The following is a 285738-nucleotide window of genomic DNA, read 5'->3' as shown; positions in this document are numbered from 1 at the left end:
GTAGCCCAGGTGTTGGAATTACTAGGCTAGATATAGATATAGATGTAGATTCTTTATATATACAATTTTTATATATAATGTTTATATAAAAAGAATGTTTATATAAATATGTTCAAAGTACTCAAGGAAACCATGTCTAAAGTACTAAAGAAATATGTGAGAATGACGTCTCACCAAATAGAGAATGTCAATATAGAAATATAACTTATTATTTAAAAGAAGCAAATATAAATTCTAGATTTGGAAAGAAGAATAAATGAAATGAAAAACTTGCTAGACAGGCTCAACAGCACATTAGCACTGGCAGAAGAAAGAGTCAGCAAGGGGCCAGCATGGTGGTGTAGTGGTTAAGTTTGAGCACTCTGCTTTGGCGGCCCAAGGTTCACAGGTTCAAATCCCAGGCACAGAACATTGTACCACTCATCAAGCCATGCTGTGGTGGCATCTCACATACAAAAAATAGAGGAAGATGGGCATGGATGTTAGCTCAGAGCCAGTCTTCCTCAGCAAAAATAGGAAGATTGGCAACAGATGTTAGCTCAGGGCCAATCTTCCTCACCAAAAAAAAAAGAAAGAAAGAAAGAAAGAATCAGAAAAGTTGAAGATAGGCCAATTTAGATAATCCATTCTGAGGAACACAGAGAAAAAAAGAATGAACAAAAATGAACAGAGACTCCCAGACCTGTAGGACATAACCAAGCATACCAACATTTAAATCATGTGAGTCCCAAGGGAGAAAAGGAGGAGAAAGGATCAGAAAGAATATTGGAAGAAATAATGGCTAGAAATTTCCCAAATTTGATGTGAGAAATATTAATCTATATATCCAAAAAGCTGAACAAACTCCAAGTAGGATAAACTCAAAGAGAGCATCTGGTAAGCAGCATGAGAGAAGTAATTTCTCATGTCCAAGGAATTTTCAATAAGATTAATAGCTGATTTCTCATCAGCTGGAGACCAGAAGGCAGTGGGATGACATATTTAAGGTGCTGAAAGTAAAAGATTGTCAACCAAGAAGTCTATATCCAGCAAAACTATCCTTTAGAAATGAAGGAGAAATTAAGACATACCCCCAAAGACACAAAAACTGAGAGAATTTGTCACTAGCAGACTTTCCCTAAAAGAAATAGTAAAGGCAGTACTTCAGGTTGAAAGGAAAGGACATGATACAGTAACTCAAATTCACGTGAAGAAATAAAGAGTACCATTAAAGGTAACCACCTAGGTAAGCGTAAGAGACAGTATTTTTTCTTCTCCTATCTGATTTGAAAGACAGTTGCATAAAACAAGAATTTAAAACTAGGTCGATGATCTTATAATGAATAAAAATGTAATTTGTATGACAGTAAAGGAGAGGGAAGGGAACAGAGCTATGTAGAAGCAAAGCTTTTGTATACTATTGAAATTAAGTTTGAATTAATATGAACTAGGTTGTTATAAGTTAAGATGTTAATTGTAATCCCTAGCGCAACCACTAAGAAAATAACTCAAAAAATAAAAAAAGAGAAGAAAGAAACATTGTAAAAGAAATGATAAGGGAATTTAAATGATACACTAGAAAATATCTATTTAACACAAAATAAGACAGTAACAGAGGAACAGAGGAATAAAAAGATGGAACACATATAAAAAACAAATAGCAAAATGACAGACATAAATGCTACCTTATCAGTAAGCACATTATATGTGAATGGATTAAACACACTGATCAAAAGGCAGAGATTGACAGACTAGGTTGGAAAAACATGATCCAACTATATGCTATTTACAATAGACAAACTGTAGATTCAAAGACATAAATACGTTGAAAGTAAATGTATGGGAGAAGATATACAATACAAGCAGTAGCTATAGAGCTAGAATGGCTCTACTAGTAATATCAGGCAAAATAAACTTTAAGACAAAAATTGTTATAGAGATAAAGAACATTTTATAATAATAAAAACGTTAATCCATCAAAAAGACATAACAATTCCTAAATTCAAGAATGAAATAGGGAATAGTACTATTGACTTTACAGAAATAAAAAGGATTATAAGGGATTACTATGAACAATTGTATGCTAATAAACTAAATAGCCTCGATGAAATGGACAAAATACAAAACTACCAAATCTGAATAAAAAATAAATTTAGAAATCTGAATAGACCCATAACAGATTGAATTATTAAATTTATTTTATTAAAAAACATCCCTTCCCAAAAAGAAAAGCCCAGGCCACATAACTTCACTGGTGAATTCTTCCAAACATTTAAAAAATTAATACCAATTCTTCACAAACTCTTTCAAGAAATAGAAGAGGAGGGAACACTTCTCATTTCACTCCATGAGGCCAGTATTACTAGGATAACAAAAACAGACAAAGACACAACAAGAAAAGAAAAATATATACCAATATCCATTATGAATATAGATGCAAAAATCCTCAGCAAAATACTAAATGAATCTAGCAATACATAAAATGGCTAATACACCATGACCAGGTAGGTTTTAGCCCAGGAATGCATGATTGGTTCGACATACAAAAATCAATCAATATAATACATCATATTAGCAGAACAAAGAATAAAAAAACACATGATCATCTCAATAGTTACAGAAAAAGCACTTGATGAAATCTAACACTCTTCCATGGGAAAAACACTCAACAAACTAGTAATATAAGAAAACTCCCTCAACCTGATAAAGGACATTTACCAAAAAACCCACATATAAATCATAATTGGTGATGAAACACTAAAAGTTTTCCCCCTAAGATCAGGCACAAGATAAGGATGTCTCTCACTATTTCTATTCAACATTGTACTCGAGGGTCTACCCAGGGCAATTAAGCAAGAAAAAGAAATAAAAGGCATCCACACTGGGAAGGAAGAAGCAAAACTATTTCTTTTTTGCAGGTGACATGATCTTGTATATAGAAAATCCTAAGAAATTCACAAAATAACAATTAGAACTAATTGATGAGTTCAGCAAGGTTTCAGAATATAAGCTCAATATAAAAACTCAATGTATTTCTATACACTAAAAAATAAACAATCTAAAAATGAAATTAAGAAAACAATTCCACTTACAATGGCATCAGAGAGAATAAAACACTTAGGAATAAATTTAATAAAAGAAGTACAAAACTTATACACTGCAAACTTTAAAATATCATTGAGAGAATGAAAGAAGACCTAAATAAATGAAAGATATCCCAGGACTTGATATCGTTAAGATGGCAATACTCCCTAAACTAACCTACAAATTTAACACAATCTATAACCAAATCTCAGCTGCCTTTTTCTCAGAAAATGACAAACTTATCTTAAAATTCATATGGAGACTCAAGGGACTCAGAGTATCCAAAACAATCTTAAAAAATAAGAACAAAGTTGGAGGACTCACACTTGCTGATTTCAAAATTTACAAAGCTATGGTCACAAAGACAGTGTAGTATTGACATAAAGGTAGACACAGAGATCAATGGAATAGAATTGAGAGCCTAGAAATAAACCCTTAGCTTTATGGTCAATTGATTTTTGACAAGTATGCTGAGACAATTCAATGGGCAAAAAATAGTCTTTTCAACAAATGGTGCTGGGACAAGTGGATATCCACATGCAAAAGAATGAAGTTATATCCCTACCTCACACCACGTACAAAAAATTCAAAATGTATCAAATACATAAATGTAAGAGTTAAAACTATAATACTCTTAGAAGAAAACAGGCATAAATCTTCATGACTGCATTAGGCAAATCCTTCTTAGATATGACACCAAAAATACAAGCGACTAAAGAAAAAATAGATAAATTGGATGTCACCAAAATCCAAAATTTCTGTACTTCAAAGGATGCTATCAAGAAAATGAAAATATAACTCACAAAATGAGAGAAAATATTTTCAAGTCGTGTATCTCATAAGGGACCTATATCTGGTATATACAAAGAACTCCTTCAAATCAATAATAAAAAGATACATAACTAAATTAAAGAAATGGGCAAAGGATCTGAACATGAATTTCTCCAAAGAAGATATACAATGGCCAACAAGCACATGAAAAGATGTTCAACATCATTGATCATTAAGGAAATGCAAATCAAAACCACAATGATATACCACTTCATTCCCACCAGGATGGTTATAATAAAAAGGCAGATAATAAGAAGTGTTGCCAATGATGTGGAGAAATTGGAACCCTCATACACTGCTGGTAGGAATATAAAATGGTGCAGCTGCTTTGGAAAACAGTCTGGCATTTTCTCGAAAGGTTACACATAAAGTTACCCTATGATCCAGCAATTCCACTCGTAGGTATTTACCTTGGAGAATTGAAAACGTGTCTACAAAAAAACAGCTAGCATCATACTTAGTGGTGAACTATTGACCATGTTCCTTAAGATTGGAAACCAAGAAGAATATTTATTATCACCACTTCTATTTAATATTATGTTACAAATTTTGGCCAGTGAAATCAGGCAAAAAAAAAATGAAAAGCACAATTTAAAAGGAAGAAGCAATACTATCCTTATCTATATACAACATGATCATATTTGTAAACAATCCTAAAGAATCTACAAAAATGCCAGTAGAACTAATAAGTTTAACAAAGTCACAAAATATAAGGTTGATATACAAAAATCAATTGTGTTTTATATACTAGGAACAAGCAATTTGAAATTGAATTTTAAATATCACAACCATCTACAATTCCATAAAAACACATGAAACAGAAAAATTAATGAAACATATGCAAGGCTTATAAAACTTCAAAACATTGGTAAGATAAAATAAAGACCTAGATAAATGGAATGATGTAACATGTTCACGGATTGGAAGAATCAATATTAAGATATTATCCCTCAAAATGATCTAAATTCCAATAAAAATCCTACCAGGATTTTTGTAGAATTGACAAGCTGATTCTTTTTTTTCCCCCCAAAGCCCCAGTAGATAGTTGTACGTCATAGTTGCACATCCTTCTAGTTGCTCTATGTGGGACACGGCCTCAGCATGGCTGGAGAAGCGGTGCGTCGGTGGGCGCCCGGGATCCGAACCTGGGCTGCCAGTAGCGGAGTGCGTGCACTTAACCGCTAAGCCATGGGGCCGGCCCTGACAAGCTGATTCTAAAATTTACATGGAAATGCAAAAGACTTAGATAGCCAACAAATATTTGACAAAGAATGATAAAGTTGAGGACTTACAATATTTGATTTCTAGACAATAAGAAAATACAGTAATCACCACAGTGTCATATTGGCATAAAGATAGACACATAGATCAATGGGACAGAATAGACAGTCCAAAATAGATCCATATATATATATACACTCAATCTATTTTTGACAAAGGTCCCAAAGTAATTCAATGGAGAAAGGAAAATATTTTCAACAAATAATGCAGAACAACTGGATATCCATATACAAAAAATAAAAAAAGCAATTTTTTTTTTTTTGGTAAGGAAAATCAGCCCTGAGCTAACATCTATGCCAATCCTCTTTTTGCTGAGGAAGACTGGCTCTGAGCTAACGCCTATTGCCAATCCTCCTCCTTTTTTTCCCTTTTTCTCCCCAAAGCCCCAGTAGATACTTGTATGTCATAGTTGCACATCCTTCTAGTTGCTGTATGTGGGACACGGCCTCAGCATGGCCGGAGAAGCAGTGCTTCAGGTGCGCGCCCAGGATCCGAACCTGGGCCGCCAGTAGCAGAGCGCACACACTTAACTGCTAAGCCATGGGGCCGACCCCAAAAAAGTAATTCTTTATCTCACATGATTTAATAAGTTAAAGCAAAATGTAACATAGACCTAAAAGTAAGAGATACAACTACAAAACTTCTAGACAAAAACACAAAAGAAAATCTTTGAGACCCTGAGTTGGGCAAATATTTTTTTAGATGGGACTCAAAATGTACAAACTATAAAAGAAAAAAATTAATAAATTAGTATTCACCAAAATGAAAAACTTCTGTTCTTATAAAACACTTGTTAAGAAAGTGAAAAGGCAAGAAACGGAATGAAAAAAATATTTGCAAAACATATATCTGTTAAAGGACTTATATCCAGAAAAATAAAGTACTTTTACAACTCAGTAATCATAAGACAAACAATCTTATTTTTCAAATGGTCAAAGGATTTGAACATACGCTTCATCAAAGAAGATATATGATTGGCAATAAGTCCATAAAGATTTTCAATATCATTGGTTATCAAGGAAATGCATATTAAAACCACAATAAGATACCACTACACACCTATTCTACCTATTAGAATGATAAAATTTAATAGGTAGCCAATACGAAATGCTGATGAGAATGCAGAGCAATTGGAACTCATGAAATTGCTGGTCAGAATGCAAAATAGTACAGCCACTTTGGAAAATGGGACATTTCATAAAATGAAACATTTACCTACCATATGATCGAGCCATTCCACTCCTAATTATTACACCAGCACAATGACAACGTATGTCCACACAAAGACTGGCATGTGAATGTGCATAGCAACTTTATTCATAATAGTAAAAACAGGAAACAGCCCAAATGTCCACCAACATGTAAATGTTTAAACAAATTGTATAATATCTAAACAATGGAATACCACTCCACAATAAAAACAAAGTAACTACTTATACATAAAACCACATGAACGAACCTCAGAAATCATTATGCTATGTGAAAGAAGCTAGACACAAAAGGCTATATCCTGTGTGGTTTCTTTTATATGAAATTCTAGAAAAAAAGAAAAACTATAAAAATGGAACACAGATCAGTGGTTGCCTGGAGTTGGGTTTAGGAAGAGGGGTTGACTATACAGGGGCAGTGTCAGGGAATTTGGGGGGTAATGGAACTATTCTACATGGAACTGTGATGGTGGTACACAACCCAAACATGCATTTATTAAAACCTATAGGATTGCAAGTCACAATGAGTGAATTTTACTATGTGTAAGTTGTAAACTATTTACCAGGTTGTGAGACGTACCTAAAATGGAATGCAGACTATGACAGAGGAATCTGTGTCACAAATGACACATGTAACCACACTGAAGAGAGTGAGAAAGAAAGGAGCCAACCTAAATAACTTTGGAAAGTGGTGTTTTGACTAGAAACTGAAGGCTAAAGATAAAAGAACTGTCCACAAATGCTGTACTCTAGTTGGTAAATTTATTTCTCAGAGGGGTATGGGTTAGCAATTCTGAAACTACTTTGTATGTATACTAAGGTTGAACAAATAAGTAAATATATTGTAGATAACAAGAGCCGTATTTCTCACTGTCTAAGAAAGAAATTACAAATAAAGAAAGGGGTGAAGGCGAGAGTGAACCCTGTGGTGCTGGATCAGTGTTGGAGTTAGCAGTAAAAACTCATGGGTATTTTAACATATGTATATACAGACAGGGTCGGAAATGAATATAGATATGTATGCACAGGTTGGTATCCATACATGTAGTTCCCAGCTCTGTCTACCGAGAGAGTCTAGAAGCAGTCACTCCCCGGTAGAAATGAGCACTCCCAGTACCAGGACCTTGGTTTCTAAATACCATTCTCCATTACAAAACAATCAGGGCTCATTGGAGAATTGACTGATTCCCTGAAAGAGGCAGAATGGAACCTCTTAGGCACCTCTGGGTAGGGAGCTCCCATCAGCCAAGGGCAGTCCTGAGATGGGTGTAGGTATGAGCTGTTAGCAGTCAACCTGCTCAGCAGCTTCTTAAGGGGACCTGGGCAGGGCACCAACAGCATCTGCTTCAAGTAAGTTTTGGGGAGGTGATCCCAGGAAACACTGGTATGGGAGTGTGGCTAAACCCTGACCAACTTACTCAGGGCACCAAGAGAGTGAGCATCCCCACCTTTTCCCAGCCCCTTCCAGGCAGTGTGCCAACAGGTAGAACAGGTGGGACCACATGGGTATTATTATCACACAATGCTACCAGAGTCAGTTGGAGAATAAAATAGGTCAGCAGTACCCAGAAGCTCAGCCTCTGAAGCAGTTTGTTTGTATGTCCCAGCCAGATTTCAAATGCCTTTTCCCAAGATACATACTCAGCTTCTGATAATTCATTGCTTCTATCTTGGGCAGCCCCTATTTTCCCTACAGTGTGTCCCAACAGGTTAGCCTAGGTCTTCAGTGTTAAGACTTGGAGCAATAGGAATGTTCTAAATTGTAGGACTCTGACGACATTGGCTTCTATGGCCTCTCCCCCTCGAAGAAGGTTCAAGTTTTAGAAATACTACAGGGACTTTAAAATTCACCTTCCATGCTCCTCTCTTGCTTGGTATTCTCCTGGAAATACAAAGAAATTAATCTCTTCAATAAATTCTAATAAGTGGCAGAACTTTCTGCCAGTTGTAGGATTCTTTCCAGTTTAATCAGCCATGACCTTTTAAAAGTCTATATTCAATCTACACAATAATTTTGAGTCAAGTTTTCGGCTATTGTCTCAAAAGAATCATTTGACTACAGCTCTTAGGGTTGAAATTAGGTGGTGATGCAAACTACTTTGAGTAAGGATTCTCAACAATCCTGTCTGAGCCCCTAAAACGTGGTAGTTATGAGTTTGCTCCACAACTCATTAATTAATTCACTTTATCCATTCATTCAACAAATATTTATTGCTGGTCTTCTGTATGCGGAACTCTATGTTAAGCCCTGGGGATATACAGTCTCTGACCTCATGGAATTTACATTATGGTCGGGATATATATAGATAAACAGTAAACAAATAAAAAAGTAAAACATGGTACAATATATGGTGGCTAGTTCTATGAAAAAAAGATGAAGAAAGTAAGGATGATAAGAATTGTGAGAGGAGAAGAGTTTGAAATTTTTTTAAAGGGAAATCAGGAAAACATCTTGTGATATTTAAGCAAATACCTGAAGATAGTGAGGGAGCAAGCCATGTGGATATCTGGAGAAAGAGCATTCTGGCAGAAGAAACAGCCAATGCAAAGCAGGATGGCGGGGCGTGAGTGTACATTATATTTATTCTCAACTATTACAATTATATATGAACAATTATAATAATATATACTGTTAAATTAAATATGGCTCCAGGCCCCTACTCAGCAAAGCTAAGGAGATGTCCAGTGTCAGACGTTATTGGCAGCCCTTCCCACTCCCTGGACTCAGAGTAGAGTCTCTATGCACTGGAAAGGGGCCTCCAATCCATCACAGTCATTGCTGGGATGGTCGTGACCCAAGCTTGCAGTGGAGCAAGATACCCTCTGCTCATCACGTCCATCTTCCTCATTACTAGCTTGGCCCCTAAGACCACAGCCTTAGGGATCCATCCCAGATATCCATGTGCCACCATATCAGAGGTCCTATCCCATCTAGGAATGCTACATGGGAGCTGAAGGTCCCTGCTTCTTCTTGGCCTTGCATCTCCAAGGTAACTAGCAATCCCTCCATCCCCTCAGGCTTCAGGAATCCAACCAGTCTCGTCTACTTTCCCTCCTTCCCCCAGTACCTCAATGAAGCTCCCTAACCTTTGTGAGGTGGGTTTGTTTGTCAGTTATGTTGCTATTGCTGTCGGTGATGGTGGGTGGTTGGTTGGTTCGTTGCTTGCTTGGTTTATTGTTCATTTGCTTGCTTGTTTAAAACAAGGGTTTATGAATTTCCCAGGAGGCAAGGAAAATTCAGCCCTCCGAGACACGAAACTTTAATTGCTCTCTTGAGGTAGGGTGGAGGGAAAAGTATTTTTATTCTTTCAACAGAAGAAAATAGAGTTAAGATCTCAATCAGATTAATCTATCACATAAACATCTCTGGAATCTTCTCTCAGCTCTCCATCTCCAGGACCACCAGTCACTACCTTGTTCCATGTTACCATTAGCTCTTGCCTAGATGCCTGATCTCTCTGTGTCTAGTCTTGTCCGCTTCAACTCTTCTCCATACTGAAACCAAAGTGACCTTTCTAAGGCAATAATCTGATGAGGCGTAAAATCTCTTTGCCAATTAAGGAACAGGCATGTGATTCAATTCAATTCAGGCTGGTGAAATGTAAGAAAAGGCTTGCCAAATTTCTGGCAAGAAAGTGACATGCTTATCCTCGGGTAACCCAAACAATTGCTCAATGCATAATTATTTGAATTGTACTGAACTGAATTCAATTAAGTTATCAGGAGTAGCACTGGGCTGGGATTCAGGGGAAAATTCCAGGGTTTGGATAGGGGAAGCTAACAGTGAGGCCATTGACTCAGGGGCCCCCGGTACTTGGATTAAGGTGGGCCTCCTAAAGACTGCAGCCAGAAGGGAAAAGAGAAAACATGGGTTACTAGCAGCACTGCAGGCTGGTTTTAAAATATGAGGCTAGGATATTCCGGGAGACAGGCATCCCATCTATGCAGTGGCCAGGCCCACCGAGATTTGGAGAGGTGGCAGCAGCTAGCTTGGGTTGCCGAGTTCAAGAGCAGAAATCCTGCCTGGGCCAGCTGCTGTCCTCAGGCTGGAGATGGTGTTTTTTCACATCCACATCCCTCCTAAATGGGAAAACTAGAGCTGCCTCCTTGTGGGGGTAGGGTGGTCCTCATGGTCCCCATCACCTCTCTCTTTCTCCTCATCAGACAGCAAGCAGCCCTTAGGAGGGGGTCCAACAGTCACCAGGATAGACAAGAAGTCCAGCAGTAGAAGCAAAAAACGAGAAATTTTCCACTACTCCACCCACGCACCCCTGTCTGTGAAACACAACCTGACAATGAGGACATGGGACTTAAGCCGTTTTCTTTCTTGGTTTCAGCTTCTGACCCTCCTCAGGATTGTAACTGGAGATTCAGATGAGGCTGAGAGAGCACAAAATCTCAAGAACAAGCTCATGCTGAAGTAGCTGCTTACCTCCCATCACTAAGAACTCGTCTCGATAACCATCTCTTACATGTGAACCACGCTTCCCATGTCTGCAAACGTGATCTCAGGTGGCCCTGTGATACAGGCGGGTGCTATTGTTCCCATTTGCCAGAGGAGGAAGCCAAGGCTCAGAGACCGAGTCACTGTCCTGGGGTCACACAGCTACTGAGCAGGGTTGTCAAAACCCACTGAGATCTTCTGACCCTGCTCCAAGCTCACTCTCTGAAACTCATGCTCTCCAAGCTGGCTGGACACCTCCCCAGGGAGCAGGAGAAGCCCAGGGAACGTGGAGCACAAAGCTAAACATTCCAAGGGGTTCACATTCCTTGGGGGTCCATTTGTTAAGTTAATTTAAAATTTTTATATAAAAACAAACACAGATAAGTTCTGGAGTAGGACACAAAAGCGTGACTTATTTTAATTAAAATGTAAGATAGCGAACTTTTAGTTGATAATAATGTAAAAACACTAGTTCATTAATTATGATAATTGTACCATAGTGATGTAAGATGTTAATAATAGTGGAAACTGGGTGTGAGTATATGGAAACTCTGTACTATTTTGCAATAATACTGTAAATCTAAAACTGTTCTGAAATAAAAATTTTATTTACAAAAATGTGAGATATCAAAGAAATGGTAGAATCTCAGTTTCCTCCAAGGGTACCTGGTCACACTTCTCTTTTGTTAGAGGTACATCAGAGATGATGTTTAAAAAACATTGCCCATGCCCTGTTGTTTGCAGAGTAGAAGGACATTCTACAGCATCTTGCAAAGCCTGTATTTCTTAAGAGAAGAACAAGAAAGCAGGACAGTAAAGGTTCTTTCACTCCCCTTCCCTGGCCTCCGTCCCCTTCTTAGCACTGTGAGAAAGTGAGAGATAAATAAGCATTCAGCCCTCCCCAGGCTCCCACCAGAGAGGAAGGAATTCTATTACAGAGGGTTGGCTTGAGCACCTCACCTCGTTCCAGCCTCCACAACAATCTCCCAGAGGATGTTATCCTCGCACACTCCAAATCATCTGGGTGGAGCCCCAGGAAGAAGTGGTGAGAACTCAGCCACTGACGGTAGATCCTGGAGAGCACACACCCTAGCACCCAGAGGGCACCGCGCACCAGTGGTGGGCTAGTCAGCAGGGGAGCAGGGTGCCTTCTCGGGGACGTCCATTCAGGACTCCAGCTTCCATCTGGCACAGAGACCTAAGGATACATCTTCACAAGACTAGGGACACGTGGGTTCTGTTGCCTCTGACAGATCCTCCAGACATCTGGGAAGTAGGCATTGAAGTTCCACTTCAAGGTTGGAAAAGAGGCTCAAGCAGTTATTTTCTCCCAACTGTAAACGGACCAAGAGTCAGACCCTCCTCGTGATCTCTTGGCTCTCTCTGATTCTGTGCAGCTTGGGATGGGCAGTGGGGCTCTAAGTAAGGGAAAATAGAAGAGAGAAGAGAATAATCCAGAAATTATATCTTCTAGCTATACTTTAAATAGTCTAGTATTTTAATCAGGCTAGAAAATGGTTTCCAGAAACAGCTTTAGAACTGACAGTCAAGAACTTGGACTTGAATGACTAAGTTAAGCCAAGGTAATTTTTATACCAGTGTCATCGTCTTTATCGTGAAAATAAATATTATTGACTGCCCAATATAACTTAGAGCTCTTGAGGACTTTATGATGTAATTTGGGCAACAGGAAAGATGCGTAAAGAGATAATAAATAGGAAAAGCAAAAGGGAGACAAAGAGAACCAATGTACAATGCTCTCTGGGGCTTGGCAGATAGGGAAGGCTTCATGGAGAAGATAGGGCTTGAGCTAGATATTGGATTTGGACAAGAAGGGAGAGAGCAAGCCATGCATGGGGATGGCTGAGGGAAAGGCACAGAAGCAGGAATGTGCACGGCATTTTGGGGCAAAAAGGTAGGTTAAGTTTGACTGGGATGAAGAGCTTGGATGGAGAAGCGATGTGTGATGGGGTGGGAGCAATAGGAAGGTAGGCAGAAAAGAACCTTGGCTAAAACTGGAGACTGTCCTGTGGGTAGTAGAGAGCTAGCTCTGTGGTGAAAACTCCAGTGTAGAAGAACGATGGGTGGAGAGAGGTGGTGGCAGGGAGACCAGTGAAAAGGGTGTGACATTGGAGGAAAACTGAGGTGATTCAGGGAAGAACCAGAATGTGAGGAAGGCAAGGAAGTGCTAGATGCAAGAGATTAACGAGGACAAATGGATAAGAGTTGGTAACTGAGACGTGGGGTGCGAGGAAGCAAGAGGAAGAGAAAAGAAGAGAAAAAGTACCCAGGATGACTATCTGGTTTCCAACTTGAGTGAACTCAGAGAATGATCACATTTCTAGCAGAATTTTTCTTCCCCTTTCTCAACAAGACTCCTCTCATTCTTTTATTTCAGTTGTCCCTCAGAACTAAAGAAAACCCCATCCCAGGTCCTAAAAGTGAGTAACATAGGATTCTGATCCGCTTTTTGTGTAAAGAGAACCTGGGGATATGTGACTTATACAAAATTGTACAATGGGGCAGAAGCAGACTGGTACCTGGACCTACCAGAGCTGATGATTCACAACAGAATCCTAAACATCGGAGCTAAGGCAACCACCACAAATATTTAGCGGACGCACTTCTCTTTACAGATAAGGAAACTGAGGCCTGCAAAAGAGGAGTGACTTCTCCAAGATCACATGGCCAGTGAGTGGCAAGTTAAGACTAGAACCTGGCTTGCTGAGTCTTAATCCAGCGCTCCTTGCATTTCTACTTGTTTATTCATGATTTATCTGTGTGTGTGCATGTCCACACACATGCTTGCTTGAGCAACAGGGAGTATTTTATTGGAATGATATTTTCTCTGCAGATTTGCCACAAAGCATACCTCATCTGACTCCCAACAAAATAACAATAACAAGATTTTAACAAAATAACAAAAAAGTCAAGATTGGCTTTTGTTTAAAATCCTGAGTTTATTCATGACTTATATGATAGTTGGCTTATCTCTCCATCTCTACCCTGACCATGTCTGGATTTATTTTGGGTCAAATTATCTTGGCTAAGCTCTCAGATCTGTCACCTCTCCAAGCCCTATCCCTACATTACCCTGCCAAGGCAGGAAACGGATCTGATGCCTATTTCATTTGAAGCAAATTTATCAAAATTTATAATTTGTAAGTTAATTGGGAAAACAGAGATTTGGGAGTAAGAAAAGGAAAAAATAAGAAGCACATACTACTTGGTGCTCGCTGAATATCTAAGAGGGAGATAGAGAAAGGAAGGAGAGATGGATCACTGATGGGAGATGGGAGCATGGCCTTGACAGAAAAAAGGATTTTTTTTCTTACCAGATGAAACAATATTTTATTTTATTTTTTCCTGAGCGGTTTTGATGGTTTGCTTTCCAAATGTGAGTAAACAAATCAGAAACTAGAAGAAATTATTGTGTGAATGGAATTTTCATCATTTACATTTTCATAAAAGATTTTTATTTCAGAAAAGTTTTCTGAACCACTCTAGTAGCTGGAAACATGAAAGTACCTTTAACAATACATCCTTGCACATACACAATAAACAACTCATATCTCCGAGCCCTTACTACCTACCAGGCACCTTCTGGTCACTGAGCATGAACTTGCTTTAAATTAGCAGGTGTGGTGCCCATCAGGAACCTCAGGAAGCCAGACATAGCACAGAGGTCAGAGCAGCATCAGGTGACACGCAGGTGCAGAGAGTGATCACGTGATGGTGATCACGTGATGACAACCACGTTAGAAGGGGAAGCTTGTCAATGCACCACCTTTGGGTGAGGATCTAGAACCCAAGTTGTTCAACTGAAGGATACCAAGCAGCAGATGGCTGCGTATTTCTGGAAGTCGCTTTCCCGCCTTTCCATCAGAATCTGCGTGGCGCCGCCTCCCATCAGGGGAGAGGAAAGGGGGCTGCACCCGGGCTTCCCGGGCTCCCTCCTCCCTCCCCAGTCCCCCCAGCCCCGTCCGTCTCCAGTCCCTTCCGTCCCTCCAGCCCTGTCCGGCTGTCAGCCCCTAGCCCTATCTGTCAGTTCCTATAGCTCCCGTCTGTCCCCCCAGTCCCATCCATCTGCCATCAAAGGATTTATTTTCCCCTGCAAAGCCCCAGTAGATAGTTGTATGTCATAGTTGCACAGTCTTCTAGTTGCTGTATGTGGGACGCGGCCTCAGCATGGCCGGAGAAGCGGTGTGTCGGTGCGCGCCAGGGATCCGAACCGGGCCGCCAGCAGCGGAGCGCGCGCACTTAACCGCTAAGCCACGGGGCCGGCCCTATCAAAGGATTTTTGATTACAGTTGCATCGCTTAACGATGGGATATGTTTGAAGAAATGTGCCGTTAGGCGATTTCGTTGTTGTGCGAACATCATAGAGTGTACTTACACAAACATATGTTTTTGCCAACTACACACCTAAGCTATATGGTACTAATCTTATGGGACCACCATCGTATATGCGGCCTGTTGTTGACCGAAACGTCACTACACGGTGCATGACTGTAATGAAGAGAAGGAAGGGACAACATTCTGCCCACTCCACCAGGGTAGTTCTTGGAAATTTCCTCTGCTTGCCCCACCAGGGTGGTTTCTAGAGAGGCCCTGAACAAGTCCCAGCCCTTCAGTACCCAACATTCCGTGGCTAATTGGAAAAACTCATTGATATTAGGTTTGCCACTCAGAACCCTGATGTTATGCCAATCTGAGAAGCCACCAAACATCTGATGAATCCTCCCACTGAAAAATACTTAGAGAAGACCACGGAGCCTCCTCCTGTCTGCTGAGGGAGACACACAAACCATCCCAGACATTTTTCTCTTTCACAAATTTCTCCTCATTCTGACGGGGCTTAGCTGGCAACGTTCCCATCCCTCCCAAGGGCCTGTGCTGCCCAGGGACACCATTCAGAGAAACGTTGTCGTCTCCACACCTCTCCAGAGACCAGGATGGCATATGTCAGAGCACCTTGGTTCCTCCCTTCTCTGGGGTAGAACAAGTGGACAAGTTTCAGAGAGGGTAAACATTGGCATGTGGAACCATTCCGGGGACAAGAAGTCTATTTGTTTGGTGTTCTGGGAAACCAACAAGAGGAAACGCATTTTAGCCAGGAAAGAAAAAAAAAGTTACCTGTCTAGCTGTGAATGACAGCCAAGCCAGTGGGAGATAGATGCAAACAGATAGCTGAGAAAAGGACTGGCTAAGCTTCCAAGGAAGATGGCCTCTGAAGTGGTGAGGATGGCTGGGACGCCATGGCCCAGTGTGAGAGCTATAATCACCTCATACAAACAGAGTGGTCACTTTGCCACTGACCGTGAATGTCCCTTTGATCAGCCAAAGGTTTTGTATGCAGCATTCAGAATTCTACTTCTGGAAGGGGATAGAGGAGAGCCAACCATGGTCAGCCTCATATATAGACCGTGAATTCCTGGAACATATGTCAGTGTGTGTGTGTGTTTGCACGTGTACTGCCATGTGCCAGTGATGGACTTTATCTTCGTTGGATACTCTCTGCTGCTGCTGTTACTAAAATAGCTTGGAATCTCTGGACTGATATATGAGAAGCTGTTGGCCTTTTTAGCCTTCTACTGGACTTTCTGTCTTCCAGTCTCCATACAGGCCAATTTGCCATTCCCTAATGGGGAGATATCTAACTACTAAACAGATTTAACTAGACAGAGATAAGTCCATGAAAACACGTCATCAGGTGTCAGCATAGCTCTAAAAATACAAATTAGCCATAGGACAGTTTCATGTCCACCATGACTGCCTCCAGGTATGCTTCATGCCAGGAATAAAGAAGGACCATAGCGTCTGGATCCGACACTGCCCCATCTCTGCCCATTACAAAAAGGTCAAACCTAGGACGTATCACATCTTGTCATGATGTGATCAAGACCCAGGGACAGTCAGACCTGCATTTTGCTGTTACCCTGACTCCAGTAGCTCATTGTATATTGCACATAGGAAGGCAGTGTTCTCTTGTAGGGTCTTCCATAAGAAAGTTCCATTTTGAAATCATTCAGAATCAACTATGTCAAGACCCATCTAGGGCCGGCCCGGTGGCTTAGCGGTTAAGTGCGTGCGCTCCGCTGTTGGCGGCCCGGGGTTCGGATCCCAAGCGCACCAACGCACTGCCTCATGCTGAGGCCGCGTCCCACATACAGCAACTAGAAGGATGTGCAACTATGACATACAACTATCTATTGGGGCTTTGGGGAAGAAAAAAAGGAGGAGAATTGGCAATAGATGTTAGCTCAGAGCCGGTCTTCCTCAGCAAAAAGAGGAGGATTAGCACGGATGTTAGCTCAGGGCTGATCTCCCTCACAAAAAAAAAAAAAAAAAGCTGTCCATCTAAAGACGCAGCTTTGGGGCCCGCCCGGTGGTGCAAACAGTTAAGTGTGTGCGCTCCACTGCGGCGGCCTGGGGTTCGCCAGTTCGGATCCTGGGCGTGCACTGATGCACTGCTTGACAAGCCATGCTGTGGCAGCATCCCATATAAAGCGGAGGAAGATGGGCACGGATGTTAGCCCAGGGCCAGTCTTCCTCAGGAACAAAAAAAAAAAAGAGGAAGATTGGCAGATGTTAGCACAGGGCTGATCTCTTCACAAAAAAAAAAAAAAAAAAAAAGATGCAGTTTCATTAACCCATAAAGCATGAAACCTGGAGGCAAGAGCCTTGAGAGCAGGCTTCAAAGTTCAGGGAATGGTCAGATAAAGAAAAACAACACTTGGCTGAGATGCAGAAATGTCTTTCAAAGAAAACAAGAAGAGCTTGAAGTCCCTCACTCACCTTTCCCGGACAGCTGCCTTCTGAGAAGTCCAGCTCATTTGCCTGGACTCATCATAAAAGAAGCAGGTTTTAACAACATTCCACCAGCTGGAGAAAAGGGATATCACTTTTTGGAAGGTAAACCCAGGGGTTTGGCTTTTGGTTGATGAATTTCTGACAGTCCCCAGACTATTTTCAACCCAAAGTATAATTTCATAAAGAGGCTTACGTTTTAATTGTCTGTCTGTAAAATACACTTTCATGAAATTTTGTTTTCTCTATACCTTCCTGTTTCCTTTCTGTATGGATTTAATGACCTTGGAATTTCAAAGTCACTGAGGTAGGGATGGTATATAACATTATACTTGGGCTTTTTTTGTGTGTCTGTGTGAGGAAGATCAGCCCTGAGCTAACATCCATGCTAATCCTCCTCTTTTTGCTGAGGAAGACCGGTTCTGAGCTAACATCTATTGCCAATCCTCCTCCTTTTTATTTTCCCCCAAAAGCCCCAGTAGATAGTTGTACATCATAGTTGCACGTCCTTCTAGTTGCTGTATGTGGGACGCAGCCTCAGCATGGCCGGAGAAGCGGTGCCTCGGTGCGTGCCCGGGATCCGAACCCGGGCCACCAGCAGCAGAGTGCACGCACGTAACCGCTAAGCCACAGGGCCGGCCCTATACTTGGGCTTTAAATCAATAAGTTCCCAGATATTGGTGTTTTTTAATGGGCCGCCCTATAGAAGGCATGAAGTCATAGAATTCTAATAATCATCTAAACCAACAATCCATTTTGCAACTAGAGAATATGAGGCACCAGAAGTGAAGTGGCTCGCTCAGAGCCGTACAGTGACAGAGGCGAGGACTTAACCTACCACCTTGACGACAAGTCCAGGGCTCTTCTCACCTCTCCGGTGGCCAAAAAAGGGGAAGTATTTTGAAATTTTGACTAAAAAAAAACTCAACGTTTTTAACCACTTTAAACCCAAAAGAAGAATTTATTGGCTTCCACAATGGATTGGGTGGAAGGTAAGGGAGGGATGGGAGGACAGTGAATAAATGAATGAAGAAGAAAGCCACCTAATTGTTCCTAATTTTAAGAGCTATTCAGATCCCATTACGGGCTTAAAAGGGACAAGCCTGCTCAGAGATTGGAGTTTTGCCTTCCATGACTGCAACAGGACCATGTATTTAACCTGGAAAATGGGAAGATGAGCATCTGCTTCAACCAGAGCCAGTGATATTGCATCAACCAATCCCTGCCATTCTGTAGTTTCCTCGTGCATCTGCCTGGAGTCACAGGGTGTTTCCTGCTGAACCTGAGCGTCTCCTCCAAGCCACATCAGCTTTAAAATCCTTCCTCTGGGCCTTTCCCAGAAATAAATTCTTGGTAAACGGTATAAAAGACAGCCAACCCCTCTCATTCTGCAGTTTCCTCGTTCATCTGCCTGGAGTCACAGGGTGTTTCCTGCTGAACCTGAGTGTCTCCTTCAAGCCACATCAGCCCCTCAAAATCTTTCCTCCGGGACTTTCCCAGAAATAAGTTCTCGGTAGAAGGTATAAAGGCTCCTCCAAGCAGAGCAACTCCCCTGGCTGCCACAGGAGGCAAGGCACTTGGCAGGTAAGACTCTAACGCTAGTCTTACTGGTTTCTGCAAAAAAATTTCCTTAAGGCTTCTCAGAAAACTCGGTGCTAGATTTAGACTTGTTTTCATGGGGCATTTTCTGGTGCCAGATTTAGGGAGAATGATTAAATCCATTGTGGGGCAAGGAGGATTTTCTGAGTCTGAAAACTGATTCACAGACTCATAAACTCTTAAGGCCATAAGGTACCATAGACCTCTCATCCATCCTGTTTAAGAACTGAGACCTGGGCCGGCCCCGTGGCTTAGCGGTTGAGTGCACGCGCTCCGCTACTGGCGGCCCTGGTTCGGATCCGGGGCGCGCACTGACGCACCGCTTCTCCAGCCATGCTGAGGCCGAGTCCCACATGCAGCAACTAGAAGGATGTGCATCTATGACATACAACTATCTACTGGGGCTTTGGGGGAAAAAATAAATTTAAAAAAACAAAAACAAAAACTGAGACCTAACAGATATCACGTATCCAGGTCACACAGAAAGTTAGGGGAAATTAGTAATAGAATGATGCTCTGCATGGTGCTCTTGAGACTGGTGTGATATTATATGACCAAATTTCAATATAATGTAATTGAAGTTTTTGCAGTGTTTTAAAGGGTTCCCTAAGCCAAGGCTCTCAGATCTTCATCTCGCTTCCAGCATCTCATGCCTGTTATCTACAGTGGATCTGAATGTCCAATTAGCCCTGAATGTCTAGTCCCAGGTGTCTTCAATACCCTGTGGACACCTGGCTCTCAATCAGGTGTATGAATTGCAGCAATATTAGATGGGCTTCATTTTGGGAGGATGGAGTAGTTGAATCATAATTTTTTTAATGTGATTGGGTGTCCCGAACCCTGTGGCTGACTGAGGTGGAGGATTGTTTCTGCTCTAGAGAGCTGGAGAAGAGCTATCTCCTCTCCATTCTCCTCTTGATCCTGGAGCTGCTCAAAAGATCAGACAGAGCCTTCTTGGGGGTGATGGAGTGTTTGGTGGTTTTCCTACTGGCTCATCCCATCACCCTCAACAGAGCTCTCATCATTCATGGAAAAGAATCCCACTGATTCTTTCCTTTCTCAGGCCTTCCTGTAGCCCCCTTGGTGACTTCTCAGCACGTCTGAGAGCCAGACTGAAAGGCCTTGGGACTCAGAGTGTGGTCTGCAGATCAGCACCATCAGCATCAGCTGGGAGCTTGTTGGAAGTGCAGACTCTTGGGCTCCTTCTATACCTTCTGAGTTAGAATCTGTATTTAAAAAGGTCCCCAGGTGATTAGTAGGCACATTAAGGTGTGAGAAGCCTGCTAAGGGACCATCACCAGTCTCTACATCTGCACCCTCCAGCTGAACTTCTCTGCCCAGGAGTTTCATTCATTCAATATATACCCAACACCTATTATGTACCAACACTAGGCTTGGGTCCTGGAAAAACAAAAATAAATAAGACATAGCCCTTGAGGAGCTCATGGTCTGATAGGGAAAACAGACACGAAAACAGTGATATGAGATATGAGTAAAGTATTGTGGGAAGACAGAAAAAGGAAAGATCTAATTTTGCCTAAAGAAATCTGGTATACTTCACAGAGAAGGTGGCATTTGGCATGGGTTTTGAAGAATGAATAGGAGTTTATCAGGCAGAGAGGGCATTGCATAAGAAAGAGTGTGAGTAGAGGCAGGGGACTGTGGACCAGCCTGGCATTTGAGGGGTAAAGGCTGTGCCTCTGTCTCCAGATAGTGCTTCATGTCCCAGAGAAAGCTCTAGGCTTTGCTATAAGCCGAAGGGCTTGGGAAATAGTTTCTGCACTGAGCACGATGATAAGAATGTGGGTAAATATCCAAACATCACAGAAAGCTCCTGTTGGCCTCTTATACTCTGAAGCCCCATGTCCTCTGCCCTCTACCCTGCTTGGCTCTGGCTATAGACAGTGTCTCTCCAGGATCTTTTTGCGTGTCTCTTTTCCAGTGGCATGACCTCATATTTGCCTGGCTCTTCTTTCTGTCCCACATCCTTCCTTCACACCCACCAAGAGAGTTGGCCAAGACATGGAAAACCATTTAGCTTTGGCCTTGAGGTTCCCCACCACCACCACCACTTCCCAGTGAGGGGAGTATAAAGGGGGCTCCAAGGAAAAAAAAAAGGAGAAATGAGTAGCCAAGGTTTTTTTCCTGTTCAGATTTCTCGTTTCATGTCTTCAGCTACAATATTTTTCTTCTTCAGTCTATTTTAGATGATGCCCTTTTTTTATAGACCAACCTTTTACTTTTTGTTGTTATTTTATTATGAAATACATTAGTCATTGAAAGAATCATATAGTGAGTACTTGTGTGCCCACCAGCCCTCTTAAAAAATCAGTGATATGGTGGTTGCCAGGGGCTGGGGGTAGGGGGAAATGAGGAGTTGGTGTTTAGTTGGTATAGAGTTTCAGTTTTGCAAGATGAAATAGTTCTAGAGAGCTACTGTACAACAATGTGAATATACTTGTCACTACTGCGCTGTATGGCTAAGAGTAAATTTTATGCTGTGTTTTTACCACGATTAAAAAATATATACCAACGATACCTTTTACTCAAAACCATCATCTTTATTTGCCTGAAAGGGCAGATTTCTACTGGCTCAATGGTCTCCTCGAGTCACAAAGAGGAGGACCATGGTTCTACTCGGGCTGTAGAGGTATACGGACAGGAGCCCACTGAGGGGTCGAGCCACTTGAGAACTCCTCTTGGAAAAAAAAAAAAAGGTGCCAGGGAGAATCTTGGCCAGAGAGGTAATTATTTGTACCTTGCCTTTTTTTCTAGAGTTAGCTTACAAAAAGTACAGTCAACAAGATAAACATTATTAGGAGGATCATAAAAGGGCAGAGGGAAAGATTGGAGGAGTGTGAAGGAGGCTGAAATTACCGAGTCCAGACACCCAGCTCTCCTGTTCTGGCCTGGCCTAACCCAAGGGGAGACTGTCTGCAGAGTGTCTGGAAGACCACCTGGGTGGTCTCTCAGGCAAAGCTCCAGAAGCACAACTTCTCTTAGGGAGCTTCGAGTAGATATGGAGGGGCAGCCAATCTGAGGATGTTCTCCCTGGTGTATTTCCAGAGTCCAACCAGCGAATGTACACTGAGGGGACAACTTGTGCCCTCTGTTCAAGCTGAAGGGCCTGTCACGAGCGTAGCGGAAATACACAATCATTCCATCTGTACGCCAGGCGCCTCCCTGTGCTGGAGCTAGAATCTTCTCAAAAGATATTTTGGGTCCATTCCACCAAACCTAATGACCACTCTAAGCCCCCAAACCCCTCATCAGCAAACAAGGCTGCATGAATTTTAGTCTGATGATTTAGGTTCAGAGTTAAAGCTCACCTTGAAGGGCTTAATCTAAGAGCTGGAATCTCTCCAGGCAGCTTGGCACACAGCTGTGGGCTCAAGGGAGCTCTGAGCTTTGTCACAACTTTCATTCCTGTGTTCCGTCAAATCGGCTCTTAGAGGGAGGGTGAAGCCCCTGCCAGTTTCTGAAGGGAGGAGCTGAGTGTCTCTTTCTCAAGCACACTCCCCTGGGGCTGGACCAGAGGACGACGGCTTGCAAGGAGCAATACATCCCAAGGGAAAAGAGGGAGGGGAACTCCAAAGACGTGTTCCAGGTTTGGTAACAGCATTTCTTGAACCTGTGATAAGATTTCTCAGGTACAGGACCTCCAGTCACGGGCTGTCAGGGTAGAATTGGACATCCTGGATAACTTGGTCTGACCCCCTCACTCCGCCGGCCAGGGGCCCAGAGATGTTAAGTAACCTGCCCAATGTCACAGAGCTAGTTAGAAAAAATGCAGAACCACAAGTCAGGACCTCTTCACCCCAAAGCCTGAGTTCCTTCCCTTCCACCACTGCTTCTTTCCATGTCTCCCAGTACCCAGCACAGGCGTGCACAGATGGCAGATGCTTAGTTAGTTATCATGGTTTCCCCTTTTCTGTCCCAACATTAGCGTGTCTGGTGTTCCCCGGGCTTTCTCTGACTTACCTTCCCCTTTCTGTGATTCATCTCCTCGCATGGGAGCTCTATACGGCTCACCCCGTGACCCTGGGTCTCATTTCAGCAATGCGGGTCCTTGTCCATCTCCCAGCCCTTGTAGCTTCGCTGACCTTGCTCCAGGTTGCAGCGTCCGCCTCAAGAGGTGAGTGTCTCCCTGTATTGGTTTCCTTGGGGCTGCTGTAACAAAGGACCACAAACTGGGTGGCTTAAGACAACAGAAATTTATTCTCCCACCGTTCAGGAGGCTAGAAGTCCAAACTCAAGGTGTCAGCAGGGTCATGCTCCTCTGAAGGGTCTAGAGGAGAATCCCTCCTGTGTTTTCCCAGCTTCCAGTGGCCCCCGGCAATCCTTCGTACTCCTTGGCTTATAGCTGCATTCCTCCAATCTCTGCCTCCATCTTCACATGGAGGCATGACACACACTTCTTCTCTGTGTGTGTCATCTCCTCTTGTTGAAAGACCACCAGTCATTGGATTTAGAGCCCACCCTAACCCTGTACCTGTATGACCTCATCTTAATTAATTATATCTGCAAAGACCCTATTTCCAAATAAGATCACATTCTGAGGTTCTGGTTGGACATGTATTTTGGGGGATACTATTTAACACTACACTCCACTTGTTCACAGAATGCATCCTGCCCCCTGTGCTCCAGACCCTAATATGAATGAATACAAGGAATCCCACCTCTACCCTACACCACCCCCTTCTCTACTTCAGGGTCCTGGTGATCAGCTAAGCCCTTTGATCTTACTTAAGGGTCCACCTCACCAAGAACCAGAAAAATTCCTTTAGCCCAGTAGCCTGAGCCAACCTGAGCGGTTGCATACCTTCTTAATCCCATCGCTGGGTATTCTAGTGGACTCCTGAAGAGCAATTTTGACATCTTACTGAGGATCGGAGAGAATTCTTCCCATTCTGTGGTTTTTCTCCTTGAAGATTCTTGTGAATGTTTGCTAATATTGACCTTCTACCTGCTCAGATTTGAGAGATGGGGGTAATGGCTAAGAAAAAGGGAGACAGAAGCAAAGGGCATCTTGAAAGAGTGACGTCTGATATCCTGCTCCTTGCTTCTTCCCCTCCAAGAGCAATCTCCCAGGACTACTGCCATCTCTGATGCTGTGAATCAGGTCAAGGTCCAAGTCAACAAGGCCTTCCTGGAATCCCGGACCAGGTAGGTGAGATGCATACACACAACATACTTCCCTTCCGAGGCTTCCTGTTAACAACAAGCACATCTAGGCCAGACCTGACAAACCAACGAGCCAAAGCAATTATATAACCTGCCCTTCCACCTCCGCATATGTGGCAAGTAGGAGTACCAGCCCACAACTCCTAAAACCCTCAGCCTATAAATTACCTTGAAGAAGATGTCTAATCTAATCCAATAAACACTTTCTTCCACGTGGCTGAGTGTTTCCTTGGGTCATGCTTTCCAGAGTTTCAGAAAGGCTGTAGGTAGAAGCTGTCCATTCATTCAACTAATACTAACTGACTTAGGTCAGGTTCCCTGGAAGCAGAACCTGAGACCTGGTTCCAGGTCTTATTAGGGGCAGCTGACTTATTAGGGAGCACTCTCAGGAGAGCTGTCGTTGAGTGAGGGAGTGAAGCTGGAGGGGTGAAAGGAGGAAGTTAAGCAAGGATGTGGTTTAGGTCTAGCCTCAGCTGACTCCACAGGGAGATCTGGAGCATAGGTTGCACCTCAGAGCCTGTCCCACCTTGGAGCAAGGAAGTGGAGGTTTCATCTGCCCAATGCTTCCTTGACATCAGTCAGATGTGCAGCAGGCTCAGGGTTGGGGGTGGGGGGAATGACACACCGTGTAACTGCCAGGCACCTCCAGCCATGCAGCCCCATTGGCTCAGAAGTAATCGCCCAAGAAGGTTACGGGTGTGAGCATTCAGCAGCTGCTCCCTCAGCAGCTAGGGGAGCACACCAGCCCTATAAAAGGACCTAGGGAACTTGAGGATAGCGATCCCGCAGGGCACCAGCAGAGTCAGCCACACTCCAACCACGTGCAGGAGCTGGGATTCCTGAAATAAGCCATGCAGACTGGGTCCTTGCCCTTAGAAAGCCCATACATGAGCTAGAGAGGCAGACAACCAAGAGCAACCATTGTATTGAGCAGAAGACAACCTTATTATTTCCTTTCACTGTCCCTTTCCACCAGACTAGGGGCTTCATTCCTCCTTGGCCCTTGAACGACCTCTCAAGCAGACCCATCACTTTTTTGCTGACTTTAGATGACAAGATGTACTCTGGTCACTCCTAGTCCCAACAGCAGTGTCCTTTCAGGAATTTAAATGTCAGCATGAGAAGACAAAGACCAGAGCTGCTCACTTCCCTCAGCTAAGAGCTGCTTTAGGCTTATAGTGAGAGAGGGGAGCACAGTCTGCTTGTCCCTCTCTCCTGGGCTCCTCCTTCTCCCCCAGCCCAAGTTTCTGACTCCTTAGGGGTTCAGCTGGGGAGGGAGGAGAGATACAGGATGGCAAGTCACCTGGACAACTTAGTACCTCATGGGGGGTCAGAAGCTCCCTCCTTGGGCACCTTCCAGCTCTCTGAGAGATTCTGTTGCCAACTCCCTGACCCAGGGAAGTTTCTGGCCTGTAGCTTATATGGCTCCAGCCCTCAGCCCGGAAGGAAGCATCCGGCTCACTCCCTCTCCCTCCACACCCTCTTGAGCCAGGTTCCTTTTAGGCAGTCTCCGGAGACTGAAAGCTTTGCCCTGCTGCTGGAGAATGTGCGTATTCAGGGCCCAGTGCTGCCCTGTCTGGCTTACGCTGGTGTCAGGTGCACAGCGCCAGCCACCACTTCCTTTCTTTGGCTCTGGGCAGATGTCAACCACGGGCCACGACTCCAGGACACACAGTCGAGCCCTCCTCTTAAGGCCGTTGTCACTAGAGTTAAAGCTAACAGGAAGCCCCATGGTGGTGGGAGGGAAATGCCTGGTATTTCAGCAACTATTTCCAAATGAAAATTCTTTCTCTCTCCTTAACTTTAATCCTTTTATAGCCCCAAGGTGGGGATAGAACAAAAGCCACAAAATCGGTGTTCATCACCTCCTTTGCAAGTTGTACACAGGACGACTAGCCCTGCTTTGGAACTCATCCCCACTAGGTCGTTCTTGGACTTAAGGGGCTCGTGGAGATGTAAAGAATCACATTTAAACATCTTGCTACACAAGGGCAGAAACGGACAATCCAGCGACTTGTGATTTGTGATAAGGACAATGAAGGGAATAAACAGAGCAATGGTTGCTACTTTAGGTACAGGGATCAGGGAAGCCTCATGGAGGATGAGAAGGAGCCAGCCATGCAGAGAGCCAGGGGGATGGCATTCCAGGGACTGGGAACAGTACAGGCAAAAGTCCTGGGGCAGGAAAGAGCTTAGGGTGCTTAGGAGACAGGAAGAAGGCCAGTGCTGGTGGAGGTGGTAGGCAAGCAAGAGAGCACAGGTGAGGACAGAAAGGTGGACCCCAAGGGCCATAGAGTCAGAAAGCAGATTAGTGGGTGCCAGGGGCTGAGGGGTGGGGTGGGAGGGAGGAATGGGGAATGACTGCTTAATGAGCATGGGGTCTCCTTTGGGGGTGATGAAAATGTTTTGGAACTAGGTAGAGGTGAGGATTGCACAACATTAGGAGCATGTATGCAGGAAGCAGATGGATTCATCCATGTCCCAGGGTAAGCCAACAAAGTGATTTAATCAGAGAGTGACATGGTCTGCTTTTCATTCTAACAAGCTCCCTCCAGCAGCCCTGTAGAAAATGGATGGGAGAGGGACAGGAGTGGAGGCAGGAGCCCAGATAGGAGGCTGCTGCGGCCGTCCAGACGGGAGAGGACGAGGGTGGAGGCCTGGAGATGGAAAAAGAGTCCCTCCAAAGCCCTGCCTGCTCCCCTGGAGCCCAGCCCCGAGGCAAAGCAGGAGGCGAGTGCCTGGTGAGTCAGCGTTCAGGCAGGAGAGCCGTGCAGAGGAGGGCAGGGGAGGAAGGGAGGAGCACCCGGACCCTGGCAGGGGGCCTTTCAGGTGGAGCCCTGGGAGGCCCAGCATCCCACCTTCTTTGTTCATGTGGTAGGGGCCCCTTTGGGACCCGGCTGATGATGACGATGGCGCTGATGCTAACACGTGTTTATTCTGTGCTTCACACAGCTCTAGGTACTTTATATTCCTTCCTTCCCCAAATCCTATGAAGTGCTTGAGTGAACTATATGAAATAGCTGTTTTCAAGGTCAAAATGATCAAATAGCATGGTTCAACCTAAGGTTACTATCATGCTCCTCATTTTATGGATAAGGAAACTGGGTACAGAGAGGTTGAGTAACTTGTCCAAAGGCACACAACTAGTAAGTGATGGTCAAGAGTCAGACCCAGCCAGTGTGTTCAGAGGTCACACACAAGGCCCCGATGTAAGGAATACTATGATTCCCATTCGCAGAGGAGGGGCAGGTCACTCAGAGATCATATCAGTAAACCAATCCTGGTGGAACCAGGATTCAAACCTTGCCTCTAGGCCCAAACCCTAGGTCAGTGCTGTCCAATAGAACTGTCTTCAAGGTGACATGTTCTATGTCTGTGCTGTCCAATACAGGAGCCACTAACTACACTTGAAATGTGGCTAGTGCCACTGAGGAACTGAATTTTTAATTTTATTTAATTTTAATGAATTTCCATTTAAATAGCTACATGTGGCTAGTGGTTACCATAGTGGACAGTGCCGCAGTCTGGGCCACTGGGCCAAATGTCTCTTGCAACAGCAGCAAAAAGACAATCTGGCTTATTTTCTGGGGTGCATTTTATCGAGTTGGGGAGAGGGTGGAAGGGCTAGGCCTGATGATTGGAGTGCAATCATTACAATCGTATGCCTGCCCCACTCGCTCATGGACCCCCCCCCAGGTTGAGACACGTGCCCCTCACACTTGAAATAGACTTAATACCCTGATCTATAGTGACAGGCCATGTGTTACAGCCAGTGAATTGTACCCCAAAAGCAGCATTGTCTTTCGTGCGAATTTGAGCCACTTCCAATATTTCAGAAGCTTAAAGCCATAGAGATCATCTCATAGAACCCCTCATCTCCCACATGGGGAAACTGAGGCACGGGGAGGGGTAGACAGTTCTCATGGAGGGACTTTTCTGACACCACCTTGCCCTCAGTCATCTCTGTGTTGTCACCAAATTCTTAGTAAAAGGGTTTTTGGCTTCTCATTTTGTACATGGGAATTAAGAATAAAAAGGCTGAACATCTGACCCAAGAAATGGTCAGCAAGAGGCTGGAAGCCACAGCCCACATCTCAACAACCTCCACACTAACTCTAGAGCCAGGTGCCATTAAGGACGTTTTCATGGGCAGAACTGAAAGCCCATCAGCATGTTATTTCTAGAATTCTCAGTCCACCAGGCTCAGTGAGAGGCCGGCTACATGTCAGGGGTTCCTCAGTCTGAATTAGTACGTCCTGGATTTTGAGTATTTTTGAGGTTCCCCAGTTGATGCTGACGTAGCCAGCACAGCAACCCTCTGATTCTAATTCAGGAAGCGCTCATGTCCATCTGCCTGCTTTCCCTCAGACCCGGACCCAACAAAGCTTGATGACACGCTGTAGCTTCCTCCTCCCAGAAGAGATTTTCAGAGGCATCAGAAGAGAAACGGGGAAAGCTCCTGAGAACACAGGAAGTGCTCGTCTCCTGCGTGCCACCCACCCCCCTTGGCTCTCCCTATACACACACCTCTCCACATCCCTTCTACAGGGCTGGAGCTGAGAGGCCCGGTCATGACTTCCCCATTGCTCTCCATTGTAGGCTGAAGACGGCCATGACCTCTGAGGCACCCACCACTCGACAACTCTCCGAGTACCTCAAGCATGCCAAAGGCCGGACGCGCACGGCCATCCGCAACGGGCAGGTGTGGGAGGAGTCCTTAAAGAGACTGAGGCGGGAAGTGGCCTTGACGAACACCACAGGTACAGAAAACCCACTGGCCCTCTGATGGCAGGAAGGGGTCATCTCTCTGCAGGAGAGAGCAGAAGACACCAAAAGCTTTATTCCCCGTTAGGAGCCATCTCCTCAGAGAGGCACTCCTGTCTCCCCCTTCTAGAATAGTAGACCTGCAGAGCAAGGAGGGGCTGAGAGGACAGCTAGGCTTTCTTTTGCAGAGAAAGGAACTTAGGCCCAGCAAGGTCACATTGCCAACTCCAAATGAGGGGACATTCATGCTCTTTGTATAATACCATCTGTAAGGCCTCTGTCCAGAGGAAGTACTAACGTCAGTAAACTTGGGCTCCCTGTCCAAACCACAGTGTCACCACTTCTGCCTGTGAATGGGACATTTAAGCCACCTGTATCAAGGGGATTTACTGGGATTATGTCACAGGAGATAAGATTTGCATCTTGTTCTGGGTAACACGGTGCTGAAACAATGAGCTGATGGATCGATCGTGCCCTCCTCCAACCTCTCCACCCCCAACCCTACCAAATGTCACAGTTCACGGAGGGTCATGGAGGAAAGGGTTTGGTCCTGACCAGAGGAAGAGGCTGCAGGTTCTCCCTGGGAAAACATCACGTGGGGGAAGATACTTGGCCTAGGACTTGGGCACATCCCAAAGATCCAAAAGAAGGAAACTGGAACAAGGTAGGGAGAAGTAGGGAGCACTTTGGATTCTGAGACCCAAAAGGTGCTGTGGTTTGAACCCTGGCCCCTGCCAGCTTTCACAGATGATCCCCTTGGAGAGGCCCCCATAGAGCCAGATTCCCTCACCTCTCTTTCATTGCAGGCACCAGGATGGATCAGAGGCTGCATTAGGAGGTGGGCAGCTCTCTCCACTCTGTGCCCACATGGAAGCCTCTGATGCCTCAAGCCCCCACGATGTTACTCCTCCCAAGACCACAGTGCCCCTCACTTAAAAATGACCTGTCCCTTCTCCACGACTTTCCTATCTAGATTTCTGCTTCTTGGTACTTTAGATGTCAGAGAAATTTTAGAAGAAAAGCAATCTTACTAAACCAACTCATACTAATGTGTACTTAACCTCTTGGGGGTATTTTCATTCTAAGAGATCTGTTGATTCAAATGATAAATAAAGAATTACTAACAATTCTGGGGGCTTTCGCAGTTACTATCTGTGTGGACTTGGGCGAGTCTCTTGAGCACTATGGTCTCAGTTTCTACTCTGTAAAACAGGAATTAAAATTCTTACTTGAATGGGTTGCCAGGATTAAATGAGAAACTGCCTGAGAAATGCTTACTTAGAACATAGAATGTATTCCAGAAAATGTAAGTTCGCCCTGGTTTCCGTTTCCTGCCTCCCCCCAGTGCCTCAGAATGGAGAAAGAACTCAGCCCCTGTGGCCTGCCTTCTGTTTCAGACCCCGGCCTGGACTTGACTGCACTCTCTTCGGAGGTGGGCTGTGGGGCCTCTGTTCCTGTGGTGGAATGCGACGAGAACAGCCCTTACCGCACCATTACGGGAGACTGTAATAACAGGTGAGGCGGTACGCCCAACCCACCTGCCCAGCCCACCTGCCCAGCCAGGGGCTTTCCAGCTTGGGCATTCCAGGCAGAACTCCCACTGCCTTACCCTCCTGGACTTGCGTCTCACCGGAATCTGTTCTGTTGGAACCCTCCCCTAACTTCCTCACCTTCTAAAAAGACCACTGTAACCCGCTGGAAGTAGCACCTTTCCCCAGGGCAGAGGAGCCCCGCGCCTTCGGGTGGTGAGAGTAGTTCAGAAATCCCACGTATGAGAGGCACCTCCTCCGCGCTCTCTTTCCCTCGAACAGAGGCTCCCAGTCCTTCCCCATGGGATCCCGTGGGGTTTGCGGAGAAGCAAACCTCGGAGCTGACCGGCGGAGGCTGAGGGCGGGTCTTGCTCGGTTTCAGGAGGAATCCCGCGCTGGGCGCCGCCAACAGGGAGCTGGCGCGCTGGCTGCCGGCTGAGTACGAGGACGGGCTCTCCCTGCCCTTCGGGTGGACGCCGGCGAAGACGCGGAACGGCTTCCCTCTCCCGCTGGTGAGGGCGGGCCTGGGTGGGGGCGAGCCCCGAGCAGCAGAGTGAAGGATGGAAGAGGAAGGGGAGAGGATGCACTCCCCAAACACACATGGAAAGGAAGAAGAAGAAATAGGTGGGAGGACAGAGGGACGCGCAACGGAGTCGCAGGAGAGAGATGGAGATTTGGACTTGCTCCCTGGTGATGTTCCCCCAAAATGCCACTAGAGGGCAGCAGATCTCGGAGCCCAGAGCCCAGCCCCACGGTGGTCACGTCCCAGCCCACAGGCCAGATACCCTGGGGTCTCCCAGGCAGATGGCCTCCCCGCCCCATCCTGCTAGAGCTTACCCTGCTCCAGCCCCTGGAGTGCATCAGCTGGTGTTTGCCTGGAGGTCCTATCTGCTGGTGTCATCTGAGTTGGCAACCCCTCCCCAGAGCCCCTCTCCCATTCCCAGAAAACCTGGCACCTCCCTGTAGTACTTACTTCAGGGGCAGCCTGTCTTTGTTTTCCCTCTCCTTGGTGGAAAGGGCACTGGCCTTGCAAGTCATCAAGTCATACAGACCCGCATTCAGTCCCATCCCTGCCCCTTTGTAGCTGCAGGACCTTGGAGAATTGACCTTACCTCTCTAGGACTCGGTCTCCTTGTCTACAAAATGGGGGTGATGCCACCCACCTCACAAGCTTGTCGTGGGGATTAAATGTACCTGTTACATTGTAGGTACTCCATAAACTGTAGTTGAATCTGAATCCTCAAAGCACTTTTTCCTCTAAACCTCCCTCCCCCTCTGTTTCCATCTGTAGGCCCGTGAGGTATCCAACCAGGTTATAGGATACCTGACTGAGGATGTGCTGGACTGCGACAGATCCCTGCTTTTCATGCAGTGGGGTCAAATTGTGGACCACGATCTGGACTTTGCTCCCGAAACCGAGCTGGGGAGCAGTGAGTACTCCAAGACGCAGTGTGACGAGTACTGTATCCAGGGAGACAACTGTTTCCCCATCATGGTAGGCCGCTCAGCTGCCTGTCCCTGGCAAGCCCCTTGCCTCCCTCATGTAGCAGATGTTCCCAGCCCGTCAGCTAGGGTCTCTTGGTAGACCTTGAATGCTGACTTGACAGCTTCCCAAGCCTCACACATGCATTCATTCACTCATCCATTTATTCAGTAAATAGACATTAATCTTCTACTCCATGCCAGGATCCACAGGTGAGTAAGACATTGTTCCTTCCCTCAAGGACAAGGGGCCTGTGTGGGAAGTAACCAGTAATGGCAAAATTGGGAAGTTTGGGGAGGGTTGTCTGCATCCCTTGCCCAGCAGCATTGGCCTCACCTGGGGACTTATTAGAAATGTAAAACCTCAAGCTTCATCCAAGACATTGGGAAACAGAATCTACATTTTCCCGGGATCCCCAGGAGATTAATTTCATACACAGTAAAGTTTGTGGAACGCTGCTGTAAGTCATCCTGCGGTCTGAGAAGGCTACTCTCAGAAAGAGCTGAAACTTGATAGATGAATCAGAGTGAGCAGCAAGGATTTGTGGGAGTTTCCAGAAGGAAGGGAGAGGAACTTGCAATGGTGCACCTTCTCTTCTTATTTATGAATTTTACAGTTAGAGAGTGATTTATTTACTCAAACAACAAATCAAGGCTATGTGCTGTGGTATAAAGAACAGGAGCTGTGGGGCCAGCCCGGTGGCGTAGCAGTTAAGCGCGTGCACTCTGCTTCAGCAGCCCAAGGGTTCGCAGGCCTGGATCCCGGGTGCGCACCAACACACCGCTTGTCAAGCCATGCTGTGGCGGTGTCCCATATAAAGCAGAGGAAGATGGGCATGGTTCTTAGCCCAGGGCCAATCTTCCTCGGCAAAAAAGAGGAGGATTGGCATCAGATGTTAGCTCAGGGCTGATCTTCCTCACAAAAAAAGAAAAAAAAAAAGGAACAGGAGCTGTGGAGTGAGGTCAATCTGGATGTGAGTCTCACATCTTTCTTTTCTGGTTTGTAAGTTCTTGGGAAAATTACATAACCTTTCTGAGCCTCAGTTTTCTCCCCTGTAAAATGGGACTGAATTATCTACCTTACAGGGTTTCACGAGGACCAAAGTGAGAAAAAGTATGCATAATGCCTAGCACATGGTAGGTCCAAAATACATCAGTGGTAGTTGTTGTTAGTAGTAATTATTAACAAACCCTTCCAGCTCATGTCCTGCTTCCCTATCCAGGGATCTCAGGACTCCCTCCCCACCAAAAATTTGGAGCCTTTGCTATGAAAGATTGAATGATTCCCCTCAGCCCTTTTATATAGCGGGATATAATGAACTTCAGGGTATTGCAGGTCCAGGATGTGTAGTGTCAGCAGGAGGCATCTGAAGCCTGTTTGGTACCAGGGTCCCAGGAAGGCGCCATCAGCATCTTTTCCAGCTGCATCCAGCTGTATCTTCCGCCCTGGGGAGAGGTTGCCAGGGCCCAGCTGTGCCACCTCTGCCCCGTCACCCACCCCCAATCTCTCTGCAGTTCCCGCCCAATGACCCCAAGCTGAAGACTCAAGGGAAGTGCATGCCTTTCTTCCGAGCCGGGTTTGTCTGCCCCACTCCACCTTACCAGTCCCTGGTCCGAGAGCAGATCAATGCTCTGACCTCCTTCATGGACGCCAGCTTCGTGTACGGCCCTGAGCCCAGCCTGGCCAGCCGCCTCCGCAACCTCAGCAGCCCCCTGGGCCTCATGGCCGTCAACCAGGAGGTCTGGGACCACGATCTGGCCTACCTGCCCTTTGTCAGCAAGAAGCCGAGCCCCTGCGAGTTCATCAACACCACTGCCCGCGTGCCCTGCTTCCTGGCAGGTGAGTCGAGGCTGGCAACAGAGGGGCCCAAGGACAAGGGGATTATCCTGAGGACTGAGAGCAGAAGGAGGCCAGAAAAACCTCACAAGACCACTAGGCAGCTTCCAGAGAAGCTTTACCGTTGCTTTTTCTCATCATCTTCTTAAAAAATGCACACCAAGCCACCACTGCCTCTGGCACTGGTCCAGGACTGGCAGAAGGGCCCAGATGAATATAGAGTCTAAGAACACGTGTTCACTGTAAAAAAAATAAAATAAAATAAATATATATATATATGTATATCAAGGAAGTCCAGAAAAGCACTAAGAAAATCCACAAAATCCACCCACAGATAATCATTGTTAACATTTAATGTGTATCTTTCCAGTATTTCTTCTATCATATAGTTCTACATTGTTTTACAAGATTGAGGTCCCACTCTAAATGATGCTTTATAACCTGATGTCTTCATTTAACAGGTCACATCATTAAATATTCTTCTATAACACAATTTTTAATGGCTGCCTCGTATTCCATGACATAAATTACCGTAATTTATTTTATCAACCCTGTCTGGAGACATTTAAGCTCTATCTAGTTTTTCTGTGATTTTTTCTTGTTGTTTTTTAGGTTATGAACATCCTTGTTGATGAATCTTTGTGCTTATTTTTAATAATTTTATTAAGATAACTTCCTAGAGGAGGAAGTTCTAGATTAAGAGGAATGTATATTTTTAAGGCTTTTTATAAATTTGGCACAAAGCCCTCACTTCACACAGCCGGTGCACAACCAAAGCCCCCAATTCTGTTCATTCCAGAAGTTCGGGCTGTCCTGGTCCTCTCTGCCTTTGGCTTGTGGAGGCCTTCCCACTTGCAAAAATCCACTCTCTCGTGACAAACCCCCTGCCCACCCAGATGTGGCAGAAGGCTGGTCCGTGGGCTCAGATCGCTTGGATTCTGTGTCCACACATGTCTCACACCAATCTAGACACAAAACTGAGCCCTTTCCTGTTTTCCACAAAAGTATCCAGTAAGACCAAGCATTTGTAAATGTAATAGACTTTCTTGAAGATTAGAGGACACAAGAGGAAGTCTCTTGTGAAACACCTGGTCTTTTATCATTTCACTGACCCCCCCCCAAGCCCGTTCCTCCCTCACTCCCCATAGCCCCATCTCTAGATTCTTCTCCTTTATTACATAGAGGAATTCAACCCTACCCAGGCTCCTAGCCTCGACTGCATTCCTAAAACCTTCAAGGTTGCTCCACACAACAAAAAGCCCCTCGTTTATTTGTACGGCCAAGCCGGAGAGGGCAGTTGGGATTGTAATTAGCAAAATTTTACTTTTCAATGTCATCTGTAGTCTTTATCACAATCTTGTGAGGTCGGCCTTATTATCCCCATTTTCACAGATATGGAGACTGAGGCTTAGAAACGTTAGGTAATTTGTCCCAAGTCACACAGCTAAAAAGTGTGTGTGTAGAGCTGAGAGTCAAACCTATGAATCCCGACCCCGACCCCTTTCCACCCGACTTCCCTTAAGTTGACTGGAAGGAGGGGCTTAGGAGAGGGTGTCTTTGGGGCACCCTCATTTATTTCTTTGTGCAGGTAACTGGGTTTGGGGGCTGCTCAGGGGGATCCCACCTTCCTGCCTTCTGGGCTTTCAGGGGATTCCCGAGCCTCGGAGCAGATCCTGCTGGCTACTTCCCACACCCTCTTTATCCGAGAGCACAACCGGCTGGCCGGAGAACTAAAGAAACTCAATCCTCAGTGGGATGCAGAGAAGCTTTACCAGGAAGCCCGGAAAATCCTGGGAGCCTTCGTGCAGGTACAGAGGCCCGGGAGCACTGCCACACACGCTTGCCCGGCTTCCCCTGCTGGCTCTGCCCTCTGCTCGCTGCCGCATCTCCAGCTACCTCCTCCGCTCTCCACACCTCCACTTCCCCCTTCCTCTCCTCTGCTCCCACTTTCCCAGTGTCTCATTCTCTTAAGCTCTCCCTTTTGTTTCTTCAGCTTCTCTGCCCCAAAATGAATCCCTGCATGCAGAGTGTTGGAGAGTCATTCATCTGTCCATCACTTGGTGTGCCTGCCCCGCTGGCATCACTGAGATCACTCTTGGGACTGTTACATATTGGTTATTTTGGTTATTTTGATTCGATTATCTGTTTTTCGTTTTTTGTTTTTTTTGAGGAAGATCAGCCCTGAGCTAACATCCACGCCAATCCTCCTCTTTTAGATGAGGAAGATTGGCCCTGGGCTAACATCTGTGCCCATCTTCCTCCACTTTATATGGGACGCCGCCACAACATGGCCTGACAAGCAGTGCGTCGGTGCGCGCCCGGGATCCAAACCCAGGCCTCCAGCAGCGGAGCGCGCGCACTTAACCGCTACGCCACGGGGCCGGCCTGGATTATCTTCTTTTAAAATTCTCTACACCTAAGCCACATGTCTCAGACATAGTCAATTGCTATTGTTAGTTGGCTGATTGACTAACTAGAAGAGACTTAGCAAGGTTGATATATTGATATTAACCGTGCACATGTTTTTTAAACACTTGATTCTGAAATAATTGTAGAGTCTCGAGAAGTTGTAAAAAAATATATATACATGCACCTAGCCTCCCTCCGTGCTAACATTTTGCATAACTATGATACAATATCAAAAGCAGGAAGATAAGATTGATACAAACCATAGAGCTTATCCAGATTTCACCAGTTAAAAATGCAATCCTCTTTGTGTGTGTGTGTGTGTGTGTGTGTGTGTGTGTATCCATGCAATTTTATCACGTGTAGCTTCATGTAACCACGACAACAATAAAGATACTTAATTCTACCATCACCACAAGACTCCCTCATGCTACCCTTTTATAGCCACATCCACCCTCCCCTTTCCATATCCCTAACCCCTGGCAACCACTGGTCTGTTCTCTATCTGTGTAGTTATGTTATTTCACGAATGTTACATAAACGAAATCATGCAGTATATATATATCCTTTTGACATTGGCTTTTTACATTCAGCATAATTTCTTTGAGGTTCATCCGAGATGTTGCATTTATCAATAGTTCATTCCTTTTTGTTTCTAAGTGGTATTCCATGGTTTGTTTAACTATTCACCTATTGAAGGACATCTGGATAGTTTCCAGTTTGGGGCTCTTATGAGTAAAGCTGCTATGAACATTCGTGCATAAATTTCTGCGTGAAAATGAGTTTTTATTTCTCTGGGATATATGCCCAAGAGTGCAATAGCTGGATCGTATGGTAAGTCCGTTTTTAGTTTTAAAAGGAACTGCCACACTATTTTCCAGGGTAGCTGGACCATTTTTGCATTCCTGCCAGCAATGAATGGATAATCCAGTTTCTCTGCATCCCAGTCATTATTTGGTGGCATCGCTATTTTTTTTTTACCCTTTCTTATAGGTATGTGGTAACATCTGATTGTGGTTTTCATTTCCATTTCTTTAATAGCTAATCATATTGAACATCTTTTCATGTGCTTATTTGCCATCTGTATATCCTCTTCAATAAAATACCTGTTCATATATCTTGCCCATGTTCAAACTGGATACTTTGTCTTTTAATGTTGAGTTTTGAGAGTTCTTTATATTCCAGATACAAGTCCTTTATCAGATATGTGACTTTAAATATTTTCTCCTATGGGGGCCGGCCCTGTGGCGTAGTGGTTAAGTGCGCACACTCCGCTGCTGGTGGCCCGGGTTCGGATCCCAGGCATGCACTGATGCACCACTTGTCAGGCCATGCTGTGGCAGCGTCCCATATAAAATGGAGGAAGATGGGCACGGATGTTAGCCCAGGGCCAGTCTTCCTCAGCAAAATGAGGAGGATTGGCATGGATGTTAGCTCATGGATGTTAACTCAGGGCTGATCTTCCTCACAAAAAAAAAAATATTTTCTCCTAGTCTGTACTTTGTCTTTTCATTCTCTTAATAGGGTCTTTTTTTTTTTTTTTTAAAGATTTTATTTATTTTATTTTTCCCCCCAAAGCCCCAGTGGATAGTTGTATGTCGTAGCTGCACATCCTTCTAGTTGCTGTATGCGGGACTCGGCCTCAGGATGAACGGAGAAGTGGTGCCTCGATGCGCACCCGGGATCCGAACCCGGGCCACCAGCATCGCAGCGCGCGCACTTAACCACCAAGCCACAGGGCCGGCCCTTAATAGGGTCTTTTGCAGAGCAAGAGTTTTTAATTTTGATGAGATCAAATTTATCAATTTTTTCCTTTCATGGATTGTGCTTTTGGTGTTAAGTGTCAAGAATTCTTTCCCTAATCCTAGGTCCCAAAGGTTTTTCTCCTTTTTTTTTCTAGAAGTATATGTTTTACATTTAAGTCTATGATCTGTTTGGGGTTAATTTTTGTATCAAGTGTGAGGTGTAGGTCAAGGTTCACTTTTTTCACCTATGGATATCTAATTGCTCCAGCACCACTTATTGAAAAGGCTATTTTTTTCTCTATTGAATTGCTTTTGCTCTTTTGTCAAAAATTATTTGGGCATATTTATGTGAATCTATTTCTGCATTGTATTCTACTCCATTAATCTATGTGTCTATTCCTACACCAGTGTCTATTTAATTACTGTAGCTATATAGTAAGTCTTAACATCAGGAAGAATGACTCTCTCCACTTTATTCTTCTTTTTCAAAATTGTTTTGGCTATTGTATGGTATTTCCCTTTCCATATATATTTTAAAATCAGCTTATCTGTGTCTACAAAGAAAACTTGCTGAGATTGTGATAGGAATTGTATTAAAACTATGGATCAATTTAGAAGAATTGACATCTTTACATTGTTGAGTTTTCCAGTATATAAATACAATATGTCCCTCCAAATATTTAGGTTTTCTTTGGATCTTTCATCAGCACTTAGTAATTTTTATTATACAGATCCTGTACATGTTTGTTACATTTGTACCTGAGTATTTCATTTTCTTTGGAGGAATTGTAAATGGTATTACATCTCTTATTTCAGTTTCCACTTGTTTGTTATTAGTATATAAAAATGTAATTGGTTTTTGTATGTTGATGCTGTATCCTATGACCTTGCTGAACTCAATGAGTTCTAGGAGTTCTGTAGATTCCTTGGGATTTTCTACATACACAATCATGTCTTCTACAAATAAAGACAGTTGTAGTTCTTCTTTTCTAATTTCCATGTTTTTTATTTCTTTTTCTTGCCTTATTATAGTGGCTATAACTTCCAGTACTATGTTGAATAAGAGTGGTGAGAGCAGACATCCTTGTCTTCCCAATATTAGAGGAAAAGCATTCAATGTTTCACCATTAAGTATAATATTAGTTGTAAATTTTTTGTAGATGCTCTTTAGGAGGTTGAGGAAGTTCTGCTCTATTCCTAGTAGAATCCTGAGAAAAACACTCTTAGAAAACTGAGAGTTTTTATCATGAATAGATGTTGAATTTTGTCAAATGGTTTGTCTGCATCAATTTATATGATCATATGACTTTTTCTTTTTTAGCCTATTCTGCTTGCTTTGGGTTTATTTTGCTTTTCCTTCTAGTTTGTTGAGGTGGGAATTAGATTATTGATTTGAGAGCTTTCCTCTTTTCTAACAAAAGTATTTAGTGATATAAATTTCCCTCTTAGCTCTGAGTTAGTTGCATCCCACAAATTTTGATATGTTGTATCTTCATTTTCATTCAGTATGTATTTTTTGTTTGTTTGTTTGTTTTCTTTCAGACTTCCTCTTTGGCCTATGGGTTATTTAGAAGTATATTATTTAATTTCTAAGTATTTGGAGATTTTCCTGTTGCCTTTCTGTTATTGATTTTTAGTTAGATTCCATCATGGGCAGAGAATATATTTTGTATGATTTCAGTTCTTTTAAATTTGTTAAGGTTTGTTTTATAACCCTGGTATGGTTATCTTGTTGAATTTTTCATAGGTCCTTAAAAAGAATGTGTATTCTGCTCCATTGGGTGGAGTGTTCTGTAAATGTCATTTAGATCCTGTTGGTTGGTGGTGCTATTCAGTTCTTCTGTATCCTTGCTGATTTTCTGTCTAGTAGTTCTATCAATTGCTGAGAGTAGGGTGTTGAAGTCCCCAACTATAATTAAGAAATTGTCTTTTTTTTCTTTCAGCTCTATCAGTTTTTGCTTCATGTATTTTAAAGCTCTGTTGTTTGGTGCATAAACATTTAGGATTGCTTTACCTTCTTGATGAATAAATCCTTTTTTATTATGTCCTTTTTTGTTCCTAGTAATTTTCTTTGCTCTGAAGCTAATTTTATCTAATATTAATATAGCCACTCTTGCATTTTAAAATTAATGTCTCCATGATATATCTTATTCCATCTATTTCAACTTACCTGTGTCATTATGTTTGAAGTGAGTTTCTTGTAAACAGCATATTGTTGGGTTACTTTTTTTTTAAGTCTACTCTGCCAATCTCTGTCTTTAAATTGGTGTATTTAGATCATTTACATTTAAAGTAATTATTGATGTGTAGGGTTTAAATGTGCCATTTTATTATTTGTTTTCTGTTTGTTCCCTGTTTCTCTTCCCTCTATTGTTATTGTTTTCTTGCCCTTATGAAGGTTATTTGAACACTTTTTTTTTTTTTTTTGGTGAGGAAGATCAGCCCTGAGCTAACATCTGCCAATCCTCCTCTTTTTGCTGAGGAAGACTGGCCCTGGGCTAACATCCGTGCCCATCTTCCTCCACTTTTTATGGGACACCACCACCACATGGCTTGACAAGCAGTGCCTCAGTGCGCGCTCAGGATCCGAACCGGCGATCCCCGGGCCACCGTAGCAGAGCGCATGCACTTAACCGCTTGTGCCACCAGGCCGGCCCCTATTTGAACACTTTTTGCAGGTCCATTTTGATTTTCATGTATTGCTTTGTATATTTTTCTTAAGAGTTGTTCTCAGTGGGCCAGCCTGGTGGCGCAAGCGGTTAGGTGTGTGCGTTCTGCTGCTGGCGGCCCGGGTTCTGATTTATTCATTACATTGTTCTTCTCTCCTTTCTGAAAGTCCTAGCCTTCTTCTTTTATCATTTTCTTTATGTTTAAAGAGTTTCCTTTAGTCATTCTTTGAGGATAGGTCTGTTAGCAATAAATTCTCTTAGTTTTCCTTCATCTAAAAATGTCTTTATTTCCCCTTTATTCTTGAAGAATAGTTTTACCAGATACTAGATTCAGGGTTGACAGTTCTTTTCCTTCGGCACTTGAAAAATGTGGTGACACTTCCCTCTGTCCTCCATGATTTCAGATGACAAATTCTCTGTTATTCAATTTGGTGTTCCTTTATAGGTATGTGTCATTTTTCTTTGGCTTTTTTTAAGACTTTTTGCTTGTGTTAAGTTTTCAGAAATTTAATTATGATGTGTCTTGGAGTAGATTTCTTTGGATTTATTCGGTTTGAAATTCATTCAGCTTCTTGAATCTGTAAATGTATGTCTTTCACCAATTTGGGGAAGTTTTCAGGCATTATTTCTTCAAATACTTTTTCAGTCCCACCCCCTTTCTCCTCTACTTCTAGGATTACATTAATATGAATGTTAGATCTTTTGTTATTGTCCCACAAAACCCTGAGGCTGTGTTTGAGGGGTTTTTTGTTGTTGTTTTTTTCTTTTTTTGTGAGGGAGATCAGCCCTGAGCTAACATCCATGCCAATCCTCCTCTTTTTGCTGAGGAAGACTGGCTCTGGGCTAACATCCATGCCGATCTTCCTCCACTTTATGTGGGACACCGCCACAGCATGGCCCGACAAGCAGTGTGTAGGTGCGCACCCGGGATCCGAACCTAGGCCACCAGCAGCAGAACGTGCGCACTTAACCACTACGCCACGGGGCCGGCCCCTGAGGGGGGTTTTTTAAGTCTAGTGTTTATTTAGTGTATTTTCTCTCTGTTGTTCAGATTAATTAAATTCTAATGATCTGTCTTCAATTCTATCCTGTCATCTTCACCCTACTACTGAGTCTATCCAACAAGTTTTTTGTTTCCTTTAGTCAGTGTATTTTCAGTTATATAATTTCAATTCATTTCTTTTTTTAATAAATTCTACTTCTTTGCTGAGATGTTCTGTTTTTTCATTTGATTCAAAATAACTTATAATTGATTATTGAAACATATCTATTACAAGTACTTTAAAATCTTTATCAGATAATTCCAACATCTAATTCGTGTCGGTATTGGCATCAGTTGATTGTCTTTTCTCCTTCAAATTGTGACTATCCTGGTTCTTGGTATTATGAGTGATTTTCAATTGTATCCTATACATTTTAGTTATTATTTTAGGAGACTCTTGATTCTATTTAAACCTACTTAAGCAGGTAGTTACCCTGTTTAGGTTTGGCATGTAGGTTCTGGCATATTTTTGTGGGCTTTAGTTCCAATTACAGTTTAGTTTCCTGAGCCTTTGCAAAGCTATTCTGGTCTACTTCATTCTTCTGGTGCTTCTGGGGTTCCCACTCAATCCCTGCTGACGCTGTCTGAAGAGCGGGAAGGTACTTTCCTGGCTGCCTCCTATTGCTGAACAACCTTCCAGTGGAGCAGAAGCTACTGCACCTGGGTCTCTTTATGCCATTGGGTGAAGAACAGAGAGACACAGGGCTTCACGGCTGACATTGCTGCAGGCAGATCAAACCATCTACCAGCCTGGGTTGTGGATTAAAGGCTGGGATGGCCAAGAGCTTGGGTTGTGAAGTGAGTTTGGTGTCTCTTTACTAGGTCTCTGCTGGACTTCCCCTGTCCCAGTCCTTTGGAGAAATAGAGAGAAGGCTTTTGTTGGCTTCTTTTGTCTCTTCCAGTTAGAGGGTCCAGGTTGCCAGCCTCTCATGTACCCAGTCTGGAACTCACTATGTTGTCATTCCTCAAGTCTTAAGGTCCTCAGCCAGTCCACCTTCTTTCCAGCTTTCAGAGTCTATTTATTGTTGTCTGTTGAATAATTTCCAGGGTGTTTAGTTATATTTAGTGGGGAAGACTAAGGAAAACTGAGTCTGCTCTATCTTGTTCTGGAAGCAGAAGCCCGATGCACATATTTTTAACAATCAAAGAGATCTATTTCCATTTATTTCTTCTCAAAATCTCCAGAAGTCAATATTTATAAAAAATCTTTGGGGCCCGGCCCGGTGGCGCAAGCGGTTAAGTGCGCGCGCTCCGCTGCGGTGGCCTGGGGTTCGCTGGTTCAGATCCCGGGCATGCACCGACGCACTGCTTGGCAAGCCATGCTGTGGCGGCGTCCCATATAAAGTGGAGGAAGATGGGCACAGATGTTAGCCCAGGGCCGTCTTCCTCAGCAAAAAAAAAAAAAAAAAAGAGGAGGATTGGCGGATGTTAGCACAGGGCTGATCTCCTCACAGGAAAAAAAAAAAAAAAATTTTTTGGACCCAGAAGTCTTGCTGCTGGAGATGTTTGTAGGAAATCATCCAAAGAATAAAAAATATCAACCTAAACATTATCCGAGTTAAGGCTTATATTCGTTTGCTCAGGCCACCATAACAAAATATCACAGATTGGGTAGCTTACACAATAGGAATTCATTTTCTCATAGTTCTCTGGAGGCTGGAAGTCCAAGATCAAGGTGTTAGCAGATTTGGTTTCTCTTGAGGCCTCTTTCCTTGGCTTGCAGATGGCCACGTTTTTACCATGTTCTCACGTGGTCTTTCCTCTGTGTGTGCATCATCCTGATGTCTCTTCCTCTTCTTATAAGAACACTAGTCCTATTGGATTAGGGCCCCATCTTTATGACCTCATTTAACCCTTTGCAGGCCCTGTCTCCAAATACAGTCACATTGCGGGTTAGAGCTTCAACATATGAATTTGAGGGGGACACGGTTCTATCTATAACAAGGCTTTTTGGACTACAAGAAAAGAAACCCACTCAGGCTAGTTCAGATATTCAGTATTGGTTCAACCCTACGCATGTGTCAAATGGAAGCTAATAAGAGTTTCTCCTGGAACCCCAGAGCAGGGAGTATAGTTGGGCCTCAGCAAGGGTTAGAGCCAGAGACTGGAAACTATCTGGAATTAGAGCAGCTATTCTCCTTCTGTCTCTCCCTCCTCTCTGGTCCTCCCTTCACTTCTCCATTGTTCTCCACTTTCTCTCCGCAAACGGATTTTCTCTGCTTTTCTACACGTGGTAGAAAATGACAAACCATATGACCCCACCTGTCCCCTCAGATCAAGCGCCATCAGAAGCAGTCTAGAATAGCTGTGTCCAAAATCTACGATCCTGAGAGAGAGAATCTGACCAACTTGGTCTGGTGCCACAGCTGGACCAGTCCACTGTGGCCAGAGGCAGGTTCTCTCTCCTGCTCCCTCCCACAGCCTGAGGAGCAGACTGCCTCTCCAAGGATGACTTCCCCAGAGTCTATGCTGCTGAGCAAATTGGAAACAATCTAAGAGTAAAGCAATAAGAGAAGGACTTATGAGTGCAGCAGAATATTATACACATTTAATTACATAATAATTGTGAACTAGGTAGAAATGTGAGAAATGTTAAGTGAAAAAGCAGAATGCAGAGGTGTGCGTTCTCTAGGATTACAACTATGTAAAAATGTGTATCATCTAGACAAAGATTAGAAAGAATAAAAAATTAATATAATTATTTGCTACATGATGGCATGATTTTTTATTTTTTCAAAAATTTATCAATTTATGTTAGTTCACTGTTTTGAGTAAAACAAAACCAGAAACTGATCTCTCCATGGTGCAGCATTTCTTTCAGAACTGGAGATTGTGGGCCGGCCCGGTGGCTTAGTGGTTAAGTGCGCGCGCTCCACTACTGGCGGCCCAGGTTCGGATCCCGGGCGTGCACCGACGCACCGCTTCTCCGGCCGTGCTGAGGCCGCGTCCCACATACAGCAACTAGAAGGATGTGCAACTATGACACACAACTATCTACTGGGGCTTTGGGGAAGAAAAAAAGGAGGAGGATTGGCAATAGATGTTAGCTCAGAGCCGATCTTCCTCAGCAAAAAGAGGAGAATTAGCACGGATGTTAGCTCAGGGCTGATCTCCCTCACAAAAAAGAAAAAAAAAAAAGAACTGGAGATTGAACAAACTTCCCTTGGTTACCATGTGAATCATTCCTGTGGTTATTCATTCCTTTCGCCCTGGCCTATGGGGAGAAGTTTATTAATATGACATTGTTATGTTAAGGTGACACACAAGGACTGTCACTTAAGCTTCAAAGTCAGAAATTTAGACCAAAGATGACAAAGAGAGTACATATCTAGTGCCAATCCAATGACTGATCAGTAGAGCCCGTGTTGAAACAAATCATGAGAGATTAGCAGAAAGAATGCCATGATCAATTAGCAATGTCTGCGTGGTCATAGGAAGAGAAATTGGGCACATATGCTATCCATTTGCCATCCTTGATTTTTGACCATTCATCCTTCTTGACTGCAGCTCCTCTCCAACCTTACTCTGCGGAGGTTTAAGGCTTTTCACGCTTCTCACTTTCCTCATGACTTGTTTCTCCTTCCAGATTATCACCTTTAGGGACTACCTGCCCATTGTGCTAGGTGATGAGATGCAGAAGTGGATCCCTCCATACCAAGGCTACAACAATAATGTGGATCCCCGAATTTCCAATGTCTTCACCTTCGCCTTCCGCTTTGGCCACTTGGAGGTCCCCTCTACTGTGTTCCGCCTGGATGAGAATTATCAGCCATGGGGGCCAGAACCAGAGCTCCCCCTGCACACCCTCTTCTTCAACACCTGGAGGATGGTCAAAGACGGTATGTCCTTTCAGGGAAGCGCTGGCACCTGGCTGTCTCACTCTGCAGCCTGCCTCTGGGGAAACCTGGCTTGGAAGTCACACTCCAGGCACTTCCTGTGTGACCTTGGACAAGTGAATTCACCTCATTGAGCCTCGGTTTCCTCGTTTGTAAAATGGGGACAATAATAGTACCTATCTCACTAGGATATACAAAAAATTAAGTGAGATATATGATTATATAATTATATAATTCATTGTTATTTTTATTATTATTAAGCCTCCTCTGGCCCCTAAGGTGCCTGGATTTTCCCTACCTCTTTCCCTGCCTCAGGCTTCTCTGACCCCTGTAGAAGGAACTCATGGGTTTGGTGAATAAATTGCTCTTTTCTGCTCCCCTCTAGGGCCTTCCACCTCCATCAAGTGCCAAAAGTTAGACCCCGCTCTCCTTTATCCTAGGCTGGGCTGTGTTGAAACTGGCTTTCCTGAAGGCCTGACAAGTCACGGCAGTGTTCTAGAGACTTCTGCCACCTCTTCCCCTGCTGCAAAGTTCCTCAGGGGAACAGATGGAAGGAGAAGGAGCCAACTGTCTGAATTAGAGCTTGGAAAAAATCCTGAAGCTTATATTCATGCATCATCCCAGGAATGCCCCTTTCTTCCACCCCCTAGGTAGGCAGTCTGGACTGCCCCCAATGCCCCAGCACAGCCTGCAGGCTGCAGTGTGCTCTTCTCTCCCCGCTTCCAGCCTGAGACATGCAGTTGGCCCTACTTTCCCCTGAGAGAAAAATGTCTGGAGGGGCTAGCAGTGCAAGATGTCCCCACCCTACCCCCATCCCCAGGATGGCCTCTGGGTCTCCCTTGCAGGTGGAATTGACCCTCTGGTGCGGGGCCTGCTGGCCAAGAAGTCCAAGTTGATGAATCAGAATAAAATGATGACAGGAGAGCTGCGCAACAAGCTTTTCCAGCCCACTCACAAGATCCACGGCTTTGACCTGGCTGCCATCAACATACAGCGTTGCCGGGACCACGGGATGCCTGGTGGGTGGGCCTGGGGTCTGGCCTGGCCTAGGGACTGGGGTTCCAGGGGACTCTCTTCTATAACCCTGAGGATGTGATCAATTCTAAAACAGAAAGCAGAGATGCCAGTTTTTAAAACTCACTGTGCTCATCTGTGAAATAGAATCTTCCATTCTCCCTAATGCAGAGACAAGAGAACATATCTGGTGCTATCTTGGAGCTCCTCAAATGAAAAAGAAATCAACAACTGACTTGTAAAACCAGTTTAGAAGCCCAGAAAAGATTAAGAGAAGGAGAAGAGAGAGAAACCAATGACTATTGGACCTTTCTTTTGTACCCATGAAAGGCAATTTAATGTTGTAATTAAGAGCCAGACTGCTCGGGTTCAAATCCCAGCTGCACCATTTCTGGTTATGTGACCTTAGGCAAGTTACTTATATCTCTGTTCTTCAGTTCACATATTTGTACAATGCTTAGAATAGTGCCTGGACCCACAGTAAGCACCATATAACCTACTAGCCCTCTCGAGACTGAAATGCCACAGATATAAAACAATGGATCGTCACCTCCCCCATCCCAAAGGCCATGAGTCCAGACTTTCTGGGGCTGATGGAGCTGGAGTGGGTATGTCCCCAAGGGGGGCTGTGGACAAGAAGTTCCTGGGATGAGACAGCTTCAGCCTCTCTGCCCTAGGGTACAACTCCTGGAGAGGCTTCTGTAACCTCTCACAACCCCAGACGTTGGAGGAGCTGGACGATGTGCTGAAGAACAAGGGGCTGGCTAAGAAGTTACTGGATCTCTACGGGACCCCTGACAACATTGACATCTGGGTGGGGGGCATTGCTGAGCCCCTGGTAAAAAGGGGCCGGGTGGGGTCTCTCCTGGCCTGCCTCCTGGGGAAGCAGTTCCAGCAGATCCGCGATGGAGACAGGCAAGTGAGACATCAGTGGGGAGGGTGGGGGAGGGCAGACCCTTCTCTGAGGTGGGTGTCCCAGTGTCCTTCGTGAGGACTACCTCAGACCTCAGCATGTTCCCAATGACGTCCTTCCCCTTTGGCTCAGTGGGGAGGGGCCAACAGCCAGGCTGTATAGAGAGACTCTGCCTCTGTCTCTGCAGGTTCTGGTGGGAGAACCCTGGCGTCTTCACTGAGAAGCAGCGGGACTCTCTACAGAAAGTGTCCTTCTCACGCCTTGTCTGTGACAACACCCACATCACCAAGGTCCCACTGGACCCATTCCGGGCCAACAGCTACCCCCACGGCTTTGTGGACTGCTCAGCCATTGAGAAGCTGGATCTCTCACCCTGGGCCTCAGTGGAGAATTAGGGGCCTGGACTCCACGGCCTCTCAGACTGTGCAGTAAAGCTCCCTTTTGTCCACGATGCCATTTCAAGCAAGTTCAGTGAGCTCTCCCTGAGACTGCCACACCCCAGCCCCAGCACTTCTTTTCCTCTGGGTCTCTCTACACTCGCCAGATGCAGACCTCGCTCAAGCCCAAGGCCAGCCGCCTCAGCCTTTCCAGCTCTGCCACTGAATCCCACTGCTCCCACCCCATCCTCTCTGCCTGGGGAAATTCTCCTTTCTGCCATGCATAGACCCTCTGAGATGCCCTTCCAGTCTAGCTTGCCAGATGTCACCGATCTTCTCCCTGGAACAAGTCTTGGCTGAAGCCTTTGCACCCCTATCCTTCCTCCTGCCCTCTCAAACTAGATTGTAAGCTCCTGAGCCAGGACTTCAGCCTGCTTCTGAGTGTCTCCCAGTGTCAGCGTGGTGCTCGGCACACAGTAAGCGCTCAATAAACATCTGATGATTGACAAAAGATGCTGCCAGTGACACTGTTCCCTTCTGGAAGGCAGGCCTTGGAATCACTGCCAAATAAGTAACAATGTGCTTACAGTCCAGATGTGTCTAACCACTAAGATGTCATGTGCATGAGTCTGTGGGGTGAGAAGGCATGGTTCGGTGGGATTTCAAAGAGCTCTCAAAGAAAAGGAGGAGGCAAGGGGCTCCTGGGGAAACAAGCAGTGGCTGTGGAGTGGCAGGAGAGAGGGCTTGGGGTGGTGCCAAGGGATCAAACAGGGAGCAAGTCCAAGCCTGGATTCCCCTACAGCTCAAGTTCATGTCCCTTCCAGAAACCACTCTGGGAAACACCCTCTTCTTCTAGGGTAATCCTTGAAGCCTGTGAGGCCTCTGAAGGGGCAGCTCCAGAATATTCCTTGTGTGGCTGCCCAATACATATTCATGTGTTCTTCTTTTAAAACAACCCTCTGGGTAAGGTCAGCGCAGCCGGGGCCTCCAGGTCCCCTGACTGGTGGGGTGAGAGTGGGAGGCACTTAGCCTTCCTGTGGGAAGAGCCCAGGAGTCAGACCTGGGCTGCAGCCCTGGCTCTGGCACCCACTTATTCAAAGCCTGGATGAGTCCCTTCACTTCTCTGGCACGCCTCTCATCATCAATGAAATAGAGGTGAGTAGTATTTACCCTGCTATGGTGAGGTCCTACTGTTGCCTGGGGCTCCTATGGTACATTAGCCCCAGCATCCTGCACACCTTCAAGCTCCCAGCTGTGGGTGCCCCTCCCCACATATGGGAAGAAGGGAGGAAGGGGGAGGGAACCCACCAGTCAAATATCGGGATCAAGCTCCAGCCAAAATTAGGGAAATACCCTCCCTCCCTCCCTCAGCCCAGCCATCTGCTGTCCCTGCTCTGGGGACCTGGCCACATGAAGCCAGGAGTGAGAAGGAGTCTACTGCCTCAAAGGCCTCTGAACCACGGTGCCAGGCTGCAGGGATGCAGGATCCAGAGGACCTGTCAATCGGTGAGGGCCTACCTTCCCATCACACCTCTGCTCTTTCTCTCCTGCAGAACAGCGTTCTGACCCTGTTTTCCAGCACCTGGCACAGGCCTGACACAGAGTGAGCATGTAGCAAATACTTGCCAGAGCAAGGAATAAGCATAAGGGCTTGGTGCCCACAGCTCCTGTTCTCCGGGGTGGTGTGTGTGGAAGGTGAGGGAGGAGAGTCTGCTTGGTTTGGCCTGGTCCCTAGGTTTCTAAGAACTGACTGCCTTCCATGTATCGATCAGCCAAAGGAAGACTCCCCGCTGCCTTCACCCCCAGTTCAGAAAACACAGGACCCTGAGGCACAGACCACACTGGTTCAAGTTCAGAGCCCAGAGCAAGCCTCACGCCGAGGCTCCAGCCCCACTGCAGACACAGACAGAGTAAAGATCCCCAGCAGTGGTGCTTTATTATCGTGAATATCTGGTACAAACAAATAGTACAAAACGGCCCACGGTCCCAGTTCCTCTCCAGTCAGGCTCCTGTGAACAAGCAAGAGAACAAAGTAAGAAAGAGAAAGGGGAGCCACAGACTGAGCCTGGCTCCGCTGGGCCCATAAGTCAACCACCACGCACAGCCCAATTGCTAATGGCTGGTCGTCCAGGGGTCGCTGGTTCACCTCTGCTAACCAGGACACTGTCAAGGTACAAGCTCCACGTGGCAGAAACGGTGCCTGACATTCTCTGTATGTTTCCCATGCCTAGCACTGTGCCTGGCAGAGAGTAAGTGCTCAATAAACAAAGAACTAGAGTATGCAAAAGGGCCTTCTAAGGAGCCAAGACAGATGTTATTTACAAAGAAGAAACGCAGGCTCAGCGAGGTTGAGTAGTTTGTTCAAGGTCACCCAGCTGGGAAGCTGCAGAGCCAGGATTTGAACCCTCCTGAGCTTGTGTTCCTCAGCAATCCGCTTTGCTGCCTTCCATGTACTTAATACTCACATAAACAGCCACACACCGTCACATAAATGACACACATACACAGCACACAAAACACTACCCCTGTGCACAGACAACATACACATACGAAATGCAATTTATAAACATTGCACCCACACACGAATGAATGTCTAGTCATTCATTTTCTCAGCCGGCACCAGAACGGGGATGGGCTCACCTAGGGAAGGGAGATCTCTGTGGTTCCAAGTGGCCAGCCCCGGGGTGCCCAGCCTTCACCTCACCACTGCACCCCCTTACCCAGCCTCTAGTCCTTTTCCCTCCAGGAAGCCAGGTCCAACATGGGGAGTGTACTGCAGCTGACAAAGTCCCGAGGGAATGTGTTGGACATGAAGATATTGTTCTTGGACACGGTGGTGATGCCCGTGTTGTCGCAGATGATGCGGGGCAAGGAGATCTTGGCCAAGGCCTGCTTCTGCCGCGTGCTGAACACACCCTTGTTCTCCCACCAAAACCTGCATGGGAACACCCACGACATTGTCCTTGAGGCTGTTCTGGGCTGGGACGGCATCAACTGGCTTGAGCTGCTCCCTAGATGCAAGGGGACCACAGCAGACGCCCACTCTACAGCACAGGAGAACTCCAGGCCTCGGGCAGCCCAGGGGTTTTCAAACATCTGGACCCCCACTCACAGTGCAGAGTAAAGCATGGCTGCCCAGTTGCCCCCACCCCAGTGGCCTCTGGGACACCATTAATGCCGGACAGGAAGCTGGGCCCACACTCGCTCACAAAGTCCTGTGCCCTGGCCTGGGGCTGCATCCATAGGGGTGGAGAGAATCTTGGGGATGGTTTATAATTCGTCTACCCAGAGAGGGACACCTTCTTTTTCTGATTTTCCCAAAGGCACAATATAAGCTAGGTGAGAACGGGGTATGATAGATGTCAAGACCATGATGAAATGACACTAGGAGAAGCCGTGGGAAAGCAAGGATGGAACTGTTCAACAGTGAATGACAGCACCATTTTCTCTGTCTTCCTGCTTCACAACCAGGGGTCCCCAACAGGTTCAGAAGCCATTAAGGATGACCTTAAGGCTCCCTGGAACACACTGGAAAGTCACGGAACCCGAGGTTCCACAGCCACACAGCAGGCCTGGGCCACTCCGCCTGCCTCCTCACCGATCGCCATCACGGAGCTTCCTGAACTGGGTCCCGATGAGGCAGGCGAGGAGCTGGCCCACGCGGCCATTGCGCTCCAGGGGCTCGGCCACGCCGCCCATCCAGATGTCGATGTTGTCGGGCGTGCCGTACTGCTCCATCAGCTTCCTCGCCAGGTCCAGGTTTCTCAGCACTGTGCCCAGCTCGCCCACCGTGCGGGGCTGCGGGAGCCCACAGAAGCCCCTCCAGGCATTGTACCCTGCGTGGAGGGAGGGGAGGAATGGCTGTGTGTGGTCCCAGAAAACCCACTTTCCCAACACACCACGGCCATATACAGAGGTACAGAAGGGAGGGGAGGACACAGGACCCTTGGCTCAGGCCAAAGGGATAGTTGGGCCTCTCCAGGACCCTCTCTCTCTCCCTTGCCCTCCTACCCTAAGGCAAATCCCAAATTGCCATAAACTCCTGCCAGGTCCAAGAATAGGGACATCTCATTGTCCCTCTCTGAAGATATCAGATCTGTGAGGGGTGAAGTGTGTCTAGAAGGCTCAGCCACACCAGCTGTCCCATAATGCAGGCACAAGTTTGGGGGTTAGGCTGATCTGGGTTCAAATTCTAGCTCTGTCACTGACTCGGCTGGAGAACCTGGGCAGGTTCTGAGTCTCTCCAAGCCTCAGTTTCCTCATCAGTAAAATGGAAGTGATAATACTCTCTTCCCTTCAGAGTTCATGTAAAATGAAGCAAAATGAAATGATGAGGGAGACAGATTCTCAGACTGTGGGGGGTAGGGGGCTTGTTGTTATTATGATGATGCTCCAAGTCTGAGGGTTACAGCAATGCAAAGGAGGTCAGGAGGAGCTGGAAATAGACCAGGCGGGCCCAGGGAGAGGTAGGGGCCTGACCTCAGACCACTTCCCAAGAGCAAGGTGCTGGGGTAGGGGGAAGCCTTGGCAGCAGGGGGCACTGGAGAGGGCAGGGCCCTAGAGTGGGAGGTGGGGGTGGGGGCGGGGCACTCCTACAGGCCCTCACCTGGGAGGCCGTGGTCCCGGCTGCGCTGCATGTTCAGTGCAGGCAGGTCCAGCCCGATCCTCATGACCTGCTCAAACAACCGATCCCGGATCTCGTCCACCGCGATTTGGTTCTGGCGATTTAGCTTGGCAGGGGTGGCCATGAGGCCTCGGAGGAGGGGATCAATGCCACCTGGGGGCAAGAGGAGCAAGACTGAGGGAAGTATCTGGCTCAGTATCAGAGCTCAGATTGGAGTCAGGGACAAGTCCAAGGTGGAGTTGGGGGGATTGCAGAAGAAGGCTGGGCACATGCAGCTCCTGGTACCAAGGTGGCCCTATGAGCAGGTCCTCACCAGCACATCGAGGTCTCAGGGGATCATGCCATTCATACATGCAAGGTTGGGGTGCACCCAGACCCTGGCCTCCTGGGTCACTGAGAGTCACAACACACGGGAAAGAGCCAGTTTCCTACGAGCCATCTCCACCCCATCTTTTATTATTAGACGTGGAAGAAGAGTCAGGTGAACTGAGGCTGGAAAGCCAGATCAGATCCCCAAGGATGAAAGGAAAGAGGATTTCTCCCACTCTAGCTCCCTGCGGCCAAGCCCATCCCACCCCACCCTCAGCTGCCAGCCCACTCTCTCCCGGCCTAGGTCCTGCTCACCTTCCAGCACCACCCGCCAGGTGGCAAAAAAGGCCCTGCTGAGCGGAACCCGGGGGTTGGGCTGCATGGGCTGGTACCGATTGTCCAGGCGGAACGTGAAGGGTTGGATGAGTGTGTGGCCATAGCGGAAGGCATTGGTGAAGACATTGGCGATACGAGGGTCCACCGAGTCATTGTAGGATTTGTACTTGGGCAGGTACTTCCTCGTGGCCTCTGGCCCCAGCACCAGGGGCAGGTAGTCCCGGTAAGTGATGATCTAAGGAAAAGTCACTCAGAGTGGTGTCTCCACTCACCCCTCCCTGCAGATTCTCCACCTGCTCCTGGCTTGGGGGATTCCTCCCTCGTCTATGGCCAGGGGTTTGCCTTCCACAGAACTGGATCTGGGTCTAATAGCGTGGCATCAAGTGGCATAAACAGGGCTCTACTGCTTGCTGACTGTTTGACCTTGGGCCAGTCATTAACTTCTCTGAGCCCCAGTTCCTCAAATGTAAATTAAAGGTAATTATTCTGCCCTCTGCCTTAGAGGATTAAATAACAAAGGGCTTTGTTAGTCATTGCAATAGCTGCCTTGCCCTTGAGTTATTAACATGTCATTTCTCCTACTAACTTAAAGCTCCTTGAGGGCAAGGGTTGTATCTCATTTCTCTTGAAATTACTCAGTTCCCAACAAGTGCCTGGCTCACAATAGGGTTCAATATATGTTTGTGAAAGGAGGGGAGGCAAGAACGAAAAGAGCCACCCTACATGATTTCCCGCAGTGTAAAGAGAAGCTATGGAACAGTCTCACTCTAGATTCTAGACTTTGGAATTTCCTCTGAGGCTTAAATGAATCTCACTTAAATTCTTAGTGCAAATCCAAAACTCACCCTCAGCAACTGCAACTCTCTCCCCGTCCAGAGTCTAGGAGTATTAAAAAGGGGTACATGAGGGCCGGCCCCGTGGCTTAGTGGTTAAGTGCACAGGCTCCACTGCTGGCGGCCCGGGTTCAGATCCCGGGCGCACACCGACGCACCGCTTCTCCGGCCATGCTGAGGCCGCATCCCACATACAGCAACTAGAAGGATGTGCAACTATGACATACAACTATCTACTGGGGCTTTGGGGGAAAAAAATAAATAAATAAAATCTTTAAAAAAAGATAAAAAATAAATTTTAAAAAAAAGTGTACATGGGGCCAGCCCGGTGGCGCAAGCAGTTAAGTACGTGCGCTCCGCTGCAGCTGCCCGGGGTTCGCCGGTTTGGATCCTGGGCACACACCAACGCACCGCTTGTCAAGCCATGCTGTGGCGGCGACCCATATAAAGTAGAGGAAGGTGGGCACGGATGTTAGCTCAGGGCCAGTCTTCCTCAGCAAAAAAAAAGAAGAGGAGGATTGGCAGATGTTGGCTCAAGGCCGATCTCCCTCACAAAAAAAAAAAAAAAAGTGTACGTGTATTTGCGTGTGTGTGTTTGTGTTTATATCTTGGGGAGAGGATGGGGGTGCTGGAGCATCAAAAGCTGGGAGAGAAAACCAGGAACATTGCCCAGGGATAAATAGGGATAAGGAGATCGAGTGAGCTATGATGGAGCCAAAAAGAGGTGAGTGGGTAAAAGAGCCAAGAGTGATGATGAGATGAAGGAAAGGAGAGGCAGTTACTGAACAGCTGCTATGCACCAGGCACTTTAGACCCACCCGTTTAACCCTCCCAATACCAGTCCTGATGGACACGACAGAAGAAGGGAGCAAGCCTGAGAAGGAGGGGATAGAGGCAAGTAACCCTTGTCAGGCACTTAGTATCTGCCAGGTGTTTTCATCTACGTCCTTTAATCCTTACAGCATTGTGGATGAAGAAACTGAGGCTCGTGAGGGTTAATTTGCCCAAGCTCACACAGCTAGGATGTGGCAAATGCACATTTGGATCCCAAGTCTGCCTGACCCCCAGCGTCACTGACGCTCAGGACTGCCTACCTGAACCATGGCTCCCACAATCTTTCGGGCTTCCTGGTAGAGCCTGTCTCCATTCCAACAGGGGTTCAGGCGCTTTAGCTGTGTGGCTAGCCGGTTGTGCTCCCGCACAAGGAGTGTGTGCAGGGAGGTGAGCCCGGGCATCTCACTCGCGCGGGTGTCCCCTTGGGGAAGCATAAGCTACTGTCATTCCTAAGACCTTCATCCCAGAAGGGACTTGCTCTATTGAAACTCCTTCCCCAGCCAAGGCCTGAAATGCCTCCTACCCGTAACTCCTCTCTACCCATCTTTCCATGCCACGCTCAGTTTACACTTCCTCTAGGAGGCCTGCCTTGATGCCCTAGTCCACCATAATAGCTTCTTCCTCTGTTTAGGGGCACTGCTGGTTGGAGATGCTCATTTGATAGGCATCAGCTCTGACACATGACTTGCTACCTTCCCATACCTGAGACTGGGACTCCTTGAGGACAAGGACCATGGCTTGTGCCTTGTTGTATCTGACCCTCCCACCCAACACACACATAGACATATGGGGTTAATTAACTTGAATTTAAATGAAAATAGCCACACGTGGCTAGTGGCTACTGTATTGGATAATGCATTTCTAGAGGGTGGGGCTGCCACGCTGCTCTCTGTCCCTTTAGTTCCCCGGCCCTGAGGAACTCAACTCTCCTCTCTGCCAGAGTCCAGAGGGAAAGAGAAAGACAGAGTAAGGGATGGACAGATGGACAGAGGCTCCTTGGCCATCCCTGAGTCTGCTTCTTAGGTTGGGGTTTTTGTTTTTTGTTGGTTTTGGTTTTTTTGCCTTTCTGGCTCCATCCAACTCGTCACCAAGGCAACTGGATTAACATCACGAAGTTGGCGAGGACAGAGTCTCTCTAAATGCAAACCCACAAGCTGCTCACAAACAGGCCCACTGTGGCTCCCGCAGGGAGCACCCCTGCACCATCCCGGGTCCCCCGGCAGGGCTGACCTGCCAGGAAGCAGGGGATGCGCGCGGAGAGGTTGGTGAGGAGACAGGGATCGGGATCGTCGTGCAGGGTGTCGAAGGGCAGCAGGGCCCGGCCATTGTCACGGAATTGGGTGTTGACGGCCAGCAGCCCCAGCTGGTTGGTCAGGTTGCGCAGCTTCGTGGCCACGGCGTCCTCGCTGCCATACACCATGCTGGCGTCCACGAAGGAGGTGAGCACGTTGATCTGGTTGCGGATGGTGATGTTGCTCTCCGTGCAGGCAGGGCTTGAGCGGAAGAAGGGGATGCAGTCCTGTTGGTTCCTGATGCGGGGGTCATTGGGCGGGATCTGCGGCACAGAGAGAGACCGGGCCGGCTCACCGAGGGTGGCGACAGCGGGCAGGAGTGGCTCTCCCCCTGTCCACCCTCCTGAAGACCTTGATCGCCCCTCAGAAGAAGCCTGGAGTCCAGGACCGGAGAGGGAGACCCAGACACCAAAATAGGGGTTCCTCAGGACTTCTGGCCCCCTCAGCCTGCAGAGATGCCTCTCAAGGCCCACAAGGGATCACTGCCTGAGTTTGCACCAGCAGAGCGCCTCTGAGCTTCAGGGGTGACGACTAGAATGCTAGACTGGGGAATATGGGGCCCCCTGGAGGTGACCTGCCAGTCTGCTGACCCCTCCCCCAGAACTCTTTTCTCTCTTTCTGGCTCTCCATTGTGTCTGCTCCTCCCCCCTGTTCTCCGGATGTGGTCTCCGCACTCTGAGTCCGCCTCCTCTTCCCTGTCCCTTTCCTGCCCCCTGTCTTTCTCTGTCTCTTTCTCTCCCTCTCTCCCGGATTCTCCTTCTTTTCCCTCCTCCTCTCCCTACTTAGCATATGCCTCAACCAACTAGCCCACTCTCAGCCCTGCTCCTACCCCGCACCCCAGGCTCTGTGAAATGTGGGCTGGGGGAGGCGCTCCCTTGTGGGGAGGAAGGAGGACTGAGCACCGTGCACCTACACACACAGGTCTGAGGGACAGTGAGAAGGTCCTCAGCCCAGAGGAGGGTGGATGGGCCGGCAAGGCCAGCCTTACTCAGGAGCTGGGGAAGGAAACCTGGGCGCAGAGGGAGGTGGCCACTTCCAAGAACGATGTCCCCTCTCCCCACCCGGCAGGCAGCGAGGAAAGAAGGGAGCACCTTAAGCGGGAAGCAAGGCGGCTGCCGCAGGCAGCTGGTCTCGCAGTTGATGCCCGTGATGAAGGAGACCCGGGCAGCTGGCTCAGGGGTGAGTGTGAGGTCGTGGTCCAGCAGCTGGCCCCACTGCATGAACAGGAGCGAGCGCTCCTGGTCCGGGGTCAGCTGCTCCGTGGGGAAGCGCACGATGGCGTTGGAGACGGCGCGAGCCTGCGAGACACTCAGTGTCAGGGGCCGCCGCGGGCCCCGCGCGGCATCGGGCCGGGCCTTGTCCCCGCTGTCGGCCAGTGCTCACCAGGGGCACCGGGAAGCCGCCGCGCTTGACCCCGGGCGTCCAGCCGAAGGGCAGCGAGAAGCCGTCCTCGTACTCTGCCGGCAGCCAGCGCACAAAGGCGCGGTTGGAGGCCCCCAGCGTGGGGCTGCGTCTGCAGGGGGAGGACAGGGAGCTGACGCCAGGCGGCGCCGCGGGCGGACCCGGGACGCTGCCCTCAGCCGCCCGCCGAGGGGCCGCCCCCAACAGGCCGCACCTGTTGTTGCACTGCCCGGTGATGGTGCGGTACTTGTCGTTCCTCGGGCACCTCACCCCCACATCCCGGTAGGCGCACCCGCTCGATTTGGACAGCAGATTCAGCTGGGCCGGCGTCAGCACGTCTGCAGGGGCGGGGAAAGAGGGGCGTGAGAGCTGAGACCCCATTTCCCATCCTAGGCTGGGGAGCCTTGGTTGGGGGAGCAGTCTGAGGATGTAGAGGGGAGGCTCTGATGCCCTTAAGACTCCCCCCGAGGAGGAGTTGGGGCGATCGTTGGGAGGGTCACTAGTGGAGCCGGGGGCTGGGGTTTTGGGGGCCAAAGTACCAGTGACATTGAAGGGCCCTGACCACAAGGACCGCAGCTTCCTCTCCAGCAGGCCTAGGGCCACGTGCAGATAGTCAGCAGCCCTCACAGCTGTCCTGGTGCCTGCCACGGGCTGCTTGAAGTAGGACAGGAGTTCCATGGGGCTGGCGGAGCCACTGCGAAGCTGCTGCTTGATGCTGTTTGGAGAAGAGTGAGGGCCAGGGAAGACAGGCAGAGACACTCAGCAGAGCCCCAGCCCAGGAGATGAACATGCAGGACAGTGTAGACAGACCCACAGACAGGAAGGTTTCTCTTTATAAACGGGGTATGGACCTGGGTGTCCAGACAGATGCAAAGCCATGAGAGGGATGGTTTCGAAGATATTCTCACACCCAAAGACACAAAGACCACAGACAGACAGAGCACCCCACCCCCACCCGCAAACTCCCCACGCCTGTTCCTTTTCTGAAAGGCCTGGGGCAGCCTTGCCCAGAGCGAGGCCGTGCCCAGCGCCTCACCTTTCCCGCCGCTCCTTGTAGGCCTTGTCCACTAGCCGCTTGGCCTCCTCCATGCAAGTCAGCACTAGGGAGGTGTCCACCTCCCCCAGGACAGCTGCCCACAACAGGGGTCACAAGGTGAGGGATGAGCCCAAAGCCCCCGATCAGGCCCCAGAGCAAGAGTGGCTTGCACAGAGGAAATGAATCCCTGGGACTCAGAACCACCCCCAGCCCACCACCTTTTCCCTTCTTTCTGAACTGTTACCTGGAGTGGCACCCTCAGAGGGCTGGGGCGTGGCCAGAATGGCCAGGAGCCCTGCTAGGGCCAGGACCAGCTTCATCTCTGCAACAAGACCCCAAGTCCAGTAAATGCCCAAAGCTCACACGGCATTTGGGAGAAGAAAGCTCCACCATCCCTCTCCTCCCAGGCCCCTCACTCCCATCTTCATACCCCAGTCCCACCTCAATGGGCCCTGCCTACAGATGGAATCCAGGCCTCCTTGAGGCAGGGGTCCACAACGCCCCTTCTTTGCTAGCTTCAGTCACTCAGCCCCCCACGACACCACCTCTGAAGTTCACCTAGCATTGGCAGCACCTCCTGGCTGGATCTAGGCTTTTATGTCCTCCAAGCTGGGGGAGGCGTGGGGCAGATGAGGCCCGCCCCTGGAGACTGAACTCTCTCTCCTCCCCCACTGGGGTTGGGGTGCACAGAGAGAGGTCCTTAATATGGGAGAGAGGGGCAGAAAAGGAGGGACCAGAACTGTCCCCAACCTTTGAACTTAGCACCCCCACCCCAGAGTTTCTCAGCTCTCATTGTGTGCCTAGATCAGTGCTGTCTCCAGGGGGTACAGGCAACTAACCCCCCTCCACGATTCTGGTTAAACTGAGTATCCAGGGCTCCTTTGAAAAGGACAAAAGTCAGAAACCAACACCCTAAGGAATTATGGAAAATGGAGTGACCCCAGACGAGGAGGGAGGGTAAAGGGGACACTTGGACTGATGATGATCCAATCAGCCTCAGGGGTCTATTCCCCACCCCCAACAGTAACCTAGCCCCTGCAACCAACCCTAGTGGGCAGCCCCCCATTCTTGGTGAGGGTTAAAGGGACAGGAAATCTGGCTGGAGACCGTTGGCTTCACAGGAAAGAAGACCCTGGGGGCTATGGGCTTAGGACCAAGATAACTTCCTCTATCCCTCTCCTCCTCCCCTTTCTTCTTGGCTTTTGGTAGGGGGCTGTCTCCAACACCCCCACCATCTGCTCCTGGATTTCAGGAACAAGGAGAAAGCAGAACTTGTTGTGGTTAGTGGTCAGTTGGCTGATGCAGCCCAGGGCCTCTCTGGGACAAGGTCAGTGCAGTTAGGAGGACTGGGGTTAAACTTTAGGATCGTTCTGAAATAGAAGAGGGGGAAGTTTCTCCCCTGAAGAAGGCTGGCAAAGAGGCTGCCATTCTCAGGCAGGAAAAGTTCTCTATGACTAATAACTGTGTTCGTCCACCTCCCTGGGCCCTTGTTAGGCTGGGCACATGCCAACCATGGCTCCCAGGGCTTGTTTGGTCTAGCTGCACCTCCTACTCTAGCCACCTGCCTGCCCTCACTCTTGTCTTCTATGCCCAAACCATCTTGGCCAAGGAACAAGGGACAGAACACACCCAGAACACCTTCCCAGTATGCCCAGAGATCCTGTCACCCGCTGGGAAGCAGAGCCCAGGGGCCCACGAGAGGAGGCCATTCTTCCAAACTTGCTCTGCCAATTACTTGCTATGTGTGAACTTGGACAAGTGGCTCTTTGTGAATCAGTTTCTAGAATTTTATAGACTTTTGAAAATACATTTTTAATCCTATAAGTAGAATATTTCCATTCATGAAAAGTTAGAGAACACAAGCAAAAATAAAAATACATCAAAATTACTTACAATCAAGTGAGATTATGGGTAATTTTTTTTCTTTCCAGTTTTGTCATTGTTTTTCACATAAATAAGAAGCAGGAAGGAAAATAATTTCCCGTAATCCCACCACTCACCAAAAACACCACTCAATAATTTGATATCCTGTGTGTAGATATAAGATGTATTTTAAACAGTGATAAGAACATACTTTAAATATTGTTTTACAACCTATTGTTAGTACTTAACAATTTAGCCTGGACATCTTTCTATATCAATAAGTATAGATTTACTTCATTGTTATGTCTGTTTAATATTTTGTATGAAGTACTGTGATTTATTCACTAATCCTCTCTTGTTAGATACTTGGGTTGTTTCCAGTTTTCACTATTAGAGGCAGTACTAGGATCAACATCTATGGAGTTAAATCTCTAGTCACATCTTCAATTATTTCCTTAGGCAAGAAGTTCTAGAAGTAAAATTTGCTACATATTTGGTTATCCACATTTTTAAGGCTTTTTAAAAAAATTGTCAAGGCACCTCGTGAAGATTGCACCTCACCCTCCCATTAGCCGTGCAAAGGAGCGCCTGTTCCCCATTGCTCTCATCAACTCTGACAATTAGTGTCCTTTTACTCTTCTGGGGGAATCGTCAAGGCTCAAGAGGGAAGAGACATTTAATATAAGCCCCTCATAGCACGGATGAGAATGACAGAGCCCAGGGAAGGAAATTACTTTGCCAAGGGCAACAGTGTGGCACAGTTCAGAATAATCTAGCTGTCAGGTGCCAGGTGCTGTGCTGGCCACTGGGCATCCTCCACTGAGCAAAGTGCAGGCCTTGTCCTCAAGGAGCACACAGGAGGATGCAGAAAGGAAAACCAATGGTACCCCAAGAGCCCGGTGCAGGATTCTTTGGGAGCATCAAAGAGCAGCATTTGGACCAACTGGGGGGACCTAGGAAGGCTTTCTTGAGGAGCTGGTGCTTGAGACTATCTTGAAGAATGTTTAGGAGTTGACCAAGTGGACAAGGGAGGAAGAACATTGTGGGCCCAGAGAATGACATAGCAAAGACCTCGACACAAGAGGGCTTCCTTCAGACAGTTCCAACATGGGGCAATGGTGGGGCAGGATGAGGCTAGTAAGGCAGGCAGAGGCCCAGGACCAACACTCTTGCTGACCTACTAAGACGTCCTTATCCTGACGGCTCCAGGGAGCCATGAAGGCTGTGATGTGCACAATCAGAGTTACATTTTAGAAAGCTCACTCTGGCAGCAGTGGAGTGAAGGGTGCACTGTGGGGGCAGGCCCAGAGGCCGAGAGCCAGGCAGGTGGCATCGCAGTGATTCACAGATGTCGAAATGCCTACCCCGATTGCTCACGGGCAGCAGTGAGGCAATGAATGTTTGTAAAACGAAAGCCTTCTCAAAGAATGACGGTAAAATGCCCTTCCTTCTCTACCCACGTGGAGGTGGGAGAATTCTCAAGATGATGTGAAATCCCTAAACCACCTGCCTTTGGCTCAGGGCTGGGGCTCTGGGCCTGCATTTGTATATAGAAGCTTGAGATGCTCTGTGACTTTATCATGTTTCTAACCAATTAATAAAGACCCAACGAGGATCACTGCAAGGCCGCCTGGTCTGTACCTCTGTTGATCCTTCATCTAGGCCCTATTAGTCTAGCCCACGGGTATTTGAGGCTCAAAGGGATGCTCAGCAGGCAGAGTAACCAGAAGGAGAATATGTCTGCCTGAGGAGATATTCCGAACAAGCCTTGTCCCATAAATTACCCACTAGGTCCCCATCGTGAGGGTGGCCTCTGGAGGGCAGCGCTGGAACTGCCACATCTCCAGACTAGAGTCTTTTGAGGGAAGCCCACCCCCCTCCCCCACATACCCTGCCCTCCCTTCTCACCTGCCTCTCCCAAACATCCCTACCAGCAGGGCGAAGTCCAACTGCCTGTGGGATAACGGGCCCTCTCTGCTTCTGCTTGCAAAACAGCTTGTTCTTTCTTAACGCTGTTTAGGAAACAATTCAGTTGGGATTACAGCCAGATTTCCTGTGTGTGTGGGGTCGGAGAGCAGGAGGCCTTGGAAGCTGGGGAGGGGGCTGGGGGCGGGGGGGCCATGACTCCTCACACATATTAATTGCACCCAGCCCAAAGACTTGTCTCTTTAAAATTTTAAAAATTAATTTTGATTTATACAGGTAATAACTGGATCTATTTTGAATAAAATTAAAGTACCACAGATCAGGTTACAGCTCCCCTTTGATTAGGTTATTACACCACCCCCAACTCCACTCCCTAGATATAAACACTCTCGTCATTTTTGTTTGTCCTTCCAAACCTTTTACTTCACATTCATACATATATATGGATCTGTGGGAAATCTTCTTCTTCCTTTATTTTTCCATAAATGATGTCACCTTATACATATTGCTCGGCAACATGTTTCTCTCACTCAACAATACATCTTGCAGATCTGTCATGTGCCACTGAGAGAACAATCTCATTTTTTGAACTGTTACATAGTATTATCTCTCTGGGCTATACCTCCATTATATGACCATTGCTCTATTGATGGAAGTTGACGTTTTTCCATTTTTTCACTGTTAAAAACAATGCAGCAAGAGGCCTCTTTGTACACACACAGACGTGTTGTCCAGGGTAAAGACTGAGAAGTGGGCCACAGGTTTTGTGCATTTAAAATTTTTAATAGATATTGCCAAACTGTCCTTCAAACTTTGTAAAATTCTCACGGGCAAAGATTGGAAACATAATATCGGGTCAATTTTTATTTCTTTGATTAATAGTGAGACTGAGCATCTTTTTATTTGTATTACCTCTTCTGTAAATTTCCTGCTTTTGGTTTTGTCCATTTTTCTCTTGGATTGTCACACTTTTATTGATTTGTAAAAGTCATTATATATTCTGGATAAACAATAATCCTTCAGCTGTTATGTATGTTGCTAATATTTTTTTCCACTCTGTCACTTTTCATTATGTTTTTTATAGTGTTTCAATTTTAGAAGTGCTCAAATTTACCAATATTTTCCTTTAAGAATTTTCTTTTCAGACTTAAGAGGATCTTCCCTTCCTCAAGATCATAAACATATTCTCCTATACATTCTTTTAATACCTTAAATACCTTGATTTTTCACATTTAGGTCACTAAACCATCTGGAATTTTTGTGTGTGAATAGCGTAAGGTAGGGAACTACCTTTATTTTTTTCCCAAATGGATAACCAGCTGTCCTAACACCTATAATTGAATAATCTGTCATTTCTCTACTGAATTGAGATACTACTTTTATCATTTACCATAAATAAGTGTGTATTTCTAAATTATTCTATTCTACTGATCTACTAATCTGTTTACGGATTCCTATGTCAATACCTCATCATTGCAATTACCATAACTTTCTAATATGTTTTGATTTCTGGTAAGATAAATTCTTCCTCATTCTTCTTTTTCAAAAGAATCTTCAACATTCTAATATAGCTACGCTTTCTTGTGCATTTTTTAGTGTCTAATTCCATAAGAAATCCTATTGAGATTTTTATTGATATTGTATTTAATTCAATTTATAAATTTGGACATTTTTAACCCACCATTCTAGAAAGGTTGCACTCTCTATTTAATGAAGAAGATAAAATTTTTAAAAAGAGTAAATATTTAAGCTTTTGTTAGTTCCAAATAATGGTTTCCAGATTCGTTTAGGGTAGTATTATAAAGGTAAAGACAAGTTAAATGACATGACTATACAAATGTTTAATGGTTATTCAGATAGTTCTCTTTATACTTGTGGTTAGTGGTGGGGGTGGGGAGGGTAGCAAGCTTTCAGGAGACAAAGTTCTACAAAAAAACACTAAAAATAAGAAGTAAAATAAAAGAAGTACTAAACTCAAAGTAAAATAATTCAATAGCATCTTTACCAATCAGATTAGTTAAAATTTAAAAAGATTGATAAAGCAGTGCCAGTCTGCATGTGAAAAAACAAATGTAGATTGGCCCCATGCCATGGGATGGCAATTTGGCAATGTCAGTCAAAATCCAAAATGTACATCTGCTCTAACTCAACAATTCTCCTTCCAGGAGGGAATTTTTCCTTCAGATGCATTCTTAGGAAAGCATAAAGATATCTGCACAAGGGTGCATTTCAGCCTCATTTGCAACAACCAAAAGACTAGAAACAAGCCAAATGTCGATTAAAAAAGTTTTGCCACTGTAGTACATCCACATAGTGGTGTTTTATGAAGACTTTAATACTAATGAGGGAGATCTATATGTAGCAATATATAAAAATAGATTGTTAAAAGAAGAACTAGTTAGAAAACATTGTATACAGCATGATGCACTTTATGCAAAACACACAGACACACACATGCACACGCACATGCATGCGTGCATGCCACATGCATATTTAGATAGTATGCATAGAAAATTCTTGGAGCGGGCACAGAAGTCTATTAACAGTGGCTACCTTTGGATAATGGAAATGAAAGGGCTGAGGGGGCTTTTACTTTATAACCAATGCTCCTCTGTTTGAAAGTTTTGCAAGGAAAATATAATAATTTTAGCACGAAAGAATAATCTCTCCCTCCACTGCAACCCTCCAAAGTAGCAAACTTTGATTTGTTTCACATAATCAGTGGTTTGGGATTACTTTTACCTTGGTTTCTTAATATGAAGGCAAACACTATCAAAGATTGAGATGATAGCACTGCCGTACGTACATTCGAGAGTGAGCATTTCCCCTGTGGGAGGCTTTGGTCGTGTGACTGATAAGTACAGAATTCAAGTTCAAACTTCTTTCTCTTCAGCACTTGGAAGATATTGCTCCATTATCTTTACGTGTCTAGTATTTCTGTTAAGTTCTCTGTTATAAGTACACTTCCAGTTCCTGAAATACAGGTGTTAACCCCTATTTCAGGCAAAGCAGAATTAACATGGGCTGCAGGATCCATCAGCCAAACCTGAGCCTGGACATGTCACGGAAGTGAAACACAGAAGTGAAATTGTTGGAGAGCAGAAAATAACAAGAGCTGTGGGAAACCCCCGTGGAGTCAGAAGGAGACTGGGACCTGGTGAGGGGAATACAGACTCAGAGGGGACGAGGGCAGGGCCAGGTGTCTCCAGCAGAGGATGGGCTGGGGAGAGCTTGCTAGTCGTGCCCTCCTCTCTGCACCGTGTTGCCCTCATCAGATCAGTGCCTCCACTGCAGCAGCTGCAAGGCAGGAAAACGGCCCCTCAAGGCCAGCAGAAGTTTGGAGGAGGGGATGTTACACAGTAGTGCTGGATCCTGACCAGGTTAGGGAGTGGAAAGAGCAGGTCCTTTCCTCTGCCCCGAGGACGGGAGTATTATGACCTAAGGGGAAGTTGTTGCCTTGACAGAGGTGCATGAAGATTCTCTAATGGGTAAGGTCCCCCTGCTGAGGGTAGGGAGGAAATAGAGAATGAATACACCCAGATTGTAACCCCGGAGACTCTCCACTCTAGGGTCTGAGTCTCCCACCACCGCCACCACCCCCTTATCTCTGCCCTGTACACACTACTCAAACCCAACAAGAGGAGCACATGCTAGGGAATACACTTTCATCCTCCTCCAGGGTCATGACCAAGTGGAATTTATCCCAGGAAAGTAAGGTTGGTTTAACACTCAAAAATCAACGAACAAAATTTGCCATAACTAAGAAAGAAAAACCATATGATCTCTCATTAGATGCAGAAAGATCATTTGACAAAATCCGACATCCATTACTGATTACAAAAGTAAAAAAATAAACCTCTCTGCAAACTAGGAATAGAAGAGAACTTCCTCAAACCTGATAAAGGGTATCTATGAAAAAACACATCACTAACACCATCCTTAATGGTAAAAGACTGAAGGCTTTCTCCCTAAGATCAGGAACCAAGCAAGTGTGTCTGCTCTGGTTATTTCTCTTTACCATTGTCCTGGAGGTTCTTTCCAGTGCAGTGAGGCAAGAAAAAGAAATTAAAGGCATCAAAATTTGAAAGGAACAGGTAAAACTGTCTTTGTTTACATACAATATGATCACATATATAGAAAATTCTAAGGACTCTACAAAAAAGCTACCAGAGCTAGTGAGTTTGGTAAGGTTGCAGAATACAAGGTCAAAATACAAAGATCAGTTGTGTTTCTATATACTAACAACAAAGAATCAGAAATTGAAGTGTAAAACAATAGCACTTATAATGGCATCAAAAATATGAAATAGGGATAAATCTGATAAGATTGGAAGATCTGTACTGAAAACTACAAAACCTTGCTAAGAGAAATGAAAGACGGAAATAAATGGAGAGAGATATTTTGTTCAGAGGTCAGAAGACTCAACGTTGTTCAAATGTCCATTCTTCCCAAATTGATCTGTTTGTTGAGTCTTAATTGTGTCCTTGCCTTAGTCCTTGAGAGTCCCTGCGAGACAGCTGGGTGGGGGCTGCTGCTGACTCGGAGCGTTTCAGGGAGAGGGAAGGGGCACTTATGCTGCTCTTTACTGGCTCCTCCCCTGCGCAGTGATGTTCCTTGTTTCTGCAAGGTGTTGCCAGTCACCTAAAGTACCACCTGGTCTCTGATCCAAGCTGTCACTCCCACCGTTCTCCCCTAAAGGCAGATATCCTCACCTTTGCCCCTTGGCCCGCAGGGAGAAGGAGAATATGCAACAGTCAATTGACCCCGTTGCTCCCTACATGGAACCTCAACTTACCACGCTGCCAGTAACCCCTGTGGTCTCTTTTGCTTTGTTCGTGCCACCTCTAGGCATGGAGCAATGTGCAGAACTCTCCCACATGTACCCTGCTTTGAGGTTTCTGAGTATGATCTCTCATCTGTTTTCTGTCTTTTCTGGAATCTGTCGTTTCTAGTCTACCGAGAGTCCCCCTTCTTGCTTTCCAGTGGAACTACGGATGGTGTTTGTTTGCTTGGTTGGTTGGTTTTTCTTACATCCATTACTTCTATGAATTTGGTGCAGGGGAATCAAGATTGCAGGATGCATTCAGTCCACTGCCTTGAACTGGTGCCTTCTCTCTTCATGTCCCCCCATCCCCTTGCCCAGGTCTCTTTCTCCCTCTAGGACCCTGCCCCAACTCCAAGCACCTGGCCTTGCAACCTCAGACTCAAGAAGCTGCCAAACCTCCTTCTTAGGAAAAGAATTCAAGAGCCGCTTGGTCTTCTTGGTGTCATTAGTTTTGCCCCAGTCGCCCTTGGATGTAACTTCTGGGTTCTAAAGTCCAGTCCAAAGCCCAGCATGACCTACCCCTTGAGGAGTCTTTTGCCCCAGGTAGAGCCCAGCATGGGTTTTGTGAAAATAGACTTTATTATAATAAAATGTCTTTTTAAACAAATGCCCCCACCATTCCACACCCCTTGAGACCAAGGTGGGGGTGGGGCTTCATTCAAACAATCTCCTGCCACAGCGAAGGGAACATGCAGACACTCACCCAGCCGAGGGCAGGGGATAGTGGGTAGGGTAGAGTGGTGAGCCCTCCCCTCTACTCTGAACAAGGAAGGTATGACAATAGCTGCATAAATCTGTCCTTTTCTCCAGCCCCGGACTCGGACAGGCGCCAGAGGAAAACGATGCAAAGGAGAAATTGAATCCAATGAGCAAAATAAGGCAAACCCCACTCCTGCTTTCTGCCCACTGGCCCCCTGGGCCTTTGGGGTGGGGACACACAGGGGCCAGGAGGCCGGGCTGGCAGGGAGGGGTGGAGCACTATGGGGCGGGGTGAGGCCCGCTTTGGCATGGCCTTTCTCCTTCCCGGGCCTGTGCAGTGGAAGCGAGATGGAGGAAGCTGGACGGAGGCACTGAGTATGTACATATATACACGGCTCCACCCTGCCTGCCCCGTGGGAGGCGGAGCTCGAGAGAATCCAGTGCAAACTTTTCTTCAGGGGAGGGAAGACGTGATCAGGATAGTCAGTGCCATCAGAGGGGACAGGCCCCTTTCTCCCCCCAGGCCCCCCATCCTGGGAGAGGGCCACAGAAGGGACTAGCATAGCATGGTGGGAACCCAGGCCTACATGGGTGGACTAGAAGTCAAGAGTCCCGGGTCCAGGCCTGGCTCTGTGACGAGGTGCTCAGCGACTTTGGCTGCGTTACTTCCTCCCTCTGGGGCTCAGTTTCCCCTCCTGCAAGAGGAAGGTGCCCTTCCAGAGGACTCATCCTTAAGGACTCATCTAGCTCTGACCTTCACCAAGTTTCTGATTCGCATCCAAGTGCCACAGTGTTAAGTTGGAAGAATGGGAGTCCAGGGCCTTCCCTGCCCAGCCGGGACAGTGATCCGGGGGCCTCAGGGGGCCACGTCTGCCTGCAGGATGGGCCACAGCGTCACTCCTTCTTCCCAGAGCCCAGTTTCCTGAGGAGCTGCTTCCCCTTGGAGAGGAGACTCCGCACCTTCTCTCTTGTGCCCTGTGGCCCCCCCAGTTCAATCCTGGGCAAGCTGCCAGGGGCACAGGGCCAGCCTGGGGGAACCGGGGGTCCTTGTGTTGAGCTGGCCCAGTCCTGGAATGTGAGAGAAAAGGGCAAGGTCAGGGCCCAACTGCCTGCCCCATCCTGACTCCTGTACCCTACAACCTCAGGTGCCTGCAGCCCCCTTGTCACAGAACCACAGTCGAGAACCAGAGCGCCACCCCCTGCCACTGCCCCGCACATCTGGAGCAGAGAGGAGAGTGGGTGTACTGATGCTGAGGGTGCACTGAGCTGGGAGAACAAAGGGACAGACCCAGAGTCTCAGTTCTGCTTCTGTTCACTTGGGACCTGGGCAAGCCCCTCCTCTTCTCTGAGTCTCTCTACAGGGTGCTGGGCTGAGAGCTCAAGAGTCCTTGGATCTGACCCTTGGGATGGGTGCCCCAACTGCCCCCGTGAGATCTCCTCCCAACAAAGGCAGAGCAAGGACAGGATCGCTTAGAGGCAGCTGTCCCCTCCAGGGAGGGCAGTTCCTGTGCCATCTCACAGAAGGAAGGAGCATGCCCATCCAGCCCAGCAGATGTGGTGCCCTAGGGATCTCAGAGTGGAGCCAGGGCCCACCCCATGGGGAGGAGATCAGGACTCTAGCTGGAATGGCCCCTGAGAGGGGATTTACAGTTGGGTATCACTCAGCCCCCATCACAAACTCTGGAGGCTGCCCTGTCCGCTCCTTTAGCATTTCTCCTTTGCTGAATCTCCTCCTAGCTCCATTTGCAACAGTGAGTGGCTCCCTCTGCCACAGGCCACTCAGACAGTGCTGTCAGTGGCCCAAGGACAGGAGTTGGGCGAACAAGAGAGCCACCAGGAAGCCTCCCCCACCATATTCCCACACCCCCACCACATTCCCACACCCCCATTGTATTCCCACACCCCCACATCCCCACCATGACCTCCTGCACCTGGCACAGCCCAGTCAGGTCTTGCCAGCCGGCATGTTCCCCACACCCTGCCCCTGACTCCCTTTCTCAAACCCCCACATGCCACCAGAGCCTGGCAGTCTCCTGGCCAGAGCCAGCCATGGAGCCCAGACCAGAAGCAGGAGAGCTGGGTACCCAGTCTGGGGCCCACCTTCACCCAAGGCCCTGATGACGTGGCAGGGCCTGCCCACAAACAGGTCTGGCAAGCACCTAGAGGTCAAAGCACCTACTGCCAACCAGCCAGGGCTGACGGCAGCCCGGGAGCCCCAGGCTCTACCCACTCCCTCCCAGGGCTCCTTCCACTGCATCCCAGGAGACAGGGGTTGCTGGGGAAATGAATGGAGCCCTGGAGGCAAATGGTTTGGGGTTATCTACAGACTCCAACCGTTTAAGTTCCCCTTTTCTTCCCCCCAGGAGGGAAAACTGAAAGTTGGAAGTAAAATCATGCATCTGATCCCCTAACAGGTCATGATGCAGAGGACAAGGGCAGGAAGACCATTATTACTGGTGGCATTACAGTGTCATCCTTCTGTCACCAATAATAATCACAATATTACAATACCATAGTCACATAGTATCATAATACACTGATGAGTCATAATATGGATGTCATGTAACATTCTATAAGCCGCATGCGCTATAGAATATGAGGAGTCAGCTAATGTGGGACATTATATACTAAGATGACATGTATTCCTATGACAGCTGGCACTGCCCAGGGTAAAGGCAAGGGGAAGGGATCATCCTATATCCAAACCTGGCTCATGGCAAGATCCCCCTCCCTTATTCCCTGGAAGAAAGTGGAAAAGCCAGGTCAGCTCCAGTATTCAAGACAAAGGAACACCATCTGATTATGGTGATGTGGGAAGTGACATGGACACATGGACACAGGGGGCCGGCGCCCCACTTACATGTTGCTCTCTCTACATATATCTATCTCCATCTAGCACTGGACTCTTCTCCTCCTCATTCTCTGAAGAACAGGGAACAAAGAGAGGAGATGGGTTATGGACAGACCCACATGCTCTCCGCCCAGTCACCAGGTTGCCCGAGTCACAGGGGTTGGTCCTGCTTTGCATAGCCTTTGCCCTTGGAACTACTGCAGATGGAAAGCCAGGGTTTTCTGGTTGGGGCCTGGCCTCCTCACCCTCTCCCTGTCCTGTGAGGCTGGAGCTTAACTGTACTCCACCCGCCCCAAGGAGAGGCAAGCTCTAAGAATGAGAACCCAGGAAGCTGGGCGTTGCTGGGCAACTGGCTTTAAAAGGCACCTGGGAGACAGGGAGATCCAGCAGGGTGGGAGGGTCCCTGAAACCAGGACTATGACTGGCTAGAGGTGTGGGGGTCATGGGGTCCTTTTCCACAAGGCCCCCTCACCTGCACTGGCCCCGGGGTATGGGCAGCTGGATCAGATGGGCCGGGGATCAGGTCGCAGCCACCACCCCTCCGCAGAGAGGGGCACATACTAGGAGGGAGCTGGCCCTGGCTGGGCTCCCTCTGGGGGTAACTCAGTAGCTCCACCCTGGGCACAGAGCTCACCTGGATCATTGCCCAGCTGCGCCAGGACACTGTCCTGGCCCCACCACCACACCAGCACGGTAGAAACCTAACTGCTGAGCTGGGAGCCCAGCTCCTCACTGACCTGACTCTCGGTCTGGGGTGTCCCGGGATCCCTGTCTGAGCTGCCCGCCTCAGGCCCAGGGCCCTCCAGGAAGTTGGATGGAACCAGTCCCCTCTGTCCATTCAGTTCCCCCTGGGGAAGAGATGCTGGTGAGACTGAGACCAGGAAAAGAGGCCTCAGCCCCACCTCCTTGATCCTGAAGCCTCTGGGGAAACAGCCTGGGGTGAATATCACTGTCATGGAAGGTGACGTGGTCCATTCCTCCAAGCTTCCATCAGGAACCCTTGCTCATCCCCTTCCCTGGTTCTGGGAAAGCCCTCTCTGAAAGGGCTGATGAGGTGGGTATGGCACACCCCCACCCCAATGTTCTCACGTAGTAGAAACCATCATCGTCCATGCCCCCAAACACAGTAATGACATCTCCTGCCCGGAAGGGCAGCTCTGCCTGTGGAGAGACCAAGAGGCAGATAGATGTCAGGCCCGGGGAGGCCCTGCCATCACCCCCCTTGGCTGGGCTCTCTCTGAGGGTCCTCACCTCCACGTCCATGTTCGGGGAGCTCTCCTGGGGATTGTAGTCAAATGCAGCCACCATGGAATGGGGAGCTTTCAGGCTGGCAGAGGAGACCGGCTGGGGGAGGCCTGCAGGGGATGGGGAGAAGACTCAGGACCCTCTCTAGACCCCCCACCCCATACTTTCCTCCACATTGGAGGCCTCCTGACCCCCTATTCACCACCACCACTAGTTGTGGCCCCTGGAGAGAGGCCAGAGGGGCCGTCCCTCCCCACATCTTTCCCCAGTCTCCCCTGCACAGGGCTGGCCCCTCACCTGCAGCGGGCTGACCAGGGCCTTCCGACTCAGCTGCGGAGAGAACGGGCGTGTAAGCCCTGCCCCTCACTCCCCTCCCCATCCCAGGCTGGGGCTGGTGCAGGGCAGGCAGGATGTGCAGCCTCACACAATGGAGAAAGATACTCAGAGAGCACACTAGCCTAGCCCTTTGATTTTGATAGTGAATTGAGGCCCAGAAAGGGTAAGTGACTTGCTCCAGGTTGCACAGAATTTATAGTCAGATGCTTTTGGGAACAGAGGTCCCGCAAACCACCCCCCATCCCCATTAGAATAAAGCCCCCCACTGCAGTGGATGGACGTGGGTGAAGGTCTGCCCTGATTCTCTTCACCTGCTCAAAACCCCAGAGCTGTCTCCCCAGAGAGCCAAGCAGTGCCCCACCCTCCTCACACACTCATCCTCACAGGCCCCTGAGGGAGAAGGGAGTCTCACCCACCTTTCTTGGAGCGGCGGGGCTTGGGGGGAGGCCCAGCTGTGCGGGCTGTGGAGTACACAAAGGGACCATTCCCTGATACAGGAAGGCAAGTAGATGTGAGAGAGAAACTGAGGCAGGGGAGAGGGGCAGGACAGTGACTCTGCAGTCTCCTCTCGGGGCTGTGCCAGGGTTCCTGCGCTCGTTTCTAAAGGGCATTCCTCTCCCAACCCAGACCTCCAGGATCCAAAACACATGACCCATTCCCCTGCAGCAGACCCCACTCCCTGTGGTGAGCCCATTGCTCTGGCCACATTGGCCTCAGTTTCTGCAAGGCCCCAGCACCTCTGCTAGACTCTGGATAAACGAGGCGCCCCAGCCACTCCAGACACACAAATTGCTCAGGACGGGGTTGTGAGTTGGAACTGGGGTGCCGGGAGGTGGGTGAGGGACAGCAGCAGGTCATACCTGAGCCCTCAATGAGAACATCTGGGGACAAATAACCCCGCTGGAACAGCTGCTGTCTCCCCACGGGACTGTCCACAGCTACCTCAGCCACCATGTTGCAAGGGATGTAGCCCGTCCGGCCCCCAGCTTCACCCCGGTAGAAGCCATCAGCATCCTTGTCCCCAAACACCTGGAGGCAAAGACCAGTTGTCTCAGGAGGCCAGTTCAGCTTGCCCGCTGTGGCCCAGGCCCTCAGCCCCGCACACCACACTTGGAACTGCAGAGTACTCTCTCTTTCGCAGGCCGTGGAGCAGGAAACGGAGAAACAGCAAAGAATAAGGATCAGAGGATGAGAGAAAATAGCCCTTTCCATATTATCGTCACTCACTGTGTGCACGTCCATCGACCCAGCCCACCCCAGACTGGATCTCCCAAACCTCACAGCAATGGCAAAAAGCCTGTGAGGTAGACACTAACACTATCCCCATTTTACCAATGAGGAAACTGAACCCAGAGGGATTAGTTAACCTACTCAAGGTTACACAGCTAGAAGTGGCAGAGTCAGGATCCAACCCCACCTCAACCGGCTCTAGAAGCGTTGTTCTCACCCATGCATGGCTATACTTACTCATGTGCAGGAAAAGGAGGGAGGAGGGAGGAGCGAATGATCAGTCAGTCACCTTCAGGATCTGGCCCTCCCGGAATGGGAGCTCCTCTTCCCCAGCATCAGGGTTGGGTGACATTGACACAGGATCATAGTCAAACAGAGCCACAAAGACCCTGACAGGTAGATCCTGGTAAGCCAGCACTTCTAGGGGGCTCCTCGGAGGGGCTGTGGAGAGGAGTGGGAAGAGAGCAATGACAATAAGCTCGATAAGCCCAATAATGACAATAAGGGGTTAGGAAAGGCCCCCTCGGCCTAGCCCGGCCCCCATCAGGTGCTCACCCAGCTCAGTGGAGCCTGGCCTATGGGCCCGGTCCCCTTTCTGTTGGGGGCCCCTCCGCCCAGAGCTGTCCTGTCCCCTGGGCTCCCCAGTCTCTGCTGCCTGCAAAGAGAAGGGAACAGACGGCAGACGTGACACATCACTCCTCCAGCGGGCACCTCAGCAAGGACAGGACCCCGTGTGCACTCCCCCAGCTGTGCCCCATCAGCATAAGCAGCGCAGCAGAGCAGGGACACGTTCTTCTCCTGGAGCCTTGGCCCAACCTCACTGGAGACATCAGACACCCCCATGGGGGGAAGCAGGACAGGAGGGGAGGCCCCAGCTCCAGCCACCCCAGAAGACGAATGTAGTAGAGGGCACTGAGGTTAGATCTCAGAGCTGGCTGAGGAGCAACGAGTGTGTGAGAGGAGGGCCTTTCTCAGCGTCAGGGTTGGGGGACGCTGGACATCACAGTCAGTGTCTTGAAGATGTAACTAACTCAGCAGAGGAAAGGGCCACCCCGCCTGAAGACAGGCGGCTGGCTGGCAGCAATAGGCAACTAATAATAACAGAATACTGTGCGTCCCGGCTCCGATCAGCAGAAGCAGCAAAGCAGTGGAATGTGGGTGGGAGGAGGCAGGTGAGGGAGCCTGGAGGCCCAGCTCCACCTCTGCTGATGGAGGCGGCAGCATGGAATGGGAGTGGCTGGTGGGCAGAAAGCAGGGCCACCAGGTGGCAGCAGGCGGGTGGCTGCCCAGGGTGGGAAGTGGGCACGGACCCAGGAGGGTGGCTCCTTGGCTCTGCCAGTCGCACTGCGGCCTCTCCGCTCTGGCTCCCCTTTCTCCCAGGCCGGGAGGCGTGGGGAGGGGTTGGGGCCTGAATTGGCCTTCGGAGGGCCCCTGGGCCTTCCTATGGGTGCTGTGCCCCAGGCCTCCCCATCTCCAAGGTGGCAAGAGCTGGTGATGCTGATGCCCCCGCCGCCTGCCTCCTGTTCATCCTCAGAATCATATTCGATGCTGATTTCCAAGCATCTGGGAGAAAGGCAGCTGGCCAGGCCAGATTCTGGAACCCGGCCCCGGGGGCATCTCCGGGAAGGGGCCGGCCGCCCTCTCCCACCAGCCTCTGGTCCACCCCTGGTACCCTCGCCCACAGGGGGGCCGCCCCTCTCCCGTGTGGGGCCTGGTCGTCCTGAGGCCTGGGGCCCACAGTTGCTGAGAAGTCGGCTGCAGTGTTCACGGGGATCTGGGGACCGCTTGCGGTTTGGGGGCTTCTCGGGGAAGCCACTTCCTCTCCTCCAGCTGCTTCCACCAACTAGTCCGGGCATGTCCTCCAGGCAGTCCCCAGCCCTGGAGGGCTCAGGAGACAAGGGACATGGGCCAGGTCCTCGGGGCAGACCGCTGTCACAGCCCAGCCCCAGCACTGCAGGCTCAGGTGGGCCAGAGTCTCCGGAAGAACAGCCAGCCCCTGGCCTCTCCTCGGCCTCTGCCACCGCCGCCGCCGCCTCGTCCTCCTCCTCCTCCTCCTCCTGCTCCTCCTCCTCCTCCTCCTCAGGGATGCTAAAGAGCTTCTTGCTGCAGAACTGCTGGAGAGGCAGCTCCAGGATCCGCTCCAAGACCTCTTCATCGCTGTCAGTCTCCCAGAAGGGGCCGGGCTGGGGCTGGGGGGGCGGAGGGAGGAGGGCAGCGAGAAAGAGAGGTCCATGGAGAGAGAAGAGAGCTGTGACCTTTGCCCTCAGATGAGGGCAGAGGTTGCGGGCAACCCATAGTCCTCCCTCAGTTTCCTCCAAGAGGAAAGACCAGAGAGGTGGGCTGGCCCAAAGGCACACAGCATGTCCAGGGCAGAGCCAGAGGAAGAATTAGGGACACACCCAAGGAACAGCACCTGAGGGACAGGAGCGTCAGGGAGCAGGCTGTGCCTGTAATAGTAGAGAGGCCTCCGCACCCCATCCCCAGAAGCTCCCAACACAAAGATCTCAGATGGCCAGATCTCTGCGTCTGGTGGGCTGGGGCGGGAAAAGGTGCAAAAAAGAGCTCCTCGTTCTCCCCTCTCTTCCCAGGAACGCAGAGACCAATCCTGAGCCACTTCCTATCTGCTGCTTAGGACAGGGCCCAGGCCACACACCTAGAACGTTGCTGGCACTCAGTGGCGGCTGAAGCAGCTGCTGACACAGGGGGTGGAGGCCCCTGGAACCCGAGGTCTAGGGCCCACCAGCCCCTCCTTACCCCATTACCTTGGCCCCATTCTCCCTAATGCTGCTGCCAGCAACCTGCTTCTGGAAAGAGCAAGTCCTGGAACCCAGCTCCTCTTCCTCCTCCTCTTCTTCCTCCTCCTCTTGGATATCTGACAGATCTGAGTTGCGGCCATGGTCCACAAGGGAGTTCACCAGACGGACCCCGAGCTCCGCCGTGTCCTCCCTCTGCAAGAGGCAGTGAGGGGGATGGGAGGCTCTGGCAGGGTCAGCCCCAGCCAGAACGAAAGGGGTCCCTTGGCAGAGGGTCATGCCCCAAATAGGCACACACAGGGAGGGTGGGGGAGAAGAAAGATGGTAGTCAAAAGGGAAAAAGAAATCTGGGAAGATAAAGTGACAAAGAAACAGAGAGACACACAGCACAGACAGGAGCCAGACTAGAGCAGAGAACAAGCGGAGAAGGCAACCAGATTTTGGCTGGCAGAGGGCAGGGAGGCAGGCCCCGATTCTTTGAGGTGGTACAGTGTTTCCTCAACCCCATACCTCAGCCCTGGGCCTCAGCTCAGACCCTGTGTCTCCTCCGCAGCAGGCCTCAGCACAGGGCACCCTCTGGGCCAGTGCTTCCTGAGTGGAGCAGGGTGCCGGGCAGGCCTCTCCCGCGGTCCACTCAGCCTCCTCCTTAGGCAGTGAGGAAGCTGCAGGGCTAGGAACTGTCTCCCCCACGGTTGGCTCGCTGGTCCTCCTGTCCTCTGAGGCACCCAGCACAGCTGTCCCAGCTTCCTCCTGGAATGGAGGGCACTGAGGAAGGGCCCAAGCCCCAGGCCCTTCTCCCAGCCTCCACCTGCTTCCCCTCTCCCCAGCCAGGTACCTGAGAGCAAGGTGCTGGGGGCTCCTCTTGGGATCCTTTTGGTGTCTCTCTGGGAGGGCTTGCTGGGGGGCCCCCAGGGGGCTCTCGAGTTCCATGGGGGTCTGGGTGCCAGAGGGGAGAGCTGGGGTCTCCCGGCCCTGGAGAGGCTGGAGCAACAGGTGGTCTGGCCTCCGAGCCTGGTCGTGGTGAGGGGCAGGAGACCCTAGCTGGCAGGCAGGCTGCAGCCAGGGCTGGGGTGACAGGAGCTGGAATGGAGTCGGCCGACTCGCCATGGGGTGACATGGTACGTACGGCCACCTCACTGCACACCTGCAGCAGCTGCAGCTGGGACAACTCCACCAGCACACTGCCTGCTGTGGGCGAGGCCACCTCCATGATCTGCAGGGCAGAGGGAGCACAGGAAAGGGAGGCTGAGGTGGCCAAGCGTGAGAACACAATGACAACAATGGTGGCCAGGCCCTGTGCTAAGCCCCCGGCATGCCTTATCTCATTTACTCGTCCTGGCCACACGCGGTTTTTGAATCCCAGTCATCTGCTTCCAAACTCCATGCTCTTAACTAATCTGCTACATAGTGCCCAAATGCCAAGGGCCAGGCATCTGTGTGTCAAGCTGGGGAGAATAGGCCTCTGAGAACGGCAAGGAGAGACCCACATCCTATTTCCAGCATACAGGGAGAATGCCCAGGCCATACCTTCTGCCCATCGGCATAAATGGCATAGCCTGTGACCCGGACACCGTTGGAGGTGCCGGCAGCATCAATTGTTACTGGGAGCCAGCTGATGATCAAGATTCCAGGGGAGGGCCCCGGCTCAATCTGCACATCGAGGGGGGCATCAGGTGGGCCTGGGGGAAGGGAGGCACAAGACCCCATAATGTAGGACACTCGGCACCAGAGACACCAGCCCACTTCGCCATTTCCCTGAAAACGCAAATAGCTACAGCCTCCCCTTCCCCCATCACAAATGGTCTGGCCTGCTGGGTGTTACAGTCAATGCCCAAGCCGGCATACCTGCGGGGAGTGTGGTGAACTGCAGCGTGGCAGCCCGCTGCTCTGGCCTCTCCCAGCCTGGTTCCCAGGACCCTCGAGGTGGGAGCTGAGCCTCCACTCGGGCCTGATAGAGTGTACCAGGCCGCAGGTGGCAGAAGGTGGCCCAGTAGGTGCTGGGGCAGGCAGGAGAACACTCTTCCCCATTGAGGTAGATGGCATGGGCCAAGTTGCTATTGCCGGGCACCCAGGTAATCTCAGCAGACGTGGCTGTCAGTCGATGGACCCGCAGCTGGCTAGGTACCACCCCAGCCCGGGCACCCACCGCCAAGCAACAGCGCAGAGGGTCGGAGCTGCCCCGGCTGGTCAGGGCCTGCACAGAAACATGGAGGGGCCCTGCCCGCAGGTCCAGGTTCTCAAGCACAGCCTTGGGGGGCGTTCCCAGCCCCAGGGCCTGACGCAGCTCCCCATTCACGCGGATATGGTAGCCGTGTAGCTCCACTTGCTCAGGAGGCGGCTCCCAGGCCAGCACCACGCTGTGGGCCAGCTGCTTGAGGACTGCCAGACGGCGGGGGTAAGGCACAGCAGAAGGCTCACCCAAGCCCTCGGGCAGGGGGCTCAGACTCAGCTCGTCCCCTGCAGCCTCCTCCTCCGGTCTGGGCTGGCTGCGTCCCCCGCTGCTCTGGCCCCCGCTACTGCTGCCACCCCCACCTCCGCTCAGGAAACTGAGTTCAGGGCCTGAGCTGTGGGATAAATCGGCCAGCTCCGGAGGGAGGGAGGTCAGGAGGTCGTCGTCAGACACACGCTCTACAAAATTGGAAGGGACCAGGCCCCTTCGGCCATCCATAAGCTCCCCTGGCAGAGGGAGGGCAGGGAAGGGCAAGACAGAGAGGAGGTAGAGAAAAACCAGTCCAAGAAATGCATTTTAGCAATGGTTAGTGAGTGATCTTAAGCATATGATTCAAATCAACATTTACCCGTCAGCACTTTTAAAACACAAGAGCAGTCAAGATCTGGATTGCAGAGTTATTGTTAATTTTCGTAGGTGTGATAACAGTATTGTGGTTACACAGGACAGTGCTTCTTAAATTTTAATGTGCATATGAATCATCTGGAGATTCTTTAGAATGCAAATCCTAATTCAGCTGGGTGGGGCTGAGATTCTGCATTTCTAACAAGCTCCCAGGTGATGCAGATACTGCAAGGATGTAGGAGAACGCCCATGTTCCAAGGAGATGCATGTTGACTTATGTCTAAGCAAAATCTCATGATGTCTACAACTTGCTTTTATTTATTTATTTATTTAATTATTTTGTGTGTGTGCGAGGACGATCAGCCCTGAGCTAACATCCGATGCCAATCCTCCTCTTTTTTGCTGAGGGAGACTGGCCCTGGGCTAACATCCGTGCCCATCTTCCTCTACTTTATATGGGACGCCACCACAGCATGGCTTGACAAGCAGTGCATCCGTGCACGCCCGGGATCCAAACCTGCGAACCCTGGGCCGCCGCAGCGGCGGAGCGCGCACGCACTTAACCGCTTGTGCCACCGGGCCGGCCCTACAACTTGCTTTTAAATCGTTTTTCTTTTTTAACCTACATAGGGAAAAGCAAATAAGGCAAAACGAGACAACGGTCGAATCTAGGTGGTAAGTATATAGGTGTTCGTTGGATTATTCTTTTTCTGTACATGTGAAAACTTTCATATTATGCAACCCTGAGAGCGGGGGCAAGGCACCCCTCACCTTCCAGTTCTGGAAAACAGACATCCTCGAAGGGAGAGGAAAGCAACACCTGGTCAGGGGAAGGGAAGGAATCTTTAGATACAAAAGACTTAAGTGCAAACGAAAAGAGTCCCCTGTGGGTTCTAGAAGGGATTAGGACCCACAGCAGACCTGGGTCTAGAAGCCTGACTGGCGGTCAGTCCAGGCAATGACCAAAAGTAAGCTCTGTTACCATGTGCCAGTTCCCCTGAACACTTGTCAATAGAGTACCATCAAACATTTGTTGTTTGTTTGAGGGATGTCAAGGAAGGAAGAAACTGGGCACACGGCCTGTCATGTCACAGCTAATTTGGGAGAAGGAAAAAGATTCCCAGGAACAGATGAGCTGGTGGCTGCTGAGCCTTCTTAAAAGGAAGGGAAAGCATGGGCCAGGGCAGAGGGCAGAGGGTGTGTGGAGGCAGGTCTGAGCTGCAGGAGGGCCTGTGAGTTTCCCCCACACCCTCTCTCTCTCTCTCTCTGCTTATGCTAGGAGGGAAAAAAAGCATGAAAACTTGAAGAAGACACATAGGGACTGTCACTAAATTGAATAATATAAGCACTGTGATGGGCTGAATGGTGGCCTCCCAAAAATATGTCCACGTCCTAATCCCTGGATCCTGTGAATGTGACCTTATTTGGAAAAAGGGTCTTTGCAGATGTAATTAAGTTAAGGAGCTTTAGATCCTCCTAGATTATCCGGGTGGGTCCCAAATCCAATGACAAGTGTCCTTATAAGAGACACACAGGGAGGGACACTGAGAGAAAAGAAGGAGGCAACGTGACTGCAGAAACTGGAGTGATGTGGCCACAAACCAAGGAACACCTGGAACCACCAGAAGCTTGAAGGGACAAGGAGTGGAATCTCCCCTAGAGCCTCCAGAGAGCGTGGCCCGGCCGACACCTTGATTCTAGACTTCTGGCCTCCAGAACTGTGAGAGAATACAGTTCTGTTGTTTTAAGCCACCCAGTTGGCGGTAATTTGTTACGGCAGCCCTAGGAGATGCATATAAGCACCAGCGCTAAGGAGTGTGACATTAAAGCAAGAGCCTTCACACTGAACAGATCCACAGCCCTGAAAGGCTGGCGCCGGAGCCTGGGCCCGAGTCAGGCACATACTCCCGAAGCGCGTGCCACCGAGAGTGGTCCAGGTGGGACCAGATGTAGACGAAGGAATCATTCAGCTCATTTGACAAGGAATACAACATCCTACACCCAGGTGCCTACATGCCTTTAAATCTATCCCAGATTGTACAGTTCAAATCCAGTAATTTGTGGTTAGTTAATATTTATGTTTTTGCTGCCCCCTTCCAAAAAAAGGTATTGGTTTTTGTTTTGTTTCGTTTTCTCCATAAAAAAAAGCTGTGTTTCTGAAAGCTATTTAATCCTGCTCTCTGTTATCCACCCCTATGGGGAATTGAGCTGTTGATCATCATTCCCAGCAGCTGCTCGAATAATAGGCATAGGGCCTGGGGAAGAGACACGGAGCAGGCTCTGAAGGCCTGGCCTTACAGACCCAAAGCTTTGGGTGTTACAGGCCCAGAGCTAACCTCTTTCCTACATCCCCACACATGGTTACGGCCCTCCCCCTGCCCTGTCCACACCTCATCTCAGTCCCTACCTAGTGTCATCCTCCCTGCTACTGAAGGATGCAGCCTGGTGCCCAGCCAGGGCCACCCGGGGAAGCCCCCCAAGGCCATTTCTTCTGTAGGCCTGCCCTGTTGCCCAGTCTCTGTAATGGGGCATCTGCCTCAGTTGCCTGATCTCCCCACAGGCACTGGAGAACTGCCCTGAAGCCCACGCCTGGGCCCTGACAATTGCTACCCACTTGCTAACACCCTTTCCTGCGCTCTGGACCCTGGTTCCTCCTCCCCACACCCGACTGGAGTCCAGCATCAGAACTATGCTACATGCCTGACCTCGAGTGTCACTGGTGTTAAACACTGCCCATGGCCTGTCTGCCAGCACAAAAGCAAATTTAGCCGAAACTCCCTACAACACTGCGCATCATTGTGGTAGGCCCTGTCCTGCCCTGCTTGGGGCAGACCTGCAGTCAGATCAGCTGCCCCCTTGTCCCAGATCCCTTCCTTTCCCTTTCCCCACAGGCTCCAGGTCTCTGTATGCCTTTTAGCTGAGTCTGAAAAGTTATGGTGGGCTGAGAGGATATGGATGGTGGAAGTCTTTGGGAAGAGGAGCTTAAAAGCAGGCGAATGGACAGAATGATCCCTTCTACCTCCCTACCTTCAAAAAAGCCATCCTCGTCCATGTTGCCATAGATGTAGATGTACTCGCCAGCAGTAAGCGGAAGCTCTGCCTCCGGATTCTCATTGGGGCCCTCGAAGGGGTTATAGCTGTTGGGGGAGGCAGGGAGGAGGAGGAGGATAGCGACCAACAGCCTTACCGCCATGCCCTAGCTCCTCCCCTCCACACGCTCGGCCTTTATGGAGACTTGGCTGTCCACCTTCAGCCAAATGGAGTGCTCACTGCGCCCACCTCAGCCCAACTAGGCTAAGAGGACATGTCCACTGGGATCCCTGCACCCCCCACCACCTCCAGAGGCTGCTATCTTCACTCTGCCCCTTCCTCCCATATATCCCAAATGCTGGGCAGATGGGGAACAGGGGTGAGGGGCCCACCTATAGCGTGCTAGGAAGACCTGGATCCTGGCTCCCCCCCAGCTGCCCTCCGGTGCTGCAGGGAGCAGGGACACACTGTCCGCCTCCAGCTCCTCCACCTCACTGGCTGTGTCCACCTGGGGGCAAACAGAAAGGGCCAGTCCTCTCCAGGACCCAGGGCCAATGGCAAAGCTGGCAGAGGAGGACCTGTTGCTTTGAGAAGGGAAAGTGAGCATGTGCTGGACAAGGCAAGCAGCAGTGAGCCCTGATGTTTTCTAAATCAGCACCTGAGCCAGCAGGTCCTGGCAGAGCCCAGCTGCCCTGGGGAGGGGAGTGGGGATAACCTGGATTCCTCCCTGAGCCCTGGCCTCTACTGCACCAGCCCAGTAAACAAGACCACTTTCTCCATCGGAGAGGGAGCCAGCCACACTGGTGTTGGGTGGCTGTCCATGGCGGTTTGTCTCCTTAAGGCAAAACACAGCTAAGTACTCTGACTGTAAAGAGCTGGAAGCAACGAGGCAGAAGGGGCTGAGAAGTCCCTGTGAGGCGGTCACTGAGAGGGAAAAAGGGCAGCCAAAGCCAGCACCACCACGTTGCTCCACAAGGGGGCAGTAGAGGCCTGGGGCTGGGTTCTACCACTTTCCACAACCTTGGACAGCAGGGCTGCTCCTGACCTTCCCCTCTCCACTTTCTGGGGTCTGGGAGGTAGAGACAGGGACGAGGCGCTCAGGAGAGTTGTGAGTAATGCCCAAGAACTTGGTAATAATAACAGCTGCCATACGTTAAGCATCTGCTGTGTCCTCCACACTGAGTAAGGCACTTTCCTTATATTTTTTCAAGTAACCCTCACAACAACCTAACAAGGCAGGTTTTATTTGCTCCAAAACTCAGACAGGGAAACCGAAGCCCAGAAAGGGTCTGTGACTTGCCTAAGACAAAGCTGGGACTTGAATCCCGGAACCTGGGCTCTTTCTCGCACAACCTTCTGCCTCTGCGACAGAGGCTCTCATGAACAGTCTCATTACGTGGATCCTGGCGCCAAAGTGTCTCCCTCCATCCAGCCCAGAACTGTAGGGCTTCTCTGGGCCCAGAGGGGTGGGGCCGGGCAGCCCCAAGAAAGGGCCTGCAGGAGGCCCTGGAGAGCAGGACGGGCTCCACCCAAGCTCCCTGCCCACAAGGAGGAATCCATAGGCCCTTCTCTCCCAGGGCCTGGCTCCGCCTCCCCACAGGGGCCAGCGGCCCCCCAACCCCTGGGAACCCCAGAAGAGGTCAGGGCCCCCTCCCCTCTCCCGTTACCCAAGGCCGAGAGAGACCCAGCCCCTCCCCCACACTGACCTCGGGAGTAGGGCATGACTTGGGGCTGTTGTGGATGGACTCGGAGCGAGAGGAGTTGGAGAGAGACTCTGCTTTCTTGGCCGTCCTTCGTGGGGCCCCAGCAGGGGTGGCAGGGGCAGGCTCGGAAGACTTTTGGCTGCAGTGCCCTGGAGAGCCCGGTGGGAGGTCAAGGTCTAAAGAGAAGACGGCACGGGGGCTTGGAGTCTATAGCCTTAGGAAGGACCAGGGACCAAGGGTGGAGTCTCTTGGATATGGGAGTCAGGCCCTCCACAAGAAGGAAAATACTTGGGGGAAACTTACTAAGTGGAGGTAGAGGTGATTTACATATACTATTTCACAGGACCCTCTGTGAAGCACAGCAGCTTGATGAGGTGCACTGAATTATCCCTGTCTTACAGATTAGGAGATCACGGCCCACAGAGGTGAGGCAGCATGCTCAAAATCACAGGCACTGTTCAGTGAGTAGAGCTGGGACCACCAGATCTGACTGACCCCCGGCCCTGACTCTTCACCAGCCCATAATGCATGCTACTGACTCCTAGGGCCCAATTCCCAACCATGACCACAGAGTTGGAGCAGGAGGAGCAGTGGCCTGAGATGCCCGGGCCAGACTCTGGGACAGACACTCCTGTCGGCTCATGTTTTCCCCATCAGAGCCTAGCTCTAGCCAGGCCTGGCTCTAATTTGCTGTGTAGCTTTGGGTGAGTTGCTAGCTTCCTCTGACCCTAACCTCTCTGTCCTATACAAAAGGCCCAGGTCTGAGGATTCCAGGCTAATGTCAGTGGGGTCCACCTCACCTTTGGGGCCGGACCCCCTCCAGGGCTGGGGGGTAGAGCAGCAACAGGGGGGTGGCGGGCGGTCCCCAAGGGAACTGTAGCCCAGGGCAGAGGTGAGCAGATCCAAGGGGCCAGGGTGCAAGCAGAAGGCCTGGAGCTCATGCGCCAGGAGGCTGAAGCGCTCGGTTTGGCTGCGGCATTGCTCCTCGAGCTCTCGAACCCGGACCTGAGCCAAGACCCACCATGAGCCACCAGGCCAGCACAGCTGCCCAGTTCAGCCTGTGCCATCTCCACACAGCCCCACACCGACTTCAGATCACATCCGCCCAGCCCCTGGGCCTGGGCACCAACCCTCAGCCTGGCTGCCCCATTGCCCCTAATAGGGTCTGAGCTGAGGGTGGTGTCCGGGGACGGCGGGACACCATCACTCCCTACCCACCTCCAGACAAGGGCCGACTGGCCACACACCCAGCACACCCTCATGCCCCAGGCAGTGGCACTTCTGCTTCTGGCCGCTTTCTAGGCCAAAACAGATCACTCCCACCCCCATCACCACCACCAGTATCACCTCAGGAGTTTTCTCAGCTCCACTGCTTGTCACCCCCCTACAGTCAGTGACCCAAATCTCTGCCCTCAGAGAGGTCCCCAGAGGGATCTCACACAGGAGCTAGGGACATCATTGTGACAGGAACAGGTCAATTCCCAAGAATTTTCCTCAGGTATCAGGAGAGTCCCAATATTAGGGACTCTCCCCGGCCAACAGATCATGGGTTAGACTGGCGACCAACTTCCTCATGGTCTGAATGGCAAGGTTTTAGAGGAGGGAAGCCCCCATGTCTGCCAGGCACAGTGGCAGGTCTGAGATGAGGGGATGCCCACACGTACTGTGGGAATCCCAGCCCATCTACAGATTCTTGGGGCTGCTACCAGTCACACCCTCCTCTGGTGGACACGAGGGTTGGGACCACTTGGACCCAAGGGAAGAGATATAGCTCGGCCAGCCTGGAGAGGTGTAGGGGAGACGACACCCCAGGAGATGGGGGATCGGGAGGCCATACCTGCATGGAATCCAGGGTGGACTGTGGCGGGAAAGGAAAGCACAGAAGAGAGGTTAGAACCCTTACCCTGTGGGTCACTAGCCAGAGAGGGAGGGAAAGAGAGAGGGGCCCACCTGGTCAGCTCACTGGACTGACTGAGCAGTTCCTAAATGAAGGATATTTCAGGGTGAAGGCAGCCTCGGGGGGGTGGCAACAGGACACTGCTGCTGCCAGACTCAGGAGCCCCTGCCCGGCTGTGCCCTAGCCTGAGAAATAGGCCAATGGTGGAGGGGATTCCCCCAGGCCCTGGAGCATTTAAGGGCCCTTCGTGCAACCCCACACCGCTGACACCCACACCGACACAGTCCATTCCAGCTCCCTCTGAACTTCCCCTGCCTGCCCCCATGAGCTGGTGGAGCTGGTGGCCACCCCCGGGGACCCTACCTCCAGCAGCTGCACAGCTCCTTCATGTTCCCTCTTAGCTGCTGCCTGGGCCTACAGGTGAGAGGAGGCAAAATGCTGGAGGAGAAGGATGAGGACTGGGCGTGGGCTAGGAGATGAAAGGGAGGGAGGGTAGGAAGGGCGAAGGGAGAGAAGAAAGAGGGGGAAGGGAGAGGAGAGGAGAAGAGGAGGGCAGGGGTGCTGGGAAGGGGGAAGCTGAGGGTTCCTCCCTCCGGAACTCCCATACTGAACCACACCTCAGGCTAGAAGGCAATGGGGTCAAGGAGAGGTGAGCCTGGTACTGCTTCTCCCTCTGTGGGACACTCACCCTCAGGTTTCCCTCCTACCTCTCCAGATGCTCCTTCTCAGCCTCTTCTGCCTGCTCCGTCTTCTACCCCTTTAGAATGTTAGGGTGCTAGAGGGCACAGTGCTGGGCCCACTTTATACCCTACACTCTCTCCCAAGGGTCCCACCTAGTCACATGACTAGACACATTGATGACTCCAGAATACACCTCCAAGACCTACTTCCCCAAGACTGCAGACTCATACATCCAACAGTCTATGCACATCTCCACCTGCACGTTTCACACACAACCCAAATGTGGCCAAAACAGAACTCAGAACTCAGGATTCCTTACCTCTCAAATCAGCTGCCCCTTCATCCCTTACCTCCTGGGGAGTGAAAAGCCCCACCCTCCATCAGGGTGTCACAGCAAATGGGTGACAGAGCTGGGCCTCAACTGGAATCCCATAGTGAGTCTTGTTGATTCTATCTCCAAAATATATTTCAAATACATCCACCTGTTTCCCCCTGCATTGCCTGCTCCCTGGTCCAGATGGCCATCATCTCCCACCTGGAGCCCTGCCACAGCTCCAACACCTGATCGCCCTGCTTCCATGCCCACTCCCCCAACCCATCCCCCACGGCGCTGCCAATGTGATCTGCTAAAATGACCCCTCAGATCATGCTACTCCTCTGCTTGGGACCTTGCAGCAGCTTCTATCTGCTCAGAGAGCAAAATATCCAAACTCTTTCCACAGCCTTTAGGGCCTGGAGCCATCTGGCTCTCACCTACTCCTGTTGTTCTGTCCATCCCCACATTGCTCTTTCCTGCCACAGGGCATTTGCACTTCTATCCCTCTACCTGGAGTGCTCTTTAGCTGGCTCCTTCTCGCCCCTGAGGGATTAGAGGCCTTCCCTGCCCTCTCTAAAGTGGCACCTCACCCCATGCCAGTCACTCTGTGTCACATCACCCGGTTCACTTCCCCCCTTGCGCTTATCAGTGACTGGGATCACCTCACTCATGGATCTCTTTGCCCACCACTATCCCCTGGTGCCTGGCACAGTGGCTGGCATGCAGTGGGTGCTCAGTAAATGCTCGTTGGATGAGCGGATGACTAGGCCGGGGTCCAGCAGCCTACCCCCCTTCCCTCACTGCTGCCCCCTGGAGACCCTGCCCTCACCTGCTGCAGCCTCCGGACCTCCTCCTGCTTCTCCTGCAGGCTGAGCCGAGCCTGCTCATGCTCCACCTCCAGCTGCTGCCGCCGCTGGGCCACCTCGCGCATGTGCTGAAACACAAGACCCAGGGTCAAGGCCAGAGCCCACTCCACTGCTTCTCTAGAAGCTCCAAGACATCGGGGCCGCAGACACTATACGTTCCAGATGCCCTCTATCAAAAGGGAAACCGTGGCCAGAGAAGGCAAGGGGCCACCGGCACCAGGACTGTGCCTTAGACCCCGGTGCCCCACAAAGGCCATGTTCCACTGTCCCACTCTCTCCCTGAGCCAGGGACCAACACCTCCCCACACAGTCCCTTACCTTCAGCACCTGCTCCAGGCTCTCCAGCTTGCTCTGCAGGCCCTGGCTCTTGCGAAGGGCCGAGTCCCTCTCCTGTGTCACCCCCAGGAGCTGGCCCCTCAGCTCCGCATTCTCCCACTCCACCTGGAGACGGAGAGTGACAGGGAGCTGGGCAAGCTGGCTGTGTGAGCCTTGTGCCACCAGCTCCCTCCCCAGGGAGAACAGTACCCTTCATACCCTAGCCCAGTGAGGGGTGGAGGAGACAGCCCCTTGCCCGGGGACCAGGGCCCTCGCAGGAGCCCAGGCCCCACAGCACCTGTGCAGAGGTGCTACCTGCTCCTTCTCCGTGGCTCTCCCACTGAGCCGAGAGTTCTCCTCCACGAGGCGGGCATTCTCACTCTGGGCTTCTCTCAGCTGCAGTTCCTGAGAGACCAGAGGAGCTCTGGGGAGGGGGCCCAGCACCCACATTCTGCCCCTCCCCACACAGAGGATCCTGTCCTCCCAGATAAGGCCTTCCTCCCCCACTTGGAAGCTGCATCAGCCAGGAAAGGAGAGCCCTACAGAACAGGAGGGAATGTGTGTTCTCAAGGGCAGGAGGGATGAAAGCAGAGCTGAGAGGGAGCCCACCACCTGGCTGGCCTGCGGAAAGCAGGAGCTGGCCTCCGGGAGGCCCCGGGGAGGCCCTCTAGAGCTCACCAGCTCCTCACATCGCCTCTGCTTTTTCCGGGCTTCCTGCTCCAGGCTCTCGCATTTCTTCCGCTTCTTGCTGAGCTCTGACTCCTGTGGGGTCAGAATCGAGGGCCCCTCATGTGGAAAGACAGATCTGTCCACAACAGGTCTCCTCCAGCCCTTGACCTGAGACTTACCAGCTGCTGCACCCTCTGCTGTTTCTCTGGCTCCCCTAGGACCACGGGTGGGTTTTCCACATCCTCCTGGAGCGTGGCCTGGAAATGCCCAGGGACAGGGGGCTGGCACCTGAGAACAGGGCCCCAGGACAGCCTGCCCCCAGCCCAGCCAGTCGGTGGGAGGTTCCCACTCCATCTCACAGTCAGCAAAGAGATCCCTGCCCAGGAAGGGGGGTGCTGTCTGCCCACCCCCTCCCATCATCTCCAGCTGATGTAGAAGTGCAGCGGCTGTACCCGTGTCCTCCAGACATCGTGCTTTCAGATCCTGAGACCCACGTGTGCCCTGGGAGATGGGTCCCTTATCCAGGCCAAAGCTTTCCCTTTTTAGCTTCCAGCAGCAGCCCTGCTCTGCACTCAATAATTGTCCTGGGTCTCCTTCAGTGACTGGCAGAGAACTAGGAGGCTGCCTGGGCCCCCAGGGAGGTAGTGTTCCCAGAGCCAGGCGTTACCAATCAACCAAATCTGGGCTTGGCCTAGAGCAGTACAGACTTGGCCAGACCCTCCTCCCGGCTTCCCCTCAAGCCCATCCTGTTGCACTGCCCATTTATCTGTGCGAACTCTGGGGGAGGACAGGTCTTGATGGGCGGTGCATCTCCCTCCCTGGGCCAGGCAGAGGCGCAAAATCTGAGCAAGAAGCACCCCACACCCTGAGGCCTTGGTCGCTACGCAGTCCTTTCACCCACCCCTCTGCCCAGAAAGAGGTGGACCTAGCTGCTGCCCAAGTAGAGAGGACGGAAATGAGCCAGACCCCTAAGTTCGGGGGTTCCGGGGCGGGGTCTCTAACCCTCACGACAGCGGCTGCCTAAGCCCGGCGCCCAGTGAGGGTCGCCCATACCTGGAGCCGGCGCAGACGCACCGCCTCCCCCCGGGAGCCAGGGCCGGGCCTGGCCCACCAGGCGGGCGCCGAAGAGGGCGTCCCCGTGCTACGGCGGCAGCGGGAGGCGGCGGTGCGAGCTGGGCCCCAGGCGGCTGCCAGGGCAACCAGGGATTTGCGGCCGGGCCGTACCACTGGCGGCGCGGCAGGGGCGGCGGGGCGGACCCCGCGGGGCGCAGGCCTGCAGAGGGCGGACCTCGAAGCCCTGGGGGCGGGCGCGGCGCAGGTACCACCGCGGGGAGGCTGGGCGGGGGACCTTGCCCCCGGGGTCTGGAAAACTCCCCAGCCCTTGGAGCGCACACCACCACCGGGTCGTCGGGGCTCTGAGTGCGTCGAAAGGAGAGATCCCGGAGCCGCCCCCATCCCCCATCTACACACACCCACACACCTGCCCTTGCGCCGGCGCTCACCTCTCCCGGGGCCCCGGGGGCGGGCGCCCCTGCTCTGGGCCGGACAGCGGGGCCCGGGGGCCGGGGTGGCGGGGGCGGCTCCTGCTGGTTGCGCAGAGCGATCTGCCTCTGGAGCCGCAGCACCTCCCGCTGGGACTCGCGCAGCAGCCGGTCGAAGTCCCGCACGTGGAGCCACTGGGGGCCCTCCTGGGGTGGGGGGACGGGGAGAGGAGTCAGGCCTAACCCCTGCCCGCCCCACGCCATCCCCAGCAGAGCCCGCCCTCCGCCTTGCTGGAGGGACTCCGATGCGCGGGAACGTGCACATTCTCCCATGCATACATGCCTGGTCATAGGTGCGTGCGTATACAGCCGCATGCTTCCGCTAGCCCGTGTGCATACATTCACAGAAACTCATTTACTGGGCACTTGTGGTGTGCCCACCACTGTGCTAAATGCCTGGAGAACATCTCTTCACACGAGTGTGAGGTATTTGTGGATTCCTACAGCCAGACTCACTGGTATACAGCCTGAAGCTTGGAGCACAGAAATTCCCAGGCCTGGGACTCATGGCTCCACCCTCTTCAGTTCAGGCTCCTTCTCCCTGCTTCCACCTGGGCCGTTGCCAGGGGAACCTACTCCCCAGCAGCTTCCACCTTCCCGCTTCATTTGCATCTCATTAACATCTCGTCCACATCCCACAAGCCAGGTGCTCGGCCCTGTGTAGGGCTGAGCTGGAAAGGGTGACCAGGGCCTCCTCGCACCTTGCCGACCAGGGTGAGCCTGGCCTGCAGCTCCCTGCACTCCCGCTGCAAAGCAGCGATCTGCTTGTCCTTGGCCAGCAGGACGCGGGCTGTCTCACTGAGGTCCTGGGCTCGCTGGCGGGCCAGTGCCTTCCGGCACAACTCCAAGCTGGCCCCGGGACGGGGCATGGGGGCACTCACCTGGCCAGAGGAGTAAGGCCAACCATCATCTGAGGGCTGGGGCACTTCTCCCACTCCTCAGCTCTTCCCAAAAGGAAGGGTTAGGATGAAAACCTAGAAGTGTGGCCTCCTGCTTCTACCCTGTGTCTGGGGCCTCAGGGTACCAACAGCCTCACTTGACCCCATCCCAGCAATCCTCAAGCAGGACTGAAAGAGTTAACTCCACATCCTAGTTTAGGCCCAAAGGATGCCGCTAATTCAGGGCTGCCAGTGTGATGGGTCTTCATCCCTGACCCCACCAGCTCTGCACCCAGAGATGAGCTCAGCAGGCGGCTGCAGCCAGCACCAGCACATGGCAATCCAGAATCCTGCTCCCTGCCTGCTCAGGAACTCCCTGCCCAGCCATTCCCTCCCTCCTGTAGTTCCAGAAACCCTCAGCCTCCTGGCCTGGCCAGCGTTTGCCCTTCCTACACCTCGGCCCCTGGGTTCCTGCTTTTCTGGGTGCTAACAGGCTGTGACTCCCAAGCCCCACTCCCTTAGGCCCAGCCCCAGCTCCCCACTTCTCTGGGCCCCCAGCCTCCGTCCTGCAGCCTCCCATCCTCACCACCCTCAGGTTAGTCTCCTGCAGCTTTCGGGCCCTCTCCTCCAGGCGCTTGGCAATGACCGCCAGCTCGGCGTTCTTCCGCTTCAGCCTCCGCACCTTCTCCTCCGTCTCAGGGAAGCTGCTCTTCCTCTGACAAGGGGTCAGTCAGAATTGGGGTATGTGGGGAGCACCCCACAGACCCAATTCTAACTGCCCAGGCCTTGGGCCCCCCCTCACAATGGGGTCCTCACAACTCTAGGTAGGGGTTCATCCTCTCTGGGTCTTGGGATCATGTCACTTCCATGCAATCCCCACTTGGAGGGATATTCATGGGATGAGGAGGATGCTGAGGCAGAGGGCCAGGGTGTCTGAGTCTGCCTTCCCCCAGTCCAACCAGGACCCAGGACTCGTTTTCCAAGCCTCACCAGCATCTGGTTTTCCTCCTTAAGGATGGCACAGCGCTGCTGCAGCTCCCCCAGGGCCCTCAGCAGCTCCAGATTGGGCCTGTCCCCAAAGCCCATGTTCAGCTTGCCCTGGCATGGGAAAGGACAGGGCACAGCACTCAAGAACCCACCCTACCTAGTCAGAGCCCTCCATATGGAAGCATTCCCCCCTCCACGGTCCAAGGAGACATGGAGATGAGAAGGTTCTCCTCCACATCCCAGGCCTTCAGAGGGGAGCACAGGAGGCCTGGAGAAGGGACTGTTTAGTCCTCCCTGCCCGCACTGGCATCCCCCAACCTTGGACTCCTCTCTGCTGGCTCCTGATTCTTCCCATCCCTGCCCATCTTCTCCTCCGGGGAAATGCCAGCTCAAGCTCCCATCCTCACCCCTCCTCATGGCCCCTGAGTCCCCTTCCCTCCCCCAAAGTCATGGTCCCTCCATCTTCTGCAGGAGACTGCTCACACCCACCCCAAACCTTGTCCTCCCTAGGCTCAGCCCAGCACTGAGCCCCCTCCCCTGAATCTGCTTCCTCTGGACTCTGATTCCACCATACACCTCCACACACACCTGGTATCCTCCAGCCCCCAAGGACAGAGACTTACGGAGGAGGAGACACAGACAGACAGACTGTCAGAGAGAGACTCACAGAGGGAGGGGGTAGGGGCAGGGCCAGATGTAGACAGACAGGCAGAGAGTCAGAAGGACAGACAGACGGCAAAAAATGGAGCCACTGAGATTCCTGCCCAAGGAAGGGAGGACGGACAGTCACAGAGACAGACCACAGACAGAGACAGGCCAGGAGAGGAGAGTTGGGCAGTACGGTTGCATGTCATGCCCACTGGAGGGCATGATGAGAGGCCCCCCACCTTGCAGACCCCAGCCCTCCACAGCTCCCTTACCTCAGGGAAAGCCTCCACCTCCTCATCCTCCACCCTCGGGCAGCGAGGTCCAGAGCTTGCTACTTGCTGCCCTAGGCTGGGCAGCTCAGTTTCTGTTCCTTCGGGGTCAATGCCCCCCGCAGGTGGGGGGGTCCGGGCTCCCTCGGGCTCAGAGCTCTCCTCAGGCCCCAGTTCTCCAAGCTGCAGAGCTGCCGGAGTATCGGCAATGCTTGGGGCTGCGCCTCCAGGTTCGCCCCCCTGGCCTGGAGTCCAGGTCTGCCAGGCGGGCAGTGCCCATGGCTCCATGGCTGCAGGGTCCCTTGGCCGTGCGAGGGGTGTCAGTTGCTCCATGGTACTGCCGAGCGGCCCCAGGACCCCGGCCCGGGGACATCACCCAACCAAGCGGAGGGACTGATGAGGGTCATGCCAGGCCAGACCCTTTCCTCTCTGAGCTCTTGGCTTCACCGAGTCTCCATCCAAGGTTGACCGAGTTCTTTCTCACCCACAAAGGAAGCTGCAGGAGTCGGGGCTGCCAGAGCTGGAGCTGGGGGTATGCGAGCTATGTTTGCTCGTGGCTGTGTGTGTGTGTGAGTGTGTGGAGGAGCGAGGGTGTCCCCGTGGGGGCAGGGAGGATGTGCAGAGGCCACCCACAGCAGTGCCTGGGTGAGGGTCTGCGCGTCTCCGGGTCGGTCTGTGCAGGTCAGCGCTGTCTCGTGTGTGTTTGGAGGATGGGTGCCCCCTCTCATGTGTGTTGGTGGGTAGTGGTTCTGTGTGTCACTGTCTGTGCCTGTTTCGGAGTTACCAGTTGTTTCTGTGTGTGTGTGGGTGTCTGTATTGCAGGGCTGTGGCAGTGTGTGATGCTGTCACTGGTTGTATCTGAGCGTCTCACTGTTGTGCAGCTGCGAGCATTGGTGTCATTGTTTGTCCGTCAGCGTCTGTGAGTCTGGCCATCCATCACAACCCCTCAGCCTGGCTAGGGTCCGCAGGAGCTGCTGGGGGTGATCCCCAATGGTCCGCTGTGGTCCTTTATCTCCTGTTCTTTCTGCTGCTGCTCACTAGCTTGCTGGGCGGCCGGGCTGGTCCTAAGGAGGCCTGGGTCGGTGGGCTGCTTGCCTCATAGTCTCTGTCCCTGCTGGCTTCAGCTCTGGGGAGCGCAGGGGTCCCCTACAGTCCCGGAGTCCGAGATGGTGGGTGCGGGGGAGGGCTGAGCCTCAGAAGAGGGGGGGCGAGCAGGGGAGAGCTAACCCTCCCCTGCTCTTCCCCCTCCCCTCCCGCCCACCAATAGGAAGTCAGCTGCTGGTTTCCATGGTGACGGCGCTGGACTGGTGGGCTGGACCAGCAGGCAGGGTTGGGACAGAGAGAAGAGCAGGTTCCTCACGGGATGCTGGCCCGGTGCCCCCAACATGTAGCCTCCCACCCCTTGTCCCCAAACACCCCCACACTTTCCAGGGTACAGAGGCAAGGGGGCTGCAGACAGTCCTCCCCACATCGGCCCCAACCCAAGTCTGGTAGAGACAGAGATGGGGTAGTATGACAGATAGACAGAGATCCAGCCATGGAGCAGAGCAGGAACAGACAAGATGGGATTAGAGGTGAAACAAAGACAGAAATCAAGAAAATGAAAACAGGAAGGCAGAAGCAAAAAGACAGGTGGAAACAGGCTGAGAGAATTGTTTCAGCTTCCTCCTGGTAGACTGCATTCTGGGGGCAACCGGGCCATCTAGGGCCAGCAGGGGAGACCACATGGCCTGTTGGGCAGGCTTATGCCCCAAGCTCGCAGGAAGTTCATCTTCTCTCTAGCCTTAGGCATTTTTGCTATGAGGAAATGGCTTTTTGGGACAAGGACGTGGAAACTCCCCCACCCACAAGTCAGCCTCTTTGTGGGGGCAGGGGCTTAGATAGAGTCCTCAAAGACAGGGGTATTGGGAGATGCCTCAGGGAGGCGGCCCCTGTCCCCTCTGAACCCGGGACTCAGTCCATCTGCACAGAAGCCAGTCTCGGCCGAGGTCAGGGGCCCTCGTGTGGCACCCCTGAGGAATAGCAGCAGCAGCACTAAACCACAGAGCCCTTGACCATGGGCTCCACCCAGGCCAGAGTTGATGCACGGGGTGGAGGTGACATCTTCACTTCCCTAAAGCAGTATGTGGATTAATATAGGCACCACTACATGATGTGTGTCACTGATATTTATGTCAGGGTATACAGGCATGCCATTATGTGCATGCATATGTGTAGTATGCACATAGAGTCACGTGCCGCGTAAGGACCTTTCAGTCAACGATGGACCGCATATACAACGGTGGTCCCATAAGATTGTAATGGAGCTGAAAAATTCCTATCGCCTAGTGACATCATAGCCATTGTAACGTCATAGGTTGTCATTAGTAGAGAGGAATGTTCATGATGCATTATCTGCTTACAAGCAAATCTATGATGGAAAAAAGAAGCAAACCACCATGGACATATTTCTGAAAAGAGTAACACCTCCTTAAGAAAAGCCTCAGGCAAGTCCTTCATGGAGTATTCCAGAAGAAGGCGTTGTTATCATAGGAGATGACAACTCCAAGTGTGTTATTGCCTCTGAAGACCTTCCAGTGGGACAAGACTCGGAGGTGGAAGACAGTGATGTCGATGATCCTGACCCTGTGTGGCGTAGGCTGATGTGTGTGTTTGTCTCTTAGTTTTTAACAAAAAAGTTTAAAAAGAAAAAATAAATGAAAATCTTTTTAAATAGAAAAAAGCTTATAGAATGATATAAAGAAAGAAAATATTTTTGTACAGCTGTACAATATGTTTGTGTTTTAAGCTCAGTATTATTAAAAGTCAAAAAGTTAAAAAAAATTAAAAAGTTTATAAAATAAAAAAGTTACAGTAAGCTAAGTTTAATTTATTGAAGAAAGAAAAATATTTTTTATAAATTTAGTGTAGCCTAAGTGTACAATGTTTGTATAGTGTACGGTAGTGTCCAGGGCCTTCACATTCACTCACCACTCACTCTCTGACTTACCCAGAGCAACTTCCAGTCATGCAAGCTCTACTCAGGGTAAGTGCCCTATACAGGTGTATCATTTTGATCTTTTATACCATATTTTTACTATATCTTTTCTATGTTTAGATACACAAATATTTACCATTGTGTTACAGTTGCCTGCAGTATTCAGTACAGTAACATGCTGTACAAGTTTGTCGCTTAGGAGCAATAGGCTATGCCATATAGCCTAGGTGTGTAGGGTCATTTAACGATGAGGACATGTTCTGAGAAATGCATTGTTAGGCGATTTTGTCATTGTGCAAACATCACAGAGTGTACTTACACAAACCTGGATGGTATAGCCTACTACACATCTAAGCTATATGGTAATAATCTTATGGGGCCACTGTCATATATGTGGTCTGTCGTTGACTGAAACATCATTGTGCGGTGCATGACTGCATAGTTATCTCTGTATATGTGTGTGGGGCAGTTATATTATTTTACATACGTACACACATACATATCTATATATGTATGTATGTGTGTGTGCTATTATGAGTCTATAAGTCTCGCTGGTATATACGTATGCACGTTTCTATGTGTGTGCCATTGCATAGATGCCTACTTGCCATAGTGTCTGTGTGCTGTTATGTATGTGTGAGCTACGATTGTGTGTGTATAAATTACAAAATGTATGACACAATATGTATATGGATGCCATTATATGGCATTACGCAATATGTAATGATGCACTATCATACAGTCATGTAAATATGTGTAATGCCGTACAATGACATGGTTTTATTTATATCTATGTATCTAGATATATAGATATCACTATATACCTATTGTATATTTATCATCAGGTATGAATGTGTCACTGTATTTGTATGTGTATGGAACCAATGTGTTTATTGTGAATGTCACTATGTGTGTATTTGTATTCTTCTACATGTGACACACATCATATGTGTTTATATCATTGTATGTGTGTGTACTATTGAATATGTATGTGTCCTGAGTGTGTGTATATCCCTGTGTGTCATTGTGTGACATGCCAGCCATGTCACATGTGTATGTCACCATACACGTGTGTTGATAGCATACATGTACAGGGCCCCTGGATGTAAATGCACACGCATGCTGGTGTGTGTGCTTTGTATAGCAGCATCTGTGCCCTTGTCTATGTAAAAGATGCTTTGTGTTGGGGCCACAGTGTGTGTGTGTGTCCAATTCTTATATTACCAACAACCCTCTAGACTTTCTTAGATTAGAACTGGAGGTAGGGGCCGGCCCGGTGGCATAGCGGTTGGGTTCACACCCTCCACTTCAGTGGCCTGGGGTTCACGAGTTCAGATCCTGGGCGCAGACCTACACACCACTCATCAAGCCATGCTGTGGTGGCATACCACATACAAAATGGAGGAAGATTGACATTGGTATTAGCGCAAGGACAATCTTGCTCAAGAAAAAAGAGGAGGATAGGCAACAGATGTTAGCCCAGGGCCAGTCTTCCTCACCAAAAAAAAAAAAAAAAAAAGAACTGGAGGTAGGCAGCCTTCAGTTTAGGGGTGTGGAAAGCAAGTAGAGGGCAGAGCCAGAGCTAGGTTAAAGGTGGAAGGGCCCCTCACAACCCTGCCCCTCCATCTCCTGCCCCCTTTCCTCGGTTTGCAGGGAGGTCCTCACCCCCAGGCATTGTTCCTTGGCAGCTGCGGCCCGGCCAGGCCCAGAGCCCTCTTCTGGTCTCACAGGCAGGGTCAAACCCATATATCTCAAGAGAGTGAGAGTGATTCTCCCTCCCGGCCCCTCTGTGCACCCATCCCATCCATGTGCCTGCTAAGCCCATTCAGCCCCCCAATCCCAGCAACAGAGTCTCAGACAAAAGAGAAGCAGAGTCCATTCTTTATTAGTGTTGGAGTCCCTGGCACCCCATTCCCTTCCATCTACCCTCCTTTCCCTCCTCTTCTTTGTCCTGGCATCTGTCCACTGGCGTCTGGGCCCCCATGCCGGGGCCTCTCCGCAGCTGCATCAGGTCCAGATGTCCAGCCCTCCCAGACCTCGAGGCAGCAGAGGAGCTGATGTGGCATTTCCCCGGTTGGCCGGAACCAGGAGGGACAGCACCGTGGTGGGCAGTGAGGGCCTTTCAGGGGTCTGAGCAGGGTGGGGAGGATGCCTGAGGGGCTCACCTGTCACGCACGGTCCTGAGCGTGGAGGAAGACGGTGGCGGGCGGCAGCGGCGTGGTCTCCGAAGCCCACAGTACACTCATCCATAAAGTAGGAAACACTACACCCTCCAGTGCTGTTAGTAGTGCTTTCTACTTTATGGGTGACTGCACTGTCTGTCTGTCCGTCTGCAGGTACTCTTCAGGCCGCCCGCTCCTCCTCCTGACTCCTGTTTCAAGAGCCCCCCAGCCCTCCTCATGGCTTCCCAAGACCCCAACACCCTGCCCCGTGGCCCCCAGAGGGCCCGCCCTGGGCCTTGTGGGCGGTGACTCAGCATGGCGCCAGACTTGCCTCCTCTACCTCCCTCCCCCCACTTCCTCTTTGGTTCCCTCTTCCCTTCCCCCTAGGGCTCCACCCCATCCCCCCAACTTTCAGGGGTACTCAGGTAGAGACCATGGCCATTCTGGAGGCCTCACCACAGTCCCCATTTCTGACCCCTCGAGTGACCCCCCCCAGCCACAATACTTGCCCTCTAGAGTCCAAATGAGGCAGCCACAGCCTCCTTCCCCACAAGGCCTCCATCCCCAGCCTCCTCACCAGCCCAAAGCCTTGACTCCCTCACTGCCCAGAGCTCCTCAGGCAGGAGCCCAAGGCTATTGCAACGCAGAGGGTAGCCATGTTGGGTGGAGGGAGACGCTTAGCGCCTCTCGCTCACACCGAGTCTCACTTTTCAGCCTGTGCCCACCCTCTGCCGTTCCCCAGCCCAGCGATGACACCTTGTCTCTTGAAGCCTTGGACCCCTCTTTCTTCATCTGGGGCCCAGGAGCCATTTTACCTTCCTTGTCTAGAGGGAAGTCAAGGCCCAGGATTTTGAGGAGCTGTCCCACCATGAAGGCCGGTAGATCTGAGGGTTATTGCACCTCTTTGCCTAGAGCTTTGCTTGTAAGCCTTGGCACCCAAGCCCCTGAAGCCCCTCCCCAAAGCCTCTCCACCCAGGGCCTGCAGCCGGAGCCCCTCACTGCCCCTTGAGGCCCAGAGTCAAGGAGCCCGGTGGGGAGTGAAGTGAAAGTCGAACACTTACCTGATGCTGCAGGGCTGAAGGGAGCAAGTCCTGTGCTCCAGTCTCCCAAGTGGGGTTCCCTTCAGGGCGGGCAGGGCTTATAACCCCGAGGCCACGTGGGCCAGATCTCAGGGCGCCCAACGGTCTTGGAGCCCGCCCCCACACCACAGCGATTAGCGCGCCCCTCCCCTCCCTAGGGAGGACAGACTGACAGGAAACCAGAGACAAGGCTGGGTATTGGCGGGAGGGGGGCTGAAGAGACCATCTCACACGCCCTGGGCAGGTGGCTTCCGGGACCCCAGGCTTGCTCCTCCCCCACGGCACCAGCTCCAGGGAATGGTTCAAGAGTCTGGGATTGACTCAAGGCACTGAGTGACCCCAGGAGACAAGGGCTCCCTGTCGGGGCCTTCAGTGAGTGAATTCCAGTACAAGAAAAGGACTTTTTCTCTGAGCCCCACCTCCAGCGACCCCAGCCTAGAAAACTCCTTTCCCTTCGGGACAGCAGTGGCATTCAGACCAAGCCGTGGCTCCTCAATATGTGCTGCCCAGAGAGGCCACAGAGATAGAGATGAATAAGGGGGGTCTGGGCCAGCACATCACAGTACCCTCCATGTAGTCAGTTGCCCTCAGCACCCTACAAAGTCACCCCTCCCCCAGCCCCAGCTGGCAGGAGACCAGGCCTGTGCCCTCAGCACAGTATGGGGGTGGGTCACACTTGGGCCAGGTGGGCCTGTTGACACTAGACTGGGTGTTCATGCTTCCCTCAGGGCCTGTAGGGATAGGAAGGCAGGGCAGAACCGTGGTAAGGACCAGGGTCTAAGGCAGGGCATGGGTGCCACTGGGCTTGGAGGAGTGGAGGGAAAGAGGCTCCAGGAGAGTTTCTGGCAGCCACCGGATGTGGGCACGGGGCCCGCCCACCTGCATGCCACCCCCGCTTTCCCCATGGGGAAGGCAGGAAGCTGCCCATCCCAGGGCCCCTGCCTGGGGGAGGGGAACAGGGTGTGGGTCTGGGCCAGGGGCTGAGGTGAGCTGGGTCTGGGCTACACGTTTTCCCCAAGGTACTCCAAGCCTCTCAGTGGGCTTGGCTCTGGAGTCAAAAGGAATAGATTGGAGAGGGAGGAGTAGGAGTGGATGAGACTCACCCAGTGGCTCCTTCCCAGAAAGCCATAGGCCTCTTCTCTGGGTCCTCCATTCAGGGTTAGGTCCACACAGATTTCAGGGAACTCTCTGATTCAAGGCCCAGAAAAGGATAGGCACAGAAGGGTGCAGGAGGGAGGGAGATTGCCTCACATCCTTTCCTTCAGGAAGGGCAACTCTCAATCTGGAAAATTGTTATCCATCCCCAGGCTCCTAAATGGGACAAAGAAAGGGGAACAGGGCCCTTCACCCGCCAGTGTCTGAAGAGACAGTGGCGAGGAGGGCGAGCTGGCCAGAAATGGGACAGTACTCCTTTAACGGACCACCGCTGCCTCAGACCCTGGGTGGAGGGGAAGTGGCTGCCCCAGGCGATAAGAGGATAAGAATATCAAAGTTGTGCAGTAACCTGGGTTCCTGGACCCCCACCCTTCAGGGCCCCTCCTCCTAGAGCATCTTGCCTCCCCACCCTCTGCTTAGAGTACTCCCATAGCCATCACCACAGAGATGCTTTGTCCCAGCAAAGGAGAGTCACAGACTGGGAGCCAGGAGGCCTGGCTTCGGGGCCCAGCTCTGCCACAGACTCCCTCAGCATGTGACCTGCGGCAAGTCAGACCTGAAGTTCCTTCTGAGGGACACGCTCATCCCTCAACAGTCTCCAACGCAGCCCCTCTCTTGTCCTGAGCAGGGTGGGGGTGACAACAGAGGCTGCTTTTCCTTTGTATGCCCTCAATGCCCAAGGCCAAAGACCACCACTGATTTTTTTTTTCTTGAGGAGAGAGACTGAGGCCCAGCCTCTACATCCACAGAGCTTCTAGGGTCAGGATGTTTCTGGAGGGGCTAAGCCTTTTGCTGGTTCCCACCCTGAGGCTGGAGTTGAAGAGGGATGGAACTGAGGTGGGGCTCAGGGTCCCTGTACCCTGGATTTCTCCCCCAGCCCTGCGATGACTCCCAGCTCTGCTGGGCCTCAAACCAGGAGAAACAGAACAAGGCCAGAGACAGAGTCAGGAATGAGAAAGGGGCCAGGTCTGAGATGAGGACGCAGAGACAATGAGAACCACCCAGGTGAGTAGAACAGAAGCACTGGACTGGAAGCCCTGCTCCAGGCTGGCACAGCCCACACGTGTGGCCTACATGACTGACCGGCAGGTGCCTGAGGGAAGAGCAGTGGGTGCCTGAGCACGCGCAAACACACACACACACACACACACACACACACACACACACACACACAGGGCCCAAAAAGCCCAAAAGATTCAGTCTCCTTTCTAGAGAAGTACAGCAGGCCTAGAGCCACAGAGACACACTGGGTGACACCGCAGCTCAGGCCTACATATACGCCTTGAGGAAGGCCTGCTGCACACTCCTGGACACACCTGCATTCTCCCCGGAAACACTCAGCAAGGCTCACTCGGGAATCTGAGGCCAGCGCTTGGGAGGGTGGGTGACTGGAAGGAACTGGGGATGGCTTGAGAACACAGGCACCTCTGTGAGAGAGGTGTGACTCCTACTCCTGCTCCCAAAGCTGCCTGTTGCCTGAGTGCCCCAGGATGAGAGAAATTAAACCCTTGGTGATGGCCAGTGGCTGAAAGAGGAGGCCTCTCTTTGTAGGGGAGAGAGGAGTTCCAGTTGATTCTTCAAACTCTGCCCCTTGGCGGTAAGTCCAGGCTCGGCCAGGCACCTCCTGGGCAGCCTCAGCTCACTTGGACTCTGCTATAAAATGTCCCCCATGGTCCCTTCCAGTTCTGACACTCTCAGTCCAGGGATCAGATTCCTGCTCAGAGGAGTAAAAGGGGAGGAGGAGTAGGGACCAAGATCAGAAGCAGTTGGGATGGGGCAGCTGCATCAGAGACAAAGTAGTGAGAGGGCTGAGGCCACCAGGGTCTGGGCTTGGGATCCTGGAGGACTCTAGGCTCACAATCCCTCACTCCCACCCCAACCTCACTGACCTTGGGGACAGCCATCTTTGTGTGCCAAGCTGAGGCTGTGGGCAGGTAAAGGTGAGCCTGAGGAGAAAAGGACAGAGGACCTGTCTTCGGGGACTCTCAGTCTGATGGGCGAGACACATATGCAGGGTTTGAGAGTTTTGCGTGTCGGTGTGAGTGAGCAGTTGTACCTAAAGCAGGTGCGGAGCTTCAGGGCTGACGGGGCCACTGGCTCCTGCTTGAGTGAGCACTGAACCTACGGAGTGAAGAAGAACTCACATATACACCTCCACACATACCTACATCTTACAAAATCATAGCAACAAGGGCAAATTAGTCCTAGGTGGGGGTGAGGAGCCCAACGGGCTGGACTGACGGATGGTGCAGTGGCAACCTCAGAGTCCCAGGGCACCCATCAGAGAAGGCTTCCTGGAGGAAGTGAGTACAGATGGAAGAGAGTTTGGAAGGACAGGAGATAGAGAGGGCAGAAGCTGACCAGACAAGGAGGACAAACAGGGAGAAAATGGTCTTTTGAAGGCCTAACACCTGCAAGGGAGAGCAAGCCCAGAGGGTGGGAGAAATGACAGGGGCGGCACATGAAGGCTGAGAAGAACACCAAGACTTGCCCTCCAGCTGCAGGGGCCTGGGGCCCTTACTCGGCAGGCAGGCGGAGATGGCAGCCCAGATAACCTGCCTTGTGAAGAGACAACAAGAGAGAAGCCACAGGACCTAACCACTCACAAACAGGAAGTCAGAAGGCAGAGCAGGCCCGCCCTCAAGGGAGCCAGGGTTGGGAGCAAGCCTGGCCACAAAGGAGGGAAACTGAGCCCCCAGCGTTGCAAAATGGGGCTAAAGACAATTGGAGTCAATAGTCCCAAATGTTGGAACCTTTCACCACCCTCCTGGGAGGGGCTGCCAAGGGAAGCAGTGCTGAGAGAGGGAAGAGCCTCAAGAACATAAGAGAGCCATGTGCCCTGCAGAGGTCATCTCAGCACCTAGGAAGGTCCCCTGACTCATCTCAGAGCCTTGGAGAGCACCAGGAGTGCTGAGAGGCTCTCCCTCAGCCCTACCTGCACTGCCCAGACGTCCTCCAGGTTTTACTTCATGCTCTCCTGCTCTACTCTGGCCAGAGGCAGCTGCAGTGCCCCCTGTGAGGCCAGCTCTGCTCTGGGATGGGCTTCTGGCTCAGCTCTCTAGATCATAGTATCCAAGGCCTTTTAAGCAGCAAGGTCAGGCAGCAAACTGGCCTGAGTCAGGAAACTGAGCTGCAAATCCAGAGGGAGGCAGACGGCAGCCTGAGGTCACAAAGCAAGTCAGGGCCAAGTTCAGGGTTTGGTCCACAGCATCTGGGAAGAGGCAGGGTGGGCTGGGTAGGAGAGGGGGCATGGGTGTGAGGAAGGCCCCCCTGACCACTGCTGTGGGAGTGGCTCTGAAACCAGAAGTGTCCTCCACTGGGATCTCCTAGGGACACAAGCAGGGAAATGAGAGAAAGCTCCTCTTGTCTCCCTCCACACACAGGCTCCTGGTTTCACTTGCAGAGCTGCACCTGCTCCAGTTTAACCTGCTACAAATAAACTGTGTGTGTGTGTTTGTGTGTCTGTGTATGGGTCCTGAGAGTTGGTGATCTCTCATCCCTACCCCCAACAGCAGGCCCACCAAGCAGAGGGCAAAACTAGGAGGCAGGAGACTAGGGTTCCAGTCCCCACCCTGTGGCTATTTATTTGGACCAGTCACTGAATCTGCCCCTCAACGTCCAGCCTTTGTTTCTTCATCTACAAAATTGAGGAGGAGGCTGACCAAAGGACCAGTTTATACTCTAGGAAGTCCCCAAGAGCAAGGGGCCCCAGGGACCTTGGAGGAGGAAGTAGCAAGGCCTGTGTTCCAAGACCTGCCTAGCCACTAGGCAGCCCATGGATTTCCCCAGCTGGCTCAAGGGCAGAACTCCCATAGCTCAGAGAAGGCAGGTGGCTGGGAAAGAATCCTGAGCAGAATCCTCCCCTTATCTTAGCTAGGAACAAGGGGCAAGGGGCTGGGGGGAACTCTTCTGTCTGTTTCCTCCTGTAAGCATCCTGCCCCCCACAGGATTCCTCCCATCCCAGCGACAGCTGGAGAAGCAGAAGGTGAGGGGTGGAAAGATTGGAGAGCTCTGTGAGGAGTGCCCCGTGGACTCCTCTGGGCTGTTTCTTCATTCACCTCCACTGAGCTGGGCGGAAGGGCAGCCGCTGAGACATCTGGAGAACTTTATATAACACATTCAATCTGAGTCTCATTTGATCATCATGCTGAGCCAGTGATGTAAACGATGGTGTCCCCATCTCAGAGATGAGGAACCGGAAACTCGGCGAGGTTAAGTTTCACCTTCCTGAAAATCGGCCAACAGTCTGTATCTTGTTTCTGTCCCCCTAAGGGACTCTATTCAAAGTACTCCCAAAAGGGCCAGGCCTGGCAGACCTCAGAGGGGATACTCAACAGACAGCGGAGATGCAGCCTCACAAACCCCGAGAAGGGAGTTGGAAAAAGCCATGGGAGGGACTCAGGCCTAACGCCCTGCCCCCAGGCTTGTGGGTGAGCCGAGCAGAGGGGTCTAACGGGTAACCAAGTGGTCTGCAGAATCTCTCTCACAGCGAATGGCCACCCAGCCCCTTCTCTCAGAGCCTATTAGGCAGTCAGGTGGGGGAGGGTTGGCCACACAGACTGGGTCCCCCAGCAGCAGCAGCAGCAGCAGCAGCAGCAGCAGCTCACAGCACTGGAGCCGTTAAAAAGTGACTCAACCAGAAAGTGCGTTTGAAGCGACGCCCGCCAGGGCCCCAGAGCCAAACCTCAAAAAGACGAAGTGAGAGAGACAAGCCTGCGGGGGCTGGGCTGGGGGTGGAGGCCCGCCCTGGAGCCGGCCTGGCCAAATAAGGGCAAATGCTCCCAGGCCGGCCAATGGGGTGCGGGCAGCCACGTCATGGGGCTGTGGCTGGGGGCGGGGGGGGGGGGGTCAGGGAGGAGGTGAGAGGCCTGGAGCAAAATGGGGGTGGGGGACGAGCAGGAGGTGCAGGCCCTCCGGGAAGGGTCAAGGGTGAGTGAGCCTGGGGAGGTGCTGCGGCCCTCATCCCCAAAGACCACGGTGCTGAGGTCAGTAGACCACACCCCAAGAGCCCCGCCGTCAGGCTTGGGCTCAAGGGGGCAAAAAGAACACAAGGAGAACCCCCACCCTCCTGCCCAGGTTATGGGCCCTAGATCCCCATAGGCCATGGCAAAACTAAAGGGAGGCCATAAGGACGACTGGACTGAAACAACAGCGCAGCCTTGCCTGGCCACTGACCGTGGGCAAGTGACATAACTGAAACTCAGTTTTCTCATCTGTGAAAGGGGAATAATGTCTCACAGGAGGGTACTGAGGATCAAATGCAATAATGGAGGCAGCCGGTTTTGAACCTGGCAATTGCCATACTGATATAATAGATTATTATTGTAGAAGCACTGGCCCAGGGCTGCTTCTCACTCATATTCTTGCCTCCCAGTTGCTGTAAAGATCCCTTTGCAAGGACACCATGTAGTTCTCAATTCTGGCCTCTGGTGCCTACAAGGAGGGAGGGGAGGGACGGAGGCCAGAGGAGTCCTTCCAATCTAAGCTTAGTCCCTCCTGCTGCAGAAGCAGAATAGACATGCTCTCCTCAGGCTCATTCACCAGGGATGTGAAGTGCCCACCTCGACCTCCTCCATCTCCTTATCTTGTGCCTGGCTCCACTGGGCTCCAGACCCCGCCCCCATCTCCCTGCTCCCCTGGGGTGCAGGGCTGAGGAAGTGAGTCTACTCAGCTGCCCAGAGAAAGTGCCAGTGCGGAGCTGCCTACACAGGGTAGGGGCAGCTACTGGCTTCTCCCAGGGCCTGTGATCACTCTCTTGCCTCAGGCCTCCCCAGCCCCTGCTGGGACCACGAACCAGGAGGAAGGCTGGGTGCTGGCTGCCATCCTCTTCCTCTCCGTGGAGTTCTTCTCTCTCCCAAGCATGGATTTGCATTTACCCCTCTGCCCTCTGCTACTCAAGCCCCCAGGGACGAGGTGACAGTTAAACCCCTCTTCCGGCTAGTGGCCCCAGAGCACTCACTTCCTTCCAGGTATTTTCCGGGATGGGGGGAGGGGTTGAAAGGGTGGCAGTTGCTGGGTTTGGGGAAGGAGTGAGGAATCCATTTTGAAGAGGGGCTGGGGTCCTGCCACTGGTATCTGAAGCTGTTCCTTACCTTCCCTCAAGTTTTCTCTTCCCTCAAGTTTGGAGGAAGGAGAGAGCACAGACAGGAAGCAGCACACAGGAGATCTTGAAGTGGGCCTGCCAGCTCCCTGACTTCTTACATGCCCAGGCCTCCCTCTGCTGTGGGGTGGACCCCCCACAGCAAGTCCTCTGTCCATGACCACATAATACCTGCTCTCCACTCTGGGGGGTGTATTGAGAATAGAAGGGTGGAGATCTAGAGGGGAGATGTTTTCTATCATATTTCTCAAAGGACCTGGCATCTTGGTGCCAGCAGCATGGAGCAGAGTTTTCTCTGCACCCAGTTCCTGCTTCCTGGGATCTTAAAGCAAAGAGAAACACAAGAATCTGTAGGTGAAAGGCGCTGAGCCAAGCATGCAGGACATACGAAGTAGCAGTGACCCCTCTGGACTTCTGACCACTGTCTCTGGGGCTCAGTCTTCTCACCCATAAAGTGAGGGGCTGGCCTAAGTCCTGACTCTCCCAGCCCTCACGTTCTCTGTATGATCTGCCTTCACTCGTTCAACAGCCCCAACACTCAGGACCTCACCCTCCCACTGGCAAAGGTCTCTGAGCCCCAAGGCCCAGGCAGGCAGACATGTGCTTTCTCCCTCAGTCTAAGCCTTACTGGCTCACCCTACAGCAATTTTTACCAAGCGTGGCTATCTGTTCTCCTAGCTCAAAAAAGACTGGAAGGGAGACAGCCACACGTGAGCAGCCCAAGTGACAGCTGACAGGCTGACATGAATCCAAGAGGTAGAAAAATAATCAGTCTCAGAACCATTTCACCAGATGATACAAAAATGGAAGTTTATAACAATGACTTTGAGCCAAGTAGAGGTTAAATCACATCCAGAATCTCATATCCAAATAGAAGGGAAATAGGTATTTAAAAAAACAAAACTTATGTCATAAAAAATGAGAACAGAAAGAGAGATTAAAATAAAAAGCCATAATGCTTGAAAGAAACTGTTTTGATATTTTACGTATGATAGATGTATTGGAACATCTATTGCCCAACCATGCCATAGGGATGACATTCTCTCCACACTTACCTAGAACTTATCTAGAGGTGGACAACTTTGGATAATGACAATCTCTTAGATACACTTAGTAGTTTACAGCTCTCAAATTGCTTTTACCTAAGTTAATGTATTTGATTCTCACCATTATCCTAAGACAGGGACGCACAACTGCATCTTTGAGTGAGCTTTTTAAATTTAAAGTATCACATACAAACAGAAAAGTGAACAAATCATGCGTGTATAACTCAATAAAGTTTCAGAAAGTGAACCGAGCAGCTGAGTAGACTCACTTCCTCAGTGAACCGACCTATGTAACTAGCATTCAGATCAAGAAATCAGCTATAAGCAGCACCTTAGGAGCCCCTCATGCCCTCTTCCGCCCCCGCCTTTCACGGGTAACCACTATCCTGCCGCCTAACACACGAGTTTTGTCAACTGCATTTATAGGAAGGAAACTTCATTTTAGAGAAGTAAAGAGACTTGGAAAAGTCACAGCTAGTGGGTGGTAGAGGCAGCGAGGCTGGGGGGCAGAGACAACGCCCCTAGTTGGATGTGTGCATTTTCATCACATGAGTCTGTGTTCCAGTGGAGTGTGAAGATGCCATAATTGGGCTGCAGATGGAGGGAGGTAGCGAGCAGAAAAATCCAGGAGAGGTTGGGGAGCATGGGGCACAGGCCGGCAGATGTCTAAGAGCTGCTGGAGTGGAACAGATGCAGCCAGGTGGGAACTGGAGAAGGACTGGACCAGTTTCCCAGTGCTCCACACAGGGGTCCTTGAGTAAACCCCAAGGATCTCCTCCCTGGGCCATTTCCCCACACTGCCTCCCTCTCTTTGGCTAATATTAGACTTGGAAACCAGAGATGTAGGTGGTGGGAGTAGTGTGGTCAGGGTGAGAGGGGGCTCAATGTGTAGGGACCTGTAATTTAGTAAGCTAATGCCTCCCGCTGGTTCTGTGGAATACTCACGAAGGGAGCCAACCTGCCGCCTTTGGTGGGGATAACTATGTCAGAAACAGTAAGCAGCCCTAAATCGAGTGTGGGCAATGCATTTCTTGAGCTAAGGCTCCACCACTTGATCATGCAGATCATCTAGAGGCTGCATTCAGCAATGCCAAGTCACTTTAACTCTTTGAGCCTCAGTCTCTTCATCACTACATAAGGATGTTAACTATGACACAGGGGTTTTGTGAGGATCAAATAAGATAATGGACATGAAAGCCCTTTTGTCAACTGTAATATGCTATTTAAATGAAAGGCTTTACTGACACTAAACATGAACTAGACTTCCAGACAAAGATGTTGTTAGTCTCTTCTAAACATTACCTACCTGTTTCTTTTATATACACACACAGAGATCAGGTGTCAGGGAGGGGGCTTGAGGATGGAATAACAGGTTATAGACAGGTTGGGAGTAAGCAGGTAGTGGCCATGCCCAGAGGAGAGGCCTCAGTCCCCAAACCCAAAGAGCCCATCGCCATTACTCTTGGGGAAACTGCTCCCCTCCAAGACCAGAATGTTCTGACCCTTGTTCTATCAGCTACCAATCTCTGCCTTGGGCTGGAGGCTGCATTCAGCAATGCACTGCCACTTAGCCTGTTTAGGGGAGAGACTCTAACCCCACAGCCTGTGGTGGGTAGGGAATGGAGAATGAGCAATAAGCGGGCAAGGGGAAGGCAGCCTGGTTTCTAACCTGTCTGACTTGAGTCTGTCCTTGCTGAACTAGGGAGGAGCCTTGCCTTTCTGAAGGAAAGAAGCCAAACTACTGAGCAAGAGAACAAGCAAGACTCTGGGCAGATACGGGACCTCAGCAGTCAGAATGGGGCTGAACCTCTGACAGGCATGATGGGCAGGGCATAGGCCTCATGCACGTGGAATGCAGGGCAGCAGTACCAGCACCTGAAACCTTTTCTTCCACACAGCACTGCTCACTCCCAGGGAGCCTTGAAGAACCAATAGTCTCTGTTTCAGCTTCTTTGGGCTCCCAGCCGGGGATGGGACTCCAGCACCTTATCGCCTGTCTGGGCTGCTGAGTGGCACCACAAGCAGGTTCAAGGACCAAACAAAGCAAGAGAGCAAATTCAGAAGCAGCTTCCAGGCAGAGTCCACTTGGCACACTGAGTGCAAAATCCAGTCACGGCAACTGGCCCCCCCTCCCCCACAACCACCAGCGCCTGTGTCTTTCGCTTCCTGCGAGGCTGACAGTTAGGGCCCCAGCTCAGTGTGGGGCTGAGGCAGCCTGAGTGTGGTTATTTGTGCACAGCTCCTCTTGCCTCCCCCACCCCCCAACTGTTTCCATTCTCACCAAGCAGCCACGTCCGGGTCAGACACGCAGGACAGCAGCCGGGGATTTCCAAGGGACTTTTTGAGAAAGCCAGTGAAAGTTGGGTAGTGGCTGCACAGCCTAGGCACTCTTGCTGACACCCACTTCTTCCCTCCAGGATGTAAGCCCTAGCCTGGTGGGGCTGCTTCCCAAGACTCCTTTCAGATTGAAATTGAACAGAAACCACGACCCCTGGGGGTCTTCCAGTTTGCTGGGCAGGGGAAATCCTTGAAAAACTCAGTTGGAAATTGGGGTTAACAGACCATTCCCTCAGGGCTTGAAGGCATCAGAGAAAATGGTTCTGGCTTGAGGAGGACCTGTGAGTGGCGCCATGAGGTCTGGGCCAGTCCCAGCTTCCTTCCCATGGGCTTACGAGAGGACACAGAAAGGGGTCAGTGCAGTTAGCATCTCTCCCTCCTTGCCCCACACTCCAGGCCACAGGTAGGGAGAGACTGACTCACTAGCAACACCAGGTGGCTAAGAGACACAAAGCCCAATGAGTCAGAGCTTACCCTGCTGTGGTGGTTCCAGGCATCTCCCCCAACTATTTTGGTTAATTGTGCACATACTGTATATTTTGAAGAATGGCTAATAAAAGGAGAGCAAACAAAGTTTACCATAGAGTTTTCCCATTGCTTCATTTTTATAATCGCAACATTCCTAGGGTAAATAGGCAGAGTGTGATCATTCTCGTTTTACATATGGAGAACAAGAAACTTAGGGAAATCATGGGGATACTAACAAGATTTTTGTGGAAATTTAAGTAAATGAGAATTTATGGTAAATTTTTAATTCTAAAACAAATCACTCACGTTGGCCAATAATGTGACATCACTCAAGGCCCCCTACTAGGCCAGAGGAGAAAGGGAGGGGCCCACCTCCTGTGGAGGCACAAACTAGCCAGATGGAGACTCAGCAGCCACCTGAGGGTCTGTTAGGGGAATAGGGAGGAATGTAAGTGGGGGAGGGGCAGGTCGTGAGTGCCACTGTCTGGCCTAAGGTATAGAAAGAGCAGTAAAAAGAAGAAAACAGACAAGGAAAAAAAAGCATTAAATATGGTCAAGGGGCAAAGAATACCAAGAAGACTCAGGATTTCTTTAAGGGACACCTGCTGTGCCAGGTCTAGAGGACAGAAGGCTGCAACCGCCAGACACCAGGACTACCAGGCTGATGGGGTTGCCTAGACTTAGGACAGCAGACCTTCCAACGAGATGCAAGGAAGCACACTAGACAGGCGGCAACCCTGGAGGCTCAAGGATGGGTAACAGGGAGCACAAGAGCCTCTGCTGCTCTGAGAAGGTGCTTACGAAGCAAGTGAGTTCTTACTGTGTGCCTCCCCTCCCCAGCTCAGAAAAAAGAAAGAGACAAGGCATCTGTCATGGGCTTAAGAACCTTCCCAGGGGTTCATGTTTATTGGCATTTGACCCAGAGTCCTGCCCACGGGCAACGGCACAGCCCAGGGCTGTGTGTAGGAAAACCAGCATCCTACTCCCCAACCAATTCAGTCTCTGTTAATGCACCAATTCAAACCCCTCCCACCCCGACCAGTAGTCCAAAGAAGGTAAAATGGCCCAGGGACACGCTGTGCCGCTCCCTCAACACAGTCTGCTGAGTCTCAGAACTGGAAGGTGGGAAGTAGCTGAAGCTCTGCCCATTTAGTTCCACAACAAAAAACAAGCAGAGGCAGGAGATGGGGAGCAAAGACGCTGGCGGCCATGCATCTTGCTACGTCTTTATAGCTGTGTCTCTGGATTTGTAGGCCACTCCTCGACTTTTCAGCTCCCGCACGATTCCTATGGCAGGGAAAAAAAAAACAGCTCTGTGAGGGAAGAGGATTCCAAGATTCTGAAGGCTAAGAAAGCTCCCACAGCTACTACTTGGGAGTGGGGGGTGTTCTGAGCAGACTGGAGTTCCTAGACTGCTTATCAACAGGCCTGCTTGGTTGGCTTGTTACCAACGAAGACCCAGGCTAGTGCTTGGTAATGGCTTGGTAAGAATGAGAAGAAAAAGAGATACATTGTAGTCATCAAAAGCAAGGGTTCTGGAGCTAGAATGCCTGGGTTGAAATTCTGGCTCCTCACTTACAAGCTGGGTGACCCTGGGCTACTTATTTAACCTCTTTGTGTCTAGGTTACCTCACAGAGTTGTGAGGACTGGCATGAATTCACATAAATGACTTCCACAGAGCCTGGCAGAATAAATGAACATTGGCTCTTATTATGACTATTATTACCTTGGGGCAGGCGACCAGTGACCGACACCGCATATACACCTGGCTTAAAGTTACCTGAAAGAGAAGAAAAGAGATTGCAGTGAGAATGAGTTAAGACTGAAGACCAGGGCTAAGACTGAAGACCAGGGCCGGCCCCGTGGCTTAGTGGTTAAGTGCGCGCGCTCCGCTGCTGGCGGCCCGGGTTCGGATCCCGGGTGCGCAGGAGACACGCTTCTCCGGCCATGCTGAGGCCGCGTCCCACATACAGCAACTAGAAGGATGTGCAGCTATGACATACAACTATCTACTGGGGCTTTGGGGGAAAAAATAAAATAAAATTATTAAAAAAAAAAAAAAAAAAAGACTGAAGACCAAATGGAAGCTTAAGCTAAAAATGAAAGAAAGGCTGCAACTCCAAGAGAAGAGCAATCATTTCTTTTGGCTACAAGTGTTACACGACAGAGCACAGGGTGCTTTGCTTTTCTCTCCTACAACCCCATCTTTCTCACTCTGAACCCACTTACCCTCTGATATAAGACTCCCCCACTGGACCCAAGGGACAGCAACACCACCATGAGGATAGGAAGAAAGGGAGAAACTTACTGACTCGCTGCCACTTGGAGACCCAGCTGTCCTCTGGACTCATCATCGCAATGATTCTAGGAAGGGAAAAGAAAACAGAATCAGCCTGAGCCTCCCTACTACAGAATAGAAAGACCAAGGGAGCTGCCCTCTTTACTCTGCTCCCAGCCAGCACAAGAGTGCTGAGAGGAAACCCATGAAAAAGCCAAGATTTGAGTCTCTATTAGAAAGCAGGGGAAACTGAGCTCTAACGCTGGGCAGGGGCTGACTCAAAGCTAGTACTGACAAAGGTCCTCTGCACTTATGTCCCTGTCACGTCAGTCACCATCCCCCAAAGACTATCTCACTAGGCTCAAAAACATCCTTAGCCCACAGATTCCCTGGGAAACAGGACACCTTTAGAGGTAGATGGCCAGTGTTACTGTTTACAACCAACACAACCACTAGGGGGCTGGGGCCTAGTGCGAAGGGGAGGATGAGTCAAAACAATGGGTCCTTCTACCAGAAGTAAGTTAGACTTGGCCAAGCTCTGCCTCTAATGAGCTGTACTGCCTGACACACTTATGGAGACCTCTCTCAGAATTTCACTGGGATAAGACTCAAAGGTTGATCTAATACATGAAAAACACCCAGCACAGAGCAGGTGCTAAATAAGCATTAGCTCTCCTTATTATCCTAATAGTCCTTCCCAGGGTAGCTCTGATCCCAGAGCACAGGCAACAGAAAGGCTACTCAAGGGCTAGAAGCCTGCTGCTACTCGAGCAGAACAGCTGAGCATCAGGTGCTTTCAGAAGCTACAGAGGTCATCTTTGTCACTCACTCAATCAAATGCTTACTGACTGCCTACTGTGACAGGACTGTTCTAGGCACTGATATTTGCTGACTGCCTCCTCAAAACCCATTCCCTCTTCTCTTGCAACAATCTTCGCTCCTTATTTGGGGAGCCTCTCTTCCCATCCAAATCCTACATTCTCAGCCATATGCTTTGAGTGGCTGATCCCACCTCCAGGGCTGGTGAGTAGGGTAACACTTGCCCTGGCCCGGCAGACTGATCTGGGGTATGCAGGCCATTCTCCTCTGTCCTTCACTATCTTCCTAGCCTTACAGCGCCTATTATCCGACCTTATGACTTAACCTAAACAGAATTCCCACCATTCTCCAAACATACCCTGGTTTTCCCACCCCATGTCCTTGCTAGAGTCATTTCTCTTTGTTTAGAATGCTTTTTCTACCTCTCTCTCACCCCAACCTCCTCAAAAATCCTGTATTTCTCTCCTTAGGAGTCTTGTTCATTTGCTATCTCCTCCACTTCTGGCTGAGTTCATCTAACCCTCCTCTGATCTCCTTTGGCCTTTGATATACTCACTCTTCAAAACCTAATATGCACCAGAATATATAAATAACTCCTACAACTCTACAACAAAAAAACAAACAACCTGATTCAAAAATGGACAAAGGACTTGCACACACATTTCTCCAAAGATATACAAGTAGCCAATAAGCAAATGAAAAGATGCTCAACATCACTAATCATTAGGGAAACGCAAATCAAAACCACTATGAGATATCACTTCAGATCCAATAGGGTGGCTGTTACCAAAAACAAAACAAAAACCAGAAAATAAGTGTTGGCAAGGATGTGGAAAAATTGGAACCTTTGTGTACTGCTGGTAGGAATGTAAAATAGTGCTGCTATTATAGAAAACAGTATGGTGATTCCTCAAAATATTAAACAGATTGATCCAGCAATTCCACTTCCGGATATATACCCCAAAGTGAAAGGAGGGAGTTGAACAGATATTTGTAAACCCATGTTCACAGCAGCATTATTCATAACAGCCAAAAAGGTGGCTGATATGCAACCTAAGTGTCCATCAATAGATGAATGGATAAACAAAATGTGGTGTATACATACAATGCATTATTCAGCTTAAAAAGGAAATTCTGACGCATGCTACAACATGGATAAACCTTGAAGATATTATGCTAAATGAAAGAAACCAGTCACAAAAGGACAAATATCGTATGATTCCATTTATATGAAGTAGCTAGACTAGTCAAATCCATAGAAAAGTAGAATAGTGGCTGCCAGGGGTTGAGGGGAGGAGGGAATGAGATGAAAAAAGTTCTAGAGATGGATGGTGGTGATGGCTGCCCACAACAATGTGAATATACTCAATACCATTGAATTCTACACCTAAAAATAGTAAATTTTTTGTTATGTATATTTTACCACAATTTTTAAAAAAAACTAACATGCAAAACTTTACACTGTGTCTCTTACTAGTAAGTATCTCATTGTGTAACTCTTGACATCTCTCACAGCAGCCAACATAGTACTTTACCGACAGATGGGAGTCCCTTCATTCATTTGCTAGCACTGTACCATTCAGTGCTAACAAATGAATGGAGGGACTGGAGTATCCATCTGAGTATGCACATGCATGAGTAAGAAGTAAAGGTCCCATGACAACAACTTTTTTGCCCAATCCCTTATTCTTCCTTAAAGGAAATTAAAACATGTATGGAATTGGCCCACCTTGAAGGAACCTTGGCAAGTACTGGGTTTGGATCCAGTTTGTGTATAAACTCTTAATTGGCCTAACAGTCAAAAGAAACTTAATACCTCAACTCCCAAAGAATATTGCCTTCTGGCTCCTACCTTGGGGAAGGAAAATTGAGACCTGGCCACTTATGTTTTCCTCATTTCCCCTTCTCCCACTGGGCAATCTCATCAAGGGAAAATTTTTCTTATAGGGCCTCTTAGAGTCATCTAAAAGCATCAGCTTTAGGGCAATAATTTACCATTACTGTACCTTCCTTTTTCTTCATTTTCAAAAAGCATCTTCATGCATTCAACAAACATTTATTAAGCATCCACCACCTTCCAGGCCCTGTGCCAGGCGTGGTGTACAAGATAAACACAGTCCCTACCATTAAGGAGCTAACAGTCTAGTGAAAAACTGTCCAGTGGAAATATAATGAAAGCCACACAAATTATCTGAAATTTTCTAGCAGCCATGTTTAAAAGAGTAAAGACAAAAAAGGTGAAATTAATTTCAATAATATATTTCATTTAACCCAATATATCCAAAGAACTATCATTTTGGCATTAATACAACGAATATTAATATATTTTACACTCTTTTTTGCGCTAAGTCTTTGCAATCCAGTGTCGTATATTTTACACTTAAAGCAAATCTCAATTTGGACTAGCCACATGATTAGGTCTCAAAAGCCTGACCCGTGTTTACTTGGTGGGGTGGGTTAGGGTGGGGCGGTGAAGGGATTAGGGTGGGGTGGTGAAGGGATTAGGATGCGGCCGTTAGTGACGTAAACGTGAAGGAAAGAATCTAAAGGGGCTTACCCATCAAAGGAAGAGCTGGTGCAGTCGTATACCATTTCTCGGTTACCCTTCATCTGAAGGTATGCATCACAGTTGTCACAACCGTCATATTCAAACTGGTCTATAGTCTGGGAGGGGAAAAAAAAGGAGAGAAGTGAGCACGAACAAGGCCAAAAAAATGCAGCTTTCTCAACACTTCTACCTGGTCAAGTAGAAGGCTCCCTACGTTGGCTCGTCTCATCAGGTCCCCCACCCACCACTCCCAGAGCCCCATTCCTAAATTCCACCCTCACACTCCTTCCCTTCTTGTTCCCAACTGCGTCTTACCTACTCCCTTCCCTAGTCTCCCCAGGGTCAGGCACCCTCCGACTACTCCCTCAGCTGCAGATTCCCACCCTCCTCTGATTCCCAGTGTACTTCAGCTCCAAAAGAAGTTCACCGAACATCTGTTAAGGGTCAGGCCTGTGCGAAGAGCTGAGAATGCAAAGGCATGTAAGACTGCCCGTTTCTACGGCTGCAAAACCTGCCCGCGTTCCTACCGACATAAAACAACGATCTCCTGCAGCTCCCTACCGACATAAAACAACGATCTCCTGCAGCTCCCCACATCGCCTGCCACCCCCGGGGTCCTGGACCTCACCTTTCTCTTCACTATCCCCTAGCCCCGTTCCACACTCTTTCCCCCAGGTGGGTCCCCCATCGCCCCTACAACCAAGTCCCCGATGGGTACCTTGACCAGCGAACAGAGCAAACAAGCCCGCAGATGCCGCAGGTCTTTCGGCACCGTCTCCAGAGCCATCCTCTCCGATGGAAGAACACCGAGCGATTGAGCCACAAACCCCTCGCTCTCGGGAAGTAAACAGCGAATTACCCAGAATGCCTGCTACCTCCGGTGCCTCAGACTTCCTCTTCCGGTGTGGGAGGCCGCGAGCCCCGCTCCTCCCCCCGCCTTAGGAGATGGTTTCTCCCGCCTGGAGGCGGGGCCAGCCGGGAGTCACCTGGGCCGGCGCGCGCCCCCGCCACCTGGGCTGGCGCGAGGGCCAGGCGGGCGCGGCCGTTGGGCCTGTGGGCGGGGCCCCTGGGGGAGGGGCGGCGCAGCTGGCGCCTGCGCAGGAACTCGTCGCGGCCCGGGCAGGCATCCGGGCGCCGCGGGCCATTTGATCTAGGCCGCTGGCACCCGGCCGCCGATCCCCTTGGAAGTCTCCCAGATGACAGCCGAGATTGTCTTTTGTCTTCCCGTTTTAAAAGCGCAAGGCCAGAGAGTCCACTGTCTCCCTCTGGATTATCTCTGCGGAGACGAAAGAAATCCAGGAAAGCCCCCCTCCTTCCTAACGGCGGGAGCATGATAGGGTTTCCATTCGCTGTCCACAGGAATGCTGGCCTGTGAGCGCATGGCGGAAAAAATGCCTATTTAATTATTTTTAAAAATTTTTTATGTACGTTTCCTCGTTCCAGCTGATAGTTTATGCTTTGTGCAGCTTTTAGCATTTAGACACAGTTCCTTTACTTCAGAACATCTGTAGGGGATTAAGTGTCCTTTAATTTTTTTTTTTTTTTTTTTTAATTTCACCCTATAGAAAGCTATATGTCTTGCTCTCTGGTTCAGAATTGGGCACCGGACAACCATTACCCCTACCAAACCTCTCCCGGAGAGGCAGAGGGGAAAATGTGCTTTGTGAGGACGAGAGCAAGGCCTCCCCAGGCCCTGTGGAATTCTTCAGACCGGCACAGCACCGGCTCCCTTGAGCCTCACAATAACCCATGTGTAGGCAGAGCACAGTCGTTTGTGTTTATCTGAATTGGAGCTTTGAGATATAAATAGTTTCAGGCCCTATCCTCCCAACCAGGCCTCCTAATTGAAACCGAGCTTCAAGGCAGGCCTGTCTTGTGCTGGTCTCATGCTTTGTTCAGATGGGCTCTGGGACTGGGGTTAGGATATTCTCTATCACTGAGTACTTTCCTCTTTGTTATCTCAGGGGAGCTCTGCAACAACTGTGAAGTAGGCCCATTTTATGGGTGGAAAAAATGAGGCACAGAGTATTTGCCCAGGGTCACAAAGAAAGTCACCGAAGCATCATAAATTAGAGTGGGAAGTAAACAGTGCAGTAATAATGCACAAAACGACTGAACCACAGCGGGAAACCAGCCATGCTTTCTCCTCACCTGATCTCACTACACCATGCTTTTAGGGGCTTACTAACCCTTTCTTGTGCCAAGCCCACTACTCTACCCTATCTTTTCATAAATCAGAGCCTAGCCTCTGATATCAGAGATAATTTATTTCTGTCAATGTCGAAGATGAAGTTGTTACCCTGAGTGACAGTCGTGACATAACAAAACCATGAGACCAGACCGCATTTGTGGATAAATATATTAGCAAATAAATACATTTCTCGACATAGTGCCTGATTCAAGCGTCTTTCTGTCTGGTTCAGATATAAATACCAATGTGGGTGCCTAGGTGCTAGTTCCCCACTTACTTTGAGGGAAGAAGATTCCCAGGCAGGGTCCTGTGCCCACTTTGCTCCCACATTCACATTCCAAATGGGATAATCCTAGAGGGGCCAGCAATGGTCCAGCTGCCCTGGGGTGAATGTCACCCTAAGGAAACCCCTCAGCCCTTGCCTACTCAGTACCAGCTGCCCAGGCCAGACCTCCTGCTCCATCTCCACTCTCGCATGCACACCTTCCTGTGTGTCCCTGGCCTGTATGGCTTATATTAGGAAGCTAGACCTCCGGGCCATCTCAACCCAAGGGCCCCACTTTGCTTTTCCTTTGTTCTCCCCTGTTTCCCATCTCTGCTTTGAGAGAAAACTCTCAGAGACGAATTCCCTGTTGTCCTTGTTCAGCTCTAATTCTGCCTTTTCCACTTTCATTCCATCCTCCCTCATCCTAGATGAAGTCCAGCAGAAATCTTCTTCTTCCCACCTACTTTGAGACTTTGAGATAGGAGATCTCCAAGGAAGAGTTATTCCCTCCCCATACCCCCACTCCTAGCTCCCTGAGGAACTAGGGCTCCTGGAGTGACAAGGGAGTTTGAAAATCAGAGGCTTCGTCTCAGGTTCCTCAAGGTACTGTACCACCTCGGGGACAGAACTCCACCCCCTGGCTTCCCAAAGCTTCCCCTCTGACCTAATATAGTGATTCTGACAATTAAGGACGAGAAGGGGAAAACATCCTCCCTTATGCACCAGGGCAGTTATTGCCTAGAGAAGCTGCAGAGCCCTGCTTTTTAGGGCTCAGGGCTCACCTATGTTCCTGATCCTTTTGCAAAGAAGGAAAATGGTAAGAGCCAGGATTGCTGCTGATGCAGCAGCCTTACCCGGAAGGAGCCAAAGCTGGTGTGCGGGACTCACCCAAAGAAGGAGGTGAGAAGGGGTCATGCATTCATCTAGACCCACTGGCTGGTATGAACATGAGGCTTGGGATGAGGGCAACCTGCAGGGGCTGAGGGAAGGAGCAGCACCTTTATTAACACCTATCTACCCATACCTAGCTTTCTGCTCTCAAAAAACAGCCTTCAAGGGAGCCAGTCCACACAGGCAGCAGCTGGTTGCCTGGCTGGACAGACTTGCTGCCCTGCAAATGTTTTCTGCCGACAAGAACGGGAGCTGGGAGCAGGAAACAATACCTCCTGCCACCCACCATCACCGCTCCTCTTCCAGTGGTTCCAGGAAGTACAGCAAAGAGAGGGGTGCTTTCTGAGGTCCTTTCTTCTCTCAGGAGCAGGACTCTGTGCCAGGTAGGGCTGAGTCATCCGGAGCACACTCTTGGTTGGAGCCAGGCCTGAACATCTCACACGGCCTGTTCACACAGCTCCTCAAGCTCCTCCTCTGAGCCTGCATTTAGAGAAAAGGGAGGAAAGAGGTCACTGAGAGTCAGGCCAGCCTCTTGCTTTTTCCACCTGCAGGAGAGTACAGCTGGGAGGGAACCAAAGAGAGGGAAGAACAGGGAATGTGTCCAGAGGGTGACTAGATTGAAAGCTGAGAGGGGCCCCAGTTGGGACATGGGGGGAGAGAAAACAAATCTACAGAAAGAGAAATATATATAGCAACCAATATGTTACCAATACTTACTATTCATTCATTCACCCAATAAATATTTATGAAGTACTCTTGGATCTGGCTTGCTACCATGTGCCAAATAGAAGACCAAAAATAAATAAATAAGCAGGGACCTTGGGGCCAGCCTGTGGCACAGTGGTTACGTTCGCGTGCTCAGCTTTGGTGGCCTGGGGTTTGTGGGTTTAGATCCCGGGCACGGACCTATGCACCGCTTATCAAACCATGCTGTGGTGGCATCCCACATATAAAGTAGAGGAAGATGGGCATGGATGTTAGCCCAGGGCCAATCTCCCTCAGCAAAAAGAGGAAGATTGGCAACAGATGTTAGCCCAGGGCTAATCTTCCCCGCCAGAAAAAAAAAAAAGAAGCAGGGACCTGACAACCTTGTAGGAGAGAAGGTGTGCATGCAAATAGCAATTATGTCAGTGGGACAGGACTGGGGTCATAAGAGATGAATTGAGGAAGGGGTGAGATCATGTCCAAGTGAAGCAATCAGGAAGGGCTTCCTGAAGGTGGAGATAAATGAGCTGGTCCTGCAAGAACTGGATTTATGGGAACAGGAAGGCAGCAGAATGTTCTGGGCCGCAGGAACTGCAAGAAGTGTTTACCCAGTTTGGCTAAAGCATGGGGCAGAGAAGGGAAGGGAAAGAATGGAAAATAAGGTTGAGAAGGAAGCTGGGAGCTAGCTGGTGCTAAAGCCTGGAAGGCCAAACCAGGCTGGATTTTTCTTTGCTGTGAGTGAAACAACATTTGAAGATTCTGGACAGTTCATTTGAGGCAGATGACCCTGGCAGCTATATGAGGGGTAGGTGAGCAGGGTAACTGTGCTGTATGATCCTACAGGACATAACACTGGATGCGCAGTGCCCTGCCATCATGGCCCTGTAAGAGGGAAAGGAAGAGCTAGGAGGCTCCTGCCTCCATCTTTAGGCTGCACCTAAGACAGGGACAGGGCCCATCAGTCCTGGAGGAGAATAGGATCAAGCCAGCAGAGATACAATTAACAGAACCTGGCACTGATGGGATGTGAGGAGCAGGGAAAAGGGAGGCATTGAAACTAGTTCTGAGTTTGGGAGAGAGGGGAAGTGGTGGTCTGGCACCGGCAGCACTGTACACTGGAAGTATACACATGAAGGGTTCAAATGGAATCATCAAAACATGGCCAAAGCTTGCCTTACATGGCTCTATGGAAACAATTATTTCCTGTACTATAACTGTTTGCATGCCTGTCTCCCCACAAACCTGGATCTCCTGGTTGACAAGTTCCACGTCCTCAGAGCCTAGCCTGGAACCTAGCACATAGCAAGCATACAATGCAGAAAGGAAAAAGGAGGGAAGAAATGAATGATAGCAGCTCTCAGGTCCCGCCTATAAGATTCTAGACTCTGAGGTCTTATATTTCAGGACCTTTAGGTCAGTGCCCTTTTGCGGTGGAGTGGTCCTCCGAGCAAGGGTGGTAGGCAAAGAGCTGTGTCATCTACACAATGGGAGAAGATGAGGAAGAGTAGGAGGTAGAGGGCTCCAGAGGAGGAGGAAAGGGATTTGAGCAAATAAATACCAATTTAAAGTTGATTTATGTTATCACCATTGGTTGTAATACAGTAACAGGGATGCATTGAGCCCCCAAGAAAATGAGGTTGGTCTTATTAACAAGGAAGCTTAGAAGGGAAGCAGAGTTGCTCTCTTACCCCAGGGGACAGGAGAAAACCTATGGACTCACAAGACTGCTGGGAACCACCCATGATCTCTATTTTTTTTGCCTCATTCACCTAGCTCTTCTCATATGGCCTAGTATTATGGTTATCAGTAATTATTTCTCCTCTATACTCTCTTCAAGGGCAAGGAACACTTCTTGGCCTTCTTTGTATTTAAAGCTAATATTGAGCTATATACATTGGTACAGCTGTACCAATTATTAAAATATTGAAACAATTCCATGTGAGCTGCTGCCCCAAACCACGCCAAGTGCTTTCTGACATCTCAGCCACACTGGTACCTCCCCTGAGATCTCCCTATCATCTGGCAACTAAAGGAGTAAGACCTGGCAGAACCAGAATGCTCCTGCCAGCACCCTATGCTATGGCAGTTGTTCACTATTTTGAATGTCACCCCTGTTGTACCCTTCTCAGTGTCCATCAACCCCTTGTTGGCTGACTTCAACCATTCTGTAATATCCAGCTCTCATTTCCTCTTCCCACCACACCTACTTCCCCTGAAAACTCACCAGGCTGGGCTGGCAGCACCTGGCAGTGTGGGTAAGGGCATGGTCTGCCCTCTGGGGTGCCAGAACTCCATTCAGAAGGCCCCTCCCCAGGTGGGTGTGGTCCCAGGGGCCGGCGTGGAGTCAGACACAACCACACTGACTGTGAACTTGGGTAACAGGGGCCTGGGGGTTCTGGTAGCAGCCTCCTGTCCAGGCCTGGAGGTCCGAAGATCAATGGGTGGGCCTCTGGGGACCAAGGGCATGCCAGATCGGGGCCATAATGGGGAAGAATCTGGCAAGCTGGGTGTGCAGTCAAATCCTGGGGCCGAGAGGCTTGGGTGGGCTCTGAGGGACCCCCTCGTCGTCTCCTCTGTGGGTGTCGGACAGGGAGGCTGGATTTCTGCAAGTGCAAGAGGCTGCTGGGACTGGAGACGTCAGCTGGGCCCGGGGGTGACTCTGTGACAGCTCTGGGCCATTGTGAGTTGGGGAGCTGCCCTGAAGGTGCTGCTGGGTTGGATCTGGCAGCTTGCTGAGCAGAAGAAGGCGGCTCTGGCTGGGGCTGTGTCCGAGGAACGGCAGACCTAGACTGGGGTACCCCGGTTTCTGGGCCAGGCTTCCTGCCACGCCAGTGGAAGCGCTTTTTGTAGTGATGGTGTCGGTGGCGGTGGTAGTGAATGTGGCTGGAAACCTGGGTTTCCCCTGTGGGCACCACCGAGTCCAAAGAACGAGGCCTAGAGGTCACACTAGGCTGAGTCTCCTCCACCCGGGACTCTCCTTCAGGGCTGCAGTATACCAAGGGGTCAAAGTCACTGCTCAGGGAGCTGCGGAAGGTAGAACTGCTGCCGTGGATGCCCTGCAGGCTGATGTCCGTGCAGTTGACCACTGAGTCACTTGAAGAGCCATGACAGGGCCCTGAACTGGAGTCACTGGCTGGCCCATCTGCCAGGTAGCCGCTGCGTTCTGTGCAGTAGCTCTCTCCAGACCCGCTGCTGTCGTGAGGCCTGGCCCGGCGCGGGGGTGCTGGGCAAGCGGTGGGGTGCTGTGAGGTGCATCGCAGGCGGCTCAGCCCCCAGCCCTGCGCATACGGGTGCTGGGCCACTGCCAGGCGCTGCTGCTCACCTGGAGCCCGGGCATGTGCAGCTCTCGGGAGGCCATGGTGCCGCAGGCCCATGCCTGGCTCCTGGGATGGTAGGAAGGGACCGGGTCGTGGGGGCCGAGCCGCTGCACTCCGGGAAGGGCCCAACAGGTAGGCAGCAGGGGGGTGGTAGTGGGCATGGCCAGGATGCTGGCGAATAAGGTGGAGTCTCCGGCCTGGTTCCTGGTAAGATCGAGAGGGTCCCAGGGACTGGGAAAACGACTCTCCCTCTGGAAGAGAGAACCAAGAGCATGGGTGTTTGACTCCACAAACCAATGGAGGGTGCATTCAGAATGGAAGGGCTGTAGTGTACCTATTTGAGCCTGCATAGCCTGCGAGCTCACTCAGAGTTTAGGGGGCCAAGGATATTCCTAACCTGCCTGTGCCCTGGGACACCTTCGCTCCTTCCAGTCAGATCGTCTGCCTGGGAGTTCCACTATGCATGTCCACCCCTGCTCCTCCCATCAGCCCGTTTGGGGCTTTTTCACCCAGGGCCATGGTCTAGCCCATATTGCACCTTTGGGTGAAGCCTCTCTTTCCTCAAGATTCTTCACGTTCACCTTTTATAAAATTGTCCTAATATCCTGGTTTTGTTAGAATAGGATACTGTATTGCCAGAAAATTAGAATAATAAGTATACAAATCACTCCAATTTAAAATCGACAAAGTTGTCGTTAAAATACAAATAATTTTTTAAATAATAAAGATGTCTACAATGAAATGGCCCTTCCCCTCAAATGAGGCACTCTCGGTGTGGGCACAGCTTAAAAAACTATTGAGGCAGGGGGCCGGCCCAGTGGCACAAGAGGTTAAGTGTGCGCGCTCTGCTTCGGCGGCCCGGGGTTCACAGGTTCAGAACCCCGGGCGCGCACCGACGCACCGCGTGTTAAGCCATGCTGTGGTGGCGTCCCATATAAGGTAGAGGAAGATGGCCACGGATGTTAGCTCAGGGCCAATCTTCCTCAAGAAAAAAGGGGAGGATTGGCATCAGATGTTAGCTCAGGGCTAGTCCTCCTCACAAAAAAAAAAAAACAAAAGCTATAGAGGCAGTTCTGCTTTCTCCTCAGCTTCAAGGCAAACTGTTTCCTAAAGGGAAGCCACGTTCTAGACCCATCTGCCTGCACACAGGGGAGTCCCTGGCCCACCTCCTACCTACGATGTTGAACATGCAGAGGGGGCAAGTCCGATGCTGATAGAGCCAGGGGTCCACACAGGCTTGATGGAACTCATGGAGGCAGGAAATGACTCGGAGCTCCTGGAGAAAACAAGGGGGGCCAAACCAAAGTTATCTGTAGTTACAGGAGTGGCCAGGAGCCAGGACATCCCCCTGACTCCCTCTGGCCTCTCCTTCTTGCTATCACCCACTTGCAAAAGACCTCATAGTAGAATAGAAAAAGGATGGACTTGGGTATCGGGTAGACTTGGATTTTGCCACTTAGCTGTATGACCTTGGGCAATTTTCTTTTTTTGTTGTTTTTTAGATTTTTTTTTTTTGAGGAAGATCAGCCCTGAGCTAACATCCATGCCAATCCTCCTCTTTTTGCTGAGGAAGACTGGCCCTGAGCTAACATCCGTGCTGATCTTCCTCCACTTTATGTGGGACGCCGCCACAGCATGGCCTGACAAGCGATGCATCAGTGCGCGCCTGGGGTCCGAACCCTGGCCGCCAGCAGCCGAGTGCACTTAAACGCTAAGCCACAGGGCTGGCCCAGGGCAATTTTCTTAACAGACAGTTTTCTGATGTAAAATGAGGATAAAAAACTAATCTATCCCCACCCCTTACTGTCATGAGGCTAAAATGAGATGATGCATCTAAAGCACCCATTGCAGAGCCTGGCACATGGTACACGCTCAATAGTTCTCTTTCCCTAGAAGACCAGGAAAACAACCAAACCTCAGGGCTATCCCCTACCTCTGCCCCATGCAGGATACACAGAACACAGATGCAGCCAGAGCACCCACACCAGCCTTAAGTGCCTCCTCCCCCCAGCTCCAGCCTCCCTCCCCAGCCTGGTCATGGAGGTGCACCACAAGTCCTGCCTTACCTGGCCCTCAGAGAACTCCTCCAGGCAGATGGCACACACAGGGGCTGAGCTGCAGCTGCTACCTGAGTCTGGCCACTCAGCCCGGACCCTCCTGCAGCTGGCTCGGTACCTCCTGGTGGCCAGCTGGCTGATGGCCCAGGCTGTTCGCTGCTGAAGGGGATCCTAGGAAGAGCGGTGGGGCTCAGAATGGGGCAAGGGCTCCTTTCCCCTCACCCCTGGCCCCAGCTTGTACTCAGTTCCCAGTCACCCAGTTAGATCACATGGCCAATTGACTTCCCCTGGCAGTTTGTCTCCTTCGAGCTCATACGTGGCTCTGCCAAGCAGGCCAAGCCCTCCCACCCTACTTCCCTACTCATACTATTAAGCTTTCCTTCCTTTGATGACTCATGAGAGAAACTTTTTTTGTCAAGCAACTGCCTGCTTGACATCTCACCTTGGATATCTAATGGACATGTCAAACTTAACATGCCCCAAACTGAACTCCTAATCCCATTAACCACCCCTAGACTCACACCTATCCTCCCCCAGGTCTTCCCCATCTAAGTAAATGGCAATTCCATTCTTTTAATTGCTCAGGCCAAAAATCTTAGTGCCATTCTTGACTCCTCTCTCTCATACTCCATGATCAATCCTTTAGTAAACCTGTTGGCTTTGCTTTCAAACTACACCCAGAATCTAACTAATTCTCACCACTTTCACTGCTACTCCCTAATCCAAGTTACCATTACTGTCACCTGGATTCCTATAGCAGCCTCTGAGCTGGTTTCTCTGTTTCCAGCCTTGCCTCCCTGTAATCTAATCTCATCACAGCGGCAGAACAATCACGTTAAAACTTAGATCATGGCACTCCTTCTGCTCAAAACCCTCCAGTGGCTCCCATTTCACCCAGAGTAAAAAACCCAGTCCTGACAATGGCCTAAACAGTCCGGTACAACTGGGCCCCGGTGAGCTGTCTGTCCTCACCTCCCGCTCTGCCCTCTCACTCGCTCTATTACAGCCACATGGCCTACTTGCTGTTCCTCAGACACAATGGGCACACTTCTGCCTCAAGGCCTTTACCCTTACTGTTTTCTCCACCTTGATCACTTTCTCCCCAGATATGTGCAGAGGTCACCCTGTCACCCATTTAGGGACTTTCCTGTAATGTCATCCTCTCAATGAGGCCTTCCCTGGCCTTGCTTTTAAAAATTAACCCTGTCCCCTTGGCATTTCCTCTCCCCTTTTCTATTTTATTTTTCTCCCTAGCATATACCACCATCTAAAACACTATATATCTTACTTATTTATTTTGTTCATTGTCTCGTCCCACTAAAAGGAAAGCTCCCTGAGGGAAGGGGTCTTTTGTCTTTTTTGTTCCCTGTGCTATCCCTGATGCCTAGAACAGTGCCCAGCACATGATAGGAGCTCACTGTATTTGTTGAAAGAATGAACGAACGAGCAATCCTATGGAGAGAGGCTGCTGGAAATCAACAATCAGATGCGAGGGTATTTAGATGTAAACTGTTTAGTGGGCATAAAGGCACCTTCTTTCCTCAGTTTTCCCTTCCTGATCCCCACCCTCCCACACACATGCACACGCCCACCTCCACCAGGGAGCCCACTCTGCTCACCGGCCTGCTATGGCGGGGGCGGCACCGGATGCGGAGCACTGAAGCCAGGATGACCACAAAGATGGTGCCCACCACTGTCAGGAGGATCCATACATCATAATCTGGCTGGGGAGCGAGCAGAGAGGGAAAAGATCATACTTCTGGAAGGAGCAGGGCCAATTTGGGAGGAACACAGGAGCCCAGGAGACACACAGAGAGCTGGAGGTCCCCTTGAGTCTTCCAGCAGAGGGGATGAGGTGGGGAGGGACCTGCAGGTGGGGCCAGGTGGTCCCTCTCTGCCCATGGACACTCATAGGAGAGGGTCCACCAGATGTCAGCCGTGACAGGTACCATCTGAAGACCTGTGTGCTTAGGGAAAAGGGGAAAGGGACCCCTCTGCAAGGTGGGAGCTGCCCAGTGAACAGCTGGGTGAGTTTCCTAGCCAGTGGAGAAACACCAGCCAGGGGTCAGAGGGCTAGGGGGCCAGGGTTTCATTCTGGGTCTGCTCCTCTGTGCCATGAAACCACAGAGCTGAAAAAAACTTTACAACTCAGCTGGCCCAATCTGTTCATTCTGCAGATGAGGCCCAGAGAGGGGAAGAAACCTACCCAGAGGCACACAGCTGGTGGATGAAGTTGGATTAGAGGGTCTCTAAGGTTTCTTTAGGTCCAGGAGTCTAAGGGCTTTGGTGGGAGTTGGCACAGGACAAAGGGAGGGTGAGAGCAGGTGCTAGGTCAGGGTCTGGAGATCTGGCGTGCTTACCCAGGTTGGGGGCTCCTTCAGCTCAATCCTCACATGGGCCTTTCGGTTCTTGTACACAAACTCCATCAGCTTCTCAGCATCGTTGCCCCAGATCAACACCACTGGCCAAGTCAGCCCCAGGGGCTGCTGCAGCTGCAGGAGGAAAAGTGCCCACAAGGGCTGCTGTGTCCTCACTCCTCCCTCCCCTGGTAACTTCATCCTCCTCTGTCCAGCCCCCTCCTCAAACACCCTAGTGTCTCTGGGTACCTGCTCAGCAGCCGCTCGATCCTCAGTGATGTCAAAGAGGACAGCGCTGGCTCCTCGTTCACCTGCCATCCGGGCCTGCAGAGACACACAGCAGAGATCCGGCTGGGGTCAGAGAAGAATACAGCCCATCTATGCCCCGGCCTCACCCTCTCACACATCCATCCCTCCCTAGGATTTTGCACACACCACATCTGTGCACACTCACACATATGACACATGCAAGGGGTCAGTGGGACTAGGATCCCCTGCTCTGCCCTGAGCTCACCCAGGTTCCACTGCCTTCAAGGATAACATTGAGTCCTCCCTTTTGTAACGGAGCAAACCCTTAACAAGGGTTTAGTAGGTGTCAGGTGGTGGACTAGGCTCTAGGGCTAAGGACAAATAAGACACAGTCTCTGCCCTCAGGGTTCCACCAGTCTGCCTTCACTAAGAAGTGTGAGAACAGAGAGTAGGGAGTGACCAGCACCCCAAAGGGAGTAGGTGGTGACCAGTCCCCAGTCCAGAGAGGGAGAGAGGGAGAACAGAGAGGTGGAGAGCTCCTTCAGAATAGAGCTGGGCTTTCCAGGGTCCAGCCCTGCCTGACTAGAGGAGCTGCCAGGCTTCCCCCCAGCTCAGGCAAAGTTCCAAGAGCCTGAGACACTGCTCCCACCCAAGGTCCCCAGGGCAGAGCCCCAGGCTCAGCCCATCTTGTGGGCTCTCTCTCCCTGCCACATTCTAGTTTGCCAACTCTTTCTCTGGCTCCAATTAAAAAGCTTAATGGAGTCCCTCCGGAGCTGTCTCCCTTCATCCCGTCCCTGAGGGTGGCACTAGAGACTCAGGTGGGGAGGGACCCCAGGGGCTGTTCTCAAGAGGACACAACTATGCATGTGTGCACATGCGTGCTGACCAAGGCTCCAAGAGCAGGCTCGGGGAAGCAGAATCTAGCCAACCAGGCAGAGCAGACAGCAGAGCCAGAAAGAGAACAAAAAGCAGGAATCTAGGGGCTCTGGGTGTGGGGTAAGAGAAGGGAGATAAGAGCCGAGGGTGGGGTGGAGGCACACGGGCAAAGCACCAACAGACAGACACTGTTCCCCGCCTGGTGTCAGGTCTCCCTTTCCAGCACAGCTACTCCCCAGCCTTCCTCCCTAGAGCAGAGGCTCATCTTGCAATGGCATCAGGCTGGGACCTCGGCCCAGGGGGCCTGCCGAGTCTTCAGGCCTTTCTGCAGGCACTGAAAGAGTTAATCCTTCTGCAAGTGGTGGTGGCAGGAAGAGGAGCCAGTGCAGGGGCTTACTCACACTCTCAGTGCTTTGATCTCCGCTTCCCTTCCCGGGGAGAGCCTGTTGGGGCAGGTCTCCTGCCAGGCAAGCCAGGGGAGCGGCTCCTTGCTCCCCGCTCCCTGCTCCCCACTCCCCAGGCCGCAGAGGGGGCCAGGGGGCCCCTCAGAAGCGGCAGCCTGCAGGCAGGGGAGCCCGGGAGGGTGGTGGAGACACTCAAGTTGGGCCCTGTTTTGGTCAGGAGGGTAAATTCCCACTTCCCTCCCTCCCTCCCCAACAGAAGCTGGGCTGGGCCCTCTACCAGCACCCAGGCCCAGCCCAGGCCCAGGCTCGCCAGGCTAATTGACTGGAAATTCACAGGACTCCAGAATAAAATTGCTGGAGAAATTGAAAGGTCACGGCCTTCATCCTCCTCTCACCCACTTACTCCCAGGAAGTCCACCCCACCTAGGCGACCCCAGGCAAAAAGAAGCTCTCCAATCTTCAGAGCCCTCCAACCCAGGCTATGGGAGCAGCCCCAGGGGAAAGGGAGGGGACTTCTACTGCTAATCTCATAGTCCAGGACTTGGTCAAGGGGTGGGGAAGTCACCCAGTGGTCCCAGAATTGAGATTCCTGGGTCCTCTATGCTGCCAGGACCTCATGTTTGTCATCCCCAGAATGAGACCCTGGACCCAGCTCGGCCTGGAAGAGCGTGAGGAAAGGGTACAGACTTCTTTCTCTAGAGATTTTCTTACTTCCCCACCCTGCTCCCTTTGAAGGATTGGAGTAGGAACAGTGGAAAGTAATTACCCTGACGTTCAAACACCCCAGCCCATTACAGCCCATAATTACAAAGTTGTAAAAGTGATCAAAGTGAGCGAGTTGGCCAAGAGGGGAAACAAACAGGACTTTCAGGCAGTGGGTGCCTGTGTCCAGAGTTCTAGGAATCAAGAAGCAAGATTTGGGACCAGATGGCAGCCCACTCTGGGGCTATCCATGCTTCCCTCCAGTCCACCTGCACCCAAGAAAGTAGGAGGGAGGGAGAAAAAGAAGCACTTCTTCGGAGACTGGAATCTGGAAGGCAGAGAGGTGGGCAGGTCTTCCCTAGAAAGACAATGCAGAGACCTCTTTGAGAGCTGCAGAGTCAGCCAGCCCCCTAGGGGCAGAAAGCAAGGCTGCCCACAGCCTCTAGCAATGGGAGCCCACACACTCAGGACTTCCACACTACACTATGCACTTCTCTGGGCCTCAGATTTTCCTCTCCAGACACAGTGACAGTCTCTGTATATCTCCTGCTCATCGAAAATTGAGCACCTACTGTACCCAGGGCACCAAGCCAGGGAAGGCCAGGCCCTCCAGAACAACTCCTAATCTAGCTGTGGAGGCAAGGCATATACATAAAATTATAATGCTGATAACAACATTCTAGAGTACAAATGAATGAAACAGACCAGAGTTTCCAAACCTTTTTTCACTGCAAAAAGCTATTCCCTCCACTCCCTCTACCACCATACACACACACACAACCTGACACAAATCTTCAATATACAAAACAGATAAAAGTCAGCTGAGCTTGGGGGTGGGGGTGGGGGTAAGATGTACCCTTGGCTTCCCCCTCCCACCAAGGCAACTCCATGAAACCAGGTGCGGAAAGCATGGACAGCAACCCTGGCAGTGTGCCAGAAGGAAGGGATTTCTGCTCCTAGTGGGCTAGCGGGGCTGAGCCAGTCAGGAAAGATTCAATAGAAGAGGAGGGGTTCATCTGGGTTTGAAAGCAAGGGTAGGAGGATATAGAAAGGATATAACCTTTATTGAGACCCACTCTGCCCAGACTGCTTAGGTTTGAGTCCTGAATCTGCTACCAACTACTAGCTGTGAAACTTTGGGCAAGTTACTTAACTGGCCTCAGTTTTCCTTTCTGTAAGCTGGGGATAACAATAGGACCTACTTCATAGGGTTGTTTTGAGGACTTTAAGTTAATCCATGTGAAGCCTCATAATAGTGCCTGGCACATGGCAAGTGTTCCTTAACTATTAGTTACTATTATGTCAGCTATTACTATGTGCTTTGCATATATGATTTCATTTACTTCTCACAACAACTCTACAAGACAGTCATCAGCCTCACTTTTGAGTTGAGGAAACCAAGGCTCAGAGAGACTGAATAACTTGCCCAGGGTCACACAGCTGATAAGCATTGGAGGCAGGATTCCTACCCAGGACTTTGGCCTTCCAAGTGCCTAGTTACCAAGTTGTGGTCTTTACGGTAAGAGAGGCAGGGCTTGCACCCATCTGCTTGCCTCCAGCGCCAGGTGCTGCCACCAGGCAAAAAGCCACTGCACTACTCCAAGCATGAGGTGATAAGGGCCTGGCTTATCACAAGGATGGCTGTGGAGTTGCTAATAAAGAAACAGAAAGCAATTTGGGTCACTGGATAGAGAGGGGGTGGTGGTGATGGTGAAAGAATGGAAGAGTCCAGAAGAGTTATGGTGAGGGTTTCAGAGATCAAGAGAGATAAGAATGAGAGAAAAAAACCAACCTTGTTAACTATAAAAATATGGGATGATGATGCCAATGATGACAATAGTGATAACTGCAATCATTTATTGAGTGACTGCTATGTGCTTGGCATAGGGTTAAGAGCGTCTATCTGTACTGTTTCATTAAATCCTCATAACTACCTTATGATGTAAGTCCCATTATTATTCCCCTTTTACAGATGAGGAAACAGAGGCTCAGAGAGGTGAGCTAAAATGTCCAGATCAAACTGAGGAGCAGTCAATGAGCCAGGCTTCAGACCCAGGGTTGTCTGGCTCCAGAGCCCCGGCTCTGTCAATGGTGATGGCATCACCGACACTAATCAATATGCCAGAGCAGAGCTGATCGGGGTCAGCTATTTTCAAACTTTCCTCATCAAGGACCCACCTTTCCATATTGAAAAAAAAAGTTTTACCAAACAAACTGCATTTATTACATACAATTCCTTTTCCTATGAGATAACTTGTGTTAACACACTGAACTGACAGAATTCCAACCAAAGGCAGACATGAGTATTTTAGTCAAGCCTGTGGGACTTCTGAAATATTGGAAGTAGCTCAAAGACCCACATTACTACCTTCACAGACCTCCTTTGGGCCAGGGGATCCCAGGTTGGAGCCACTTGGCACAGGTCAAAGGATGAGACCTGAGGGAAGCTCTGGACCAGACCAGTTGGAGAGCCCGGGGCTAGAGCAGTTCCCACTAGAGAATGGGGTACTCGAGTGATGGGGGCCAGGTGAGGAGAAGCCGAGGAGTGAGCGTGAGAGGAGGCTGTGACTGCAGAGGCCTCAAAAGAAAAGAGGTCACAGGGCAGTAGCCAAGGTGTTTCTTCTAAACCCCATGGTTTTTTGGTTTTGTGCTTGTTTTAGCTCAGGCACTATTTGGCACTTGGCGTACATTATTTCATCCTCACAGTGATCACTGGGGTAGGAAATAAAAGTCCCAGTTGATGGTGGTGGAAACGAAGGCCCAACAAGGTTAAGTAGGGGTGGGTGCTCAAAGCACTGACCACATTTTCCTTGCTTCCCAGAGTCTGTGCGCATGTCTCATTTCTCCTACAGGAGTGTGGTCCTCCACGAGATGAGAGGAAAACCTCCTTTGTGGATGCATCCTTAAGGCTGACAAGTGTTCACGTGTATGTGAAATCGCACACTGCTGTAGAACAGCAGAGTTTCTCTGAACCCTTCTTCCCCCGTCTCTCTCTCTCTTTCTCTCTCTCACACACACATACACACACTCCACTCACACTCACACTCACACACTACCTAACTCTGAGCACTCATTTGCTAAATGAATAAATGAATGACATTTTCCCACATTTTGTAAAACAACAGAAATGAAATATCCAGAAGTAGGGCAGCTTCAGCCTAACAAAATTCTGCTGCCATAAAGGACCCTCACAGCCTTGTAGCAATACCACACTTTCCAGCGCCTCCAGGGATGTCCTGGCCCCTGCTTCCCACCTCCCCTGGAGCCCCCTTTGGCATCAGCATGGCCAGGCTGGGAGAATATCTTCACCTACCTGTGGGCACCACATTCAGAATCCTGCCATATCCCCACCCCCATGGGATCAGGTAAGAACCCAGGCTGTTTCCTTGAGACTCAAGGCTCGATTTCCCCAGCTCTCAGGAGGATCAGGAAATTCCCAGGGGATCTGGGCCTGAGTGCAATGAGCAGGCACACAGGTTGGGCTGTCACGCTCCTCTTTCACCACCCCTGGGAAGAGGACCCCTCCCCCAAGTCCACCTGACTGTGTCACGCACAATCTAACTACACTCTGGCTTATGTCACCATGAGAATCTTTTCACATATGTTCAGTTTTTCCAGCCATAATGGGAGGCAACAGAGCAGAGAGATTAAGTTTGAGAAGTGAACAAGGCTCAGTTCAAATCTCAACTCCACCCCTTCCTAGCTGTGTCACCCTGGCAAGTTACTTATGTTTTCTGATCCTCACTTGCCTCATACATCAAATAGAGAATAATAATGTCTAGTTTTCCTGATTGTTGTGAAAAGCAAGTGAGGTAATATGTATAAAGAATCTGTCCCATGTCCCACCTTCCACATGGTAAGCACACAGAAAACAGTAACTAAGTTAAAGTAGGGGTCATGGATGCAAACGTTTACAGGGCCCTGGAGGTAGCAGGCCAGTGGGGAACATGGTGAACCAGAGAGCCACAGCTACAGAAAGGCAGCAGCCGCCAGCTCCAGCCAATGGTGCCCTGTGGAAATGTGGGGCCACCACTTTGCAATCTCAGAGGAAGAGTGTGAACTTTTAAAGGTAGGAGCAATGGCTTCTGTTTCTGCTCTTCTTGCACAGTGCTCAGTAAATATTTACGAAAGATGGAATAACCCTCCAACAGACCCCCTCTTTACTCTGATGCTGGGCAGGGGAAGGGGTTTAGGAACTCCCAGGTGATGGGGGAGGAGATGGGGTGCAGCACATGTCCTGGATGACAGTCAAAGTGTTCTGCTGGTAGATGGTTGCTGGGGAAAGGATGGAGGCCTGGATTTCCACCTCTCAGACCAGTCATGGGTTAGGAAAACCTGAGTGAATTGGACATATCACTCCAAGGAGACAAGGGGACAGGCAGCACAAAGGCCTCTCACAGCCTGAAGCTCAGCGAAGTTCAGAGCATGTGTGGGGTCAAGTGTGAATCTACCTTGCTGGCCAGTGACAGGCACGGGCGGGGGGCCCGCTGGGGACTCTCCAGCTTGACAATGCTGATGAATCCAGGCTCCAGATTGTCGTCATCACTGGCGTTACACAGGTACAGGGGGTGGGACTGTAGAGAAAGAGAGAGAAAGACTTGGGTTAGGGAGGCTCTAGGGAACAGAAGGAGTGAGCTGTGAGAGCCAAGCACCTCTCCGCTGTTCTAGGCAGCTACCAGGCAGGTCTCTTGGTGCTATGAAAGAGAGGGCCTTCTTTTTTTTTGTTTTTTTGTGAGGAAGATCGGCCCTGAGCTAACATCTGCCAATCCTCCTCTTTTTTTGCTGAGGAAGACTGGCCCTGGGCTAACATCCATGCCCATCTTCCTCTACTTTATATGGGACACCGCCACTGCATAGCCCAACAAGTGGTGCGTCGCTGCGCGCCTGGGATCCGAACCGGTGAACCCTGGGCCACCGCAGGCGTGCACCTAACCGCTTGCACCACTGGGCCGGAAGAGAGGTCTTTCTTATTAGATGGCCTCATAGTAAGCTAGTAACTATCGGTTGTCATTTCAGGGGTGCCAGGGCCAAGGATAAATGGAGTGGGGCAGACAGGAGGGAGGGGCATCCAAAAGGGGGATCTAAATGAAGAGCCTACTGCAGAGCTGCTCAACAACGCTCAAGCCCTGGTTTTCCAAACTGGCCAGACGCAGAAGGCTCCTCTGCCCCAGCCTCTCTCACCGCCTAATTCTTCTACCTGCTACCCAAACCCCAGGCTAAGAGAAAACCCAGTTGTTCCTATATCAGTATCTTCAGAATCTTGCCTTCCCTCCTTGCTCCTCAAAGGCAGTGCTCCTGCCTCCCCAGAATGCCCCCAGGCAGCTGTCGCCCTGTAGATTCCCATCCCTCATGTGGCTTGGATTAAGCAGGGTGCTGACAGGGAGACAAGACTATTTTGGGATGAGGCTTGGCTAAGAGTTAAGCCTTGAACAGCACAATTCCTAGGAGTTCATCCTGTCCCCAGGAATGATGCAGTGTAGATGAAGCCAACACAGCCCATCTGCTCTGAGGGTATGGCAGGTCCAGTCCAAGACCCTGTGCCTCTAGCTGGGCTGGTGCTGAGCAACAACTAAAAGGGAAGTACCCAACCTGTGCTACCAGAGACCAGAGGATGCCCCCATCAAAAGGATGAAACTCTCTTCTCATTCAAGGTGATTCCAACGCCCATTTGAATCTAATTTTCCCAGAGTGCTGTAAGAACAAAGTATGGTTTATTTGGCCCTGGATAATCCTATGAGCCAGGAACTCCCACACTGTGGACATGCAATGTATCCTGGAAAGAAAGAGGATTTCCTACTAGGGAGCTGCCCACACTTTCCTCTCCATTGCTGTTGAAGTCTAAAGGACTTCCAGAAAGAACCATCAGAGGAACCAGAGAGAATGTTGAATTTGCAGAGATGATTATGTTGATGATGGATTTAGAAGCAGTCACTCTGTGAAAGCACTTTCAGGCTATTTCCTCTCACTGTATCCCTGCAGGCCCTTGAACACAGTAGGTTCTCAATGCATATGCACTACCTGGCTTTGAATTGTAGCCTTGCTCCCAAAATTTAAGGATTATTAGTCTGTGATCAAGATTTAGTGTGGGAGAAAGGTTATGCATCACCCCCACCCCAAGAAAAAGGCTGGGGCATAAGGTTGGGGGCTGTTCTCACTTCAATGAAGCTGTAGCCCCTGTCTCAACAAGCTCCATTAGTCTGTCTGTCTGCCCATCTGTCCAACAACACATCCATTCATTTCTTCATTCTACCAACACTGAAGGCCCCCTTGGTGCCAGGTACTGTACAATGCACTGAGGAGTTGACAATGAATAAGATAGGCTCTGTGCCTTAAAGAAGCTCGGAAGGCAAGTGTGCAAACACATTGTACTGCGATGTTATGATGCAAGTTTATTCAAGGGCCTGTGGGAGGGCACAAGGAGGGGGGACTAACAATCCCATGCAGGAGGGCAGAGATGTTTTCACAAGAGGTGACTTGAGTGCTTCCTTGGAAGGTGAATAGGTATGTGTTCACCCAGTGGACCAACAAAAAGGGGGAGGAATCATTCCCGACAGAAGAAGCGGCCTGTGCTGAGGCATGGAGGCAAGGGGTTGGGAGGGACTGAGGGCTGTTAGGTCTGGCATGACAGGCAAGGCAAGAGATGAGGCTGGAAAGGTCCCATGGAGCAGGGACCACAGATCTGCACTTGAGAAGGATCTCCTTGGTGACTACAGAGGACAGTCAGTGTGGTGAGGAGTCAGACGTCAGCTGCTCCAACAGAATAAGAGATGCGAGAGCTCCCTCCAGGAATAACAAATTGCAGCCACAGAAGTCTACTGCTTTGCTTGCTCCCCGACTCCTACCCGGGGTCCAGCTTTCTCATGACTCCAAGATGCCTCTCACTGACCGGAAGGTCAATTGGGAGAGGGGAAAGTCACTTTGGAGAATAGTCTTTACAGAAGGATTTGCAAACATTTAGCCAGCACTCTGCCCCCAGGCCTTCACAGGGGGAACCAGCATGTACAGAGCAAGGCTATATTGTAGGATACATATCCCTTGACAGGTGGAGGGGGAAAAACTTGGTGTCACCGGACTTCCATGGTCCTGAATTAACAATTACAGAAGAGAGAAGGGGAGGAAATTAACCATTAGTAAATGCCTCTGGCATGCCAGGGCCTTTAGATGTTATCTCACTATGAGGTAAGTGTGATCATCCCCATTTAAAGAAGAGAAAGAAGCTTGAGGCTCAGAGAAGTTAAGGTCACACAAGATTAGAACCCAGCTCTGTCTGACTCCATCCTCGGGAGTCTAACTCCAAATGAACACAGAGTCAATCCTTCCATTGTCCATGCTAAGAATGATGACGACGACGATAGTTTACATTTATTGAGTAAATACTGTGGGCCAGTGATTTTTCTAAGCACTTTTGTGTATTAACTCTTTTCATCCTCATAACAACCTGATGAAGTAGAAACTATTATTGTCTCCATTTTAAAGATGAGAAAACTGAGGCACTAAGAAGTTAAGTAATATACCCAGGATTACACAGTTGAGAGCAGAAGAAATGGAAAGAAGTAGGATAAAGAAAAAAAATTAAAAACAATTTCCATCTGATTTTGAAAACATGATACTTTCCCCCAACTCACTACCAAGAAAATTTGCCTTCCTAATGATGTGTTCCCTAAGCCCAAACACGAGTCCCTGAAATACTGATGGTGACCTCCAGGATTCTGCCCTAGGCCCTCTTCTCTTTTCACTCTCCATGCTGGCCCTGGGTGACCCCAGCCAATCCCCTGGCTTCAGGTTCCACATAGAGGTCGTTGATTACATATGTGCAGCCTAGACCTCTCTTGAGCTCCAGGTATTTTTGTCCAACAGGTCCAACAGGTAGGGCCTGGGCGTTTCTACCTGAAGAAACTTAAATGAGACACCTCAAACTCAGCATTTCAAAATTGAACTAATTGTTTTATCTCTCAAAACCGCTCCTCCAGTGTTCCCTATTTTAGGGATTGGAGCCACTATCTACCTGCTACCCAAGTCAGATGTTGTCCCCCTAGTCTCCTCTGTCTGCTTTCCCCTACCGCCACCAATACCAGCCAACCACCAGATCCTAATACCTCTACCTCCTGAACATTTCTCTCATTTGTCCTCTTTCCTCCATTCCCACCATGGCTACTCTAATACAGGCCACCATCACTGCTATTCCAATTGACTGAAGTCTAACTGGGGTCACCTCACCCCACTCAGTTCTCTACGCTGAAGCCAAACTGATCTAAAATGCTAACTTGAATGTGTCACTCTTCCACTTTAAGCTCTTAAAAGGCTCCTCATAGCTCTTGGAATAAAGTCTGAGCCTTTAAACATAGCTTAAAAGGCTCTGCCTGCTCTGAGGCTCATGCCTTCATGCCTTGCTCACGGCTTACATTCCCTTCCCACACACCTTCCCCCCTGGCAACCCGTGCTCCAGAAATAACAACTTGTTTCACGTCCCCAAACACTTTCGGCACTTGCTGCTCTGTCTGGATAGGTTGGAGGCCTCTCCTCTGGGCCCCCTTAGCACCTGGTATTTCCCCATAGACTTATTCCCCGGTATTTTAGTTGCCTGCTTCTGTCCCTCTCTCCAGGCTATGGCTGACCTCTGCTGCCCCTTCAGTGCCTGCTACGTATTTTTTTAAATTAAATATTGAAGGTCTAAAACCAGACAACTGACAGTTAACATTATAATTTTTTTTTCCCCCCAAAGCCCCAGTAGATAGTTGTATGTCATAGCTGCACATCCTTCTAGTTGCTGTATGTGGGACGCGGCCTCAGCATGGCCGGAGAAGCGGTGCATCGGTGCGCGCCCGGAATCCGAACCCGGGCCGCCAGTAGCAGAGCGCACGCATTTAACCGCTAAGCCACAGGGGCGGCCCGACAGTTAACTTTAAAGATAACACAATACACAGCAAAATCCTAATAATGGTGGCTTTCAGAGAGCAATTATAGAGGAGATGGTGAAGAGAAACTTTGGTGTTTTGCTTTGAATATTTCAATCATAGGATAATATATTGAAATATTAATGTGAGTTTTATTTTTTGCTGTTGTGGAAGAATAAAAAAGAATGAGAGCTATTTATATTTTGTTCTGTGTCTTTTCCCTCTTCCCATTCCAAGAAGATAGTCTGGCCTTCTATTTCTTTGCCTCAGGAGCATTTGCCAAAAGCAAATGTTGCTCAAGACCTATCTTCCTGGCTTTTGTGAAAGACTGAACTCATTGAGGAAATGTGAGTGTCCTGAAGGCAGAAAGGAGTGTGTATGGGGGACGGTGTGTGTAGGGGGGTAGTGTCCCTGGAATCCTGAGGGATGTGGGGAGGGGCCTGGGGATGTGCCAAGTTGTGGGAATCTGCAGCCTGTGCCCCAGATGGGGTAGACACCAGGAAGATGGACCCTGGCAAAGAAGATGTGCCTACATGGATTTCAAGGCAACAGCTGTGCTTGGGCAATGGGCATATTTGTGGTGACCAGCAGGGACAAATATCAGATGGGTCTCTTAGATATTTCAGTTTTGGCTGCTCCGTGGGGGGAAGCTCCCACGAAAATAAATTTCCACCCACTTAGTGGGATAGCACCTTAAAGTCAGATTTAATTTGATAAAAAGAAAATAAAGTACCATGATATTTCTTGTATAGTCATATTTGTGGCATGAAAACCACACTCAACACAGTTTTGTATGGTTTGACTCTTTTACAATGAGAATTTTTCGAGTACTCTTAGATTAAAAATAAAAACAAAGGCCATTCAACCAGGATGCTGTTCATTACCTAGCAAGGCAGAGTTAGTCTTCCTTGGGTGCAACACAGAGGCTGTCTTTTCCCCCTCCTCTAGGGAATTTTCAGCTGGGAACAGGGCCCCTGAGAAGAAAACAGATCCAAATGCATCTGCCTCCTTGGGGTGCAAGGTTTCCTAATAATGAAGATGCAAACATGATTTCTACATCGGGCCACCTGTCCTCTCAGTGACACCTGGAGAGGGCCAAAAGAAGTGGGCTTGCAGGATTCAGGGAGGGTGTGGCTAGGAAGGGCTCCTGGAAACTTGGTAGGCTTAAGGATTGGTATCTGCGTCTTCCTGGAAGGCCAGGAGTTGGGACACCCCTCTCCCAGTTATTGCCTTGCAGAGCAAATTAAGAGGACTTGCTCTCAGGGTCCAGGACACTCTGGCTGAGAATTCAGCTTTTCACATACATTTTATACACCTACATAAAGATGTGTGTACTGTCCTTTAGTGGTATGTGTTACATTTAATATCTTGAATCTGTTCTCTATGTCTCTGTCCTCCTGCTTAAACTTATTGGTTCTGATTTTATTCCCTTCCTCCCAAAACAGACCTAAGGTTCAAATTCTGACTCCATTATTTACCTGTATGACCTTGGGCAGGTTACTTAGCCTTTCTGAGCCTCATATTCCTCACCTTCAAAATGGGAACAAAATATCTCCTGATTATCTTGATGACTGGAGATAATGGATATAAGTGCCTAGCCCAGAGCCCAACACTCAATAAGTGCTCATTAAATGGTAGGGGTTTTTATTATTGCATCCCTCCTTATTCCTGGAAGGGACAAAGCCCTTTCTGACTGCTTCTCCCTTGGCGATCGTCAACAGTGCCTCTGAAAGCCAGCGTTCCACAAGGTGCAGTCTGGGACAGCTCATTATCCACGGTCACTTGCCTCCTGTGCTCAGCCCTCTAAACCCCACTGAACAAGCTCTTCCAGTTCTCAGCCCGCCTCCTTCCCATGAAGGAGGCCATGTGATCTCATCACCTCCTCACAAAGGGCATTCCAGGGCTCAACTGAGCCCCGAACTTAATGCTGGTCTTCCTTTATCCGTAGGATCTCCTCCTCTTGGGGTGTGTGCTTTTGCAAGCAATTCTTTACTATCTCCTGTTTCCCAGCACCCTCCTCTCCCCACCTATGCCACAATAATCTCTTACTTCTCTGATTCCACGTACAGACCTTCACCCAGGCCTTGGACAGGTAACTTTACTGCCTGCTACAATTTTGCCTTTGTAATCAGGAACATTGGCCAGGCATCAAAGGCACCCTTCTCCCCATTTCCTCTTTTCAGATTTTATAATCTTCCTCCCCTGTGCAACCTCCATTACCTGAACTTAGAACTACCTGACTTTTTTATCTCAGGCAGCAGGACACACCAGCATCATAAAGTCAAGCTCCCGTAGCTATGGGGTTGGGAAAAAACAGATTGGCCTGGAGTTGCTACTTCCGGCTCCCAGCACCAGAATAGCCTCTGAGGCCCAGTTTGGTCACCTTGCCCTTTATTTAAAGAGGTCGATGCTCACAACTACAGGTTAGATCCTAACGGTGATTGCTTAGGCTTGCATTTGGAAACCTCTAGACCTTATTCCCATCCTTACCTTAGCCTGTTGCCATCTCTTTGGGATGGCTGAGTTTTCTAATGAATTAAGTTGGGAGGCTTGGGAATTGTCAAGAGGAGTTTAGTTTTATGTATTTTGTTAAAATGTTTTTACAGGGAAAATGTATTCTCGCTTAATTGTGTAATTTTTTAAGGTACAAAAGAAAATAATGTTGGCGGGGTGAAAGGAGCACAACTTTGGGCCACCTGATGGGAGGGGACTAGCAGAGAGAAGATGGATGACAGAGGCCTCCAGCATGTCTTACTTGTTCCAGAAAACCTCCTGGGCGCTGGTGAGCAAGATGGCTCACAAGAGAAGAACTGAAATGATGTGCCAGCTTCCAATAGGGAGCAGGGTGACAAAGTCTGAGGGGAAAAACTGAGCTTATCAAAGGCCCAGTCTGGGGCTTTGCATATTGTAGGCCCTTAGTATTTGGTGAAAGAATGAATAAAACTCAATTTGAATCCAGTTGCCATACAGTTTATAAAAGAGATGTGAATTCCTAACAGCTGAGCCTGGTTCATACCTGTAAGGGAACTTCAAAACTTGCTTTTTACAGATGAGGAACATGAGACTCCAGTTACAGACTGCCCATGGTTACACAACTAGTTAAAGGAGATTGAGGCCTCCAAAATTGAAGCCCAGTACCCTGTCTACTCCACCATGCCACCTCCAGGTATATATGCTGGGAGGTATTCTGTGTGGTACAAAACATTAGCTGAGTATAACAATACATGGAAGGCTTCACGACCCCCATTTCTAGAATTTTCAAACTTGAATCATTCTTAGCAATAAGAAAGAAGAAAGGTCTGTCTGCTCATTTTCCCTCTGGGCCTAGGCTCTTTCTGCCCAGCAACCTCAGCTTCCTTCCTTTTCCCTAGGGCTTATCTCATCTCTTCTCCTAGCCACAACAAAGGCAGCCAGACCCAGACACTGCTCAGAGATGCTTTCCCAGTGAACAGTCTATGTTTGTTTAGGATGAGAAAGGTGTGTCCTGAAATTAGAGGTCACAGAAGCTCAGACCCAAATAATGGTCATTCAACCAGACTACCATTTCCCTCCCTCTCTCAGCCCATGTTAAAGACTTCATTCTTCTATTTAAAAATTCACCTATCCTCATCTCAGATTATGTCCAAGCTCCATGATGTAACTGGACCTCTTTACCCTACAATGGCCTCCGTGGTGGGGTTTTCCTGACCCCACACTCTGCCTGGTGTCTTTGTATGGGTGGTTCACAGGGTCATAAGCAGAGTCATAAGCAGCAAGAGAAAGGGAGAAGAAAGAGCTAACTATCTGAGTTGATTTGAAATAAATTGACATCAGTGAAGAAAGCTTATTTGGCAGTAACCAAAGAATAGGAGAAAAATCTCAACCACTCAAGAGGTAGGGCTTTTGTCCACTATATTCCCATATAGGAACAGGTTTTGTCCTGACTCAGCCCAGAATGACCTCTCGTTACAGGGGCATCAGGAAGCTATTCATGAAGTTAGGAGCAAATGAGAGGGACCCCATCAAATATCCTTTTAGTTACATCAGCACTCTTTGGAAGGAAGGCTACGAAATAGGATACCAAGCTTCTGAGGCCCATGAAGTCAAGACCCTAGAAGACACCCCAGTCATGTAGTTTGGACTCCTTCCCTCCACCAGGTGAGGAACTCAGGGCTCAAACCACCAAGAATTGTACTAAGAGGTCCCGAAATGTCAGCTGAGTTCTACCACTCAGTTAGTGACCACTGTCCCAGGGAGATCCTGCCACCTTCACCAACCTCCATCCTTTAGGAAGCACCACTTGAGGCCCCTCATTCAGCTAAGTCTTGTTCAAAGAGGTACTCTGCAGAAAAGCTGAGGGCTTGACACAGGTGGCAGTATCACTAGGGGTAATATCTACTCCGCTCATTTCCAGGATAAAGATCTGAGGCAGCTTTGGCCAAGGCCCTTCCTAGGCATGGCCTTAACTCTTACCGTAGTGAGGTAGTTAACTGAACTCTCACAGGTGCTTACACTTAACCCCACGTGCTATTTGCCAACAGCCTTGACACAGTCTGCTTGATGATTTTGCTGTTCTTGTTCCAGCCAAACTCATGCCAGAGATGGTAGGAATTTAGAAACCTGCTGGAAGCAGGTAGTGTTGGCTTTTAAGTAATTATTCAGGTTAAGATTTTAATGCTGAAAAAGCCAAAGACTAAAACCAGACAGTCCTTGTGGAAAAAGACCAAGGAAATTAAACTTGAGGAAATCAGATTATTTATTTAAATATGCCAGAGGCATATCAGGACTACCAGCAGAGCTACTCAAGCATTGCTAAGTTTAGTGATTTCAATGCAAGAGTGTGAAATGGCTAAATTAACCTGGTTATTTCACACACATTCCATATCTTTCAGGCCTAGTCTTCTGCTCAGAGGGTGTAAGATTTCAAGTTGCCCTGCAAAATCTGCTCCATACTGCTGTCTTCCATGACTGGCTTGCCCTGTGCGGACCAAATGGGCCAGCTCAACTAAATCTATGCTCAGGTTTTAGTTGTCACATTGTGAGTGGGGATGGGGTGAAGCTATTAGAGTTTGCTTGGCTGATCCCAGTCCCCAGCTCCAGGGCAGTAACACACAATATTGCATTTACATTGCAAAGTGAAAAAAATATGCAGCATGGGCCTGAGCTTCAACAGAGAAACAACAGAGGGGATATAGGGGTAGTTGCACTTAGAAATTACAAGGGAGAAGGACACAATTATTCAAGCCACCAGCCAACTCAGATGCCCAGAGTCTCTCCTCAGAAGCCATTAGGGGGTTGAGATCAGGCCAAGGAGGCTTCTGTTCAGAAGAGGCAACAGTCAGGAGAGGCTTGTGTTGGAGACAGCCCAAGAGCTCCAGCCTGACTGCTGACAGCCCTTTGACCACAGCTCTGAATCCCTGTCCATGGGGTGGCCCTGGGGAAGAGGCCTGCTTTGGGGGTACTGTTTAATGATTTGCCAGCAAAGAACAAGGCAAACAGACTGCTGGCAGCTGCCTCGATGCAATAGGAGAGTAGATTTTTATTCTCACCCACAGTGTAGCCTTCCAGGCAGGGGATAAAAGAAAAAGTGAGAGATGGTGTTGCGAGAGCCTGGAAGGGATTGCTATTTGGGGCTCAGCAGTTCACTGGGTCTCTATGGATGGTGCCTGGATATCTTGGCATTGGTGCCAGTTGATATTTCCATCCTCTGAATATTTTAGTAATTCCTAATAGCAGCATCTCTTGAGCTCCCAGGAACTAAAGAGTAAGATATATAAGTGGCCTCTTGTGGCAGAGTTCTAGGCATTAAAGAGAATGACACCAGAAAAACACTGTCTTTGCTCTTAAGAAATCTTTCATAGGGGCCAGCCCAGTGGCATAGTGGTTAAGTGTGCACACTCTGCTTCAGTGGCCCAGGGTTTGCAGGTTCGAATCCCGGGTGTGCAGTGATGCACCACTTGTCAAGCCATGCTGTGGCAGCGTCCCATATAAAGTAGAGGAAGATGGGCATGGATGTTAGCCCAGGGCCAATCTTCCTCAGCAAAAAGAGGAGGATTGGCATCGCATGTTAGCTCAGGGCTAATCTTCCTCACATACATACACAAAAAAGAAATCTTTTACCAAAAATGTATGAGATGGGAAAGTACTTTGGTTCTCTGCTAAATTCCTTTTACTTTCTTTTCCCTTGGACCGTTCCCTATCTCCTTGGCTCTAGAGAGAAAACAAATGGTACCTCCCCTTCCCCAGTGAGCCAGAGACTCCAAGATCTAAGTCCTACAGCTCTCCCTCTCTTTATACCCTCGACCCCTAGCCCAGCCCAAACTGCGTCCTTCTCTAATCATCTGACCAGCCCTCAGTCCCCAGAATTAAACACTTTCCCCCATACATTCCCCTAAAGAGATATATTCAAAATTCTTAAATGACACTTACCTCTTACAGTTAGTTGTATCAGTCAGTATTTCACTGTGACCCACCCTCTTAACCCATTTCCTCCAGCAGAATGCCTGGTTCTTAGTAAAAGTTCACTAAAATATTAGTCCTTTCCTTCTTTCTGTAAAGTAGATCCTGAGCTCCTTCAAGTCAGGGACTAGGTCTTATTCATTCCTTAGCATAACACCAGGCACACAGGAGATGTTAAGAAAAACTGCATGTTGAATTATCTGTTTTAATAAACAGATGCGAGATCAAATAAACTTGGTGGTTGCCTTGTTATTTGATCAGGATATGATTATTTTCAGATTTCTGCTTTCTCTTCAGAAAACTTCTGCATACTCCCTATGAGTTTAAGTTTTAAAGTCAGCTTTACAAGATTTTGACCTCTTAGCAAGGAAGAGTTCTCTTCCTCCCCTTTTATATCACACCTGAATCTCCTCCATAACACCGAACAAAACGCACTTCAGGAAAACCTTCCTGCTTAATAACCCACACCCGGTTACTCTTTTATTGTCTTCCCTAAGTATCAATGTGCTGAGTCAAGTATAATCTCTGATGGGAAAGAAATTATCTCCTCATCAAAAAAAGGGAATGGTTCCTGCTCTCAAGAGACCGAAATCTGACTGTAGATCTATAGTATGTGCACACATGCTCACGCACAAGGGTCTTAAGGCCATTTGTCAAACAACACATGGGGAATGCAAATTCACAGAGCACAGCACATGCATAATGGGAGAATGTGAAATGAATGGGTAGACTAACTCACTCTTGCTATATTGCTTTGGAAGTGCTCTTATCATGTTCGGCCCTTTAGTCTATCTCCCAGATCTGATGGGAAGCTTCTTCAGGGCAGGAGCCATTTAGAGACTATTAAAAATAATTTTATTTCTTTTTTTATCTCTATAGAATTAACTCAAAGAAACTCTTGCCCCTCATTGGCTTTAGGCCATAGTGTTGGCTAAGCGTCTCAGGTTAACTCCAGTCTCTACCAAGATTTTATGAGGACATGGACTAGTGACTTGCATGGAAAAACTAAGAGTTGATTTACTCCCTGTAGTATTCCATATTTTTTCTTTTTTTTTTTTGTGAGGAAGATCAGCCCTGAGCTAACAGCCATGCCAATCCTCCTCTTTTTGCTGAGGAAGACCCGCCCTGAGCTAACATCTATTGCCAATCCTCCCCCTTTTTTTCCCTTTTTTTCCCCAAAGCCCCAGTAGATAGTTGTACATCATAGTTGCACATCCTTCTAGTTGCTGTATGTGGGACGCGGCCTCAGCACGGGCGGAGAAGCGGTGCGTCGGTGCGTGCCGGGATCCGAAACCAGGCCGCCAGTAGCGGAGTGCACGCACTTAACCGCTAAGCCACGGGGCTGGCCCCATATTTTTTCTGAGTGGGTCTTTTTTCTTACCTTTAGTAGAATGAGAGATGAATTATACTTCTTTTCTCCAGCCTTTATACCCTGAAAAGTTGATATGTCTGAAGCCCAAATTTTAAAGACTTCAGTTGAGGAGCCATTTGATATCACCAAGTTTCCTTTGCTTCAGCTTCCAAGCAGCTTGATCAGCTCTCCAGCCTACTCTGGCACTGAGGATGTATGTAGGCCACCTCACACCAAATGTGGCTGTATGTTCAAATATTCCAAACATCCCTTGACTTGCTCTTTGTGAACTACGAGTTCTTTGTTACTTCCTAATTGCTCAAACCTCTTTATTTTTCTTGCTAAGTGCGGATGGTAAGAGATATGAAAAGATAATCAAAATGCTGATAAATGGAAGAGGAATCTTCTCAGTTATCAAGTTGGCTCTGCTGAACAGAAGATCCTGTTTGCATTTGTCAGGAGATTCGGGAGGTGCCATCGCCAGACTCAGTGGGTAAGGGAAATACTTAAAGAGTTAGAGAGGGGAGCCAAATTCCTGGGTTGAGAGTTCACAGGGCAGTGAGGATCAATAGCAGTACTTTTGATTTGTACAGTGTTATCAAGGTACAAAGCAACACTACCCTTTGTCCTTTTTATTTTTACTCTGCTAATGGAACCCTTCACCCTAAATTAAGACTATTATTCAGCTTTTATATTGCATTTTATATTAGCAAAGTGCTTTATAATCCTTCATTAGCTATTTTATTCTCCCTTTATTAGTACTCACCATTTCACAAATTAGGTTGAAGAGACAACGCAATGCATATTGGGCTTGCAACCAGGAATCCTGAATTATGGGCATGGATTTCATGTACTAAATATAATGAAAGGAGACTTGACAGACCACAGGAAGAGTCATAGAGTAAAAGAACAGAAGCACCAAAATTATAAGAGCCTTCTTGGGAACTAAACCTCCAATAATTTAGGGCAAGACTTGAAAATTTTACTTGATTTTGCTAGCAGTAAAAGTGAGAGCTCTCACTAGCTTAAATTAAAAATGTGACCACCAAACACATCTTTAATAGGAACACAGTTCTCTTGATTGCCTAATTTCCTCCATAACAGAGTTGAAAGCAGAAAGAAAATAGGACATATCTGAACTCAATGGTGCCAGTTGTTTCCTAAGAAAAGGGACTGAGGGTAAAGCAAGACAAATATCCCTAAATTACTTCTGATCTGTTGAATACTCCTACTCGACAATCTCCTCACTGTTCATGACATAATGCTATTCTAGTTCTTCCACTTCTCTGAATGTCCTCATTTGTTGCCTCTTCCTTTTTCTTCTCTTCTTCCTCTCACTTAAATATAAGGGTATATTCTCTGATTTATATTCTCTCTCTTCTGGGGTTCTTATTCACTCCAATGTATCTTCAATGATAATTCTCAAATTTGTCTCCAAAGTCAAATTCTGCTGCACTTCAAAAGGCCTGTTAGACATTATTTCTTTGTAGCCTTACTGGTCCTCAAACTGAGATACACCAAACCTACATATCATCTTTCATGCCAAACCAATAACCCCTCTTAACTCACCTATTTTTGTTAATGGCACCATCATCTTCCTAGAGACTCAGGCTGAGCAAGCACCTCAGAGTCATTATAATTCCTCCTCTCTGTATCCAATCACTCAAACCCATCTTTGGAAACCTACCTTCTTATGTCTCTGGAGTCTGAACCACTACAATAGATTTCTAACTAGTCTCCAGTCTCTCACCATTCTAAAACTCTCTATGTATCTCTGCAAAATCAATCTTCCTAAATATAGCACTGATCATATCGTTGTACTGTTCAAATACCATTAATGACTCTCCACTGCCTTCTGAATTAAATTCAAACTCCCTAGCCTATCAAATCAAGGCTCTGCACTGGCTTTGGAATCAGACACCTTGGTTTCACATTTCAGCTCTGTCACTTACAAGATGTGTGTGACTTTCAGTGGGTGGCCTAACCTCTTGAGTCTTGGTTTCCTTATGGGTAAAAAAATGCGGATACCACCACCCAAGAAGATCATTGTAGAGATTAAATGAAATAACTTATTTAACATACCAGCAGTTCCTGCACATAGTAGGCACTCAAAAAGTATTAATTCTTTCCTTTTCCCCTCTACCTTTTCAGCTTTATCCCCACTTCTCTCCTAAGTGTACTATACTACTTATCCAAACCAAACTGTATTACTCACTATTCTCTCACATTCTCTTGGACTGCCTATTACTCCTATCTTGTCACTTTTTAAAATCCTGCTTGTCCTTCAAGGGCAAGTTTATATGCTACCCCTTTTATGAAGAATCTCTTCTTCATCTGAAATGTCCCAATCAACTTATTTGTATTTACTGTATGGCACTTTTCACCTTTTGCTTTATATTCTCATCTACTAAATGTAGGACAGGAGTGTCTTTATATCCCACATAGCACAATGCCCTAACATAACAGGCAATCAATAAATGTGTGCTGAATTCATATCAAAAGCTTGAACTTTTGGTCTCCTGAGAGTCCATTCGTTTATGATTCATACTTCACACTGAGAACTCTTTAGAAACAATCTCTCGCGGGATATCAGAATTTCAAACAACTTTAACAGAGAAGCTGAGTCAGTCTAGGACTAAGTTCAGTTCTAGTTCAGCCAACAGGAATTGTCTGGACCCTATTCCTGCTTGAGATATCATAATTTGGCAACTTGTATGAGCCATGGGAGCTCATTTGAATAAATTTAGATGAGAACCTATTTGTCTTAGGAATAAGCAAGCAAAAACGCATGATACCTATAAAAATCAACCACTATTAGGTTGACAATGACAATGGCTTCACTGGTATAGAAAGGAGTCCCGCAAAGCCATTTGGTTTCATAAGTTCTGAATGCGGCTTAGCTAAGAGGTAACTACATCTTACTCTGGCTTTCATCCAATTCATTTCCTCTTGGCCCAGTTAGCAAATGGGTAATTATATGACATCAGCCACCATGCGGTGGCTGGAACATAAGGTGGCTTCATGGTGCCATATAATGTGGCACCAAGTTTCTGAATCACCAACCACAGGTGCATCGTCTCTTCCCCCCCACCACACCCCCTGTCTCCATAAAAACCACCTTATCTGATATTGCTGTTGACACAGTGACTACACTTAGGTCCTAGGCACTTTCCTTTGCTTCTTCTTAGTGTTTGTTCGGGTGGGTACCTCTGTGCAGATCTCTATAAATGAGTACTTATGGTGTAGGAGTGATCACCCAGTCATTAGGCCATGCTTTTACCTTTGGGTAGGTTTACTTCAAAAAGTAGCAGCATATCTAATTGCTAAGCCCATACTTACCTGAAATGCTTCAGAGGTTGAACTCCCTTCCTAGCCAAATACTAACTAGCGGAGTTGCTGTCTGTCACTAAGTTGATTCTTAGCCTGGACATTATCAGGCCTGTTTCTGGAGCCATCTCTATCCCTAAAATAGCAGCTGCTACAATTTCCCCCCAAACCCTTTGTAACAGGGAACATCAATAGCTTCCAAATGTTCCTTGTCAAGATACAGAGAGTTACTTGATGTTACTGTTGAATGGGATGCTGGATGGGTACACATGGAGATTTTCCCCATAGGCACATACATCAGAATGGGGCTGAAGTATGGCCTCTTAGTTGGCAAGTATTTGATGAACACCTATCTTCATCCCAAAATTGTATTAGGTCCTTCTAGGAGTTATAGTCTCATTGGGGAGATAATACATACACATATACACAAACTAAATCGTGGTAACAAAATGATATATTATCAAGTGTCACATTGTATGGTGGAGGCAATAGGTCCTGTAGACTTTGTGGAGGAGATGGATCTTAAGCTAGCTCTTAAGAAAGACAGGATTTGAATAGGAGAAAAATAACCACATAAGTAAAATAAGCAGGATCTGGTCCATACTCATCTGTCAAATGTATTTTGGAAACTTCCCAGCTACAGCCTTGAGAGAAAACAAGGGACCAAGTGAGAGGGAAAGAAGAGTTCTTGACCAGTTTCTCTCAAGTCTTCAAGGTACAGGAACTAAAAAACAGATCTGCAGAGACAATTTGGATAGCTGAGATAGGGTCAAATTGTGAAGGCCACTGAAAGCCAAGATAAGAGTTAGATCTTGCTGGCACATGTGAAAAGGGAATCATCCTAAATTTTTAAGCAAGGGGATCTCATGATCAAAACAATATTTTAAGCAGAACAATTTAGTATCAGAGTAAAAACTATAGTGGAATGAAAAGAAAATTGGTGGTAGGAAAACCAGTCAGAGAGCTGTTCCAGTCATCTAGTACTGGCATGATGAAAGCTTGAACTCTGGTGGTAACAGTTAAAAGGTGAAAGGATGAATCACAGAAATTATAAAGGAAGTGTTGAAAGTACTTGCTGACAGTACTTAATCTCTGCAAGGGATGAAGGAGTTAAAGGTTCTAAACCTGGAGAATTGGAGGAAAAAAAATGTTGCATCAACCAAAAAAGGAATATTGGAAAAAGAAGTTAATTTCAAGCAGGGAAATTTTAATTCAGTCTTAGGAATACTGAATTCAAGATAAACATTTAAATCCCATAGGCAATTTGAAATAAGAATTGGAGTTTGAGTGGAAAGACAAGGCTGGAGATACAAATTTGCCAAACACTGTTTATATCTTCAGAAATAGTACTATTGGTGTAACATTTTAAATGTTAAGCTTAATGCATGAAAACACATAGAAAAAGTTAAAATGGCTGCATAAATGAATCCTATTAAATGTAGAGCTCGTGGTTGTTGGTTCACTTGAGCTGGTCCCACTACAATAAATCCAATAAAAGAAGAGATGATGCTGTGTAGCCTGCTACGCTAGAGTGAAACAGCAATCATTGAGCTTCTAAGATAATCTAATGTACAACCTACGAGGTTCCGTAGCTCAGGGAAGTGGAAAGAAGAAAAATGAGAATTCCTAACCCTTAGAATCTTCTCTTTGAGGATGACATAGCAACTAATTAAAAGCATTGGTTTTATTCTCCTCATGTCATATTATTAGTTCTGTAGCCCAGCTAATAATTTTTCCAAAAGCAAGCTCCCACCTGCTATCCGCTGGTTAAAAGAGTCAGTAAGCCATGTGCCAGGTACCTGCAGGTAAATGATCTAGCCTTCAGGCCACTTAATCTCTGCAAGCAGGACAAAATCTTTCATAATTAAGGGTCTACCTTCAGACATTAAAGCCACAGTTACTTCATCGCAAGCTGGATGCTCTGGCCATGTGAAGATAGTCAATATCTGTTAAACTCATGGCGGTTATAAAGTAGGCAGTAACCTATAGCAGTGGATCTCAAAATGTGGTCCCCAAGACCCAGCAGCATGAACAACACCTGGGAATTTGTTAAAAATGCAAATTTTCGGGCCTCACATCAGACATACTGAATCAGAAACTCTAGGGGTAGGGCCCAGCAATCTGTGTTTTAAGAATTCTTCTAAAATTGATTCTGAGACACATTAAAATTTGTGAACCATTGATCTAGAGGGACCAAAATAATTCTAGCCAGTTTCCTTACTACATATATAAGGAAAGCAATGAGGGTGGGGAGCAAAAATTCAAGACTGATCATTTCCCAAAAGATATATTCAGGTAGAAGAGCAGGGGCTTCCATCATTATTTCCCCATCATATTAAACCTGTAAATGACCTCAAAATTAACCAGGACATTGAATTGGGTAGACCAGATAGCATGCCTCAAAGTTTCCTTGTATAAGTACCTTATAAATTCTGTATTTCTACAATTCTACTCTATAAATGTGATTTAACACATCCTTTCAAATAACCACTCTCCTGTTCACCATGAACAAATAACAATGCTGAGCAAATGGTAAAGAAACTTGATTTTGTTTGCTCTAGTGCCTGTTTTCTTCTACAGGATTTAATTTTTTTTTTTTAAGATTGAGCTAAAAGTAGGGGAAAGTATTTATGGTCCTAGGTAAAAGAAAGGATATACAGAAGTGCTCATCCTCAGCAGATTGGTAAATCAGAAGCAGAGCACATGATGGAGCGCGAGGTTGCACATCCCCAAGCCATGCCTTCTCTTTTATTTTATCCATGTTCCTCCAAAGCTACATTCAGAATCAGCAAAGAAAACTTGGATGGTGGGACAGAGGCAAACCTCAAATCCAAAATATTTAAAGAGAATGAAAAGGTGACCCAGAAAGCTGAACAAAATGGGAAATGAAACAAAGAAAATAAGAGGCGTGAGATCAGAGCTTTCTGACGAATAGGTTATGAGGGCCTCGGGTCACGTTAATTACATAAGGTAGTCCCTCCACCCCCAATCTTTTTTTTTGGAAGAATGTCTTATGGCTCTATCATTTTTCTTCAGTAGAAGTAAGTAGGGCAAGTGTTAAGATATTGTTTTGTAGAGAAAAAGAGTGTAGCTGCTTTACACTTGGGATTCTGGTGTAAGGGGCAAAATCTGGGGCTTTATGCTCACTTTGAACACAGTGAGTATAGGATTTTACTTCACTTGTTTATTTAAAACCTATGGCCTAATCTAAATTTTACTCAAACTGCTTCGGCAACAGTAGCCTTAAAACTAATCTGAACATCTTTAAAAATATTCATCAGTAAAGGGTCTTCTGTAACTAAGATGCTTAGAAGAAGTTATGCTTGGTTTTCCTGAGCCATCTTTTGGTACCAGAATACTCAGTGGGAAGGCAGGTCTCAACTCCACCTCTGCGAAATTCCACTCATCAGAGAAATTCTAAAAGAGGCTTGACGATTCCATTTACTAAGTGCCTAGCACACTCAATATGCGCCTAGGAAAAATAGCAATGTAATGAAAAGGGCAAAAGAAAATGGATGAGAAACATGAAGAAAAAGAAGCTAATAAAAAAAGTACTGAAAAAAATTCTTTCACAGAACTAGAAAGGAGTTTCCCTGATCACCCTTGTCCACATTGCTGTTCTTTGTCCTTATTGTCAACTCCAGCAGAAACTCATCACACTCCTTAGTGCTGGCACTTATTATAAACGCTCATGGGGGTAGTTATCTCTAGGATGTATCTAGCATCATCTTCAGGTCTCAATTAGTAAGTACCTGGAGGGCAGGAATGTTTGTTATCTTACGCTCCTTCGGGTCCTCCCCAGGGCCCAGCATTGTGCCTTGCACTTAGGGTCTAGTAATATTGAATAACTGTAAAGCTAACCGAAGACATGGAGTACGCTGAGGACTAAACTTAGAATCAATTTGGAGTAAAGTGGCAAAATAAAAAGGTGTGAATGGCGAGGTTGTAAAGTTTTCAGAACATGAATGGACACGTAAGTAGGAAAATTGAGCTGAAAAATGAAATTTCTGATCCTAGATGATAATTCCTTCCCCACTACTTATTCCTGGTCAAGGTCTTTTTTTATCTTTTTTCCTTACAGCATCAGCCAGGTGCAGAACAAAAGGAAACTAATGATTTAGTTATTGCTCCAGTGCTGCAAGTTTGAAAGTCAGTCATTCGGAGCAGGTTCCATTGTACGTCTCTGCACGTCTCGGGCCTCGGTGGCTGTGCACAGAGCACCGTGGCTCCAATCACCACAGTGGGGGCCAATGCTGGACGCCTGGCTTCTAAGCAAGAGAGAAGAAAGGCTTCTTCTAATGTAATAACTGACGGCCTCTCAGTGCCGTTTGAACTGTTTACAGACTGAGTTAACGATTACAGGCAATGTGTATCTTGGCCAGGTGCCCGAAATTCTTACCCACCCGTCAGATATTATCAAAGAGCCCTTCCATGCCTGGCTGGAGTCCTTCCAAAGCACCTCACAGAGATGCCGACACAAAAGGAGGAGTGTTCAGAATGTGCTCTCTCTCTCCTGAGGCCAGAGCAAGAAAGTTAGAGGCATGAATTAGGTGCTGAGGGGGCTGAGTTTCCAGGACGGCTCAGGACTGGGGAAAGGGTCAAGGTCAGCACTGGGGCCAGGAGAACTCGATTCCTTTCCAAGCAGTTTAGGAGGTGTAGGTAAGAGTCTTCACAGCTGGCAGCTAGAGGATGATGGGGGTAGGGAAACAAGACCCTTGAGATGAAGCAGAAATCTGCACTACTTCATGATATAGAAGCCTCTAAGACAGTAGATCTGTAAGGTTGGATTTATTATTACGAGGCAGCAGACAGAGGAAGGAGGAAAGTATATTTTTTCTTCTGAGAGCAATGCACAAGTTGAAAAAAATGCATCACCTCAAGACTGGGAGAGAATAAGAGACTTCAAAAATGATAGTAAATAGGGGCTGGCCCTGTGGTGTAGCGGTTGTTCACACGCTCCACTTCCGTGGCCTGGGGTTCGCTGGTTTGGATCCCAGGCGAGGACCTACGCATCGCTCATCAAGCTGTGCTGAGGCGGCGTCCCACACAGGGCAACCAGAAGGATGTACAACTATAACACAACTATCTACTGGGGCTTTGAGGAGAAAAACAAGGAAAAAAGGAGGAAGATTGGCAACAGATGTTAGCTCAAGGCCAATCTTCCTCAAAAAAAAAATGATAGTAAATAAAGTTAGGAGGAGCTAAGAGGACACCTGTTTATTGGGGTGAGTCCCAAAAAACCGAATGGCATCTGTTTGAGCATTATCAAAATGTTTTTCACACAAATACATATGAGTATTAATCATGAGGTATAATGGGAAACCAGCTAGCTTATGACAGAAAAATAGACTTCACACCAATAATGCCATAAAAGCGTTCTGTGGGCAGCAAATATTAAAGAGCACTCAAGCCAGGGAACACTGAGTCTAGTTATTACTTAATCATACACTAACTTATGGAAGATAGTAAAAGTTTTTACTGTTTCTTTATTAAGTACCTAGTGGTCTCTGAACACATTTGATAGTGGAATAAATGGCAGCTCCTACAACTAAGACCCATAAACCTAAAGTTAAGATATAAGACAGCTGCACGTTTACTCCAAAACTATTCTCATTACTTCAGCTCTCTCAAAGGAAAATAGCTGTCTTCAAAATCTAAGGAGGGGTTATACGGCTTTTTTATTTCCATACGTAGCCTGATGTTGAGGGAATAGACACCATATAACTTATCACAAAATGTTCTCACAAGAAAATCCTGGGACAGTGGATGCAACTCATGCTCTTTTATCAATATATGAATATAATCATCATTATTACATTGTTTCCTTGAATTTCCTTTGCAGCTTCAATTGGATATGGTTGTTTTATTCTCCTGTCTTAACTTGCTGGGTAATGTTGCTATTATGGAGCAGCTGGTGACCCACCCTGTGTAGCAGGGGATAGGCCTTCATGTTAATAGACTGTTCTTCAGACTATCTACCTTGAAGTAGAGATGAACTCAACATTACTATTTAGATTACAGTGTAGGTCAGGAAACTGACTGATTTGATTTTGGGGATTCATCGTGATGTACTATATCTTCTGCAACAGACCACAACCCATGTGCATTTACTTGCACAATGCCTTGAACAGAAACACAGTTGGATATTATTGGGTTACTTCAGAGAAGCACTTCCAACATTCTCTAGACTCCTATCTACTGAAAATACTCTTCTCTCCTGGGGAAAGACTAGAGTTCAGTTTGCTTTTTGGAACACAAATCAAAATCTTGGTTGCCCTGAAACTGTAGAAAGAATATGAGTCAGTGGTAAGCTTGAGAGGTAAAACTACAAAAGTAAATCCTATCAGTTGATGGTAAATTTTATGAAGAAATTTCAGATAATCCCTTAGAATTTGGCCCCATACTGTTCTAGAAAGTAACCTCAAAGAAGGAAGAGAATTTGTCTTTAGCCTCTGTATATAGGTGATTAACAATGACTTAATATCAGATAGAATGAAGAAAAGTAATGCATTGGATATTGTACAAATGGAGAGAAATAATGTTGAAAGTTATTAGAGAAACAGAAGAAGTCAAGTGAGCAAGAATTTAGAGAGTGATATTATTGCAGCTTGAAATATGTAGAAACACGATAGTCCAACAATCCTCCTCACATAGCGTGGGTGAGAATACACCTGGAGTACTTACTATCCACTGCTTAGAGCCCTTACTTTGTAAAAGAGATTAACACACAAGAAGTTCAAAGCAAGCCAACAAAAGGATAGAAGGACTTGAGGAGATGATTCATAGGGAAGGGCAAGGGCCACCTAGACAAATATTTTAGAGGATAACAACAGGAAAGCTATAGTGCATGCAATAGTTACCTCTCCAGTAACTGGACTGCTCCAGATGCACTGGCTCCACTGGAACACCAGCTATGTCTTTGAACTTTAGGACTCTTAAGGGGAAAAATGGCCCCTTTTCATCCTCCCAACTCCTCTCACCTTCAGGGTTGTAAAAATCTATGGAGGCACAACGGTTCAGCTATTTTACAGATATTCCATGTTATCTAGAGAGCTGAAACTCTACCACAGGGTTCTCCAAAGTGGGGCATGGTGCTGTGCAGGCAAGTATATCAAGAGGAAAACAAATTTCCTTATCAGTTTTCCATATAATAAGTTTTCTTGGACAGATTGACAATATATGGAAAATAGATAAGAAACACTGATTTCCTTCTTCACAAGATTACTACTACAACCTCTCTGCCTTCAGTACCTAGCAAAAATAGCAAATGATGAACAGGATCTGAAACTCCTTTGGGGAAAAATATAAGGTAATGGCTTTGAGGCAGCCAAATGGTCTGTCATAGCATGACCTACCTATCCAAAGATTACGGAAAGGCTATTGTCAATATGAGGCAATATAATGTGATGGTAAATCCCCTAGCTTTAAACATACACATGACTCAATTATTTCTGACCAGAGGTCTGGAGCCACGGTAAGAGGCATCCAAACCCACACTCATAGCAACAGCTATGAAGTTATTCCTTCTTTATGAGGGATAGTTTACTGTTGCATACTCCTGAACTCGAAATAGTCACAGTTCCCTGATAAGTAAATCTATCATGGCAATGAAATCAGAAAGCTATAAAACATAAAAATCTGAGAAACATTCTTTTGGAAGGAAGATCATATAACTTGTCCTTCACTATAAAGATCAAATGTTAAACTCAAAAAAAGATTAGACTGGTTCTGCAGCTTGAGAAAGAAAGAAATGTGGTTTCTCTAGCTAAAAGTTTTCTGGATGATGCAGGATCTGCTGCTTAGAAACTACTTTCTAAACAAACTGCAAAAGGATGACTATAAACATTTCAACATATTACAATAAAATCCTCTAGGAAGCTGCCTTACCATTAAGGATAAAGAAAACCACAGATGCTGTGATTTCAGTTCTTCTCTTTCATTTTCCGTATTTCATTTCCAAATTCCGTAATTTTCTCTAAAATCTAAGCTTTCACTTAATAGGGAGAAAAAAGAATCTTTTTCTGATGGGAAGACACAGCTGTCAGCACGTAACCTGGCATGCAGTTGCCTGTTAATGCAGCCTGTGGAAAACTGTCTAGAGATGAACAATAGCAGCAACACACCAACTTATTCAACAAAAAGATGGTTATTTTATGACATTTATTAAACACATACAGTGAACCTGGTGCAGTATATGGCATAGAAGGGAATAGGCCTGGTCATCTAAATCCCAACCTAAATAAGACCAACATAATATGGAAGATACAAGAGTGATAATAAATTTTCATAGTGAGAAGAGACATTTGATTTGACAGTGGGCACAGATTTTTTAATGGCCCCAAAATGAAAAGGAGAGAAAAGAAACAGAAGGAGGTTAAAATGTAGGTTAAAATTCTTGAGAGAGATAGCCAACATAATTGAGGAGAGATAGCGAGCAAAACTTAATAGGAGAGAAACTCAGCTCCAACATGCTGAATTTGAGACAAGGCTGAAACAGACAAAGATACCAGTTTGTGAAGAGATTAGACTTGATTGTTTTCTGAAAATCAAATTAACTGAAATTTTTAGTGTAAGAAGGGGCTTCAGGGAAAATAATACAGAGTGGGGACTGTCCTAAGGTTATCCATTTTGCATGTGACCATCCTCTGAATAGGCAAAATTTCAAAGGCCAGATAATTAATTTGGCTTCAGGGTCTCCAAAGGCAGGTATTTTCAGAGACTGGTCCAAGGTTTGCTTAGAGGAAGTAGCTTCCCGTAAAGGACTGAAAATAAGTATTTAGAATATATACATATATTCTATATTCCATATATATGTTCTATAAATAATATGAATAACACATATGCTACATGTTATATATTATATATTATAGCTATAATAATATATAGCATATATGTTATTTATAAATACATATAATATATATTATTCATTCTAATGTAACACTCATTTTCAATCCTTTATGTGTATATACACAAACACACACATTACCATAGTAGTTTCAGGGAGGCTGCTTTTGCCTAAAGCTAAACATGATGTTAATTTCAAATACTTTTCCATTAGTGTGGTTGGCATGATATATACCATCCTCATCTTCAATTTCCTATAGAATCTATTGAGTTCCTTTGGTTCTGATGGAAAATTTCAAAATTTTTTTCCTATGTTACATTTATTTGGTGAGAGCTAAGCTTAGAAATAAAAAAATCTGTGTGTGTAGAGATGCAGAAATTGGTGTGGGGATTGAAAAATCAAACTCAGTTGAAAAACTAGAGGGGAAAACATATGTGTTTATACAGAAACTTTATTGTAGGATAACCATTTAAAATCTAAAACAAATAATTCATCAACTAGGGTTATGAAGACTGTGCCCTTTTTTTTACAAAACAACACAGCAATCCCACAAACTCAAAAAACTGCATTTTTTAATGCAAGACCAGCAGCATTAAAAAAAAAAATTGAGCACTAATTCTACTCGATTCTCAAATACAGCTGCCAATCAGGGAATAGGATATTCTGATTAGCACAAGTCCTTGAATATAGAAGGCACAAAATAAAAGTTTGTGATTTATTTAGCTTTCCAAGGACCAGGAGGAAGTCCTTTTAAATTCAGTCTGAACTGTTGAAACCCTTTCTAAAATGTATTGGTGCACTTTCCTGCCTAAATACATTATACTGCACATAATTTAGTCTTTATTTGGTATCTTTGGTATCTTATAACACTACAAGAATATCATTACGGTCCTTTTTTAGCATGAAATAATTTATATTCTGAAGTATAGGAGATTGGGCTGAACTTATAGTGTCCCTAGGAAGTTCTTGTATTATTTCTGGAAGTTTTTATATAATTTGTTTTTTAGATCCTTTATATCTGCTTCTTTCTTTTAATTTATCTCTAACTCATAAGTACGGTATAGAAAAAATCCCAGTTAATTTGACATTTATTCTATTTAATGAAAAATTTCATATAAAACTCTGGTTCTAAGGTAAGAAATAGAATTGGAAATAAAAACTCAAAAGATCAGATATTAAATTAACTTTGCCACCAAGATTGCCAAACTTGAACAAGGTATCCAAAGACAGAAACCTGAACTATTTACTTTAAACATATTTTCAGGCATTCCATCCACAGAAATGGAGGCTAGCAGTCATTCATTCTTAACATCCTATTGCTTAGGATCTCAAGACTTTGTCCAATAGCCTCAATAAATGTATAAAGATATCATGAGGTAAAGGTCAAAAAAGGAACCACAAACATCAAACAGGGCCGCTGGAAGTGACCCAAAACATCACATGCTGGGCTTTCCTGTTTAATGATAATAACAGTGATACTGAGTGTTTATCTGTGCCTTTATTTCAAAGAGCTTCAAATGCTTTGCAGACATCTCTCGCTAATCTTTACTAGGCCTTGGGAAAAAAAGAGTTTTCCCCAAGATGTACCTTCAGAGAGGAAGGACGCTTCCCAAAACCAATACAAGGGAAAACACTTGGCCCTCTCCATCCTCCCCCATACACACTTGTCTCCTGACTCCCACTATGTCGCACTGTGATTAAAATGGATTATAATACCATGCAAGTGTTGAAAGGATAATAATGGTAATTGAGTTTGTTTCTAAAAGAGTTAAAGCCATGTGTGTTTAATCATAACAGAGAATAGGTAAGTAGAAAAGATGAGAAAACCCATAATTACCTTTATCCCTTTATTTACCTATCTTGCGGGGAGACTTCAAATTGGTAAAGTTACAGTATGGAATACAGATTTTCCCTACTGCAGAATAGTAGTCTCTGAGATGGCTCAAAGGATGATCTTTACCTGAAAATGATTTCCAGGCCACAAATATTTGATAGGTACTATGACTGAAACTGCTTATTCTCATTTTGACCTGTGACTTCTCAAATGGGGAACTAGGACTCTCAGGGAGTCCCAGCGATTTGTGGGTAATTTCCAAGCAGGCTATGGAACCTTATCTGCTGAGCTTCAAAGAACTACGTGTTGGGACCAGCACAGTACAGGTATAATGAACTGGGTAAATTAGTTGCCTTCAAAATCCTGAACTCTGTCCCTTCTAGCCCTTAGAAAATGGCTGCAAAGCTAAACAGAAAGCTGAAGCTTCAGCACTCTGAGCAATTGTTTCGGGGTAACAACAATTAAAAGAATGCTCCAAAATTTCAAAAAGGGAAAATGTAAGAGTGATATGTAACATAGTTCTAGGATTTCTCTGATTCTGAGAAGAAAAAACTTAGAAAGGAGCTGCTTTTTGTCATGTCAGTAATCACCTCATTGATTGTGGAAGGAAGCTAATGGGCTTACCAATGTAGCACAGCCACAAGTACAAAGGTCCAGGAGGGCAAGTGATTCACCAGGGCACAAGCACAGCAGTAACATTTCTTAAGTTCCCACCCTAGAACCTATATACTATTAGTCATTCTCTAAGCCACTAAGGCTACCTGTTACTACGTTACAGTAACATTTAATCAGCCCTTTGGCCCACAAAATTTTTAACCTAAAGCTTTGTCTTTTTAGCTACATAAAAAAATACAAATAGTCTTGCTTAGTTATTTTAGGACAATGCCAAACTGAATTCAAATAGGTTAACTGAGCCTAAATCAATAACCCTCAAACTTGATATTTCTTATAGTAATTAGATGAATAAGAAAGAGCTCAAGTTTAATTACTATTAATAATAATAATACCTTACACTTGCAATTTTCAAAGATAATTCTCATACTTTCTATCATTTCAGGTAGGCAGACTGTTACTATTATCCCCATTTTACTCATGAGGACACAGGCTTAAAGAGGTTAAGCAATTCTCCTTAAGGTCATAAAGCTAAGAAGGATCAGAGCTGAGATTAAAACACAAGACTACTGAGAGCTCGTTTCACTGTAGGATGTTGCCACTCATTTTAGAATGCTTTTTATGCCTTATTATCATATTATATCATTACATGTGGATACTGAGCAAAGAGCATTATTTCGTGGGCATATTATCTTCAATTATCTGATTGGTGATAGAAATTATGTTCTTAAGCCAGAAGGCCTCCAATTATACTTAAAGTTAGAAGATAATGAAGTAAGTCTACCCTAAGGGAAGCCAAGAAACACTATGAAAATTCGAAAGGAAAAAAGTCCTCATCAAAGAAGTTCGATTGCCTCCAAAACAACTGCCTAATCAGAGAGCATTCAACTGGTGGCCCACAGGGTAACTTACATTTCCAGGAAAAGGAAAAAGAAGCAGAGACAAATGGTAATTTCTCACTCCTGGAAACACTGCATGGTGTTCTGACTTGAGAGCTACATTCTTGATCTCTTTTGGGTAGATCATACTCTCCCTCATGCTTACTAGATGCATAATAAGGCAATTTCCAAATAATAAATTACCAAATGATTCATCAATAGTAGATCCTCACAAAAATCTTGAAAACCAATTGAACCAGAAAGTTACACATCCTTCATTTGATAAACACTAAATAATCATTGAATGTAATGTGAAAGACTACATAGAAGTCAATGGGAGAACTAGTGCTAGTCCTCCTGAAATTAGGACACCCAAGTTTTTGGGCGTATGCACCCACTGTTTGGGTGCCAAGTACTATAGTTTCTGGGCAAAGTTTGGCTACAGGAAAAAATCAGATCTTCTGGCAGCACTTACAAGGCAGGTGCAGTCATAAAGAACTTGACTTTTGATTCCATTGTCTCTGCCAGGACAGGTGGTTTGGTAGAAGTATGGAATCCTGCCAGACAGGCTCCAACTCAAACTTCCCTTTAGAAAACAAAACAATAAAAATGGAAACAAAATGCCAAATCCTGTTCCATACCTGGAAGATTGATATTGCTTGAAAAATTAGGGCATTTTATATAATAACAATAATTTGGTTCAAGCATACATCAACTCAGGAGAAATAAAATTATGAAAACTAAAGGTCAGTTGTAGGTTGGGCTCTTCCCTTATACATCGTTCAATTCCCTTTTTCCCTATATAAACTAAAGGGGCACTCAGACATTTTAGTGAATTTTACTGGTATATTCTTAGTGCAAAAAACACCCCAAAACTGTAATCTAATACCTGCATAGGAGTAACACAGGCAAGTTAGCACTGCTGAGTGAAATAAAAACCTTTGGCAAATCCTGCCTACCCTCCACATCCTGACTTATCTTCCTAGTACAAACTAGTGCATTTTAAATTTTGTGAGAATGGTCAATTGATGATTCCATCAAAGAGACTGTCTTTCTCTAAAAAACTATAGCATGTGGGGCCAGCCAGGTGGTGCAAGTGGTTAAGTACACGCACTCCGCTGCAGTGGCCCAGGGTTCGCCGGTTCGGATCCTGGGCGGGCACCCACGCACTGCTTGGCAAGCCATGCTGTGGCAGCGTCCCATATAAAGTGGAGGAAGATGGGCACGGATGTTAGCCCAGGGCCGGTCTTCCTCAGCAAAAAAAGAGGAGGACTGCCAGATGTTAGCACAGGGCTGATCTCCTCACAAAAAAAAAAAAAAAAAAAAAAAAACAACTATAGCATGTTAGTTCAGACAGAGTAAAAATATAAAGGATTGTTTCTGGGGGCAAAGACAGACAACTGACATTTTTACCAGGTTTGTCTTCAGGACAAGCCTTTGTGATTGATGGTGTAGGCTCCTAACCACAAGGACACCACAAAAAGGCTCCAAGGAAGAGTGCTCAAAGAATCCTTGTGGGGGCAGTGTAGCTGCCACTATTGGAAATTGTGAGCATTTTTGGTGTTCCTGGAATTCTATTTCCAACCACTACTTTGTGGTTGCAATGAAGGGATAGGAAGAGATTGGAAGTCTTCTAGAGCAAATACTCTCTTCTATTCATAACCACAGAGCCAAGATTAAGATAACAAGAATCTACTTTGCCCAGGGCATAATTCTGCCTAAATCTGTCCTATCCATCACTTTATTTTTCCTAATTCTTGTTTTTGTTGTTGTTAATTTGCTCTAGGAAGGAAAAATTAGATAATCTATAAATGGGTTCCAGAAAAGTTTGGAAAAATTCATGGATTCAGAGAAGGATATTTAAGAAGGAGCCATAATCTCTGAGAACAATGCCCTATAAATATGTCCCATAGTGCAAGAACCAAAATATTAAATGAATCATTGTTCTTACCCAGAAAATAATTTCTTAAAGTTACAGTCTTAATTCTCCCTAAATGATAAATAGTCTATTCAGGCCCCAGAGATGAGGCTATGAAGCTTAGTACTTAACGTGGTCGTGCCTCTTTATACCTGACTCAATCAGTTTAAATCCAAAAGTAAGTTCCTCCTTCATTTACCTGCCAAGACCTGAGTTTAGGCCCTCAGGGTGCTGAGGTTTTCCTTTGTGGGAGAAAATGACATCATCAACACCTCCAAGACAGTAGGGAATGCAGGGAATGTGGCTCCCAACATTGGTGATATCATCAACTGCCCTGGGAGAAACCCTAGATCCCCAAGAGTTGAAGTATTGAAGGCTAAAAAAGGTTTTTTGTTGTTTCAAGTTTATCAATAGATTTTGATGTTCCCCAATATCAAGTTTTAAAAGTACAGGCAGAATAAGGGTACCTCTTCCATTAAGAATCTCAAGAACCAAACACATAGGAGTTAAGTCCAGATAGCTACTCATTTGTATCTTAGTGGGGTACATCCAACCAAGAAAGAACAGAGACTTGTTTTTATTAGGCTGTCTCCCAGCTCTGAGATGAGTCTATTCTTTGGGAGACTTGCTAATGTTGCAAGTTTGCACTCAAAATAAATTCTAGGCGCTCACATAATCCCCCAGTCTCCTCCAAACCTTCTTTGATGTCCAACAACTAAGGACAAGGATCTTTGATAATAAAACAATTTCTTTGGTTGGAAGAAAATTCTTTACAGGGCGTGAACAGCAGGAGAAAGAAAAGATTTTTCTGAAGTGCAAACTAGTTGGAAACCCCCTGGGGAAAGAATCTGATTCCCAGTCTTTGAGAGGAACGGGCCTGCCTGTACAAGTTGCCTCTGCTGCAGGCCTCTAAGAAGGCACTTTTGTGTCTACTGTATGGCCCTCAGCAACAGCACGGCAGCCCTTCTCTTTTTTTGCCAGCGCAAGTTTTCCAACTCTGGGGATACACAATGCAGAAAGTCACAGTTTAATAACAAGGCACAGTTACTAATCAGATGGCCCCATTTCCACTCCTCCCAGATGCCTCCAAATGCTTACATACTAGAGCTCTATCCCCCAGCCCCACACATGAACACCTACCAGCTGTTCTAAAGTCTTATTTCTAGTGTAATTAGTCAGCTTATCTCTAATAATTCAACTTCACCAAGTATTTTAGGATCACATGCATCATCCTCCTTTTACTACCATGGCCCAGATTGGCTCTAGATTATCTCTGGCTTTTCCAAGCCTTTCCAAAGGTTCAGATTCACTTAAATGTAGGTTCATGAAGTCAGTGTGGTTTGGTCACTGGGACAGCCTTGATGAAGGATTTGGAATAAGGCTCCTCAATCCACTATAGATATTTAAAAATATAAAACTCCAGAGAAGAACTCCTTTTCGTGTGTGTTAACTGAATGTAAAGACAGCATAGGACCAGAGGAGAAGGAGTGCAACTAAGTCTGATGCTTAGTTTTGCTACCAATTTGTTGTATGACTTTAAGTAATTGGGTCAGATTTTTTGTACCACCTACCAAACAAATTTTATCTCAGGGAAAAGAAATAAATAAGCAAGTTACATCTCCCTTTAGTATAATAAGTCTATTTCTAGGATAAGCAAAAACTCTGTTTAGAGCTGGAAAGGATCTAAAAGATTATTTAGTTGCCCCATCAACCCTATGCCAACAGATGAAAGGTTAAGTGACTTGCTTTCAGTGTTAAATGGTCATAAGGCACCTATGGACTTTCCATTTACCCAAAGGAAGAAAACTAAATTCCAAATCATCTCTAATGACGATAAAAGTGCATGATGTATACTATACAGTTTACTAGCTTTAGAGCAGGTAATAACCTAACGTTGTTGTCATAGCAGATATGTACATTTTCCTTGAGTTGGTCTCTATATCCCTCGTATTACACTAAAATCAACACATTTTAGAGAATGGGAATAACAGATACTAATGACTGAAGTCAATAACAAAAAAAAATCTTGGTATTAGAAATAAATTTTGCTGAATAGAGATGATATTCAAATACTCTTCACCTTCTACACAGTCTTAGTATTTATTTCTTCCTTTATGCAGTTTGTGAAGAATTAAAACCGAGCCAGTGAGATTATCAATTCAAACAGAACTCCCAATATGTTGAATTCTGTGTAAAGCTAAATTTTCTGTTTTAATTTTACTACTATTTAACAGGAACTTCTTGCAACTTGAAAAGAAAGCCATAGTGTTTAGTGATTTGCACTTTTAAAGAAAACACCAAAGATGACTATTGTTCCTATAGGAATATTTTATACAGGCAATATTATAACCTATACTTAACTGATAACAGTGAAAATTAGAAAGTATGACTATTTGGGTTGTAGTTGTCCTCTAGCTTTAAGCTACCTGAAGTTGCCTAGGTTAAAATTTTACGTTTTTTGTTTGTTTTTTCTTCAGTCATAGGGGACCTTGAGACAGAATTCCACAGTCATCTGAACGACTCCTGAGAAAATAAAAACCTCCAGTGCATTTATGCCTGTACCTCTCGTTTGGCATTCATCACATACTGCCTTCTGCTGTTTAAGTTGTATCTCCTCAGTTGGACTAGGCTGGGGTGTTGTTCATATTTCTACAGGACCTGCCATAGCATTTGGTACACAGTAGGAGACCCACGTTATAAGACACAGAGAGAATCCAGTGCAGCCCCCAGTCTCCGTAAAGTTCTCAGACTAGACTTCATAAAGAGCTTCCATTGCTTTGAGGAGAGGATCCAGGACAACAGGCCCCCTGGTGTGCAGTGATTCTATGGCAGAATAAATGACATATGCACCACATAAAGTAATGCTAAGTTGCGGTAAGGTATTTTTTGTTTGTTCACGTGTTTTAAAGTATGCCTTCTAGTCGACTAGGGATCCAAGACGAAAGAGCCCCTGCAGCAGTCTGTAATATCTTCTTAACAGAATGTTCAGGGAAAAATCTCTGCCAACATCTGCTTTTTAATCTCCCTGCAATGACCCAAAAAAAGTTTAAAATAGATAAATAAGATCTGCTAAAAATGCTGGCCAGTAAGATATGGCAATAGATTGGCAGCTCTTTGACTGGCAAAACCACTAAATCCTCTGGGTCTATTTCTTTTTTTTTTTTTTTTTTTTAAAGATTTTATTTATTTTATTTTTCCCCCCAAAGCCCCAGTGGATAGTTGTGTGTCATAGCTGCACATCCTTCTAGTTGCTGTATGCGGGACTCGGCCTCAGGATGAACGGAGAAGTGGTGCCTCGATGCGCACCCGGGATCCGAACCCGGGCCACCAGCATCGCAGCGCGCGCACTCAACCACCAAGCCACAGGGCCGGCCTGGGTCTATTTCTTCGTCTATAAAATAAAGTGATTGGAGTAGGTGTTTTTTCTAGCTTGAAATTTGACAATTATATTTTACAAATGGAATAGCTTGCTCCTCTGCCATCCTCCACAAAACTGTATTTTACTCCAGGTATGAAAAACTGAACAGGACTTAATTCCAGTATAAGGCCAATAAAGTCCTTCACAAAGTTAAAAAAAACTTGGCCACAAGAATTTTAAAGTCAGATAACCAATATGATTCTAAGTAGAAGATATACCAATGAAAGAACGTGAAACCTGAATCATGTAAAAGATTTTTCTCTGTTTGTTTTAAGAGTGGGTAATTCAGAAGACTGTAGAAAATGGTTTAGGGGAAAACGAATGGGAGTCTGTAATCATTTTTTAGGAAATTAGCAAGATTATTAGGCATAAAACAGAAGGCCTTCAGTCTCATTCAAATTATTCTGCAGAAGTAACAATAGCAAAAGTGTTTCTCAATTATCATATATCTATATAAACACAACAGTACCCTTCTGTTATAGCAGCATGCACAAAATTGATAGGTACATGATAGCTGAATATGCTGTATTATGGTTGATTTCCATCATAATGGAAGTATTCTAGATTTTTTTTAAAAACAAGCAAACAGGGCCGGCCCTGTGGCTTGGTGGTTGAGTGCGCGCGCTGCGATGCTGGTGGCCCGGGTTCGGATCCCGGGTGCGCATCGAGGCACCACTTCTCCGTTCATCCTGAGGCCGAGTCCCACATACAGCAACTAGAAGGATGTGCAGCTACGACACACAACTATCCACTGGGGCTTTGGGGGGAAAAATAAAATAAATAAAATCTTTAAAAAAAATAAAAAAATAAAAAAAATAAAAACAAGCAAACAGTGGTCTTGATGGTTATGTTGTCATCTTGAACAGCTACCACTGCTTTAGATTCAGGGATGAGAATTTCTAAATAATTTAATTTTCTATCTCCAGGAAAAATGTGAGCCTTTGTGTTTATAATTTTAAAAAACTCTAACTCATATCATTTTGATTATTTTGGTGTTTCTGAATTCATAAATTAAATATAAACTCTAGGGGTTGGCCCTCTGGCATAGTAGTTAAGTGCGCACACTGCGCTGCTGGCGGCCCAGGTTCGGATCCCGGGCGCGCACCGACACACCGCTTGTCAGACCACGCTGTGGCAGCGTCCCATATAAAGTGGAGGAAGATGGGCACGGATGTTAGCTCAGGGCCAGTGTTGCTCAGCAAAAAGAGGAAGATGGGCATGGATGTTAGCTCAGGGCTGATCTTCCTCACACACACACACACACACACTAAATAAATAATTAATTTAAAAAAAAAACATAAACTCTAACATATTAAAAAGTATCAAACAAAACAAAAAATTTATCCAAGAACTGTAATGTTTAGAATTCAGATAAAAAGAGTTTGTAAAGTAACTTATCTTTTATTTAAAAACAAACAAGCAAGAAACAATAAACCTTTAAAAAAAGATACAAAGTTTTCCATCACAGCAAATAGAAATTTAAGGGCTCAAGGAATCCTATCCTAGGGAAAGCAATGGAGCTTAAAGGATAGAAACCAAAGAGATGGAAAGTACCAAGTTAGTTTGCTTCATAGCCTCTGTTCCCTGAATTTAGTAACCAAATAGACACAAAGAGCCAAAATTGTTCTGCTTTATAGCAAAACAAATTAGTAAAATATCCCTTATTCTTATGGGCCATTCAGTGAAACCACCATGATGAAGGGTTGTAAGCATTTCTTGAATCAATGCATAGTTTCACAAGCATTTCTTGAATCAATGCATAGTTTCACTCAACATTTAGAGAGCGCAAGTCCTTTACCACACATAAGCAGATCTACGTCAGATACCAGTTTTTACATCTAAGGTCATCTTAGGTCAGGCTAACTTTCTTTTAACTGCCTCATAATGCTGTTGTCTTTTTTACTTCAAGTAATGTATACAAATATTTTTTAAATGTAGTAAATTGAGGATAAATTAGATTTGAGAATTTGGTTTCATTTCTTGAAATAACTGGGATTATTCTAGGATAGCAGCTCTTAATCTGGAGTCCTTGGATCCCAACATGTGTCTCAGATGCTCTCAACTCATTGAGATTTTATGCAAAAATGTATTTTAAGTGCGTATGGTCAATAACTTTCACCACATTTTCAAAGGGGCCTGTGACACCAAAAAAAGATTAAAAACCACTGTGTTAGGGTATCTCAAAACCAGAACTGGGAATCCCAAGTTTAAGGACTAAAAAGGTGAGGTCCTTTGGATATATGCTAATATCTTATAATCACAGATTTAATGTTAGTATCCCAATAAATCTTTCTTGGAAAATCAGAATTTCCTAAAAAGCAGGGGTTGAGCTACCAAACTAAATAAATGCTATATAAAAATGCTGTCTGAAGGAGCACCTCAAACATATTGATTATAGCCATGTTTGCAATTTGGAAATAACAATCAAGGAAGCACTATGCTGTCAGTAAGTCAGAGGAGTAAAGGAATGCAGCATGCTCTATCAAACCCAAAGCCCTCAAAATAATTGACCTCATAGTATACTTAAAAATGTGATGAGAGAGATAAATCTGTTTCATCCCAGAGTTACCTCCCAGCTATCAGAGTTACTCAGCACCACCATAATGTTCCTTACATTCGGTCAATAAATATTTATTGAGTACCTACTATGTCTAAGACACTGTCTAGTACACTAAGGCACTATTCCCAAGAACACAGCTCTGAACTAAAGGGACAAAAAACCCTGCTTTCACAGAGCTCATGTTCTACTGAGGGGAGACAGATAATTATAAAAGTAAAGCATTATAGTACGTCACATGGTGATAGGTTTATAAAGAAAAATAAAGTAGGGAAGGAGAATAGGAGCCCAGAGGGGAATAGGAAGAGTCTTTTGGCATAGGATGGTCTAGGAAGGCCTCATTGAGAGGGTACATTTGACACTGGGGTGACATTTGAGAGACTAAGAGAAGAAAATACCTGGGGTATATGTGGGACTTGGAAATGGAAAGGCCCTGATGTGGGAGTCTGCCTGGTCTAATTGAAAGACAACACAGAGGTCAGAGTGGCTCGAGTAGAGTGAGGGGGAGAGGAGGTACAAGGTGGGGGTGTCGGGCCAGATCCTGAAGGGCCTTATAGGTCATTGTAAAAACTCTGGCTTTTACCCTAATAACAATTCTCAAAAGAACAATGAATGCAGGTCAGAGCATTAGCTCATGGGGCTTTTTGAGACATAAAGTTGGCAAACTGCTTCACCAATAGTTTTTTGTCTGAATTATCACATTGAGCAACATAGGTCCAAGCAGAGGATATCTCAGCCATTAACAATATTTTAGCTTTTTACGATTCCTACTCAATAGAATTGATCTCTGAAAAATCCACATTCTCAGATACCTTAAAAATTTGATTACTGGGCCAGCCCTGTGGCTTAGCGGTTAAGTGCACGCACTCCGCTACTGGTGGCCTGGGTTTGGATCCCGGGTGCACACCAACGCACCACTTCTCCAGCCATGCTGAGGCTGCGTCCCACACACAGCAACTAGAAGGATGTGCAACTATGACATACAACTATCTACTGGGGCTTTGGGGGGAAAAAAGGAGGAGGATTGGCAATAGATGTTAGCTCAGAGGCGGTCTTCCTCAGCAAAAAGAGGACGATTAGCATGGATGTTAGCTCAGGGCTGATCTTCCTCACAAAAAAAAAAAAAAAAGCTTCAAAAAAAAAAATTTGATTACTCGTCTACCTCCTGCAAAGCAGATTGGGTCCATCTCTATGCAACTTCATTCTTGGATAATTTACTTGCTTTCTCTTCCCCATTATGTTTCCTTCTCTGTAAAATGGAGTAAATATCGTCTGTTCTTATCTGGCTTGCATGTATTTGTGCATCATTTTAAGCTTCCAGGAAGAAAATTACTGTATAAATTCAGTGGAACATCATTATCACACTCTTCTTTAACAATACCCTGCTACCAATTCTGGTTCCTGACAGGACATTTATATAACACATTGCTCATTTATAACATCTTTTTCCTTTACTATACTTAGCAATTTGAAGGGAATAAGAAGGAAAAAAAAGCACAAAAAAGTTCCAATAAACACTTTCCAGTGAATAAAATGTAAAGGCTATTTAAAAAAAAAAAAAACACAAACCATGAGCCCCAGGAATATCTTTAATACTGTATAAAAAGCAAACTATGGCTAATTTTTAGATAAAGAAAATGACAACACACACAAAAAATTTACTATAAAAACCAAGGAAATGCCTATCCCAGAATCAGCTAAATGAACACTCAATAGCCTGATAGGGGCACAAGTCAGGGGCACAGATCATTCGTTACCTCCTATTAACCACAGAGATTTTTATGAATTTGAGCTTACAAAATTTTTGCTGGATTTCCACATGAAGTACAGAACTATTATATATACAATCTGTTTGATTGTAAAAGAGATATCTTCTTAACTTGAAAAATTACCATTAAAAATATTCTGCAGCTTCCTTCTCTCCTCTGGGTGCCAGGCTTCTAACAACAAAGGCAAGTTAAGAAGGCTCTGAGCTGGGATTGTAGGAAGCAAGCATTTAAGATTGTTCACACAGAGGAATTACGTCAGCTGGTGTACTTCTAACTACGTTCCAAAGTCAATTATAAATTAATGGGATTTTTTGCACCTCCATCAACATAAATAACTGAGAGTTGACTGTACCTTGAATATTTATACTTCTTTTAAAGGCTGGCCTCAAAGTAAAATCACAAAATCTTTGAAATCTCTGCTTCCAAGGAACTCTAACTTCAGCAATGACAGTTAAATGCATGCTATATCAAAGCTTATTATGTCAGGTTCCCGTACTAGATAACTTACCATAAACTGTTATAAAACGAAGAGGAAGGTAAAGAAAGTTGTTACATTAAAAGGGAGATACTGAGTGAATAAACACTGTGATTTACAAATATCTTTGCAAATGAAACACAAATGAGAAGACATACAAAGATAATTAGAAGTTAGCAGGATATTGTGTATTCTGGATCAATCTCGGAATAGTACTCATCATTTTCATTCCTTTCTATTCTGGAAGTAAATTCATCACTTATACAAAGCCTGCACTGTTGTTCTGTTCATCTGCGGCATTCTTAGAGGTACAGAATTTTAGAGCTGGAGAAGTAGGCTCTAGGGTTCAAGTCTCAGCTATGCCACCTACTAGCTACATGACCTTGGCAGATACTAACACTTGGAGCCAATTTCCTTATCCATAAAATATGAAAAATAAAAGTACTGTATTTCTCTCATGAAGTTATTATGAGGAATCAATGAGCTAATACATGCAGAGTACATAGCATGAGTTCGTTATGCACTATTATATTTCAATCCCTCAGTTTTACAGATAGCCAATCTATAGCCTAGAAAGGTAAAAACTAATGTGTCCCAAATCACCCAACTACTTAGTGGCACATTCAGAGCTAAAAGTCAAGTCCTTTGGGTCACAGTTTAGTCACTTTCTCAACTATCATTTGTCCCTATATTTCACTCTCTCTGGCTTTGGCCAAAACTTTAATTATCAAGTTTTCTCTCCCTCCCCAAATAATTCATTTCAGGCCCTGACTACAAATAAAGTAAAAACACAAAGATAGGATAACTACGTGTTGACTAACAGGTAAATTAAGGGCAAGCAGAGACATTGTGCACAGGGGAATTTGTCCAGGAGGTGTTCACTGCTATTGGCCCAATGCTAAACCACCATGGCTCGCATTGTAGGTCTGAAGCCTCAGGGCAGCACATTCTAATCTCGAGCATAACTTTATCCTGGAGTCTAAGAAAATCCAGGACAACCAGCTGAGCAGGAAGAGTGTGATGGTTAAAGAATTGGCGACCTCTTTTGAGCTACACTAAGATCCTCTTGCTCTTTTGCTTTGAGAACAAAGATGAATTTTGAGTTGTCCCTGTAAGTAACATTTATAAATGAGGAACAAGAATTGAGAAAGAAAATAGGACTGTAATCATTTTTAGAAGTGGTAGCAACAACATTACTAGAAATAATAGAAACAAACACTGATGAGGTAAACAAATCAGAAAACTGGACTATCAGACAATGCATAAGCTCCAGCATGTTCCCCATCTCCAATGGTAAAACCAGGAGAAAACGAAAATATCCAAATGAAAAATCAAAATAGTAAGAAGTTATAATCCCTATTATTTAGTCCTCTTTATTAGTCGCCGCCAAGTAATTAGATCTGGAAAGTTTCCCTGACATGGATTTTTTTTTCTTTTTTTTTTTTTGGTCTCCCACTTTCTTTTTTTTTTGAGATATAATTGACATATAACATTGTATTAGTTTTAGGTGTACAAAATGATTTGATATATGGATAAATTATGAAATGATTACCATAATACATTTAGCTAACATCCATCACTACACATAGTTACAAATTTTCTTTTTTTGATACAGATTTTTGATGGCTAGTTAGCAAAATACCGATCAGAACAGCAATGGAAGGTTATACTAAATATAAAAATTCAGTGGAAAACAAAGATAAAAAAAGTAGAGGAAATCAGAGAGGAAGAGGAAGAGACAAAGATTTTGGCAAATGTAGGGGAAACCTAAGAGTAGACACTTTAAAGACAAAGGCAAACCTGCACATGGAATTGAAATGATATGGTAACGCAAAGCAGCAGCTCTTGGGCAAAATAGAAAGGAAAGCAATATGATTTGGTCAGGGCTGAGATGGGGAGCTTTGAAAGGGAAAAGAGAGGACTTGAGAAACAAAGGGAATATAGTAAAAGCAATATTTCCTCTTTTATTTTGACCTTCTAGTACTTTAAAAAGAATATTACAATTTAAAACTGAATATATCTTGTAAAATGGATATTATTGTTGGTAAAGAGAAACCTAAGCACAAAGTGTGAGGAATAAGAATCAGGACAAAAATTCACCAAGGCATGGCTTTAACGCCCTTGTATACACAGCCATCAGATGAAGTTGAGACAAGCAAAATTATTTTAGAGACAATTCTATGGTCTAATTTGCTATTAAACAAATTGTGGGCACATTGACAAAGGATGTCTCTTTTTGTCTAAAAAAAATTAAAATTGTAATACAAATGAAACTCCAGTTAATTTGGTCCTTATGAAATTGCACATACCCTAACCCTAAATTAATTAAGCAAAATGAAAAGAAACGTGAGAATTTCAGAAACTCTCTGGGAACTCCAGAAACCACAACAAGATTATTATTATTTTTTTAAATCACTGTTCTCATACGTTTACATTTCCCAATGCACAGCATCCCCAATTTTACAAAGACCTGACTGCATCTTTGAAGACAATCAAACATGACAGGTAGCTAGAATAATTCATAGGTAGAAGGATACACAGAATTAGCCAAGATTCCTCAAAGCCAGCAGAGAAGACCGCCTTTAGATTTGTCACACCAGGGCACAGCTACCCACCAAGAAAGCTAAAGAGCAGCAAAGCACAACTCTAGGAGCGAGAAACAGAACTTCAGCCAAATGGAAGGCTTGGTTACCCACAGTTGTGTAAACCTGAGTTGCAGTGTAAGCTGATAAGGAACAAGCAGCAGGGATTCTAGAAGTGTAAACCATGTGTCCCTAACCCACCAGAGTTCTTTGAAAGAATTAATCAAATAGTGGATAAAGAAGAACTGAGGCATATCACTCAAAAGGTTGTTTTTGTTTTTTTTAAATCAAGTCTCTCATAAGAGATAATTAAGAAAGTTTAGTAACTATTGTGGATTAAAAATTGATTAATAGACAATAAACCAGAACCAACACTGAAAGTCTCCAAAGATTAATACTAGGTTAGTGTACAAATTTATTAACGACCTAGAAGAAGCTTATGTGGACAGAAAAGGAGAAGAATGACCGAAAACTGCCAACGACTCAAACTATCTACTGTGAAGCCTGACAGGCCTTGCTAAATAACAGACACAATGAAATTCCCTCTTCAAAAGTAAAGAAATGATACTTAAAGCATACTGATAGGCTCAAAGTTAATAGTTAAAAAAAAAAAAAAAAAGATTAGCAAGATTTACCAGAGTGAGAAAAAGGGCAGAATAAGAGAAGCTATGATAAAGATTGACAAAATAATGAATGGCAAAGAGAATGCCAGCTAGTGCCTCTTATATACCTTTTCCTTTATGAATACACAGAAACTTTATGTAGAGCTTTATGATAATAGAAGATAACAAATTTAAAATAAAAGAGGACACTCTGCAGCATATAATTAACCCGTTGAACATGTGGCCACAGGATATTAACAAGGCATAAAGCTTAGTATGGTTCCCAATGATATCAAACCTCCTCAGAGATATCAAAATATGATTCTATAATAAAGTTACTCAGGATAAAAAATTTAAATGGAGCACATACCTCATGCTTCAAGGGTATTAAGGAAGTAAGTTTCCTTTCCAATTGTATTCAAAATGACTTACGATTTCAACTTTTAAATATTCCTCATTCCATCCTAGAGTTCAAATTAAATGAATGGACTCTTATTCAAAAACTCTTATGCCATTTTTTCCAGATACATTCTTTTTTGCCTATTTATTTTTCTAAATAGCCATGCCTTCCATTTCACCCAATTCTTCTTCCACTTCACTTATCTCAGCTTCAAAATATTGCCTAGGAAGTGATCGTGAAGAACCACTAAATCAAATAGGTAAAAATTTGTATTTGGAAAAGAGAGTTCTATAATTTACTAAATTTTTCTTACCTTCTTTCTCTAAGTAGACAAAAATTTAAATTCATATAATAATCTGGTTCTGGTCATATCACAAAATAAAAATCTGAGCTTGGGTGCTGAGATAAATCATATTTAACAACACTTTAAGCTGTATCCAAGAGCTACAGCAAGAAGTGTCCTTTTATAAAATGAATTTTAATCAATAAGCAACATAATTTTATGGAATAAGACACCAGAATGCCACATTAAAAAGGTACAGCCCTCTAGGCTCTATCCTTAGCGTGGGGAATGAGCAGTTAGTCTACAAAATGCTACGGCCCCAGTCAGTTCGTAAATTCAACACATAAAGAGTAGGCTATGAATGAGTTATAGGCAAAATTCACACCCTGAAAGCCTAAGAAACTGTGTCTGAAAAACTCTGTATGTCAATAAAAAACAGACGTTAAATTAAAAATTTTTGAAAATAATAAAATTATGTGTAGACAACACCAAAGTGATCAGGAGGCAAGTTTACACCTTGTGTCCATTTTGTAATCCAGTCCTCTCCATTTTGGGCTTAGCAATAGGGTGCCACACGTGGTATGAAGCCAGCCGCAGCATTCAAGCTTGACTGAATTTTAAAAGTGACACAGTGATCAAATATGCTCCAAGAGCATTCTAGACTTCAGGGTGCTGCTGATCACTAAAATCAACCTCCTTAGCGATCACTTCAAATTTAAACAGTGTATAAAGTATAACCGTCAGGTCAATTAAATATAAGCCCACAGATTTCATTTCTCAAAAAATAGTGTCCAGAATATATCACTTGCAAAGAAAGGTCTTATTATGCGTATCTAAAAAGACAATGTAATACCAGAGTTAAATATAAGCAGATGATCTTCTAAAATATAGGATTTATATGTTTCTTCTCGAGTATAAATTAATAATTTGCTTTAGAATACCAATAAAGCAATATCCTTAAAAGATGGAACAAATAGAAAACTAAGCAGCAGAAGCCCTTATATGGTACTTGGTTTGGGAGACAAAAGAAGAAAGGCATATTTCAAACAGATGGAAAGGGAAATTATTAAAGTTATCCTTACCTGCATTAGTTTTCCTTCTGCTGGAGTTATTTCAGCAACACCAGCAAACACACCTTCCAAAGTGAGATTCAGTTTTCCTGTGGGGTCCATTTTCAAGGGGATCACTCTGATGATAGCTTTCTGCTCTGCTGATCTTTCAGACTCCACCGCTGCTGCCAGTACCAGTCCTGTGCGTCCAAAGCCTGCCTGCAGGGTAGCCATCAGCAGCCAGGGCCAGAGGGCAGCCAGCTGCAGCTGGTGGCCAACACTCATGCTACCAGCTGCAGCAATGCACTTCGGCCATACATACTGCTTCACTAGCTAATACCAAATGCAGGTTCTCAGATCCAGACAAATGGAGGAAAACAGAATTTATGCTTCAGTTTCAGAAAGCCAAGTTGTAGTTTTGGCCCTTCCTTTCTCTAAAGCATATTTCCAAGAACAGGTGGCATTCCTGATCTGGCAGGGAAGAGGGTGTTTTCAGCCCACTTCTGCTGCAGGTATGTCATTTTCTCCCATCTTCACTATGATTAGCACAGATATCACCACTTCTCTATGGAATTTCCAACTTTGCTTGAGGTTGAATGTCACATCCTGAATTTTTATTATGTCAGATCACTTGGTGCTGGTCTTCCATATGCATCAAGTTGCCGAGCCACTGAACCCAATGTTAATGAACAAAATAAGGCAAAGTAGACCACCAAGGCCATGCATCGAAGGTGAGAGTGCAAAACCCCAGCTCAGAAAATGAAGAGATGGTCCTTTTTAAGTCACAAAATTTGTCAAATCACAGGAGAATTTTTTTTTAACAGGGAAGAAGAGGGAACAATATTTCAGGCTACCCTTGAGAGATATCCAAAGATGCTACAACATGTACTCATAAAATATTCCACATTAAACTGTATTTTGGTGGAGCCAAAGTTCTAGGCCCATTGAATTTATAACACTTTCCATGAACTTAAATATACTATAATTTTCTTAATGTCCTATCTAAATTTGCCTATAAATTAGGTGTTAATTTATATATTTTCACACATTACAAGATAATCCTGAGCATCACAACCTTTTCCAACTTTCAAAATTAGAAGAATATTTGAAAAGGGCAGTTTTCCAATTATTTTTCTCAGTTAAAATGCATATTTCTGTCTTTATTTTCCTTTCACTCTTAGGGATTCCAGCTTTTATTCTCCTGCATGAGAATGTCAAGCACTTTGATTTCCCATGAGATGCTTTTGGAAACTACTTTATTATCCAGCTCTTACAATCTGTAATTTTCTAGGTTCATAAGTAAAACAAAGGACTATTCCTAACACGTTTTCAAATTCCTTGAGGGGGTGGGGAATAAAAGATAGGGGAGTAGAGAGGTGATTAGTCTACAGGCTCTAAGCAGAACACCCTGAAAAAGTAAAAATAAGCCTGAGTACAGTAGATCTGTGCTATTTCTAGGCACACTTGAGAATTTGAGTCTTTGTACGAACAAAATCTTATTCTAAGATTTTACAATGTGCACCCTTAAGTAAATATAAATGCACTTCAACCACAAAGCCTGCTGTGTTCAGAGGTCTAGTTAAAAAATCATATAAAGTCTTCAGAATAAGTGCTGAAAAGCCAAGCAATTGAACATGAACCTGTTATATAGATTCTTTTCTTTTGCTGAGGCAGAGGGAGAAAAAAAAAAAAAGAATTTCAAAAGAAATCTGCAAACCTGTTGCGCTGCCAGGCCCACTGGAATCCACGGGGGTGAAACAAATTCAATTATGCTTTTATAGATCCTGCTCAAAAAAGGTTTGAACTGCTTAACCAAGTACAGCTCATTCTTCCACCTTCTTACTCTGCAACCAAACCAAGTGCCCCACACTGCAGGTAGGTGCCGAGAAATTCCGCAGCCTGAAAAAATAATCCATGCAGGTCAAAGGCAGAAACTTACTCCAAGGTTAGAGCTACTGTCCCCAAGAACTCTAAAAACACTTATAGAGGATCCAGAATCATTTCTGAAATTTCCTTTCTAACAAAAGTTCTTTTTCTCCCCGATCAGCATATAAAATGATCAAATCTTGAAAGAGAAAAGAAGCAAAGTAGCAAATACATCAGCAACAATTCACTACCAGGAACACAGAAAATCCCAAAGGGAGAAGGCAATATCTCTGAATCATGGATGGACTTGGAAAGTTCGGAAGGATTCGAGTGCTTCCCTTCCAGAAAGACAATTCTGGATCAACTCCTTAGAGGAGGAAGCCTGTGGTTTGTAATTGGTGTTCTAGCTCTGACTCCCTCCCCTGGGACTGCAATCACGCTCTCTACCTGCTGACACAAAGTGAGGGGGGAGCAGCTAGAGGCGTCCACTCCGCCTCCCGCCCCTCCTCCTCCTGGCGGGCTAGGGCACGGGCTTGGGTGCGCGCACACTTACCTAGCCAGACGCGTTCTTTTGCTCTCGCTTCTCTCTCAGCTCCTCTACTCCCTCTATTGAGCTACAGCCAAACTGCATTCTATTCAACCCTCAATACCTTTCTCTGGGTAAGCAAACTGCCACATGTAAATCAGGGCCACTCAAACAGATATCTAAGCTGATTCTGTACCCAAGAGAGCATAGACAGTGGTATGAGGAAATAAAGAGAAATAAATAAAGGAAACTCAGAAGATAAAAGAATGGACACAAGGTTTTGCAAATATAAGTTCAAAGGGATTTCTGCTCTTTCCAGGTTTTAGTGTCTATAAATGGCACAAAGCCAGAATAAAGTGATCCTGTGCTGTAATACTAATTTATTGCTGTCTTATGTCTGCTGCTCTCGCAAGAACTCTTGTCCATTTTACGCATAGTTTTTCCTCAACTCTTACTAATTTAAATTCAGTAGCTCTTTTCTAAACTATGCCTGTATGGAGCTTTCAGATCAGGTTGATGTCAGAATAGTAGAATCTGTTATTTTCTGCTTACATCTTTGGGAGGTGAAATAATACTATGCACCAGACCTATGCCCTCAATGTAAGATTGCAAGTAAGTCTATGTCATAAATACAAGCAAAGGGGTAAAATATATATGCTTAATGAGAAGAGTATAGGCAAAAAGAAAACTAATTTTTGGCTCATTACCACATTCATGAACTATAACCTTCCTAGTAATTTTGTCATCAGTGAAGTGATGAAAAGCTTCTATTATGTGTTTCTAAAATTTGAATTTTCAAATTACCAGACTATATTTGACTGTGGCCAAACATTTTGTTTTTGACCTGCTGCCAATAATCTTTCTAAATTGCACAAATGTACAACAATGTGAATGTGGTTACCACTACCAAACTGTACACTTAAAAATGGTCAAGATTTATGTCATGTGCTTAAATTGCGGTAAGAAGCACATAAAATTAAAAAAATTTTTTTAATTGTACAAATGAATTGTACAAATTGATCATCTGTAAAATGTGGATAATAATAATTACATTGCAGTTTTGTTGTAAAGATTAAATGATATAATGCCTCTGAAAGCAAAAAGTATGAGTGGTCTATTCACCTTGAGCATTTTTTCCCTAAAGAAGGCTTATGGGGATGGTTTTGGCATTTTAGGCCTAATAACTAACCTACAGCACAGACATAAACTCTAAAGTAAATTCTTTTTTTTTTTGAGGAAGAGTGACCCTGAGTTAACATCTGTTGCCAATCTTCCTCTTTTTTTCCTTTTTCTCCCCAAAGCCCCAGTAGATAGTTGTACATCATCTACATAATTGTGCATCCTTCTAGTTGCTCTGTGTGGACACTGCCTCAGCATGGCTTGATTAGCGGTGCCTAGGTCCACACCCAGGATCCGAACCAGTGAACCCCAGGCTGACGAAGTGGAGCGCGCGAACTTAACCACTACGCCACTGGCCTGGGCCCTAAAGTAAACTCTTAATTTGCACTTTTTCTTTATTGGTTGGACCTTAAGAACATAATGCAAGTATAGATTTTTTATAGCTCCTTTCCTGAAGAATAGGAATAGATCTAATTCTTTTAGAGAGAATTTTATTAAATCTGCTATGGTTTTATATTTTTATTTTATGTATACTATGTAATAAATAAACTTTTGCATAAATAATGCTAAATATATATTATATATCTGATATATGGAAAAATATCTTTAAAATTAAACTAAACAAAAAGTAACCTACCAATGGACTTTGCCTCACTTATTGCTTGAAACTTGCAAAGGAATTAAGAGAGCCAAACCTAAGAGTTAATACATACATTTAGTTGAAATATATAGAAATATAGATGTGGATGCCCTCTTTTGAGGAAACTCTGAGATCTGGGAATGATGATAATATGTATCCTGAATCTGGGTGCTTTGAGATACTCAGGATCAAACCAAACAGCTCTAGGTAGTTTAGTTCACTGATATACTATGTTTATTTAGGCCACCAGAATTGACAAGCCAGAGAAATTATTCTCCAGCTTCAAAGTTTTTAGAGTTACTCCTCAGGGGTTGATATACCGCAACTTCCACAGAGATGTCATAAAGTGCCATCACTATGGTAATGAAATGCCCATCTCACTGACATCTACTACCTAATCTTACACATGAGACAGATCACCCTTCAGGATCTACTTTCACATCTGGATTGACTAAAGTTACTGAAGACCATTCATCCTTTTCCAAAACACTGGGTTTCTATAAACATGTCTAAGAATTGTCCTTATCCTTAACGGCATTTCAAAGATTTGATCTCTATTCAAATGCAAATGTAAAAAAAGGCCAGGACACTTTTTTTTAATAAGTCAGATTCTTTGAGAAACAGAGTACATTCTCTTTAGAACTTTACTGTTATGACTAACAGTCATGATGACTGAGATGTCTTTTTTTTTTTTTTTTTTGTGAGGAAGACCAGCCCTGAGCTAACATCCAATGCCAATCCTCCTCTTTTTTGCTGTGGAAGACTGGCCCTGGGCTAACATCCATGCCCATCTTCCTCTACTTTATATGGGACGCCGCCACAGCGTGGCTTGCCAAGCAGTGCGTTGGTGCACGCCCGGGATCCAAACCTGCGAACCCCGGGCCACTGCAGCGGAGTACACGCACTTAACCACTTGCACCACCGGGCCGGCCCCTGACTGAGATTTCTATTGATCACCAAACAGTAAAAACAAGCAAGACATGTCTAGTTGAAACACTCACTTTATTGACTGATTGAAATTTATTGTGCTTAAGGTGCTAAAATACTGAGGTGCTGGTCAGGAACTTTGTTAGTATGTGTCAGACCCTACTGGTTAATTCACACAAAGATTTTATTTTATCTTTTGCCATTTTGCCCAAGTCAGTGATGACAGCTTTAGCTGATAGGTAGCAGGCATGTGAGTAAAGCAGGAGATCCAGCTCCTTGGTCTGTTGTATTCCTATATTTTAAAAGTTTGGAAAGCTGATAAAGACATTTCATTAATTAAGACTTAAAACCACTGAAATCAAATCCATGCCAAGGTTCCTGCTTGATACATGTTTCTCAAAAGATATCTTTTTCAACATATACAAAGCTAAGAAAGGCATATTTAAGGGAAGGAATATCACCTACACAGTATATCAGCTTTTCAACATGACTGAGAAAAGGCAAAGTTCCTTCATTTGGAAATTGGGTATCCAAAATACACAGTCTGGCCAAAAGATGTAGGAGTCTTGATAATCTGTTCATCTTTTAAACCTTGCTAATAAATATGAATAAATGCCCATCACATGGGCATCAACTAGTCTAAACAGATGAACCAAACAGGTCACTTTTTGGAACCTACTTTCATATCTAAACTGAGTCACTGCAGACCAATATAAAGCTCACTGTTTTCCAAAAAACTACTATCTCTGTAACACTTCTAGGGTTTGACATCATTGGGAAGGCACAACACAATTTATGAAATGAACTGTTACACCCACAATGGCTAGCATAGTACTTATATCATATCACTACGTGCCTTTTCTTTTTAATTAGTTTCATATTCCTAGGCTTTCTTTTTGTTTCTGCAGTGCTTATTAGGAAAAATGAAACAGAATCCAATAAGACAGTTCTAGTCAATTTAAAAGACTTTAAATCAGAAAGTTTCTTGCTGTCATTGGGTGAACAAACAAGGGCTCAACCACTGGGAAACAGACATCCAAGATACCGTTCCTAAAAACCAGTCCCACAATCCTACTACTCGAATTTAGACTCCTATAGAGGGGATAAGATAAAAATGCTATAGTCTATCCCACTATCCAAAATTCTCTCAGCAGCTTAAACCAGACATAAACAATTAAAAATATCAGAAGTATAGCTCCTGTTAAACGACTACTAATCAGTTTCTCCCAAAATTTGCACACAATATCTTACATAGATGAGAATTTATACCTACTGAATGTAAAAATCTAAAATAAGAAAACACTGTCTTAAATCTCTTAATGTTTTTGTTCACACATTGTACATTCCCCCTTCAAAATAAAAATATTACACATGCATTCTTTATCCTTCTATCCTGTAATACTAATAAAAATATAAAGCTTTAAAATTCTTAAATCTACCAGCATTTATAAATACAATTATATTAAACAAGTTAAATATTTTTCTTTAGAAGACACTTAAATAAGTGATATATTAACAAAACCTTCTTACCATTTATGATAATGTATCAGTAAAATTAAAGAAAGAATGAAAATAGAATGCTCCCATTAATATAAAAGAATCAGGGGCTGTTAAGTGTAATGGATGGTCCACGTCCGGATGCCTTGCTCTTGAAACAGAATGCTGGGTTAGGAAGTAAGAGCATTTCCTGGTTAATCACTTAGAAAATTAGCTCTTTCTCAGAGGTTCTTCCCTGGAATTCCTGACCCATTTAGACCTGTGATCTTGGTGACCTCAAATGCCTTTGTTTCTCACACAATCTTCTCTAAAAGGATCACACTGTGACTTGAAACAGATAGACTGAACTCCCCACTGGAGTTGTGCTGAGTACAGTTTGAGAGCAGCAAGACGACAAAGCAGCACACACACACAGATTATTTTCCAGTACCATAGATGCAGCAGTTTTTAGAAGCTTCTTGACAGTACAGAAGGCCAGGACTTTTCATTTGAAAGGGATCTGGGCAGCAAAAAAAAATGACTGCTAGATGTTTAGTAGTTTGTCAAGGTAAATAATTTGAAATGAATAGCTGTACAAAATACCAAATTCCCAATTCTCAATTAACAAAATTCTCAATTACCAAAACAAAAATACTTTTTTTCCCTTAACAGAACTGAAAAAAATCCCAACAGTGTGTCATGTGCAAGGCTAGTCTGCCTCCAGCTACAGCTAGTGCACAATGTCACATTTGTCATCCATTCCTCACTCTTTTAATTCTTCCTCCTTTGGAAAGTGCTCCTGCTTGCAGGCCACGTCCACCAGCAGATGAAGATCTAGAAAGAAAGAAGGTTTGTTTACTCACTCTTAGCCTCTCAGACTGTAGAGTTCCACAGACAAGTCTTCAGACAAGAAGAACAAGTCACTCATGTTTCACCTGTAATTGGTTCTGAAATTATATTATTTCATCAGATTCTCAACTTTAGGGCATTCCCTTACCTCTAAACAACACAGATACAGTTCAGTTGTTAACCCAAAGAGACCAACAAAGTTTAAAGTTTCTATCCTTTCAGTGATATGGCCAAGCCTCTTTTCAAATGCCTTTTATTATAAGTGAAAAATTAACAAAAAGTATCAAAGTGAAATACACACACACAAATTAAAATTTATTTCTTCAATGCTATAAGGATAGGTGGGTGGGTTGTGGAAATATGAAAAAGCAATGCTTTCAGAAATAGTGTTAAAATAAGTAATCACTACTTTTCCAAAGTTGATCGCCTCCATAAAACTTCCACTTATTGACTAATATAGCTGATCTTTTGTAAAAATACCTAGCTGAACCCTCTGTAAAAAAGAAAGCATACCCTTCCCGGAGGTCAAGTAACAAAGAGTGGCTCATTACGAATGGAAAGAAGTAAAAAAGTGACCTCTCAGCTCAGGTACTGTAACACAAAAAGCTAAGACCATGTATAGAAATAGAGTTAAATGGCCTGAGTGACACAAGCAGAAGTAAAAGGATCCTAATACGGCTTCTAGATTCAATCTAATTATTTTACCATTTCTAAAGCAACATGACCAAGAAGCCTTTTTAGGTTGGTTTTTAAGCTGACAATTTTGCCCTAGTAGCATTTAGAGTTAAACTAGACAGCAGGAGTCCTTTATTTCATTCTAGACATATAGAGACTTTTGTCACTGTATTTGTAGAACACAGACTCTGTGGGATTGATCCACAGCCTGGGCAAGAGAGCTGATTCAATACAATAATTCTACTACCACCTTTGCGAAAATCTAGAAAGCATCTGCAAGAATACCTAATTTTTGCCATATTTTATAAAAGGTAGACCAGTCACACTACAGGCAGGTACTCATGCATCTGGTGAACTACACTACAACCCATTCATAAATAACAAGCAATTTATCCAGATGAACATCTTGTACAGGCAGAACAGACCACCAGTTTATCACTTAAAGTTGGCTTCTTGAACATCCATGATCATAGCACTATTATTCACAATAGCCAAAAGGTGGAAGCAATCTAAGTGTCCATCAACAGATGAATGGATAAAGAAAATGTGGTACATACCTGCATTTAGCCTTAAAAAGGAAGAAAATTCTGACACATGCTACAATATGGATGAATGTTGAAGACATTATGCTAATTGAAAAAAGTCCGTCACAAAAAGGACAAACACTATATGATTCCACTCATACAAAGTACCTAGAGTAGTAAATTTATAGAGACAGAAAGCAGAATGGTGGTTGCCAGGGGCTGCAGGGAAGGGAGTTATTGTGTAATGGATACGGAGTTTCAGTTTGGGAAGATGAAAAAGTTCTGGAGATGGATGGTGGTGATGGTATTAACGTACTTAATGCCACTGAACTGTACACTTAAAAATGGTTAAAAGGGTAAATTTTTTTTTTTTTTTGTGAGGAAGATCAGCCTTGAGCTAACATCCATGCTAATCCTCCTCTGTTTGCTGAGGAAGACCAGCCCTGAGCTAACATCTATTGCCAATCCTCCTCCTTTTTTTTTTCCCCCAAAGCCCCAGTAGATAGTTGTATGTCATAGTTGCACATCCTTCCAGTTGCTGTACGTGGGACACGGCCTCAGCATGGCCGGAGAAGCGGTGCGTCGGTGCGCGCCCGGGATCCAAACCCGGGCCGCCAGTAGCGGAGCGCGCGCACTTAACCACTAAGCCACGGGGCCGGCCCAAAAGGGTAAATTTTTTATGTATATTTTACCACAAAAATGGCTTCTTTACAATCTAAATAATAACAGTCATAATAACAGTAATATCTCATATTTATATAACATCTTTTTTTCAAGTAACTAAAATGCATTATTATAAGGTCATCTAATTAATCCTTAGGAGTAAATAGATACTGGGAGGAAGAACCTCTAAGCTATATGGCTAATAAGTAAATCCAGTGGTTTCTAAACCTTGCTGCACATTGGAATCACCTGGGGATCTTTAAAAAAATACTGATATCTAGGGCTCCTACCCTCTTACATTTTGATTTAATTGGTATGGAGTTCAACATAGGCATCAGGATTTTTAAAAGCTGACCAAAAGATGGAGAAGCAGTAACACCTAATTATGATCATTCTCTAAACACCTCAGCTCCCTATCAGAACAAGAGGGACAGGCCATATGGTAATAGAAAATACTAAAATAAGATTTTGGAATATGAATAGACCCAGTTGTAACCCAACTCTGAAAGGAGAGTAAGAATTCTTGACAATGACAAAGGTAAAGACTATTGAATCGACTACAGATTTCACATGGGGAGGTAGACTGAAGAACAAAAGACACAAACCCTTTTTTTTTTCAGTGAACAAATGTCATTTATTTAATTGCTTATTAAGACTTTAGCATATTGACAGGTTCAAATAATAGACAAGAACATATCACAGATAGGCATGTTTAAAATAACAATAGCCTGTATGGCTCTGTAACAGCCTCAGAATGAATTATGGATAGTAGTGTGAGCAACAAACCTCTTAATCTTAATGATTGGGCTTTAAGGTAGCATTTGGCACACAGCTTCTAACAACAAGCATCTAAACATCATAATTTTATTAAAGTGAGCTTCCTTCATTAACAAAGAAGCCAATCAAAAAGTTAGCATCTAGAGACCAATAAAAATACAAAAAGACATAGACTAGCCTGGTGCTACCAGAGGTTTACATAACTCCATTCAGAAGAGAATCTTGCATACTCATTGGAGAAGATAAGTATTTGGGAACCACAAGAGCTGAGTTGGTTTGAGAGCTGAAAGGCCTTGGGGGACAAGAGCATTGTATCTACTTGTTTGGGAATGTTAATTCCTCCTGAGAGCACCCTCTAGGGTTTTGGGGCTATTACCTTCATGAGATCTCATCCATAATCCAATAGCTACAAAATGAGAATCCTTTCTTTTGGAATGAATTGAACTTTGCTCTTAAACATTCAGCTTCCCTTAACTATAAAGTAAATATTCCATGAGAACATAAGAGAGTGTAGCTTCCACAGTAAGATTAATATTTGGGTACATTCAGTTTAGGGTAATATCACTATAGAAATTGGAGGAACATGATTGAGTATAATTTTCTTTACCGCTTGGTATTTTTGATCCAAAAGGTATTTCCTTAAGTCAACATGTGCTCAAAAGGCCTACACACAGCATGGCATGACTGTGATTAACAGCCTCCTTTTAACACATCTATTGAATCAATACAATCTGGATACCTAATCAACTTGAAGTCTCTTATTCAAAAAAAATTCAAAGAAAGCTTGAAGTGTGAGAAGATGTCCCTACTTAAAAAGGGCAGACAAATTTTCAAAATAATTCAGTTACAGAAGGGCACTGATAAGTTCTAGAATATAGGATGCCCCTGCTCAATGGGATATTCAGCAACATAATGACATTCCAACAGTTAATGTTAGAATTATAGTGTTTCAGAATTTGGGGCCAAAGGAGTCTTTAGAGGTAATTTCATGAAATTCTCTTATTTTTTACCATAAATAATGTATTGTAGGAGTTGGAACCTTATTGAGGGGAGATACTCCTAATGACAGTGACAGTTGAAATTTAAGTGATACTTGAGGAATTTTACATTTGGTTCCTATTATTAATACTTTAATCTTGAAGTTTAATATCTATCAAAATAAAAAACATTTGATTATCTACAAGATAATTTTGAGTCTATTTTGAGTCTTCCCCACAAGTACCTCCTTACTCTCTTAGGGCTTCTCTGGTCATCAATGCTCAGGGCAGTGAAAAGATCAGAAGCTAACAACAAGGCCTTTCTAGTACAGGGTGCAATAGACTGAATGTTTGTGTCTTCCCAAAATTCACATGTTGAAACTTAACCCCCAATGTGATGGTGTTAGAAGGTGGGACCTTTGGGAGGTGATTAGGTCATGAGAGTGGAGCCCTTATGAATGAGATTAGTGCCTTATAAAAGAGATCCCAGAGAGCTCTCTCATCCCTATCCCTTCTGCCATGTGAGGACACAGCAAGAAGATGGCCATCTATGAACTAGGAAGCAAGCTCTCACCAGACACTGAATGTGTTGGCGCCTTGATCTTGGACTTCGCAGCCTTCAGAACTGTGAGAAATAAATTTCTGTTGTTTATAAGCCACCTATTGTATGCTATTTTTGTCATAGCAGCCCTAACAGAGTAAGACACAGAGTAGGCAAACTTCTTCTGTAAAGAGCCAGATAGTAAATATTTTTTATTTACTTACTATTATTCATTTATGGGCCACATGGTCTCTATTGCAACTGCTCAACTCTGCCGTTGCAGTGTGAAAGCAGCCACAGATAAAATGTAAATGAATGGGTGTGGCTGTGTGCTCCAATTACACTTTATTTATGGACACTGAAATTTGAATTTCGTAATCATTTTCATGTGGCACAAAATATTCTTCTTTTAATTTTCCCTCCAACCATTTAAAATGTAAAAACCATGCTTAGCTTGCAGGCTATATAAAAATAGGCAGTGAGCTAGATTTGGTCCACAAGCCATAACTTATCAACTCCTGTTCTAATAGCACACACTAGGGCTATAATCAAGAGAAATTTAACCAAAACAGGAGAAGATTTTCAAATAGAATATTGTTATAATAGTTGTCAAAAAATTATCTTTTCTCCAAAGAAGATATACAAATGGCCAACAAGCACAGGAAAAGATGCTCAACATTTAGTCATTAGGGAAATGCAATCAAAACCACAATGAGATACCATTTCTCATCTACTAGGATGGCTATAACAATAATAAAAAGTGGAAAATAACAAGTGTTAGCAAGGATGTGGAAAAATGGGAACCCTGTACATTACTGGTGGGAATGTAAAATGGTTCAGCTATTATGGAAAATAGTTTGGCAGTTTCTGAACAGTTAAACACAGAATTACCATATGACCCAGCAATTCCACTCCTAGGTATATCAGTATGATATGAGTATATCTGATGGAGGAAAAAGCAATTTTCCTTCATTCATTCAACAAACATCAAGTGCCACAGGTAATATTCCAGGTGCTGGAGAAACAGCAATGAACAAAACAAAGTCCTTGTTTTGTTTCTCATGGAACTAACATTCTACAAGGGGAGAAAAACAATAAATTAGAAAATGTCAAGTAGTGATAAGCACTACAAAAGAAAAACAAAAGAGGATAAAGAATAGAGACTGAAGGAAAGCAGGACATGGGGAATAGGGTGCTATTTCAGATAGCATGGTCAGAAAGGTTTCTATGATGAGCTAGCATTTGAGTAGAGAACTGAATGAAATGAAGGAGCAAGCCATGTGAATATCTGGGTGAGGAACATTTCAGGCAGAGAGAGCAGCAAGTGTGAAGGCAGGATTATGCTTAAGGTGTTCAAAGAATAGTGAAGAGGCTGCTGTGGCTGGAATAGATGAGGGAGATAGAAGTTGGCAGGAGATGAAGTCAGAGCAGTTGCCAGGACCCAAATCATTCAGCATCTTGGAGATCACAGTAAAGATTTTTAGATTTTATTCTAAATGTGATGGAAAGCCATTGGAAAAATTTAAACAGATAAGTAATTAATGTTTTAAAAGGATCACTCTGATTGCTGTGTGGAGAAAAGACCATAGGAGCCAACAGTGGAAGCAGGAAGATCAGTTAAGAAGCTATTGTAGTCACCTAGGCAAGAGATGGTAGTGGCCTGGACCATGGTGACAGCATGTAAAGGGGATGAGAAATGGTCAGATTCTGTATCTACACTGAGACAGAGCTGATAGGATTTGCTAATGGGTTGGATGTGGGATGTGAGAGAAGAGAGTCAAGGAAGACTCCAAGATTTCTGGTTGACTAGAGGTGACCAGAAGTACTATTTCCTGAAATAAGTAAAAGCATGGAAATATTTGGGGAAAGCATGGAATATATTAAGTTTGGGACACCTATTAGTCAGCCAAAGACGTAGCATAAGCAATAAGGTATGCAAGTCTGGAGTTCAGAGAAAATTGAGATAAGATATAAATTTAGTAGTCATCACTATAGAGATGATGATAAAACCAATGAGACTGGTTGAGATTACCTAGGAATTGAATAGAGAGAGAAGAAAAGAGGTCCAAGAATTGACTTCTGGGACTCATCAGTATTTAGAAGTCAGGGAAGATAAAGAAGATTCAGTAAAAGAAACTCCAGAGTGGCCAGTGAGGTTGAAGGAAAACCAGGAAAGAGTGATGTTCCAGAAGCCAAGTGAAGAAAGTACTTCAGGAAGGTTGAAGTAGTCTGTTCAAATGCTGCTGAGGTAGGTACTGTAAAATGGGGACTGAGAACTGACCACTGGATTTGGCAACGTAGCAGTCATTGGAAACCTTGACAAGAGCAGTTTCAGTTGAGTGGCAAACCTGGTTGAGATAAGGATATGCTTTCAAGGAGCTTTTCTCTAAGGGGAACAGAAAAATGGAGTAGTAGCTGGATGGAAATATGAATGAAGGAAAGGTGAAAGGAATTTCTTTTAACATAGAACCTACGATGGGATGTTTGTATGCTGAGGGGAATTATCTAACATAAAAGGTAAAATGTGATTATTGAAGAGTAAGGAGAGATAATTGTAAGTGCTAAATCTGTAAGTACACAAAAGGGGATAGGATTCTGTACACAAATGGAAGGACTGTAATAGAGGGAAAAACAGTGTAGGGTTACAACTGGAGGTAGACTGATAGATTTGTTGGTGGAAAGATATGAAAGTTCTCGTCTAGCTGCTTCTATTTTCTCAGTAAAATAAGAAACAAGGTCATAGTTGAGAATGAAAAGAGAGGAGGGGTGTTGGAAGCTGGAGCAGAGAGGAAAAAAGATATGATAGAGTGGCTTTGGAAAATGGGGAGTGTGCTGACTAGGAAAATATTATATGTTTGCTGGCAACACTGGGAGCCCACGTGAATTTAAAGTGAGACCAGTCATTTGAAAAGTATTTAACAGGAATAAACATAAGAATAATAGGTATTATGAAAAGAATAATTATTGCTAAAATTCTACTGCTACCATGTACTATTTATTATGTACCAGGCACCATACTAAGCCAGTTATATGTTTTATATCATTATTATCTTCACTTTACAAATGAAGAAACTGAGGCTCAGTAAATATGTTCAAGATAACCATAGTAAATGGCAGAATCCAGATTTTAATTTAAGTTTTTCTACTACCAAAAGCTTCCTTCCTATCTACTATGTAGCACTGCCTCTAAAAGATAGTATATAAATCTTACATTGACTTTGGTCAAGGTCTCTTAACGCCACAGGACTTTATAGCGATGTTTTCATAGACCAACTGTTAGGCTAAGTTCTATCAAGGAATAATTTGCAACTTGATGAATTGTATTTCTGCTTACACTTCCATTACAAAAGTTAACTTTTTAGCAAAGAGGTTCTAGCTTAAGCCTAAGTCATTTGCTCCCTGCCCCTATTAAAATGAAAATGTTATTAGATGTCATAATAATGCCAGTATTTCACAACACTTGTTTCACAGCAGGAAGCCAAGGTCAATTAACACTCATCTATCAATACTACTGACCAAAGGATAAGGCTTTTCTTAGGGGGGAAAAAAAACAAATAACAGGAAGAGTTAATACAGATAATTAATGTGCTAATTATTTTATCAGTTACACTTATAAGCATAATATGTAGTAAAAGAGAGGAAATTATTATTTTAACAGCAGGCACCAGAGTTCCTCTTGGGGAGGTAACTGTCTTTGTTGAGGAATCTATCTTGACAGGTTGTTTTGGTTGGGGAAGATGAGGCCTCAAGGACATTAGGAAATAGAAGAGAGAGCTAACCTCCTCTGCCTGAGAAAGACACAGAATTCAGGGCCTGGGGAAAGAACAGAAAGAAAAGTGACCAGAGAAGGGAAGGGATAGTGTTAGTACAAGGGAAGATGGCAACATGGCAGGAGGCCATATTGACTAATGACAAGGAAAGGGGAGAGAGTGGTAAAGTGACTGAAGGCCTTTTAAAAAGAAGGATGACTAACATTCCATTTAAAATTATTTGCAATATTTTAAATGCAAACCCTTTCTATCTCCCCAAATCTTCAGAAAAGTGTGCTACACATACAAATGCCTAATGTAAATGCTTGGGGGAGGGAAGAAATCAAAGGAAGCAGGCTAAGCTCTGCATGTGGTATCGCGTGGAGCAGACCGGACAGAACAGATTTAGGAAGTGAGAAATGGATGAAAATGGAATTAAGCAGAAGCAGAAACTCAAAAATAAAAGCCACTGTAAGCCCTAGAAATTCTCAGAAATCTTGAACAGGCATTTTTGGTTTGGGATAAAGTTAGCTTGAGTCAATCACATCCAAATCTCAAAAGTCAGGTTACTATCTGGGATATAAATATTTTTTTAAAAACATTCTTTAAATCACTCATTCCTATTATTTTGAGGATTTTCTGTTCATACTATAGGAACACTTTAAAGTAAACTATTTTCAGTACTTTTGGATTTTTTTTCAATTTTAAAAATCTAGAAAAATACAAAAAGGGAGTGAAAATCTCCCATAATCCCACCATTATGTACAGTCATACACAAATTGAAGTAAAAAAATAACTCTCTACACCTCCAATTCTACTTTCCCAGAGGTAACCACTGTTATATGTATCAGTTTTATCATATATTTCCAGACTTTTTCCTATAATTATACAGTATATATTTTTCTGTCTTTTTTTCTTTCTAGAAAGGGAGTTGTCCTTGACATATTGTGCTGCATACTTGCTTCATTCACTTAACATATTATGAACTCTCACTATCTTTCCAGGTAACAGATCAAGCTACTTTATTTTCTTAGATGGTTGCATAGTATTTTATTACATGGATTTATCATAATTTATCTAGTTCTCTATCGTCAGGCATTTATGCTTTTTCCAAATTTTTACTATTATAAATAACACTATAGTGAACTCTGTAGGAGGGATTCCTAGGAGTGGAATTCCTAAGTAAAGCACATGAGCATTTTAGTTATTTACAAATAATGCCAAATTGCCCTCCAAAAAGCTATACAAATTTACAATCCAATCACAGTGTATAAGAGGTCCCTTTTTCCCTACACCTTTATCAAACCTGGATATTATCAATAGTTTTAAGTTTTGCCAATCAAATTGGCAAGAAAAAATTTTGGGGGTTGATTTAATTTGCATTTCTCTGATTACTGATTTCTCTAAGGGGTTCAACATCTTTCTATACATTTATTGGTCGTTTGTATTTCTTCTAAACTGCATATTAATATCACTTTCTTTTTATTGGGTTGCCTTTTTCTTATCAATTTGTACGAGCTTTTATGTATTATGAATACAATGCTTTATATTTTGTGTTGTAAATATTTTCTCTTAATCCACGTAACAGAGACTTCTAGTTGTCCACTAATATTTATTCTTCCTTTAAATCATGGTATTAGGGGCCGGCCCTGTGGCACAGCAGTTGAGTTCGTGCGTTCCGCTTCAACGGGCCAGGGTTCACCAGTTCGGATCCTGGGCACGGACCTACTCACCGCTCATCAAGCCATGCTGAGGTGGCATCCTACACAGAAGAGCTACAACTCTACAACTATGATACACAACTATGTGATACACAACTATGTACTGGGGCTTTGGGGAGAAAAAAGGGTAAGATTGGCAACAGATGTTAGCTCAGGGCCAGTCTTCCTCAAAAAAAAAAATCTCATTAAAAAAAAAAATCATGATATTATTTAAATAGGCAAATGGTCCGCAGCTAAAGACTATATTTCCAAGCTCCCCTGCAGCTAGTTTGATTGTGTGACCAAGTTCTGGTGAAAGTGATGTGAGCATAAGTGATGATTATGCTCATAAAACGAAGGGCTATTTACAGCAGCCTGCTACCTGACATGGATATAGCGGTGAGCCATCTTTAACCAGGCAACACCTGAGGGCTAGCAGAGAGACGTGAAGCTGCCACATCGACTCTGGAAAGCTTACTTTCACACTGAATCATGAGGGGAAAATAAACTTCTAAATTGTTTAAGCCACTGGTGTTTTGTTTTGTCTGTTACAGTAGCCTAACTTATATGTGGACTAATATAGAATTTGGAATCTAGAAGTGAGGTGCTGCTAGAATTCATTTTCAAATACGTGGTATTGGCTTAGCAGTCAGAGAGCAAGTGGTTAGGACAAAGCAGACTAGAATGCTGGTGATCTTTGTAATCCATGGCTAAACATTTGGTAAAATCCTTGTCAGTGGTGCCCTAGAAGGCAGACCACATGCCAAGTGAGCATGTAAAGATAGGCGGAAAGGCTGACAAAATTCACAATGTGTTGGCTGTTTCTTGATCCATTCAGCAAAGCCCTGAAACAAGAGATGAAAGGGTTGGCCTGGTGGTGTAGTGGTTAAGTTCACATGCTCCACTTCGGCAGCCCAGGGTTCGCAGGTTCAGATCCTGGGCGCAGACCTATGCACCACTCATCAAGCTATGCTGAGGTGGTGTCCCACATAGAGCAACTAGAAGGATGTACAACTATGACATACAAGTATCTACTGGGGCTTTGGGAATAAAAAAGGAAAAAAGGAGGAAGATTGGCAACAGATGTTAGCTCACGGCCAATCTTCCTAAAAAAAAAAAAAAGAGAGAGATGAACTCAGGCTAGAGGTAGCCAGTGTGCAACTAGAGATGGAAAGGAATATTTCTAGGGTTCAGTAATTTGGGTTATGTATCCAACTGCTCCAATATCCCAATGTGAAGCAGCAGTAAGAGGTGCCTCTAAAGAGGGCCTCAAGCTTTTCTCAAGTACCTCTGATAGACAGCGGGAGAGAGCTCTATGGCAAAGATCCAGATTTAGGGGGTTATCTTCCGAAACCCAACCCCAGTCTTTTTTTTTTTTAAATCAATGGAGAGTTTTTTTGTTTTTTTTTTGCTGGGAAAGATTCACCCTGAGCTAACATCTGTTGCCAATCTTCCTCTTTTTCTTTTTTCTTTACCTCCCCAAAGCCCCAGTACATAGTTGTTTATTCTAGTTCTAAGTCCTTCTAGTTCTTCTACGTGAGCCGCCATTACAGAATGGCCACTGACAGACGAGTGGTGTGGTTCTGCGCTAGGAACTGAACCCTGGCCACCAAAGCCGAGCACGCCAAACTTTAACCACTAGGCCATCAGGGCTGGCTCCCAAATCCATTCTTTCAGATGATCTCAATATAAGTGCCATTAGGTTGAGGGAAGGCAATGAGCAAGTACAGATAGTAAATCAAATACCAGACTTTTCAGGCTTAAAAACTACCTAAATGAGATCTGTTATAATCCATATTTGGAATGACCAAAAGCAAACAAACCAGAAGTCTACCAAATTGTTTTTGTGTGTGTGTGTGTGAGGAAGATTAGCCCTGAGCTAACATCTGTTGCCAATCTTCCTCTTTTTGCTGAGGAAGACTGGCTCTGGGCTAACATCCATGCCCATCTTCCTCTGCTTTATATGGGACGCCGCCACAGCATGGCTTGATAAGCGGTGCGTTGGTGTGCGCCCGGGATCCGAACCCCAGGCCACCACAGTGGAGCGCACGCACTTAACCGCTACACCACCAGGCCGGCCCCCAAGTTTTTTTTAAAAGAACTGAAATCCCAGAGAAATAACAAGCCGGACCTGCTAAGATGTGTGATTGTTCAGCCTCTAAAGTAATCCTCAGACCCTTTAGATCCACTCTAGCAGGAAGCAGGCAAGAAAAACTGGATCACCCCAAAGAAATGCACATTCTCCAAGGACCACTTCCACGTAATGATTTGTGTATATCAATATTGTGTTCCTTTTTATTGCTGAATAGTATTCTACTGTATGGATATACTGTAATTTGTATATCCATTCACCTTTTGATGGACATTTGTAGTTGTTACTAGGGTTGTTTGTTTAGCTATTACAAATAAACCTGCTATGTACATTTGTGTGTAAGTCTTTCTGTGGACGTGGCTGGGTTGGGTGGTAGGTGTATGTTTAACTTAAATTCTATGAAACTGCCAACTGCCAAACTGTTTTCAAGAGTGGTTATACTATTTTTAACTCCCACTAGCAGTGTATGAGAGTTCTTGTTGCCTCATCAACACTTCGTATGGTCATGTTTTCTTCTTTAAAAAAAATTTTAGCCACGCTAATTGGTGTGTAGTGATTATCTCATGTAGTTTTAATCTGACTTCCCTGATGATTAAACATGTTAAACATCTTTTCATGTGCTTATTGGCCATCTGTACATCTTCTTTTGTGAAATGTCTGTTCATATCTTCCCCCATTTTTGAATCACATTGTAAGAGCTCTTTTTACAGTCTAGATATGTCCTTTTTTCCGATATATGTGTTGTCAGTATTTTCTCCTAGCCTTGGGCTTGCCTTTTCATTTTCTGAATAGTATCTTTCAAAGAGCAAAAGTTAAAAAAATTTTTTTTTACATATTTCACATTTATTGTAGCATTCTCTCTCTCTCTCTCTTTTTTTTTTCCTGAGGAAAATTCACCCTGAGCTAACATCTGTTGCCAAACTTCCTCTTTTTGCTTGAGGAAGATTAGCCCTGAGCTAACCTCTGTGCCAATCTTCCTCTATTTTGAATGTGGGTCGCCACCACAGCATGGGTGACAAGTGGTACAGGTCTGCTCCCGGGATCCAAACTCGCAAACCCGGGCTGCCAAAGTGGAGCATGCTGAACTTAACCACTATGCCACGGGCCAGCCCCAAAAGTTTTAAATTTTGATGAAATCTCATTTATGAATTTTTCCTTTATTGACCATGCTGCTTGTGTTCTAAGAAACCTTTGCCCACCCCAAAGTAGCATAGCTTTTCTCTTATTTTTTTCAAGTAGTTTTATAGTTTTAGGTTTTATATTTAGGTCTGTAATTCATTTTGAGTTAATTTTTATGTATGGTGTGAGGTATGGGTCAATGTTAATTTTTGTTGAAAAGACTTTCCTTTCTCCACTGCATTCTTTGGCACCTTTGGTGAAAATCAATTGACCAGATATGTGTGGATCTATTTCTGGACTCTCTATTTTGTTTCATTCATCTATATATCTACCTTTTCACCAATACCAAACTATTTTGATTAATGTAGCTTTACGGTAAGTCTTGAAACCAGGTTAAATCTCCTCCAACTTTCTGTTTTTAAAAATTGCTTTGGTTACTTTATGTCTTTTGCCTTTTCTTTTAAATTTCAGAATCAGCTTGTCAGTAAAAAAAAAAAAAAAGTCTACTGGAATTTTGATTGGGATTGCATTGAATTTATAGATCAACTTGGGGAGAACCGTCACTTTATCAATATTGAGTCTTCTTATCAATGAACATGGCATATCTTCCATTTATTAATGTCTTCTTTAATTTCTTTTAGCAAAATTTGTAGTTCTCAGTATAGAGGTCTTAGACATTCTTTGTTCAATTTATTCCTAGGTATCTTATGACTTTAGTCCTATTGTAAATGTTTGGGTTTTTTTTAAATTTCATTTTCCAACTAAAATTGTGTGCAACTAAAATTGTGTGCTGCTAGTTTATAAAAATACAATTGATTTTTGTATATTAACCTTATGTCTTGCAACCTTGCTAAATTCATTTATTTGTTCTGGTAGTTGTTTTGTAGATTCCCTATATTTTTTTACATAAATGATCATATCATCTGCAAATACAGTTTTACTTCTTCCTTCCCAATCTTTATGACTTTTATTTCTTTTTCTTGCCTATTGTAATGGCTAGGCCTGCCAGTACAATATTGAATACAAGTGGTGAAAGTGGGCATCCTTACCGAGTTCCCAATCTCTGGGGTAAACAGCTTAGTCTTTCACCATTAATTATGATCTTCGCTACATATATTTTATAGATGCTCTTTATCAGTTTGAGGAATTTTCTACTATTCCTACTTTGTTGAGAGTTTTTATTATGAAGGAGTGCTGAATGTTGTCAAGTGCTTTCCCTGCATCTACAGAAATCATCATAGTTTTTCTCCTTATTCTATTAATATGTTGAATGACATTGTTTAACATTTGAAAATCAATCAAGCCTTGCATTCCTGAAACAAACTCTACTTGGTTGTGGTGTATTATCCTTTTTAAATATTGCTGGATTCAATTTACTACTATTTTGTTAACAATTTTTGCATTTATATTTATGAGGATTATTGGTTTATAATTTTCTTTCTTCTTTTGAGTTTTTGATAGCCAATTCAAATTCTTTAATAGATGTAAAGCTATTCATTTGGTTATTCTTTTGTGAATTCTGGCAAGTTGTATTTTTGAAGAAATGAGTCTATTCCATTTATTCAATATTTGTTGTGTTCATTGACATGATTGTCCATAGCATTCTCTTAATATCCTTTTAATATCTGTAGATATTGAGGTGATAATAGACATAATAGATAATACCTATAGAGTGTGAGGTGATAATCTTTTTCATTCTTGATAGTTATGATTTGTGTTCTCCTTTTTCTTGATCAGTCTAGCTAGAGGTTTGTCAACTTTGTTGATCTTTTCAAAGAGCCAGTTTTATATTTGTTAATTTTCTCAATTGTCTATTTTCTATTTCATTGATTTCTACTCATTTTTTTTTTGTGAGGAAGACTGGCTCTGAGCTAACATCCATTGCCAATCCCCCTCTTTTTGAGGAGGAAGATTAGCCCTGACCTAACATCTGTGTCCATCTTCCTTTATTTTGTATATGGGAACCTCCACAGCATGGCTCGATGAGCAGTGTGTAAGTCCTGCGAATCCTGGTATCTGAAGCTGCAAACCCTGGGCCACTGTAACAGAGAGCACGAACTTAATCACTACGCCACTGGGCCGGTCCCCTCTACCCTTATTTTTATTATTTCTTTCCTAATATTTACTTTGAGTTTATTTTCCTCTTCTTTTTCTAGTTTCTTATGGTGAAACCTCAGGTCACTGATTTTAGATTTTTACTTCTTTTCTAATATTAGCATTTAAAGGTATACATTTCATTCTAATCCTGCTTTAGCTTCATCACACAAACTTTGATGTATTTTTATTGTCACTCAGTTCAAAATATTTTCTAATTCTCCTTGTGATTTTTGTCTTTGACTCATGAATTATTTATAAGTATGTCGCTTTATTTTCAGATATTTGAGGTTGTCCTAGTTACTTTATTGTTACTGATTTCTAACTTAATTCTGTTGTATTCAGAGAACACACTTTGTATAATTTCAATTATTTTAAATTTATTGAGACTCGTTTTACAGCCCAGTATATCACCAATCTTGGTGAATGTACTATGTGCACTTGAAAATAACTTAACATTCTGCGGTTGTTGGATAGTGTCTATAAATGCCAATTAGTTCAAGGCGGTTGATTACGTTGTTCAGATCTACTATGTCTTTACTGATATTTTGTCTAGTCATTCTATCAATTGCTGAGAAAAGTGTTAAAAATCCTATGATAGTGAGGAATTGCCTGTTTCTCCCTTTAACTTGTCAATTTTTGATTCATGTATTTTGAGGGTCTATTTTTACATAAAAACACATTTATAGTTGATATGTCTCCCTGATGAATGGTTCATCATTATGAAATGGCCCTCTTTATAATACTTTGTCTTAAAGTCTATTTCATCCGATATTAATAAAAAACCATACCAGCCTTCTCATGCTTCCTGTTTGCATGTTATATCTCTTTCCATCCACTTACTTTCAACCTACACGTTTCCTGTAGCCAGCCTATAGGAGGAGTTTGCTCTTCATCTACTCTAGCAATCTCTGCCTTTGAACTAGAATTTTTAAGACCATTTACAGGCATACATCGGAGATATTGAAGGTTCGGTTCCAGACCACTGAAATAAAGTGAGTTACACAAATTTTTTGGTTTTGGTTTCCCAGTGCATATACAAGTTACGTCTACATTACAGTGTAGCCTATTAAGTGTGCAATAGCATTATGTTTAAAAAAAGTATTGTACATACCTTACTTAAAAGATACTTTATTGCTAAAAAATGCTAACCATCATCTGAGCTTTCAGTGAGTCGTAATCTTTTTGCTGGTAGAGGGTCTTTGTAAAAAATGCAATATCTGCAAAGTGCAATAAAGCAAAGTGCAATAAAACGAGGTACACCTGTACATATCATAGTCGTATTGGTTGAATTTGGGTCAACCATTTTATTATTTGTTTTCTCATTGTCTTCTTTATTTTTTATTCTTTTCTTCTCCCTTTTCCAGCCTTCTTTTGGATTATTTCTATTATGTTGGTGATTACCCTAGAAACTACAGTATGTATCCTTGATTCATCAAAGCCCATATTAATCAATACCTTTACTGCAGTTTCCTTCTACCTGGAGAACACTCTGTAGAATTTCCTTTAGTGCTGATCTGCTGTGGCACATGCTCTCAACTTTGTGTTTACCTGAAAATGTCTTCATTTTGCCTTCATTCTTGAAGGATCTTTTTGCTGGGTAGAGATTTCTAGGATTGCAGTTTTCTTTCAGTATATTGAAAATGTGATTCTACTCTTTTCTGACTTCCATATTTGCTCAGAAATAAGCTATTAGTCTAACTGAGCAGTCAGCGACTTATGACCTCAGGGTCAAACTGCGCCCAGCGTCTCCTTTGTAAATAAAGTTTTACTGGAACATAGCCATAACCATTTATTTATGTATTTATATATTCTCTATGGCTGCTTTTGTGCTACAATGGCAGAATTGAGTGGTTAAACAGAGATCATACGGTATCGGCATAAAGACAGACAAATAGACCAATGGACTAGAATAGAGAGACCAGAAATACACCCTCACTTATGTGGTCAGACGGATGATCTTTGACAAGGATGCCAAGACCACTCAATGGGGAAAGGATAGCCTTTTCAACAAATGGTGCTGGGAAAATTGGATATTCACATGCAAAAGAATGAAGTTGAACCCTTATCTTACACCATATACAAAAATTTAACTCAAAATGGAATAAAGACCTAAATGTAAAACCTAAAACTATAAAATTCCTGGACGAAAACAGTGGGAAAATTTCATGATATTGGACTTGGTAATGATTTCTTGGATATGACACCAAAAGCATAGGCAACAAAAGCAAAAATAGACAAATGAGATGACATCAAACTTAAAAACTTTTGCTCATCAAAAGACACAATCAACAGAGTGATTATGAGTAGAATATTAGCTACATTAATTAATGTGTGACCTCGAACAAGTTACTTATCCTCCCCAAGCCTAAGTTTCCTGATCTTTAAAATGATGACAATACCACTTTCATCAAGTTTGTTGTATGGCATAAAAATAGGTATGCAGTAAATATTAGTTCTTGTCCTTTTCTAAATTGCCTTCAAAGTTTATGTCTTTGTTTTAAACATCTCCAGTGGTGCAAAATCTTAATCTTTGATCATGGATTGGATCATATACTCAACTAAAAGTGACTAAGTCTAATGAATAAGATGAGTGATCAAGATAGTTTTTAGTCTGAAAGGTGTTTTGCAGAAAGAACTCTATGAGTCTGAGCAACATCTTGATCATATCACTATTAGTTTACTTTTTGGAGAAATTCTCACAAAAGTTCTCGACATTTTTCAAATTTTTATAGGTTACAATGATTGTTTGATCTGATTGATTATTTCTACCTGAATTGCATGCCGGTGACACACACATAATTTAAGAATATTAAAGCTGTCCACTGGACACTTTGATGACTTGCTTTTGGATCAGATAAGAAACATGTTTTATTAGATATCACTATTTTCTTTAAAAAATTATTTTGTCCAATTTCCCTAGAAAGAGTAGAACCAACCGTATGTGCCTAAAACAATCACTAATTCTGGGCTCTACAAACCACAGAAAAACAATCCTATTGATACAAAGTCATACTTTATAGTATCTTTATAATGTGCTCAGGATAATTTCTTTAATGTCTATCTCACAAAGTCATACTTTATAGTATCTTTATAATGTGCTCAGGATAATTTCTTTAATGTCTATCTCATTTTTTTCTGCCACAGTTTAAGCACATTCCCTCTTGTCTATAGGCTGTTAATAAGACTATAATTACAAACTCTTTGACATCTGAAGCAGTTACCAAATCACCCTTCACCCTTGCCTTCTCCAAATTAAACAACCCAAATACTTTTGCTTTTACTTAATATGTTCTACCTTTTCCAAAGCCCAAATTCTTACCTGCAATATTAGTAAAATAACTTTTACATTCTTTACAAGGATAATTAAGAAAAAATATAGAGTTAAAATTACAGTTATGTAAAACAGCAATATGATAAGTATAATACAATTATGAATAATAAATGAATACCCAGAAAAACTGTTGTTCATATATTAATTCTACATCATGGTTCTACTTCTAGCATTCTAGAGCACAATAATCCTTACCAGGGGACTTTCCTTGCTGTGAGTTGCTTCTTAGCTCTCTGTATCTGACTGGAGTGGATAAACCTGTGTCTTTACTAGGCTTGCTAGCAGGCCCCATTTCTGAAATTAGGAATCCCATCTGTTCTGAAGGCAAGATATTCTCAGCTGGATTGGTCTGGCATTTTATACTGGCATCCACCTAAAATATTAAACCCACTCATTATTCTGAATTTCCCCCAAATATCTACTAAAAGTTAAGATATTTTATCAGAGGAGTTCTATTATAGAAACATGATCTAACAAACATGCTTATAAGGCTTTTCATCCTTATGAATGATACTACCTTTGATTTTGTTGAGCTAATCTGAACATCCAGTAGTAAGATGTATATTTCCCCATACACAAACCATTGAAATGTATATGGAGCTAAAAACATTTACTTATGATCAGAGGAAGATTCACCATGAAGCTTGTTGATTTTTTTTTTTTTTTGGTAAAATTCACACACACACAAATTTACAATTGTTAAGACCACTATCTTCTTCCACTCCAGCATCCCTTCCACCAGATTTCCCCTCCTGTTTGTGATATTGGAATGGCCACAGGCATAATCCCGTTGGATGCTGTCAGTGGGGTTGTGGACATTTTATTCTACTAATTTTGTATTCTTTGTCTTAAAGAGGCCATGATAACTGTATAAGCTTCAGCCCTATAAAATCTAGGCCCTGCTTATGAGACATGAGTTTCTTTCTTGGAGTTCCTAAGTTTCCTTTGGAATGTCAAATCCCTTCATCAAGGTGACCAACTTCTGAAACACTCTATTTTCTTTATGAATTTATTTTAAAATAAACTACATAATAAAATAAAGCTAGAAGTTAAAAACATAGCTTTCAAAAGTTGTGATGTTCAGGGGCCAGCCCGATGGCATAGTGGTTAAGTTTGTGCATTTCCACTTCAGCAGCCCAGGGTTCGCCAGTTCAGATCCTGGGCGCGGACCTACTCACTGCTCATCAAGCCATGCTGAGGCGGTGTCCCACATAGAAGAATTAGAAGGACCTACAACTAGGATATACAACTATGTACTGGGGGCTTTGGGGAGAAAAAAAGAAAGAGAGGAGGATTGGCAACAGATGTTAGCTCAGGGCCAATCTTCCTCAGAAAAAAAAAAGTTGTGATGTCCAAATATATTTTTTAAAGAATAAGTAACTGTGTGAATGCAATTTTAAGGTACGAAATCTAATATTTTGGATGTGACTATGAAGGAACAAAGACAAATTCTGTGTTCTTTTCACAGGCATACTTGAAACATAATAGGCCTATCTTTGGGTCTATGGAATTTATAATATTATTTTAACTTATACTGGGTCTTAACAGTTGGGCTCAAAAGGAAATGAGCTGATAGGCACCTTAAGACATTTGGATCTAAAATTAGAGATAAAAAATGCATTTAAAAAAAACTGCCAAAAAGTTACCTTGGGGATCTCTAACAATAAAGATATTTTCAGTTCCATTAAAGAAACAAAAATCCAAAATGAAAAAATATATGTATCAGGCTAAGATGAAGAAAAAAATTAAAAGTAGACAAAAAATACTTATCAATTCACAAAAAGTGATTTTAATTTGGATGTACTTTTATTTAGAACCAAAGTTTATTCATTTTCTGGTCATAAACTAGCAGCAATAAAAGAATTATTCTCTGCCTTCAGAGTATGTGTCTCAAGCTAGAGTCAGAGTTCTGCTTTAGGAATGCAGATATTAGTAAGGAAATTCAAACACAGTAGGCTCACAAGTCAAATCAGAATTCAATAATGCTGTAAGAAAGTATGAAAAGACCTCCAACCATCTCCTTACCTCCATGCTACAGATGACTAGGAAAGTCCTGATATTATCTGGGAGATAAACCATCCCTCCTGAGTAGTGGAATTTAATCAGCCAGGCACACCTAGTCCATCCAAATTAGGACAGGAAGCAAAATTCAAGGGATGCTTTTAACATGAAAATAAGTCTTATACCACAATGCTCAATCAGACTGCCTCTCTAGAGGCTGACTTCAGACCATAACATAACAAAAGGATGCCTGGGGGTTAAGGTTACTTCTTTCTGAATCTTGTGTGCAGAACCACTGGGACATGATCCTTCTGGAAAGCATAATGAACTGGAATAAACCGAAATAAACTCTGGACAAACTCTCCACTAGAACAGTCCTTAGCAAAAAGCACTAGGTACTTTGAACTTTATTAGGATTTTTTCTTTGCCCCTTACCTGGTGTGTGCTGAACGGTAGCCCTTCCTGCACAAATACTACTGAAGTTGGAGATGGATTATGACTTAGCCGCTCCTTCAGTTTGACATGAGCTTGCTGGATAGCTGCAGATTCCTGCATTGTAGTATTTTCAAGAGGCTGAGCTGTGTGGATGGTATAGATGTACTCAGGTGACTGTGGTAGAGAGCAGGTAATTGCTTGTTCTGTTCCAACCACAAAAGACGTAATATCTGAGCCTACAGGAGTAAGTGGCTCCAGCTGGCTAGCCTGACTTGTGGAAGATGGATTGCTGTTGTTTGAATTAGCTAGAATATGTTGGCCTCTGTTAGACTGAGATGTTGGGCACTGATTCTCAACAGGCTCCACCTTTACCATCTCCAATTTAGGAGAGGAATGCAATTCATCTACTATTTGAAAAACAGCCTCTAGGTTTACTTCTGTCTTTTTATTTTCATCAGTAGCACTGCAAGGCCAATTAGAAGGCAGAAATTCAACTGGATAGGAGGATTGCATTGGAGGATTCTGGGAAAAGAGAAAATAGGACTGTTTGGATAGAAAATCAAATATGAGATTAAGGAGGAAAGCAACAACATGATAGGCTGATAATGCTAAACACAGATTAAATTTAAACTAAAGCTCACTAAAAAAACTTGAATGCCAATCAACTTCTCAGCAATGGTAGTTTCAATTCTATTGTTAACATTTACTTAGCAACCATTACATGTCAACCACTATGCTAAGTTTAATACAGGGATGGACCAATAATTCTCAGGGTTAAAGTATACAAAATCAAAAAGCTATAGTACCCAAATATCTATTTTCCAATAAAATGTCTATATACCAAATTCTTCCATAAAGGTTGACAGACAAAAACATCACTTGTATCTATCATATACTGTTCTCGGAATGTAGTAAGGAAATTTCAAATACAGGATGCTCACAAGTCCACCAATGCTTCTATAGATTCAGGGGGAGGTACTGATATTCTGTTCCAAATGATCTGGGAAAAAATGGATGGAATATAGAATGTCCTTTGATTCCTGAGATTATTTTTAATAATAAAACAATAGAATAAAAATAGCTGTCACTTTTAGATTGATATCTGTAAGATGTATTCTCTTACACACAGTACTTTGCACAGAGTAGGCATTCAATTACATGTTTGGTGATAAATGATCTCAAGCTATGAACATAAAATACTGAAGAGTAATGATTAAATAAAACATGTAATGAGTTGATGCTGCCAAATACAGAGCTTTGCACGGAGTAGGCATTCAATAAATGTTTGTTGATTATCTCAGATTATAAACATAAAATACAGAAGAGTTATGATGAAATAAAACATGTAGTGAGTTGATTTTGCCAAACACACTACTAACATTGTGTCAATAACCTGAAGGACACTAATGCCAAACAACGTAAATTTAAATGGTTTAAGTATCAAGCTACTTTACAATAGCACCAGTTATTGAGTTCTTACTATGTGCCAAGCACAGGCAAAGTGCTTTATATACATTATTTAATTTAATCCTCACAAGAGGCCTATGAAATGTGATAATCTCCATTTCCAAATGAAGAAACTGAAGTTCAGAGAAACTTCGTAATTTACCCAAAGTCACAATGAAATAACTGACAGAGCCAGGTTTCAAACCCAGGTTTGCCTGACTCAAGAGTTCTTGCTATTCACGCTTAGAATACACTGACCATCCATGCACACTCTCACCAACACCTACAGCCCAACTAAACTAACAGCATTTATTTCAAGAATGGCATCTGATGCGCCAGCCCCGTGGCTTAGCGGTTAAGTGCGCGCACTCCGCTGCTGGCGGCCCGGGGTTCGGACCCCAGAAGTGCACTGACGCAGCGCTTCTCCAGCCATGCTGACGCCGTGTCCCACATACAGCAACTAGAAGGATGTGCAGCTATGACATACAACTATCTACTGGGGCTTTGGGGGAAAATAAATAAATAAATAAAATCTTTAAAAAAAAAAAAAAGAATGGCATCTGAGATACTTTTTTTTCCATTTTAAAATTTTATGTCTACTTATCTCTATTTTCTTATAATGAACATGTTCTGTCTTTGTAGTAAGGAAAGGTCTTTAAAGATGTTTTAAATGACTTATTTAAAACATAAACGTAATCAAGATATAAACACTGTCCGAGTATGTCCAATATGATCCAGGTGAGAGAGTGTCTGGATCCACAAATGAGAGCATCTAATTTGTGGGACAGATGTGTCCCCCAGTGAAGATGATCAGACTGGACAATCATGCTTGATGATATCTGCCACTAAAAATGTCCAACTGAGTCCTCTTGATCTGATTCTATACTCTTCAAACAACAATCTGATTATAATTTGACTTCCCATATAGATTTTCTCTAAAAAAAAAAGGAACATTCTTTTGAGTACTGGAATGCCACTGGTAAGATATTCTCTCTCTCTTTTTTTTTTTTTTTTGGCCTTAGAGCCCCCTCTTTCTTTCTTTCTTTATCTTTTATAGATATTCTCTTAAGAGTGGAAAGCATCTTGGTTACATGGTATCAAAGGCAAACACATAATTCCAATCTTTAAACAATCATAGCATAAAAATACAAAGCATGGAATTTAATCTTATCCTAGAAATAGCAGTCTAAAACATTAAATCAAAGCAATTGTTTCCTAGTAAATAATGACAAGATAACAGAAGTACAGTGTTTACAACATGGGGGCTGAAGGGGACTACCACTTAAATTTCTCATTTTTGACATCATTTGTCCTTTTCCTTTAAAAAAACCTAATTATCCATACCATTTTGGAAGACCCTATCATTGGGTGACTTACATACTTTTACAGTTTATCTGGTATTCATTTTACCATGGAAGAGCCTAGAACAGCACTGTTCAAAACTAACTTTCAGCAATGACAGAAAAGTGCTCTATCTATGATGTACAATTTGGTAGCCACTAGCCATATGAGACTATAGAGCACTTGAAATGCGTCTAGTGTAACTGAGGAATGAATTTTAAATTTTGTTGTAATTAATTTAAATTTAAACAGCCACACATGGGTAGTGCTGACTGTATTGGACAATGCACGCCTAGAAGACTCCTCAGACATCATTTATATCAACTCTCTTTCTTTAGAATTGAGAAAACTGAGGGCAAAATCTGCAGCTCACCTCTGGCTACTCATTAAGATAAAATTACACTTTGAAATTTTGCAAGGCCAATAATATCGCACCTGATGCACAGAGTATGTCCATTGTTCCAAGACTCTTACCTGGAAGTAATTGCAGTGTGCATAGGAGGAGGCAGTGGGAGTGACACAACTACTGAGAGCGTCCATGTGGGTAGAAGGAGAGCAGCACTGTAGCACAGCTGGAACAAATTCAAATATAGAAAAGCCGTCAAACAAAATAAACCTCTACAGCACTCAAAGCGCTCCCCTCTTTCAACTTGGAAAAATTCCAAAAGCTTTCCTTTGTGGGTGCAACAAAATATCTTTAGTCCAATTAGATGCTATTATTTGTTGAAAACAACATGGTAAATAACTAATTTAAAAGGGTCATGTCTACTTTTATAAATGATTTCTTTAGCACCTAAACATTGTTACCTTTCTAACCAAACATTTATTCTTATTAAAAGTAGTTTCCTTTGTGGAAAATATCAGAACAAAGTTGGAGTTCCAAAATAATTGTCTCAATCATTTTAATAGTAACAAACATTTGGAGGAGGGTGTGTTTTTAAGGATAAAGTAAGTATGAAATACTCTCCAAACATTCCTACCATTATACAATGCATCCAGTGAAACCTATGCAAAAAATGTTTTAACCATTTAGACAAGTGGTTAGGAAGTCAGATTCTAGAGCCAGACTGCCTGGCTTTGGAGCCCAGCTGCAAAATTTTAATAGCTGTGTATAAATTTAAGCAAGGTTAATCTCTTTGGGTCTCAGTTTCTGCATCCTATTAGAATAGGGATAATAACAGCACCTCCTTAACATGTTTGTTGTGAGGAATGAATGAGTTAATATGCATAAAGCACTTAGAATAGTACTGGCATACAGTAAGCAATCAACACATAAATAGTTAACATGCTATTATCTTAAGAAATACATTTTCCAAACTTTCTCTTTATAGTTAGGATACCATGAAAAGATAGAATTCTTTGTACTGTGATAGTTATACTTACAATGCAGTCTTTTTTTTCCCCCCCCCCAAAGCCCCAGTAGATGCACATCCTTCTAGTTGCTGTATGTGGGACGCAGCCTCAGCATGGCTGGAGAAGCAGTGCATTGGTGCGTGCCCGGGATCCGAACCCGGGCCGCCAGTAGCGGAGCGTGCGCACTTAACCGCTAAGCCACGGGGCCAGCCCCAATGCAGTCTTAATAATAGGTTAAGTCTCCTCTTTTCCAGAGAGAGACTCTCCAGACAAATGAGAATCAGTTATAACATCACACCTTTGGATTAAACAGAGGATGACATCTATTAAGCACCTACCATGGCACAGTACTAGGTGCTTTGCATATATTGCCTCATTTAATCCAAACAACATTGAATGAGGTATTAACATTACTTTACAAAAATAAGGACACTAAAGCTCAGAGATGTTAGATAATTCGCGGAAAAGTCACAAAGCTGGTAGTGACAGAGGCAGTAATCAAACTCTAAAGCACGTGCTCTTTAATCTACCTAAATACTTCCCAAATCTTTCCTTCTTCCTAAAATGTCACATTTGAATTTTACTAGAACTCCGCTTGATGAATATCTTTAAGGTGTCTTTACTATGAGGTGGCAACTTTCTTATGTTCACATTTTTCATATTTTGAGTGTGCTAATAAACTTATTAAATAACCTGATTCTGTAATCCTTTGAAAGCAAATTAGCCTAAAGATTATAAAAATTCAATGAAATGCTTCCCTATCTCTCCATTGACTACTGATTTTTAAAATGTCAGAAGTTCATAAAGGTATACTAGAAATAAATATTTTCTTATTATATCGTGCAATTTAAGGCATTAAATTTTCCACATGGAAGGAAATAATGGACAGAATTCTAGTTCAGATACAAAGATAAGGGTTGGTGTTTTCTGAATTATATCATTTTAATATTCAAGTGATTAAAAAAGCCAGATATTACTAAGATGGCCACATAAAATTCAAGCTGTTGTCACTTCCAATATAGGTTAGGCAAACAGGTTCTTATACTTTACCTTTGGAGATTATTCAAATATACAATTAAAATATTTTGGATTTGAACTTGGTTTCCCAGGATATTTGAAAGCATAAATATCCCGGGAAATAAGTTAAATCCAAAGAGCAAAACAGCAAGGTGGGGTCTGCAGAGTTTGCCAAAACTCTGAAAAAACTGGGACTTGTTTCTAGAGTTTTAACAGTTAAGAAAACCTAGCCCCCTAGCGGCAGGAAAAGTCTCAATCAGGAGCTGCAGGTTTTCACCCACAAGGGCACGATAAAACAGTATTTCAATACAAATAAGTCAACGAAAGGTATTAGCTTTATTTTTCTGATATTGCTATGTTATAACTCCATTGGTTACACATTTTGAATAGTTGTTAGTGTACTTTAAAGTAAGTTTCTTGGAAAAATAGAATATACAACAGAGAATATATTAATATATAGTCGATAGGTAATTTGGTGGTATCTAAGGAAAGAGCAAAATAGTGAATGTCCTTAAAGAGTCCAGTAACATATAGAAGGTAGAAAGGTACCTGCATGAAGAAAAGGAAGACTTGAATAGATAATCCAAAAAGATTCCTCAATGGCTATTTCCTTACCAGTGCAGTCCTACTTTGTATAGTCAACAAAACAGAACAAAGCAAGTATTAGTAAGTTTATTGAATATGAAAACCTAGCTATAGAAATGCAACTGTGTGCTTAATAAATGACAAATTAATCTAGTGTGTATTAGGAAAGCATTATGACAGCACTAACATCTATAAAACTGAGTTTATCACCACGTCCTAAGACATCTTCATCTGCACAGAGATCTTCCAGTGTCTTCCTGATGGCAGTGTTCACTTAAGGCATTAAATTGCACATAGAATAAAAAACTCAAAATAATGGACAGAATTCTATTTCAGATATAAATATAAGAGTTGATGACATTTTTAAAAACAATTCTGGTAATAATAAAAAGCCAGGATTACTAAAAACTATCTAAAGGTAACAATTTTCATTTCCACTATAGATTAGAAAAACAAGTTCACATACTTAATCCTATGGAGGTAATTCAAATATATAATTTAAATGTTTTAGACTTGAATATACTCTAGAATAGTACAGCGTCAACAGTGAGAAAATACCCAGTATAAATGCTCAAAAGGAAAAACATCCTAATAACAAATTTAATTTCAAGATAAGTTACTATAGCAATGAGAACCCCAACATCTCCTCATTTATGGTGAGGTAAAGAAAAGATCTTCTGAGTATATACCCAAAAGAACTGAAAGGAGAACAGATATTTGTGCACCCATGTTCATAGCAGTATTATTAACAGTAATCTAAAGGTGGAAGCAACACAGCGTCTATCAACAGATGAATGGATAAACAAAATGTGGTACATACATACAGTAGAAAATTATTCAGCATTAAAAAGGAAGAAAATTTTTTTTTTTTTTTTTTTTTTAAAGATTTTATTTATTTTATTTTTTCCCCCCAAAGCCCCAGCAGATAGTTGCATGTCATAGCTGCACATCCTTCTAGTTGCTGTATGTGGGACTCGGCCTCAGGATGGACGGAGAAGTGGTGCCTCGATGCGCACCCGGGGTTCCGGGATCCGAACCCGGGCCGCCAGCATTGCAGTGCGCGCACTTAACCACCAAGCCACAGGGCCGGCCAGGAAGAAAATTTTTGACACATGCTACAATATCAATGAACCTTGAAGATATTACACTAAGTGAAATAAGCCAACCACAAAAGGATAAATATCATATAATTCTTCTTATATGAGGTTCCTACAGTTGTCAAATTCTTCAAGATAGCAAGTAGAATGGTGGTTGCCAAGAGCTGGGGGGAAAGGGGAATGTGAAGTTAGTGCTTAAAGGGTATGGAGTTTCAGTTGGGGAAGATGAAAAAGTTCTGGAAATAAATGGTGGTGATGCTAGTACAATGTAAACGTATTTAATGCCACAGAACTGTACACTTAGAAATGGGTAAAATGGTAAAGTCTATGTTATATATATTTTAGCTCAATAAAAAGAAAGGCAAAAATAACTGTGCTTTTGCATAGTTTCTTCTGGTGCCTAAAGAAACTTCCTGGTGTATCTATGCCAAGTCCCTCTTTCCATAAGAACAAAATCAAGCCTTTTCAGAAACTGACAATACAAGCTACCTGAGCACAAGAGTAACAGCATTCAAAAGCTCTTATAAATCCAGATCCTATATTTATGTACATTACGTAGGATTAGAAGCCTAAAGATCAAATCTTTAGAATTTAAATGTACTTTGTGTGTGTGTGTGTGTGTGTGTGTGTGTGTGTGTGTGTGTGTGTGTGTGAGGAAGATTAGCCCTGAGCTAACATCCAATGCCCATCCTCCTCTTTTTTGCTGAGGAAGACTGGCCCTGGGCTAACATCCGTGCCCATCTTCCTCCACTCTACATGGGACGCTGCGACAGCATGGCTTGACAAGCGGTGCATCTGTGCGCACCTGGGATCCAAACTCGCGAACCCCGGCTGCCAAAGCGGAGCTCACGCACCTAACCACTGAGCCACCGGGCGGGCCCCTTAAATGTACTTTAAAACAATAATATGCAACCCTTTTTGCCAGAGTCAATTCAGAAAAATTTTTAAATAATGATACTATATTTTTCAATAAAAAATTAAAATATCATATGTTACCTTGGGGGGAAGTATATATTCTTACAAATTACTTTATTTAGGCTTTAAAGTGTTACTATCTAGGCTCATTTGAAAGACAGCTTCTAAAATATTTTATCTTTTATATGTAAATAGTGTTTTAAATTTTATAAAGTCCATTCACATACATTAATTCAATTAATCCCTGACCCAAACTATTATTGTCACTTTATAGAAAGAGAAATTGAGGCTAACATGAAATAATCCACTGAAGGTCACGTTGGATGACTAACTGCGAAGCTGAGACTAGAATTATTTCATACTATTCAATAAATTATTTCCTAAGGGCCCATCAGAGCCAAGCACTACACTAGGTGTAGAGGGATACTGAAATGAATTAGAGGCAGCCCCACTCCTCAGAGGTCCCAACTGGACCTCCCACTCTAGCAGTTGGAGTATGTTCTTTCCCCTTGAGCAAGGTGAGTCAATAACCCAGGGCAGTCCCTCTGCCACCAGCAGCATAGAAGGGTAGGCCCCTCCACCAATCTCTGTTGTCTACTCCAACTGGGAGTAACTAACTCTGGGGAAGAGATATACCAGGAAAGAGTCTCTCAAAAGAAAAACAGAACAAAACAAAGCAAAAAGTCCCTCTTTGTACGAGAGGTAGGCAGGCAGCAAAGCACGAAAGCCAAAAGAATGGACTTTTGAGTCAGTTTGCCTGGGTCTGTTGCCGAGGCCTATCTTCAGTTTCCTAATCTATTAAATAAGGATAATTACATCCCCTATCTTATAAAGTTGTTGTGAGGATTAAATGAATTAATATTTGAAAAGTACTCAGAACAGTACCTGGTCATAGTGATTGCTATATAAATATTTGTTAAATAAAATATGAGATGAAGGGCAGTTACAAATCGCTAACCATTGCTTTGAGCTTAAAATTGAACTTTGAAAAAAAAAGGCAAAGTAGATTTTGAGTCAATTCAGCACTATAACATTAGTCAAAGGAAAACAATTCCTCAATACAGGACTCTCTCTATACATAAATATGAATATATGAATATTCTTATGTTCAAAGATAGAGAGAATGAGTAAAATTAAAAAGTCTAAAATGAAATTTTTCATAAAAAAGGGAAATTATTACAGTAGCACACTGCAAAAATAACATCAGAGGAAAAAAATTGAATTCAAGATAGGGCAAGACTAAATAGTCAACTAATACTGGATCTACAACATTTTGTCTTTGAAGGAATAATAAGAGCGGAAAAAATGTAAATGAGCTAGGCAAAGAAAACAGACGCTTCAAGAGAGGAATGACAAATGAAAGAAATGATTCAGATGAGTCATTTTATGAGTCAGTCTGATAATTTTTAGGTTCAATGTTTGGCTTTACTAGAGAAATTAATAATTTATGAAATATTACAAAATTCAAAAGTTACTGGTTTTACTCTTTGAAGACCAGATCCAAGTTTATTTTCAATATAACTAATTTTTAAATAAAATTGGGTGTTGTTTTTTACTAAAATTTGATCCACACCTCAACTCACAGAGTTCACTTTGAAAGGATTCAAGTATGACCATTATTCCAAAATTAGTTACTTTATTAGGACTTAGAGAGCCGGATTTGGGAGTGATTACTATCCTGCCTCTGAGAATGATATTCTATTTAACTTTGGGAAAGTCATTTGTAACGCTCTTCATAAACAGGTACTCACTAAATATTGGTTAAATCGCTCACTACTTTTTGCTTCCTTCACCCAAAATTTGGAGAAATTAAGTACTTGAACAGTGTTTTTATGGCACTTTCTTTTCCATATCAGGTCTTTAATATTTAACAATACAACTTTTTATTTATATAGTACTTCAGAATGTTCAAAGCAGTTTTGCCTACATTATATCATAGAACTACTCTATGTTTCAGAAGTCATCATGAGATTTCTTATTCTCATAACCTCAGAAACTTTATAGTCATTTCAATTATCCCTATTAAAGAAAACAAAACAAAAATTCAGGTAACACAAGATTCTATTTCATATGCACTGTACACTATCAAAACATCAGCAGCACTTACTTGTTTTTTTAATGTCTCTTTCCTAGTCCTTACCCTGAACTCTTGGAAACAACTTTCAATTTATAAATTTACATCCAAGCTAATATAAAATATTTTTAAAACATATCCTAAATCATAATAATTTAACAAACAGTATTTCTATAATGAATGAATAATATTAACTATTTGTAGTGTTTTCTGGTAAATAATACATAAATGGTTCTAATAAAACTTAGAACTAGGAGTTTCCAAGAGGATTGTTGGGACTGTGGAATACATTTTCCCAGAGAAACAACATCATACAGGCTGGTTTGGCTCCTAAGCCAGACTGTAACCATCTTAAGTGTAGGACTAATAGTAATATAGAACCTAACCACTAGATCTAATACGTCCATAGGAAAATGCCTCCAAAACTCCAAATTGGAAGGCCAAGCACATTTCTACATCTCTCTGCTGCAGTCCTTCCAAATTTCAACTCCCCAGAAGCTTTTGAGTCTTTAGTAGTTTGAGGAGGGAGGTTAGGAAAGAGAAACATTTATGGGTAAAAGGAGGGTGGTAGGGGTATTGTTCAGTTGATAGGCTCCAGAATGTAAAGCAAGTCTAAGGAAGACACAGACTGTCTCTCTCTCTATGTATATACTCTGTGCATACATGGAATGCAGCCAAAATTTTAATATAGATAGCAATGCCTAATTTGTTTATTAAAATATTGGATTAAACTCTTTATTCATAAAAACCTGACCCTATTTGTTGCTATACATAAGATATATAACTTACAACATGAAATTAGTCATCTTCTATTTTTAAAGATCACATAGACATTTTTGTTTTTCAAAGAAGTACCTAAAAATCTGCAAAAATACTAAGCCTCAACCTTTTTCTATATAAGAAGGTAAAAAAAAAATTTTTTTAACTTCTAATAGGCAAATGATTAAAAGTGCTAAATCATCCTTACTCCATATAATTCCTTCCCCTTTTCGTTTTCAACTCCATCCACCAACACAGCAGCAGCTCTAAAATCCATAAGACCCAACCTAATTTAAACTCTGGTTTTATTATTTTAATATTATTAAACTTAAATGCTTTGGGAAAATAAAGCAATCCCTTTTACTGCTATATTCAGATAGACTGCAATGAGCCAATAGTAAAAGAATATAGTTGGATGTTACAGCTAGAAAATAGTGAGTACTGCCACAAATAGAACAGTTACGAGATATACAACTTTTACAACAAATTATTTAATTCCCTTATCTAATTTAAATTCCTTCCACTTATTTTAGCTTTTGATTTCACCCTGCCTGGGAGAACTGGTCTAACAAAATATCTCTAGAGATTGCTTCCGTATCAACATATCTGAGAAAATTAATATTCTGAGAGTCTTAATTCATAGGGCAAAGAAATGCCCCTTTCTTCTCTCTCTGGTCTTTTCTGAAAGCCTTGACCCTTGCCTTGTTTCTATTGCCCCATTTCATCACTCTGTGTAAAGCACATTATATGATGAAACACACAGCACCGCTATCGTGCTTCTGCAAAATAGAAAATACATTTGAATGAAATGTTAAGGCTATTATCTTGCAAAAATGTACTCTACCTGCAAAAAAGACATCCCTCCCCCCACCAACCGAGAAGCTAAACAGATGGTCACTATGGTAAGGATTCCCAATTAGTGGGAGATCTACCGGTATGTCTTCAACGCCCTTGGTTGAGCTCTAGGTCAGCTGTCATTGCCAGGTTCTCCTTCTCTGCTACTCCTAGGGACCACACTGTCAAAACACCATCACGTTTTTACTAAAAGAATATAATTTAGCTTTAAATGATGGAGAATACGCTGTTTTATTAAACTTCATTACTGAGATACTAAAATGATTTCATTATGAGGTAATCTCACCCATAAAGTTAAAAAGTATAAAATATATAATATGCATACAAATTTTTTTTAAAAAACCTACTGCACCAAGGGCAGAGTTACGGCAAGGTTCTGGTGTAGTAAGTCTTAATTTCATGACTAGGGCACATTTTGAAGATACAAAAGTTTCGCTAAAAACATACACCTGTATGCACCAACAGAATTTTCATAATCCTTAAGAACACGATGAAATTTTATATATTGCTTAAAAATAGGTCCTGATGAGAAAACTTTGACATTTCTTAGGCGCAGATTCCTATTTTTATTTAAGCATACAGAAATGCATTTATAAATGCTCATTATAAAGTACCTTAAGAGAAGTCAACCAACTTGAATTTCTCATACCTGTTGGATAGTAGGCTTGGGAGTACTGCGCTGAGGGTGTGTAGTTACTATATTTTTGGGAGGAGCTGACCATTGTTTGAGGACCTTGCTGAACATGTACGGATGTGGCGCTGGGCTGCAAGGTATAGGTAACCTCAGTTGGAAACCTCTGCAGTACAGGAAATGGAACCCCTTTATCTGAAAAAGTGGGAGATGTTTCCACTTGTCCTGGGTGCATTCCAAGGGAGTTCTGCCATGTTCTAGGAGGAATCGGGGTCCGATCTAAACCTTTCAGAGGGAAAGTACTGTGGTTGTGAGATGAAGTTGATACGTAGGAGTAAGGAGACAAACTATCTCGCCGGAATGACCGGTGGAATTGTCCTACAGCCACTGGTCCTGCATAAAAGAGGAAGAACACATTTACTAATTTTACATTACACAACCAGACGTAGTAAACCAAAAGTCACAAAATAAACTCTACTCTTCACCTATGAAGATGTTAGTTCTCAGCCATTTTTAACACAACAGAAATTTAGTTTTGATAAAAACAAATTCAGATACCAGAATGAGATTACACATGTAATGCGATAAAATAATCAAATAAACTTTTGTTTGGTTCTCAATACGACTGTCATAAGAGACAAAGTGGCCAAACTCTAATGTTAAATAAAATATTCAGTGTTAAAAGTCTTTTATAGCTGATTCAGTCATCTTACCTTTTACCTCAACTGATTGACCCAGATTTTTCCAATCTGTAAACTACTTCCCAGAAGTTTAAGAAATTCCATTCAGTCTTTCAAATCATTTAGGAACCTTAATAATAGGCATGAAAATAAGCACTCAACCATATATATAAAAGAAATACGTGTGGAAGAAATAAAATTTATAACACAAACCAAAAAGAAATTAAATGTTCTTTGCTCCATTTCAATTTTTTTTTTAATGATAATCTTTGTAGAAAAGTCAGGCTTGAAAATTCTGACTTAGTTCTCTTCTTCATTCTTTATATCAATCAATAATTCTCCATTGTCTTTTTTTCCTCAGAGTATCTCTAGATACTCCTAGATGTCAGTGGCTCTCAAACACTGATTTACATCTGAATCACCTGGAGAGTTTGTTAAAAATCCACATACCCAGGCCCAGAGATTCTGATATTTGCTTTTCTCCTCTCTAGCAAGCTAGAAACAAATTAAAAAGTGGAGATGAGGAAGAGAGAGAAAGGGCAATACTATGTAATGAGGAAAAGAAAAATATAAATGTTGCAAGCTGGACTTATTTTATAGAATGTGGTTCTTGAACATAAACATAGCTAACCTAATTTATTCCTAGGGAGGGCTTTATGTATTAAATTATATGGTTCACAAATTCCTTTCAATTTGTTTTATTGAACTAATCCACAAAACAGAGGGAAAGTCTAATTTATGTGCTATCATCTGTTAAACCACAAGGTGAAAAACAGCACTCAAACACCTACCTTTCCAAATATTTAAACTGTAAATCCATTCAACATGTTACACATCTTTCATTCTATTTCTATGGTGTTTAATTTCCTCTAAAGATAAAGCATTAGGGGGTGCTCCTAACCACTTCTGGTTTGGCGCTGCCTGATTCAAATCCATTTTTGCTCAAGTAAACTCTTTAAAAAATAATAAAAATTAAAAAAAAAAGAATAAAACACTAATGTCACAAATAAACAAATCACACATACATATATATACACACATTCTGGAGCCCTGGAAATCAAGAGCTCTAAATCTAATGGGAAAAAAATCTTAGTTCAAAAAATTGAATGTATTCAAATGATACACCTCTTAAAAACTACTCTTCCTTTTTTCCTTTAAAGTACTTTATTGTTTTTATAAAGTACTTTAAATCGTTTTAACAATACCTGACTAGCAATTCCATATGCCTATACACTTTGAACTCACCACTGACAATCCTTTGTTTTAATATCTAAAGAAACAGTTTTTGCTTTTCATGACAGGTGTCTCTGAGGTCCCAAACTACCCATCACTTCATTTTTCCCTGGATGCTTCACATGCTAAAACTACATATTGCTACCGTGTGCAAGAGCTCACTAATCCTTCTTCTACCCTCTACCGGGTTAGGCTGTGGATGAATTTTCAGATTGTCAATAACTTAAGCAGCTAATTAAAGAATTTTGTACCTTGATTTCTCAAATTCTGGTTTATATCTGAGTTAAAATATAAATTCTACTTCTCTCATGATAATCTTTGACTGATGGCCAAATATTTATATACTTTAGATGTTGCTAACATAAGAAGACTGTTAGGATTAGAAGGGCATTCCTTTAAATTTGTTTATTTTTTAAAATAAAGAACTAAAACATGTTCAGCTCTTATTTATTCTTCTGATTAAGAGTCACCTCATAGGGTTCTATTCTGATCAACTTTACCGAATATCACCTGCATGTCTTCAGAACATCTTTAAGATGGATTAGACAAAGTTTAAATTCTGAATTCTGGAAATGAAAGGCAGGATGGATTTCTGTTTTTAAAGATTCTATTCCTTCTATATAAGTGAATCTGAGCTAATTAACCCCCAGGAAAGAACTTGCCTCTTGCCCAAAACTTGCCTCTTGAGAGCTTGGTATCCCCAGGAAAAGACAGATTATCTACTGCACAGACTTGTTACTTAGTTTAGGAGGTTTTAACAAATGTTGTAAAATAAATTGCTACTAAAAACAAAATAACAAAAGTAGACAAACAAAAAAAAAGAAAAACGTGATCCTTACATTCTCCTAAGGTGAACAAGACAGCTGGCTCAATGGATCTAGATAAAAAAACTAGGTCCTAAAATAGAAGATTCTACTGTAAAAGAGATAGAGTATTCAAACAATAAGCTGAAGTAGAACACAGAAAACAAAATGGAAACTAAGAAGTAGCAGTGTAGTCAAGCATATAACCAAGGCAAGATTCAAGCAGAATAAAAATTAAGTGAGGAAAAACAGAAGAGCCAAGGACTCAGAACACGGAATTAAAGCAAAGTTAGGCCAGCATTCTTGAACTCAGAATTACATTCCACCCAAACCAGTAACACAAGTCCCTAGTGAACCAAGCCTATGGTGTAGACAATCCACACCTGACATACCTTCTGCATACACTAACAGGTAGAATGGTAAAAAACAGGAAATGCATGAAAACTACAATAATCTAGGTATATATGGATTAATGTATTATCTATACTGAAAAAGTATGAATTAAATTTATAATTTTTAATAAATAATCTTTAAAATGCTGACCAACTGAACTATAAGTGAAGAAAATCAGAACATAGATAGTCCCTGTATTTCCTCTATTAAAATGGACTCTATCCTTAGAACACAACTAGGTTTAAGATAGGTGAGGGAAAAAGAAAATCAGAGAAAAGAAAAAAGTGAGCAAGAGTTGATTTTTATGTATGTATATATATATGTCTCTTTGTTTGAAATGGTTATCCTATTTTTCCGAAGAACATATTTTCCAGTCTTTTCTCCTTATGCCCACCAGATAACACAACCTGAAAAAACAAATATCCTTGTCAGAGATTCTGCCAAACGTATGCCATGGTATTGTCTCTGTTGCCTTTCCACATCGGATTCCCCATCAAAATCAATGGCCATCGCATGGAAGTGGCTTAATATTCCTTTAGAATTCCTTTAGAACATTCCTATGCCACTGCTATTTTTCCAACTTGTTACTAGAACTCTAACCTAATCCCTTATCTTCTAAACTCCACAGAAACACAACCTAATCCGTTATCTTCTCAATTCCAAATGAACAAAGTGCTACCTCATTCCTAAACCCGGGCCTCGGTTAAACTGAACATAGTGTTGCTTTTATTTGTATATTTAAAAAGTTTTCCATAACTGAAAAATAACCCAGACATCTTTATGTTAAATCCACGTTAACATACTGAAAATGTTTCTATTGCTCTCCTAGTTGAAGGTAAAGAATGAATTCTCATTATTATATCCTGTTGCTTTCTTGGTATACTGCTTCATATCATGGACTCTTTAAACAGAGAAAGGGAATATTGCCACCCTCACCTTCCTGGAAGAAGGGGAAGAACATCAGAAAGCAAGTTTATAAAATAATTTTCTATCACAGAGAGTTTTTCAACTTTTAGTAAATATACATTTATACATACAAAGTTTTTTCAATACTGAAATATTGTAGCGAATGAAAAATTTAAAGGCTGTAAATGTGAGCTTTCTAAAATTCTCTTTAACTACAACTTGACAGCTATAAAGAAAACCATTTTTGTCTTATGTTTGTCTAACCACAACACCTAAGTAAGCATCAGCTCTAATTAGCTACAATGAAAGAAATGTTTAACCAATTTATTCTATATAGGAACAATATCTGGTAAACAATAAAGAATATTATACTTTTGCTCTTAAGATATACAAACAATGTCTATCATTCTATACATTACTTGGAACCTAGAACATGCTTATTTAGGCTCTAAAGAAACTTCTTCCAAGAACACTTCTTCCAAGATTTCTCAGCTGTGTCAACGGGTGGAAGATGGCATGTCTCAAAGACAAACTTCCACTTAAGGTACTTTGTTCACTTTCTCTTGGTTGGTATAAACCTTCCAAGTTTTCTTTGCTGTGACTTTGTTCCTTCCTACCTTGACCTTCAGCACATTCTCACTCCGTATAGCACCTCTGCTGCTTCCCATTAGGGCACAGGAGACTCCTCCGTGTTTCGTCTAGACCCAGGGCTTCAACAAAGAGCTCCTTACTCTAGATGTTCAAAGTGGAGAGACTGGGTCTCAAGAAGGCAATGGCTATGGTGGATTGGAGTTCAAGAAGGGCCCAGGAAGAACAGAGCGAAAGCCTCTGAAGAGGTCCCTTTGGCTGCCAGTGGACATGGCAGGAACTAAATGTTTACGGACTCTCTCCAGAGGAGGTACTGGTGGAAAGGGAGTGCTGGTGCCAGTGAGAACGATGGAGGTGATGAGACCTACTTCCCGGGAAGCACAGCAGAAAGGGGATCCCGGGGGCATTTCGGATACCTCAAAGGGGCGGATGTGCGAAAATGCCTTTGGAAGTGGCGGTCGCTGCCCGACGCCCCTGTGCCCTGCGGCGGGCGAGGGCCACGGAGGCCCAATGGCACTCACCGTGCGGCTCGGGCCGGGGCCCCGCGGGCGGCGGCGGCTCCTGGTGCTGCAGCGGGGAGGTGGAGGCCGAGGTGGAGGCCGAGGCGGAGGCCGACGTGATGAGGAGCCTCTGGAAGCGGTTGGGCGGGCGGCAGGGCACCTCCAGGCCGGCCGCCAGCTTGGCCTTGTTGGCGCTGGTGAGCCTCTTGAGGTGCACGAGCAGCTGCGGCTGGTCGCGGCGGAAGTGCGGGCTGTGGAAGTGGTGGAGCGGCCCGTCGCCCGCCGGCCCGCCGCCCCCCGGCCCCGGCCCGGGCCCCGCCGCGCCCGGCCCGCCCAGCACCACCTTGCGGAAGCCGTAGAGGTTGAGCTGGCGGATGAAGCTGGTGAAGTTGGTGGTTTTGAAGAGCTCGGGCTCTGCCCCGGCGCCCCCGACGCTGCCGCCCCCGGCCCCGGCCCCCGCGCCCGGCGGGCTCAGCAGCTCGGCCTCGAAGAGAGGCTGGTCGATGAGCAGCCCCTCGCCGCGGCCGTCCCAGCGGATCGAGCGGTACCGGGGGCTGTTCACCAGCCGCCACAGCTTGGCGGGGAAGTTGTTGGGGTTGATGGGGGTGGAGAGCAGCGTCTCCTCCATCGCCCCCGCCCGGGCCCTGGGCCTCGCCCCGCAGAGCCTGGCTTTCCCACCCCGTTCTCGATCCCCCCGGCCTTCGCTTGGCCCTGCCCCCTCCCGCCAGCGCCCGGCCGCCGCGGACCCGGGGACCGTTGGCGCACGAGCCCCCGCCTTGCCTCCCAGCGTGGCCAATGGGGCCTCGAGTTCCCGCCGCGCGGCCGACGCGGCGCCAGCCGGCCCGCCCCCCTCGACGCCGCGCACCCGGGCCCGCGCGACGCCGCGTGGCCCCCGCCACGTGCAGCAGCCGGGGTCGCCGCGGGAGACAGTCACCCTCCCTGGAAGTCCTAAAATCGCTGGGAATTGCCACCCACCAGGTGGTGTTAAGTCCTGCAAAGAAAGAAGCCCGATTATCCCCCATGGAATACTAAGATTCCTGTATCGCACAACTAGCATGTGGGGATTTAGAATTCAGAAATTGTTCAATACAAAGCCAGTCGTTCTTGAGAACAAAGGGCCTAACTCTCATAGTACTAACAGTTGAATCGCTCGTCTCTCCAGATAAAAATGGTGATGGTGGTATAGTATCCTGAGTAAACAAATTCACCTTTTAAATGGTACCGTTTTATATATTTTTAAATATACTATTTTAAGCCAGTATTTTGCTCAGGACGGTTTACTCAAAGGATGAGAACGGAGGTGCCTATGAGGAGGGAATCAGGAGGCTCTAGGTACAAACCTGCCTGCCTGATCAACCAGCTGGTGAAATTTTAGACAAAGAGAAATAAAGCTCACATGAGATGGTATAGAATTCTACAGTATCCATAAGGATAAGTCCCTATCTAATCAATAAATAAGAATATAACAGGAGCTGTGCTGATAAAAAGAGAGGGCCATTAAAAAAATGGAAATGGTTGGGACAAAGGGGTATAACGTAGTTCTTTCTTATGGTCAAAGAAAAAATGAGGATTGTTTTCTTAGAAATTAAAATCAATAAAAAGACCCAACAAAGCAGCACTAATATAGAGATTTTATTTAAATTGTATTGAGTTTTTACAGCACATTGCATGTTTGTCACAACGCAACTGCACAGTTTGGATTTTTGGCCACATCATGTCACTTACACCCACAAGAGCTCTGAAAGGAGTATTTGATGAATACATCTGAGCCTAGAGCCCAGAGACTCTCTCCAAGTCCATGCAGTATGTTCACTGATGGGACAGTCCCTCAAAACAGCCACACAAAGTAGACAGATACAGTCTCCTCAAATATCACCAATCCTACTCCCCCTGAAAACGGGCAGAGTGAAGTGCAATGCAAGTCAAATTAATTAAAAAGCCACTCACAACTGGCAGTAAATTTTAATGATTGAGAAAATGCTTAGAAGAATTTCACATATCAGAGACAAGGAATAGTTTGTTACTTTTTCAGTGATCTCAGGAATTTCCCAGACACAAAATCTTCATTATTCAACTCCATTTAAATGAAAAAAAAGTTCTGCTAGGCTGACCTAAATACGCCAAAACTTTTTAGGTTACATCCATGGCAAGTATAAAAGCACAGATGCTTCTCTGTAGGACTGAAGAAAAGCTCAGGACAAATAACAATTCTTGTTCTAAATGCAGATCCTAGTTATTTTAGAATGAAAAAATTTTTTTCTAGGAAGCAACATGAGAGTGGCACTTAGACAGACAGCTACAATAGTTTTAAAACAGGATAAGCCTAAGTGTAATTTACCTTTTATACACCAACAAATTAAGGAAAATGTATAAAGGAAATCCTAGTGGTTTCATTACAGGTCAAGGAGACTGTATCTGTCGCAACCATGGTACATGGCTATATCACTGTATCTTTTGGTTACGTGCCACTGGTACATATTAAGATGAAAAAAAACAAAACAAAAAAACAATGTTTGGTCCAAATGGACACATTTTCTCTCCCAATTTTGGTATCAAGGCTTTATTCTCTTCTGTTTGGGTTCCATTGTTAAGTGCACAGAAAAAGACAGCAGCATTTGTACTGAAACCCTCACATACCAAACAGCATATTCTAGGAGGTAAAAACCAAACACTAAATTCTACCCTCAAGGTGTCAAGTGTCCAGGATAAGAAGCAGTGTGACCCAGAGGAGGCAGCAGCCAAGGGAAAGACAACATGAGGGAAGTGGGCAATGGAACACATCAAAAAAATTAAAAAAAACCATTTTTTTTTTTCATGCCAGAAGAGGATCAAGGTGTAGCTCCTGTGTTAGCACCAGGACAACTAAGAAAAGTCAGGCGCAAAGGGTAGGGCACAATCTGCAAATATTTCACAAGGATCATTTCTGCTTTTCCCTTCTCATTCTTCACAGTGCATACCTCAAGAGCTGCCGCTGAATAAGAGACTACTGCCTTCACAGCTCAAAATAACTGATTTTTGCCAGGACTGAACATCAGCAGAGTTCTCCTCTGCTCCCAAAAATGTCTCACTCTCTAGAACCATCCCCCTAAATTGAATATTCACTGATGCCGGCCAGTGAGCCACGTGAAAAATACAGCAAAACTTCCACTTGCTGAACCAGTCTTTAAACCAAACTCCACAGAAAGACGGAACTAATGCAACTAGAGGGAGTGCCTCTAAAGACTGAGCCTTCATGCACAGACACAGAGCACAGAGGTACAGGGTAGAGTTCATTTTGATGGGATAGGAATTCCTATCTTATATACTGTAATCTGCTTTTTTCAAGGTGGAGGAGAGATGGATCTGCTTTTCACTTGGAGTTTGGTTATATATATGCCTTTCTATTGCTGTTTGGGGCACGCATCACCAGGCAGTATCTATGAAATCATCATCTTGTGACCCCCAGGAGAAAGAAGCTGGAGTCACCAACTCAACATAAAGCTTCCAGACTCTGGGTCTGGGCCAGGACCATTACCCCCAGGTGAGGGTCTCACCAGTAGAGGACGTCCTGCCAAATTGGAATTCCTCTGCTCCAGTCTCATGGTACCAAGGAGGATTTTTCATGACGGTATCTTTGAGCTCTGTGATTTCATGAGCTACACCAAGGAACCTTCAAAACTACACCCGAAGCAGATCCTCCCTTCAAACCTGCTAAAATTGGACAGGTCATCTCCTCTGGCATTCAACTGGAAGCTGTAGCAATGGGTTTCTTCAGATGTTGGCTCATGAGTTCCCTGGCACGAGATACTTGGATGTGTTCATAACATGAGTTACAGACGAGAACCGGGTCATAGAGCTGTTGATCAGGAATGGGCAACTTCAGATGGCAGCAGCCAGCACAAAATACATTCCCACAATTTCTGCCAAAACACAAAGAGGGAAGAGTTCATCAGAAATGCCAAAATACTCAGAATGAATGATACCCTAAAAGGCCTTACGTGAATGAGTAAATAAAGAGAAAAGTTGGGGGAAAACAAAAATAGTTCCTATAAAGATGTCTCCATTTTCGGATTAATTCAATTTAGTTCATATATATATATACCTCACTGCTTTACGAGCCATACCAAATCATATAAAACATCTTACCTGCAATGGTGTCTTCGTTTGGCCAACCAGAATTCACAGTCACAGTTATAGCAATGTGATGCCATATGGTCTGGAACCCAGCGAGTCACCTAACAGAAGGCACAAGGAAAAATTTCAGGTCCTTGCCAACAAAGTGGAAGAGTGACATTGCAACAAGGAAAGCATCCCAGGAGAAAACAACAAGGCTTGTCTTTAGAGTTGGCCACTACTTGCCCAGAAAGAAAATACTTACCTGGGGGAGAGCTCAGTGTATAGCATGTCACCTATCTCTGAGAAATATGAGAACTCACTGGCTCGCAGAAGTTTCCACCACGTATTTGCCTGGACATACCTCAGTCTCTTTCTTATCAACAGGTTCCCAGCTTGCTTCTGAAAGGCAGTCTTCACTGTGATCTGAACCAAAATCTTCTGTATCACTGCCATCTGACTCTTTCAAACATGTCTGAAGAAAAGGCAAAGCCATCAACATCATCTTCATCACCACTAACATTTATTGTTTACTATGCGTGAGGCAGTGTTCTAAGTGCATTACATGTGTGAACTTCTTTAACTCCTCACAACAATCTTATGTGTGTACTGTTATTACCCCCATTTTACAAATAAGGAAACTCAGCCACAGAGAAAGTTAAGAGCTAATAAGTAGTAAACCGGGGATTTGAACCTAGTATTCTGGCTTCAGATCCATGCTCTTAACCTATATCACAGCATGGAAAGAATATTTCTCTTGTTACATTCTAAACCAGGGGTTCACAAACTATAGTCCACAGGCCAAATCTAGCCCACTACCTGTTTTTGTAAATCAAGTTTTATTGGAAGACGGCCACACTCATTTGTTTACATATTGTCTATGGAAAGCAGAGCTGAGTAGCTGTGACAGAGACTATATGTTCCACAAAACTGAAAGTATTTACTATCTGGCCCTTTACCAAAAAAGTTTGCTGACTCCTGTTCTAAATCATCACCCTGAATAGTAAGAAGTTGTTAGCCCCGACCATCCCATCCCAGCAACTGGGCAGCAGGCAAGTGGGAATGTCTTAACAGGAGGAAAGGCAGTGCTTGTGTGGATGATAGGATATTATGGGCAAGAAGCTGACTCCTAGAAGCTCCCCAAGGACTACTGTACTGGACCCAGGGCCTCCCAACAGAGTGAAGCCTGGATGGTCCTCATCATCTCTCATCTGGATTATTCCAAAACATCCTAACCAGCCTCCCAACCTGGGTTTTAACCGCCTCATCCATTTGACACACTATTGCCAGAGTAATATTCTTAAAATACAAACCTGATCATGTTACTCACTGGCCAAAAATTTTATTGCCTTGAGGGTAGAATCCAAACAAGAAGGGAACTCAAGCTGACCCTTCCAGTCCTTGTCTACTTCTCTAATATCACTTCCCACTGCAATACTCAACTCCCTCCCTCACAGTCCCAGCACAAGTGTACATGCACATGCACACAAACACACCCTAGCCCTTTGTGCAAGCCAGACCACTGGAGTACCTACTGCCTCCATGCTTCTGCAAATGGTATTTCCTTTTCACTGTCTACCTAGCTAAACATGACACATTCTTCACCTTTCAGCTCAAGCATTATCTTCTCAGGAAAACCTTCCCTGACCTTTCACTTTACCCTGGCCCCCAACACCTGATGCTTCCCTCAACCATAACACTTAAGAACACCATTCTAATTGTTGCTTGTCTCTCCCAATAGACTATGAGCTCCTTGAGAGCAGGGACTATGTCTTTCATCCTACAGCCCAACCACCTAACGCAGTGGCACACAGCAAGGACCCAATGAATGAATGCTGAATGGATGGAAAATTGGATGGATAGAATAAATGGATGGATGTCGGTAGATGAATACTTACAAAATCATCCTCATAGTCCATGGGGGGCTCTGCTGGAGGGGCACAGCAGTGACGGATGTCCAGCCTCATCTGAAGCTCACGCACCTGTCGACGCAGCTGCTCCACCTCTTGCTTGTACCCTGCTTCAATCTGCCGTAATCGATGCTGGATCACATCCGTGGGAAAGGGGAGTCCATCATCATCCAGGTAGAGAGGAGGCACTGGAGAAGGGCAGCTCAGTGGAACAGGCTTTGTGCTGGAGACCTGCTTTGGGTGACCGGAAAACCACATCCGGTTGTTTTTTCCTCCTGGACCAGTACAATGTCCACTGGAATGACTAGAACAGACCGGTGACTTCACCCCTTCTCTCTGAGCCCAGTGGCCCCCAAAGCAGGGCCCCATTGCACGCATCTGCTTACTGCTCGACCTTTTGCTACAACAGCCATAGGAAAGCAGCCGCCGAGGGGTGGTCTCCCCACTCGGGAATGAAGTCACCATCCCTTGGAAGCTGTCCCAGTTGGACCCTAAAAAAGAGAACTCACTTATCTGGCTCTGAGAAATTGGCTTTCGGGCCAATTCCAATGGCACTTTCCCAAAGCGAGGATTTTCCAATAACTGCCCATTTCTGTTATTCCCTCTTTTGCCAGTGTCTTCCTCCCTATGAGTCAGATCTGGCACAGAACTGGGCTGTTCCTGGTGGGAGATCCTTGCTACAGCCACAGACCCTGGGGGATCTTGGCTGAGGAAGTCAGCGCTTGGATCTGGAGGAGTTTGGCAGGTAGCATTTGGTTTGCAAAGGGTGCCCAGACTGTGATTTGGAGCACATCTGGAGGGCACACCTAGCACGGAGCCTAGCTGGGCCTGTTGTGGGGTGCCTTTAAGGGAGTCTTGGAAAGATTCAGGAAAATCACAAATTCCATCACACTTGCTGGAAACAACTTTAGAGAGTACACTGACAGCTTCTCTTTCAGGACAATGTTCAGGTGGCCCCTCTGTGCCATCTAAAGTCCTACCCAGCCCATCCTGGGCAGGAGGGTCTGGAGCTGGTGCCTTAGTCTCTTCCAGGACTTTAATCTCAGGATCAGAGGTGTCACTCTTCATTTCCTGGGGCACTGTGGTATTAAGCAGTTTGTAACTTGGAGAACAGCTTTTGTGACTCTTGAAAGGTTTATTGCTCAAGTAGTCTTTCTGGCTGCTGGGCAGAGGGGGAAGACTCATTTCTGCTACAGTCTGCTGAGGACCTCCTACCCCAGATTCCACAAAGGTTGCCTCTGATCCCTCGGGATTGCTGTGCCAGGGCTCCAGGCCTACTCTGGCCTCCTGACAGTGGTTATTCAGGTTAGGGTCACTGGATGTGCGAGTCAGCGGGCTGCTTGTGTCACAGGCAGAAAGAAGATCATCCATTGATCTGGTTTTAGGTAATCTGGAATGACAAACACAATACCTCCAGGTCAGAAAATGGGAGCCACCTCCAATATACAAACTCAGGTCATCAAAGCAATTATCAAAGCCAGAGTTCACAAAACATAACGACATTTAAGATTACAAAAAACCAATGTTCAGGGCCGGCCCCGTGGCTTAGCGGTTAAGTGCGTGCTCTCCGCTGCCGGCGGCCCGGGTTCGGATCCCGGGTGCGCACCGAGGCACCACGCCTCCAGCCATGCTGAGGCCGCATCCCACATACAGCAACTAGAAGGATGTGCAGCTATGACAGACAACTATGTACTGGGGCTTTGGGGGAAAAATAAATAAATAAAATCTTTAAAAAAAAAAAAAAAAAAAAAAAAAAAAAAACCAATGTTCATTGCAACAAGTCTACTCTGCAAAGAGTGTAGGACATGAACCCTGTCCTCAAGAACCTAAAATCTGTCCTCAGCTTTCATCAGTCCTCACCCTACACAATCTCACTGGACAATCTCAACCATGGTTTCAACTGCCTTCTATGCTGATGCCTTCTAAATCTACTATTCCAGCTAGGGACACACTTGAGCCTCAAACCTAATGTCCAACTGCCTCCATCACACACAGTAAGACAGAAAGAAGATGGGTTTTGGAGCTAGACAATATTGGCTCTGACACTGATTAGCTATGTGACTACAAGTAAGTTATTTAACTTCTCAGACACTTGATTTCCTCCTCTGTAAAATGATAATAATAAATTATACCTTGTAGGATGCTATGAGGATTCAAAATATAGGCAACCAACCACGAACTTATTAAGACTACACTCAAAACTCCTCATTTTTACAACTTTCCTTATTATAAATTGTCCCTAAACACAGCTTTTCACAACCACTTAGCAGCAGCATGCCCCTCAGAGTCCTAAGTCACCATGGAAACGTCCCCTGGTATACAGCACTCAAAGAGTTCTAGAGGCATTCCAACATGCCAAATGGGTAACGAACATTTTCAAGAATGACCACCCTGATTTTTAAGACAATTCAAAAGTCCTTAGAGCAACGAAAACTTCAGGGAAATTCCCCAGAAAACCATGGAGACTTCACTGGACTCCTATTTTCAGATGCCTCAGTCAGTCCAGCCCATACAGGAAAATCCCCCATAGAGTTAAACAATATAGCTGATTCTTTTTTAAGTGTTTGGTCTTTGAAACTTGTAACATTTTAAAAGTATTTTTGTGGTTGATTTTACTTTTGTGATCAATTTTTTTTGTGCATGTGTGATATGAAATTCCAGGAAGGCAATAGCAATGGTTATAATTACAGGCTCTGGAGTCCCAAGCTCGAATCCCAGCTTGACAACTTTTTAGCCCGTGACCTTAACTTCTCTAAGCCTCAGTTCCCTCATCTATGGGAGAAAGGTAAAGAACCAACCCCTCAAAGCCATCATGAGAATTGAACAAAATAATCTGCATCAAAACACATTGCTCAGTGCTTCCTATATTATTGCACTTACTGTTTACTTGTTTATCTCCCTCTACTAAAGTGCCTTGAGGGCAGAACTGTGTCTTATTTAAATCCCCAGCGCCTAGCACAGAGCTAGTCAAACAATTTGAGAAATGAATGAATAAGCTTAAAATCTAACAACATCAAATTTCCACTGCTTGGGCCAGCCCCGTGGCTTAGCGGTTAAGTGCGTGCGCTCCGCTGCTGGCGGCCCGGATTCGGATCCCGGGCGTGCACCGACGCACCGCTTCTCCGGCCATGCTGAGGCCGCGTCCCACATACAGCAACTAGAAGGATGTGCAGCTATGCCCTACAACTATCTACGGGGGTTTTCGGGAAAAAAATAAATAAGTAAATTAAAAAAAAAAAAAGTTTCCACTGCTCGGTGCCAGTTGAATGAAATAGACCAGTGGGGTTCAATATTTGGTATATATCAGGACCTTCTATAGATCTTCTAGATATACAACCGGGGCCCATCCAAGACCTACTGAATGAGAATGGCCAAAAGTAAGACGTAGGCATCTGTCTTTTTAAAAAGTACTACAGCTAACTTGGTTTTTTTCTTTTTTCTTTTTTTGTTTTACTTATTATGGAAACTTCCAAACATACAAAAGAAGTAGAGAGAAGAGTATGAAGAACTCCCATGTATTCTTCATTCAGATTCAACGATATCAACAGTCTGCCATTCTCCACAGCTGATTCCTTTGTGCACCAAAGGTTTAATCAATAAAGCTGGGAGAGACAACAATGCCCGAGGAGTTTAGGACAAACAGAACTCATCCAGCTAGGGTGTCAGGGAAAGCTACAGAGAGAGGGTAGGATTTGAGCTAGGTATAGAAGAATGTGTTAGACTTTAATGGAAGAAGAGGAAAGAGGGCAGGACATTGTTGATCTAGGGAAAGGTAGGACCAAAGGTAAATCAGGTCAGCTGTTAAAGAAACCATTTCCTTTAAAATTTTTATACTACTTATTCCTCCAAATCCAACGTTCCATCTTGAACTGCCTACAGCAAACCGCCTCTTTGCTGTCAGCTAACATTTCAATCCCAACCTGCCTGCATCTCCTCCTTCTCCGCAAACTGACTCATCTTCTCAACTTTTCAGTGTCTATAGGTGGTACTGACATCCTTCTGGTTTCTAAGCTCAGAGACTTGGGGCATGTCTTTGACTGGTCCTCTTTACTCTTCACTTCCACCCTCCAACATTCAATCAACTCCAGAGCCTGCTAATGATTTTTCTACAACGTCTCTGAATTTAATCCTTTCTCTTTTCCAAGGACTCATCCCCTCATATCTGAATTACAACAGTGCTGGCTGGTCTCTGTGTCTCCAACTACTCTGCTCACTGATTAGTTCTCCAAAAATCCCATTGTCACTGGTCACAATGACTTCCTGCAATGACTTACTATCGACAACTGAATCAAAATAAACTCCTCAGTGTAATGTTTAAAGCTCTCAATGAACTCTCCTATATATATTTGTTGCTATTCCTCAAAATAGCCCCTTCCCAACCCCTGCCAGCTCCAGAGAAGTTCTTTTTTCTTTTTCCCCCCCAAACTATCTTTCGTGTATCCAATTCCTAGGACTTCTCTCCACTAACCTTGTTACCAAGCTCACAGCTCCCTTTATTCCATTTCTTTTTTTATTTAGGCATTTACTAAAGCACCTATTATGTGCCAGGCCTTGAGCCAGATACTAGGGACACAAAAAAGCCATCGTTCCTGTCTGGTCTTCCATGAAAACTTCTCTGGGTAAACAGTCACCAAACGACCCCTTTCTCACTTCTCATTTCTCCAATAGCTTTGAACTACACACATTCTTGTCTGCTTAAATGCTGACTTAGAATCGTTCTCTAGTTGCCGTACATCTTACAGCTTTTTACAAATATCTTAAATAGGATCAATATCTTCTATTTCTCTGGTACAGCCCATAAATCCTAGTATAGTAACTAGGCAACTTGTAGGCATTAAAGAGACATTTTATTGAATTGAAAAGTTAAATATGGATTTAAGGCAATGATTATTAAATGGGTCACAGAACTTATTGAGAATCTGATAAAGTTATGGCCCATCTCCCTGGAAGTAAACTTATGAACCTATACCCAAATTCTGCATACTGTGGAGAAGGAGAAAATCACAGAATTCCTGGAGCCTATATGGGCCCAACAATGGACTCAGTTCCCAAGACCCTAAAGCCAATAATTTAGGGGGGGTGGGTTTTTATTTTCCTTTATAATATTCAACCAATAATATAAGTTATATTTTAACTTTAAAAATCTTACACCAATAAACAAAGATCAAAATTTGAAACGTGGGGTCGGCCCAATGGCATAGTAATTAAGTTCGCAGGCTCTGCTTCGGCAACCTGGGGTTTGCAGGTTCGGATCCTGGGCACGGACCAACGCACCGTTTATCAAGCCATGCTGTGGCAGTGTCCCACATAAAATAGAGGAAGATGGGCATGGACGTTAGCCCAGGGCCAATCTTCCTCGGCAAAAAGAGGAGGATTGGCAACAGACGTTAGCTCAGTGCTAATCTTCCTCACACACACAAAAAAATTTGAAATGTACATATCCTTTGAATCCAACATTTGCGTTTCTAGGAATTTATCCGGCAGAAATGCTAGCACAAATGCAAAGATACACATAAAAGGTAATACTGAGGGCTGGCCCCGTGGCTTAGCGGTTAGGTGCACGTGCTACACTGCTGGCGGCCCGGGTTCATATCCCAGGTGCGCACCGGCGCACCGCTTCTCCAGCCACGCTGAGGCTGCGTCCCACACACAGCAACTGGAAGGATGTGCAACTATGACATACAACTATCTACTGGAGCTTTGGGGGAAAAACATAAATAAAATTAAAAAAAAAAAAAACAAACGTAATACCGAACTGTACACTTAAAAATGGTTCAGATGGTAAATATTATGTTATGTGTTTTTTACCACAATTTTTTTAAAAAGTATACACACATAAGGATGTTAACTAAAGCACTACCTGTAATGATAAAAAACAGAAATCACCTAAATGATCAGTAGGAAACAGGTTATATAAATTATGATACACTTATCTTAAGACAGGACCTTGAAAACACACAGAGTGCACTCCAGCCTAGCTACAAGTCCTGGGCCAAGTTTCTCCTTCAACTGACTCAAGAAGTTGCTTTTAAATATCTCATAAAAGAAAGAGAACAGGGGCCAGCCCCGCAGCTTAGTGGTTAAGTGCGCGTTCTCCACTACCGGCGGCCCGGGTTTGGATTCCGGGCGCGCACCAACGCACCGCTTGTCCGGCCATGCTGAGGCGGCATCCCACATACACCAACTAGAAGGATGTGCAACTGTGACATACAACTATCTACTGGGGCTTTGGGGAGAAAAAGGGAAAAAAAGGAGGAGGATTGGCAATAGATGTTAGCTCAGGGCTGGTCTTCCTCAGCAAAACGAGGAGGATTGGCATGGATGTTAGCTCAGGGCTCATCTTCCTCACAAAAAAAAAAAAAAGAAAGAGAACAGCATTTAGGAAAGACACAAAGCAGTTACTGGCTTCCTAGCAGAGAGAGGGAAAGCAAAAAGGGCTCTTCTTACCTGTCCAGAGAGCGGCCGGAGAACTCCTGGCTCTGAGCCACTGGGGAAAGGTAAAGGTCCATGTTCTCCTCCCCAAGTGTACATGGAGACGATGCTGGCAAATAAACAGCTGTCCAGAGGTGCAGGGCCCGGACATGACACACAGGATGCAGGACCTAGGGAAGCAGCCCCATACCAGTGTTTTGTGAGATGTTCCAGGTCCCTCTTCCTTCCCTAAGCCTTTGGCCCTACGTTCTCCCCACTGATTCAGCCTGTTCTCCCTACAGGTCTCCAAGTGGCACCTACAGGATAAGGGTTTGGACTTACCATGTCTGAGCCAGGTGTGTAGAGGAAGTTATGAAAGTTCTTATTGCCAGCTCGCAGGAGAGCCCACACAGAGCAGGTCCGCTTGTAGATGTTGCGCTTCTCTCGCTCACAGGGGTTGTTGGCCAGGAACGTGCCATAGAGGCAGGAGTATGTGTGCTGCACCAGTTTTACCTAGGGGCCAAGACAGCTTGCACCTGTGGCCTCGGCCAGTGTCCCCCCACCCCGGTCACAGGCTTTAGGACTTACCAGGAATGCTTCGTTAAACTCGAACAGGCAGGGGAACTGCTTGAGCAACTGATGAACAGAATCAAGCCACTGGAGGAACACAGGGCATTGCTCGTTTTGGTCCTCTGCATTCTCCTGGTGGCCACAGCGATCTCCAAACTTGTGTCCAAAATCCAGCCAGTCGGACTCTACTAATACTTGGAAGCCCTGCAAAGAAGAAAGAGTTCAAGCACAGGGCCTCTCTGGAAAGGCTAGTGTGCCACTCCCCAGGGGATGCCTGAAGCAGGAGCTGGCAGCTTCAGAGAAGAATAGGAATGATCCTAGAAGAGGACACAAAGCCACCAATGTCCTCTACTGAAAGATCCCCGAGACAGATCCAGAGGGCCCAACACCTTCCCCATCCCCCCTTCCCTCTGTTCTTTCCCACCCAAGTCCTCTCAATACCTCCAGTGTCCTGTAATACGGGTCCAGCAGTATTTTGGCTAGGGCTACAATCTGTGGCGTCCGGTCCCAGCCGTCTGAGCAGTGTACCAGCACAGGCCGGCCTTCTCGGTCTACTGTATTAGCCACAAGCACAGCTGCCTTTAGCATTACCGACAAGTGCTGCAGCCATTTGGTGCTCTCCAGTGCAGACAACCAGCTACACAAAAGCAGAAATCAAGTCAGTCACCAAGGGCACTGAGGCTACAAGTGGCTCTCCACCACCCAAAGCCAGCCACACCTAACAAAGTCCTTAGTGAGAGCTGAAGCCAAGAGGTCCAGCCCATGGCCTTTCTGCCAAGAGATATCTAGCAGGAAGGTAGGGAAGACAGAGCCTGAGGCAGACAAGAGACTCTTGGGACTGAGAGAGAAACTGGGAAGCAACACATACCCATTTAGCCAATTTCTTGCCCCAGTTCTCTTTGTTCTTTGAGTAGGACAACTGACCCAAACAAAAGGAACCCAATGTCCTGTGGCCATGCCAAAGTGTTGGCTGAGAAGCAGAAGAAGTGTTCTTGGAACTGGCCTATTGCACCAGGCCCTCAAGTCTCCTGTACCTGCACACTTCCCATCTCCCCATCTGATCCTCCAAGAACAAGAAGTACTGGGGAAGGGGTGAGACACGGGAGGATAGAATCAGAGCAGGGAACACCTACTTGCTGGGATCAGGCATCTGGCTGCACACAGCCCGCAGGTACTGGAAGCTGTTCCGGATGGCATGGATGTTGGCCATTCCCATGAACACGACCTCACAGTTGGGGTAGTACTCTGTAGACGTAAAAGAGGAGAGTGGAGCATGAAAGCATGTCCTGGAAACAGGCATCCAGGACAAGAGCAGCCCCAGTGGGCAAAGCTTCCCTGGCAGGGCAGAACACTCCAGGATGGGAACTGAATATGCTCTGGAAATCTAAACCACCCTTTTATCTCTGGATGCTCAGGTGCCATATACTAATAGTAGTTAGTAATAATGTTAATGACAAATGATAGCCATAGTACTATTAGTAATGACCATATAGAGTAAATTCTCAATAAACAGTAGCTGCTCTGTGCCAATAATTTTATATATGTAACCTCTAATCATCCCAACAAATTTGCAAGGCATGTATCATCCCCATTTTACAGATATGAAAGTAAAACGTAGACAGATTAAACAACTTAATCATAGTCATAGCTAGTATGTGGCAGAGTCCTGATTCCAAACCAGGTTTGTTTGGCTCTTTCTACTACACAAGCTGCCCCCAGCGCCCTCCTCACCAAAGTTCCCCAGAGCACAGACAGGCTGCAGACACTGGGATAACAGCAATACCTTCACACTCACAGCCTCCACCCTTGGCCCGGTTAGCCACTGCCGCCGTGTAGGATCGAGCATCCAGAATCAGCAGTTTCTGGGGGGCCGCTGTGCTCTCCACTCCAGAGCACGCAGTCAGAGAGGAATCTAAATACATAGCAGGCAGAAGACCCTGGGTCAGCCAGCCACCCATCCTCACTCTCCCTTGGGGTACTCCCTTTCAGAAGAGAAGAACATACAACTAGAGATCCCTCACACCCCAGAGCCTCCCAAAAGGCAGGGACCAGGCACTCTGTGTGTTCTTCTCTTCCCATCCTCTCACTGGGGGCTCCCTGGAAGCCAACGAGGCCAAGGTGGAGGCCCGCTCCCCCAGGGGCCAGCACCATCCACACCTTACCGAAGTCAGTGTCACATGCCTCGCTGGCATCACTATTCCCGGTGCTGAGGGAGCCCCCAGTGGCCCTTGTCCCCGGGTCCAGGGCACAGGCTTTAGCGATGGATGTGACCAGGTACTCATCATCAGCATTGCGCCAGCCCCACCAGCTGATCTCGGGCTGGCTGCAGCGGGCGATGGCAGCCCCATTGCGCAGGTGCCTGACAAAACAGCAGAAACCATCATGCCCTTGGCATTCGCAGCCCCCAGAGGCCTACCACCGAGACCCCAGGGGGCCAGACCAAGATCTCCAGCAAACAGCAGTGGTTCATCCAGGCCATGACAATAACAACCAAAGCCCTTAACACATCTAGAGGGCTTTACAGTTTACAAAGCGCTGTCACACACATTTCTCAAATGGGCTCTGTGTTCCCAAGGTGACCTCGACTCATCAAATCTGCACAGCACCTGCTCCTGGTACAGACAGCCAACAGGAGAACAAGCCTGAGCCCAGAGCACGAACACCTCCAAACCTCCTGGCTACTACCTGTCTCTCTATTTTAGCTACAATGTTCTAGTGGAGAGGTCAGCAAGCTCTTTCAGTAAAGAACCAGACGATAAATTTCCGGCTTTGCATGTCACAGCCAGTCTCTGTCACACATTCTTCTTTCTGTCTTTTGTTTTTTTTTTTAAATAACCCTTTAAAAATGTAAAAACCATTCATAGCTCACAGGCTGTACATAAAACAGGCTGCAGGCTGGATTTGGCTCGCAGGCAACAGGTTGCCAACCTCTGCTCTAATGCAATATTTTACACACACATGTCCTCAAAAACAAGTAAAAGGAATATACTCTCCAAAAGTCTCATCTCTGAGAGAAAAAAATTGAGGCAGTTTTTTTTTTTAATTATTTCATTCCCTGCAAGGTGTCAACTCCCAGTCAACCAGGCTGCCGCAAACCTCCTCATTTGACTCTTTCCTTATTGCATAAAAAAACGTCCTCCCTACTTCCTGTCCCCCACTGCCTCACCTGTACACAACCACAGGGATCCTCTTCCAGGAGCGGAAGGAAGCCACATTCTCCAGCTCTTTATCTGTGATCCACACAGGAACCAGCAGCTTCTGGGGGTAACTGGGGCACAGTCTGAGAAAAGACCAGATGGAGTCACCGAGCTTGATCTAAGACATGTGATAACAAGATCTAGTGGCTTTGTGGGAAGAGGGACCAGGAGCCCTCCTCCCTCCCAGAGCCAGGAGCTGTGCCCACTGGGCTTCATCCACATGTGGAGGAGATCTGAGCCTGGATGGGTGTTTTGGTTCCCCACTCCCTGCCCTCTCACTTGTAGTTGCTGTTGATATGCGAGACTCTCCAGACGTTCTGCAGGTCAAAGCCCATCCTCGTGAGCTCAGCCTCCTGCCGACATCGTATGTGCTCTCCTGCAACACAGTTCCCACACCTGTCAGCATCCAAGAGCGCCATGTCCAGGAGTGGAGGAGGGATGAGAACCAAGAGATAAGAAGTCGTCTCCCAAAGAAAACAGCCTGGCCTCACCTGGCTGACATAGGTGGGTATGCTGGTCCTCTTCGGTCAGCCCCAGGCACCAGGCGTGGTAGGCAAAGGCAAAGAGGTCCTCAGGCTTGGCAGGTCTTGCTGTGGCCCGGCTTAGCCTCGAGAGCCACTCTTGGCACTGCTTGAAAGTGGAGAAGTGGCACCTGCCAAGCAAGAAGCCACAGAGTGAGGCAAGAGGTGGGTGTGCATTTGGGCATATGGGTCAAAAACACGGCCACAGGAAGGCTGTGGGGAGAGGAGGCTGCAAAGCAGGAGGTAAGGCATGGGGACCCTGGGGAGCACCAAGGACACTGGCCAACACTCAACAGGAATTGTCTTTGGGACAATTCTCTTCCCAAGAACTTTTGTCCTTGAGACATACTTATCCCCACTAATGGGGCCCTACCATTTCTCCCATCAAATCTAAACGCTAGCGGGCCGGCCCGGTGGCTTAGCGGTTAAGTGCGCGCGCTCTGCTGCTGGCGGCCCGGGTTCGGATCCCGGGTGCACACCGACGTACCGCTTCTCCGGCCATGCTGAGGCCACGTCCCACATACAGCAACTAGAAGGATGTGCAACTATGACATACAACTATCTACTGGGGCTTTGGGGGAAAAAATAAATAAATAAATAAATAAATAAAATTATAAAAAAAGAAAATCTAAACGCTAGCTACCCCATGGCACTGAATGTCCGCTACTCCTTGTGTTATCTCCCGTGACTCCCTAATACCAACCTGCTGCTTCAGGCAGGAAGTCCTGCTCATGTCATTCCTGTCTCCTCGGTTTTTCATTTCTGCTTAACATTTCCTCTTGGCCTCGCCACAAGCTACTGATACTTTGAAGACAATTTCAGTCCCACTTCTTCCTTGAAGCCTTCCCAGCCTACTCCGTTCCACAGACCCCTTCCCCTCTTATTCTTAATGTGTTTAGTGTTCAACAGTAAGTTTTTCCATTGCATACTGCCACATGTTAAGTCTTCCTTCAGCAACTAGATTTTAACCTCCTTGAAGGGAAGGGCAATGTGGATTCTCCTTCTGAATCCCTACAGACCTGAGCACACGGCAGGCTCTAAACTGGGCATCTTTTAATAATCCTTGGAGTCATCCCAGACTCCTCTTTCTCTCATATCCAATCTGTCAACAAATCCTGTCATCTCTCCCTTCAAAAATCTGACCACTTCTCACCATTTTGACTGCTACCACCCTGGACAGGCCACCATGATCTCTCACCTGGGTAACTGCAATAGCTTCTTAACTAGTCTCCCAGCTTCTGCCCTTGCTTTTGCCCCCATCCTCCTTCCATCTATTTTCAATACAGCAGCCAGAGTGATTCTATAAAACATTAATCAGACCACGTCACTCCTTTGCTCAAAACCCTCCAGTGGTTTCTCATTTCCCTCAAAGTAAAAGCCGGTCATTACATCAGCCTGACACCTCCTTACCTCTCAGATCTCACATCCTGCTACCCTCATCCACGTGCACTCCACTCCAGCCACACTAGCTTCCCTGCCATTCTTCCAATATGCCAGGTACATACCCACCTCAGGGCCTCTGCACTCACTGTTCCCTCTGTCTGGCTCACTCTTCCCTCAAATACCCACATGGTCACTCTCTTCAGGCCTTGACTCATATGAAAAGATGCACCCTTTCCAGCGTGGCCTTCTCTGATCACTTTGTTTAAAGCCACAGCCATCACCCACAGCACTCCATATCCCCTTTCCCTGCTTTATTCTTTACCTTTACACTAAGGCATTTAACATCCATTACCCTTATTATTTACTGCTGGTATCTCCCCACTGGACTCTAAGCTCCACGAGGGCAGAAAATTTTGTCTATTTGCTCTCTGCTGTATTCCCAATGCTTATAACAGTCTGGCACAGAGTAGGGTGCTCAATAAATGTATGTTAAATGAGTAAATCAATGAACCAACAACGTGAGTGCTGTATGCCAGATATCATCCTAGGTCCTTTCACACACATTATCTCATTTAATCCTTATGACAGCCCCATGAGCTGAGCATTATCCCCATTTCTTCAGGTCAAGACACTGTGGGTCAATAAACTGACCTCCCAACCCAGAAAGGATTTTCACCTTTTCTTTTAAATGGGGAAAGTGAGGCAGTATTTTCCTTTCTTGCTCCAGAGAAACCCTGCAGCAGAGAGGTCTGGGCAGGACTAGGGCCAGAGGACCTGAGTGACGCCCCACTGTCCTCACCTCACCACTTTGGAGTCCTTGCAGGCAATGTGCAACTGGAACATATCACGGCTCTCCACACTGTCGATCATCCGGAGGGGGACCTTTAGAGGAAGGGCAAACTGGACCTCAGATCCCCACTCTCCACATCACTCCTCATCCCCACCCTCACCCAGATGCTGATGTATTAATAGAAGGAAGGAACCTGACATTTACTGAGGGCCTGTTAAGTGCCTGTGACTGTGCTGGGTCCTCTACATCTGTGACCCCAATTAATAATCACAAGAACCCTGCAAGGCAGGTGTTTTCACACCTTATTATTAGGGAGGAAATTGAGCCTTACATGGGTGACTTGACCAAGGTGACACAGTTGGTAAGTGGCACTCTTCCAACAATGCCACTGTGCCCCTTAGAAGGGCCAGCAACAGAGTAGGGGAAAGGGAGAAGAGGGGAAGGGAGAATAAGTGAGAGAGACAGAAAGAAACCCATAGCTAGGAGAATGAAGCAGGAAAAGAAAGGTTAGTGAGAAAAAAAAGGGAACCCCCACTTTTTGGAGACATGATTAAGTGCAGCACTGGAGCAATCCCATCTTGAACCTTACAGGGATTCTGGCTTGAGTCTGGGAGAACAAGATAGGAACTCACGTTGATGACAGAGTCCTTGAACTTGATGTGCAGCCTGTAGTTGGAGATGGCAATGAGGGCATCGGTTGCCCGGCCCAGGAACTCCACTCCCTCACCCTGCAGCACTGTGAAGGGCACCTGCCGGGGGCAGAGGAACCATCAGTCCAGAAGTGGGTTATCCCTTCATTCCCCTCCCCAACCCCTGATCTGTGGGATCCCCTCTGGAAAAGCTAGGCCAAGGCAGGAGAGAAGAGTCCTCTCCATGGTAACAGCACCAGGCAACAGCTGTACAGGAAAGCTGCCTTTCTTTCCCTGAGGCCAAAGGCTCCATAATGCACATACAGACAGACTCCCCTCCCTCCAGAGACTGCGGAGCAGGAAGCCAGAGCTCCCGTACTAGATCCTCTTGGAGATATTTTTTCGGGGGGAAGGAGAGAAAGGAGGGTGGTTTTTAACCCAGCAGAGAGTTTCACCCACCCTGGGCCCCCAGCTCCTCCTTACCTGCAGATTCTCCTCCTCTTTCACTAGTTCCTTTGGGGGGAATAGATCCTTGGCTTGGATGTACTCCAGGCTGGGGGGCCCCTCCTCACCCTGTGGGGAAGGCCTCAGCCTTAAGTCACCAGGCTCCACTGGCCCATTAGGCCTCATTCTGCTCCCCTCCCCTCAATAAACCCACATACACCCCATACACACTTATAAAGGTTCTGGCCACCAGAGGAGGGCAAGGAGATGTGGCTTGGTGGTAGGAGTGAAGTGGACAGAGTACTCAAGCCTGTTAAGCATAACGGAAGAGAACGTTCAAAGAGGAACTGGGAATCTGTGCTCCCCAAAAAGGGACTCTTCTGTAGAACCAAAATTTTCCAAATGGAGGAGGACAGAAACTAAGGAAAAGAAAGATACTGTAAGGGTAAGACAGAAGTGGGAATGGGAAGTGCTGCCCTGAGGAAAAGGAACCAGTGTGGCAGCTGGTTACAGAAACAAGAGGGAAAGCAGGCACCTAAGGCCACTCAGGCTTCAATCTGGTGGGTGAAGGAGACAAAGACAAGTGGGACGAAGGATTCAGTCCCATGCCTCTAGAGGGCCTTCACAGATGCTTTCAAAAGGAGGATGTGTTCTGAAGCTAAGCTTATTTTCCAGTTAGACCCACACTGCTAACAAGCCCCCACCACCTATCAAGCAACCTGCCCTGCCTGCTGATCTCAGGGGAATTCCTGTGGAATACCCATAGCAAGAAGAAGTAACACCCCTCCCAATCACCAGGGAGGGGAAAAGAGGGGATCCACATGCCTGGGAGGAACCAGGAGACCCAAGGACAGCCAGGGGAAAGAGAGAGGAGGCCTGGCAGACACCCAAGGGGGGTGAGGAAGGGAGGGGTGGGAACATCTGAGAGGACAGATGGGGGAAGCTGGGAAGGAGCATTAAGCTAGAGGGGGAGGAGGGGAGGACTGGGAATGATGCAGAGGTACGGAGGCCCGCAGAGGCAGGGAAGATGGAGAAGAGAGGCTGTCTAGGGGACAGTCAAGGAGAAAAGACTGGAGTGTCAGGTGAGGGATGGAATAGTGGAAAGGGGAGGGGACGGGAGCCACGGAGACAGCTCAGATATCCTGCGCTCCTCGACCAGCCCCCTAACATCCCAGAGGGCGTACTAGCCACATCCCACATCCCCAAGCAAGGAGGCAGCGGGTGGGACCAAGATGGAGAGGCGGAGGTAAAAGGATGTACCCCTGCAGGGCGGGGCCTGGAGATCTGCAGTCAAGGGCAGCGGCTGCGGGGCCAAGATGGGTCACAGAATTTCCATCCCTGGCCTTCGACAATCTCCAGCACCCGAAGATTAAAGCAAGTCCAAGAAAGAAAGGGGATAACCCTTCTCCCCTGCCAGGGGCCTTGGGAAGGGGGATGGGCTGAAATTCGGAATCTCAAGGGCTGGCCCTGGACGGGGCTGCGGGTGCAGCAAGCGTTGGGGCTCCCGGGCCCCCGCAGGCCGGGCCGGCACTTACGAAGCAGCTGAGCATGGAGCAGGAGACGCGGGCGGTCAGGCTCATGGTCGCGGGCGGTCTGGGCCAGCGCACATGTCCCCGGAGCCGCTGCGCTGCCCGCCAGTCCCGGGCGCCCGCCGCATCCCGGCTGCGGAGCCCGCCAGGTGCAGCCGCGGCGACCAGGAGGCGAGCGCACTGGCGGCGGGCCCTCAGCGCGGCTCCCGCGCGCTTCTCCCCTCCTTTCCACAATGGAGCGAGCCCAGCTCCGCCCTCCGGCACGAGCGCGGAAGGGTGGGGAGCGAGGCGAGGGGGGCGCCCGGACCGCGCGGGGAAGGCGGGGGCGGGGCGGACCCTCGGGGCCCCGCCCATAGCCCCAGGCTCAGCCGCCCCCGCCCCGCAGCCCCTCGGCCTCGTGGGAGGGCGTCCCCAGGGGACGTCTAGGGGCTTCCAGGAGTTTGGGCTGCGGGACTGTCCCCAGACGGCGTGAGAGGGGAAGACGGGACCGCGTATATCTTTTCATTTCCCATCTTCCCAGGTGAGCCACTCACACTGCTCAGTTCACACATCCGTCCCCCCTCTCTAAGTTCCCCCAATGCCTGTTCTGAATTCCCAAGACGGATCCCACCTACCTTCACCCCAGGCCCTTTCCAGTTTCAAGACTTCCTCCTTTCCCTCCAAAACCGCCACACCATACCCCTGTCCACAATGTCCTCCAATCCCCTCACCTCACTAAATCCCACTCCCTTTTTGCCCCTTAGAATGGACACTGGTCTAGTGCCAGGCTGGTCATTCAACACTCCTGAAAGGGAAATTCTCTGAGATTTTTATTCCGTGGCCCCCACCTAACCCTACTCCTTCAGCTCTATCTCTCCCTTGTTACACATACTCTGACTTCTGGGTAAGAAAGTCCTTCTTGGAGGAGAAACAATTTCTTAGGCTGTGAAAGAGAAGAGTTGGAACTACGGACCACAGAAGCTATGCAAAAATAAAACTTGAAACCCAAGGGTAGGGGAATGGAGGGAGTTGGGTAGAGGGTAAAGGAATAAGGAGAAGTGATAAGAGACTCAAAATGTCATTAAGAGTCACGAAAGCAGCTGGCTGGAACCCCACACTTCCTGTGCCTGGTAACTTTCAGAAACCAGGGCTTGGGCTTTGGTTTTGGTTTTGGGAGAAGGGAGGAATGGAAGAAAATCTGACATTTTCTAAGCATCTACTGTGAGCCAGACATGTTTCAAACATTATCTCACTAAAACCTTTTAACTCCCCAAGAGGTAAGCTTTATCCTGTTTTACTGGTGAGACTTCAGGCTTAGAGAGAGTATGTGCAATTTACCTAAGGTATTGAAGTGATGGTGCTAGGATTCAGGATTAGACCAGGCTGACTCTGAAGCCCATGGTCTTTTCAGGGTATCACAGAGGAGAAAAAGGAGAGGGGTACCAGTTGGTGGGGGGCCAAGACCAGCAGGCTGAGAAGAAACCAGAACGGTACTGCACACGCCACACACCCACATGTCTATGGAGAGAAAGAGGAAGTCCTCTCACCAACTGAATTCCTTAACCTGTCCCTAAGCACAAGGGACACCTGAAACAACTGAAGAGACACAGCCAGAGCAAGGGCCTGGTCTGGGCCAGGGCCTGCAGCTCTCCATTCCCTTCCTATCTCGCTGCTGCCTCCTCTAGCTTTCAAGGCTTAAAGGGTTCCCTGAACTTGGGGTGAGAGAAGAGCAGTTACAGTTAATGAAAACTATTTGGGATCATTATAAACACACACACACACATACACACACACACACACACACAGTGATATCTGGGCACCTCAAGGGTGCTATCCTGCTATATATCCAGTCAGCTGTTGCCTGCAGTAGCTTAACAGACAGCAGCACCTTGGAGCTGGAGAAGCCCCACAACTTTAGTGGAGTCACTCCTGATACAGTACCCACAGTATTCAAGGGGCCCACTAGGAAGTAGAAGGATTTTGAGATAAAGGAGGCCTGGCTTTTCAGACCAGAACAGAGAGCTTCTATCAAGGACCCAGGAAAAGCAAGAGAAGAGCCATTATGAAAACGGCTGAGAAAGCCAGTGGTAGTGTGGAGAAGGCATGGCATAACATGTGCAGAAAAATACTTCTGAGGCTTCCTGTCCCAGTGCCAGGATATTGGCTGATGTTTTGCAATCTAAAGAAACCCTAATCTATCTCCAGGGTAGATGAACCTGTTTAGAAGCTGAACAGAGTAGCCTGGAGCTCAAGGTCCAAGAGGGGCGGGGCAGCTTCATGGAGAAAACCACAAGGATTACAGAAACACAATGGTCTGAGGTAAGAGAGTACTCACCATTCTACCGTGGTGAGGGTCCTGGCTGCCTGCTTCTCACTGTAAGGAGACACAGAAACATAAGAGTAAAGAGCACATTAACATCACCATAGAATCAACAACTGCCACAGATCTACTCCTGAACTTCTCTGCAACTCTTATTCTGTTCCCTCCCAGAGAATCCACCCTCTCCACAAGTCACCATGCCAGACAGAGGCAATGGGAGCTACATGGGGAGAAAGCAACAAGTGATTCTGCAGGGCTTGAAGTCAGCCACAAAGTTCTGGAGCAGGAATGAGTGGCATCCACGATTCTTCAGCAGAACTCAAGAGTCCTGGTTCCCAGACCCAGAAGGAAAAGTAGAACACTCCAAACCCTTTTCTTTGTAGGAGAGCAAAAGAACTGCCAACTCTGAAGAGGCAGAGGCTGCCCAACCAGGACTCACTTCTGGCCCTGGTGGGGATATGAATCCACAGGAATGCTCTGCCAGCCTCTGAATCTGGGAGTAGCACCCACCTGACCTGTTTACTGGGAGCAGAGTCCAAAGCAGAGTAGAAGAGGGAGGGGACCACAACCTATGATCAAAAGGCACCAGGGCTGGACAGATCCTACTGAAGGTACTTGACACCAAGTAGGGTGCAGGTTAGTGGGAGGAGGCCACACAACAGGAACAGAATCAGGCCTCAGAGTCAGTACCTGTCAAATTGGCCCAAGCAACAGAAATTTCAGGATGGGGCTCGCTGGCCCACTTAGGGAGCCAGGCCCCAGTTTCATTGACACTTTCCGTCATGCCTGCTATCCAAGCTCAGGAGCAGTCCAGCAGTGCCCCGCGGAAGGCTTCGGGATAAAAGCCTCCAACTGTGGTCCTGCCCGCCTTCCTGATCACAGCTCACCCTTCCTCATGGGGGAGCCAGAAAGCTGCAAGCCAGAGGTGCTGCCTCACCGCCCACTGGCACGCAGCCTCAGGGAAATGGAGAGAGAGACAAGGACCAGACCTGGGAGACCCAGGGTTCCCAGACCTAGGGTATCTGGCCCCAGGGGGCGGGCCAAGCTGGCAGGGGAGCCCAGGTGCCCAGATTCTAGGGGCGGAGCCTAAAGACTCGGAGGCGGAGCCCCGAATGACAGAGGGCGGGGCTCACGAAAGCCGGTGGGGCCGGGGCGGGGCTGGGCAAGACGCGGTCGTTGCGGTTCCCAGACTGGCAGTACACGGGGCACGGTGACTCACCCAGGCCGCGTCCGCCCGACCCTCGGAGGCCGAGCTCTCACCACTTCCGTCTCCCGCAGCTGCTAAGGCCACGCAGCTGCGACCCCACCAGGGTGCCTCTCTCCCCAACCAATCGTATCTCTGGTCTGTGCCCGCCCTGGCCAATAGCCACACTAAATCCCGCCCTGCCCCCACCACGCAGCCGCCGCCCTCACGCTTCACGCCGCTCATTGGTCAAGTAGGGCAGACGCCCTCCCAGCCTTTAGCCTATCGGGTGCCGGGAGGCGAGACTATACCTGGAGGGAGGAGGCACGGAGCCAGGGGGGAGACGCAACCAATGGGAAATCACAGCGCGTCTCTGCGGCAACCAATGAGAGAGCAGTAAAAGGTGGGGGGGGGGCTGCTGACTATGGCTCCAGGGGCCGGAAGTGGGGGCGGCCTGTCGCCTACTGGTAGCGCAATTGGGGGCGGGGCCTTGCAGGGGCACAGGCCTTACAGCCACTTCCGGTGACGACGCTGCCTCGGGGGTACTTCTCAGATCCCTGGTGGCCCCTCCGCTTATCGTTGCCGTTTTGGTTTCGCTGCCGTCATCCGGTCCGGAAGCCAGAAAGGGAGAAAAGACCCCGCAGGCTGAGAGGAGAGAGAGGGCTGGGCCTGAGGCTCCGTCTCGGTCTTCTCCGATTGGCGGCGGGAGGGTTCCCCCTTCCGCGCCTTGACGGGTTCCTCCAACCCTCACTTTTCATCAGCGAACCGACCCTGCCGTCCTTCGTGACCTGCATGGTGCCGTCAGTCCTGAGTAAAGATCTCTTACCTGAGAGATAGGAAACTTGCGACTAGCTAGCTGCGACCTCCTGGTCTGTAAAGGGACTGGGGAACTCTCCCGAGGACCCAGCTCTTCGTTCGGGCCTTCCTCTCCTCTGGGGAGCCAGAGCAGACAGCAGGGCGGAGGGTGGCCGCTAGAGGTCGCCGTGGCCCCGGGATACCACCAACCCGACAGAAATGGAGAACAGTTGATTCAGATTCTCAACCGATAGCTTCAGTTTGGGAGTGGGCCTGAATGCGTTAATACCAGATGTCCAGATGGCCAGAATGTCTTCACGTGCCTCTTTGTTTATAGAACATTGGAACTTTATTACTACAGTTAGTAAATTCCAGGGAAACAGGAACCTTGCTTCTGTTCACTGCTTTAACTCCAGGATCTAGAATAGTGTCTGCAACCTAGCAGATGCTTAATAAATATTTGTTAAATGAATACTGAGCTCTTCCAGGGCAAAGATTGTACTTTATCCATTCTCAGCATTTACTATAGTGTTTGGTGCTTACAGGGGTTTCAACATTTGTTCAGTGCTCCATCACAGGCTTCCTGGAGTGCAGAGTTTAATTCTGTATATGTCTTTCCCCAAATCAGGGGAAATAGAAGTCAGGAGGCTGCATGCAGTTAACATCATGTTTTCCCAAGGGCAGATATCAGACCAAAATTTCTATAGAATTGAAAGTACTGTATGTGGGAAAGATGGAGAGAGGCTCAGGCCTCAGATAATAGAGGCAGAATAGATAGTTAGTAAGATGAGAGGCCAGGCTGGATTCTAGGCAGAGACTGAACCCTGTCATGGAGCGGGAATGTTTTCCCCCACTCCCTTCCCTACTAAAAGCCAGAATCCAGCACCCTCCTCTAGCCCTCTTTCAAAACTGGGTCCTAGGATCTTGGTCTCTGGGAGGTGGTAAAGATACAGACAGCGACACCAGAAGCCTCCTATAGATTTGTTAAACTTTATTTCCTCTGAGTCTCTGGGGAGGCAGCAGGGATGTAAGGCGAAGTGGCAGTAGCTGCAGGGGCCTGGGCAGAGCTGGTGCTGGGAGGGGCCGGCATGGGCAGGATGAAGAGGAGGAGATTTAAATATCCAAGGCTGAAAGCCAGCTAATGGGTCTCCTTCATCTGTCTTTGGATTTTGTGCAGCATCTCCTGCATCCGCCGCAGCTGGAACAGGCACATGTATCAAAATGGGGCCTTTCAGAGAGTCGGATAGTGTTAAGGAAGTGCCCCCAAGCTCTAATCCCTGGAGCCAGGGCTCTGGTAGCCCTGAAGTGTGATGGAGACCCTGGGTAGAGCCATTAGTCCACCAATCCAGGACCCAGAGATGCACCAGAGCCAGGGATCTTCCCATTCTCAAACCAAGAGATACTGAGGTTTATGATCAAGCAGGGGACCTCCCAGACTGTCATCCCCTACCAACCCATACTGCTCTCACCTCCTCATCTTTCTCTCGGATCAGCCTCTCTGTTTCTGGATCTGTCCCTGGTGGGACAGCAGGGATGGGGAAGTCGGTACCACTCTCTCGAGTCAGTTTGCTGAGGGGAAGGGGAAAGAGAGGTTGGTAAGGCTACGGGGACCCCAGCACATGCTTGGATTGAGCCCAGGGCCAGTAGAAGAACAAAGGAAGGGCTTGGTCTCACCCCAGGCTGCGCTTGGGATCCCCCCCACTGCCTGCTCTGTCCTGGCTTCTGGCCATACTTGCGATTCCGTTCTTTCACCACCAGGCGGGTCATGCTCTGGATGCACTGTGCCCGGTAGTTCTCATAATGTGTCTCCCGTGTCACATCCTTCAGGTCCTGCATGTGAGTACGCACCAGCATTGTCCTCAGCTTCACAAAGTCGCAGTGCCCTGGGTTTTCCACTGCATAGCAAGGCTAGGGGTCAGCCAGGGGCGTGGGTAGGGGAGAGCCACTGAGGGCAAGGAGATTCCCCAGTCACAAACTCAGGGCTTTACCTTCCACAATGCCCCAGGGGTAAAGCCGGCCCCGAACTCGCCGCCCTCTGGCCTCTACCACAGTGTTGCTGCCAATTATAGCAAATGGGATGCTTTCCTGGAAGAAGTTAGGGGGGCCGGTCAACACCCTCCTTCTCACCTGTTCCTTTTCACCTATAGTTTCATCTTCTCTGCTTCATTTTAGGAAGCAAGGTCCTCTCCCACCCCAATAGCCCACCCTTATATAGAATTCTACTTCCCTCTTCTGCCCAGAAGAAACAAGATGGGAAAGGGAAGCCCTGGGATGGCCCCACCTTTAGGGCTTGGTCCTGTAATTTGAAGTCCTCATCCTCATCAGAGTCACAGTCTGGGAACTGGTAGACCTTGATTCCAAAGCGCTCAATCTCCTCCCGGATCTGGCAAACACACGAGGGGCCCATAGTTCTGGGGACCCCAGCCTTTCCAGAAGCCCACCTGCTCCCCTCCCTGCACCAGCTTCCCTCACTTTGCGTTTCTTGCGCTCCACTTCAGGAGGTGTCAGTGTGTCCGCCTTAGCCAAGATAGGCACGATGTTGACCCGCTGATGCAGGGCCTTCATGAATTCAACATCCAATGGCCGGAGCCTGGGGAACAGGAATCTGTGACCACCTACTAGTGGCAGCCCTGCCCCTGGTGCTCTTGGCCTGTTCCCTTGGCAGCTCCTGACGATGGTGTCAGGAGCCTCAGGCTCGGACCGTACCCGTGGCCGAAGGGCGAGATGAAGTACAGGCAGCAGTGCACCCTGTTGTCTTGGATGTTCTTGCGGTTCAGGCCACTCTCATCTCGGAAATACTGCTCAAACTGCTGATCGATGTATTCTGCCACAGGCTTCCAGCTGGGCAGGAACAGACAAGCAGAGAACTGTGGGAGTGGGGACTGCCTAGTGAGCTCTGTGACTGCAGAGCAGCCCTTGCCCTGAGCAGTGTTTTCAGGACTTTGCTATTCCCCTGGCTTGCTTTACCACATCTTCAGGGAGGCACCTGGGTAGGACAGGGGTGTATCTCACACATCCTGTTAGAAAATCAAGCTAAGCACACAGCAGAGTTCAATAAACACTAGTTCTGAGAGGAAAAGAGCCCAGGTGACCAAACAAAGCAATAGAATAGCAAGGTGCCTGCAGATGAACCAAATGAATCAACTGGAAGCCAGGGCAGCCCTAAGTCAGGTTCACAGTCCAGCCTCAGAGCCGTTGTTCATGTGGTTCCACCCTCTCTTCCACCTCTCCAAACCCACCTATCCCTCAAGGCTACATCCAAGAACCATCTCCTCCACGAAGGCTCCTTTGACTACACCAATGCACACTGTTCTCCCCTTCTCTTCACCACACAGTGAGATAGAGAGAGAGATAAATAGATATGAAAATTGAGGTTCATGCTCTCCCCTTCTCTTTACCAGAGTGAGATTATATATATAATCAATATATATATATTCAAGAACTTCAATTTTCAAGTCCTTTGCTATTCTGTTATCTAGTTTAATCCTCACCGATAGGTGGACATTATGACCACCATCACTCTCATTTTATACATGATGAAACTAAATCCAGAGCAGCTAAGAAACTCAATCTGGATCATTTTCGCTAGCAAATTCTCCACTGACCCAAATCCCTGGCCTTCTGACTCCTAGCTCTGTGTGTTTGCCACTACACTGCCTGACCCATTTACTAACTTGCTACCTGACTGACACACACGTTAGAGAACTGCTGCCCCCCTCTCCCCCACCCCTGCTGCCACTGGACTGTAAGCCTCTCATGAATGACGAGGATCATTCATACTTGTTCTGTATCCCTTATAATGCCCAGCACAGGCTGGACACCTAGCATGTGCTCAATAAATTCCTCCTGGTTGACTAAATGAGTATATGTGGAGGTGTGCTATAAACTGTGAGGTGCCAGGCAAATGAAATTATTATTATTATGGAAGGTAAAAGGAGGTAAGTAGATTGATTGAAGCAAGGGGTGACACTTCCGACAGTAGGAACCAGATGCTGGTTGGGGCTAGAGTGTCCGGGCAAGCCAGTTTGCTGAGATGTATTCCCAGAGCAGAAGGGTGACAATGACATGGAGGCCACCTCAATCTATCAGGACTATTTATGGAGACCATGTACTATGTACTAGCACAGTGCCATGGCAAGAATGTAAGAAATGGCCCTCCTCTCAAGACTTAGACTATGAAGTTGAAGATGAACCAGTGTGCTGAGCTGAACGTCACATGTTGTAATAATAAAGCATGTGATGGGGGTTCAGAGCACAGAAAGGTCTGTAAGCGTCTGATTAGTCTGTGAGGTAATGATCCAGGGTCAGCTTCATGGGCATGCGACCTGTCCAGTCACAAAGGGCCCCACACTCAGAAGAGTTCACTCTTGGTTTGATTCTCCGCTGTGGCCGTCTTGAAATTCTTAATAATTTTGAACAAGGAGCCCCACATTTTTTTTTTGCACTGGTCCTGCAATTATCATCTTAAAAGTCATGAGTGTCATGTAAACAGCCCTTTACAGTTTTCAATGTACATTCATATGCCTCATTCAGGGTGATTTTCAGATCAACTGGGTGAGATGGTAAGGGCCGGTATTTTTCCTTTTTTTGTGTGTGAGGAGGATCAGCCCTGAGCTAACACCCGTTACCAATCCTCCTCTTTTTTTTATTTTTTATTTTTCTTGCTGAAGAAGACTGGCCCTGGGCTAACATCATGCCCATCTTCCTCTACTTTATATGGCACGCCGCCACAGCATGGCTTGACAAGCAGTGTGTCGGTGTGCGCCCGGGATCCGAACCTGTGAACCCTGGGCCGCCGAAGCAGAGCACGTGCACTTAACCGCTTGCACCACCAGGCAGGGCTGGTATTTTTCAACGGAAGAAATAGGAGGTAGTCATTTGCTCCAGATCCCACAGTTATTAAATGCTGAATCAAGATTTGAGCTCTTGGTCTAGGGGTCCTAGCACCATCCCACCTAACTTCTTCATCAAAGGCATCACCTTTTCTCCTGTCTTTATCATCCATTCTCCTCTCATCTACTCATTTAGGCTGACCACTATCTAAGCATCCCTCCAGTTCCTGATAAAAAGAAGCCAGGGATGATGCGGGTGTGTGGCAAAGCCATCTTTTCTTTTGGCAGGTAGCCTAGAGGATGCCTGAAGTTTAAACAAAGTTCCACCCATTTTTGCCCTTTGTCTCTTCTTTCTCCTCTTCATCCCTCCCTCTATGCCCTGTCACCCCTTTAATAAAACTTGTTGTGGTACCTAAAGTGTTGCTGGTGAGATGAAAGGAAGGAGGGAGGGTGATATTTATTGAGCACCTAGTGTATGTCAGGCCCTGTGCCCCATGTTTTCACATGTGTTTGCTCTTTTGAGGCTCTTCTTTCTTACCTTTGTGTCCTCGCCCCCATTACAGAATTACAGGTCTGAGTCAGAAGGAACATTAGAGATCATCTATTCCAATCCCTCCCTCTCACTCTACAGAGGAGACAGCTGTCCAGTAAGAGCACGGCACACTCAAGGTCGCAAACCTCTTCCTCCTGACAATTTTGGATATGTCTGCACCTATGTGTGCCCCTGTATGGGTGTATGGAATGGGTGAGGGTGTCACCGATTAATTGCCCCAAGGAACTCAAGGATGGGTTCAGAAGCATTTAACTCTTTAAGAGATGCAATCACCAATCCCTCTGACCCAGACCAAGCCCCACCATAAGAGTGAGGCCTACGACCTTCGCCTCATTTTTAGTGCTAAGACCTCCACTATGGAGGTTAGGCCTTATTACCATAACCTGCAGTGTATGTGGAAGCATGTTTTCCAACAGAGCCTGTGCAAGCAAATGCCCCCCTCTCCCTTTTGAATATTCATTTCCCATCCAAAATAAAAGGCCCCTGCTTCCTTTTGTTCGGGGATGCCATGACTTTGGAAATGATTCCGTATGGCCCCCTATTTGCTGCAAGTAGTTGTCTACTTTGTGTGACAACTATTTCTGGACAAGAGTCTGATTTTAACTCTGCCAGGAGGTAAACCCACTTTTGGTTCAGTAACAGGGGGTCATGCTTGGTCAGACATACCACTCTGTGTTGTTGACTGCATCCCCAAAACCTGGTGTGTCCACGATGGTGAGCCGCAGCCTCACGCCCTTCTCTTCGATGTCCACTGCATGTTTAGTGATCTCCACAGTTTGCATGATCCGCTCTGGAGAAGGGGGAAACTGAGGCCAGGGCAAGGGCAAGGACCTGCCCAGTCAGGACAAACCACCTACCCCAACCAGCTTTGCTGCCCAGACTGCCTCATCCACACTGCCCCCCTTCCCACCCCCAGGCTGCTGGGGGGCCTGTTCTCTGGGAACCAGCAAGGAGCACATTTCCCAACACAGGAAATGCCGGTGGCTGCTGGCTCTGGCCCCAGCCTCTTCTCTGCTCCCGGCTCTTTTCTTAGATTCCTGGAATCCTTTGGGGGTCAGAGACTCACTCAGAGAGCAGGATTCTGGTCCCTGCCCTGCTTCGGCACCCAAATCTTTAGGGAGCTGGCTGGTGGGCTGCCAGGCCAGAAAGGCCTATGGAGATATGCCGTCAGTCTCTCTAGGAAGTCATGTTTTCCTGCGTGCTGGGGAAGGCCCCATCCCCCAGACTCTGGAGTGAGCCTGATTTCCCAAGTCAGGTCTGCCTGCCTGTCTGCGGGCTCCTCTCCTTTGCCTACCTTCAGCACTGAGGAGTTTCCGGTCCCGGTACAGATCAGTGAGGAAGAGGCTATTGACAAGGGTGGATTTCCCCAGGCCAGACTCTCCTGACAGGGAAGAGAGGACAGAAGCACTAAATCAGTAGATAAGATCTATAGCCAAGAGGCAACCCCACTAAACCAAGGTGTTTTTCCAAGGGGGAGTGCTTTCTTGTCTAATTAGGAAGAAACTAACCAAACCATAGCATTTTAAAGCTAGAAGGAAGCAGAGAGAACAGCTTGTCCAGCCTTCCCATTTGAATGAGGCCCAGAAAGGGTAGGAGATTACCCAAGGTCACACAGAAAAAGTCAAATACTAGAAAACTGTTGGTCAAGTGTTCTTTGCACCACTTCACCCCACTACATATACATACATTTGGCCACCCATGACTCCTGGCTATTTGGCAAAAAGGCATAGCCACTTGCTGCTTCTCCTTCCCTACCCATCACCCGTCCCCACGTACATACCATCCCCACCTGAAACATCCCCTGCCCAGCCCAGCCCAGCCCTGCCCCTGCTCTACCTGCCACCATGAGGGTAAAGTCAAAGCCTTTCTTCACGGACTTTCGGTGGACCTGATTGGGGAGAGTCGCAAAGCCCACATACTCCTTGTCATCCTAGTGGACAGGAAGGCAGAGTGCATCAGGGTGAGATGCAGGAGGGGCCCCAGGACCCAACATGAGCCTCTTTCTTCCCTCCTAGGTCTTCATCTCAGTCTTAGAGGAGTAGTGCCAGACTCCTTTGAGGCCCCATCTGGGGCCACCAGCTGGGCTTCTGCCCCTGCTGATACTATCACTTTCCAGTGCACCTGGGGGCTGATACCACAGAGCTGGGGCCTACCCAGGACAGAGAGAGGCCCCAGCTCAACACACATGCACGTGTGTGTGCACACACATACACATACGTGCACATACACACACACACACACTCAGGCTCTCTCTGCTCCTTCCCTAGGTCTTCCTGCATCAGCCCACTGAAAGACAAAGGCGGGGCTGGAGGCTCTACCTCAGAGGAGTCATAGGGATCAAGCTTGCCCCACGGGCTGCGGGGCCGGGCTGAGGGGCTGAGAGGGACTGAGGCAGAGAAGTACTGCTGGCTGTCAGAGGGCTGGGGCCACGAGGGGGGTCTGAACTCCAGGTCATCCTGGGAGAGATCCGGGGCCTGGGGCCTTGGCTCCAGAATCTGGGGCCTGGACGCCCAGGTCTTGGCCTCTGGTTGGTGGCAGCTCTCGCTTCCTGGGAAATCCTTCACGAACTTGTTCAGTTCTGCATCATCCTTGTCCTCCAGGAAGCGCTTGATCTGGGGGTTGGGGAGGTAGGTGGGTAGGTGGCAGGAAGGGAAGAATGAAGGAGGAAGACAGGAGAAGGTGAGATGGAGAGAGAGGAAAGCGCTTGTGGTTAGAAGGGAAAGAAACTGCACTAGCAGCCAAGCCAGAGGAAGTGCTTACCACCCCTCCCTCACCTGCTCACAGGTCTCCCCAGTCCAAGAGGCCAGGAAAGGCCCCAGGGTCCAGGAGCAGCCCTGGGCAGCCCCCAAAGCCCTAGTAACTGCTCTTGGGAGCTGAGTAGCTCCAGTCCTGATGCTCCCTCTCAACAGCACGCTTGTTGAGGCTGCTCTTCCTGGGGGGTCTGGCCAAGCTGGGGCCAGGGACTGCCCCAAAGGCCAGGAAGTCAGACTGAATAAGGAGGAGCAGACAGAGGCATTTCAGCTGACAAAAGAATGTGGCTCAGGATTCCAGGAGAATGCAGAGTCAGAAAGGGGCAGGGACGGGAGGGAAAAAGGTATGGGAGAAGGGAGCTGCCAGCCCCAGGTAAAGCAAGAGCCAGCAGGGGGCTCCGCGCCTCCGGTCACTGCAGGTCAGTGAGCTCTGGGACTGAGGTGTAGACTCTCCTGGAGGTGCTCACTCCCCAGGCCTCACTGCCCAGAGCTCAGTACAGCTGTCCTGACGCCCCTTACTCCAGACACTGAGCCACACCAGAGCCTGAGCCTGGGCCCCAGGAGAGAAGGGTAAACCTGCCAGTGGATGCCGAGTATGGGTGGAGGGGAGCTGGGAGGGACCAGGTGAGGGAGGATGGGAGGACACTGGGCCTCCGGAGCTGCTGACAGCCACTAACTGTGAGGGACATATAAGGGGAAGCACCCCTCAGTTGCCTCTTGCCCCCTCTGTCTGGAACTAGGCTTTAGCTAGCAGTGCAGGAGCGGCCTGAACTGCGAACCACAAGGGTAGTAGGCAGAGAATGGCTGGCTCCTCTGCAGAGACCTGTTCCATCCCATCTCCAGCTTGGAAGAGAGGCCACTTCCCCCCACTCTCATCCTCAGCTCTAGACCCTAAACCTTCCTCTCTCCTTTGGGGGCCAGCCCCTTTGTGGAGTGCCTGGCAGTGCCGGGCTCAGCTTTGCCTTACAATACCCACGTGCCACCCCCAGACAATGGACAAGGGCCGGCTTCAGAGGCTGACTCACCCTCTGGGGATTGGCCAAGCCAATGAGGGCTACCCCAGACCATTGTGGAGTCCCAACCAGGGTGGGGGGAGATAAGATGGCTACAGTCTTCTGGCAAAATTTTACAAAGGGAAGAATTGAGGAAGGCAGACATGCACATTGTCAGTTCATGCCAGAAGGAAGAGACTGAGATAGGGAGGCTAGAGGCAAAAGTCCCCCAAGAGCTACTTCTAGGCTGTCGCCTCTCAAGTCCCCACACCTGCTTATAGCCATAGTCTCCAGGACTCACCTGGACAGAGGGAAGAAAAGAGGACCTTTAGCCTGGAACTGGAACCAGCATGTGGGGGCTTAGTGACCAGAAGAGGCTGTCCTGAGGCAAGTCTGACCTAACAGGCTTTTCTCATTCATAATATCTGTGGGGTCCAGTGGGGTTACCATACGTCCGAGTTTATGTTAGTTTTCCTAGCATAATGACTAACTGTGCCCCTTTTTACTTGCAAAAGCGTCCCAGCTTGGATGATTCATTATATGGCAACAGAGAAGGGATGGGGCTGGAGGGCAGCAGCTCTTGTTTTCTGGCAGCTAAAGAGTCTGGGGAATTCCAGGAAATCCCGCCCCTCTGCACAACCCCGCAGTGACCCAGCAGTAAGTCTGGGGGTCAGGTTAAGGGTGAGAGAGAGAGGACTGTGCTCCACCTGGTTTCCCCAGGGGCACTGAGCAGAGAAGGCACTGATGGAGACCTCTAGCCCCCACAATTTTCCAACAGAGCCACCAGGAACCCAGCACCATTCTCCCTGCCAGCCCTGGCTACTTATCAGCATGGAGGGGCCCACAGGGGTTTTAGACAAGGAGTCAGGACACCAAAGTCCTCACCTCCTGTCTGTTCTTCCCCACCTCCAGCTCTGCCAGTGACCAAATCATTTTCTGACGTTTAGCCCCAATCCCAGCCAAGGCAAGAGAAGACAGGTCAGGTCCACCATCTCCCAGAGCAGCACCTTACCCCAGCTTCAGTCCTGTCCTCAGGGACAGAACTGCCTTGCAGTCCCAGTGAATGGTCCATGTCCCACGCTTCAGAATCCCTGTCAGCAAGCTCTAGGTCTAATTTTGTCTCCCAGGCAAAGTTCCTCACACACAGAAACAGCCTGGTCTTGATGCTCTTGCTGTAATCCAGCTTCCTGGCTTGCTCCTTTCCCTTTCTCTTTGACCTCCCTGTCTCTGTCAGGGGCCAAAAAAGCCTGTGGAATGTCCTTCTCCACCCTTCCTCCTCCCCTTCCCTGGGCTCCTACCCTCCAAGGACAGCTCAGCTGCAGCGGGATCACTCGGTTTCTCTGCAGTCCCCGTCTCCTCTGATTGGCTGCCCCATGACGCCTGCCTGCTGCCTACCCTGGTGGGCACAGCCTCCCAAGTCTGTCTGCAGCACAGGCTCTTGATCCACTTGGCCTTTCCTGTTAACCCCCAAGGACACCGAGGTCTGTGAGAGGGTTGTGAGCTGACCCCAAGGTGACCTGGCCCATCAGTACACGGAGACAGCCACCCAGGAGACTCCACTCCCAGAGGATTCCACTCTCTCTCTTTAACCTTAACTTTAAGCAGCACTGAAGTAGGGTGGGATGTCCCATAATCCCCTGGGTATAGGTTCTCATGGGAACTGCCCCACTTTTCTTCCCAAGTGTCCCTTTGTGTACTCCCAGCAGAGAACCCCACTGTCTTCAGAAATCTGCCCCTAGATTTCCCTGCAGAGAGCCCCAGCCACAGATGGACTCCTCCCACCCTAGAATACCTGACCTCTGACTCATGGGAACCCGTATCACTTCTATCACCCCATCGCTTCCAGAGAGTCCGTGGAGGAGCTGCTAGCACTTGTTCTCTGAGGGGCATGAGTTCAGGCCAACAGGAGGCCAGCATCTCAGAGGCTTCAGAGTTGCCGATTAGGTGGGAACAAATTGAGGGGCCGGGCTGGGAGTGTGCAGATAGAGCACTTGACTAGGAGTCAGGAGGCCGCTGTTTCTGGTTTGGCCAGAAACACCCTTTGTGATTTGGAATAGTGTCTTAATTTCAGGGTCTTAATGTACTATTGTGAATGGCCCTTCCTTGCCTCCCAGGAAGGCTGGGGGGAGAAAGCTCTCCCAGATGACAGATACCTCAAGCTGCTTTGAACCTGAGGAGAGAAGGTGCATCTCAAGTCACAGGATGGTTATTAATGTTGGCCTGTTATATCACATGCAAACTAAAACCCCTTGGAACTCCAGGGCTCGAGAGCTCTCCCCACTGACCTCCAAAGCAGCTGGGACACTGATCTCCCCTCACAAAGAGACCTTCATAGAGGAGTCTGGCTTGACATGAACCAGTCAGCCTAAGGACTGGACGGCTTGAGTGCAGAGGCTTGGGGCTGAGGACTCTGGTGGTGGTGGGGTGTCTTTAATTAGAGAGGAACAGGATGGCCTCAGCCAAGTTGAAAGCACCAAGACCTTAGCTGACCTGAACTTAGCATGTGGTAGAAAAAGCCCCTCTTGGCCCCTGCTGGGCTTGGCACTGGGGACAATCAGTGCTCCCCCAGGCTTCCATCCCTGGAACAATCAGTCTGTCCATCCCCATGTAGGGAGAAGGAGGGGGACAGAGATAAATAAAGAAAGGCACCGCTTGGCCTCTCCCAGGAACCCCCCTTTGGGGAAGGTCACCAAGGGTCACCAAGACTTCCTGGCCAAGACTTGGGCCTCAGCCTAGACACAGCTTGAGCAACAAGAGCCCAAAAGGTTGGCCTTTCCAGACCTGGAAGCTTCTGATTCCATGGGGCCCAGGGAGCTCCCTTCTGGAGGCTGCCCACAGCAACATCCTGCCCCACAGGCTAGTCACAGACCTCCTCCTGCTGTAAACAGCCTGTGCCTCCCAATGCAGAGGGCAAAGGCTAGGGGGTTTCCAGACTGAGAGGAGAGGCCGGCCTGGGGCCTGGAGGCCCTGACCCCCGGCATAATGTGTTTGTGGTGGGCTCTGGCAACGATGGCAGGAGAAGAGCTGGCACCCTCACAGCCAAACATCAAAACTTCCTACCTGGGGAAGGAAGGGAGGCTGGCTAGGGTTACTGCTTCTCCTCCCACTACAGGCAGGTGGCAGGAATGAGTTCCCCCAACCCCCACCACTGCAGCGGGACCTGGTTTGGGTATGGGGGGGTGTGTAGGATGCAGCAGCAGGAAGCTTCCCCATGGTTCTTGTCTCAGAGGTAGAGGGACACAGCTGATCCCACGGGGTAGGATGGTGGTCTGGGCTTCCCTCTCTCAGGGGTGCCTGGGCAGAGGGCGCTGTGGGAAGGGCCTAGGAGCTGCCCCTGGCCAGGCTGTGGGAGGGAGGGCCCAAGCGTCTCACCATCCCTCTTGGGGAGGCAGGCAGTGTTTTTGGGCCTCCTCTGTATGTCTTCTAAAGGAAGTTGGTGCTAACCCCTGAACCTAGGGTAGGTGGGTGAGGAGGGGTCACCCAGGTAACAGCCAGGCAAGGCCGGGAGCCCTCACCTCCGCGCATCGCTGACGCGCCCTCCCCAGCCCAACATGAGCGTCTCGGCCGGCGGCCCCCCGCCTCCAGCACAGACCCACTCCTCTGTCCAAGAATGCGGGCAGCACCCCGGGGGTCGGGGCCCGCTCCGTCGCTGCTCGGATCAGAAGGAGGAACTTGGGAGCGGCGGCGCAGCGCTGCCTGCCAGCAGTGCCCGCCTGTGCCCGCGGCCGGCGACAGCGCCTCCCGCCCCGCACAGCCGGGGCTGTGGAGCAGCGGGTCTCCGCGGAGCCGCCTGGGAGCGGCGGGCCCTGTGCGCCCCGGCCGTGGCCGCGCCCGCTCGCCTTACCATGGCTGCAGCCCGGGCCGGGCCAGCTCCGCCTGGACAGCGCCCGAGCCACCCGCGGCCGGAGCTCTGCGCCGACCTCGCCGCACCGCCGGCCTCCGCCCGCCGCCCTGAGTGCGGACCGGCCGGGGGCGGGGGCGGGGCCCGGGGCAGGGGCGGGGCGAGTCGGCCCTGGGGCGGGGCCTGCACCTTCGCGGCGCGGAGTGCCTTCGCTTGGTGGGCAGGGGGCAGCCGGCCTGGGCGCCGGCCCTGCAGCCCGCGACCCCAGAAGCGCAGAGTGCAGAGAGGCGCTCAGGACAGGGCTGCACTGGTCACCTGGCTCTTCCTTAGCCGCTAAACAAGTGGCCTCTTCAGGCAGCGCATCACTGTGGGGGCTTGAGCTAGTCCCCAAAGAAAACAGAAGGGCCCACCTGGCATCCCCAGAAGGAGATGCCCTTGGGGGGGGGGTAGTTATCCCACGAGTTGGAGAGAAACCATTAGTTACCCCCAAGATTCCGCAAGGTTTGCGGAGAGTGAACCTGTCTGATATCCAAGTTACTGATTGTTCACACCCCTCCACACCTCCTAAGGTGGAATGTCAGACATTCTCCACCTCCACCCAAGCTGTGAAGAAGAAACAGGAGGTTGCCTTCGTTCAGGACCCTAGATTAAAGATTAAAGAAGATTTGCTGCATAAATTATCCAGGGATCATCTGCTGGAATGGTGAAAGGGAGAGGCTGAGTGGCCTTTACCCTTGGCAGTAGAGGCTTGCCTGGGACTGAGGAAAGTGGGGAGGCCTCAGGAGAGGCCAGCCCAGGCGTGACCCAGGCCATGCTGGGCGAGCAGGTGAGATGCTGTGGGGACAAATGCCCCAGCAGCTTTAGAGGCATTAGAGGCTCAGAAGGGTCAGCAGCAGCCAGGGGGAAGTAGATGCTTAGGGGGTGGGGAGTTGGTGAGGATTTCCTGAGCTAATACAGGTCTGAGCTGGTCAGGCTTCTGTGGAAGTTTCCAGAAGCATGCCCCTCCCTGACTTCCAAGATCCCTCCCCCAAGGGCAGGCTGATTGGCCTGAATACACTTCGGACAAAACTGAGGCCCACGGGCATGGCTCTCTCTATTTATAGAAGTACCAGAGGCCTGCCTACCTATTTCAGTCTGAGCTGTGACCCCATGGTCATAGTTGGGATCAGTTAGAACTCCGTGGAGGGAGGGAGGGGGGCCTGGGTACGGCAGGTGAGAACAGGCTCAGAAAACATGGGGCTGCTATTGGAGATGTTATTGGATATTTGGCACTGGTGGCCTGGAGGATGAGAGGGGTGTGTGTCATTGTTTAAAGAAATGAGGGGCATTCATGAGCCAGCAAGTTGAGGAAAAACCTTTCTAGCTGGGTGACCTTGGGCAACTCACTTCTGGGCCTCCGTTTCCACGCCTGAAAATGAGGGGATTAAACTAGGATAGGGGCCAGCAGCTTGGCTCTGATGAGAGGGAAACTCTGAACATATAGAGAGTCTCCTGGGGTAAACAGGAGATCTGAAGCTGTACTCAGGAGAACAGAGATGTAAAGGAGTTTCTTTAGAGAGAAACCAGTGGCTGCTGGAAGTCTGCAGAAGCAGCAGCAACTGCTGCCATTAGACCCAGACCTGGACGTCAAACTCAGGCTCCACAAAGCTCCACTGTTGGGAACTTGCTGCAGGCCACTAGTACTCATGTGCGCACTCATAATACCTCTTGGGTGCTTCCATGGGCAGTCTCTGTGTGGGCTGGGGGCGCTGGGCCTAGAGGAGGACACCTACGTCAAGGAAGACAGGCCCCATCACAAAGCCGTGTTTTCCACAATGGCAAGTACCCTCCTCCCCTTAGCCCCGGCTGCAGTCCAAGTGTGGACACAGACACATCTCAGAAGGCAGCTCGGCTAGCTCACCCTCAGCTGCTGGTGGAATCCAAGCTCTGCCCTGGCACTTGCTGCCTGGGCCCCAGAGAGTCCTGTGTGTCCTGAGGCACATTGGTGACAGCTTGCTTTGAGGGAAGTGAGGCCACAAGGGAGGCCTGGGACCGTGGAACTCATCTCTAAGCCAAAAATCATGGGGCCTCAATGGTCACAGTCCCCTTGTAATCACTGCACCACAAGCCCAACATGAGGCATGCTGGGTGAAATAAAAGCTGAAGACAGACTTCAAGCCATTCCACCTGCACAAACCCCATGTGCTAAGCCTGCAGCATTCATGGGTTTCTGAGAGAACTTGGCCTGGGCATAAGTGCCCAATCTAGCTTTGGTGATTATCTCATTGCCCGAAAGTCCCTTCCCCTTCCTGGGCCTCGGTTTCCCCCATTGAAAGAGAAAAGTGAACTCCCCCCAACTCCAGCTCTCATGTTCTTTGTTGGCACAGGTAGAGTCTGACACCTGGTCAGAAGCAGGGCCAAGATATAAGCAGCCCTTGTGTGAGTCACTGACCACTGAGCCCTCTTCCCCACCTCCAGCCAGCAGGTGGCCTGGTCAACCTTGCTTCAATGTCCCTTAGCTCTTGGAGCTCTGGCTTTCCCTTGAAATTCAACATCCCACCAGGCGTTGATATTCTTGACTAGAGAACAATTTCCCAGGCACTGCTGGAGTGGGGTATTCAAGCCAAGTGTCTGGGGACTGGACGCTTAATTTGGCACAAAGGGTGACTCTCTGGGAAACTCAGATCAGCAACCACAGCCCCAGCCTGCTGTCCTGGGCTCCCTCTGCTTAGGTCAGGCCAACATGTCTGAAAAACTACTGGCCCCCTCCACTGGATCTTTCCTGCCCACCCATGGGTGAAGGTTGCATGGCACAGAGATAAACAAGGATGCTGTGCTTGGGCCAAGCCAGGGCCCAGGTTAAAAGCCAAGAATAAAGAGTGATTACCACAGGAAATCAGGATTTCAGATCTGCCTGACTAGCAAAGGCCACTTTTGCCTCTCGGTAGCAGTTTCCCTTAAGTGGTGCAAAAACTAATTGTACCTCCCTTCCCCCTGAGGTGATGAGTCACTGACTATAGTCAGAGAGCCCTGGTGGGGCCAAAGGGCTATCACTGCGTTGTATCTTTCAAGGAAACCTTAGCCAGTCCATTCAGCAAGGTCTGTGCAGAGGTAAGAAACCAAAATACCCCAAGCCTTACTTCTCCCCAAATTGTTCCCCAGAGTCCCATGATCCTGGGGTAGGCATGAGATGTGGGTGCAAGGCCAGGGAGCACTGTGTTTCCTGGCACCTGCTGAATGGCTGCAGTGAGGGGCAGTTTCGGAGCCAACAGGGTGCTAGAAGCCAGCCAGAGCATCCTTCCAATACCCTCTCTGCAGCAGGGAGGGGCACAGGAGCTCAGGGATGAGAGGGACTTACACACCTCCCAATGCCATTACCCACTGGAGTCTGACTCCCTTCTAGAGCCACCCCTGACCTCCTAGCCTCTGCTTGAATACCTCCCATGGCCAAAAACTCACTAACTCTAACAACTGCCCTTCAATCTTCGGGCAGTAAGTTACCAAGGTCTTCATTATACCCAGCCGAAATTTGTCTCCCCCGACCCTCCAGACCTAGAAGCTTTGCTGACTCATTTCACTGGAATTTGTTTTGTCCTTTGATGTCCACATCCTTTCAAGTGACCCATCTGTATATTTTTCTCTCCCAAATTAACCACAAGCCCCTTAAGGACAGGGAGTATGTCTTCTATTTTAACCTCTACTCACTTCAATTCAGTGAACATGTGCTGTGATGTCTGCCTGGGTGACCAGGCCTCTGCCCCCAGGAGGTGTCTGATCAATATGGATTGGCTGAAAGGATCCATTGATTAGTTTTCCACTCTGACTTAGGAGCACAGACAAGCCTTGAGGCTCTGGGCTTCGTTGACCCATAACTTGCCCTTCATTCTGGCTGTTCACCAGCTCATACCCACCTCCCAGCTTCACAGTTCACACGCTAAGACACAAATGTGGTCCCCACTAAAACCTTTCCCTTCACAATTATTGCTATCTAAATGTGCTGCCAAAATAGAATTTTTTTTCCAGGAAGAAGTGGCTACAGGAGAAGAGTTTCTACACCACATATGAATCCCTGGGGCAGGATGCTCCCTAAAGTGCTCCCAGCTTTGAGGAGCCAGCTCTGAGCCTCAGGTTCCTCATCTATGAAATAGGGAGAAAAAAGTCTACCTCATAGGGTTGCTGTGAAGATTCACTAAGGTAACATACTTAGCATGGTATAATCACTAAAATGAGTAGTGGCTATTATTTCAGCTAATGAGAAAATTATCAACACCAAGTCAGCAACTGTCAACTGTGACTACTTCAAATGCCTTCCCTCCAAAGGGATTAGGCTTGTGCATGTGTAATGGATGTGGAGGGATGGAAGAAGAACCTTAGACTTAAGTGGCATTGGAATGACCATGCTGCCACCAACTGTGGAGTCAGCTTCTCCAACTAGACACCACTCCATCTCTAGAAGACAGGGCTTGGTTTCAGACTTACTCTGTGAATTCCCAGAAACAGCCACTGTGGCGACTCCTGGAGCTAAATGACTTTGCCTGTGGTGGGTGTGCCAAGGAAATGACTTTGGCTGGCCCAGTCCTCCCACCTACAGTGTCAGAGCCTGAGCTTCTCTCAGGAACTGCCTCACATTCTGTCCCCCTCCTCCAGGCCTTCATTCAGCCCCCAAGGTGCAGCTGTCTCTTGCTTCTCCCCTCATGGCAGCTGGGCCAAAGGCAGCTGAGCAGAGGAGAGTGAAGGGACATGGTCATTTCTGTCACTCAGGACGGCCTTCCTCTGGCTGAGCAGCTGTTAGGGTGGCTTCTGTGTTAGATTTGCTTCCTCACCCAAGTATGCACCCTGCCCTCTGAAGCCAAGCTCCCTACTACCCAGGCCCAGTGTTTCTCCTCTTACTTGAAAAACCTGCCACTTGAAACACCACCAAACTACTCTGACAGAAAGACATAATGCTGGAGATGGGTTCCAGGCAGGGAAACAAGTAGCTCCTGAAATACACCAGAAAGTCCAAAATGGATGTGGCAGATTCTTCCCTATGTGGGATCATTCTGGGCTGAACAAAAAACTAAGGAATTCTGGCCTCAGTTCTGCCATCAAGCCCAAGAGGAAGGCATAGCACTTTCCTGCCCCCATTTTATAGACAGAGGGAGTAATCTGCCCAAGTCTCACAGTGAAGGCAGGACAGCATCTCTCTGCCCTCTGCTTCCAGTAGCTCTTGCTGAGGCATACCACACCACAGCCTGTCCTAGGGTGACCAATTGTCCCGGTTTGCCCAGGACTGAGGGTGTCTCCAGGACATAGGACTTTCAATGCTAGAACCAGGAAAGTCTTTGGCAAATTCTGATGAGTTGGTCAACCTAGCCTGTCCCCAAAATAGCAAGTCTGGGCCAGAGGTCACCAGTCTCCCATCCTGCTCTGGATTTAGCTGTCCATTGTAGCTGGAAATGAACAAGCTACCATCTGACAGAAAAAGAACCTGAGTAGCGAGGGTCAAGCTGCTATGAAAAGCCTCCCAGGGTCCCGTGCCCCATTTTCAGCAGCTCTGCTCCATTCTTTCAATAATTCCTTTTCCTCTCAACTCTGAGCCTCTGAGCAAGAGAGAATGAAAGGAGGAGGAAAGATAGTTCTAGGGTTCCTTTCAGAAAGCCCATATCTTGGGATTCTGTTAACATCTCCATGAATGCAGAGCCTCCCTGTGTTTCTCCTAGGCTCCGGATTTTTCTTTGTCGAGGAAGTCTACCTAAGCAAAACATCCCTGTGGCTCAGGAGCCAACAGGAGGCTGGTTGTATCATCCCCCAGGAGCCAAATGACATGTCACCCTAAAGACACTGAAGTCTTCCTTAGGTATCATTGAGACGGCCTCCTCTGGTTCCTGGCCTGTTTTCCAGAGTTTGTGTTTTGCATAATTGATAGATACAGCAGGGAGTAAACCACCTTGTCCCCTGACGGCCTGAGAAGTCACATCCAAGGGCAAGTAGGTTAGGTGTCTTGAGGACACAGGATCTTGGGGCCAGGGCAGCCCTATCCATCAAGAGCTGCTTTACTCCAGGGAATTCTCCAGGGCTGTGTGAGAAGACAGCCCCTGCTGACCCCATAGGGTACCCTTAGGACCTTCCTGTTGAGCTTCTGCTAGTTCTAATACCCAAAAAAACCCCATCAGGAATGCTTCCCTCAGTCCAGCATAATCTCCTCTGGGGAGACTCCAGCCCCTAATGTCCCAATCCAAGGATGAGAAGCATCTGTCCACCCCACTCCTTAGAAAAAAGGGGCTTGAGGAGCCGCTTGGGAGGAAGCTGACACTTAGAGAGAGAGATGGGCGGAATCAGGCTCTGTCCCCAGCTGTGGAACCAAAAGGGCTTGTGAAGCTTAACAACCATCATGCTGCCGTCCACGAGCCAGGCACCGTGGCTGGGCCACCAGAGAATTCCTGCTGGGAATGGAATCTGGGACAGACTCTACAGTCAGCCATTCCCAGATCAGAGGAACCAGAAGCCTTGGACACCAGCACCATTGTCTCCATCCTGGGACTGCCTGTGAGCCACGCAGCCTGGGGGACAGGATGGCGAAGGCCTAGTGCTCTCATGCTTTGCGAAGAGAGTACTTGGCCCACCTCCATGCTGCCCCACTTCCAGGGAGCCAGAGAAGACCAGCGGCCCAGCTGCCTGGGAGTCTTCTCTTCCCAGCTTCTGGGGAGCAGCTCTGCTGCTGAACAGGGCTGGAGAGCTGCAATTATCGAGACAGGACAAGAGCTATTTTGGGAAGGAGCCGTCCTGCTGCCAAGGCTTTTGACTTCCTAAACTAAAACAAGATGCACAGAGAAAGGGGGTGAGGGTGGGGGAAAACAGGGAGGAACTTGCGCAGTCAAAAACATCACATCCTGAACAAGGGGAAATACTAACCCCTTCCCAAAGGTATAGATTTGCATCAAGGGGTGAGCAAGAGGCTAACTGTTAAGATACCCCCTGGCTTTGGGAAGGAAGGGGTAACCTGACCATACACACACCCCCACCACTCCCTGCTGACTCCCTCTCTCCTAAGACCCTCCAAGAGCACTTATTCAGTTTGTCGCATTTATTTGGACATTTGAGCACAGACTATTTTATTTTGTTGTTTAAACATTTCCTGTCCATGTCTTATCTCCCTACCCAGACGGTAAATTTCTTAAGGCCAAAGAATGTGTGCGCTTATAAGTCTTCGGAGCTTTCCCCAATAGTGCCTAGCAGAGTGCTAGGCATCTGAATAAAAATTGTTTATGGAAGGAAGGGAGAGAAGAAGGAAGGAAGGGAGGGAGAAAGAGAGGAGGGAGAGAAGGATTTACTATCTTGCACGGAATTAATCTCTAAAAGTAGCTGTTCCCACCCACAGCTGAGCTCAAGGCACTGGGCTGGATAAGAAGCCATGGCAGAGGGGGTGGCAGCCGCGTTTCTGGCACCTCCCCTTCAGCTGTTCCATTATCTGAGCTCAGGCTATCCTACCCCCTCCCATTTGTTTCCATCTGTAGTCAACTGTCCATCCTGGGCTAGATCATGGAGAGGACCTATTAGAGGCCATGCTAGGCTTTCGGGAAGGGAGACATATGGCAAGAGAAAGAATGCAGGCAGGAATCGCTCAGACTATCTTATCAAACATGGGCCAAGAAGAACTAAGGTACTTATGGGAACAATGCACTGTGAAATCAGGACACTCTTCGCCAAATTCAGGACACAGGGCTGCTGAGAGCAGAGTTCACCTTGTGCCTTTCCAAGTTGAGGACTCAAATAGTGTGTAACCCAGAAAAACGTCCCCTTTCTGGAGTGCCCTAGGCTGGAGAGGGGAGATCCAAGTGGGGACGGATCCAACCTATGGCTTCCCAGACAGCCTTCCCATAGAGCACTCAGCAGGATTCATCGTCTGCCAGAAGGTCTCTACTCTTTTTCTCCATGGCTGCAACTAGCTCATATAGCACCTTCATGCAAACCCCCATCCAAGGAGATGCAGCCCTACAGGTGCACAGCTTGGCAAGTAGAACACAGGCTAGATTTCAGCCCCCACTTACTCTCTCTGCCAGGTGCCCTTGTTCAGTAAACAACCTGACCAACCATAAGGAGCAGGTCTGTCTGTCTCCCTCCATACATGCTTCCATTTGAGGGTAAGAAAGGGACTTGGATAAGGGGGAGCACAGGAAGACTGGAAGTAACTTCCTGGGGGTGTTCTTACCTCCTCATCTGTCATAACGAAGCAGCAGAAGCCATGCATTCCCAGGGGGCAGCAAATGGATTCAGAGAGTGCCAACAAGAAGGGAAAAAGAGAATTTTACTAATGATGTCCAGTGGACTTGGGCATAACCTGGCCCAAATTCCTTCCTAGCACAAGTGACCCAAATAATAACAGCTAGCATTTACTGAGTGCTCTCTGTTGCCAGGCACCATGCTAAGTGCTTTACAGGTAATAGCTTGGTCAGTCCTCACAAGAACTCCAAGAGGAAGCCATTTTTCCCATTAACAGATGGGGAAACTAATGACTGGAGAGGTAAAATAACCTACCCAAGGTCACAGTCAGAAAATAGTGGACACAGGGCTCAAACTCAATAATCTAAGTCCAGAGTCCATACTTTACTAAACTTCTACTTTATACAGCTTTGCTCCCTCTGAGGGGCAGGGCTGCCCTTCTCTGTTCTTTGCTGTCCATCACTGAGAGGGCTCATGCTGGTTGGAAATGGATTGCATTCCCAGGGCTCTCTTCTCCCTAGGAACTTCCTCATCCAGAGCCCTGGCTTCCCTCATGCTCAAAGGGCTGGAGAATATTTTGGGCTACAATGCTCAAAGCAGGAACTCCTTTCCACCAAAATTAACTATATGAGGGCTGGTCCCCATCTTCCCTCCCACCAGAGAGGTCAAGAGTACCAAGGGAGTGGGAGGGAGTCAGGGGGTCACCAGGCCCTGGGGACATTTCTCAAGGATTCTCGAGTTGGCTACAGGACCCACTCATGGCCTCAAGGTGGAGGCCCAGACATCCCTGGAGATCCCACCTGAGCAGTAGCCAATAAGTACCTCCTAGGTCCTGGGGTGAGGGCTTGAGGAGGGTTCTGAGGAACCAGAGAGACACACGAGGATACCCCTCAACCTGAATTAGTGTGGAGTCAGCTCTGAAGTAAGATATGAAGCAGATAGTTCATTTTGGTGGTTTTTTTTTTTTAATCACATGATAGGTAAGACCAGCTAAGCTGAAAGGCCATGGTCTTAAATTGTTCTCCATTCCAGAAGTGACTACTTCCCATTAAAAGGAGACTCTTGAAAATGACAAAGGTTCCAAGTCCCAAAGGGATGACTCTAATGGTAGAATTATAGGCAAGATGAGAAGTTCCTCTGCTCCTTCAAGTCAAAACCCCAGTGTACTGGCCTAACAGACCTAGCTCTGCAGATACACAGAGGCCACCCTCCTACCTGTCCTCCTGCCTCCCAAAGCCCCACAATGGACCCACAGGAGGGAAACGCACAGACCTTTGAGCCACCAGATGACACGATTGTACATTTCCTCAGAGACATCTGAAAGTAACAGATTGTTGCCTTTTTTCTCTCTGTGGGATGTACACGCCATCCCCCCCACTACTTAATATCTCCCTTTCTAGCTCCACATTTCTCCACCCAAAGGTGCCCTCAGCCCTTGATCCTCTCCAAAAAGCTCCTCCAGCCTAGGACTAAATGTCACACTCCCACTTTCCCTCTCCCTTTTTTTCCACCCTCTTTTTGTCACTGTTAATGCCTTTCCCCTCTTCGAAGTGTAAGTCCCAGATCATCTACGCTCCACCCTCTCCGCTTTGTTGCCGGAATATTTACCTGAGGATCTTATTCACTTTACTAGCCCTTACCAGCCCTCACCCCAGCTCAGTTCTTCATCTCCTCTCTCTTGAAGCTGCTTCCCACTCTGCAAACCACTCTCTACAACCCTCCATTGAGAAGTTAAGCAGTGTTGCCTGGAAGAGTCAATGTCTGACGCTGGCCCAAGCATCGTTATCAATGTCATTAGCTTGGAGCTCAAAGAAGCTAGCGGGGAAGGAATGGAGCAATGGGCTCAAGAATGGGACTAGCTTTGGCACTGGCAGGGGGCAGCTCTGAGGCCCAGAATGAAGAGGGGGCCTTTCCTGCCCACCCCAACATCCCACCTCACTAAATTGGGGCTGCACCTTGGCAGTCTGCTTCTTCACATACCCAAGAAGAAAGCACTAAACCTTTGATTGGGTTGTTTGGAGGTGTGCTTGGGGGCCTGTGGCACTTCCCTCAATGGTGCCCGGCTCGGAGACTCCTTTGGTGATGGTAGTGGTGGTTGTGTTGCTGGTGCTGGTGGTAGTGATGGACTTGCCTTCTCTCTCTGGAACATCGGATCCTCACAGAAAGGGCTTGAGTCCATTTCAAAAAAGGACAATAAAGGGTCTAGGGGAGGAGGGGACTTAGGCTCAAAATCAGGTGTTGTCGGCCGACTTTGGGGCATTTCAACTTCAGGATTGAGTAAGGCCCACCATGAGGAGTCGGGCCCATACCTAGGTAAAGACCGTGGGGGTAAAGGCCGAGGGATCAGTTCCAGTTCTGCATGGACAGAGGACTTTCGGGAGGGTTCTGGATACCTGAGTGCGGGTCCTGGGGACATGTAGACACTTTCTGAGGGTCTTTGGGTCTGCTGCTTATAGACGGGCTCTGGAGTGACAAACATGGAGGATTTGTGGGGGCTCTCAGACACTGCTCGAGATGTCACACGGTGAGCTGACTGTACCGACTGTACTCCTGGGCAGATGGTGACCCTGCGGCCGACCTCGCCATCTCCTCGGATTGAGGACCTCATGTTGGACTCCACTTCTGATGATATTAAGACCTTTGAGGAGGGCTTGGTTTCACTGTAGACAGAATGCTTGTGGATAGACTCAGGTTCTGGACGCACAGAAGCTCGTTGTCCACCATCCAAATCTTTAAGGATGGAGAGTCTGAGGGATGATTCCAAGTTCATATTCCTATGCAAGGGCTTGGGTTCTATATAAATTGAACTTTGACGACCCATTTCAGACTCTTGGCCAAGGATCCTTCTCTGTGTTGTCCGAGAATCTGCATAGACGCGACTGCTGCTGCGTTCGGGGCTAGAGGGTCTCCTTGGAGATCTGATCTCAGCAGCAGTCAAACTCTTTCGGATGGGCTCAGTTTGGACTGCTTCATCCTTTGGGCAAACCAAAGTCCTCCGGGGAACTCTGACCCCTTGTGGGTACTGGACCTTGGAGGGTGGGTCTTCTTCTTGTAAGATTTGTAAGTTATCCTTCTGGTCTACAAAACTCAACCGGCGAGAGGATTTGGCATCTGGGGTTAATGAGTACCGATTACTGATTTCACGCCCTGACTTGCTCTCACACCCTCTTCGTGTGGATTCTTCCCTGGATGGACTAACAGTCTGCTGCATCTGGACGGCATGGGAAGCTGATGTCTGAGTTTGCTGGATCTTTCGCTGAAGAGAGGAATGGCGGTATGCTTCTGATTTTGATCGGGTCTCGGTTCCTCGAGGGATAGGTGCTCCAGAGAGGCGGGGGCCTGACTGGGGGGAGGTAGATCGAGGATAGTCTGACGCTGAATGGGGAGTGGTGGAATGCCCAGCTTCTGATCTTCGGTGGGGCGAAGGGCTCAGGGAGACGGCAGCACTTCGCTGGCTTGAGGCAAGAACGTAACCATGTCCCCGTTGAGGGGTTGTGTTAGTAACCTCAGCCCCTTTCTGTGGTGAAACTGCTACCTTCGACCCAATTTTATTCATCTTGACCATTTGATAGACTGTGCCTCTCTGGGTAGATCCCATATTTTACCGGCTGGCTTGTATTCAGGGTCCTAATGAAGCCTGAATATTTACCCTCAGTGTTAAAAGCTGTTCTTGCACTCCCACAAAAGTGGCTGTTGTTCTAAGAGTGTCTCAGATAGTCCCCTTAGCTACCTGGCTGGTGATGTCATAAAGGAAGGAGCTTCCTATTAAACATCCTGGCATATAGCCACAATTCTTCAGAGAATCTCAAGCAGTAACTGCAAGGAAACTGTGGATTTGGAGTTGACGCCACCAAGGCTTTGGCCAAGTTCTTAGCAAAACCAAGACTTCCTGGTGTATAGGGAAGGCTCCAGACCCTCCATTACTCTTCCCAGATTCTAGGAATTCTCAGAGACTTATTCAGATAAGGAATCGGCCTGAATATTCTACTAAGGCAAGGCTACTCAAATCAATCATGCTGTGTTAGCCCCAGTTTTAATGGGGTGCAAGGCACAAAGTTGTCCCAATCTGGTTTGGAACTGCACTGTATGAAAGTCAAAAAATAGAGCTCCAGTCCTTTCCAGGTTTCACGGGTGGTTTGTTTGACCCTGGGGTAAAAATCCAAGTTACCCAAATCATAAATTCTCACATTCTTTGTCCAGGAGTAAGCGTAGGATTGTAGAAGGGATTTGGAGTTAGTCATTGGTTTCAATCATAAATAACTAGTTGTGCACCTTGGACAAGTTATTTGACTTGCCTGATCCTTGGTTTCTTCATCTGGAAACCACTGCCTGGTAGGTGGGTGTCACACAATAAATGTTAGTGTCCTTTTTCATGATCCTCTCCTCTCAGCTATCCTAATCAGCCACACTCTGGTTCTTTCTTGATTTGAAGAATGCCTTTCCAACACGGATGACGAATGTGGATAAGAGAGACACTGTCATCTTTCTCTTCTTTTCACATGCTTCCCTCTTTCTCTCTCTTTCAGACATAGACCGCACCATATTCAACATTCTACTATTGATCTGAAGGGGCATGATGGTTATAGGATGGTCAGATTCATTGTTTCTGGATCTTTAAATTCAGCCTTGATTAGAGACATGAAGTTGAAACCAAAACCACACATTTTTAGGTAACAGGAATCTCAACAGATTGAGAAACTGTGAGCTACTGACACAAGTCTTTCGAATATAATACACTCGGCTAGCCATTATATCTTGCTTTATAAAAAAGGATAAAAGTGGGAGAATATTCACAAGTCAGATATCTTGATGACACTAAGGGTAAGCCAGGTTGAAATGAAGATGGTTCTTATTGATTTATATTTATTTGCTATCTTGTCATCATAAAATTGAGACTGGCTGACTTGAACAAAGCTTTCCAATGAGATCCTACTTTAAATATGATTATTTATTGATATACAACCTTCAACCATGAGACTATAATGCTTATTTGTATGTCTGGGAAGATTATATTTCTCTTTGTAAGTTTACTAAGAGAGAGTGAGTTTGAATTTCCCAATTAACATGTAACATTAAGTCTGCTATCACTTTCTGATCATATTAAAATCAGCTCAGTTGTTTAAATAATTGTTTATAGTCTCTTAATGTTGGGGAAAATATGTATTTTCCTTTCAGCATTCAATTTCAGTACAATTAAACATAAAGGGTGACTTTAGCAGAAATGTTGCAAAACACAACACAGAATCTTGACATTTTCCTCCTCATGAATAATGTAACTCAAATTAATCTGTGCCTGAGATACAGATGGGTTCTTTTAAGGTGACCCCAGCTTCTCTTGCTCTCCCTACTGGCAGGGTTGTGATGAAGATAAAATGTGATGACAGATGTAAAAGCTATAGTATACTGTTTTATTTTGAATGAAAGGCAGGTAGTGAGGAACAGGTGTGCCAGGTATAGCCATTTGGTTGATGGGCTCTGTAGTAGCCAGTCTCCAACATGGCCCCCAATGATCCTCACCTTCTAGTATTCATACTTTTGCATAGTCCCCTCTCATTCTAAATCAGGGCTTGCCCTGTGTGACCAATAGAAATGGTGACCAATAGCAGAAATGATATCTGACTTCTGAGGCTAGATCATGATGGCATTGCAACTTTTGCCTTGGTGCCTCGGATTGCTCCCTCTGGGGGAAACCAGCTGCCATGTGGTGAGGACACTCAATGGGAGACCCATGTGGAAAGGAAGTGAGGTCCCTAGTCAACAGCCACAACCAATTTGCCAGTCATGTAAGTTAGCCAACTTGAAAATGCATCAAACTTGCAACCTCAAGAGAAACTCTGAGCCACAACTGCCCAGCTGAGCCACTTCCGAATTCCTGACACACAGAAACTGTTAGAAATGATAAATTGTTATTGTTGTTTTTTTTTTTTTTTTTTTTTTTTTAGAGATTTTATTTATTCAGTTTTTTTCCCCCCAAAGCCCCAGCAGACAGTTGTATGTCATAGGTTCACATCCTTTTAGTTGCTGTACGTGGGACTCGGCCTCACGTTGGACGGAGAAGTGGTGCCTCGGGGCGCTCCCAGGATCCGAACCCAGGCCGCCGGCATCAGAGTGCGCGCACTTAACCGCTAAGCCACGGAGCCGGCCCCGTTATTGTTGTTTTAAGTCACTAAGTTTTGGAGGGGATTTCTTATGCAGCAATAGATAATGTAAGACCCATTTCTCTAGCATAAACTCTCTTTTTTTTTTTTTTTTAAAGATTTTATTTATTTATTTTTTCCCCCCAAAGCCCCAGTAGATAGTTGTGTGTCATAGCTGCACATCCTTCTAGTTGCTGTATGTGGGACGCGGCCTCAGCATGGCCGGAGAAGCAGCGCGTCGGTGCGAGCCCGGGATCCGAACCCGGGTCGCCAGAAGTGGAGCGCGCTCACTTAACCACCAAGCCACGGGGCCGGCCCTAGCATAAACTCTCATTAACCAAGCACAGAGCCCAGTATATAAACCAGAATAGCAACTTACTAATATGCTTTGAGATACACAACTGTTGAGCTCATTGGAAAGCCAGATCATTCTCTCCCTATAGACCAACTTCGATAGGAACAAAGGTTGCCTGGTGAACATGGAATTGGATCAAGAAGTTATACGATGATCCACAAGAGGGCAACACCTGCCACAGAGCACTAGGCATACCTAGTGCACCCCCATGCACCTACCCACAATGCTTTAGTTGGGCATTCCCAGTGTCCAGCTCTTAAAGCTTCATTTTCCTATGCCTTACACTGACCATTCCTTTCTGTTAGTTTTTCTTCAAATGTTATGGATTAAGTTTTATGATTATTTAATTATAATGACGTTCTAGTCCTGCTTCCCATTGTTTTGACTTTTAAGTATTCCTAAACTCTTTGTATTCTCCAAAATGAAAACAGCTTTACAGAGAATTATAAAAAGCTGAAATCACCTGAAAGGATCACTTTACTATTTTAATAAGCATCTTTCCAGATATCTCTCTATGCATTTACCACATGAAGATATTTATTCATAAATTTACATAAATGGGGTCCTATTACACCTACTAGCATACTACTACTAGCATTATTCCATAATATGTTATGGACATCTGTGTCAATAAATCTATAGCTATGACATAATTTCTAATTAGTCCACTTATGGTTGTTCCATAATTAAAATTTTTTTCATTGTGGTAAAATACACATAGCATAACATCTACCATCTAAACCATTTTTAAGTGTACAGTTCAGTAGTATTAAATACATTCACATTGTTGTGCAACCATCACCACTATCCATCCCCATAACTCTTTTCATCTTGTAAATGTACTATTTTAACCATTTTTAAATATACAATGCATTGGCATCAAGTACATTAATGATGATGTGCAACCATCACCACTATTCATTTCCAGAACTTTTTCATCATCCCAAACAAAAACTCTGTACACCTTAAACAATAACTCACCATTCTCCCCTCCCCCCAACCCCTGACAACTACCATTATATTTTCTGTCTTTATGATTTTGACTATTCTAAGTACCTCATATAAGTGTAACCATATAGTATTTTCTTTTTATGATTGGCTGATTTTACTTAGCATAATGTCCTCAAGGTTCATCCATTATGTAGCATATTGCAGAATTTCTTTCCTTTTTAAGGCTGAACAATATTCTATTGTATGTACATACTACATTTTGCTTAGCCATTCATCCATTGATGGACACTTGGTTTGCTTCCACATTTTAGCTATAATGCTATTAACATGGGTGTACAAATGTTTCTTGGAGACGCTACTTTCAATTCTTTGGGGTATATACTCAGAACTGGAATTGCTGGATCATATGGTAATTCTTCTATTTTTAACTTTTTGAGGAACTGCCATACTGTTTTCCACAATGACTGTATCATTTTACATTCCCACCAATAGTGCACAGGGTTCCAATTTCTCCACATCCTTGCCAATACTTTTCTGGGTTTTTTTGTGGTTGTTTTTGCTGAGAAAGATTCGCCCTGAGCTAACATCTGTTGCCAATCTTCCCCTTTTTGCTTGAGGAAGATTCACCCTGAGCTAATATCTGTGCCAATCTTCCTCTATTTTGTATGTGGGTTGCTACCGCAGCATGGCCACTGATGAGTGGTGTAGGTCCATGCCTGGGAATCGAACCCAGGCCGCAGAAGTGGAGTGCACCAAACTTAACCAGTGGGGCCACGAGGCGGCCCTGACACTGTTCTGTTTTTTGATAGTAGCCATCCTAATAAGTGTGAGGTGGTAACTCATTGTGGTTTCGATTTGCATTTCCCTAATGATTAGTGATGTTGAGCATCTTTTCATGTGCTTGTTGAGGATTTGTATATCTTCTTTGGAGAAATGTCTATTCAAGTCCTTTGCCCAATTTTGAATTGCATTGGTTTTATGGCTTTTTTTTTTTTTTTTTGGTGAGGAAGATTAGCCCTGAGCTAACATCTGTTGCCAATCCTCCTCTTTTTGCTGAAGACTGGCCCTGGGCTAACATCCATGCCCGTCTTCCTCTACTCTGTATGTGGGATGCCACCACAGCATGGCTTTATAAGCAGTGTGTAGATCTGGGCCCCTGAATTGCATTGTTTTTTGTTGTGGAGTTTTAGGAGTTCTCTATACATTCTGACTATTAATCCCTTACCAGATACATGATTTGAAAATTATTTCTCCCATTCTATGGGTTGCCTTTTTACTCTGTGGATAGTGAAATTTTAAATTTCATGAAGCCTAATATATTTTTTATTTTGTTACCTGTGCCTTTGGTGTCATATCCAAGAAATCATTGCCAAATCCAATGCCATAAAGCTTTTGTCCTGTGTTTTCCTCTAAGAGTTTTATTGTTTTTGGTCTTACATTTAAGTCCTTGATCTGTTTTGAGTTAATTTTTGCATATGGTGTTAGAAAAGGGTCCAGTTTCATTCTTTTGCATGTGAATATCCAGTTTCCCCAGCACCATTTGTTGAAAAGACTGTCCTTTCCTCATGGTCTTGGCACCCTTGTGAAAAATCTTTTGACTATATATGCGAGGGTTTCTTTCTGGGCACTCTATTCTATGCCATTGAACTATATGCCTGTCTTTATGCCAATAGCACACTGTTTTGATTACTGTAGTTTTGTAAGTCTTGAAATCAGGAAGTGAGTCCTCCAGTTTTGTTCTTCTTTTGCAAGATTGTTTTGGCTATTCAGGGTCCATTGAGATTTCATATGAATTTTAGGATGGGTTTTTTCTATTTCTCCAAAAAAAGTCATTGGGGTTTTGATAGGAATTGCATTGAATCTATAGATCTCTTTGGGTAGTATTGACATTTTAACAATATTAAGTCTTCCAGTACATGAATATGGATATTTTTCCATTTATTTATGTTTTCTTTAATTTCTTTCAGCAATGTTTTGTCATTTTCATAGTATAACTGTTTCACCACCTTGGTTAATTTTATTCTTTTTGATGCTATTGTAAATGGAATTGTTTTTGTAATTTCCCTTTCAGATTGTTCATTGTTCATGTATGGAAATACAACTGATTTTGTGTGTTGCCTTTGTACCCTGCTACTTTGCTGAATTCATTATTAGTTCTAACAAGATTTTTTTGTGTGTGTGTGAAATCTTTAGGGTTTTCTACACATAAGCTCATATCATCTGCAAACAGAGATGATAATTTTACTTCTTCCTTTCCAATTTGGATGACTTTTATTTCTTTTTCTTGCCTAACTGCTCTGGCTAGAACTTCCAGTACTATGTTGAATAGAAGTGGTGAAAACAGGCATCTTTCTCTTGTTCCTGATCTTAGAGGAAAGAAAAGCCTTCAGTCTTTCCATACCATTGAGTATAATGTTCACCATGGGTTTTTCATATATGGTTTTTATTCTATTGAGGTAATTTCCTTCTATTCCTAGTTTGTTGAGTGTTTTCGTCATGAAAGGGTATTGAATTTTGTCAAATGCATTTTCTGCATCGAGATAATCATGTTTTTTTTTCCTTCATTCTGTTACTGTGGTGTATTACACTGACAGATTTTCATATGTTGGAACATCCTTGCATTTCACAAATAAATCCCACTTGTCATGGTGTATAATCTTTTCACTATGCTGCTGAATATTGTTTTTTGTTGAGGATTTTTGCATCAACTTTCATAAAGGATGTTGGTCTGTAGATTTCTTGTAGTGTCTTTGTCTGGCTTCGGTATCAGGGTAATGCTGGCCTCAGAATGAATTAGGGAGTTGTCTTTCCTCTTCAATTTTTTGGAAAACTTTGAGAAAGATTGGTATGAGTTCCTCTTTAAATGTTTGGTAGAATTCACCAGTGAAGCCATCAGGTTCAGGGCTTTCCTTTGTTGGGAGACTTTTGATTACTAATTCAATCTCCTTACTAGTTATAGGTCTATTCAGATTTTCTATTTCTTCATGATTTGTCTTGAAAGGTCTTGTGTTTCTAGGAATTTGTCCATTTCATCTAGGTTACCCAATTTGTTGGTATACAATTGTTCATAGTATTCTCTTATAATCCTTTTTATTTCTGTAGAATCAATAGTAATGTAATGTATCCACTTTAATTTCTGATTTTAGTAATTCGAGACTTATTTTTCCTTAGTCCATCTAACTAAACATTTGTCAATATCACTGATCTTTTTGAAGAACCAACTTTTGGTTTCATTTATTTTCTTTTTCTAATTTATTTTCTTTTTTATTTTTATTTATTTATCTTGGTGAGGAAGATTGGCTCTGAGCTAACATCTGTTGCCAATCTTCCTCTTCTTGCTTGAGGAGGATGGTCCCTGAGCTAACATCTGTGCCAATCTTCCTCTATTTTGTATGTGGGATGCCGCCATAGCATGGCTTGATGAGTGGTGCATAGGTCCACGCCCAGGACCCAAGCCTGTGAACTCTGGGCCACTGAACCAGAGTGCGCAAACTTAACTGCTATGCCACCAGGCTGGCCCTTCACTGATTTTCTTTATTGTTTTTCTAGTCTCTATTTCATTTATCTCTGTTCTAATCTTTATTATTTCCTTCCTTCTTCTAGCTTTGGGTTTAGTCTGTTCTTCTTTTTCTAGTTTCTCAAACTGTAAAGTTAGCTTGTTGATTTAAGATCTTTCTTGTTTTTTAATGTGTTTATAGCTATAAACTTCCCCCTTAGCACAGTTTTTGCTGTGTCCCATAAGTTTTGGTACGTTGCATTTTCATTTTCACTCATCTCTAAAAGTATTTTCTAATTTCCCTTTTGATTTCTTCCTTGATCCATTGGTTGTTTAAAAGTGTGTTAATTTCCACAATTTTGTGAATTTTCCAGTTTTCCTTTTGTTAATGATTTCTAACATCAGCCTATTGTAGTCAGAGAAGATACTTTGTATGATATCTATCTTTTAAAATCTAGTGAGGGGCCGGCCCAGTGGCACAGCGGTTAAGTTCACTCACTCCACTTCGGCGGCCTGGGGTTCACAGGTTCAGATCCCAGGCGCGGACCTACGCACCGCTTATCGAGCCATGCTGTGGCAGGTGTCCCACATATAAAGTAGAGGAAGATGGGCACAGATGTGAGCCCAGGGCCAATATTCCTCAGCAAAAAGGGGAGAATTGGCAACAGATGTCAGCTCAGGGCTAAACTTCCTCACCAAAAAAATAATAATAAAATAAAATAAAACATCTATTGAGACTTAATTTGTGTCCTAAAACATGGTCTATCCTGGAAAATGTCCCATGTACACTTGAGGAGAATGTGTGTGTATTCTGTTGTTGGGTAGAGTGTTCTGTATATGTCTGTTAGGTCTAATCGGTTTATTGGGTTAAGTCTTCTATTTCTTTACTTATATTCTGTCTGGTTGTTCTACCCATTATTACGAGTGGATTTTTGAAGTCTCAAATTATTATTATAGAATTGTCTATTTCTCCCTTCAATTCCGTCAGTTTTTGCTTCATATATTTTGACAGTCTGTCATTAGCTGCATAAATATAAATTATGTCTTTTTTTCTGTCTTGAACCTTTTATTAATATATAATGTCCTTCTTTGTCTCTTGTAACCTCTTTTGATTTAAAGTCTACTTTGTCTGATATTAGTATAGTCACCCCTGCTCCTTTTGTTTACTATTTTGCATGGTATATCTTTTTCCATCCTTTCACTTTTAACCTCTTTGTGTCTTTGGATCTCAAGTGAGTCTCTTGTAGACAGCATACAGTTGGAGCATGTGTTTTCATCCATTCTGTCAATCTGTCTTTTGATTGCAGAGTTTGATTCATTTAAATTTAAACTAATTACTGATAAGGAGAGTCTTACTTCTGTCATTATGCTATTTGTTTTCTATATGCCTTATAGCTTTTTTGTCCAACATTTCCTGCATTAGTTTTCTTTTGTGTTTAGTTGATTTTCTGTAGTGAAATGTTTAAATTCCTTCTCATTTCCCTTTGTGTATATTCTATAGCTATTTTCTTTGTGGTAACCATGGGGATTATAGTTAGCATCCTAAAGTTTTAACAGCATAATTTGAATTTATACCAGTTTAACTTCAATAACATACAAAAACTCTGTTCCTTTACAGCTCCATCCGCGCTCCTTTCAGTTGGTGATGTCACAAAATTACATCTTTATATATTGTGTGCCCCAAAACATTAATTAATTCCTTTAAATGCATTAGTTTCTTAAATTATGTAAAAAACAAGATTTGGAGTTACAAACCAAAGTTACAGTAATACTAGCTTTTTAATAACTACTGCTGTTTTCTCTCTTTAAATGTATTCATCTCTCAAATCACGTAGAAAACAAAAAGTGCAGGTATAGACCATTGTTACAATCATACTAGTTTTTATAATCACCCCTGAATTTACCTTTAATAAGATATTTATAGGGCCGGCCCCGTGGCTTAGCGGTTAAGTGCGTGCGCTTCGCTGCTGGCGGCCCGGGTTCAGATGCCGGGCACACACCGATGTACCGCTTCTCCGGCCATGCTGAGGCCATGTCCCATGTATAGTAACTAGAAGGATGTGCAACTATGACATACAACTATCTACTGGGGCTTTGGGGGACAAAATAAATAAATAAATAAAATTATTTTTTAACAAAAGATATTTATTTCTCCATATGACTTTGAGTTAGTCTAGTGTCCTTTCATTTCACTTTTGCAGGACTCCCTTGAGCATTTCTTGCAGAGCAGGTCTAGTGGTTACAAACTCCCTCAGCTTTTGTTTATCTGGGATGTCTTCATTTCTCCCTCACTTTTGAAGGACAATTTTGCCAGATATAGGATTCTTGGTTGACAACTTTCTTTTCTTTTAGCGCTCTGAATATGTTAGCCCAATGTCTTCTAGCTTTCAAAGATTCTGATGAGAAATTTGCTCATTATCTTATTGAGGATCCCTTATATATGAAAATTCACTGTTCTCTTTCAAGATTCTCTTTGTCTTTTGAAAATTTGATTATAATGTGTCTGGGTGTGGGTCTCTGAGTTCATCTTATTTGTAGTTCGTTGAGCTTCTTGGCTATTTATATTCATGTCTTTCATCAAATTTGGGAGGTTTTCAGCTATTATTTCTTCAAATATTCTCTCCCCCCTTCTTTCTCTCTCTGCTTCTTCTAGGAACCACCATGATGAGTATGTTGGCTCACTTGATGGTGTCCCATAGGTTCCATAGGCTCTGTTGACTTTTCTGTGTCTCAGACTTGATAATTTCCATTGTCCTATCTTCAAGTTTGCTGATTCTTTCTTCTGCCTCCTCAAATATGCCTTTGTATCCCTCTAGTGACATTTTTATTTCACTTATTGTACTTTTCTGGTCCAGAATTTCTTTTTAGGTTTTTCTTTCTCTTTTCTGATGTTTCAATTTTGTTCATACATCATTTTCTTGACTTTCTCCACATCTTCCTTTAGTTCTTTGAGCACCTTCAAAAATTGGTTTTAAAGTCTTTGTCTAGTATATCCGCCATCAGATATTTTTCAGGGAGAGTTTCTATTTATTTTTTTCCTTTGAATGGGCCATACTTTCCTGTTTTTTCAATGCTTTGTGATTTTTTTTGTGTTGAACTAGACATTTGAATCTAATAAGGTTATAACTCTGGACATCAGATTCTTCTCTTTCCCAGGGTTTGCTGTTGTTTTTGTTTTTTGTTTTAAATTGTTGTAGGCTGTCTTTGTGCAGAGAATAAGCCTGAGGTGCGAACTTAAGGTCTTCTCAGGTCTTTTCTAAGCCTTTCCCTAGGCATGCATGGTCACTTCCTAACTTACCCCATATATGTAATTGTTTTTGAATGTCCTAGTCTTTAATGTCTGGCTCCCAAAAGGGGAAAAAAACAAAAAATAAAGGGGGAATTGGCCTTTTAAATCCCGCAGAAGTCACTTCAGCCAGAGGGGGAGGGGCTTGCAATAATGGGGGGAGGTACAACAACGGCTGCCCACCACTTTATCTATAGCTCTGTGATTAGAAGCAGCAATCAGTGATGAGAGTGCAGATCCCTAGTATTTGGAGGAGAGGGTCCTTTTTGCCCACCCTGGCTCCCACAAGCTGTGTGCAAGCTGCTCCAGGAACATGTGCACAGCTGCCTGCCACATGGCCAACGGTGGGAAATAGGTAGCTGCTACTGTGGTACGAGCTGAAATTGACCAAAATTAACCACGCAAGCCTTCCCCTGGAAGTTGCAAGCCTTCAACAGACTCCAGAGTTCCAAAATAGTTACACCAGACAGATTCTGCCAGTGTATTTGCTGTCTAGGTGGGTAGGCAGATTCCTGGTGCTTCCTACTCCACCATCTTCCCAGAATCCTCCCTGTTACATAATTCTTTAAACCAGTCCTTTATTGCTGGACATTTAGAGTGTTTCCAATTTTTAAATATTATAAATAATGTTGCAATAAATATTCTTTATAGGGCCAGCCCCGTGGCTTAGCAGTTAAGTGCTCGCACTCTGCTGCTGGCGGCCCGGGTTCGGATCCCGGGCGCACACCAACACACTGCTTCTCCGGCCATGCTGAGGCCGCGTCCCACATACAGCAACTAGAAGGATGTGCAGCTGTGACATACAACTATCCACTGGGGCTTTGGGGGGAAAATAAATAAATAAATAAAATCTTTGGAAAAAAAATAAAATAAAATAAATATTCTTTATATAAATACATCTTTGTGTACAATCCAATCTTCTCCTTAGGACAGCAGTCCTGAATCCTGGCTGCACATTAGAATCACCTGGAGGACTTTTAAAAGCCCATGTTCCGCCCCAGACCAAATAAATCGGATAATTTGGGGTAGGGCCTGAACATCAGTATTTTAAAAAAACTCCTCAGATGGCTCTAATGTGCAGACAGGGTTGAAAACCACTGCTTTAGGATAGAGTCCTCTAAATCCTCTCTACTCAGAGTGTGGTACACAGAGCAGCAGCACCAGTAGCACCTGGAAGTTTGTTAGAAATGTGGCAACTTGGGCCCCACTCCAGATCTACTGAATCAGAATCTGTACTGTAAGCTCTCCAGATGATTCATATGCACAATGAAATTTGTGAAGAACTAGTCTAAATGGAATTTCTGGGTCAAAAAATATTAACATTTAAAATACATACTGACAGGGCCGGCCCCGTGGCTTAGCGGTTAAGTGCACGTGCTCCTCTGCTGGCGGCCCGGGTTTGGATCCCGGGCACGCACCGACACACCACTTCTCCGGCCATGCTGAGGCCGTGTCCCACATACAGCAACTAGAAGGATGTGCAGCTATGACATACAACTATCTACTGGGGCTTTGGGGGAAATTAAATAAATAAATAAAATTATAAAAAAAAATAAAATAAAAAAATAAAAATAAATAAAATACATACTGACAAATATCCCTCCAGAAGAGTGGTACCACTTTCTATCCCTAACACAGTGAATAAAAACGTCTGTTTCCCCATACTCTTACCAACCTTGGGTATCATCAATGTTTTTCTTCTTCTCAGTCAGTTATGTGAAAAACAATATCCTATTTTAATTTGCATTTCTTTGATTACCAGTGAAACAGAATATCTTTTAATATACTAATTGGCCATCTGTATTGCATCTTTTGTGAACTGTTCTTTGACTATATGTCTAGTTAGACATACGTCTTTTTCTTACTGGTTATTAGAATTCTTTGTATATTAAAGATATAAACCTTGTATTTATCCAATATATTGCAATTATTTCCACTCAGTTTGTTGACTTTACCTTTGTTAAGGCATTTGTAGTAAAGAAGTTTTACATTTTTATGTACTAAAATCCATCAATCTCACTTTGAAGTCATGGCTTAGAAAAGCTTTCTCCACTTCAAGATTATAAAATAGTCACCTATATTTTCTTAACTTTTATGTATTTATCTTTAAATCT

The 285738-nt window shown here is 46.1% G+C and overlaps 8 protein-coding genes, 1 long non-coding RNA gene and 1 pseudogene across 20 annotated transcripts; 1 reads left to right on the top strand and 9 right to left on the bottom strand.

Moving 5' to 3' along the window:
- Positions 1 to 23286: 23286 nt before the first annotated feature.
- LPO (lactoperoxidase) lies at positions 23287 to 48062 on the top strand. 2 transcript variants are annotated; one of them, XM_014790869.2, is made up of 12 exons: positions 23287 to 23371; positions 24315 to 24402; positions 29020 to 29180; positions 30582 to 30699; positions 31096 to 31225; positions 32005 to 32208; positions 33711 to 34035; positions 35680 to 35840; positions 45481 to 45733; positions 46576 to 46749; positions 47422 to 47659; positions 47845 to 48062. In XM_014790869.2, the coding sequence occupies exons 1-12, from the start codon at positions 23296 to 23298 to the stop codon at positions 48050 to 48052; spliced, it is 2136 nt and encodes a 711-aa protein (XP_014646355.1). In that variant the 5' UTR covers positions 23287 to 23295; the 3' UTR covers positions 48053 to 48062. The 2 variants fall into 2 exon arrangements, with proteins under 2 accessions (XP_014646355.1, XP_087297056.1); XM_087440930.1 differs by lacking the exons at positions 24315 to 24402; positions 29020 to 29180 and having other exon boundaries at positions 23296 to 23371.
- Positions 48063 to 49951: 1889 nt separating this feature from the next.
- MPO (myeloperoxidase) lies at positions 49952 to 59028 on the bottom strand. Its single transcript, XM_004434770.3, has 13 exons — positions 58944 to 59028; positions 58700 to 58793; positions 58203 to 58378; positions 57878 to 58001; positions 57646 to 57775; positions 57354 to 57560; positions 56201 to 56525; positions 55231 to 55391; positions 53283 to 53538; positions 52641 to 52811; positions 51633 to 51870; positions 50755 to 50969; positions 49952 to 50043 (listed from the first exon to the last, which is right to left on the bottom strand). The coding sequence occupies exons 1-12, from the start codon at positions 59017 to 59019 to the stop codon at positions 50762 to 50764; spliced, it is 2166 nt and encodes a 721-aa protein (XP_004434827.1). The 5' UTR covers positions 59020 to 59028; the 3' UTR covers positions 49952 to 50043; positions 50755 to 50761.
- Positions 59029 to 67851: 8823 nt separating this feature from the next.
- Positions 67852 to 93381, bottom strand: TSPOAP1 (TSPO associated protein 1). 7 transcript variants are annotated; one of them, XM_087440927.1, is made up of 32 exons: positions 93025 to 93381; positions 92108 to 92215; positions 91704 to 91832; positions 90941 to 91120; positions 90201 to 90386; positions 89796 to 89885; positions 88878 to 88979; positions 88708 to 88791; positions 88345 to 88434; positions 88033 to 88155; positions 87678 to 87782; positions 86215 to 86265; positions 85792 to 85812; positions 84755 to 84959; positions 83958 to 84130; positions 82644 to 82759; positions 82249 to 82358; positions 78273 to 79103; positions 77955 to 78106; positions 77263 to 77640; positions 76938 to 77177; positions 76437 to 76622; positions 74981 to 75863; positions 74230 to 74325; positions 73964 to 74115; positions 73305 to 73473; positions 72861 to 72932; positions 72406 to 72438; positions 72115 to 72218; positions 71953 to 72024; positions 71601 to 71711; positions 67852 to 69080 (listed from the first exon to the last, which is right to left on the bottom strand). In XM_087440927.1, the coding sequence occupies exons 1-32, from the start codon at positions 93352 to 93354 to the stop codon at positions 68907 to 68909; spliced, it is 5856 nt and encodes a 1951-aa protein (XP_087297053.1). In that variant the 5' UTR covers positions 93355 to 93381; the 3' UTR covers positions 67852 to 68906. The 7 variants fall into 7 exon arrangements, with proteins under 7 accessions (XP_087297053.1, XP_087297055.1, XP_087297054.1 ...); XM_087440929.1 differs by lacking the exon at positions 89796 to 89885 and having other exon boundaries at positions 74230 to 74329; positions 74985 to 75869; positions 88878 to 88955; XM_087440928.1 differs by lacking the exons at positions 72406 to 72438; positions 89796 to 89885 and having other exon boundaries at positions 74230 to 74329; positions 74985 to 75863; positions 88878 to 88955.
- A 4480-nt stretch (positions 93382 to 97861) lies between these two features.
- On the bottom strand, positions 97862 to 100586 carry LOC147914981 (uncharacterized). The gene is made up of 2 exons (XR_015554590.1): positions 99222 to 100586; positions 97862 to 99044 (listed from the first exon to the last, which is right to left on the bottom strand). It is a non-coding gene; the product is annotated as an uncharacterized LOC147914981 (long non-coding RNA).
- A 10632-nt stretch (positions 100587 to 111218) lies between these two features.
- Positions 111219 to 116864, bottom strand: SUPT4H1 (SPT4 homolog, DSIF elongation factor subunit). The gene is made up of 5 exons (XM_004434774.3): positions 116710 to 116864; positions 116001 to 116107; positions 112655 to 112710; positions 112073 to 112126; positions 111219 to 111632 (listed from the first exon to the last, which is right to left on the bottom strand). The coding sequence occupies exons 1-5, from the start codon at positions 116776 to 116778 to the stop codon at positions 111565 to 111567; spliced, it is 354 nt and encodes a 117-aa protein (XP_004434831.1). The 5' UTR covers positions 116779 to 116864; the 3' UTR covers positions 111219 to 111564.
- A 1468-nt stretch (positions 116865 to 118332) lies between these two features.
- On the bottom strand, positions 118333 to 179504 carry RNF43 (ring finger protein 43). The gene is made up of 9 exons (XM_014790874.2): positions 177271 to 179504; positions 134457 to 134579; positions 128024 to 128098; positions 127778 to 127909; positions 127037 to 127141; positions 125427 to 125588; positions 124534 to 124636; positions 122268 to 123611; positions 118333 to 119818 (listed from the first exon to the last, which is right to left on the bottom strand). The coding sequence occupies exons 1-9, from the start codon at positions 177520 to 177522 to the stop codon at positions 119775 to 119777; spliced, it is 2340 nt and encodes a 779-aa protein (XP_014646360.1). The 5' UTR covers positions 177523 to 179504; the 3' UTR covers positions 118333 to 119774.
- Positions 179505 to 184554: 5050 nt separating this feature from the next.
- Positions 184555 to 223125, bottom strand: HSF5 (heat shock transcription factor 5). Its single transcript, XM_004434893.2, has 6 exons — positions 222519 to 223125; positions 217413 to 217787; positions 208583 to 208680; positions 205322 to 205843; positions 203081 to 203258; positions 184555 to 184625 (listed from the first exon to the last, which is right to left on the bottom strand). Exons 1-6 carry the CDS (start codon positions 223123 to 223125, stop codon positions 184555 to 184557), a joined length of 1851 nt encoding a protein of 616 aa, XP_004434950.2.
- Positions 223126 to 224113: 988 nt separating this feature from the next.
- MTMR4 (myotubularin related protein 4) lies at positions 224114 to 247571 on the bottom strand. 2 transcript variants are annotated; one of them, XM_014790878.2, is made up of 19 exons: positions 247492 to 247571; positions 246288 to 246326; positions 242484 to 242573; positions 242004 to 242120; positions 241381 to 241463; positions 239169 to 239329; positions 238957 to 239053; positions 238647 to 238760; positions 237643 to 237839; positions 237264 to 237392; positions 236614 to 236725; positions 235922 to 236117; positions 235499 to 235684; positions 235253 to 235423; positions 234947 to 235101; positions 228488 to 229889; positions 226954 to 227064; positions 226623 to 226711; positions 224114 to 226396 (listed from the first exon to the last, which is right to left on the bottom strand). In XM_014790878.2, exons 2-19 carry the CDS (start codon positions 246288 to 246290, stop codon positions 226219 to 226221), a joined length of 3591 nt encoding a protein of 1196 aa, XP_014646364.1. In that variant the 5' UTR covers positions 246291 to 246326; positions 247492 to 247571; the 3' UTR covers positions 224114 to 226218. The 2 variants fall into 2 exon arrangements, with proteins under 2 accessions (XP_014646364.1, XP_014646362.2); XM_014790876.2 differs by lacking the exons at positions 246288 to 246326; positions 247492 to 247571 and adding an exon at positions 243980 to 244199.
- Positions 247572 to 249221: 1650 nt separating this feature from the next.
- On the bottom strand, positions 249222 to 261297 carry LOC101408144 (septin-4). 4 transcript variants are annotated; one of them, XM_087440919.1, is made up of 12 exons: positions 258390 to 261029; positions 255954 to 256247; positions 255472 to 255565; positions 254930 to 255016; positions 254302 to 254425; positions 250957 to 251091; positions 250723 to 250840; positions 250532 to 250633; positions 250239 to 250335; positions 249983 to 250145; positions 249720 to 249819; positions 249222 to 249448 (listed from the first exon to the last, which is right to left on the bottom strand). In XM_087440919.1, the coding sequence occupies exons 1-12, from the start codon at positions 258447 to 258449 to the stop codon at positions 249389 to 249391; spliced, it is 1434 nt and encodes a 477-aa protein (XP_087297045.1). In that variant the 5' UTR covers positions 258450 to 261029; the 3' UTR covers positions 249222 to 249388. The 4 variants fall into 4 exon arrangements, with proteins under 4 accessions (XP_087297045.1, XP_087297047.1, XP_087297046.1 ...); XM_087440921.1 differs by lacking the exons at positions 255954 to 256247; positions 258390 to 261029 and adding an exon at positions 261222 to 261297; XM_087440920.1 differs by lacking the exon at positions 255954 to 256247 and having other exon boundaries at positions 258390 to 260985.
- An 8858-nt stretch (positions 261298 to 270155) lies between these two features.
- Positions 270156 to 272997, bottom strand: LOC147914980 (septin-4 pseudogene; annotated as a pseudogene).
- Between the last annotated feature and the right edge of the window lie 12741 nt (positions 272998 to 285738).

The sequence above is a fragment of the Ceratotherium simum genome, chromosome 16 (genome assembly GCF_057802395.1).
Source record: "Ceratotherium simum simum isolate JZ-2026a chromosome 16, ASM5780239v1, whole genome shotgun sequence".
Classification (NCBI taxonomy): domain Eukaryota; kingdom Metazoa; phylum Chordata; class Mammalia; order Perissodactyla; family Rhinocerotidae; genus Ceratotherium; species Ceratotherium simum.
The sequence above is the reverse complement of the archived record's forward strand: the minus strand, read 5'-3'. Positions and strand labels throughout refer to the sequence as shown.

Coding starts and splice junctions, on each gene's coding strand:
- LPO (XM_014790869.2), top strand. CDS start 23,296: ATGCGGGTCCTTGTCCATCTCCCAGCCCTTGTAGCTTCGCTGACCTTG. Junction 24,403..29,019: donor TTCCTGGAATCCCGGACCAG/GTAGGTGAGATG, acceptor TCTCCATTGTAG/GCTGAAGACGGCCATGACCT. Junction 46,750..47,421: donor CCGGGACCACGGGATGCCTG/GTGGGTGGGCCT, acceptor TCTCTGCCCTAG/GGTACAACTCCTGGAGAGGC.
- MPO (XM_004434770.3), bottom strand. CDS start 59,019: ATGAAGCTGGTCCTGGCCCTAGCAGGGCTCCTGGCCATTCTGGCCACG. Junction 53,539..55,230: donor TTGTGGGAGCCATGGTTCAG/GTAGGCAGTCCT, acceptor ACTTTTCCTTAG/ATCATCACTTACCGGGACTA. Junction 51,871..52,640: donor CCGGGACCACGGCCTCCCAG/GTGAGGGCCTGT, acceptor CCCTCCACGCAG/GGTACAATGCCTGGAGGGGC.
- TSPOAP1 (XM_087440927.1), bottom strand. CDS start 93,354: ATGGAGCAACTGACACCCCTCGCACGGCCAAGGGACCCTGCAGCCATG. Junction 75,864..76,436: donor TTAGGGAGAATGGGGCCAAG/GTAATGGGGTAA, acceptor CCGCCCCCCCAG/CCCCAGCCCGGCCCCTTCTG. Junction 72,219..72,405: donor CCCTGGTCAGCCCGCTGCAG/GTGAGGGGCCAG, acceptor CATCCCCTGCAG/GCCTCCCCCAGCCGGTCTCC.
- SUPT4H1 (XM_004434774.3), bottom strand. CDS start 116,778: ATGGCTCTGGAGACGGTGCCGAAAGACCTGCGGCATCTGCGGGCTTGT. Junction 112,711..116,000: donor ACCAGCTCTTCCTTTGATGG/GTAAGCCCCTTT, acceptor TTCCCTTCCTAG/AATCATTGCGATGATGAGTC. Junction 112,127..112,654: donor CTCCAAGTGGCAGCGAGTCA/GTAAGTTTCTCC, acceptor CTTCTCTTTCAG/GTAACTTTAAGCCAGGTGTA.
- RNF43 (XM_014790874.2), bottom strand. CDS start 177,522: ATGAGTGTTGGCCACCAGCTGCAGCTGGCTGCCCTCTGGCCCTGGCTG. Junction 127,910..128,023: donor ATCGAGCGGCTGCTGAGCAG/GTACCCAGAGAC, acceptor TTCCTCCTGCAG/CTGCAGCAGCCCCTGGGGCT. Junction 119,819..122,267: donor GGTGCTGCCAGCCCAGCCTG/GTGAGTTTTCAG, acceptor CTCTAAATGCAG/GCTCAGAGGAGGAGCTTGAG.
- HSF5 (XM_004434893.2), bottom strand. CDS start 223,125: ATGGAGGAGACGCTGCTCTCCACCCCCATCAACCCCAACAACTTCCCC. Junction 217,788..222,518: donor GCCCCGGCCCGAGCCGCACG/GTGAGTGCCATT, acceptor TCTTTTATGCAG/GACCAGTGGCTGTAGGACAA. Junction 203,259..205,321: donor TACCGTTCAGCACACACCAG/GTAAGGGGCAAA, acceptor TTAATATTTTAG/GTGGATGCCAGTATAAAATG.
- MTMR4 (XM_014790876.2), bottom strand. CDS start 244,024: ATGAGCCTGACCGCCCGCGTCTCCTGCTCCATGCTCAGCTGCTTC. Junction 236,726..237,263: donor TGGAGGCTGTGAGTGTGAAG/GTATTGCTGTTA, acceptor TTACGTCTACAG/AGTACTACCCCAACTGTGAG. Junction 226,712..226,953: donor TTGATAAGAAAGAGACTGAG/GTATGTCCAGGC, acceptor GCCTTCTGTTAG/GTGACTCGCTGGGTTCCAGA.
- LOC101408144 (XM_087440919.1), bottom strand. CDS start 258,449: ATGGACCATTCACTGGGACTGCAAGGCAGTTCTGTCCCTGAGGACAGG. Junction 255,566..255,953: donor ATCCCTATGACTCCTCTGAG/GTAGAGCCTCCA, acceptor CCTGTCCACTAG/GATGACAAGGAGTATGTGGG. Junction 249,449..249,719: donor TCCGAGAGAAAGATGAGGAG/GTGAGAGCAGTA, acceptor TGCCTGTTCCAG/CTGCGGCGGATGCAGGAGAT.